At 38.5% G+C, this 246,442-nt stretch overlaps 16 protein-coding genes and 1 long non-coding RNA gene across 31 annotated transcripts in view; 7 read left to right on the top strand and 10 right to left on the bottom strand.

Annotated features, from left to right (window-relative positions):
• Nucleotides 1–5,524: 5,524 nt before the first annotated feature.
• On the bottom strand, nt 5,525–9,644 carry LOC136241410 (protein NLRC3-like). The gene is made up of 5 exons (XM_066032603.1): nt 9,561–9,644; nt 9,391–9,446; nt 8,145–8,408; nt 8,015–8,059; nt 5,525–7,959 (listed from the first exon to the last, which is right to left on the bottom strand). The coding sequence occupies exons 2-5, from the start codon at nt 9,443–9,445 to the stop codon at nt 5,639–5,641; spliced, it is 2,685 nt and encodes an 894-aa protein (XP_065888675.1). The 5' UTR covers nt 9,446; nt 9,561–9,644; the 3' UTR covers nt 5,525–5,638.
• A 2,469-nt stretch (nt 9,645–12,113) lies between these two features.
• LOC136241411 (protein PTHB1-like) lies at nt 12,114–32,315 on the bottom strand. 2 transcript variants are annotated; one of them, XM_066032604.1, is made up of 21 exons: nt 32,155–32,315; nt 31,957–32,095; nt 31,844–31,908; nt 31,677–31,784; nt 30,453–30,630; nt 30,309–30,402; nt 29,896–30,097; nt 29,355–29,484; nt 18,454–18,574; nt 18,343–18,403; nt 18,222–18,295; nt 17,732–17,909; nt 17,248–17,441; nt 17,148–17,199; nt 16,582–16,772; nt 15,726–15,803; nt 15,305–15,457; nt 14,835–14,935; nt 14,469–14,550; nt 14,336–14,417; nt 12,114–12,397 (listed from the first exon to the last, which is right to left on the bottom strand). In XM_066032604.1, exons 1-21 carry the CDS (start codon nt 32,264–32,266, stop codon nt 12,195–12,197), a joined length of 2,598 nt encoding a protein of 865 aa, XP_065888676.1. In that variant the 5' UTR covers nt 32,267–32,315; the 3' UTR covers nt 12,114–12,194. The 2 variants fall into 2 exon arrangements, with proteins under 2 accessions (XP_065888676.1, XP_065888678.1); XM_066032606.1 differs by lacking the exon at nt 15,305–15,457.
• Nucleotides 32,316–32,426: 111 nt separating this feature from the next.
• LOC136241417 (N6-adenosine-methyltransferase subunit METTL3-like) lies at nt 32,427–34,383 on the bottom strand. Its single transcript, XM_066032625.1, has 2 exons — nt 32,971–34,383; nt 32,427–32,769 (listed from the first exon to the last, which is right to left on the bottom strand). The coding sequence occupies exons 1-2, from the start codon at nt 34,328–34,330 to the stop codon at nt 32,465–32,467; spliced, it is 1,665 nt and encodes a 554-aa protein (XP_065888697.1). The 5' UTR covers nt 34,331–34,383; the 3' UTR covers nt 32,427–32,464.
• Nucleotides 34,370–45,278, top strand: LOC136241418 (kelch-like protein 3). Its single transcript, XM_066032626.1, has 9 exons — nt 34,370–34,827; nt 35,609–35,902; nt 37,691–37,807; nt 37,860–37,969; nt 38,268–38,408; nt 38,454–38,571; nt 38,621–38,706; nt 44,760–44,852; nt 44,900–45,278. The coding sequence occupies exons 1-9, from the start codon at nt 34,516–34,518 to the stop codon at nt 45,099–45,101; spliced, it is 1,473 nt and encodes a 490-aa protein (XP_065888698.1). The 5' UTR covers nt 34,370–34,515; the 3' UTR covers nt 45,102–45,278.
• A 3,941-nt stretch (nt 45,279–49,219) lies between these two features.
• On the bottom strand, nt 49,220–133,998 carry LOC136241382 (uncharacterized). Its single transcript, XM_066032572.1, has 51 exons — nt 133,718–133,998; nt 130,123–130,316; nt 129,862–130,071; nt 128,030–129,616; nt 127,726–127,913; nt 125,623–125,680; nt 123,900–124,073; nt 121,659–121,847; nt 120,513–120,686; nt 117,614–119,074; nt 117,310–117,497; nt 115,223–115,280; nt 113,480–113,653; nt 111,192–111,365; nt 108,722–110,182; nt 108,421–108,608; nt 105,629–105,686; nt 105,369–105,542; nt 103,323–103,511; nt 102,187–102,360; nt 100,997–101,185; nt 99,450–99,623; nt 97,173–98,636; nt 96,626–96,813; nt 96,151–96,208; nt 95,872–96,045; nt 89,576–89,764; nt 88,065–88,238; nt 84,472–86,070; nt 83,429–83,616; nt 78,956–79,013; nt 75,696–76,559; nt 73,671–73,858; nt 73,564–73,618; nt 71,589–71,777; nt 71,282–71,455; nt 65,798–67,384; nt 64,439–64,626; nt 61,502–61,559; nt 57,131–57,994; nt 55,051–55,238; nt 54,944–54,998; nt 52,239–52,490; nt 51,828–52,015; nt 51,721–51,775; nt 50,425–50,676; nt 50,181–50,377; nt 49,840–50,129; nt 49,646–49,784; nt 49,496–49,594; nt 49,220–49,446 (listed from the first exon to the last, which is right to left on the bottom strand). Exons 1-51 carry the CDS (start codon nt 133,969–133,971, stop codon nt 49,366–49,368), a joined length of 17,745 nt encoding a protein of 5,914 aa, XP_065888644.1. The 5' UTR covers nt 133,972–133,998; the 3' UTR covers nt 49,220–49,365.
• Nucleotides 133,999–134,049: 51 nt separating this feature from the next.
• Nucleotides 134,050–137,110, top strand: LOC136241384 (uncharacterized). Its single transcript, XM_066032574.1, has 10 exons — nt 134,050–134,208; nt 134,274–134,329; nt 134,385–134,448; nt 134,511–134,537; nt 134,695–134,787; nt 136,310–136,525; nt 136,582–136,604; nt 136,652–136,751; nt 136,798–136,884; nt 136,934–137,110. The coding sequence occupies exons 1-10, from the start codon at nt 134,116–134,118 to the stop codon at nt 136,982–136,984; spliced, it is 810 nt and encodes a 269-aa protein (XP_065888646.1). The 5' UTR covers nt 134,050–134,115; the 3' UTR covers nt 136,985–137,110.
• Nucleotides 137,029–150,046, bottom strand: LOC136241383 (outer dynein arm-docking complex subunit 2-like). Its single transcript, XM_066032573.1, has 22 exons — nt 149,789–150,046; nt 149,677–149,740; nt 149,525–149,630; nt 141,586–141,817; nt 141,233–141,339; nt 141,044–141,180; nt 140,606–140,841; nt 140,426–140,560; nt 140,273–140,368; nt 139,869–139,968; nt 139,424–139,486; nt 139,159–139,378; nt 138,970–139,106; nt 138,687–138,920; nt 138,504–138,614; nt 138,233–138,451; nt 138,003–138,184; nt 137,887–137,950; nt 137,786–137,836; nt 137,550–137,738; nt 137,274–137,495; nt 137,029–137,226 (listed from the first exon to the last, which is right to left on the bottom strand). The coding sequence occupies exons 1-22, from the start codon at nt 150,022–150,024 to the stop codon at nt 137,113–137,115; spliced, it is 3,255 nt and encodes a 1,084-aa protein (XP_065888645.1). The 5' UTR covers nt 150,025–150,046; the 3' UTR covers nt 137,029–137,112.
• LOC136241385 (protein SPO16 homolog) lies at nt 149,754–165,728 on the top strand. 3 transcript variants are annotated; one of them, XM_066032578.1, is made up of 6 exons: nt 149,754–150,176; nt 150,221–150,350; nt 161,898–161,999; nt 162,311–162,389; nt 162,442–162,559; nt 165,153–165,389. In XM_066032578.1, the coding sequence occupies exons 1-6, from the start codon at nt 150,071–150,073 to the stop codon at nt 165,221–165,223; spliced, it is 606 nt and encodes a 201-aa protein (XP_065888650.1). In that variant the 5' UTR covers nt 149,754–150,070; the 3' UTR covers nt 165,224–165,389. The 3 variants fall into 3 exon arrangements, with proteins under 3 accessions (XP_065888650.1, XP_065888649.1, XP_065888648.1); XM_066032577.1 differs by lacking the exon at nt 165,153–165,389 and adding an exon at nt 165,409–165,728 and having other exon boundaries at nt 149,761–150,176; nt 150,284–150,350; XM_066032576.1 differs by lacking the exon at nt 165,153–165,389 and adding an exon at nt 165,409–165,728 and having other exon boundaries at nt 149,765–150,176.
• Nucleotides 165,729–169,102: 3,374 nt separating this feature from the next.
• On the bottom strand, nt 169,103–172,564 carry LOC136241409 (nucleotide-binding oligomerization domain-containing protein 2-like). Its single transcript, XM_066032602.1, has 4 exons — nt 172,450–172,564; nt 171,562–171,822; nt 171,433–171,477; nt 169,103–171,384 (listed from the first exon to the last, which is right to left on the bottom strand). The coding sequence occupies exons 1-4, from the start codon at nt 172,505–172,507 to the stop codon at nt 169,133–169,135; spliced, it is 2,616 nt and encodes an 871-aa protein (XP_065888674.1). The 5' UTR covers nt 172,508–172,564; the 3' UTR covers nt 169,103–169,132.
• A 54-nt stretch (nt 172,565–172,618) lies between these two features.
• LOC136241369 (PRELI domain-containing protein 1, mitochondrial-like) lies at nt 172,619–191,617 on the top strand. The gene is made up of 6 exons (XM_066032565.1): nt 172,619–172,732; nt 172,785–172,874; nt 190,521–190,599; nt 190,987–191,147; nt 191,198–191,300; nt 191,344–191,617. The coding sequence occupies exons 1-6, from the start codon at nt 172,692–172,694 to the stop codon at nt 191,470–191,472; spliced, it is 603 nt and encodes a 200-aa protein (XP_065888637.1). The 5' UTR covers nt 172,619–172,691; the 3' UTR covers nt 191,473–191,617.
• A 637-nt stretch (nt 191,618–192,254) lies between these two features.
• Nucleotides 192,255–200,795, bottom strand: LOC136241730 (actin-related protein 3-A). Its single transcript, XM_066033009.1, has 13 exons — nt 200,614–200,795; nt 199,923–199,978; nt 199,799–199,873; nt 198,353–198,399; nt 198,072–198,113; nt 197,751–197,819; nt 194,498–194,593; nt 193,350–193,601; nt 193,191–193,301; nt 192,987–193,142; nt 192,760–192,885; nt 192,522–192,605; nt 192,255–192,470 (listed from the first exon to the last, which is right to left on the bottom strand). The coding sequence occupies exons 1-13, from the start codon at nt 200,661–200,663 to the stop codon at nt 192,375–192,377; spliced, it is 1,260 nt and encodes a 419-aa protein (XP_065889081.1). The 5' UTR covers nt 200,664–200,795; the 3' UTR covers nt 192,255–192,374.
• A 182-nt stretch (nt 200,796–200,977) lies between these two features.
• On the top strand, nt 200,978–205,619 carry LOC136241728 (uncharacterized). 3 transcript variants are annotated; one of them, XM_066033000.1, is made up of 4 exons: nt 200,978–201,215; nt 201,653–201,716; nt 203,328–204,695; nt 205,011–205,619. In XM_066033000.1, the coding sequence occupies exons 2-4, from the start codon at nt 201,653–201,655 to the stop codon at nt 205,430–205,432; spliced, it is 1,854 nt and encodes a 617-aa protein (XP_065889072.1). In that variant the 5' UTR covers nt 200,978–201,215; the 3' UTR covers nt 205,433–205,619. The 3 variants fall into 3 exon arrangements, with proteins under 3 accessions (XP_065889072.1, XP_065889071.1, XP_065889073.1); XM_066032999.1 differs by having other exon boundaries at nt 200,979–201,215; nt 201,647–201,716; XM_066033001.1 differs by lacking the exons at nt 200,978–201,215; nt 201,653–201,716 and adding an exon at nt 201,727–203,086.
• LOC136241738 (methylmalonyl-CoA epimerase, mitochondrial-like) lies at nt 205,555–207,713 on the bottom strand. Of its 3 annotated transcripts, none has more exons than XM_066033036.1 (7): nt 207,553–207,713; nt 207,399–207,499; nt 207,297–207,352; nt 206,446–206,505; nt 206,309–206,395; nt 206,187–206,255; nt 205,555–205,697 (listed from the first exon to the last, which is right to left on the bottom strand). In XM_066033036.1, exons 1-7 carry the CDS (start codon nt 207,630–207,632, stop codon nt 205,617–205,619), a joined length of 534 nt encoding a protein of 177 aa, XP_065889108.1. In that variant the 5' UTR covers nt 207,633–207,713; the 3' UTR covers nt 205,555–205,616. The 3 variants fall into 3 exon arrangements, with proteins under 3 accessions (XP_065889108.1, XP_065889109.1, XP_065889107.1); XM_066033037.1 differs by having other exon boundaries at nt 207,565–207,708; XM_066033035.1 differs by having other exon boundaries at nt 207,399–207,474; nt 207,525–207,706.
• Nucleotides 207,580–227,705, top strand: LOC136241725 (puromycin-sensitive aminopeptidase-like). The gene is made up of 21 exons (XM_066032998.1): nt 207,580–207,733; nt 207,802–207,938; nt 210,184–210,271; nt 210,517–210,713; nt 214,731–214,838; nt 214,890–215,068; nt 215,466–215,575; nt 215,627–215,731; nt 217,055–217,250; nt 217,607–217,619; nt 217,670–217,774; nt 223,165–223,335; nt 223,383–223,580; nt 223,627–223,761; nt 223,842–224,061; nt 224,892–225,034; nt 226,816–226,872; nt 226,919–227,026; nt 227,107–227,162; nt 227,206–227,353; nt 227,453–227,705. The coding sequence occupies exons 2-21, from the start codon at nt 207,810–207,812 to the stop codon at nt 227,585–227,587; spliced, it is 2,601 nt and encodes an 866-aa protein (XP_065889070.1). The 5' UTR covers nt 207,580–207,733; nt 207,802–207,809; the 3' UTR covers nt 227,588–227,705.
• A 3,989-nt stretch (nt 227,706–231,694) lies between these two features.
• LOC136241742 (uncharacterized) lies at nt 231,695–237,047 on the bottom strand. Its single transcript, XR_010694398.1, has 3 exons — nt 236,918–237,047; nt 236,752–236,860; nt 231,695–232,318 (listed from the first exon to the last, which is right to left on the bottom strand). It is a non-coding gene; the product is annotated as an uncharacterized lncRNA (long non-coding RNA).
• Nucleotides 236,557–240,284, top strand: LOC136241722 (protein NLRC3-like). The gene is made up of 5 exons (XM_066032995.1): nt 236,557–236,827; nt 236,942–236,997; nt 237,392–237,652; nt 237,738–237,782; nt 237,838–240,284. Exons 2-5 carry the CDS (start codon nt 236,943–236,945, stop codon nt 240,162–240,164), a joined length of 2,688 nt encoding a protein of 895 aa, XP_065889067.1. The 5' UTR covers nt 236,557–236,827; nt 236,942; the 3' UTR covers nt 240,165–240,284.
• Nucleotides 238,201–246,442, bottom strand: part of LOC136241735 (trafficking kinesin-binding protein 1-like) — a 40,784-nt gene continuing 32,542 nt past the window's right edge. For 5 of the 8 annotated variants that reach the window (XM_066033025.1, XM_066033030.1, XM_066033027.1 and 2 more), the window contains 8 exons: nt 245,010–246,051; nt 239,510–239,689; nt 239,222–239,412; nt 239,121–239,173; nt 238,961–239,058; nt 238,673–238,888; nt 238,513–238,619; nt 238,201–238,463 (listed from right to left, as the gene is read on the bottom strand). The gene's annotated coding sequence lies outside the window, so the exon portion shown is untranslated. Of the gene's footprint in view, nt 238,464–238,512; nt 238,620–238,672; nt 238,889–238,960; nt 239,059–239,120; nt 239,174–239,221; nt 239,435–239,509; nt 239,690–245,009; nt 246,052–246,442 lie in introns of all 8 variants that reach the window. The other 3 variants (XM_066033028.1, XM_066033031.1, XM_066033032.1) reach the window with 3 other exon arrangements.

Below are 246,442 nucleotides of genomic sequence, written 5' to 3'. Positions count from 1 at the left end.
TAGCTCATGACATTACACAATTACTACAAATCATTTATCATTCTCCTCCTCCTCTAGCAATGTTCTCAGTGTGACATATGCTTGTCCTCTGGTGGACCATGTTGTGTTGACATGAAGTGTGATTGTTGTGGGGATCTGTCTTGTGTGTGTCCTTGTGGAGGCTGTAATCAGTGTTGTGATTGGCCACAATGTGAGGTGAGTAACCATGGTGATGGTTTAAATAGCATAAATACAAAAATGTACCCGTAAGCTTAAAGCTGGATGGCTAGTGTAGAGTTTCATATAATATGTGGCAAATTAAACCTGTAAACATTTTATTCTGTGAATTTCATAAAAGGCAAAGTTTGCAAAAGTTGATTCATATAAAAATATTATTTTTTCATTGTACTGTAACCATATACTACCATAAATCAGGAATATTTCAGTCAAATTTTTGGCCGTTGATGAAAGTTAAAACAACAAATTTTAGTACAGGGAATTTGCTAATTGACTTCTTGCAGTACTCCGTACAATGGATGTGTTTGAAATCCCTATGTGCTGTAATGAATGTTAAAACCCAGCAAAGAAGATATTACCGGTGGCCTTAAAGATTCCCTCCTTGTTGACGGAAACTTAAATTTCTTCACTTCTTGCTCAAAGTAGTTTCATAAGTAGATAATTCATTTGGCTGTTTATAACCTCTTATTAAGAGGGTTTCACTCCACACTTGCTGATGCTACACTGGACACCACATTAAGTGTGTGCCTGTAGCATGAGTTTATGAATAAATGCACCATTTACATCATGTTTAAAGCCTTTGATGTTGTGTGGTTTCTTATTCACCAACCCTTGATCCAGCTCAACACATACATACAGTACCTTGCATAAAAAAGGTTGCGAATTTGTCACAGGAATTCATCATACATTCCTGAAACAGTAATCACGAAGGTTGGGCGAAGTTTACATGGTTATAACAACTTTCATGAATTTACAGGTCTACCTTCATTTTTTTCTAAAGTGTACCCCCCCCCCCCCCCCCACCCAAGAAGAAGATACGTCCAATGGCAGATCCAGGATGGGGCATTTGGGGCATTTCCCCCCATCCTTTGTGGAGGAGCCATACTTCTTTTGATTGAAATACTAAACCTTGTACTAAACCTTGTCAGGCCATAATCAATTCATATGTATATTACTACCATTTTATTGCAAATTCTACTAAAACAAAAGTCAAAGCAACTGTGAATGTCAAACACATTAAGCCTTTTAAACAGCTGTTATGACTTCACAAAGCCAAAATAGCAAAATAAAACAACTAAGAGGTGATACTAAAATACAAGAGAATTAACTACCTACAACTCGAGCTGCAACTTAGCCACTCCCCTTGCCAGCTCCTGGATCTGCCCCTGATGTCCAACCCAGTTTCAATGCTGGTGTGTTATGGCATCTATTAAGACACATCTATAATTTCCATTAGGATTCCATAAGTGCCACAAGGCACAAAGTGGGTGTGTTTAGATCTATTGTAGTATTTTGTATTTTTTATCGATTTTAATTTTTTTGAACTGAGGAGCTAATATAGCAGCAATTTGTCTTCTGTAAAAGTTCGCTGTTCAATTTTCAATCTCAACTCTGTAACTAACTAGATAACTAGCTGGTCTAATACAGGTTACAGGTTTGTTGTTGTATTTCTTATTTAGTGCCCATCAGTTTCAACTTGTCAATGTTGTGGTGACTGTCACTGTGCTATAAGACTACCAGAGTGTCAGGATATTACTTGTCTGTGTTTTGAGTGTGAACGAGCTGCTGACGTGTAACTACTACTGCTGCTGCTACCATGGCAACCCTGTCACTTGTACATATCAACCTGTGTTACCATAGAAACCTTGATGTGGTAACGATAAGATCTAGAGCTATATCCCTCCAAAACTTATCAACCATGTTTTATTTATTGAAATGTACATGTCTTATAAGCTACTAAACAATTGTTTGACATTTTTCTATAACAGGTAGATCAAGAATACAAATATGTTATGTTGTGCACCTAATCAAATAGTTCATAATAGTATGTACTACCGTTAGTCACATGAGTGACACAGGATAGCTCTCAGGCTATTAATACTGTCTCACGTGATCTCAGTTATACACCTTATAATCAAGTAGAGAGCAGAAAGACAATGTTGATGTCACTGATAACAGAATGTTACGAATATGACCCACTAACTGACAGTATCATGTTAGATCAGCCAAATATCTCTGCTACCCTACCAAACATTTTATACCAGTCTGAACAGAACTATGAAATACTCTAATAGAGCAGTCACTACCTTGTGTGTAAATTTTCAATAATGTCTACAACTTTGTAGAGGTTGTAGCTTCTAACTCTGGTCTAGTTGTGACCCTCTTGTTGAGTCCTGGATTATTGTAGTAAAGTTAGTGATATTCTAATGCTTTGGTACGTGGTGTTAGTGTATGATTCTTACTAGAATCACATCCAATGCTAACCACATCTCAACTCATAAATGGTTAAACAACTGCAATGTTCACTCCAGGAGTTGGTGATTAGCGGTAACAGCTTGTTACCACTCATGTTGCTACCCCAGCTGGTTACTGTGTGATAATTATGTTTTCTATGATCAGAGACTCCACCAACTTGTATATAATATGACATCAAACAATCTAATATGCTGGGAGCCATCACTATCAATCATATTACTGATTTGTTAATAACAGTGCAATCAGCAGTTGCTTGCACATTCACGTGATCTAGTACATCGAGCTCTATCCTGATCATGAGGTGATGGTGAACGTTCTATTAGAGTGTTTACGGCCTCCGGCTCTCTGAGGACAGCACTTCTTTGATTGTACGGTATACCAGGTTGCCTGAAACCTTATATACTAAAATCTAAGCTGAGAACTAGTCAGTACAGGATAAGCCGTGTCGTCACATGAAATGAATTTTGCCTGGGGCAACGATGAACGTTTTATTAGAGTGCTTCCTCTAGGGTGAAAGGCGCGAATTTCGCCTCTGGGCATGAGCAGTAAAGGTGAGTCTATAACTCAACGAACAGTACATATTAGGCCACTCCAAGTCATACCTTAGTTTCTGGTCACTCCCAAGCCTACAAATGGATGCGGGCGGGCGGATGATCAGGACTTCAGGACTATAGACTCTACTGTGACAATATACTGTATGGTATTATTATTTGCTCAATTTAGCAAATTCATGTTGATTTTGTTTTTAGTCAAACTTAACCAACAACATAAGTAGTTGTGCTTTGGCAAAAAATGCACTAGGAAAGTTGTTGATGGATCATGGCTAGCTATATACACTGATGTATAGCATTTAAGTATATTTATTTATTTATTTAGAATATACTATAGGAAATGTTTTGCTCATGTAGCTACTTATGCTTTCCAAGTGAAATAAATGTCTCGTTAGCTATATCAGGAAAGTATTACTATGACTTATAGCTAAGTTGTTCAAATGATCATGATCCAAAATGAAATTTAACTTCTATTTTCACATCAGAAATTCTTCATTCAAATGTGAAGTCTTAGCCCACTAGCTATGTGTTTCCAGCCTTCTATTCAGTAACCTTGAGAAAAGTAACTGTCAAAGTTTTGAGTCATTGAGTGCTCCAAACTAGTGTTTTTTAGTGATCATCTGGGAATGTTTAAACTATAAGGGTTTCTACTTGCCAATCTAATTTTAGTTATGGAAAAGTTTAAGTTTAAGCTCACCGAATGTTGCCGGCTTTCCATACCCCTGTAGTGTTCAGTGATAAGGAATTTGAAGTTACTAGACTAATCATTAGAGGACTACATTTGAATTATAAAGTTAAAGCTATGGCCCATCTACATGGACTAGTAGTTAATGCTACTGAAATTACTTTGGTTACAAAAGCATTAGTAACAGTTATAATCTGAACAGCTATATAATCAAGGACAAAACTAGCTATAGTTAGAAACATTTTATTAGTGTGGCATATATACCTAATATTAGAGTTAAGAGTAGTGTGACTGCTCTATTGGAATCCCTGACTGCTCTATTAGAGTATATCGATCTTTTGCAGTAAAAAATAAGTGTCTTGCTGGGTCACGTGCACTTAAGCACCTGTAATATTAATAATAGTCTTCATAAACTAGGGTTCCAGGTTTACCATGCGGGCGGGTGACCAGAAACTAAGGTTTGACTTGGTGTGGCCTTAACTATTAGTATTCTATTTAATGGACAGAGCGGTAAATTTAGAGCGGTAAAATTTAAGCGCCGTCAACTGGCAGCTGTTTTGTCAGTTGCTAGGAAGTTTTGTAAAAGTTGCAGCTCTAGAATAGTTAGTGTACGTAGAGCAGTAGTAACAGAGTGTAGGTAGTTAGTCATTAAGCTTAAGTGTTAGTAGTGTGTTAGAAATGTAGTCTAGTTAGGTGTGGCTGAAGAGGATAGCTCAGAGGAAGGCTTATTTTAAAAAAAAGTGGCTTTAGTTTTCTTTTTGAAGTTTCAAGTTACTTTTGTACTAAAACTTGTAGTGGTTTAGTTAATTATTTAGTTCATTATAAATTTGACCAATTAGTAGCTAACCACAACACTTTATTGGCTTTCTCTTTATTTGTAATAACTTTTTAGTTAGTTGGCTTCCAAATTTACTGAAATGCTAGCAGCTTGCTACATAAAATTACTTTGAGCTCTGAGCTAGACTTGTTGGCTACTACATTAGTAAAGAACTAGTAACAATTGTCAACTACCTGACTGTTAGCTGTAGTGTTGACATAGACTAGGTGTATAGCATTAGCTACTAGTGTTGTGATAGTAGTTGAGTAGTAGCTTCTAGTGTAGTCTAGTAGTTAGGCTATGTTGTAACTTGTTGTTTATTGTGAAGTGGAGCAACGACAACAACAAGTGAGTGAACTGTATAGCTAGTAGCTAACAGAGATGGGGACAAAGCTTGATAGCTGTAGAACTTGATCAGTGTGTGTCTTGTATCTTGACAATTCTCAGGAGATGACCTAAGTGGCTGTGAGAGCTTCTGAAAATAAAATTTGCTATTTAGCTAAGAAGCGACCCAATAATCTAGCTAGTTGGAATTTATCAAAAGTGTAAAGTTATCCTTTGGCTTTACTCCATCTCTAATCAGCTGTCACTGAGGGAAGCTAGTCTGGTCAAGGGTGAAGTGTTGACAGTGTTTTTGGCTTTACGTTGAATGAGGTCTCCAGCACAACTAGAATTTCAGCTTCATTAAAATAATGAATTGTTTAAATACTACCTTAAATTTATAATTACTCTAGAAATCCTAAATATTGTCTGATATCCGCTTCATCAAAATAATAAATTCTGTTAGAAATACTGTAAATTTATAATTATTCTAGAAATCCTAAATACTGTCGAATTTCAGCTTCACCAAAATAATCAATTTATTGCCATCAGAAATACCTTCAAATTATAAATATCTCAAATCCTTGAAATCCTAAATATTGCCGATCTTTACCATTCTCTACTACAAGTCCCAATTCTTGTCCGATACTCAAATCTTAACATTTCATGATGGACCCCTCAACGTTAGCAATTGACGTTTAATAAAACTTTTATCAAAATCAGAACAAAATGACACTTGCGGCCATTACAGTCATAAAATAGTACAAAGTGAAAACTAAAGAAAAGTAGCTACTAACAGGTAATGATCAGTTTTGTTTGAAATCCTCTACTTTCTCTGTTCTTGTTAATTACTTCTTGTAGTGATCTAATCCTCTTCTTAACATCTTCAGTGTAACCAGAGGGTAGCACTAGCACTTCTAATGTGTTGTTATTGTAGAGCGCTTGTAGTAGACGTTGAGCAGCTTCTCCACTGATCTCGTTGCCAAACATCTCCAGCCAGACTAGTGATGTATTGTTCTTCATTGTAGTGGCAATGACATCACAAGCTTCATCAGTGATGGGATTGTAGTTAATGTAGAGCACCTTCAGTTTGTTACCCTCTGATATTGCAGTGAATAGGGTAATGGCTGATGGTGATGATAAGCTGTTATAACCCATGTACAGTTTCACTAGCCTAGAGGAGGGATGGGTCAACATGTTGTAGAGAGCAGGGTCCTCTCCGATGGTGTGGTTACCACTAATATTCAACTCTTCCACTCTACAGTGGATGATGAGGTCACTAATGAAGGAAGAGGAAGATCTGGTGAAGCCATTAGACCACAAGTTGAGTATTTTGATTGTGACGTTGTGTGACATCAGATCGCGATAAATGATACGAAGACCAATATCTTGGATATGGCAGAACGACAAGTTAAGCTTCTTCCACTCCTTGTGGGGTGAGCAGGTAAGGAAGAGTGTAACACACTCAATATCGTATGGTGATAGGCTAGTGGCGCTAAGGTTGATTACTTTGTTATCGAAACATTTCGAATTTGTAATAGATCGACAAATCTCTTCGTCGCCAGCTTCTTTGAAACAACGAAACAGGCGAAGACATTTTATTTGTTCGTCGAGGAATTTCTGAGAAACAACGATCGCTGCTTCGTCTCTACCACCAGAGAAGGATTGCAAGATGGATGGTTGTTCTTGTCGAAGGAATTGTCTGAAGGCTGGTCGCTGTCCTTTGGTGAGTGTAGTGTAGATGGAAAACATGTTAGCGTGAATATCATTCCAGAACTTCTCGCGGAGTACTATCAACTCTTCGCGGGTTGGAAGCTGAGCGACATGGTAAGCTGCCAAGAATTCCTGTATAGAGAAATGTGAGAAATTGAAGGTCATCGTTTTCGCAGTGACGCCAAAGTGTTGCACGGCCTGCAGCAAGCCAAACCCATTGATGGCTCCGGGGGTGGCTGTAATGCCTGGACAAGTTGTTTTCACTTCCTTCAAGGTAAATATTAACTTGTTGTCATTAAGAGCTTTGAGAGATAGCTTTGCCAACTGTTTAACTATTGTATTGCAGGGCTCTGGGAGGTCGGCAAGATTGGTGACATCATTTTCAAGAGGATGACCAGACTTGGCAAGATGTCGACAGATGGTGAGACAGATGAACCGATGGTACAGCTCAACGGAACTGTGTGGAAGGGGAATTCCCTGGTCATACAGATAAAGCAGTGCCACCATAATGAAAGGAACATAACAAAGACCATTGATTGTGAGGTGGCTGTCAAGATAATCGGTAAGCTCTTTGACTTTCTGTGGATGTCCCTTTAATGACTGTTCAATGTATAGTTTTCGTTCCTCTTCATCAAAGCCCAGAATGTCAACTCTGACAGTTGCAACCTCTCGGAGTTTCACTGAGGCATGTGGACGAGATGACACTACCAAGCCACAATGAGGTAATACCTGACGTTTGAGTATATCAGCAACTAAACTATCTTTCTGTAGATGTTCTGGGAATTCATCAAACCCATCAAAAAGGAGAGCAAGATCTTTACCACTATTGCTAAAGAAGTACTGGCTACATGCAGTAGAAATTTCTACAGCCTTCCTATCTCTTTTACAAAACAAGCTGAGAAGGTCATCGACAAGTGACGCCTGCTGTACAGCTGGATTACGCAACTGGACAAGAAGTAGCAACTTGAATTTTTGTAACAGTTGTTTTGTACTCCATTTGTATGAAATTTCTTGTAACAACATTGACTTTCCAATACCTGGCAACCCCTCAACTAAAATAAATTGTGGATCGTTGCTATCTTCAAGTGGGGCTAAGATATCTACAAGTTGTTTAGTCATCTTACTAGTATCAAGGACTACCCTTAATGATTCCTGGCTGCTATCTAGCTGATGACACTTGGGGACACTATCTGTGGAAGTGAGGTGGTCAATGCCACCTGATTGTAGTTTAGCTAAAGCAGTTGATTGTTTAATGTTGTGTTCACCTTGATGGTGAACTAACAACAAAGGCGTAAACTGTTTGGGCTGTTTTGGTGGCCAAGTATCTTCTTCAACAGCAAACCGTGTTTGTATAGTAATTTGACTAACCCTTTCTGACAGTACAGAGACTACATTTGCTCCTACAGAAAGAGACAAGTTATAATGTCAATGGTTAAAGCTATCACCTCATTATACCTTGATCAGTGACTGTTGACTTGTCCATGTTGGGTTTGGAGGTCACTATAGTTAGTGAAGACAACACAATAGCTAGTTAATATAATTGTTTACCTACACATGTTGTACACACACAATAATAGCTAGTCACCTTTATCAGGAGCTTGATCACTGCACAGTACTGCAGGTGACTCTATCACTTCAAACAATTTCTCCCAACTAGCAGAGGGGTCCACTTCAAGCCATTTCTTCAACATTGCATTACAACAAAACTCGGCTTTGTCCCGGTTGTTATATTCTATGATGTCAAGTGTTCCACTGGGTAGACCCAGTTGTGTTCCTATCACTCTCCACTGAGCAGCGTAGTGTGGAGTAATATGGTTTTGGAGGTCCTTCAGTAGTGGAGTACTGGTAGCTGTGAACAATAAAAGTGTTCATCAACAGTGTATAGTGTGTGCCCACATACTCTAACACACTATCACGTAATGAGTTTGGAAAGTACTATTACCTGGACTGGACTGGATTCTGGACTGGGATTGAATCTGTGCTCAAGTTTATTTCAGTACGTACTACACCTCCCTCTCTTATCAAAGCGTGCTAGCCAGTTTCTTGAATATACTCTAATAGAACGTTCAGGATTTTCATGGCACAAACTGAGTTTTTTATTTTATTTTTTTTAATGTTATTTAAACAGGGAGACAGCATCAGCAAAAGCTGAGACACTAGACTACCACCACGATTACTATTAGAAGCACGTAGCTATGTTGGTGTAGTGAAACAGTGTAAGGCATGCAGTGTGGTGATTTTCACAGGTACAGCCGCCCGGGTGCAATTTTCTCATCTGCCTAGTACTTAGTCTCGAGCAACAAATCCTGTCCTTGTTTAGCCATCTTGACCTAATGACAAGAAGAAAAGGATCGAAACTAATCACCCACATAGCTGTAAGCATAATAAAACAATCATGAACAGTGAAGGAGATTGTTGAACCCGTGAAAATCACCCACACTGCATGCCTTACACTGTTTCACTACACCAACATAGCTACATGTTTATGTAAATCATGAATAGTACTCGTGGTGGTTCTCAACTCGATCAGTATGTGCCGTCATTGATAATATGGTACCGTAAAAATTCTGAACGTTCTATTAGAGTGTTTTTGAAGAAACAAACTAGCGCACTTTGATGAGCGTGGGAGAGTGTAGTACGCACTGAAATAAATTCGAGCCAAGATTCCAGTCCAGACTCCAGTCCTTCCCTTAAGGTTTGGGTATTCACATGATCATAAGTCTCTCGTGTGACCTGGTCTGGTCACGTGAGAGTTAGATCCAATGTTTGTCTGCGTGTATGTATGTCCATACTGGCGTGACTTCGCGTTCTTACGATGCCATAGTGATTACCTTTGTCGCTTGTCTTGAACTGTTCTAGTCCGTTAGTAACACTCTGATGGGCCATTCTGTGGAGGCACAAACAACGACAGGTAGGTAACGTACTATCAAATGATACATCGAGTTTATTATCGCGCACAACAGTGTAGGTTGTGGCGCGCTGGTAGGTACCAATCGCTTACCTGTTAATATCCACTGATCCTCTAGACTCAACGAGCAGAAAGAGAAGAAACTGTTGAAAGCAGCCACGCCCACTAGGTGAGATGTTTGTGGGGTATTAAATTTCAATAATCTGAGACCATAATAGGACATACGAATTCCCACACAAATAGCTTTATAATGTACACTCCCTACCAACAGTGTATACAATAAGAAGTGTGTTACTTTCTCTAGTGATGTTGTTCCTACTAGGGTAACAGGTTGTTCCATGATCTGATAGTTGATGGTACAAGGGGCGGTCACTACTAATAGTCTTGTAGAACCATCTGCGACCAGGATCAAGGTTTTTGATCAACAAAAATATACTTTGATCACTTGATTTTGCCTTAAAATCAGCCTTGATTGCTTGATAATTTAGCACATATTATTTTTGTCGTAAATTCTCATTTTGTTTGCGAGCTAGCTTAATAGAATGTCTTGATTGCTTGATTCAGTGCTCTTGATCACTTGATTTGATTTTGATCCTGGTCGCAGATGGTTCTACAGGACTCTACCCCTTGTGGTAAGGTCAAATCACTTATTTCACACAGAGACCTCAACCTGTAGTGAGATTTGCTTACTTATGAGTGAGGACCCTTCTCAGTGAAATATCTTTTGGTTTTCCTGTAAAAAATGCAAAATTTTCCACTTTTAATGGGACATCTGATTTCATTTTTTAGGTCCTAAACCATGTAAGAGTTGAGGTGACTTCTTTCACAGTCCAAGCAAAGTTGATTTACAATTTGTCATTGAAGTTTGCTACAACAACAGACATCATGTGCTTAACTGCAGAAACGCTAAATTTTACTAACTAACCTGCAGAGATAATTCATGACACTTTTTGTCAGTATAACACTAGTAGAGTTAACAGTTGTAAAGAGGTCAGAATTCCATTAAAAATATCTGCCCCAGGCCATGGTATAAAAGTGATTTTCAACCACAAAATGACTCACTTAAATTTCCTTCTTCAATAACTCATTTAAATCATCATTCACTACTGTTTCCCAATCTAGTACGGAATCCGTCATGTGTGTTGTGTTATGTTGTTTATTACAAGGCCCTAAAACACCCAATACAAAATGTATGATGGAATTTGTTACACCAAGTTGGTTTAATTTTGACACACACAAAAATTTGGGCTTTCTTCTAACATCATTATACTCACTGAAAAGTTGTTCAGCATATCACACCCAGTAAGTTACTATACAGGCACAAGGTAGGCAGTACACAATAATTAATTAATAGTTTTTTCAGCAGAAATGTATTTGACATGTTCCAGCTGGCATTTTTCAGGGGCCGATCTGGGATTTCCCAAGGGGGTGTGCTAACCTAGGGTATTTATAGTGTATTTATAGTGGGGGCTAAAAGTGTGTCATCTGATTGATACAGCTAATAGTGTAGTGTGAGAAGAACACTCAGCACAAGGAACATGCTTTATCTAAGTGGTCTAAGTTCAAACTGGGAGTTGGTCTTTATAGTTAAGAATTTTAACGGTGGATGTTCTATTAGAGTATTCCAAGCTTTTTAACAGTTTTACCCCTTTGTTCCCCTCTTGTTGATTCCTAGAATAGATTAGCTCTTCTCTTCTCACTCTTCCCTTGTAGCCATGCATTAGACACAACTACACCAGTACTGTAGTTTCTACTGTCTTTCTAGCTAGCACATAGTAAGGGGGATGCTTCAGTCCCCCAAAACATCCCCTAAATCTGCCCTTGTTTTTACCATGAACAAAGTATAACAAATGTCTGCAAACTTCTACATATGAAAAGCACAAGATCAGGTGATCATTCTGACATAAACTGATGGTTTGACCTAAAACATGTTAAATAATTCAGTGCCATAATAGGCACATGCTCAAGTACGTCACATTTCTGCTGCGTAAAAGCAAAACTATGAAAGTAAAGTTCAATGGCATGACAGAGGAATAATAGCACCATTAATACAGCTGGGTAGACTACTTCACCAGTTAACACCAGGTCACCATTAATACAGCTGGGTAGACTACTTCACCAGTTAACACCGGGTCACCATTAATACAGCTGGGTGGACTACTTCACCAGTTAACACCAGGTCCCCATTAATACAGCTGGGTAGACTACTTCACCAGTTAACACCGGGTCACCATTAATACAGCTGGGTAGACTACTTCACCAGTTAACACCAGGTCACCATTAATACAGCTGGGTAGACTACTTCACCAGTTAACACCGGGTCACCATTAATACAGCTGGGTAGACTACTTCACCAGTTAACACCGGGTCACCATTATTACAGCTGGGTAGACTACTTCACCAGTTAACACCGGGTCACCATTAATACAGCTGGGTAGACTACTTCACCAGTTAACACCGGGTCACCATTATTACAGCTGGGTAGACTACTTCACCAGTTAACACCGGGTCATCATTATTACAGCTGGGTAGACTACTTCACCAGTTAACACCAGGTCACCATTAATACAGCTGGGTAGACTACTTCACCAGTTATCACCGGGTCACCATTAATACAGCTGGGTAGACTACTCCCCTTATGGCTAATCACATTTTTAATAAATAAATTAATGACACACCCTCATCAACACACAAGTTATTAACATGATCAAATAGAACAAGTCACATCTAGTCCTCTTCCTGTATTACATCATCACTAGTGACATCATTGATGGGAGGTAGTGATACCGGTCCCCTCTTATCATGTGATGACCATGTGGTCACCTCTCCAGTAGTGTTCAGACGACCTCCCTTCAGTAATCGATCAAAGAATAACGACAAGTGTCTCTTCAGTTTGCCCGTGTCTGCCGGCATCTCAAGACTACCAGGAACTGTTGTAGATGATATAAGGTTGATATGTACAATTGAACTGAATTCTCTCTGCTATATTCTACTAAAACTGATTACAAAAGTCCTTACAATGTTATGTCATACTGTGAGTATTACTGTAAGTGAGTTAGTCTCACTACACACACAACATGTTAAAATGTTATTGGACTACCATGGTCCTTTATCTTAGTCCAGCTGGTCTGGGTGTTACCATAGATAATATGTGACCGTCTCAGCAAAAACCTGACTTGTTTGCACAAGCATGTGTATAGAGAAAATGGAAATTTTCAAAAAATAGTCAAAAAATTTATTATTCCTGCTAACAAAGAAAAATACGCAAATTTTTATTGGGCCATTCCTCTGAGAAGAAACACTAAAATCGATTAAAACTATACACCATCTCATTCGCCTGCTCATGGAGAGTTGAAAAAAAATTTTTTTCTTTCTTTCTGTAGCCCCAACACTATGTGTGTCACGTGAGCCTGTTTACGATGCGGTAAATATAAGCAAGATTGTCATCATTTCTTCAACTAAACTGCCTTCATACCATATGTGTAAGTGACTACAGGGCCAACACTATATTTTAGTGGATTTGCTAGTCCATGGTGAACATTTTAAGCCAAATTCCAATGTTATAAGCTAATGCTAATGGAAATTATGGCTACGAATGTAAGCACCTGTAGTTTATTTTCAGTATAGTCGCTGTACAAATCAATTATCTTGCTCTTCCTACTGTCTAGCGCTATAATTCCAAAACTACTCACCACAGAAGGCAACTGCAGATAATGCTGAGAAAAAAAAAAACATTTCGGAAGTTGTGCAAGCAAGTCGGGTTTTTGCTGAGACGGTCACATATAGTACAAACAGGGATTTGTAACAGTGATGTCATGACAGACAATCCTCATTACAGGTTTTACTTGTCTTGGTTACAGGTTCAGTAGTCAACAACATCAACTTCAGGTCATACAAAATAACCTTCATACAAACTTTCAATCATTGTGGACTAGTTAATGAACAAATCTCACATCTTGTCATGATCCTTAGTAATAGCAACACTAAAATTATTGATACCAAACTCCAAGACAAACTGGCCGTGACTCACACAGTGTAATAGTGTAAAGGAACTGTCAAGATGAACTCACAAATAAACAATGTAAGGTATGGAAGTCTCGACTCACTACCTGTACATAAAATTATTTGTTATTACAGGTTTTAGCAATTGAATTCGTCTTGTTTACAATTAGTCAGTTTTGCAGTTAAATTCGTCCATAACAAGAATGGCAGCTGGAGAAAATACGAAAACATAGTGTAGCAGCTGCTACAAGAACTTGTTCATGTACAACAGTAGTAAACAACTCCTTATAAGACAATAATTCTTCCTCTACAGCCTATCCAGCAACATTCCCAACTCTACTATATATGCCATTCGAGATGGGTGTGGTCACTAGCAAGCAAGCTAATTAACTTGTCAGACAGTATCAGCTTCGTATCAGCTTCGCGTACTACCAGCTCCAATTACCTTCTAGTGTCTCAAGTGTAACTCTCCATGGCGTAAATAATTCATCTCTTAATAAACAGTTGGTTTCTTGGAGCTATTTTGTTTATGACGAATTGTAATGCAAACGCGACGAATCCTATTGCAAAACTGACAAATTCAACTGCAAAACTGACAAATTCAATTGCAAACAGGACGAATTCAATCGCAAAGGCGACAAATTCAATTGCAAAAACCTGTATGAGAATGATGTCATCATTACTAATCCCTGTTTATACTATATATGGTATCATCGCTGTAAATTTTGGTAAAGCTGAAATTTGTCCTGTGTAGAATTATAAGCACAAATTGTGGCAAGGACAGATTTCATAATAAATTAATACACTATTCATTTTATCAATTCATCTCTGACACATAATACACATCAGATAGTCTCCCAACTCACTTGTTTGTTGTTCTTTATTGTTTTTACTCAAACATGTGACCAACATGTGCATCACAGCTGTTGTTGTTGTCTCTTCCCATCCCTAGGGGGTCTCATGATGACATCACAGTTGGCATGACAACAGTGAACTCACTTGCTCAATTAGGTGATCAGGACTGACACAGAGACACACCCTCAACACATCACACTCCTCGTCTGACATACCAGCTGATAACCTGTGGTACTGCTTTAGGACATGTTGTTATGGTAACGACTAGGGATGCCACGACAATTTTTATTATCATTTGTCATATCATATCAAGTCACAGCATAACCTGTGAGACCATTTTAACCCACTGTGATAAGATTGAGATCTTCCTCTTTCAGAGGTAAAAGGATGGAACCAGACCAAAACGTCTGTTCTTATTATGATACTCAAAAGTTAAGAGATATTTCATTGTATTTCAACATGTCATGATATACAACTTCACGTGGCACCCCTAGTAATGATGTAAGTCACCTGACAAGGTCTACGATGAAGTTAGTAGCACAACACAACCGATTGTTAACCACTGACAATTCTTCTTCTATTGACTGACACTTGTCACTAAGTGCTATCAGCTGTAACCATGGTGATAAGAGTAGTAAACAATTACACGACACACAGTATACATACACACATACGTACGTATGTACAGACAGGTGAGCAGTATACTCACACAAGTCCCACTAGCATTAAGGACTTGTGCCACTGTTATCGAAAACTGGTATGTCCAATCAAATTGCAGCGTTGCCAAAATACACTGTGGCCACATAATGTGAGTAACTGGGGACTAAATGGTTGAAAAGTCCTGAATGCTAGAAAGACCAAACCAGGGAGTTTATTGTTATCTAAAAAGGGTTGGTGGCACACCATCCCATACACCAAGTACCAATGTAAACTAATTGCCATGACAACACTACTAGAGGGAGTTTCCCAGACACACCCACCTGTAGGAAGGTCCCATCCAACAGGGTATCAAGATGTTGTAGTGAAGATGGAGTTTTATCCTTGAACCTTGTGAGGAGTCTCTTCTGTATGGCTCTGAACTGTTGAGAGTGCTGCTCCACAGCTAACAGGTACTGCTCCCTCTCTACCCTCAACTGTACATGATAATATCACATGTACATCACATGTACCATATGACACAAAATTTTGGCAATTTAACTGGAGGTAGAATTTGGTGGATAACATTTTGGCAAATGCCATACTGCATTCTTTCTGTTTAGTTGGCTAAAAGTTGGAAAAGAATTCTCCCACCAACATTCTACCATAAGGTATATCATACAGACCCCAGCTGGCCAAATTTTGTACATCGGAAAATGAGTAGTTCCACTACCAGGAACTACATTACAACAATGACTACACTACCTTAAAGTGATCCTCCACTATCTCAAAATATTCCTTCAGTGGAAGTTGTTCTGTAAATGATGCCTTGAATGGTGGAGACTATGAGAAGGAATAAGCAGCACTTAAAGTGTGTAGTCAGTGCGTGTGGTACAGTGCGTGCGTGGGCGAGTGAGTGAGAGAGAGAGAGAGCATAGCCAATAGTGATGCTACGATATGAAAATTTTAATATCAAGCTCACTAAATAATTAATGCTTTTTATATCACAATGTAGATTTTTCTCTTTCATGACTATTATAAAATGCTTCTATCACAATTATTGCGATATACGATATATTGTGGCATCACTTATAGCCAAGTGGCTAGAATATCAGCCTAGTTATCGAAAAGGTTCCAGGTTTGATGCCAATTTGTTGTTTCCTTGAGCAAGAAACTTACTCACATTGCTCCAGCCTACCCAGCTGTTTAACAGGGACTTGGTGACCTGATGTCAACTGGTAAGCAGATGTAACATCAATGGGTACCTGGGGAAGCAAACGTCAACTGTCCACGTCTTTCATAGTGGGTGAAGGGACCTTGTGTGCCCACACATTGCCCACACATTCACCCGTGAGACAGGGTACAGTCTCCTGTGGGTTACTCCAGGAAGATTTGCCTGTGCTGACTGATAGCACCAGAATGTAGTGTACAGGTGTACCAGTGCTAGTTCTAGCACGGCAGCTAAAGACTTCGCTTTGTGTGTGTGTGTGTGTGTGTGTGTGTGTGTGTGTGTGTGTGTGTGTGTGTGTGTGTGTGTGTGTGTGTGTGTGTGTGTGTGTGTGTGTGTGTGTGTGTGTGTGTGTGTGTGTGTCACCACTACCCCAAACCTCTTTGGGCTCACCTTGTCATGATAGTGCTCTGCCAGCCTCTTCACCAGCTCAGCTTCAAATAATCCCATGGCTTCAAAACAGTCCGACTGTAGTCGATACCTGTCACCAGTCTTGGACACTACCATGGTAACCTCAGCACCTGGTAACAGCTGGAACCCAATAGCATTCTGTGGAACATTGTTGTCACCAGGGGTGGAAAACTCTGTAAAATGATTGGATAAAACTTGTGTACAACTAAAGTATACTTTTGGACTATGTATAACCAAATATGGTGTAGCCTTGTGTTGATACTAATATTGGAAACATATTCACAACAAGCATGGATAATGTAGTACTTGCTTGTTAGCTAGGAAAGTGATGTATTGTGTTGGGGTGGCTGAAAGAAGGTTTGTGAGGGTTCTGGGACACACATGGATACACCACCAATTCACACATTAGAATACTTGGTATAGATACTGATGTGTTGGGGTTGAACTATGAGATCATGTGATATTTGACAACCAAATTCCTCACAATATATTTAGTTGGTAATGTAACAACCAATAATTCACTGAAATCCATAATAATTATTAATTACCTGGAAACAGTGTCATCAAGCTCACTGGAGGACTATTGGTATCTATGGTAACCTGAAGGGTGTGACAGGTAACACTACACTTAAGATCACATGACCTCACCTTATACTCGGCAGTTTTTGCGGGCATGACAGACATACAGAACAATGACAAGGGTAGGGGTACTGTGTGTTGTGTAATGTGGGGGCGTGACTGTGACACTGAGTGCATCACCGTGACAACAGCTGATGTACAGGTCGGCAACAAGTTAGGAGTACACACAAATGTTAAAGTGATCGGGTTGACGACTCCAGCAGCTATGGAAGGAGGAAACAGACAGTAACACACCATTATATGGTTATGGTAACTGGTGGGATGTGGCTGCTTATGGAACAACAAACATTTCTTAGTTAAGTTTTAGTGTATTTCATAGTATTTCTTCTAACCATACTGTCCTGAATATCAAGGTGTCCTGATTTTCCAGGTCAGTTTATGTACTAAGAGATGTTCTCAAAAGGTTCAGTACACACACACAGTCGCACACACACACACATGCACGCACGTGCACACACACACACACACACACACACACACACACAAACATTACCCATTTCGTTCCACCGGAATACACACGGGTGGACGGCTAGCGGCTGATTGGTTTGAACAGTCATCATGACATCATGGATCATGTGGTCTGTTGATAACTGTATGATGACCTCACAACATAACTGTATTGCATCCGGGGAATTCCCTTCATCTGAGCTCACATGATCTCCATCAGATAGCTACAATCGGTCACACAAATAAGAGTACAAGACACCAGTACTGGAATAAAAGCACACTTCTACACAAGAATACTATCTTGGGAAGAAACACCCGAGTCTGTATTCGAGTACATCTACAAACTCATGATCATTGTCAATATCTTGTAAGAATACAGAATAAAAGGTCACTCTATTATGTGTGTATATATACTAGAGACTAAACTGTGTGAGGCTGTCCCAACAAACGGCCATTATCACCAGATGATGTTTACACTATTACCAGATACCATACTGGGTCACATATAATCAACAATAAGTAGTACAACTGCTCACAGTGATAATACGAGGCTTGTCCATCACTTCACTGTTAATAGTTAATGTGTTGTCTGTCCTCACTGGAGTGACTTCTGTTGTGATGTCATCATTAGGAGAAATCCCATTCAGTGGAGCTCACCTGATCCTTTGATTGACTCCCTGACAACTTTTTGCAGCTCCTTATATTCTTTATCTAGTTTCTAATAATAGCATGATGGCCATATTAGGGTACAAACATGACATGACTGACCTCATAGTTCACCTCCCTAGCCTGAGGGGTTGGGGGTGTGAAGTGGGAGGGGTCTGTACCCATATAACTGCAGATCACATGACCCAGTTCATCCAATGTCACAACTAAACCCTTCAGTCCCCTATAAGTGATGATAGGATATTATAGTCAGTGATGGGACAGTTACTTCTTACAAGTAACTAGTTACATATTATTTACAACTGAACTATTTAGTTACAGTTACATATTACCTGTATAATAAATTTGCATACATGCACACACACACACACACACACACACATATATTTACATACAAATACATGTAATCAAATGCATGTGTGTGTATGTTAGTATTTGGCCTGATTGCACACGTGCATTTCCATAGCTGTTGCATGTAAACACTTACATGTGTGCCATTTCATGTGAGCAACTTGTGAGCAGTTTAGCAGTTGAGCGACTACATGCATGCAACTTGCAAACACTGGCTATTTATTTCATATTTGTATTTCTTTAAATTTGTAATTCACATCTACAAGAAATGCATGCAATACAAAACTACAAGTCAGTTACAAGCCGCAAACTGTCTGTTTGGCCTCACTGTGCACAATTTTTTTTCACAAAGATGATCTTTTGTCCAAAAGCAAAATGTAGAAATTGATACAGGTCCAAATACTCTCCTGCTTCTTGTCTGCTTTCAATTGTACATTTCTATAGTCTTTAAATCAAAGGTTAAAAATCACACTCCCTCACTTTGTTACAGAGAACAAAGAAGCCATAATGAACAGTAGTAGTGAAGGGCGATATTGATATAGATATTGATATTGATATTTTGCTATACGATTATTGTCATGAACAAATATCACAATTATCACGATTATTGTCAACTCAATTCTTGTGTGATGAAAAACACTAAACACAACATGAATTATTAAGTAAATGGTTAAATTACATTGAAAATTTACATATATTTCTCTGATTACCACGATTATTGCATGATAATTGCCGATTTCGATTATCACTAGTCTATGAAAAGTACACGATGTCGATTATTGCCAATAAAATAATCATGATTATCACTATAACTGAATAATTGCCCATCCCTAAACTGTAGCAGTATTTTATTCATGGAAATGTTTCTCCACCTGTGATGCATGACTTTCAAGGAAACTCAAGATGCTAACCTCAGCAACTCAAGGCGGTGCCAACCTCAGCCGTACTTGTAATGTCATGTACTGCTATAACAAGTTTTCTTGTAGAACACCACACCCCACTAATAAAGACTACTTCTTTTCTTTGCACAAGTTGTCAATAGTAGCAAACAGTATAGGCGTAATTTTAAACTTTTGTTTGTTTTCATCTGATTGGCTATTTCATACTGTATACTGCATGTACGCAAAAAGAGAGCGGACTGCATGTGTGTAATTTGTGAGCAGACCAACCCCCTATTAAGGCTAACTTATGAAAGCAAACTGCAAGCATGCAGTACGCAAGCAAAAAGAACACAATGCATTGCTATTGTACGAGAATAAAATGCACATGTGCAATATGATAGCAAAAGAACTCGCTAGTTTTTTTGCTATTGAACTATATACATGCAGAGAATATACAAAGTTGTGCTATTGTTTTACAACAATCTTAAGAGCACTGCATGTGTGTAATTGCTAACTGCATACAAGTTGCACACAAAATTTTCACAAGGGAAAGTAACTATAATACATATTATATTACTTTGTGTCCACAGCCTTAAGCTGTCATGTGTGAAACTATCACCTAATCATGTGACATAATTGCGTTGTTGGACAATGTGAAAATCTTGGTTATAAGTAAGAAGCTGGTGAATAAGCAGTGGATTACTAATGAGATTAGAAACTTCGTTACTTGTAGTAATAATATTACTTAAACCCCAGTGCGTGGGAGTATCAAAGCTCCGTGCTGGGTTATAACTACCATACAGCTAGACAGAGCGGCGCTGCTACTGTACGATATATTAGTTATCATTCAGTGATAACTAACTTATCACCCTGTTGCGGAGCCACTCAGTCTCTTTCATAATAACCGCGAATGGCATTGTTTACCAATGGAACAAAGAGCCAAATAAGGAAATATTGATACAAAACACACCAAAACAGCACTTAAAACTAGCTAAATCTTACAAGAAACTGTTAATCCTTTACACAATAACACTACAAGTTACCAATACCGTGATAGTTTAATAAATGTCAAGAATAGTCCGTGCTCCAGCAATCACTCCCAACGGTCACTATGGTACAGAACTAACTTCCTCTAGCTTCATCGTTCTATCTTGGACTATGGTAGCCACTTGTTGGTCTTTATTTTCCTCTTGCACACCACGCCACACCACCATACCAATTTCTGACGAAGGCGAATCGTACCTGGAACCGCTGCTTCATAACACCGCCCTTCCCTACAGTTTGTAGGCAGTATGTAAGGTCTCTCTTGTAGCTAAGAAGTAGAATCTCCACACAATCCGGACGAAATCTTCAGCACAGTGACAGGAACTCAAACCAGAACTTAATTTACTATCCGTAAACTTCTGCGTACTCCCGCGCACTGGGATATAAAACAGTTATATCCCGTATACTCAGATGATATCATTGTTATTACACTCATCCTCAGCTCCGCCTCGGACTCGTGTAATAACAATGATATCACCCTCATACCGGGATATAACTATAACATAATGGGTCATTCCATGTCAAATCACTGAGAAATTGTAGGGTCACCTCTCGGATTTTGACAAAACTTGGTGTGTTTGTAGTACCTATGGTGCTCATCACCCATACCAATATTTAGCCTCACACACCACATACTTTTTGATTTATGACCACAAATATTTTGAACATTTCATGAAAAATTGGTCCGTCTTGAGTTACAAAATCAACTGTAGCTCACCACTGTGTTAATATTTTAAAATAAAATTTTCAGAGATTAAAGACCGTTCATTGATCTTTCAATTAATCCATAAACTATGGGATATCAATTTAATTAAGGTTCAAAAAAGTTCCATTAAAAACTTTAATCCTTAATATTTCAAAAAGTGCTGCTTCAAATTCTTTGAATTTTTTAGTAAATAATAATTAGGTTATGGTCTACCGTTGGTAAAATTTTTGTGGTGGGGCCACAATGGGTTCAAGAGATATAATTAAATATGTTGTGGTATGTAGTGGAATTTTGTAGTCTATTATTGCTATATGGGAGTGTACACCACTAATAACCACTCCTGATAAGGCTGTGCCAACTTTGTCTTACACAATGAAGGTATCCAAGTACAGTGCAACCTGTATTAGTGACCACCTGTATTAGTGACCACCTGTATTGAAAGACCACCTTTGTGCTGCAATTTATTTAGTTGGATTTACTGAATGGGTAATTCCATATCAGTTCACCAAAGTTTTGAAATTAACCCCCCAGAATTGGACAAAGTTGGTGTGTGGGTATCCCAAGTGGTCATATGTGTCCCTTCACCCATTGCTTGTATGGCTTCCCATAAATGGCTTATTTGTGACCCAGTCTGAGAAAACCGGCCTTATCGCCTATTTAAAACGCCGGTTTTAAGCATTTAGTGTGTTGTAGCTCGCCAATGGTTGAAGCTATGTGTCCCAAATTTTCACACGTTTTACGCCAATTCCTTACCTTCCATCCACTGTGCAAGTAGCCAACAACTAAGTTTCCCGCCATTTTAGATAGTTTTTAAACTGAGGTTGACTGTATCAGGCGAGCTGCAAATAGGGTGGGAGGCAGGGGCCCTGGAAGGCGGGCAAGATGGTGTTCAAAAATTGAAAAGGAAGGCCGAGGGATGAATTAGGCCAAGTTTTGGGCCATTGAGGTCTCAAAACTGGCTAAAATGAAAGGAAATTCACTGCAGAGGTACTTATTCAACACCACAGAGCTGTACAGCCACATACAGTCATCCCCAGGCTGACCAGAGCTCCATTAAGGACGTACGGATCACCATTGGGCTTGGGAAAGGCAGCCAGCAAAACCAGACCACCCAAGTCTAGCTGATTTTGATTGTGGAATTAGATAGTTCATTCACGTAGCTTTGTGTCCTGGGTGAAAAATCGAATCTGCTGACATGGGCGATAAGACCGGTTTTCTCAGACTGGGTCACATTTAGTATTCTATTTTTGCTGTACTTGTGATCATTCAAAGCATCATAATTTAGGTGTTTTTAAAATGAATTGCACCACTTTAAAGCTCATAGAAAAAGCTTTCGTTAGGCATATTTAACAGCTTAATTTGATGAAGTTGATAATTAACCATGTCTCCTAATCTTTGACCTTTGCTCTACCAAAAAGTGCTGATTAGAATTTTTGTAGATACTTGTCAGACATTCACCTATTAGTTGCAAAAGTTTCAGCGTGGGGTGTCTATGTAATAGTTAGACACTCCCAATAGTGATTTAAAAACCTGAGGTGACATCAATAATGGTTTTTAAATCCTCGAAGACGCCTATTGTGAGCGTCTAAGTGTTTTAGATAATGGCGTAGAAGCAGTGAGTTAGTATAGAGAGTTCCCATTATAAACACCGAGGGTATTTCAGCGAGCAAAAGATGTGAGGTCGCGCATGCCATGAAGCGTGAATAAGTGAAGGTCTGTAAAGTCGATAAAAAGTATGTTTGAGGCATTATGGATACGTGTGAATGGCAGCGAATGGGAATAGCAGTGCCAGCATGGCTGTCTTGGTCTACAGAGCATGCTTTAATATGGCAAAGGCCATAAACTGAATTAATGGCTTTTTTGATTAACCAGTTACCACGATGGTCTATAAATCCACTGAGCTACCCACGATAACAGCATACCTGAGTGTAATTTCTTTGTAATAATCTGCTTGCAATCGCTTGGTGTTTACTGATGTGTGAAATACTGATTGTCCACAAAAGGCTAATTGCATTACTGTGGGCCACATTGTGGTTGTAAACAACTGTCGGGTGTCTTACCACTAAGACACCTGATACCAGGTTTCTTCGCAAATAAGAGACCTCCACACATCAAACGAAACGCTGCATGCCATTGTTTAATAGTAGATATCCAATGCAGTATTGTACACCTTGTAGCCCATTCTGCTGATTTAGATTTGCAGACACACAAGACTCTTTGATTCAACTGCAAGTTAAATGTATGCATATATAAACAGATTGCCGGTAATACAAGTTTGTTACTGTGGTGACAGTGTGATGCTGTTTGGTAGCAAAAGTCATTTCTTTTTTGTCAGAGTTCACACAACCACTTCTTGTCCCTGGGTCTACGAGAGTTAGAATGTCATCCATTGATATAGTGTGGATATTCTGGGGGTCTGGGTACTTGAACGAGTTTGATGGACCGTGTGGATACAGAAATGTCAGCTTCACTTCCTCAGTGTCACTGCAAACTTGAAGCACACAAGCTAACCACCAATTCTCTTCATGTCAACAAGTGACAAATCCAGCAATCGATTCTGGTGAAGCTTCATTCTTTGCTAGAGCAACTCTCTCTTTCCTGAAAACATCAGATTATGAGTAAAATTTTATTTCCACTCTGCTATCTGAGATTGGCACAAAAGAGTGCAGTTTTCTGGTACCATGGATTGTAAGTGAGAGTTGAAAGCAACGTCCCTGTTGTCTCAAATAATCTTCATTGTTACGATACCCAAAGTAAGCAGTAGGTATGTTGCTACATGCTCAATTGAACAACTGACGTGGTGTCATTAGCTGGTCATTGTACTGCCTTTGCAAGTTATATAAGCTGGCTGTATTTGAAAACCATACAACTATATAAATTGCAGCACAAAGGTGGTCACTAATACAGGTGGTCACTAATACAGGTGGTCACTAATACAGGTTGCACTGTACTTGGACACCTTCATTGTGTAAGACAAAGTTGGCATGGTCTTATCAGCAGTGGTTATTAGAGGTGTACACTCCCATATAGCAATAATAGACTACAAAATTCCACTACATACCACAACATATTTAATTATATCTCTTGAACCCATTGTGGCCCCACCACAAAACTTTTACCAACAATAGACCATAACCTAATTATTATTTACTAAAAAATTCAAAGAATTTGAAGCAGCACTTTTTGAAATATTAAGGATTAAAGTTTTTAATGGAACTTCCCATAGTTTATGGATTACTTGAAAGATCAATGAACAGCCTTTAATCTCTGAAAATTTTATTTTAAAATATTAACACAGTGGTGAGCTATAGTTGATTTTGTAACTCAAGACGGACCAATTTTTCATGAAATGTTCAAAATATTTGTGGTCATAAATCAAAAAGTATGTGGTATATGAGGCTAAAAATTGGTATGGGTGATGAGCACCATAGGTACTACAAACACACCAAGTTTCGTCGAAATCTGAGAGGTGACCCTACAATTTCTCAGTGATTTGACATGGAATGAACCTAATATTAGAATCATTACAATAACTATATTACTTAGGTAACATGTTACATTTGTAAGTAAAGTAACTTGAGTCATATTACCTGTTTTTATGGGATATTTTATTATATTACTTAGTTACCACAAAAGTAATAATATTACATAATGTATTACTCCGAACACTGATTATAGTATACTCCAGCAGGGGTTAATCTAGGGAAGGGATGGGGGGAACAGGTCTGGTCCCCTTCCCCCCCCCCCCCCAGGTTTATACCTAAAGCTTGAGAAATGGAAATGTCTAATTGATCCCAAAGTTCGCATGGTCAATATTCAATGACATCACAGTAAAATTTCACCAAAATTGAGTATATTTACACTAGGACTCAAACGAATATTCTATTATTCGAATATTCGGAGAATATTCATTTCAAAGGAAATATATAACATCAGTGTGTAGAGTACATGGACATTATTGATCCTACATAAGCATATCTATGACATAAGTGATCAAATCATATTGATTCTGAATTGTATTAAGGGTGCTCGCTGATATTTGAAGCCGTTTAAGTGCCAGCCCATGAACCACATGTGGCTATTGCATCATAATTGGCATTACTACTATTGCATCATAATTGGCATTACTACGCATACTTGTAGACATGTTTAGCGCCAGAGGAAGAATAGCATGTTTTTTCGCTTCAGAATCGTCACTGAAGTGTTAGCAAATGATTGTATAGCATGTTTTTTCGCTTCAGAATCGTCACTGAAGTGTTAGCAAATGATTGTCTGATGGTTCAACAGTTACACTAACATGAATTAATCTAAAAGTAAGTGTTATTTAAGGCAACAAGTGTGAATGCACTTTTCGCTTGTAGGCAACATGCGTTTGTGCCTTGTTTTCTCGAGTGACAGGGTATGCTGGTAGTTAGTATTGTAATTGTAAGCTGCTTATGTAGGGAACAATGTTACCAGCTGGAATCACAAGGCGTTACAAGCTGCTGATGATGGCGTGCCTAGCATAACCTATCCAAGAGCGACTTGGAGACTCCAGGCAGAGCAAGAAGCTGTTCCTGTGTGTGAAGAAGAGAAAACAGAGCTTTTTGTGTTTAGAACAGCATTTATGACATGTTATTTTGAAAAGTTGGTGATTTCGGTCAATAGGAATTTGTGTGGTTATTGTATCAATAATGTTGGGCACACGCAATCTTTTACTAAAAATGAAACTAGTTTTTGAGTGATAGCCGTGAAGGCTTCAAATTTTGTAGGGAGATTCGCTGATAAATTCTCCAGAGGTCCATGTTTAGATTTTGTCTGTAGCGTTATGGCTTCATGAGTTACGGCACCGAGAACATGAGGTTTTGAATGGTGTAGCACACTTTTAGTACTAACTTAAGTTCTATGTACACTGTGTACTAATACTAAACATAGAGTTGTGAGTTATAAGCTGAAGTTTGTTCAACGTGGTTTCCAGTGCGCTACTGTGAAAAATGGAGGACTAGTTTCGATTTAAGCGCTTCATAAAGAACTACGCATAGTTATAAAATGGTATAGGCTAGAAGAATTCTGTTTGGTTTGTGTTGAAGAGAAAGAGAAGCACTTCCAACGTAAGTAGCATATGGATTCATTTTATACATTATGTGAATATAAGCAACAATACAAAAATTGCATGTTGTATGGCTTCAAATAGCCGCGAGCACCCTTAAAGAGACATCTTGTACAACCGCAGGATTATTGATATCTCATCCATATCAATGCTGAAAAAGAATATTCGAATATTCGGTAGTTGTGAATAAAGAATATTCGAATAGTAAAAACCACTATTCGTTTGAGCCCTAATTTACACCAAAATTTTCAAAAATTTCCTAGGGGAGCATGCTCCAAGCCCCCCCCCCCCCCCCCCCCCCAGCTTAATATTCTCATGTCCAGGATATCAAGATGCACAATAGTGCCATGCAGAAAGCACATACAAGTGTATTTTACAGGAAATACTACATTCGTTGGTCGATAGTGCCTGAGCAGAAAATAACCATATTTGTTGTAGACACTCTCTTGTGATAGGCCACCTCCTATTCCAAATTTGAGTTGAATACACCCAGTCATCTACTTGTAGCAAAATACACACTTCTTATTGGTAGCACAGTGAGAAAGAATGGCATACCACAACCACGCCCTATCACATATAGCCAGTGTTGGGGGGTAATGCATTACTTATGTAATGAGTTATGCAATATGATAACTAAGTAATATAACGAAATATGCTATAGAAGCTAGTAATATAACTCAAGTTACTTTACTCACGGGTTACCTAAGTAATGAAGTTACTGCAACCACTTGAATATTAAGTAATTTTATTACTACAAGTAACAAAGTTACTAATCCACTGAGTAAAGCCTAGCCACAACACAGTAACGAAGTCCAACTCAAATTAAAAATTAACGAAGAAGCTTATTTACCAGTTACTTTCTCTTGAATACAATTATTTACGTCATGTCACATGATACATAAGCTTGTGGCAGCTGCATGCGTGACAGCTTAAGGCTGTGGACACAAAGTAATATAATATGTAATATTATTATAGTTATTTTATTTTATGGGTAATATGTAACTGTAACTAAATAGTTTTAGTTGCAAGAAATCATAATATGTAATGATTTTCTAGTAACTACCCCAACATTGTTGTATAGTCCAGTTGGCTGAGACCCACTTGAGATACTCTAATAAAGCAGTCACCATAATACAACAGTCACATTGAATATTCCAATAGAACAGTCACATGTGTATATTATAGCTGTAGGTGCAAGTTGCTTGAACAATGCCATAGAACTTTACAGGCTCATTTTTCACACCATATAGTGTAGTTAAACACTCTCCCTCCTCATTATATACTCTTGGTATATATTAGGAATCTAACACTTTAACTGCTACCAGGAGCTTATGAGCCACCGAAGGCGGCGAAGGAGCATGAAACTCGGTCCCATCACAATCCAAATTACGTCACATCATTTGAAATAAATTGGATACGACACGCATGAATATTATGTAATTGGCATGCGTCAGAACGCCCCAGCTGCCGTAGCTGAGGTGGAAGTGAAGACCAGTTCGAAATGCTAGAGGACGCCTAACCAGTGTTGGAGAGGAGTACGCTTCACCATCACCATGGGTCACTGCCAGTTGCCTCCCTGTACTTCATCTGTAACGCCTTGGTGTTCCCCATTGTTGAAGCGTGACACGCTTTGGCAACGGTTCAGTCATGTACTTAGGCCCCCTCGACAATGAACACGGCCCGCTATGGCTGAGCTCGGGATACTACCCCCTTGATATTTCGTCACGCGCAATTCTGTATACAGCTTCCAATAACGAGATTTTAGTTTCCTATATAATCAGCAAACAATTTGGATTGTGATGGCACCCGGCAGGTAGCGTAAGTTTCATGCTCCATCACCACTTTCGGCAGCTCATAAGCCCCTGCTGCTACATACTTCATTGAGTTCATTCATAGGTTAAACACAAGGTGTTATTAGGCTTCTCTTGACTAACTTAACAAATGAAATGTGTGGATTGTTCCGCAAGTGCTTTATTCAAAAGTTATGGTGATATTTGCTGTTCATCTTGGCCTTCCTTGCTTCTTGATGAACTTTCGATGTACAAAAGTGATAGCAATAAATTCTTTTCAACCATAATAGTGTATTACATCTAGTGATACTCCACTGATTTAGACGAGGGATTGACAAAACCAGGGACGAGATTTTCGAGATTTTGAAACCTTTAAGATTTCAAGTGAGACTTCAAGATTTCAATAATATTATCTTCATTACTGTTAACTAATCCAGATTTTACCAGCAATCTACAACATTTCAAGACTGGCTTCTTGCACATTTAGACTAGAAGCTCCTTGGCTTTTTAAAATTAACTAGTCTTCATGGATCACGTGGTTGGTAACCCTATATTACTATGGTAACAATACAGTGTGCTATATAAGGCTATAATGACTAACAGTACTAAGGTCCACATGTTGTCTAAGTTACTACACTATTCGCTGCTTGTTTGTGCAAATTAGACAAGTTGCATTTTTGTATATCTGGTTTGTGTGCTAATCATGGTCCTGTTATAGAAAACGGGACAAAGCCTGGAACTATGGCTCTGGAGATAGTACATCCATTAGAGCTGTACCGATAATCAGATCGGCCAAAATATCGGCCACCGATATGGCATTTTTTTAACCAATATCGGTATCGGTACAGAACAGTAGGAATACCGATATCACTACCGATATTTATACAGTAGCAGTAGTTTGTACATACACAGATTGTATAATGGTTTTCTACGTTATCCATGTTGCTGTTTAGTGGCAGTGGATTGGAAAATAGTGCTGATATACTGATAGCATACTACAGTACACTCCAGGATATTGTAGGATACTATAGAACACTCTAGGATACTATCAGAATGTTATAGTTCAGCTAAGCTCCCATAGATAAACTGCTCATTATACATACCCACATGTCTCATGTTATAGGATATTTTAGGATACTCACCCGAAGGTAGCAGTCCTTACAGCTACCGGAGGATGAGTTACTTGAGCTGTCCACTCCAACATGACATTATCATATACCATTAAAGTGTTGGAATGTGTGGCTATCATGAACTTGATGTTCCTGTCTCCATCTGTAATAAGACAAGATATTAAGACTGTTTGTGAAGTATAGTGTGACAGTGTTGTGTGTGACAGTGTTGTGTGTGACAGTGTTTGTGTGTGCGTGTGTAGATGTGTCCTGTCATACTATACTGTAGCAGATTACAATGTTGTTATTAGTACTGTACACTATTGTTGTAGTACTACTAGTACCACATGGTCCTATAATCAAATTTCTAGTAAAATTTACAGAAAGATATATGTGCAGTATTAAATTGGATTGGCTACGTTTATTTGCTTGAAAAATATTATCCAATACCAGAAATCACAATATTAGCAACATCTCATATCAGTACAACACTACATTGTAGTTGATGGGTACTACAAGTAGTCTGGCCAGACTAACTGTAGTTGATAAAAAACAATCTTCACAGTCCACCTACCCTCTTTGGCAGCAGACACATGATAGATGTGGAGACAAGATGGAGAGTAGTCCAGTTTTATCATCCACTGTAGGTTACCATTATCACGACAACAGAACACGGACCGCTCCCCTAACACAAGGATACATGCAGGACCCCATGACATGGGGCTGTACACATCCATGTCTATTGCGTTCTCTCCCAGGTTGGTGCTCCAGTCACTCTAAATAATGACACGCAATAATCATATAGTGAGGTGTAGCAAATTTTTACATGGGAAATATTTTCAGAGGCAATCTTGGAAAGGCAAAACATTGGAGGAATGAAATATTGGAGAGAGTTGGATGGATAAAGACACAGAGGGATAAATGGAGGATAAGAATAAATTGTTGGTGTAAATTATACGTAGGCATACAATGGTTTTCACCACTCACTGTTAATCTCTTTCCAGTGTGAGGTAGTTTTCCTGCCATCATTGATGGTTCCTGATTAGCTGGAGCTGATGTTGCCCCTACCAGTGCCCGGTACCTATAGAGTCACCATGGAGATGTAATGACCACACCTCTAACAACACTCACGTATAAGCCTCCAGCACTCCTTCACCACTGACGGTTACCATGGTGTTGGTCTTCTTCACATAACACAAGGGACCAGGTATGAGAACGTTGGGAAGGAAACGAGCAAATCCAAACACTTCTTGTTCATAAATAGATAATTGTCCATCCATTGACTGCACACAAATACACTCCCTAGTGTCTGAAGAGAAGAACAAGTTGATGTTGTGTATGGACATTTTGGGACCCAGAAATTTTACTAGAGGTTTTCCTCTTTCAGAAGTAAAAACTGTATTAACCAGACCTGTTGGGACCAAAATTGTTGTCCTTATTATGGAGGTTTTTTTCTATTGTGTCCTTAATTCAGGAGTTTGTTAAGAGAGTTCTACTACACTTCTAAACACCAGGTACCATACAGCTGTTTATTACTGTTATTAGAGGGTTTTGTAATAATGCATCAATTGAGTTATTGTAATTTCGGATTTTGTAATTCATGAATATTTTGCAATTCACAAAAATTCACGATTCTTGATATTTTTCTACTATTTCCCATGTGACATAAAGATGTATAAGTGAGAACATTATCAACAGTTGTAGCTAGATAATGGTGTCTTGAGATTTACAGGAGTTAGTTATAGATGATGCCTTAAAAGTATGTTTTTCAAGTTCAGTCCAACACTCACTTATAGAGCTTTTCAGAAGAATCCAAAAACACATATATTTACAGAAATCCAATACATTTGAACTTACATCATGTAATAGCCACAATGTTTTACAGAACCTAGGCCACTATGGATGTATAAAGCATGGGACGTTCTATTAGCATCTCGAAAAACCACCAGTGCGAATCGGCTACAGAACGAATATATTGTTGATCACTATGTAATATTATCTGTGGAGTATTGTGGCTAAAGCTGCATAACTGTGGTTGGTGGGGCGAATTTTTGAATTTGGCTACAGTATCTGTCACTACTTCTCTTCAAAATATAGCGTTTTGTTTACCATACTGACAAACATCCATCCTTCACCATTTCTTTAAAAGTCTCTAACAACCATTGCTGAAGTCAAGTTACAGAAATTCATAAGCCTGGAAGTCCGAACCGCATCTACTATTTTTCACACAAATTCCAATATTCCTTACAGATTGTCACGGCTATTACATGACGTAATGTCATCCTGTAAAGATACATGTTATAAGATTCTTCTGAAAACCACCTCTATAGAGATGACATTACAACACAGAATTACCTTTGGGTCCTCCAAATGGACCGTGTACCATATTACAAGCAGTACGTTGCAATTTGTGTTCATACACCTTAGTCAACCTGTATTGGTCTCCTATATCTGTCTTCTCCACTGTAACCATGGTAATCAAATAATCTCCATGGTAACCACTAATACAGGGATATACTCACCAGTCAAGGAGTGTACAGCTAGTCGTCGAGGATGTAATACTAACAAGTGTACTGCTTTACTATTGCTGCAACAATCTGATGAAGTTACAATTTGATTGGCTCTAGTTACTCACGATACAAAAGGCCCAAGCGCCACTTGTAGGATGGGATCATCAAGATTCACTTCGATCATCAAATGTGATGGAGCGAACGAGCCCGCGCGTGGAGAATAGACGCGCAATATTCCCTGGTAACTTCCAACGACGATCTTGTCTGTTGGTTGAGCATCGTGTAGCAAGGTGGTAAACAAGAGGCGCTTAATAATCCCTCACCTTCATTGGACTGGCTATTGTCAATATTACCCACACACAGACACCCGATGTCGTGGAACTCTTCGTAGCCTGCTGTAGCCGACCACCATTCTCGCGCCTTGAATAGCGACATCTTGATCTCAAAGAATTGTTTTCAAACGCGCGCTGCTAAGGTGCGCATGCGCAGTATAGGATTTATTCTGGTTCCTTGTGCTGTCCTTACACCATAGATCGTATATTCTTCGTACCCGAAGAATATACGATCTATGCTTACACGTAAGAACTCAACCAAGTTGTCTGGTTATATTGCAATTAATAACAGTTTATTTCACTAATTAATTGGTAATACAGGAGGTACAGAAGTTGTGGGGGGCTGCATGGCATTCCCACCAGGATACTTGGCATAAAAGTCATCCTTTACTTTTCCTTCTACTAAGTTCACACCATCCAGCTGGTTGCCAAGGGTTACCCAGTTAGGCTGGACATTATGTTGTCGCCCAAACAACTCAATCTTCCTCATCCCTGGAGCCAGCCTCTCTATGATACCATATATCTCATCAGGTTTGTGACTAGTGTCCCTGACTTCTGTCACTATAACATCACCATCAACTCCCCTGTTGAAATGCTCCACATTTCCTAATACAGACAAGAAGAGGGACAATAGTGAGGTGATGTGCAGAATGGATAGTGAGGGACAAACTAAAAATTCTATCCCCACAATCAGCAGTATGTACAAGTTTTTGTGCAAACAAAAAAATATTTTTGCAATTGCACTTGAAAGTTTTAACACTCAATAATTTGGTCTCCCTCAAAATTTCTAGTCATACAGTTGTTTACCTTTAGCTCCTACTAAACAGTGTTCCTTGCCATGGTTTATCCAATGGCCAGTCCTCCCTGTACGAATGAGACGTTGTAGTTGGTTAGTTTTCACCCACACAACTTCGTCCACCCTCTCATAACCCCACACAGCTAGACACTCCCTTCCTAGCTCCATAGCACGACCAGTCACCCAGAGAAATATGAACCCGTCATCTTGTAACACTGGGATGGGTAGCTTTCTCATTTCATCATCAGACATTGTCCCATATGGTAACTCCATGTGAATATCCCAAGGAGGATCAGCCATTATCACTGAAAACTTTCCTAACACTTTCAAGTCAAGGAAACGAAGATCACAACAAACCCACTGTGCTGGAACTATCACAGTCTGTAGGCCATGAATTGGTTTAATGGTGGCATCTTTCTTCTTTAGTTCCCTGGCTCTGCTTTCTTCCTCACGATCATCGTACACTTCATCAACTTTGTAGTGTACATACTTGCAAGTGTCAGTGTGGAAACAAGTGTTTAGGAATGAGCAATCTCCCAGACTCTTATCAGTGTGCTTCTGTATGACACGGATGAAGTGTAGTTTGTTACAAGCTTTGGAGCTCCTGTTTGCTCTGCGGCATTCCTCACGAGTGCCATTTGTGCAGAATTCTCTCACTTTAGATATCCCCTGTGATTTGAACTTGTTCAAGTTTTGTTGTTCCATTGTTGTACTGGCATTGAGTAACTCTTGAACTTCTTCAGTAACTTTACGATTGGCTGCTTCCCTTACACTTGGGATTTTCAATAATTCTTCAATAGCCAACACTTTTGGTTTTTTTGTCTCTAAAGGTATCTCACCAGTTCTTTTACGCTTTACACCAGATCTGGTTTCAGTAGGTGGTTCATTACTCTGACCGATTAGGTCCTTATCATCATGGTCTTCCTCAGCCAATTTCACCTCTTCTTCTAACAAGCCGGCAACGTCTAACACTTTGCTGTTAATGTTGCTAACATCATGTGATTCATCCTCCAGGGTGATCAGGTTCTGTGCTGAGAATTTCTCAAGAATCACGTGAACATCACTAATACTAGCCTTGCAGTCAGTCAATTTAGCTTGTAGTTTCTTCACCACCGTGTCCATTTGCAGTGGGACTAGTGTTAGCGACTCGGCTAACAGGCTTAATAGTTTAGACTCTATTTTAGGGTCCACCAGTTGTGCAGTAATCGTGTCCTCTTCCTGACGGGGTGACAGTGGCGGGGTTGACTGCTCTTCCTCACGTGAGACTAGTCTTCTCAGCTTCTGTCTACTACGAAGTCGCTCCATCATACTCTTGTGATTCTGTCTGTGTAGAACTATCATATCCCAGCTGTCCTGGTCTGCTCGCTTCATTTTGCAACTTCTGACCGAATTTATTAGAGCACAACTTTTTGAACGCGGCTACCCGTTCTCAAAACTCTATAGATTTTGAAAAGTACTTAAGAGATTATCACCCGCTCCTGTGCACACTTGTAAATGTGAGGGAGGGATCAACCTTTATCACTGCAGCAACGTTACCAATATCACGTGTATTAGCAATGAGTGGCGGTACTCCACAGCGTACTTCCAGCCTCAAGACATCACCCGGCATATCGACATTAACTCAGGCACTTGTGAAGGACCTATACACGTTATTCAAAGATGAGTCAAGCTGTGATCTGGTGTTTCTAGTTGGTGTGCGCGAGGAGAGAGTACCGGCGCACAAACTGATAGTCCTAGCGCGCTGCGAGAACTACAAACAGAAGAAGGAAGAATGGCTGATGACCGCCACACGTATGATACAAGTAAAGCTAGGGAAACACTCCAAAGAGACGGTGAAGAAGGTAGTGAAATACCTCTACACTGGAGAGGTAAGAAAACCCCTCAATTCTGGTAATGTTATTGGTCATGCATATCAACTACAACATGGTAGTCTGGTCCATTGGGCATAAAATAGTACATCAAAGCTTGGGCTTGTCCTAGTGTGTTTACATTGTAAGAAGATATGGTGAGTCCAGTAGAGTGACACCGATTAGATTAGCTTGACAAGGACATGTATACACAAACACACCAGATGCTATTTCTGCTAATATCTTATCAATTACATTATAAGTGTTTGTACAAGACACTACAATACAACTGAATATTCCACTGTAGTAGTAGTATGACCATAGAGAGGTGGTGATACTTCACTGAAAATATTTAGACATATGATTTTTTTTATATTTAGTGTTTCTATAAAGCTTTACCTGCATATATGAGCTTAGATGTGCAGAGGCCTACTCATTGAAACTCTAAAGTGACCTGTCTAATACAGCCAGTAAGAAATCTGTAAGATCCAGCATAAATATGGGGCTTTTATCAAGAGCTCTATGTAGAACTGGGGTACTAATCTTAAGGGTACTGAAATAGTCCTCTAGTGGTGACCAACCAACCAACGTAGCCCTACTAATACTGTAGCTTTACATGTGTTCCAGATGACAAGTGATGCTTCTAGTTCCCATAGCTTTTCAAACATGCTTATCAGATGTAACTGATGAAGATAGAACATGCTTATCAGATGTAACTGATGAAGATAGGTCTAGCCTATTGCAGTGGCCACACAATTTGCTGCTGTTTGGACTAGTTAATAATTTGTTCTTCCCTCCTCAGATTGAAGTGAGCACCCCAGAGGTCTTTCAAGTACTAGAGCTGTGTTCCATATTTGGACTGGCAGCACTGGAAACACACTGCGTTGACCGTATCATGGCACAACTCAACACCACAAATGTGTGCAACGTACTAACAATGGCAGTTAACTTGGTCCAAAAAGGCTCCAGCTGTTTCAACACTGTAGTCGATCGCTGTGTGATGTATATTGAGCTACATGCTAAAGAAGTAGTGGAGACTGAAGGATTCTTACAACTGTCACGGGAAACTCTTATCCAGCTCATTAGCAGCGATAAGGTATCATATTACGATATGTGTTTATAATGCGGACATATTTTAGTGGTTACTATTTTCAGAAAGTCCTTGTTTGTGTCCTTACTATAGAGGCGTTTCATTTGCTAAATATGGAGGGCTGTTTTCTTGACAGCTTTTAATACGAAAGTTTAGATGGTCCAATAAATATTGTTGGTTTGTGTTACATTGCAGACACTGGAATGCAATGAACGTATTCATCTTGTGCATTCAGTTTGTTGACTTACTTTGATGTGGTTAATTGACGCCATTGATCTTGTTGACTTCCTTTGATCTGATTGTGTTGCCTCTTATTGACTTCTTTGATGTGGTTACACCCATGCTATGGTAACTCCAGTGATGGCTGGCTGTCAGTTATCTACACAGCACATGTTGGTGACACTAGCTGTCATTAGTTACTAGATGTGTATACAGGAGACTTTGACAGCAGAAAAGGTTGACAGGTTATCACTTCATTATCAGCTTTTACAGATCGATTGGGCTAAAAATCACAAAACTGTATCTGTACCCCTACATGTGCTGAAGTGCTGGCTAATAAATTTCGCTGCTATTCATACCCACTCCACACCGGTACATATTGTACTATACTGCATGGTTACAAAATCAGGCTAACTACTTATACTATTGTACAACAGGAAACTTTGATGAAAGAAAAGATTTGACGGATCAGAATGAAGTAGTCAACTTTAAATTCACAAAGTCTCTGGGGCCAACAACTTGTACCAATATGAACTTTACAACTTGACACAATGTCTATCCCTTAATTGTTAACTGTTGTGGGTGTGGTTCCTCTTTTCCCTCCTGCACTCATTGTGGGTAGGTGTAGAATTTGTCACCAAGATGTGAGCGTTAGTGTGTAGGGTATGGCGTCTGTATCATACTGTGTTACTGACATTTGCAATAGTGATCAAGTTGTGTAATATGCTCGCGTGGAGTGTGAGCATAGATTTGATCATTATCACAAGAACCTTAGTTCACATCACGCTAGTGATGTCACTCTCCACACCATGTGGGTTGGACAGAAATGCAAGTACAGCCTGTCAATCTAGAGCATAATTGACAGGTGTTTATTTTGTTAATTTCTCACTTGGGAATTACTGGTGACCACTAAAACACTTTCAGAGTTTGAATTCTTTGTGTTTCCACTACTATCGTACATGTTTGATGTTTCAATATCTTGGTATCACAGATTTGGTTAATACTGGTGTATTGTAGAGTCCTATTGGCAGCACTAACTAAATGTGACTACATGTGTATAATGTACTAACCAGCTGCTGTGTAGTTTTTGGAGGGCTTTTTGCTTGTATTTTCCTAATATGGAAGCTGTTGCTAGGAGTGATTACAATATTGTTAGTGTGTTATAACAGAAAATGTTCAATTTGTTAGCAATTGAAGTGTTTGTGTATAGCAAAGATTTTGGTTGTTTCGATTTGTGGTCGCAAGCATTATAATCAGACAGTGTATGGTCAAGACTGGTATTATAGTGTGGTCCCATACATCATTGTAACAGTGGCAATGAATCATGGAAAGTCACAGTTTCATGTAAAGGCCAGCAATGATATTGCTCAAAGGACCATATTTTCCAAATGGTCTCGTTTAATGAATATCACTAACAGTTGTAGGCCTTTCTCACAACTCTACCATCTTACTCAACACGGATTTGTTATTATCTCAATATTGGCCAACTCATTTTCTTGATAATCATATTATCTTAATTATAATTTTCAATTGTCCTCCAAGTAATCCTTGATGTCTTTATGTGTCCATTGTTAGCTTGTGTTATCCGAAGAAGATGTGTGGCGTAGTGTGATCCACTGGGGTGAGAATCAGGCTGGCTGCTCTGGTGGCTACTCACAGTGGACGGATGATGATCGGCTAAATGTTAAAGGGGTGGGGCTTAGTGTTTGTAGCTGGATCACATGATGCTGCTGCCCTGTTGCAGGCACTTGCAGAGGTTATAGAGCACATTCGACTGCTGCAGATTAGCAGTGAAGTGTTTGCTAAGGAAGTGGAGCCAACTGGACTATTGACCATGGAGCAAACCCTAGCAAGGTGTCTGTCTGTGTGTTTATCTGTGTAGTGTGTAAGTTGTATTGAAGGAAATATTTGTAAAGGAAATATCAAACAAGAAGGGATCACTAGGGTGACACATGTATGCCGCCAATCCTTTATTGACTCTACTAAGTGAGATGTGATTTTCATCTGAATTTTACCTTACCTGGAAAGTCAAAATGGGGATTCATATCACACCAGCAATCTCTTCTTGTAATCCGTTAAAAGCAACTAGTTATGCAGCCCTGCTGCTCCACATACAGCCGGTATACTAGCCTACACACTTGTTCTATTTTAGGTATCGTCATGCTGCAGTACCAGGAATGGCTCCCAATACTTCTGGAAATGAGCAACTTAAGCCTCGCAGTTCCCGCTCATTCTTCCCAGACTCCATGTTGCTGCTAGGACAAGATCAGTTCCAGTCAACCATCAATGAATGGTGAGCATCAAATAACAATATGCCTGTTGTTATGATACACTACAGGTACGGAACTAGTTCTCAAGTGTGGATCATGTTGTATCGAGGATCGCGTGATGGTTTCTCGGCTAAACACTTTCATGAGAAATGTGACGAAAGGGGACCAACATTAACTCTTGTTAAGGTGACGTGTCCACACTGTACCACATGATATAATAACGTACTGTGTGTAGTCAGCTAATGGTAACCTGTTTGGTGGCTACACTGACACATCATGGTCAAGCCGGTATAAAAAAGGAAGATATATTAGCTCACAAAAGTAAGCCTGGGTGTGGTGTGTGTTCTATTAGGATGATTTGTGTGTTGATGTGCCAAGTACTTGATGACATCCACTGCAATTGTTCATGTTATTGTTGTGTGTAGCTATCCATCATAATCTACATGTATTACACTGGGGCTAGTCCTAACACTTGCACGCCACTTCAATCATGCTTTAAAGTGTTCAGATTGTTGTCGGCAAATGAAGTCCATTAATTCATTTCAATGCAAAGCTCTGTTCATACCTGTTAATGAAATACTCTAATAGAACAATCACATCTGTTGTTCACATATCAGGTCCCACTGTGTCACTATTAGTAGCATGGATATATTAGAAGAGTGGCGGTAAATGGTACTACTTATTGAGGTTAGAGCTGAGTTATGGCTAAGGTAGGAGCTAGGGTTGAGTATCCACACATCTTGTTCCTGCGACTAGTACAGTATGATGGTACTGTATAGTAGGGACAAGCAAGGTTTGGGCGTGGCCCACGATATTATACGACCCCAAAACTTGTCTCAATTTCCTGTCACTACAACATGACAGGATTGGTAGGGTAAATTCAAACCCAAAAGTGCTTTCAAATCAACCAAAAACTAGGGGTGGGACAAAGCTTCAAATGTTTTGTGGGTTTGAAGGCTAAGTAAATTTCGAATCATAAAGGTATCATTTGAAGCTTCGTAATGCACTCATAGTCTATGAAAGAATTACAAATAAATGACATCATCTTTATTGCAGCTGCTTATTCATCTTGTGCAATTGATGTTCATCTCTTCGTGATCTATCTTCGTGTGCACACCCACTTTTAAGCCATCACAGTTTACCTTGTTGCCGTACTGTAGTTGTAGCCTTGTACGCCTTATAAATGCTTAGAAAACATCCTTTTAGCCGTTAATTGGTGTTTGCCTATGCATGATTGCAGTACAGAGGACACTCCCATTTGTAATCAATCGATCGTATCATTCAGTACTGCTGCTATACACTTCCAAATGCTTACAAGCTTATCAAATAGGATTAGAAAGATAAAACTTCAAAAGGATGTGCATAAATACAAGAAAACTTGTAACTTGAAAGCTAACACCGAGGCTTCGAATGTTCAAACATTTTATTAGCGAATGTTCGAAGGTAAATTTTAATATTTGTCCCAGCCCTACCAAAAACGTTCCATGGATTTGTTACAGAATTTTAAAGTAATTTTAATGGAATTTTCTACTTCATGCGTTTAAACAAGTATAGCAGAGAATTGGCTACAGCTACAGTCCTACTTCTTTCACAGAAATGTTTAGAATTGGCTTAAGAAGAAACCTTTGGTATAATGATAGGCACACAGTATGTGCGCTATTGTATTTCCTTTTATCCTTGGTTCTCTGCCAGTAGTAGGGTTTCCATCTACAGGTGAACATGTTGGATTCAAGTCAAAGTTCACTGAAGTTGATCTGTTCAGGTGATATACAATTCTGTGAACTGTTGAACATCACCGAGAACTATACGTATAGGTGTAAGAAAATATTTCTTGTAGAGATAAGTGTTTGTTTTCAGCAAAGTTAACCAATGAAGTTTAACTGCTTATGTTTCTCAACACATTTCTTTGCTGTGGCCAACACTATTTACTGCTTTGTTGTTAGAGATTTTGTTACGTAAATCCTGTGTAGCAATAGAGTTAGTACAGTTATTATTATTATATTGCTTTGTGTGTTCTCTCGGAGGTAATGAACTTGCAAAAAAAGTTCACAAACAAGTATAGGAGAAAATAGGAATTTTAAACTAGAGTAGGGACAATGTATAGTGCTGCAATAAAAAGTACTGAAACAAGCTGGATCAGAGTAGTGGGTAATGTCCAAATACTGTATAACAGTAAGAAGTGAATATCCCTACTTTACAGTCAAAATGCACGGTAGGGATATTCCCTCTTCTTATTGTTTTACAGTATTTGACATTGTCCTTATCTCAAATAAAAGTTTCTAGTTTGTTTGGTATTATAGCATATCGCTATGAGTTATACGTGTGACTGTTCTATTGAATTTATTGAACATGGCTTTTTAATTAAGCTAGGTGACTGCTTTATTAGAGTATCTCAAGTTGGCCTCAGATGACTAGCCGATATGCAATAGTTATGGGACATGGTTTTCTGTGCCTCCTTTCCACCATGTTACCAGTAAAAGGTGTGGTCAATATGATTGATTGCAATAGATCTTAAGGGGCATGTCTGGTTGCTTAATCATACTGCTAGCATAGATATGTGACTCTTGCAATTGAATTCGTCGCCTTTGCAATTGACTTCGTCCCGTTGCAGTAGAGTTCGTTGCCTTTGCAATAGAATTCGTCGCTTTTGCGTTAGAATTCGTCGTGTTTGCATTACAATTCGTCATAAACAGAATGGCTCCAAGAAACCAACCGTTCATTAAGAGATGAATTATTTATGCCATGGAGAGTTACACTTGAGACACTAGAAGGTAATTGGAGCTGGTAGTATGCGGAGCTGATACTGTCTGACAAGTTAATTAACTTACTTGCGAGTGACCACACCCATCGCGAATGGAGCAGTAGAGTTTGGAATGTTGCTGGATAGGCTGTAGAGGAAGAATTATTGCCTTATAAAAAGTTGTTTACTACTGTTGTAGTTCTTGTAGCAGCTGCTACACCATGTTTTCGTGTTTTCTCCAGCTGCCATTCTTGATGCAGATGAATTTAACTGCAAAAGCAACAAATTTTATTGCAAACGGGATGAATTCAATTGCAAACGGGACGAATTCAGTTGCAAAACCGAAGAATTCAATTGCAATTGGGACTACAAACGCGACGAACTTAATTGCAAACAGGACGAATTCAATTGCAAAGTCGCCGAATTCAATTACAAAAACCTGTAATAGGGTTTGGAAACAGCATCACGCGCCCAGTGTACTACCTGTACATTTGATATCACTGGTTAGATACGAGGGGCGTTTCACTTGCCATTGCTTTGAAGAGTATGAATAGACCTTTTTTCTTACTATAGACCATTACTATAAGTTTTGTATAAGATAAAAGTTCTGTAAGGTTGAGCAATACAAGTTGCTTTGGTGGAAGCCACTGATTAGCCTTTCCCACAGAGGAAGCTTGTCATATCGTGCCATTTCAGTTTCACTTTTGCACCAAGGAACATTTCTATTCTTGTATCCACTGCACACACTTCCTGGTATCAACGATACATGGATTTTTAGAACTCCTTAGATCATTAGGATTGAACGGGTTTGTAGGTCACAACCCAATTGTAAATGCAGCATATTTCCTTAGTTACAACTTTGCTTGGTGCTGTAATACCCTCATGTTTCTGCTCTGATAACTCCGCATGTTTGTTGTCTAGCAAAACTATTTATTTTTCAAGCTTTAATCTAATGCTGAAGCAGTTAAACAAAGCTAGTAGTATGGTGGCACACATCACTAACAGGTTCTAATCTCTCTTGCAAAACCTGCAAAACTCCATCAATGGTCAATAAATCATATGCAGTGCAAATTACAGGAACCACATGTCCATTCGAAGTACGGCTATTTCTGGCACGTGACACCATTTCCAATCCCTAATGTCTATCCTGCTAGATCATAAATGAGGATGGTCATCATGCAGCTGCAGATATGGTTTCTACTAGTACTGTCTGTGGTAATACTTCTTACAGCAGCACTTTAATAATTGTGTGGCATCTAAATACGGAAAGTGTCAATATGGAAAATTAGCACCTCTATATGGTTTTGTTACATGAAGATGATGACCAGCATGATTGAAGGTAAAAGGAAAGGCACAGAGGACAAACATTTGTCAGCCTAAAGGCAACCACCATTAGTGAGTTTGGTGGTTATATGTTGTGTCGTTTAGCCTCTATATAGCTTTGTGACTGCAAGTAGGCAGACTAAAATTTGTGTTTGGGCAGTTTTTTTTTTTTTTAATTTAGTATTTGTTTAAGAGTTTTATCGTTTTAAACACTCTTAGTAAAACTAAGACTAATCCATAACAATTCTTTTACCACATAGCATATTGGTATGATGGTTGTTATAGGCGGCATTTTGGGGGGGGTATGCGTCATTTGCATGACCTCCAGTGCTCTTAGTATGAGGAGACTGCACACTCTGAACTGTATACTATCCTGCCACTCTGTCGACCATTAGTAACACTAAATAGTTGACTAACTGGATGAGGCCAGTTTCACTGTCATTGAATGAGATCAGCAAGTGCTATGACTAGAATTCATCATACATTTCAAATTTTAGCAACTTAACTAAAGTGTATAATGAATACAGTAGTGTTGCTAGTGTTGCTAGTGCTGAATTGATAGTTCATAGTCAGTGGATTGTTCAACTAAAGTAGTCAGTGTCCTTTGTTGAAAATTTATTTAGCTATGAGACATTGTTTTCCAAGTGGCACTCTTTCTCTTTGTTTCAGACAAGGAAGGCAAACTCTTCATTCTACAATCTGTACACAAAACATTTCAACACTGCCAGTGTATCGGTTCTGTAAATTCAGCTGCATTGCAGATTTGATTGCTTTCTGTTGACGTGTCGTTGTCTTGTTCAACTAAAGTAACATTATAGGTCAGATGGAAGATATTTTCACCCACTTCTGAGCACTGATTCCTTCTGTGACAGTAACTAAAGGCTTCATGACCTCTATATATGTTTCCATGACTGTAAACTCAGAATCCGATGCCATTAAATCACCCTTCTTCAAAGCAAGAAGTGCTGCACACAAAGGCTGCTGCTGCTCTAGCACTCTTTAATTCCACCTAGTGACAACATAGACTTGGACGAATGATAAAAGTGGGATACCGGATGACGACAACGAGCAACAGTTCTAGAGACTACTGGCAGTGCTTCCACTGCTAAATTCAAGATATGCCTCAGGCAAGAAATGTGTGTCCAATTATTTAATGAAATAGCACGGACTATATTATCTGTTGTGGCTGCAACAATGTTATCCACTGAAAGCTCCCATTGATTAAGAATAGCTTTTAACTCTTCAGCCACTTTCTCAGCTGTGTGACTTTCAGGAAATTCTTTGGTTTCCAACAGGTTACTCCTCAGTATGAAATCAGCTGAAACGTAATGAATAGTAAGGCAGCAATAAGAGTGATTAGCCCTAAATGTCCATAAGTCAGTGGTAACTGCATAGTGATCCCTGTCACCAATAGACTGTACTAGACCCATTGCATGTTTCTTTTCTACTTCATACAATTTTGACATATAGTTAGTGGCAATGGTCTTTCTGTCTGGTGGAAAATACCTTAGTCCAAAGGTGTGCAACATTTTTACAACCCCGGGATCGTTTATGGTGTCATAAGGCTGCATGTCTTTCCCAATGAAGTAGCAACACTCTTGGTTAACTGAATCCATCTGTTGGAGTTTTGAGCAATAAGTATCACATCCTTCAAAGCTTCAGCAATTTTTGGTTGCTTACTAGAGGAAGTGCCGCCATCACTCGTCTCCTTCACTTTTTCTGCCTCGACTTCTAGTAACTCTTGAAATTATTTATTATGGTCTCACTCAAGGTGAGACCTTAAATTTGATGTATTTCCACAATACTGTAACACAATTTACAACAAACATCTGTGCGCTTCTTTTTGTCCATTCGATAAACTTTCCATTCCTCCCTGGAAATCCAAAATGTTTCCATACTTCACTCGTAGAGCCCTCTAATGGCATTAATTCAATAGTATTCCCACTAACTTCGCGGTTTCCATTAGTACCTCGATTAGCACTAACCCTTGTTGCCATTTTCACTATAACTATGTGCAGATGTAATTAAAATCGCGATAGTTAACAACACACTATCGCGATCATGATACTTTGGAAATATCACGATATATTGCTCAAACCGTAGTCTCGCTCAGCCCTAGTAAGTATGGTGGGTCCATTGTTGGTGTAGAAGGTGTGAAACTTTGTAAGTTGGGCCAGTGGGCTAATATTACAGGTGTATTGTAATCTATACTCATTGAATGGCTAGTCAGTTAGCCTGTTATGTATTGGTCAATATTCTCCGCTTTTTAGAAGTGTCTTTATCACATCTTGTTACATCTCTTCCAACACAGGTCATTTCTGTTTACAATAGTCAACGCTTCAAAGGGTGCTCCTACAAAATACGTCATATCAAAAACTTCCTATGCCATCAACAACCACCCCAGGTAGGGAGACTGTTAAGAGACATGTTGTACTGTGTTTATTGTTATAGTTTTGGTCCAATATTTGGTGCTGGTGCAGACCTGTCTATCAGCAGTGACTCCAATGAGAATAGTGACTCGTACTCCAACTTTCCTCACTCATACGGTGAAGCTAATCAATACCCTGTCTCTCTTGCCGGTGACTACCATTTCAAAGTGGATGACTATGAAGTGTTTATTCCGAGAACTACTCAACAACTAAATGGACACTAAGTTAACACCACACATTGTAAATAGATCACCTCAAAGGGAAAACCCCTTGTTTACCAAGGAAACATAATGTTTATTAACAGATCAGGTATATGTTTTATTTCATATATCAAAGTAATATACGTATGTGTAATACATGTCGCATTTTTATCCCAGTCAACCAAAACAGTTATAACGTAATGATTTGACTCTTAGACTGGACACAGTTTGTTAGGTCTGACACAGCACTCCTTCATATCCAACTTTGTAAGGACAGTGGCCCCTTATCTACATAAAGTGGAACAGGTGGATTATCTGTTGTTAACAGAAGTGTACTCCACAGGTGATAGAGGTACTCTAGGTAGTCAATAGTCTTTGTTACAACGACATAGTCGACATCCTCTTGTAGTCAGCATAAAGCCTGTCATCACAAGCTCTACCTAGTACTGTCCTTCTACAAGGACACTGTCCACCCTACTTGTTACAACTTGTTCACTTGCTCAGTAGTCACAGGATGGTTACACCCATAGGTAGATACAGGGAAGCCTCACACATATTCACAACAAAATATGTCAACTGCCCCAGGTGTAGTCTTTTTGTTCTTTGATCTGTAGTTCAATCACGAACTTTAATACAATGTTTACTGAATACAGATCTTGGATTTGTCTAATATTAAATTATGGTCAACTTGATGTTTTGCAGTCCCAAATTGAAGAAGCATGATCATTTTTTTTTCAATCACTCTCTCAATGTTGAAAGAGGCAATTTTATGGCCGGAGGGGGTTGTGGGAACTTATTGACTTATTGTCCATAGTTGTGTGACATCACAGGTCACTCCTGGCTCCCAACTGAACATTTACACTTTGTCAATCCCTGTAATTTTGGTTAAATTCAAGTGCATTTAGCTGTGGCTACAGCTGCTGATAGTTGGCACACTATTTTTAAAGACGTACAGTGTTGACTGACATTTGTATTGTAAAGTTGTTCATTGTTGTGAGGGTTATTACGGTATATAAAAGAGCACACACACACACACAAGCTATACCACAAACAATGAGGTTTGAACACCAGCCAGCTATGAAAGTACAAAATGGATTTATTAGGCCACTTAAACTTAACTATTAGTTTCTCATCCCTGCCTGCACCGCCGTTTTTCTTACAAGCTCATCAAGGATTTTGCACCACTGGCAGGCAGTGGTGACTTAGTGCAGCCATCCTGCACCTTTTAAAGCTGGTACCTTACTAGAGCGGTCTAAGAAAACTACATTCTGAGTCATTTTAACTAGCTAATTCAGCTATCTAGTTAGTAAAAAATAAAATAAAATCCACCCTCCCGCACTGGTATTTTGAGTGCAGGAGGATGAGAAACTAAAAATTAAGTTTATGTGGCCTAACCATGTTTTCCTGTGTTAGCTTTGATCATGACTTGTGGGATGTGCATACATGAAGTTAGCTTAAAGCACCTGTTTTCCTTGTTGTACCGGGCATACCGAGGGGAGTTTCCAGGGATTTCAGGAAACCCCTTTGGATTTTACACACTACTTGAAATATTAAGAAATTGAATGACAGCAACACTTATAGCATTGTTCTGAATTATGATTATGGTGAAAAGATTGAGATACTCTAATAAAGCAGTCAGGCAATATAAACTATTTATACTCTAATATAACAGTCACCTAGCTGTATAGTGGCCCTTTTCAAAATTCCTGCATATGCCCCTGAAACAGTACATGGGTCAGATTTTTTGACCAGGCTGATCATCCATGAGTCTACAATTGTTTGGAGCATCATCTAAGTACCATATAGTATGTGATAGTTTTGTATTGCACTAATAATAGTGAAGTAGTCTGAAAATTAAAGAGTTTTGTAGAGTTTATGCATGAAGTAATGGGTATTATATTCAGCTGCTTTTGTGCCATGAATTGGTTATGAGCTATCTATATCAACAAGTGTTCTGGTAGTTTGGTAAATGATCAGACGTAATGCGGCGGGAACAAGATAGGTCATCTGCAACTATACCAGTACACACACCTTGTCCATGTGATTAGCATGTGTTAAACACTGCACTTAAGTTTTCCCAGGTCAGAATAGATTCCTTGAAATTGTGTAATTTTTAATTAAAATGTAAACAGAATAATTATTGTTTTGGTCGTGTCTGAGGTTTGGGTGAAAAATTTACTTTGAATCAAATAATTGTTCTTGGTACTATAGACATCCCTTATTAGTGTGTTGCACTAATTTTGGAAAGTAGTTAAATTATTCTTCCCTAGTGAATGGCCTCAATTTACAGTTCCAGAAATAAAGACAGAAAGATGCTGCTACAGGCTGGGATATGTCCTAATAACATCAGAGGTTTGCAATTGACTCTATAGCTAATTATGATGTTGACTAAATTGACCATGATGAAGTGGTACTCAAAGTGTTCAGTTATTGTGATGAATACTTGGAGCATACTGAGAGGTTGACGGAGCTTCAGTACCTGAAGGGAGAAAGATAAAGCTCAGTGAGGATGTTGAGGTCTTGATGCAAGCTAGTGAAAGCTGTTTACAATTCATAGTTATACCTTCATGGAGAAAAACAGGGAAAATCACGACCATTGCCTTTAAGAAACTGATAATGACGTCGACTTTGTATGGCCGTTGGCTGCTCTAGATCTAATGAAGCATGAAGCACATTTTCCCTTTTTGTGGCAACTATTATATTGACTGGCATGGTTCCACAGGATTAGAGTGTACCAGAGTTAAATTAGACCACTACTGGAGTACTGGTTGTAATTGCCCAGATGATCTGGAAGCAATCTGAGTTAGACTCCGATGTGACTAAAATCAAGGTATACATCAAGAGGCTCATTTTGGGCATGTAATAAGTTAAGTAAAAGGGTAGCTATAGACTATATAGCTAGACAGCAAAATAAAAGTGTATATACCGAGGTAAGAATTAAATGTCCACTAGTACATGAAAATAGTTTGTTATGCTCATGTATACCAATCTGCTTACTTTGACTGTTGGAGGAGGTGGGTGTAATACACAAAGACTTGTACCTGGATCATTACATTTTTTACAAATACATAATATACTATCGGAATTTTAAGGGATCACGGATCATATTCATAGATATAAAAAGTACAGTGGTCCCTCGATTATCCGAACTCGTTGGGCCCTGGGTGTGTTCAGATAATCGAAAAGTTCGGATAATCAAAGCCCATTCATTTATATACAGAGCCTTGCTCAATTACTCTAATAGAACGCACATTATATAAAAATACTCTAATAGAGCAGTCATCGCTACAGTTCGGATAACCGAAAGTTCAGTTAATCAATGGCCGGATAATCGAGGGACCACTGTAGTGAAACAAGGGAGGTCATCTTTACCTGCAGCTACACCCACCTCCTCTAACAGTCAAAGTAAGCAGATTGGTATACAAGAGGATAACTAGATTGGGAGGCTCTGTATAGGTACAACAGTGTATAAGGTACAGTCAATTGCAATTTGATCCCTCTAGGCATCTGGGGGAATGCCCCACAGGGAAGTTTAGCCTTCTAGATATGTATCAATTCTGAAGACATTTTACACACTGATTGCTCTTTTATAACAACTGACTGTTCTCATCTTCTTACAAACTAAATATCAATATGGGCTCCATCCCCCTTGTACCCTCCCCTCCCAGTTTGCTGCATCTATGACATTATAGACAAGCTTCACACCACACAGTCACATGCATATTGGCAGATTTGGTTGGCATTTGGTGACATTACTGTATTTATTATGGAGAACAAAATTTGAAGCTTGCCCACTGCTCACATTGACTGTGTAGGAGCTGAGGTGTGATGTAAATGATATTTAGTTCCTTACTCATCTTACTTTCTGCTCCAGTTCACACTGGTTTGTTGATTCATGACTATCATGTATAGATAGCTTGTAATTAAATAATGACCTTGTACCCTTTGAGTTGTGTGTTAATGTTTTGTATAATGTTTGCCTTTGCAAGCTCGCCTATTGCCGAATAGTGCGATGGTACACTAAAAATCAAATCAATAAAAAACATTTCACAAGTATCTTGTAGTTGTTGAACTACATATAGCCTTTGCCAGTACTGGCTTTTGATGTGTAAAGTTTGCACAATATAACTCATACTCAAATGTTTATTTACACAGCAGATATATTGTGTTTTGCTTCAAATAATTATGAGTGATATAATATATGTCGCAGTTTTATTGCAGTGCTAACAACAAACAAAAAAACCAGTCATAATGTAACAATGTGAGGAGTTTAGTGGTGGATCATGCCCTAGGTACAGAAGTCAATGTTACGGTCTTCTATTGGTTCAGCAATGTCTTGTTCAGTTGCCGATGACAGTGAGAAGATAAACTAATCAAAAAATAAAATGAATACACTAGAATTGCTAGTCTATGATTACCGGTTTGCGAAGACATCCTGAGAAGTTAGTGTTTGTAACAGGTGACACGTAAGGTGGTGGAGGTATCCCTCCAACATATAGTATACTAGAAGTGCCCACCTGAGTGAAGTATATTATGAACATGACCAGAGGAGCTACTAGTAAACTTACATAACTACTCTGCAATAATGTTGAGCTCTCATCAATAGGAACAGAACTGCCCTCAGGGGTAATTGTAAAGCGAAGTTCGCCATTTCTCAAGACAACTACTACCCTAATCCACACGTCTATTGTGATTTCAACAGTTCCTCTGAGGGAAGAGAGTCACAAAAATTGCACGTGTCCAATATACCTGCCTAGCTGACCTGGTAGTTGTTAGTGTAGATCCTCCTCTGACTGACACTTCAAATATGCCGTTAACAAATTGTGCTAAGAAATAATCTCCAGTCCCGTTCTCATACTGAGAAACGTAGAACAGAATTCCATTCTCATTTTCCAGTTTGATGGAGAGCACTAGTTGTGTACTGGTTACCATATTAACACCAATCATATAACGTGAATATGCATTGCCATTGTATCTCAGATCGGACGTAGTTTGTTTGATGTCACACTGCATTCCTTCATATCCAACTTTGCAAGGACATTGGCCACCTATCTATAGTGGAACATGTGGATTGTATGTTGCTAAAAGAAGTTGATAACTTACTATTTGACAGGTGGCAGTGGTACCATCAACAGTCCCATCTTTGTTACAACGACATAGTCGACATCCTCTTGTAGTCAGCATAAAGCTGGGTTCACAATCATCACAAGTTCTGCCTTGTACTCTCCTTCTACAAGAACACTGTCCACTATTCTTATTACAACTTGTACCCTTGCTCCCAATAGGGTGGCAGTCACAGGCTACAGAGAAGATGGTTACGCTATACTTGGTACTAATCAGTACTAACCAGAACATGTATCATTTAGTGCATTCCCATAATATCCATCAGCACACACTGCACAGCTACCACCAGCAGTGTTGTTGACACACTTCAGACATCGTCCAGACAACTGATTACAATTACCAGTTACACTGAGGTCTATGTTATCACTGCAGATACACTTTTGACAAGGGCGTCCATTACTTGGATCACCATAGAAACCATCAATACATGAATTACAATTATCTTCTAATGAAGCTCCTTCTGGACAACTAGTTGCTGTGGAATAAACATACAAGATATTTCCCTCAGTCCTAACACTTTATCTTGTATCATGTAAATAAGATGTAATGGATAGGGAGAGTGTCACGCTATATGCTGTGAAAAATGAGCCCGTAAAGTGCTATGGTATTGTTCAAAAGATTGGTGGTTACTTTTGTGTTTACTGATGGCTAGTTAAAAGTGCAATGGGCACACTTCGTGCACATGAAGAAACTGAAGCTACTGAGTGAAAGAACAGTTTACCTGAGAAAAGTGTGGCATGTTGTGCAGAGAAATTCAGCACACACAGGCAACTAACTTGGAAGGAAAGATCACCAGGAACTGAAACTGCCTTGTATGAATCCAGGTCCAGTTCCCATGTGCATTGTACTCTGGGTCATCATGAATATCAACCTCACAGGTGATGCCTTCATTTGAGATTTCATCAGGGTTGCCATTCCCTACCTTACAGTTTTGCTAGCCAAACTGACACATCTGGATGACCATTGTGACTTCATGTGGACCACTCATCTTTAACTAGTAATGTGTTTAATCTGGGCAATCGGCGGTGGTCAAATTTACGAGAGGAAACGAAGGTGTGCGGGTTATTTTATGGGCTCAGCCTATGGCACAGTTTGACACTCTCCCTTCCAATATTAGAATAGTTTATTGTCATCATTGTCATCATTCATCATTGTCTAACCATCCCTCTAGGAACCAGCAGTGAGGGAACAAATTAGCCTGTGGCACAACAAATCAGAAACATGAACCTGAAAACTATGCTGAATGCAGAAAAAATCCCAGACCATCCAGGTGGTGACTTGATCCACAGACAGATTGCAGTCTAGGTAAGTACCAGAGGATCCACACAACCTGGGATCCAGGCTTTCCTCTGCATTCAGCCAGTACTTAACAATTCTGGCTTCTTGTTTTTTTCACATCTCACACGGCTACATGAAGTTTAACAACACAACTGGTATCTACACCACTATTTGTATCAGTAGACTTTTACACATAGATTCATCGTATACCATATTAATTAATTTTACTGATGGAACTCACGTTTAGAACAATCATCTCCAGTCCATCCACTTCTACAGTTACACTTTCCAGTTCTCTACAGTGTTAACATCACAACATGTACACTAGTCACTACTAACAACTCTCACCCTAACACACTCCAAAGTGTTTTCAGGATTACATCTACATCTTCTACACCTTCCGTTAAGTGGTCCCCAGAATCCTTCTCGGATACAAGTGTCACAAGTTCTGTTAGTGATGCCATCATAACAAGGACACTGTCCAGTCATTTTGTTGCATCGTCTGTTACGAGATCCCTCAGGGTCACATTCACAAGCTACAACCAACACAACATCATGTCACAATATATGCCACAAGTAACAGAATGGTGTGTGGACCATTTTGTGGTGTTATAGGGCTTTCTCTAATTGGTCGTGTCTTTAAGTATAAACTCAGATATAACATACCATGAACAGTGCCTTAAAACATTTAAAATCATACTATCATCATATGCTCACAATTATTAATGCTCTTGTTAAGTGATATGTGAACTAACTTACGTAAGCATGTTCCATTGACAGCATCTCCATAGAAACGGTCAGCACAGACCTGACACTGGTTACCAGTGGTGTTATTGATACACTTGAGACAGTTACCATTACGAGTATCACAGTTTCCAGTCACATTGAGGTCAATGTTATTATTACATATGCACTTCTGACATGGCTTCCCATTAACTGGGTCTCCATAGTAACCATCAATACATGTTGTGCATCCATCTTGGAGTGATGCTCCTTCCGGACAACCAGTAGCTATAGAGGACACAAATAAAAAATTATCGATACACTAATTCAAGCTATATTCACTGAGTGAGCAATAATTTAGATCTTCCTATACCCTTGAGTCACCTCATTACCGGTGCAGTACATGAATTATTTTCATTAATACTGTCCAACCACATCCCTAACTACCATAATAGTTGAGTAGCACCAGATGTACTGTTATAAACTGGTGCAATACAACAAGTAATTGTGAACTATAACAAGCTGCATTTTGCTCAGTTCATATAATTAGTGCATCAGTGAACCAGAGCCCATCCAAACCAAAACTCAACTTATACATTACTTTATTGAGAAGCTACTGAGTATCACTAAACACTGAACCAAACCACTAACATTTCCTTGGACTGTTTGTATAAAATGTAATAATGTAGGTACAATAATGTAGCCAAGCAGGTACACACTGCATGCCATGTTGTTCAAGTCACTACTGAAGTATTAGTCACTACTGATATATAAGTCACTACTGGAGTATTAGTCACTACTGAAGTATTAATCACTACTGAAGTATTAGTCATTATGTAACATGGGATTTGTTTGATATGTATGTCCAAAACCGAAAGGCTGTGATATCAGGCAAATCCCAAGTGCCCATGTTACAGCTAATATTTAACACTTCTGTTTCAGGTTAATAATCCTTGTCGGGTGAGTAATCACCCAATACGAGTGCAACCACTAATATACATGCCTGAAAGATTCAATTATGGCTAGGCAGCACATATTGTTGTAGCTACGTTTGCTATAATGAACGGACAAATCGTGGACAAAGTTGAGTAGGTCTAATCTTGGGAAATTTGTGTTTTAATGCTTAAGATAATTACAATGTATACTAAATGCCTAAAGGAGTAAGCTTTGCTGTAGAGTTATTAACTTGTGTTATCTGTAATGTGGGTGTGGACCATATTTGAAAACGTGCTGAAATGTTTGTGAATGTGCTATAAGACAAGTTCTCACCTTTAACCTTTAACTAACATTTCCGAACTTGCAAAATGGCAAGGATACTGAAATGATTTTATCTGTGGTAAGACTCCATTCATGATTTTAGTCATGTAAGCATTTAATTATTACTTAAAGAACTTTGGAGTGAAGATCAAAGTACTATATTTGCCATACAAACTATTATTATTATCATTAGAACTTTACAGTAAAATCTTATCCAGAGCATTTTGTAAAACAAATAGGCCGGTACCCTATACCTCATCCACATCAAGGCTATGCTTGTTTTTATGTTTGCTCTATTGAAGTGCAACTACTTTCCCAGGTTACATCTCAATGTACACCAGTATACAATCTCTGTGAAGATGTATACATGGCAAATGTATCCCCTGGAATCCCGCTGATCTGAAGTGTGAAAGTGTCACATTGGTGTATTGGCACACATGCAACCTTTCCAAGTGCAGTTCTATGGGATTTCACTGGTTTCCAGACATTAGTCAGATTTTTTAAAACTATGTACTCATACATACTATTATAGAACAGTTGGAATAATCTAAAACAAAATTAGTTCATTATAAAGAGAGATTACCTATTGTACAATGAGTGTGATAGGGATGGGCAATTATTTGGTTATCATGATAATAATGTGATTACACATTTTGTTGGCAATAATTGACATGGTCTAATTTTCATCAACCGGTGGTGATATCAAGGAACCAGTACAGTCTTATCATTTCATTTTTAGTATTAACATGTAGTTATTGTCCTTGTTCATTGTAAAGCCTATAGCTGGTAACCTCTTATGTGAGCACCAGTATAGTATAATCAGTGTGGGCAAGTTACTTTGTAAAAGTAACTAGTTACATATTACATATTACTTGTAACTGAACTATTTAGTTACAGTTACATATTACCCATAAAATAAAGTAACTGTAATAATATTACATATTATATTACTTTGTGTCCACAGCCTTAAGCTGTCACGAGTGAAACTATCACCTTATCACGTGACATGATTGCATTGTTGGACAATATTCAAATTTTGGTTATAAGTAAGAAGCTGATGAATAAGCTTCATTCAGTAGGCCTCGTTACTTCGTTGTGGCTAGGCGTTACTCAGAGGATAACTAACGAGATTAGTAACTTTGTTACTTGTAGTAATAATATTACGTAATATTAGACTCGTTACAGTAACTATATTACTTAGGTAACGCGTTACATTTGTAAGTAAAGTAACTTGCGTTATATTACCTGTTTTTATAGCGTATTTCGTTATATTACTTTGTTACCACAAAAGTAATAATATTACATAACGCGTTACATAAGTAACGCGTTACTCCCAACACTGAGTATAATGATCTGAAACATATGCTGCAAGTTATAATGGTATATGGTGTGAAACCACTTATCTCAAAACTGCTTAAATGCAAACTTTGGATAAGTTTTCCAAGATTCATTCACAATGAAGAACACTATTATAAGTGACTCACGTTTAGAACAATCATTTCCAGTCCATCCACTTCTACAGTTACACTTTCCAGTTCTCTACAGTGTTAACATCACAACATGTACACTAGTCACTACTAACAACTCTCACCCTAACACACTCCAAAGTGTTTTCAGGATTACATCTACATCTTCTACACCTTCCGTTAAGTGGTCCCCAGAATCCTTCTCGGATACAAGTGTCACAAGTTCTGTTAGTGATACCATCATAACAAGGACACTGTCCAGTCTTTTTGTTGCATCGTCTGTTACGAGATCCCTCAGGGTCACATTCACAAGCTGTGAAACAACATTAAGTCAGTTTGTACATCAGTCTGTTGATGAATACACTAAACTATACACACATGAGAAGTGTATAAACACTACTTATACCCCAGTGTGTGAGAGGATCAAAGTGCTACACTAGGTGACAACTAACTTATCACCCAGTGAATGGGTTGCCAATTAGTGCATGAGAACAAATCTTGAAGTCAGCCATGTTGTGCAAGCAGAGAGAGGATGACTGGGTAAGAGTACTTAGATAATGTGTAGCAACTTAGAGTGGCCATGATGTTTGTTTGTGCTACATGAGTCACTTCCACTAAATTCACTTAATGATGGTTTGCAGGTTGTGTTTCATACTGGGATATCATAGTTATATCCCTTTGGCAATGCTAATGCAGTATCACTCTCACCCTTGGACTGAGGTGATAACTATGACATTGCCCTTGTACTGGGCCATAGCTGTAACTTAAACAAATTGAAATTACTACGATGGACAACATAATTATTGAGGTCTTCTGTGCATGTGATTTTAATTTGCTCAAATCCATATAACCAATTGATTGACTAATAGATAGACCTCGAAACACAAGCTTGTTTGGAATTTAGTAACCTGAAGGCCCTGTGCCTGTCTGAGGGCTACTAAATTACATGGAATCCTGTATATTTCAAAGAACTCATTGAACTTTGACAGCTTCTTGTAAACAAGAAATGTAGTAGAAATAAGCCTTCCTCTAATTCAGCATGGCTGTTAGTATCCACTTAAATGCCCACACATTTGCGCAATGTTTGAATGCTACAGGCATGTCAATGAAGTGTTTTGCAAGCTTATAAACTTATTGTTTAGTGTAAGTTTATAAATTAGAAAATGGTATGCATAATATGCTTTGATCTTTGGGGGATAATGAGGTCTTTAAAATCCACTAAGAGACCTGCTAGCAGGTTCTTAAAATGGTTAGTAACCTGCTACTGGCTGCTAGCAGAAAAGACCTCAAGCATCACAAATCTCACTTTCAATCATTGATTTGCAATGCTCCCTCCAAGCATAATCAGGCAGATAGCCTGCAGTGGGTGACCAGTCACCCAGGCCAACATGTGCTTAACCACTCTATTCATTTTATAGGCATGCCTAAAAGAATTCGATTATGGGGGGTACAATCTAACGTTGTACGTACGTTTGTCATGATGAACGGAGAAGTCCAAAAATATTACAGAAAATTCTGTTTAGTGCCCATCTGTTTCTAGAGTGTTTTATGGCTGTTTTCGTCATCTATTAAACTATGGATGGACTTTACCAAGAGCTAACTAGGTAAGCTTCCTTGTAGAACGTTATTTTTCGCTACGTGTAATGTGGGTGTGGTCCATATTAGAAACTGTGCCTGTTCTTCGTGCTACTGTGGCGCCACTGTAGGCACAACTTGTGATAACTCGATCCCATCGTATAAATCCACACAAGCTACTTCTTAGACAGACGTGTTCTTTACACTGCTGTGGCGCCATAGGCACTGGCTATACCGCTAACCCGGCTCAACATTACTGATCACTGCCGTTTCCCAGCTGTGCCAGATCCAATTAGTCTAACTTGCGAAAGGAAGCGGTGCAAGCTTTCGATTTTTTTCAACACTTCAACAAAAACATGTTCAGTCCTCCATGATTATTATTTTTAACATTGCATGACGATGTCAGTACAACATATAACCCAATCCCACAATGATTCCACCTATATGCCCATATATAATGCATACATTTTCTAAGTCGGTTAGAGACCACGCCCTTGGATCTTCGTGTATTTTAAAAACCTCGCTTCGTTCTGTTTTTAAAATCTATGAAGATCCTCATTCTAGGTCTCTAACCTACACTTAGCAAATAGTCGATACACATCTAACAAACAAGTTTGGTGTTTAACTCACGTATGCAAACACCGTTTACAGCATCTCCATAAAATCCATCAGCACACACTTCACAATTCTTTCCTGCTGTGTTATCAGCACAGTTTATACACCTCCCACTTCTTCTGCGACATCTGTTAGAATGTCCATTACACATACACATTCTACAAGGCCTGCCTCTGTTTGGTCTCCCAAAGTATCCTCCTATACACACTCCACATCTAAATCCACCACTACCAGCAGGACAATTGCTGTTCCATCCTACTACTGTAGTCGATACATTAAATGTTAACGTTCCATTGTTTGATAGTAATGATGTGTGCCTGATAAACATACTGACATTTTGGAACCTTGTCTGATTGTCTTGGGCATCATAACTAAATTCTATTCGTAGCCTACTACCAACTGCAGAAACTATTCCTGGAGACTCTTCTCTGAAGAACAACGTGAATGAATCAGAGTCAGAACCTCTTTGGTAGGCATTTCTGAAACTACCAGAACCATCAGCACTAAACCCTAACACTTCAACATCATCCAACTCAGTGGAGTTAATCAGTCCTGTATTTGTAAAAATCAATGTGTAAGTACGTCTTCGGTAGGTGAAAGTCACAGTCATTACAGAATCGTCTCCTATCACATCTATTATATTAGATGTAAATCCCACAGATACTGATGGTATTAGTAATGGTATGATACGATAATATTCCTCAAGATCATCTTCACTTGGCACATTTATAGTCCACAAGATTGGACGATCTTCTTCAGCTACAATTTCACGAGTAGCTTTTACAGTTGTTGAGGTTATTTCAGGACCCGTTAAGTTACCAACAGCACACACAACTGGGGTTGGAAGAGTCTCATTACCGACAGGAATAATAATAACATCTACAAAATTAGATAATATTCAGTGTGGTAATCACATTATGAACAACAGTTTTATACTGTCATATTGTGTTCTTGGATTGATGTAAAGTGTTAAACACACATGTTCGTTAGTAAGAGTGTGGTGTAGTGTGTGTACGTGCTTGTGTGGACAGAGCGCATGTGTTTCTGTTCAATGTTCAGTTGCTGTTGTTCCTAGATTAAGTTCACATTGCATCAGTCTATACCCAACTGTATTAATACGGACCCAGTTAACAAGGGAAGAAGTCACATATGAAGGATGATTAAATGTGAACATCTCTATCCATCTGGGTGAGCCCCAAATAGGGCAAAATTTGTCAAAAATCACACTTTGACTACATATCTTGCCCACTCAACTACCTAAATATAAAACAACTGTTAGATCCATAAAATATACGAGGTTATTGTTGTCAGGAGTTGTAAAATAAAACCAAAAGGTGCTAAGGCAATTAACATCAAGCTATGCAATTTTCACCATAAACATGAAGATGCAATGCCTGTATTGTGACAAGGGTAAAAATTGCAGTGTGTAGACAACAGCACTGCACAAAGCATCAAGTGTTTAAATTATTAGTGACCTCACCCAAACCTAATCACGGACAGGTGAGTTTGATTGAACTACAGACTGTCAGTAATCAGTTTAGCCAGACCCTTACCACTTTTTGCCAGGCTGAAATAAACTTTAAAAACTTCAAACTTGATGTTAAAATGCATTTATTTAATGACAACAATTTGATAGAAACAGACACAACACTTATCTGACCAGTCTGTCACCCAGAACAGCTTCATGTCCACTTTATACTTATCGAGTGCCTCTTAAAATAATTGGATTTGTTTCTCTTTGTAGCTACTTTGAAAACTTCCTTACAGTTAATCTCAAATGGTAAATTATGGAGGTGTTTTTCGGTCAGTATCAGTATCCAATTTTATCCCCAAGGGCGTAGCCAGATTTTTGGTGATGCCAGGGCCTAGCTGTATGCTAAAGACCAAACCTACTGACAATATCTCCAAGAGCGTAGCCAGGATTTTCTTGAAGGGGGTTCGGATTTCAAGTGAAATATTCTTGGCTGGGTGCTTCCCCCTAGACCACGTCTGAACGAAAAAATGATACACAAAATGTTTCCTTAGGCAGTAATATATAACATTAAAAAGTGCTGTTTGTGCATCTAGCTAGCTAAAACCTACACACTGCTATTTATGCAGCTTATAGAAACTATAAACCTATTGTAGCTAATACTTCACTTCCAGACAGCCAAGTTCAAATTTTCTAGCATACGGGAACCCTCCACATTCGAGTCCCTTAATTAGTTGGCAATACTTCCTTCCGGGTATACATTATTCTCAGTGGGCCCTTCTGTTGATGGTCAGTAACTTTAGACTTGCTTGTACTCCAATGTATTCAAGACATCACGTGCTTGCAACATGTGAAAAATAAACAAACCATTCATCTATCAACTATTCACAGTTTGTGTTCACCTGACACATGTATAACACGACCACTCAGTAGCTGCTGCCTTGTAATATGTCTGCCTCAACCAATCAACACTATTTCGCCATTTCCATTATGCATCACATGCACTACTGATCACATGATGCAATAGATTTCAATGATTTGCATTAGTTCAGCATTAATACAATGTGACCCTCAAGAGTAGTACAGAGAAGCGCTAGTGTGCAAGTAGCTACCGCAGAGCTCCAGGACTGTAAGATTTGATGTGATTTTTAGTTTTAAAATATTCTTCCTCTGAAAGGGGGGTTCATCTGAACCCCTTCCCCTCCCCTGGCTGCGTCCTTGATCTCCCCTCCACCAACTACACCTCCTTATTTATAACTACATATGTAGCTTGCTACACTGCTTTCTCTGATTGAATACTGAGACTGATATATCTCGATCTGACTGCTCTATTAGAGTATCTCGAATTATTGATGCCCGGGCATGGGCCCTGGTGGTCCGGGTTCTGGCTACACCCCTGTTTATCCCTAACAATCAACACTTGTCAAGTATGGTATGTACTACTCAAATGCAATGTTGTCTCGCGAGAGTATGAGCAATTTAAAAAAACCTTGCTAATTAAAAGGTATGGCACCTGTTTTGCTTATGAGTATTCATCTTGTTTATACTTGTACATGGAAAGGTGCCACAACCTTTAATTAGCAGGTTTTTAATTGCTCACGCTCTTGTGAGATGACGTTACATTTGAGCAGTATGTATCATAGCTAACTAGCTAACATTTTGCACACAATAGCTAATACAGCTCAAACCATAGAGCGTGAAACTTTCAAAGTTTGTTGACTCCAGACCAACAAGACTGCAAACCCTAACTATACTTCTGCTGCAGAAATAACAAGATGTCTACCTTTAAAATGGATGGGTATTTCTTGTTACTACGCCATGTAATTGTAATCACTATCTAAAGAAAGTGAGACCTACTTTTTTGTGCAATATATATACACACATGCGTGTGCGCACACATTCACACATACGCATGCTAGCACACACACACACACACACACACGCACGCACACACCACACACACACACGATTTGATTTTAAATTAACCTTTATGGTAATTGGTATAGCCAGCATGCATGCATGCACACACAAAAACAAAAGAAAGGCTTTCAGTTACCATTAACATGGTTATGCACCAGCACTAGGATGTCTGCGCGCTAATCAGGTGCTATAAATCAGAGCAGGCAAATCCAGGACCAGTAATATTCAGGAGACTGGACCATGTCTCACAAGTGTGGCTGAGCCTTTAACAACCACTATGTGAGCCATGGACAGTTGGCATATACTTCCCTGGTTAACACCAGGTACCCATTGCTATCACAACTGGGTGGGCAGCACACACACCAACACAAAAGCCTTTGGCAGCCATGCAAAACACAGCTCTTGCCACCCAGCAGACCAACACTGGGATGCCTGTGCACCACTTAGGTACTTGAATCTTGTGTAGGCAAATCCTGGACTAGTAACCCACAGGAGAACTATCTAGGTCTTACGGAGAGAGGCCACAGAATCCAAAGTTCCACAATGACCCTAACACCACTAAGCAAGACAAGAACAGTTGGGTATTTGCTTCCCTAGTAAGCACTAGGTACCCATTGATGTTACAGCTGGATGGATACTTTCACCAGGCCACCAGGTCCTCATTAATAGCTGGGTAGACTGGAGCAATGTGAGTAAAGTCTCTTACTCAAGGAAACAACAACACCAAATTGGCATAACTGAGCATCGAACCTGGAACCTTTCAATTACCAAGCCAATGCTCTAGCCACTTGACAATGCTGCCTCACATCACACACACACACACACACACACACACACACACACACACACACACACACACACACACACACACACACACACACACACAAACTAGATGACATACATGTGTAATACATTGCCAAGTATTTCACACACAACACACAATCGATACACATAATTATTCCTATAGTGTAGAATTAATACTACACATGACATACCAGCTTCTGAGCAATTGACACCAATCCATCCAGTCTGGCATAAACAGTCACCACTTTCCTAATATGTACCACAAAATGAAAGTTACTATATAGTAGTAGTACTCAATAACAAACCCATGTATACAGTGTACCATATATATATAGTGGGAAATTTTTGAAGGGTTTTCATTTGTGGTTTCTAAGAGGCCCTTCTCTTTAAAAATAATTCCCAAGTCCTGTTATTCTTCAAAAATAAATTCCCACATGTAAAAGTACCCCTCAAATTATACACCTTGCAATTGACTTTATGTGATCCAACATTTTCATGATTCATATATTCTTCGAATTTTAGTACTAAATGTTGCACCAATAGTTTGTAAGCAGCTGAACTAGAATGGCCATTGCTTGGAATAACTGCTGTCTACTGCTGTTCTAGCAAAGATTCTAGAATAGATATAATCAAACTGGTGGCTGATTAGAATTTACTCTATTTGAGACTCCCCCATTCTACCATCCAGTACAAGGGGGTAGGGGTTACTCCATCAAATTAATCATTTTTTGATAATTTGTGATGCAAATTTCTGTTTTATTGAAATCCACACTGTCTTTGAAATATCCACTCTTTGAAATTTAAAACCTTCACTTCTGTAAAATTTTCTGCTTCAAATGTAACCCACTATAACAATGGCAGTTTTGCTTGCCAAATAGATCAGCATATGGCTGCAAATAGTCTTACATTGGTACTTTTAAACAGGCAAATTTACCATACCTCAATCAAAGTTTTCTATATCAGGGGTTGATCTGTAGAGCAAGTATTATAGTCAATATCCTAGCTTATAGTCAATATCCTAGCTTATAGTTTCTTTGGCAGTGTAAACAGATGAAAGCACAAGAAGCACATGCGTTATTAAAAAAAGAGAGCTATATACCATAAATAGAATGCAAATGTATTTATAAGAGTCCTCAAACCCATTTGTGGCTGGATTTTTTGGTGGACTGTAATCACTACTTAAGTCTTGTCAGTATACCAACACTACCTGAACACTAAACTACCTGAACACTAAACTACTTAGTAATGTCAAAAAAATTGTTATGGATTCACAAATTCAGTATATTGTTTATATATTTACAAAGAACGCAACAAAGATGAAAATAATGTAAAAGGTTTTTTCTGGTTTTTATACATCAAAAATAGTTCTGGTAAGTATTTGAAAATCTTACTATCAACCCAAAGAAACAATCACATAAAACACTTTACACCTATTCTTACATGTAAAATTTAGCAGATTACAAAATAAACTTGTAACTAGGGACCTATCAATTATGCTAAGCATAATATCGTATTGCCTCGAATTACGGCCGGTCTCGTATAAACACCTTAGTCCCTGGGGATATACAGCATCATAACAAAAATAAACACTGGGTTTCGAATAAACGCTGGATCTCAAATAAACGTTTAGTGCAGTCATTATTCTTAACAATTCCGGGCAGAGTTATAAATGATGAAGTGAAGAACGTTTTATAGAGTTCCCTTTAAACTTGAATCTGTGAAATATACTGAAGTAAACATCAAGGAGAGTCCAGGAGAGTACAACACCAAGATATGAAGTTGACTCGTGAATGCTGATCAGGTATATAAATGCCAGTCTTGTATAGTCACCAGTCTCGTTTAGTAGCCGGGGTAAAAAGTTGCTTGAAAGAAATAAACGCCCATGCCATAATTCGAGACAATATGGTAGGTGCCTTAGAGTATTGAGCAGCATAATATGCACAATACTGTCATATATACTATAAATCCTAACTTGTCAAAATACATCACAGAAAAATACTTTAATAGAACAGTCAGTAACTCTAATTGTAGCTGACTGCTCTATTAGAGTATGCCAATCTTTCTGCAAAAAGTATTTAACAAGCAAGAATTTATTGTCTGTGCTTCAGCCACTTATTGTTTACTTATATAAAGCACAACATTCATTAATAAACATAGAAATTGAGGCTTAAATATTGAACATAATTTTGAGCATAATAGTCATAATTTTGAACGCTGCTCAAAAGCATAACAGGTAAAAACAAAAAGTATATTTGTGACCTGCTGAGCAAAAATCGGCCATTTTTGTAACATTCTATTTTGCAATAAAAATGTATTAAAATAAACTGAATAGAATACACAAATACACATGCTACATAAAACTTTATGCACATTTTATAACCACTTTGGTATGCACTGAAACAAAACTCAAATCAATAAACCTATGCACCATCAGATTGGCCTTTTCATGGAGAGTAAGCAAATTTTTGTTTTGTGTTTGTAGTGTACAATGTAAGGCACACGTTACAGATGCTTATTTACAAAGTGGCAGAAATAAAGTTTACCAATGTCATTTCATTGTTGGAATGGCCTTCTTCTTTATCCAGGGCAAACACTATACTTTTATTAATTTGCTAGTTTATGATGAACAGACTGAGCCAAACCCATCTTTGTAGCTTGTTTCAGTCATGAGTTATGAATGATTAAATAATTCATTTGTTGTACTGTTGCTGTAGAAATTGAATTTAATTCTGTTCCAACTGCTTAGTGCTATGGCTATTAATCACAAAAGGTTGAAACTTTGGCTGATAAAATGGAATTTGAGGAATGTGCATAAATGACCAGTTTTTGCTCAGTCCGTCACAATTGGTGGGTCCCTAGTACTTGCAACAATGAGCAAATTGTCCAATAATTCCAGAAATGGGTCCTCTGTGGATGTGTATATTTCAGGATAACCACACCATAATAAGAAGGACACAATAGCAGTGTAATTAGCTATGAGTCATTTAGTTTTAAAAAATCCACCATATGGCAGTTGCAGCCATGAATGGGTTAAGCTGTTTTAATTACTGAAAAATATTTGAGCAACACCAGAAGCATGTAATGGTCAGTGGCTGGTAATAATGTTCATCAACAATAGTGTTACTAACCTGTACACACTCTATAGTATTGTTAGGAACACATGTACAGATTCTACACTGGCCATCCTTTGGTCCCCAGAATCCTTCATTGATACAACTGTTACAAGTTCTGTTGGTGATACCATCATGACATTTACACTGTCCACTTTCTCTGTTACATGTCAGATCTTGAGATCCATCTTGATCACAATCACAAGCTACAGATATCAAATCATCAAAATATATTAACATACCATATATAGAAGTTAACACCTCAGTCTACTCTAACCCCTATACTATCATTACAAGTACGTACAAGGAGAAATTAGGATTTTAAGTTCAATTAGCTGTGGGGATCATAGAAAAAAGTAGGGAAATAAGGCAGGTTGCCTACACCTGCAGATGAACATTTAATCCTTACTTCAGTTTACATCCATGACTGAATAGGGATTAAATGTTCACTAATATATCTGCAAGTGTAGGTGACCTCCCTTGTTTCCCAACTTTTTCCTACGATCCCTATAGCTAATCAAACTTAAAATTCCTAATTTTTCCTTATACTTGTTTGTTTACTTTTTTGTAACATTACTCTACCCTTGCATACCACATCAAAAGAAAGGATGGTGCCAGAAGTAATGTTTTAGTCTGAACACGCACTCCAGCTATCAATTACTGACTCAAAAGTAAAGTGGCTATTACGCTTTGCTTTCAGTTATGTTCAGCCCATTACACAGCGTTATAAACGAAGAACAATATCACAAGCGCAATCAATCACCACGGAAGTTTACAAATGTACAGAAGCCATGCATCGCGCTAAAGCAAATCGACACCTTGGGCAGTCAGTAAAAAGAAATGGGACACAAAGGAGGACAAAGGTAAGTCCATGATGTACATACTGCAGTATGCCAAAAGCCACATCTCAGGATGAAGTGATGTCAAAATAGTGAAAAAATCAAGCCTGTAGCCTTAGCCGTGATTCAGTTATGCTTGCCTGAAGGCATGCATGCAGGCAGGCAGGCAGACAGGCAGGCAGGCAGGCAGGCAGGCAGGCAGGCAGGCAGGCAGGCAGGCAGGCAGGCAGGCAGGCAGGCAGGCAGGCAGGCAGGCAGGCAGGCAGGCAGGCAGGCAGGCAGGCAGGCAGGCAGGCAGGCAGGCAGGCAGGCTGGCAGTCAGTTCAAAATTCCATTAAATAATTGTTTTAAAAGTTTGTAACAATCTATTGAAAGCATTAGGGTCTTACTTACAAAGGAACTCTTGGGTTTGGTTATACCTAACCAATAGTGCCAGGATGGCATTTTTTTGGGTGATATTTCTGGCTAGAAAAACAAACCTCTAGTATACAGTACTACCTTACACACTCCTAGTATGTATTGGTAATATACAACTCACATTTACAAACATCATTTACAGCATCTCCATAATACAGGTCAGCACAAAATTGACAATTTCTTCCTTTAGTGTTGTCACCACACCCAATACATCTTCCACTTCGTCTGCGACATCTGTCAGAGTGTCCATTACACCTACACCTTCTACATGGCCTGTTTCTCTTTGGTCTTCCAAAGTATCCTCCTTGACAAACTCGACATCTATACCCACCACTTCCCTCTGGACAACTACTGTTCCAGTTCTTTAACGTACTTGATAGATTAAATGATAAAGTGTTATTGTCTATACTTAATGAAGTATGGTTCATTGTTAAACAGACATCTTGGAACCTCGGCTTATCATCCTTGTTGTCATAGGTAAACTCTAGTCGCAGCCTGTGTCGTCCAATAGTTGTCGTAGCAAATACTTTACCAGGAGTGTCTTCTTTGAATAACAGAATATAGGAACGACCACGAGAGTCTCTGCTGAAGGTCTCTAGGAGACTACCACTACCCTCTGTGTTGAACCGTAACACTTCAAGATTGTCATATTCTGTGGAGTCAACAATTCCCACACTTGTAAAACCCAATACAAATGTGTGATCATCAGTCTGTAGTGTTGCATTCACAAAGAAGTTTTCACCCATCACATCGACTACATCTGATGAAAATGCCAGAGAAACTGGTGATATCAGTAATGGTATAATACGATAATATTCCTCCACTTCACTGCCACTTGGAATATTTATTTGCCAGAGAGTTGGACGATCATCCTCAAATACAATTTCACGAGCAGCCTTTATAGTTGTGAAGTCTATGTAAGGAGTTGTTAGGTTACCAGCAGCACACACGGCTGGTGTCGGAAGGAGACGCAGCAATGAACTAGTTGATGTAAACCTCAGAGTACTCCCATCATCTTCTACTGAAACATTTGATTGGTCAATTCCAAATTGTCGATCATCAAAGGGTACTTCATCTGTAGTTGGTGAGTAGTTGAACATCACAGATAGAGGGATGTCATCATCACCAATGTTACCAGACATTATCACCCTCCCTGGTTCATATTCTTCTACGTAATAACTGTAACTTACTGTGGACAAGTCAGCAGGATATGTTGTTAGATCAAAGTCACCAAATGCCACTGCTCCAAAATTCACAGTTGTTATGCTACCATTAGTGGTTAAGCCAGTACCAGTAATGTTTAGTGTAAAAGAAGTGTCATTACTTGTAACCATGGCTACAGAAGAGAATAGTCCATTAAAGAAGTTAGCATTAACACTTTCATCAGTGGTGAGGAATTGTAGTGATGGTAGTAAAGACACTGGAAACAATACACCATAGTTGGTCAAGTTAACTCCTTCAGGTACTGTGATCTCCCATTGAACATCTTCACTTCCATCCAACAGATAAGTGATCTTTACTGGTACAGGTGGTAAACCAATATCAGGTCCACTAACTTGTCCACTGATAATCAGAGTTGGTGGAGGAGGTGACGGGGTAGGTGTCACTAATGAAGTGGTCATAACAAGACTAATTGATGTAGGTACGTCAGAGGTGGTAGGGCTGGGAGTTGGAGTTGGACTAATCGACGTGGTGGTAATTCCTAACACTGTACAAGAACAATGTATCACATAATAAATACCAACTACTTATTCTATTGGTTAACATAGTCTCGTTTGGTCTAAATTGATAGCTAAACTCTCTTTGAAAGCAATTGCATATTTGGACACAACCAATAGTACCCTACTTGCCATTAAAAGAAATATGTGACCTGCTGAGCAAAAAACCGACCACTTTGCATTTTCCTCAAACTTCTTTTCATGCTTCCCTTGTACCTATATAGATGAAAAACTAGCAAGGTATTAAAGCTGAGCCTCCTAATGTGGTAAATACTTATGGAATTATACAGTGAAACCTGTTAATCAGGACACTTGATAACCTGTTAATCAGGATACTTGGTAACCTGTATAATCAGGATACTTGATAACCTGTATAATCAGGACACTTGATAACCTGTTAATCAGGATACTTGATAACCTGTTAATCAGGATACTTGGTAACCTGTTAATCAGGATACTTGATAACCTGTTAATCAGGACATTTGATAACCTGTTAATCAGGAAACTTGATAACCTGTTAATCAGGACACTTGATAACCTGTTAATCAGGATACTTGATAACCTGTTAATCAGGATACTTGGTAACCTGTTAATCAGGATACTTGGTAACCTGTTAATCAGGACACTTGATAACCTGTTAATCAGGATACTTGGTAACTTGTTAATCAGGATACTTGATAACCTGTTAATCAGGACACTTGATAACCTGTTAATCAGGAAACTTGATAACCTGTTAATCAGGACACTTGATAACCTGTTAATCAGGATACTTGATAACGTGTTAATCAGGATACTTGGTAACCTGTTAATCAGGATACTTGGTAACCTGTTAATCAGGATACTTGGTAACCTGTTAATCAGGATACTTGGTAACCTGTTAATCAGGATACTTGGTAACCTGTTAATCAGGACACTTGATAACCTGTTAATCAGGATACTTGGTAACTTGTTAATCAGGAAACTTGATAACCTGTTAATCAGGACACTTGATAACCTGTTAATCAGGACACCTGATAACCTGTTAATCAGGATACTTGATAACGTGTTAATCAGGATACTTGGTAACGTGTTAATCAGGATACTTGGTAACCTGTTAATCAGGATACTTGGTAACCTGTTAATCAGGACACTTGATAACCTGTTAATCAGGATACTTGGTAACTTGTTAATCAGGATACTTGATAACATTTAATCAGGAAACTTGATAACCTGTTAATCAGGACACTTGATAACCTGTTAATCAGGATACTTGATAACGTGTTAATCAGGATACTTGGTAACCTGTTAATCAGGATACTTGGTAACCTGTTAATCAGGATACTTGGTAACCTGTTAATCAGGATACTTGGTAACCTGTTAATCAGGATACTTGGTAACCTGTTAATCAGGATACTTGTTAACCTGTTAATCAGGACACTTGATAACCTGTTAATCAGGATACTTGGTACTTAGCATGCAAACTGACCTGACAATGACATGCTTGGTTGGTCCCAAGGTGTCCCTAATGCACAGGTTTCACTGTAATGACAACCAACAGTGGAGGATCTAGAAATTTTAAAGGATTTCTGAAACTGAATAAAATATATTATGATTAGGGATTGAGGAATGCCTCCAATAAAATTTTAGAGGCTCTTATATTGAACTATTACCTACTTTTAGTTAACAATTGCATGCTTTAAATTGTGAACTAATTGTAGGGCAATAGTTGTGCAGCTTACTTTATTAGCTATAGAGTTGTTACTTGACTGCTCTATTAGAGCATCTTGATCACTTAATGCAGTGGGAGGTGAGTATTACTGCTAGCATAATTAGTGGCATAATGGGTAAGCATTGAACACAACACCAACACCAAAGGTACAAATTTTGTGCACCTGAGCATGATGTTATTGAAGCTTGATACAAATTGGGATAGTCCAATAGAAAGAGGTAAACACAGTGAAAGTTCTCAGCTACTTGTGAAGGTGAAGGATGATTAAAGATCATATAACAATCACCATGTATCACAGAGAACGTTCACATATATACATACTCAGGCAAAATACAGTTTTATTAAAGACTATATTTGGGGCAGTCGGGCACAAATCAGCATGACTGGAGCATAATAATGGAAATTTTGGAACACTGCTCAAAAGCACAACAGGCTCAAGCCAAATGATGAGTTAGGGGTTGTACTCTCAGTGTTCTTACTCATTTAGAACCATTAATGAGTATATATATATTAAACTTTGTGTTCACATGTTGTATAGTTATTATTTTAGGTGATTGTTATTAGATACGTATGAACAATTAGAAATTTTACAATCCAGTAGGGATGATTACAGTGAATAGTATTTAAACAAGGGTGATCACTATTTAAAATACAAATTTAAGCACTTTTGATCCCTACTAGCTTATAAACTTTGTGAGTTCTTCTTGCATTTGTTTGCAATGTAAAGTAGTTCATAAATGAATTTCTATAATACCACATCAAAGAAAACAATGGTGCAAGGTTGAAATTGGATGAAAACACATGTAGCAACACATACTACTAAATACTACTACACAAAGTATTTGCTTAGCCTGATTTTTGACTCATTAAAGCAAAAAGTGAAGCTACTAGGACTGTTGAAAGTGTGGTGAAGAGTCACTGATAATGGGCTGTTATACCCTCTAAAACATTTCTTACAATCGTTTTCATTCAGTGATTATTGTTGTTAAAGCACTATACAAGCTATGCTGGTTAACCATAGAATTGCATAAAAATAATCTTATATTGGAAACCAGTATGCTTTTGCGTCTAACCTGAATATCTCTCAAACGGCTGGCCTCATCTTTGCAAAACTTCTGTGAAATGGAGTTATCCAAGGACTGCACATTCCATAAAAATTTTACAAAGAACCAACGAGGCATTATGGAGTTACACACAAAATTGTACTTTGTGCCAATAATTGCTCAATCACGAAGTACAGTTGCCGATAATTGGTGCATGATAGGCATTGTGATTTTCCTTATAACAAGATGCTCACTTATGTAAGATAATTAAAATTTGGTGCGTTAAGATACGAAGGACTGCTCTGTTATATGGTTCAAACCGGAAGTTCATACGTCATTGAATTAAGGAATTACAATTGTGTGATGAAATGGTGCCAATAATTGGTGACTTACGCTACATAAACCCAAGATGTGTGCATTGTTCTTATTGCAGTATACTTCAAAAGGCTCATGGGCACATGTCCAGCCAAAAAGCAACATCTTTTGTAAAACCAAAATACTAGTCATCATTTAGGTACACTTATCTATAACTCTGAAGTTTGGACTTGACTATATATCCAATATTCCTGGCTGGAAAACATTCAGTATATACTGATATTAAGTGCTGTTACAATAATTACAATGTACCAAGTAAATATAGTTTTCATTTTAAATTAAGTTAAATCATATTGCTTTAACCAAAACATTTTCAATTTCCAAGTCATAATTATTACACTAGGTGTGTAGTTTGAGTTTTAAAATCACCAACAGCTAATTCCTAATCAAATGGGTACAAACACATAGCTACCTTTAAGTTGCATCGCAATAAGTCTGATATGAACACACAAAATCTTAGGGTGGAAATATTTGGCAGTTTGAGGTACACCATGCTGCAATTATACAACTTAGTGTAAGTTTTAGCCATTTGATTAGAAACTAGCTGGTAATGACAACCACTGGTTTACATATCTCTTCACCATAAAATGGAATGTGTTAAGAACACTGTCTGTACCTTATCCTAATCCTAAACATGTACTTGGACACTTTACACCTCATTTAATATTCTGTCATTAATGACAACACTGTAAAACTCAAAGGGTATATCTCGTAATAGCTATTGTCAGGGATGCATACAACAGCAAAATTAATAATATTACCTTGTTCGCACTCAGCCTCAGTATCATTCCAGTTTCCATCACTCTGACAGGTCCTAGTGTCACTACCAGTTAGCTCATAACCATCATCACATGTGAAGGAACATGTGTCTCCATAAACATTACCAGTACAGTCAATTACTCCATTATCAGGACCATCAAGTGGTGGACATGATACTGAAGAGAGGAATAGTGATATTGTAATAGCTGATATATACACAACGGAAAATTGTAGTAAAGTAGACCAAGACACATGGTAGTGTATCTTGTAGCCATAATATTCACATGAATAATGGTACCCCACACTGACCTCTATCACAAGTAGGATCACTACCAGACCAGCTACCATCATTATCACATTGTCTACTAATACTATCACTTGGTTCAAACCCATCATCACATGTTAGGGTACAAGTATCTCCAACAACATGAGCTCCATCACCTCCCATTGTACAATTATATGAACCATCATCAGGTGTAGTCAGTGGTGGACATGTTACTATAATAATGATAGTGATGTGTAATACATCGATAATATCATGTATCATAATTAATTTCTATATTGTGATAAAATTTTATATCATGATATTATTGTTACACATAATGGTTTGGTACTTTTACACAAAGTTTACTAGAAAATGATGTTTAAGTAATAGTTGTAACACGGGCATGAGGACTTTGCCCTGATATGTATGCCCGACTGCCTGAGGCCCGAGGGCATACATACTAGGTGAAGCCTGAATGCCCTGTGTTACAGCTAATATGTAACACTTACTGTAGAGTCGGGTTGTTAAGCGCATGCATTTGTTAAGCGCATACACATTTCTTGTAACTAACCATGGATGATAAATGCACAGGAAAATGCTACGCACAGCAAGAAATATCAAGAAAAGCTGAGAGTACTGAAAAATTAATGTGTCTTCAAGCGTTTACGTCCCCCTTGAGGTCTCCCTTCACTATCTATACAGCAAATCAGCCATCTGGATAGTGATAATCTTGTTTATCACAAAGGATTTCACCCAGAAATGGGGTCAAATATTCTTACACACTGGCGTGGCGACTATTAACTACTCTGACAACGTGGTGATTCCATGTTACACTCACCACAATTATTTATTAGGCGTATGCGCCTAACAGATAGTATGATTTTTACAAAAAGTTTTTTCTGAAAATTATAAACGCATGCGCTTATGCATACCTAAAATTTTTGATTGTGGGTCAGCAACTAGTACATTCTGGTTACGTTCGGTTACGATGAATGGGTATATCCTAGAGATATCACGGAGAATTTGAGGTACAACGTATGGCTCATTTTCATTGATGTTTAAGCTTTAAATAGTCTCGAATTCTTTAGCTGGTTGCTGTATTAGAGTATTTCATTTTAATGTGACTGCTTTATTAGAGTAAATAATATTCAGTGACTGTTCTATTAGAGTTTCTGACTGCTCTATTAGAGTATCTCGATTTTTTAAACGGAATTGTGCAATCTGCTGATTTTCACTTATATTAACACCTCAAAATGCTAGCATAATTCCTGATTCCCACACATACCTATTATGCCCTAAATTATGCTGGCATAATCGCCGCATCATATCCCTATCTGTGGTAAGATTCTATCAGGAGAGTCTCAAATAGTTACACACATGTTTCACTCAAGCTCCAGCTCGAATTTGGAAGTTCTTTAAATTAGTTAAAGCATTGCTTTGCTCATGCTATATGAATAATATAGCACGAAAAGAGTGGGCAAGAGACAAGTACAGCGTGAGGCAAAAGCACTCATGGCAATGCTTTAACTATTATTATTATCATTAGAGCTTTAAAATCTTATCCAGAGCATTTTATAACAAATACATACTATTATAGAACAGTTGGAATAATCTAAAACAAAATTAGTTCATTATAAAGAGAGATTACCTATTGTACAATGAGTGTGATAGGGATGGGCTATTATTTGGTTATCATGATATTAATGTGATTACACATTTTGTTGGCAATAATTGACATGGTCTAATTTTCATCAACTGGTGGTGATATCAAGGAACCAGTACAGTCTCATCATTTCATTATTAGTATTAACATGTAGTTATTGTCCTTGTTCATTGTAAAGCCTATAGCTGGTCACCTCTTATGTGAGCACCAGTGTAGTATAATGATCTGAAACATATGCTGCAAGTTATAATGGTATATGGTGTGAAACCACTTATCTCAAAACTGCTTAAATGCAAACTTTGGATAAGTTTCCCAAGATTCATTCACAATGAAGAACACTATTATAAGTGACTCACGTTTAGAACAATCATTTCCAGTCCATCCACTTCTACAGTTACACTTTCCAGTTCTCTACAGTGTTAACATCACAACATGTACACTAGTCACTACTAACAACTCTCACCCTAACACACTCCAAAGTGTTTTCAGGATTACATCTACATCTTCTACACCTTCCGTTAAGTGGTCCCCAGAATCCTTCTCGGATACAAGTGTCACAAGTTCTGTTAGTGATACCATCATAACAAGGACACTGTCCAGTCTTTTTGTTGCATTGTCTGTTACGAGATCCCTCAGGGTCACATTCACAAGCTGTGAAACAACATTAAGTCAGTTTGTACAACAGTCTGTTGATGAATACACTAAACTATACACACATGAGAAGTGTATAAACACTACTTATATCCCAGTGTGTGAGAGGATCAAAGTGCTACACTAGGTGACAACTAACTTATCATCCAGTGAATGGGTTGCCAATTAGTGCATGAGAACAAATCTTGAAGTCAGCCATGTTGTGCAAGCAGAGAGAGGATGACTAGGTAAGAGTACTTAGATAATGTGTAGCAACTTAGAGTGGCCATGATGTTTGTTTGTGCTACATGAGTCACTTCCACTAAATTCACTTAATGATGGTTTGCAGGTTGTGTTTCATACTGGGATATCATACTGAGTTATATCCCTTTGGCAATGCTAATGCAGTATCACTCTCACCCTTGGACTGAGGTGATAACTATGACATTGCCCTTGTACTGGGCCGTAGCTGTAACTTAAACAAATTGAAATTACTACGATGGACAACATAATTATTGGGGTCTTCTGTGCATGTGATTTTCATTTGCTTAAATCCATATGACCAATTGATTGACTGATAGACCTCGAAACACAAACTTGTTTGGAATTTAGTAACCTGAAAGGCTGTGTCTGTCTGAGGGCTCTAAATTACATGGAATCCTGTATATTTCGAAGAACTCATTGAACTTTGACAGCTTCTTGTAAACGCTTAAATGCCCACACATTTGCGCAACGTTTGAATGTTACAGGCATGTCAATGAAGTGTTTTACAAGCTTATAAACTTATTGTTTAGTGTAAGTTTATAAATTAGAAGATGGTATGCATAATATGCTTTGATCTTTGGGGGATAATGAGGTCTTTAAAATCCACTAAGAGACCTGCTAGCAGGTTCTTAAAATGGTTAGTAACCTGCTAGCAGAAAAGACCTCAAGCATCACAAATCTCACTTTCAATCATTGATTTGCAATGCTCCCTCCAAGCATAATTAGGCTGATAGCCTGCAGTGGGTGACCAGTGGGTGACCAGTCACCCAGGCCAACATGTGGTTAACCACTCTATTCATTTTATAGGCATGCTTAAAAGAATTCGATTATGGGAGGTACAATCTAACGTTGTACGTACGTTTGTCATGATGAACGGAGAAGTCCAAAAATATCATGGAAAATTCTGTTTAGTGCCCATCTGTTTCTAGAGTGTTTTATGGCTGTTTTCGTCATCTATTAAACTATGGATGGACTTTACCAAGAGCTAACTAGGTAAGCTTCCTTGTAGAACGTTATTTTTCACTACGTGTAATGTGGCTGTGGTCCATATTAGAAACTGTGCCTGTTCTTCGTGCTACTGTGGCGCCACTGTAGGCACAACTTGTGATAACTCGATCCCATCGTATAAATCCACACAAGCTACTTCTTAGACACACGTGTTCTTTACACTGCTGTGATGCCATAGGCACTGGCTATACCGCTAACCCGGCTCAACATTACTGATCACTGCCGTTTCCCAGCTGTGCCAGATCCAATTAGTCTAACTTGCGAAAGGAAGCGGTGCAAGCTTTCGATTTTTTTCAACACTTCAACAAAAACATGTTCAGTCCTCCATGATTATTATTTTTAATATTGCACGACGATGTCAATACAACATATAACCCAATCCCACAATGATTCCACCTATATGCCCATATATAATGCATACATTTTATAAGTCGATTAGAGACCACGCCCTTGGATCTTCGTGTATTTTAAAAACCTCGCTTCGCTCAGTTTTTAAAATCTATGAAGATCCTTATTCTAGGTCTCTAACCTACACTTAGCAAATAGTCAATATACATCTAACAGACAAGTTTGGTGTTTAACTCACGTATGCAAACACCGTTTACAGCATCTCCATAAAATCCATCAGAACACACTTCACAATTCTTTCCTGCTGTGTTATCAGCACAGTTTATACACCTCCCACTTCTTCTGCGACATCTGTTAGAATGTCCATTACACATACACATTCTACAAGGCCTGCCTCTGTTTGGTCTCCCAAAGTATCCTCCTATACACACTCCACATCTAAATCCACCACTACCAGCAGGACAATTGCTGTTCCATCCTTCTACTGTAGTCGATACATTAAATGTTAACGTTCCATTGTTTGATAGTAATGATGTGTGCTTGATAAACAGACTGACATTTTGGAACCTTGTCTGATTGTCTTGGGCATCATAACTAAATTCTATTCGTAGCCTACTACCAACTGCAGCAACTATTCCTGGAGACTCTTCTCTGAAGAACAACATGAATGAATCAGAGTCAGAACCTCTTTGGTAGGCATTTCTGAAACTACCAGAACCATCAGCACTAAACCCTAACACTTCAACATCATCCAACTCAGTGGAGTTAATCAGTCCTGTATTTGTAAAAATCAATGTGTAAGTACGTCTTCGGTAGGTGAAAGTCACAGTCATTACAGAATCGTCTCCTATCACATCTATTATATTAGATGTAAATCCCACAGATACTGATGGTATTAGTAATGGTATGATACGATAATATTCCTCAAGATCATCTTCACTTGGCACATTTATAGTCCACAAGATTGGACGATCTTCTTCAGCTACAATTTCACGAGTAGCTTTTACAGTTGTTGAGGTTATTTCAGGACCCGTTAAGTTACCAACAGCACACACAACTGGGGTTGGAAGAGTCTCATTACCGACAGGAATAATAATAACATCTACAAAATTAGATAAAATTCAGTGTGGTAATCACATTATGAACAACAGTTTTATACTGTCATATTGTGTTCTTGGATTGATGTAAAGTGTTAAACACACATGTTCGTTAGTAAGAGTGTGGTGTAGTGTGTGTACGTGCTTGTGTGGACAGAGCGCATGTGTTTCTGTTCAATGTTCAGTTGCTGTTGTTCCTAGATTAAGTTCACATTGCATCAGTCTATACCCAACTGTATTAATACGGACCCAGTTAACAAGGGAAGAAGTCACATATGAAGGATGATTAAATGTGAACATCTCTATCCATCTGGGTGAGCCCCAAATAGGGCAAAATTTGTCAAAAATCACACTTTGACTACATATCTTGCCCACTCAACTACCTAAATATAAAACAACTGTTAGATCCATAAAATATACGAGGTTATTGTTGTCAGGAGTTGTAAAATAAAACCAAAAGGTGCTAAGGCAATTAACATCAAGCTATGCAATTTTCACCATAAACATGAAGATGCAATGCCTGTATTGTGACAAGGGTAAAAATTGCAGTGTGTAGACAACAGCACTGCACAAAGCATCAAGTATTTAAATTATTAGTGACCTCACCCAAACCTAATCACGGACAGGTGAGTTTGATTGAACTACAGACTGTCAGTAATCAGTTTAGCCAGACCCTTACCACTTTTTGCCAGGCTGAAATAAACTTTAAAAACTTCAAACTTGATGTTAAAATGCATTTATTTAATGACAACAATTTGATAGAAACAGACACAACACTTATCTGACCAGTCTGTCACCCAGAACAGCTTCATGTCCACTTTATACTTATCGAGTGCCTCTTAAAATAATTGGATTTGTTTCTCTTTGTAGTTACTTTGAAAACATTCCTTACAGTTAATCTAAAATAGTAAGTTATGGAGGTGCTTTTCGGTCAGTATCAGTGTCCAATAATTTATCCCTAACAATCAACACTTGTCAAGTATGGTACGTACCACTCAAATGCAACGTTGTCTTGTAAGAGTGTGAGCAATTTAAAAAAAGCTTGCTAATTAAAAGGTATGGCACCTGTTTTGCTTATGAGTATTCATCTTGTTTATACTTGTACATGGAAAGGTGCCACAACCTTTAATTAGCAGGTTTTTAAATTGCTCACACTCTTGTGAGATGACGTTACATTTGAGCAGTACGTAGCTAACTAGTTAACATTTTGCACACAATAGCTAATACAGCTCAAACTATAGAACGTGAAACTTTCAAAGTTTGCTGACCCCAGACCAACAACACTGCAAACCCTAACTATACTTCTGCTCCAGAAATAACAAGATGTCTACATTTAAAATGGATGGGTATTCCTTGTTACTACGCCATGTAATTGTAATCACTATCTAAAGAAAGTGAGACCTACTTTTTTGTGCAGTATATATACACACGCGCATGTGCTAGCACACACACACACATAAGCACACTCACACATATGCATGCTAGCACACACACACACACACACACACACGCATGATTTGATTTTTAATGTAACCTCACAGTAATCGGCATAGTCAGCATGCATGCATGCACACACAAATGCACAAACAAAAGAAAGGCTTTCAGTTACCATTAACATGGTTATGCACCAGCACTAGGATGTCTGTGCACTAATCAGGTGCTATAAATCAGAGCAGGCAAATCCAGGACCAGTAATATTCAGGAGACTGGACTATGTCTCACAAGTGTGGCTGAGCCTTTAACAACCACTATGTGAGCCATGGACAGTTGGCATATACTTCCCTGGTTAACACCAGGTACCCATTGCTAATACAACTGGGTGGGCTGCACACGCACCAACACAAAAGCCTTTGGCAGTCATGCAAAACACAGCTCTTGCCACCCAGCAGACCAGCACTGGGATGCCTGTGCACCACTTAGGTACTTGAGTCTTGTGTAGGTAAATCCTGGACTAGTAACCCACAGGAGGACTATCTAGGTCTTACGGAGAGAGGCCACGGAACCCAAAGTTCCACAACGACCCTAACACCACTAAGCAACAGTTGGGAATTTGTTTCCCTAGTAAGCACCTGGTACCCGTTGATGTTACAGCTGGATGGTGGCCACCAGGTCCTCATTTAAACAGCTGGGTAGACTGGAGCAATGTGAGTAAAGTGTCTTCTAGCATTGAACCTGGAACCTTTCAATTACCAAGCCTATGCTCTAGCCACTTGACAATGCTGCCTCACATGACACACACACACACACACACACACACACACACACACACACACACACACACACACACACACACACTAGATGACATACATGTGTAATACATTGCCAAGTATTTCACACACAACACACAATCGATACACATAATTATTCCTATAGTGTAGAATTAATACTACACATGACATACCAGCTTCTGAGCAATTGACACCAATCCATCCAGTCTGGCATAAACAGTCACCACTTTCCTAATATGTACCACAAAATGAAAGTTACACTATACAGTATACAATAGTAGTACTCAATAACAAACCCATGTATACAGTATACCATATAGTGGAAAATTTTTGAAGGGTTTTTCATTTGTGGTTTCTAAGAGGCCCTTCTCTTTAAAAATAATTCCCAAGTCCTGTTATTCTTTAAAAATAAATTCCCACATGTAAAAGTACCTCTCAAATTATGCACCTTGCAATTGACTTTACGTGATCCAACATTTTCATGATTCGCTCAAATATTCTTTGAATTTTAGTACTAAATGTTGCACCAATAGTTTGTGAGCAGCTGAACTAGAATGGCCATTGCTTGGAATAACTGCTGTCTATACTGCTGTTCTAGCCAAGATTCTAGAATAGATATAATCGGCTGATTAGAATTTACTCTATTTGAGACTCCCCCATTCTACTATCCAGTACAAGGGGGTAGGGGTTACTCCATCAATAAATCAGTTTTTGATAATTTGTGATGATTTCTGTTTTATTGAAATCCACACAGTCTTTGGAATATCCACTATTAGAAATTTAAAACCTTCACTTCTGCAAAATTTTCTGCTTCAAACATAACCCACTATAACAATGGCAGTTTTGCTTGCCAAATAGATCAGTGTATGGCTGCAAATAGTCCTATGTTGGTACTTTTAAACAGGCAAATTTACCATACCTCAATCAAAGTTTTCTATATCAGGGGTTGATCTGTAGAGCAAGTATTATAGTCAATATCCTAGCTTATAGTCAATAGCCTAGCTTATAGTCAATATCCTAGCTTATAGTCAATATCCTAGCTTATAGTCAATATCCTTATAGTCAATATCCTAGCTTATAGTCAATATCCTAGCTTATAGTCAATATCCTAGCTTATAGTCAATATCCTAGCTTATAGTCAATATCCTAGCTTATAGTCAATATCCTAGCTTATAGTTTTATTTGGCAGTGTAAACAGATAAAAGCACAAGAAGCACATGCGTTATTAAAAAAAGAGAGCTATATACCATAAATAGAATGCAAATGTATTTATAAGAGTCCTCAAACCCATTTGTGGCTGGATTTTTTGGTGGACTGCAATCACTACTTAAGTCTTGTCAGTATACCAACACTACCTGAACACTAAACTACTTCGTAATGTCAAAAAAATTGTTCACAAATTAAGTTACAGTCTATTGTTTATATATTTACAAAGGAAAAACTGCAACGCAACAAAGATGAAAATAATGTAAAAAGTCTTTCTGGTTATTGTACATCAAAAATAGTTCAGAGTATTTGAAAATCTTACTATCAACCCAAAGAAACAATCACATAAAACACTTTACACCTATTCTTACATGAAAATTTTAGCAGATTACAAAGTAAACTCGTAACAAGGGACCTATCAATTATGCTAAGCATAATAGGTGTCTTAGAGTATTGAGCAGCATAATATGCACAATACTTGTGTCATACTATAAATCCTAACTATGGTATGTTCACGTTGAGCTGAATCCTCAAAAACATTTAATAACTCATGGATGATGCAATTACACACGATCTTGAAATTTGGCTCATTTGTAGCACTCACTGCTTGACCCGCTAAAAGTACTTCAAAATCTTTTTGTTCAAATGTTTGACATAATATTTACAGCCAATCATAATTTTCACAATACATTTCCTATGTGGAAGCCATATAAGTACAGCGTCCATTACAGCCCTTTCCCGAACTTGTAATGGAACCAAACCGTATGTGTCTGTTGTTGACACCTTTGCTGTTACCAATAATCATCTGGTTGGCTGAAATGTTAACTCTGTTGAGAAAAATCCACTTTCTGTTTTTCAGGATTCAGCTCAACGTGAACATACTACAGTCAAAATACATATCACAGAAAAATACTCTAATAGAACAGTCAGTAACTTTAATTGTAGCTGACTGTTCTATTAGAGTATGTCAATCTTTCTGTGATATGCATTTTAACAAGCAAGAATTTATAGTCTGTGCTTCAAGCCACTTATTATTTACTTACAATATAAAGCATAAAATTCATTAGTAAAACAAGGGAATTGAAATATTTACCTGCTGAGCAAAAATTGGCCATTTTTGCAACATTCTATTTTGCAATAAAAATGTATTGAAATAATACACAAATACACATGCTACATAAAAACTTAACGCACATTTTATAACCGCTTTGGTATGCACTAAAACAAAGCTCAAATCAATAAAACCTATACACCATCAGATTCACCTTTTCATGGAGAGTAAGCAAATTTCTGCTTTGTGTTTGTACAGTGTAGTTATGGATGCTTATTTACAAAGTGGCAGAAATAAAGTCAATTCATTGTTGGAATGGCCTTCTTCTTTATCCAGGGCAAACACTATACTTTTATTAATTTGCTAGTTTATGATGAACAGACTCAGGTATGTTCAACAGCCAATTTTGGCAGGTTTTGATAAACCTGCTTTTTGCCAGTTTTGGCAACATTCGGTATCATATTTTTGCCAATTGTGACAAAATTAGGCTATCCCAGATGTTGGTAAATTTAGCATTGTTCATATTTTGCCAAATGTAGATCCAACATGTTGCCATTTTTGTCAATCTATTGGGTTCCATATTTTGCAGCTTTTGGGTTATTGCCAAAGTTGGAACACCCTTAAAAGCAAAGTCTGGCAATGTAAAGAATTTTATTTTGCCATTGTTGGCAATTTACGAAATGCAACTTCAAAGTTGTTACAACAGAATTAATGTAAAAGTTACTAAGCTTCCAAAACTGGCTCTTTTAAGCCCAAATTTGGCAGGATCTTTTTTTTTGTCAAATTTGGCAATAATTCGTAACCCCATTATTGCCAACATTGGCATTATGTGGGATCTGAATTATTGCAAAAAAATAGAGCAACATATTTTCCTTGGCAAGCTAAGGAGAGTATACACAGCTTTGTCATGGAACCAGTAAGTGCTTCAATTTCTCTCACAAGCATCTTAACAGTTGTTCCAAAATTGGAAGGTATCGGGTTTTACTTATATAGTGGTGTGTGTAACCATTGATTGTGGGTTTGAGTTTCCATTTTTGGCAAGAAACAAGATGTTTATAATTATTGTTTTTATTGCCAAATTTGGCATGCCTACTTCATGCCAATAATGGAATCTTGGAAATTCTAACTTGCCAATTTGGAAAATCAAACTTTCCAATTTTGGAAAGTACAAACTTACCAAAATTGGATAATACAAAACATGCCAATTTTGGTAATTACAGAACTTGCCCATTTTGGAAATTTTATAAACTTACCAAGTTTGGACTTATTATCTTGCCAATTTCGGTAGCTATAAAAGCTTCCAGTTTTGAAACCCCAAACTGAAATTCAATCCCACAATTAAAAGTTACTTTTGCAACTATAAAACAACATGGAATTTATGCCACTTTTGGAAATAACATAAAGCTGCTAGTGATACGTTTTTGAAGCAGCTCTAAAAGTTGCCAGTTTTGGCAGCTTTTGAAGTTGCCAGTTTTGGCAGCTTTTGAAGTTGCCAGTTTTGGCAGCTTTTGAAGTTGCCAGTTTTGGCAGCTTTTGAAGTTGCCAGTTTTGGCAGCTTTTTTTGAAGTTGCCAGTTTTGGCAGCTTTTGAAGTTGCCAGTTTTGGCAGCTTTTGAAGTTGCCAGTTTTGGCAGCTTTTGAAGTTGCCAGTTTTGGCAGCTTTTGAAAATAGCAGTGTAATTAGCTATTGGTCAAAATGAGTGCTTTAGTTTTAAAAAATCCACCATATGGCAGTTGCAGCCATGAATGGGTTAAACTGTTTTAGACTATGGTACAGCTCATTTAGAGGGTTACTAAATCACTTAGTCACCTGACATGCTCATTTAGTCACCTACACATGTTCATTTAGTAACCCGCCCTCAGGCAATTTTGTACGTGAAAAATAATTATAACACGAAAGGTGCACTGGAGTACTTGATAATACTGTAATACAATTGTTCTCCGTGTTCTGCGAATAATTCTGGACAAATAGTAGACTAAGCGGCATATCTACTGTAGCTCTAGCCGTTACTCTGGTTACCGGTCAAATAATTATTTTTGTGGGCGCTGTAAGGACTTTAGGAAGAAACCGTTTTGCCGTTCTACATTGCTCTTTCACCCCACCCTAATGCTCTGGCTATAAAGGTATGTACTTTAAACCATAGTCTAAATAAGTTAGACACCGCGACCAACGGGAACTAAGCGATTTAGTAACCCCTCTGGCCCTTAGTAGCATCCTTGCTGCGCTCGGGACGCTACAGCCTTGGGCCATTGGGGTTACTAAATCGCTTAGTTCCCTTAGTCTTGGTGTCTAACTATTATTTAATTACTGAAAAAGTATTTGAGCAACACTGGAAATATTTAATGGTCAGTGGCTGGTAATAATGTTCATCAACAATAGTGTTACTAACCTGTACACACTCTATAGTATTGTCAGGAACACATGTACAGTTTCTACACTGGCCATCCTTTGGTCCCCAGAATCCTTCATTGATACAACTGTTACAAGTTCTGTTGGTGATACCATCATGACAATTACACTGTCCACTTTCTCTGTTACATGTCAGATCTTGAGATCCATCTTGATTACAATCACAAGCTACAGGTAAATCATCGTAAGTCAATAACATACCATATATAGAAGTTTACACTTCTACTCTAACCCCTATGCTATCATTACAAGTATAAGGAAAATAGGAATTTTAAGTTCGATTAGCTGTGGGGATTATAGAAAAAAGTAGGGAAATAAGGGAGGTTGCCTACACCTGCAGATGAACATTTAATCCTTACTTCAGTTTACACCCATGACTGAATAGGGATTAAATGTTCACTAGTATATCTGTAGGTGTAGGTGACCTACCTTGTTTCCCAACTTTTTTTTTCTGTGGTCCCTATCGCTAATCGAACTTAAAATTCCTAATTTTTCCTTATATTTGTTTTGTAACATTACTATACCTGTGCATACCGCATCAAAAGAAAGGATGACACCAGAATTAATGTTTTAGTCTGAACACGTGCAACTGAAGGTGAGTCAGTAAAAAGAAATGGGACACAAAGGAAGACAAAGGTAAGTCCATGATGCGTGCATTGTACATACAGTGGTATGCCAAAAGCCACATCTCGGGATGAAGTGATGTCAAATAGTGAAAAATCAAACCTATAGCCTTAGCCGTGATTCAGTTATGCTTGCCTGAAGGCATGCAGGCAGACAGGCAGTTAGTCAGTAGAAAAATTCCATTATATTTTTAATTTCGTAACAATCTATTGGAAGCATTTAGGGTCTTACTGAAGGCACTTTTGGGTTTGGTTATACCTAACCAATAGTGCCAAGGCACCAGGATGGAGTTGTGAAGCTGGTTTTTTGGGTGATAATTTTTGGCTAGAAAACCCCAAACCTCTAGTATACAGTACTACCATACACACTCCTAGTATGTATTGGTAATATACAACTCACATTTACAAACATCATTTATAGCATCTCCATAATACATGTCAACACAAAATTGACAATTTCTTCCTTTAGTGTTGTCACCACACCCAATACATCTTCCACTTCGTCTGCGACATCTGTCAGAGTGTCCATTACACCTACACCTTCTACATGGCCTGTTTCTCTTTGGTCTTCCAAAGTATCCTCCTTGACAAACTCGACATCTATATCCACCACTTCCCTCTGGACAACTACTGTTCCAGTTCTTTAATGTACTTGATAGATTAAATGATAAAGTGTTATTGTCTATACTCAATGAAGTATGGCTCATTGTTAAACTGACATCTTGGAACCTCGGCTTATCATCCTTGTTGTCATAGGTAAACTTTAGTCGCAGCCTGTGTCGTCCACTACTTGTAACAATACTTGTTGTAGCAGACACTTCACCAAGAGTGTCTTCTTTGAATAACAGAGTGTAGGAACGACCATCAGAGTTTCTGCTGAAGCTTTCTAAGAGACTACCACTACCCTCTGTGTTGAATTGTAACACTTCAAGATTGTCATATTCTGTGGAGTCAACAATTCCCACACTTGTAAAACCCAATACAAATGTGTGATCATCAGTCTGTAGTGTTGCATTCACAAAGAAGTTTTCACCCATCACATCGACTACATCTGATGAAAATGCCAGAGAAACTGGTGATATCAGTAATGGTATAATACGATAATATTCCTCCACTTCACTGTCACTTGGAATATTTATTTGCCAGAGAGTTGGACGATCCTCCTCAAATACAATTTCACGAGCAGCCTTTATAGTTGTGAAGTCTATGTAAGGAGTTGTTAGGTTACCAGCAGCACACACGGCTGGTGTCGGAAGGAGACGCAGCAATGAACTAGTTGATGTAAACCTCGGAGTACTCCCATCATCTTCTACTGAAACATTTGATTGGTCAATTCCAAATTGTCGATCATCAAAGGGTACTTCATCTGTAGTTGGTGAGTAGTTGAACATCACAGATAGAGGGATGTCATCATCACCAATGTTACCAGACATTATCACCCTCCCTGGTTCATCTTCTTCAACATAATAACTGTAACTTACTGTGGACAAGTCAGCAGGATATGTTGTTAGATCAAAGTCACCAAATGCCACTGCTCCAAAATTCACAGTTGTTATGCTACCATTAGTGGTTAAGCCAGTACCAGTAATGTTTAGTGTAAAAGAAGTGTCATTACTTGTAACCATGGCTACAGAAGAGAATAGACCATTAAAGAAGTTAGCATTAACACTTTCATCAGTGGTGAGGAATTGTAGTGATGGTAGTAAAGACACTGGAAACAATACACCATAGTTGGTCAAGTTAACTCCTTCAGGTACTGTGATCTCCCATTGAACATCTTCACTTCCATCCAACAGATAAGTGATCTTTACTGGTACAGGTGGTAAACCAATATCAGGTCCACTAACTTGTCCACTGATAATCAGAGTTGGTGGAGGAGGTGATGGGGTAGGTGTCACTAATGAAGTGGTCATAACAAGACTAATTGATGTAGGTACATCAGAGGTGGTAGGACTGGGAGTTGGAGTTGGACTAATCGACGTGGTGGTAATTCCTAATACTGTACAAGAACAATGTATCACATTAAGAAACCATAATAAATACCAACTACTTATTCTATTGGTTAGCATAGCCTCAGTTGAAATGGTAGCTAGACAAATGAAGGGTAGACTATATATAATTCAAGGTATAAACTTGTATCTGGAAAAAACATATTAGTAGATGTTTGGTTTAAATTGATAGCTAAACTCTCTTTGAAAGCAATTCCACATTAGGACACAACCAATAGTATCCTACTTGCTGTTGAAAGAAACATGTGACCTGCTGAGTGAAAAAGCTGACTACATTCCATTTCCTCAAACCTCTTTTCATGCTTCCCTTGTAGATGAAAACTAATAAGGTGTTAAAGCTTCAGCCTAACATGGTAAATACTTACAAAATTATAGTGGAACCTGTTAATCAGGACACTTGATAACCTGTTAATCAGGACACTTGATAACCTGTTAATCAGGATACTTGATAACCTGTTAATCAGGATACTTGATAACCTGTTAATCAGGACACTTGATAACCTGTTAATCAGGATACTTGGTACTTAGCATGTAAACTGACCTGGACACTTGACACGCTTGGTTGGTCCCAAGGTGTCCTTAATGCACAGGTTTCACTGTAATGACAACCAGCAGTGGAGGATCTAGAAATTTTAAAGGATTTCTGAAACTGAATAAATTAGAATATATTATGGATGGGGATTAAGGACACGCCTCCAATAAAATTTAAATTTAGAGGCTCTTAGATTGAACTATTGCCTACTTTTAGTTAACAATTGTATGCTTTAAATTGGGCAATAGTTGTGAGTAAACTGCAGCTTACTTTATTAGCTATAGAGTTGTTACTTGACTGCTCTATTAGAGCATCTTGATCACTTAATGCAGTGGGAGGTGAGTATTACTGCTAGCATAATTAATGGCATAATAGGTAAGAATTGAACATAACACAACACTAAAGGTACAAATTTTGTACACCTGAGCATGATGTTATTGAAGCTTGATACAAATTGGGATAGTCCAATAGAAAGAGGTAAACACAGTGAAAGTTCTCAGCTACTTGTGAAGGTGAAGGATGATTAAAGATCATAGAACAATCACCATGTACCACAGAGAACGTTCACATATATAGATACTCAGGCAAAATACAGTTTTATTTAAGGGGCAGTCGGGCACAAATCAGCATGACTGGAGCATATTGATGGAAATTTTGGAGCACTGCTCAAAAGCACAACAGGCTCAGGCCAAATGATGAGTTAGGGGTTGTACTCTCAGTGTTCTTACTCATTTAGAACCACCAAGATGTGTGCATTGTTCTTATTGCGGTATACTTCAAAAGGCTCATGGGCACATGTCCAGCCAAAAAGCAACATCTTTTGTAAAACCAAAATACTAGTCATCATTTAGATACAACTCTGAAGTTTGGGCTTGGCTATATATCCAATATTCCTGGCTGCAGTATATACTGATATTAAGTGCTGTTACAATAATTACAATGTACCTAGTAAATATAGTTTTCATTTTAAATTAAGATAAATCATTACTGCTTTAACCAAAACATTTTCAATTTCCAAGTCATAATTATTACACTAGGTGTGCAGTTGGAGTTTTAAAATCACCAACAGCTAATTCCTAATCAAATGGGTACAAACACATAGCTACCTTTTAAGTTGCATCGCAATAAGTCTGATATGAACACACAAAATCTTAGGGTGGAAATATTTGGCAGTTTGAGGTACACCATGCTGCAATTATACAATTTGGTGTACAATTTAGCCATTTGACTAGAAACTAGCTGGTAATGAAAACCACTGGTTTACATATCTCTTCACCATAAAATGGAATGTGTTAAGAACACTGTCTGTACCTTATCCTAATCCTAAACATATACTTGGATACTTTACACCTCATTTAATATTCTGTCATGACGACACTATAAAACTCAAAAGGTATACCTCGTAATAGCTATTGTCAGGGATGCATACAACAGCAAAATTAATAATATTACCTTTTTCGCACTCAGCCTCAGTACCATTCCAGTTTCCATCACTCTGACAGGTCCTAGTGTCACTACCAGTTAGCTCATAACCATCATCACATGTGAAGGCACAAGTGTCTCCATAAACAATACCAGTACAGTCAATTACTCCATTATCAGGACCATCAAGTGGTATACATGATACTGAAGAAAGGAATAGTGATAATATAATAATCAGAATTAATAATACACACCACAAATTGTGGTAGTGTAGGTGACCTGTTGTAGATCTATATCTCTAGACCAATCTCTAACCTGAACTTGTTAACTATTATGATAAAATACTTTTTGTGTGTATACCAAACAAATTAATTTATACACCTCATCATCAGTACAGATGGACAGTACAGATGGACAGTACAGATGGACAGTACAGATGGACAGTACAGTTGGACAGTACAGATGGACAGTACAGGTGGACAGTACAGATGGACAGTACAGGTGGACAGTACAGTTGGACAGTACAGTTGGACAGTACAGATGGACAGTACAGGTGGACAGTACAGATGGACAGTACAGGTGGACAGTACAGGTGGACAGTACAGGTGGACAGTACAGGTGGACAGTACAGGTGGACAGTACAGTTGGACAGTACAGGTGGACAGTACAGGTGGACAGTACAGGTGGACAGTACAGGTGGACAGTACAGGTGGACAGTACAGGTGGACAGTACAGGTGGACAGTACAGGTGGACAGTACAGGTGGACAGTACAGGTGGACAGTACAGGTGGACAGTACAGGTGGACAGTACAGGTGGACAGTACAGGGTTCTTTACACTTGGTTGAAGACCATTAGTCTCCACTAATAAATTACAACTATCATTAGGTAGACTAATATGAGGAAGACCCATAGGTAAAGATGATTATGCCAGAATAGTTTTTGAAATAATAGGTACGTACATGTGAGAACCATGCTGGCATTTTTGAAGAAAATCTTCACTTGTACAACTCAATGAAATAAAACTGAGATGCTCTAAGTGGTTGATATTTTTAAGTCTCATTAATTCTACTACTACTACCTAAAAAGGCAGCCAGATAGTATATGATGAAGCACAATTACGAAATGAAATACTCTTTAATATAACCTTCTAATAATTTTGTGCATGCCCTTTTCTGAGTGACTATTCTATTAAAGTAGCTTAAATCATGTTCTTGTACATGAGATTACTACCATAGTTTGCCTTTTTTATTGCAAAATAATTTTTGGATGCAAAACTTGTACAAAAATTTCTTACACAAAACATTTTACAAAAGATTGAACTACTCTAATAGAGCAGTCATTCACGTAAATCATATGAAAATGAATCCTTTTATCACTAAACTTTTTTGCATGATAATAAAGTGAATTATGGTATACTCCATCGCTTCTACACTGAATCCTTTTAAACCATCAAAAGGCAATAATTGCAGTAGCGTGTTTTGGTAGTTCATCTACGTATCTACAAACCCAATATGTAGTCTGGTGTAAAGAAGCCACTCACCTCTATCACAAGTAGGATCACTACCAGACCAGCTACCATCATTATCACATTGTCTACTAATACTATCACTTGGTTCAAACCCATCATTACATGTTAGGGTACAAGTGTCTCCAACAACATGAGCTCTATCACCTCCCATTGTACAATTATATGAACCATCATCAGGTGTAGTCAGTGGTGGACATGTTACTATAATAATGATAGTGATGTGTAATACATCGATAATATCATGTATCATAATTAATTTCTATATTGTGATAAAATTTTATATCATGATATTATCATTACACATAATGGTTTGGTACTTTTACACAAAGTTTACTAGAAAATGATGTTTAAGTAATAGTTGTAACACGGGCATGAGGACTTTGCCCTGATATGTATGCCCGACTGCCCGAGGCCCGAGGGCATACATACTAGGCGAAGCCCGAATGCCCCGTGTTACAGCTAATATGTAGCACTTACCGTAGAGTCGGGTTGTTAAGCGCACATTATTTGTTAAGTGCATACACATTTCTTGTAACTAACCACGGATGATAAATGCATGGGAAAATGTGACGATAAAGCTACACACAACAAGAAATGTCAAGAAAAGCTGAGAGTACTGAAACATTAATGTCTCCTCAAGCGTTTACGTCCCCCTTGAGGTCTCCCTTCACTATCTATACAGCAAATCTGCCATCTGGATAGTGATAATCTTGTTTATCAAGAAGGACTTCACCAAGAAATGGGGTCAAATATTCTTACACACTGGCATGGCGACTATCAACTACTCTGGTGATTCCGTGTTACACCCACCACAATTATTTATTAGGCGTATGCACCTAACAGATAGTATGATTTTTACAAAAAGTTTTCTCTGAAAATTATAAGCGCATGTGCTTAACAATCTGACTTTACGGTATTAGGCTGATAGCCTGTATTGGGCAATCAATCACCCAAGCCAATACGAGTGCAGCCACTGGATGTATTATATACCCATACCTAAAATTTTTGATTGTGGGTCAGCAACTAGTACGTTTCGGTTACATTTGGTTTCGATGAATGGGTATATCCTAGAGATATCATGGAGAATTTGGTTTACACGAGTTTAATATTTTAATCAGTGTTATTGAATTGTTTATAGAAAATTCCTAGATAGGTAAGCTTGCTTGTAAAGTGGTTACTCTGTGCAGAGTGGTAGCTTCATGATGAGGGTGTGTCTGTATTTGAAAACATGTGGAAACGACCAGTGAATAAGCTATAGCACTCGTACTCACTTTAGCTCAATGTTTTTCAACTCGTAAGATGGCAAGGATAACAAAACGCTCTTCATCTGAGTGGTTTTCAAGGCAAAATCCAAGTCATGCACCCTAATCACGTGAGTATTAATCGATCCCCACAATCGATTTTGGCATCAACGTCTATATATCACTGCCCAGTTGTAGCCCGAGCGGCTCCTTTGATCTGAAGTGTGGAAGTGTTAAATGACAGATTGTAAAACTTGTTTTCTTTAATAGAGACTTCCAGTAGGTTAAGTGGTGCTATATTTTTTTAGTACTTTTATAATTATGTGTATAACTACTACATTTGTAATTTATTACCATGACTACATGCTGATTTATATATCGCGGTAATTTATCGTATCGTGATACAAAATGTATGCTATAATAGTGATAGGCAATATACAAATATTTTATATCGCACAACACTAAATTAGGGTTCCACCGATACAGGAAAATAACTACCGATCCGATACCGATACCTAGAAGTAAATTTTCACCGATACAGATACCGATACCGATAATTGCTATACAATTTACAATCATCTCAAGCTGGCTATGTGTGACTGTTCTAGTAGAATATATTATTGTGCAGTGACTGTTCTATTAGAGTATTTCGATCTTTTTCATGCAAACATAGTAAGTAGCAGTTGCTTGATGTTTAGCAAAGCAATTCCTGCACCTTTTATGCTAGAATAATGCTCAACACTATTTCCAACTTGTTATACCTCACGTTTTGCTAGCGTAGGATTTATGATGATAGTTATGGTTATGACGATTGGCGCGAGTGGCTATTAATCGGTATCGGAATACCTGAATAACCGATACCGATCAATACGAAAAGTCCAATATCGGCTCCTATACGATACCGATCCGATTATCGGTGGAACACTACACTAAATAACAATAAATATTATTGTACATTGTATAAGACACCAGATCAAGAAGAAAATGATACAATGAGTTATTATCTACTGAGAGCACCTAACATTTAATATATTATTGAAAACCAAAGTGGCCATTTGACTTTAGCTTATCTGTAATACCCATTACACACCATTCAAACTTCATGCAAACTATGACTATCTACTAACTTCATTTCCAGGAAAAACACGGTGTTAACATTATAGGCTGTACATTCCAATCTCATTTCTATGTGATGGTATGAAACTAGACATCAAGACACACGGTAGTGTGTCGTGCGGCCCAAGAAGCCGGCGTGCCACCCGTGAGTATATTAACAGGAAAAAAGAAAACGCAATTTTCACACCTATATAGCTCTGTGATCCCTTATCGGATTGGAAAAAAACCAAATTTGCTAGATAGGTGCCGGCCAGTAAGGGGAGTCTACACACCAATTTGAAGAAAATCGCTCCAGCCATTTCCGAGATACGAGCGAACAAAATTTCGTTTTAATTTCTTCATTTTTTTCTTCTTCTACTTCATCTTCATTTTGCAAAATCCGCCATAAAACACGAATGCGTGCTCGGATCGGGCTGAAATTTGGCACACTTAAAGGGCTCATTAAGGCGGATCTCTGTACCAACTTTGGTAGGAATCCAATGAACATTCATGGAGTTATGACTGATTATTTGCGAAAATAAGGTCAAAGGTCTGTCACGCCCACAGGGTAAACTCCTTTGAGGAATCAGTTGAAAATTGCTATGTAGATGGAGCAACCATCGTAGGAGTGCCTTTTTGTGGTTTGAAAGGAATCGGGATAAACACCACGGAGATATGACACAAAACCCGACTTGTGTCAAAATTACGCAATTGATTTTTATGAATAAAAAAACTATTAGTTTTCTTGTCTATCAGGCAAACCGCTTAGAGCAATGAGCTGAAAATTAGTATGTAGCTGGAATAATCATCATAGAAAGTCCTTGTAGTAGTACAGAAGAATCGGATTACAAACCACTGAGTTATGATTTGAAAGGCAACTACGTGTAGCAAATGCGAGATCGAGATACTATAATAGAACAGTCACCCTAATAAAGCATTCAGCTGCATTTATAATTTACTCAATTATATTACATTGCAAGTTATTCTGTAGGGAATTCAGCTACAAACAAGTCACCCTGTAGTCAGATCAGCCAGAAGAAGGTACCTAATAGAGAGTTCAGCTACAAAGAAACCATCACGTATAGAGAGTTCAGCTCAAACAAATTGCCCTGTAGAGAGATCAGCTAGAAGAAGTTACCTTGTAGAGAGTTCAGTTACAAAGAAATAATCATGCAAAGTGTTCAGCAACAAACAAATCACCCAGTAGAAAGTTCCGCTATGAACAGATCACACTGTAGAGAGTTCAGTTAGAAACAACTCATCTTGTAGACAGATCAGCTAGAAGAAGTAACCTTGTAGAGAGTTCAGCTACAAAGAAACGACCATGTAAGAGAGTTCAGCTAGAAGAAGTCACCTTGTAGAGAGTTCAGCTACAAAGCAACCACCATGTAGAGAGTTCAGCTGCAAACACATTACCCTGTAGAGAATTCAGCTACAAACAAATCGCCCTGTAGGGAATTCAGCTAGAAACAAGTTACCTTGTAGACAGATCAGCTAGAAGAAGTTACCTTGTAGAGAGTTCAGCTGCAAACAAATCACCCTGTAGAGAATTCAACTACAAACAGATAACCCTGCAGAGAGTTCAGCTAGAGTCAAGTCACCTTGTAGAGAGAATCCTGTAAAGAGTTCATCTATGTACAAGCAGATCACCCTGTAGAGAGTTCAGCTACATTACAAGTCACCCAGTAGAGAGATCAGCTGCAAATTATCCTGTGGGGATTAATTGAGATGTAATAAATATATGCTCTCTTTTTATATTATGAACTCTTGATATAATTATGCATTATATATATAATTTGTATATTTACTGATAAAATCAGAATGAGTTAAAGTATTTATAAAATCTGCTTCATCCTTTTCTTTTTCCTATGGTAAAGAAAAAATTATAGGTTAAAAAGCCCCAAAGCTGGCCATAGGCCGGCTTTGGGGTATACAAATACAAAAAGAAGTGAAATCTAATCAAGTTGTAAAAAAAGGAGTGCGGCCCTTGAAAAGGCTATGGCTATGGTGAAAAAAGATGTGAAATCCGAGGTGGCGGCCAAGGAATGGCTGTGATGGTAGGTTAATGGTAAAAATTTTAATACCGACAATTCAGGTGAATTTTGTGCCAATTGACCACGCGGCACCAAATTCACCTGAATTGTCGTTATTAAATTTTTTACCATTAACCTACCATCACAGCCATTTCTTGGCCGCCACCTTGGATTTCACATCTTTTTTCACCATAGCCTTTTCAAGGGCTGCACTCCTTTTTTTTACAGCTTGGCTGTTTTTGATTAGATATACAACTACAGCAACTATTATCAAGAACGTAACAACTACACAAGTACACATTTGTGGATCACATGTTTCAAATATAAAATTTCTTGAGTAACACTAGCCACTCATGATCACTTTCAACAGAACAATGCCACATAAACCTCTCTATCAGGACACACGATAGTGTGTCTTGCGGTCAAATACAGCTATTGCAGAGACCCGCAACAGACAAGTGTGTATTTTACTGGAACCAAGAAAATGTCGTCCATGATGAAAGTGTGGATGATGTGACCAGTCGTACCCTGCCATCATTTTTATTACTGTTGTGTTAGATTGATTCTACTTGACTGCCTTATTGGGGCAGTATTAACTGTTCCTTGCTCAACATTTTCGCTGAAATTTCTTTCTGTTAATATGTACCGTCTCAGAAATACCTGACTATATAGCATGCATACTGAGAAAATCGAAAGTAAAAAAATTATAAAATTATGCCATGCTACAAAGACAAAAATGCAAGGTTTTATCAGGCCAATACTCGGAGAAGAAATACTCATATCAGTGAAAAACTAAACATCATCTTATTCGCCTGCTAATGGAGAGTTTGAAAATCTTTGTTTTGTTTCTGTAGCCCCAACGGTATGCGTGCCACGTGAATTTGTTTACGATGCGGTAAACAAAAGTGAGATATTTCTTCACCTAAACTGTCTTCACACCCATATGCGTCAGTACCTAAAAGGCTAATACTCTACCTTGGCTGATTTGCTAATCCATGGTGAACATTTCAAGCCAAATGGCAACATTGTAGACTAATATAAATGGAAGTTATGACTGCAAATGTATATGCCTGTAGTTTATTTACAGTGCAGTTGCTGTATAAATTGATTAGGTCTGCGCCGATTATGTCAAAATAATTTGGGGCATAATAGGTAGCCAAAAGCATTGAGCATAATGCCAGCATAATGTCAGCATAATAGGCAAAATTTTTGTGCATTGGTTATCAGAGAAGCTGAAACTTGCATGATGCAGAATGGGATAGTGTGCAAACATGGTAAAAATCAGATTTACAGCTACGTTGTGAAGAAAAGTTAAATTGAAGATTGATATACTCTAATAGAACAGTCACAGCATGTCGAAATACCCTAATAGAACGTTCACAGATGTATTAGATACTCTTCACAGATGTATTAGATACTCTAATAGAGCAGTCAAGACACAATTTTGTATGAGCATATTTCGAGAATAATGGGACATAATTGGAGCATAACAGGAAAATTTTTGGAGCAGTGCTCAAAAGCATAATAGGCTCAGGCCTAAAATCGATTATATCTTGTTCTTCCGACCATCTAGCGCTATGATTCCAAAACTACTCACCACATGAAACTTTGGTTATCCATTGCTTGGATACTGCTGAGAAAAAAATTCAAAAGTTGTGCAAATAAGTCGGGTTTTTGCTGAGACAGTCACATAGTTTATAAATAGTTTCAAAATCTCAGTTTGGAACTTTCAAATCATTCGAGACACAATTGAGTCTGATTAGTGACCATGGTAGCACCTGGATATTTGTAAAACACTTTGGATACTTCAATAGCTCAAAATTAGCTCTATTATGGAAATATATGCACCATGTAACCATAACAACATTGTCAGCTTCAAAACTACTATGTATTTGGAATTAGGGTAGGAAAACTGACAGGAACACATAAACAAATATACCTTGTTCACATTCAACCTCAGAACCATTCCAGTTTCCATCACTCTGACAGGTCCTAGTGTCACTACCAGTTAGCTCATAACCATCATCACATGTGAAGGAACAAGTGTCTCCATAAACACTACCAGTACAGTCAATTACTCCATTATCAGGACCATCAAGTGGTGGACATGATACTGAAGAGAGAAGAATAGTATATAATATACACATCACAAGCTATTCAATACACATAAAACTGTATTATCAAATCTAAGGCTCACTAGATTCAAACAGCTTCTCACCTTGCACTGAACAGTTATCACCAGTCCATCCTTCTCTGCACACACACTCACCAGTTTCCTGCGTAGAACAAGTACCCAGGTAATACTATGACCCTTAACGAGACCTGAATATTAATAACACATGAGCTATGCATACACCACTAGGTATTTGATCAGTTATACCTTAAACCACCATGTGCAATAGATCATGCCTTAAACCACCATGTGCAATAGATCATGCCTTAAACCACCATGTGCAATAGATCTGTGTAAAGTGACTTAAGAACTGATAGTATGTCTACACTCTATTCCAGTGATGAGTGATATGCGACCAATTGTAATGTATGTAGCACCACGTTGTGTTAGTAGATATAAAACTGGTTAGCATTAGTGTATGCAAGAATTTAAGACACAGGTTATGGACTAATCAACATCTCCTCACCCACTTAGCAACACGTTAGGTAACACACTCAATGCAGATAAGTTAGTTACTAACCTGTACACACTCTATAGTATTGTCAGGAACACATGTACAGTTTCTACACTGGCCATCCTTTGGTCCCCAGAATCCTTCATTGATACAACTGTTACAAGTTCTGTTGGTGATACCATCATGACAATTACACTGTCCACTTTCTCTGTTACATGTCAGATCTTGAGATCCATCTTGATTACAATCACAAGCTACAGGTAGTAAATCATCAAAATATATTAACATACCATATTTGACCGGGCCTGCGAAAACAGGGCATGTGGGCACAAACTACACCCCATAACTCTACAGGTCATATCTCAGTATTGGAAACATATATTTCCATTCCGTAACTTGCATCATGATGCAAATTAAACGCTCACTATGAGCTGAAAATTGCAATGTCATAGCATAATGGTACAAAAAGTTATGTGTGATGAAAGTATGAAAAAGTAGGAAAAAATCATGTGCCCACATGCCCTATTATTGCAGGCCCGGTCACATTAACACCTCTAACCCCTATACTATCACTATACACACTCCTAGTATGTATTGGTAATATACAACTCACATTTACAAACATCATTTATAGCATCTCCATAATACATGTCAGCACAAAATTGACAATTTCTTCCTTTAGTGTTGTCACCACACCCAATACATCTTCCACTTCGTCTGCGACATCTGTCAGAGTGTCCATTACACCTACACCTTCTACATGGCCTGTTTCTCTTTGGTCTTCCAAAGTATCCTCCTTGACAAACTCGACATCTATACCCACCACTTCCCTCTGGACAACTACTGTTCCAGTTCTTTAATGTACTTGATAGATTAAATGATAAAGTGTTATTGTCTATACTCAATGAAGTATGGCTCATTGTTAAACTGACATCTTGGAACCTCGGCTTATCATCCTTGTTGTCATAGGTAAACTCTAGTCGCAGCCTGTGTCGTCCAATAGTTGTCGTAGCAAACACTTTACCAGGAGTGTCTTCTTTGAATAACAGAGTATAGGAACGACCACGAGAGTCTCTGCTGAAGCTCTCCAAGAGACTACCACTACCCTCTGTGTTGAACTGTAACACTTCAAGATTGTCATATTCTGTGGAGTCAACAATTCCCACACTTGTAAAACCCAAAGCAAATGTGTGATCATCAGTCTGTAGTGTTGCATTCACAAAGAAGTTTTCACCCATCACATCGACTACATCTGATGAAAATGCCAGAGAAACTGGTGATATCAGTAATGGTATAATACGATAATATTCCTCCACTTCACTGTCACTTGGAATATTTATTTGCCAGAGAGTTGGACGATCCTCCTCAAATACAATTTCACGAGCAGCCTTTATAGTTGTGAAGTCTATGTAAGGAGTTGTTAGGTTACCAGCAGCACACACAGCTGGTGTCGGAAGGAGACGCAGCAATGAACTAGTTGATGTAAACCTCAGAGTACTCCCATCATCTTCTACTGAAACATTTGATTGGTCAATTCCAAATTGTCGATCATCAAAGGGTACTTCATCTGTAGTTGGTGAGTAGTTGAACATCACAGATAGAGGGATGTCATCATCACCAATGTTACCAGACATTATCACCCTCCCTGGTTCATTTTCTTCAACATAATAACTGTAACTTACTGTGGACAAGTCAGCAGGATATGTTGTTAGATCAAAGTCACCAAATGCCACTGCTTCAAAATTCACAGTTGTTATGCTACCATTAGTGGTTAAGCCAGTACCAGTAATGTTTAGTGTAAAAGAAGTGTCATTACTTGTAACCATGGCTACAGAAGAGAATAGACCATTAAAGAAATTAGCATTAACACTTTCATCAGTGGTGAGGAATTGTAGTGATGGTAGTAAAGACACTGGAAACAATACACCATAGTTGGTCAAGTTAACTCCTTCAGGTACTGTGATCTCCCATTGAACATCTTCACTTCCATCCAACAGATAAGTGATCTTTACTGGTACAGGTGGTAAACCAATATCAGGTCCACTAACTTGTCCACTGATAATCAGAGTTGGTGGGACTAAACAATACAATGTAAATTACTAGTTGTGGTGTGTGACTAGTTGTGGGGTGTGTGACTAGTTGTGGGGTGTGTGACTAGTTGTGGTGTGTGACTAGTTGTGGTGTGTGACTACTGTATTATATGGTAAGGCATTAGCATACCAAATTATCTTATATCGGCAACAAAATTATTAAATTAAGTTGCAAAACACAGTAGGAACAGTCGAAATTACTATCTCAGAGATTCTAAAATATGAGCCAGGTGGTATGCCCTTGATCCCTGAATGTCATTTAATGCATCTTGTTTATGCTTGTGTAAATCCCATTGCCATTGTTAGCCCCACCCCCTTGTACTTTAGCTAGTTTTGGTGGCCACATGCTAATTTTATTGCTGAAATTATAGTAGCCACGTATGGTAATTAGCTTGCGAAATATGGAAATATTGTCTATAATGAACAAGGTCAAATTTGATAGTTGCAACTAGCTACTCTATTGTGCATCACTTATAGGGAAACGTGAGTTCATGCATTTATTATTTTAAAATTTGCTTACAAATCCAGCAGAGGAGCCAGTTTACTGTGTATTGTATATGATGCACTGAAGACAGCTAGTCTAGGTGCACGATCTGGATGCATATATACTCCCTAAAGGAAATTTTTTTTCAAAAGTATCCATTTTATGGTGTTACCTTGAGGCAATTGAGGGGTCTAACACTGTTAGCTGTACTTGTGTGTTCCATGTTATATACAACACTAATACACAACTTTTACCAAACTTGTCATTCTAAAATAAATATCACTGACACTAGTGCATGACACAACAATTAATATACCTTGTTCACACTCAGCTTCAGAACCATTCCAGTTTCCATCACTCTGACAGGTCCTAGTGTCACTACCAGTTAGCTCATAACCATCATCACATGTGAAGGAACAAGTGTCTCCATAAACAATACCAGTACAGTCAATTACTCCATTATCAGGACCATCAAGTGGTGGACATGACACTGAAGAGAGGAATAGTGATAACGTAATAATCAGAAATTATACACAGATTGGATGAGATGTTTTGAATCTCTAACTCTAACTTGAACTCTTAATTGCCAGATTAATTTTACTTTTGTGATGAGGCTAATAATTAGTTAATCAGACACTTTTGATGCACCAGGTACAGTCATTCTCTAAAATTGATCTTGCTACTGAATATAAACAAATGAGGGTAGCTAAGGGAGTTAAGCTTATCTTCTATACGATTAACATACCCTGGGGCTGTATCAATACTTACGATTACCCTTGGCATTGCTTCAACCCCTACCATCTGCAAAAAGCCATGGCAAGGGTGTAAAGGGGTAGTATATTATTAATATGATGTTGTAATTACAGAAATGTGATGGCCAATTACAAATAATTGGGCTCAAGGGGTCAATACTTCTAAGTGTAAATATTTGCAATCTGAATTAGAATTTCTACATCATGTAATTACCCCCCATCACCTACACAGCAAAGAATAATAGATGTGTTTCAAGTTCCTGTGCCTTCAAATAAAGTGAACTGAAATCTTTCTTGGGCCTGATGACTTATGATTGAAAATTTATATCTTCTATATAGCATCTCTCCTGCAACCATTATACCAGCTCCTATGGAAGGATTCACACTGGAAATGGACTACCAAGTGCCAAGATGCTTTTGATGAAGCCAAAGCCCTTGTAAATGAAGCAACAATTTAAGCACATTCTGATGTAAACAAACCAATAAAACTGTACTGTGATCACTGGTGTATCAGCCCCGGGGAGTTGGTGCTTGCCTTATACTTGTAGTGAATGGTAAAGAGAAGCCAGTTGCTTATGCATCACAAACGTTGTCAATAGCTGAACTCAAATTAAACGTGAAGTTCTGGCAAATATTTTTGGTATGAAATGCTTCAACCAGTACCTGTATGGGTGTGAATTTACTTTGGCAACAGATCACCTCCCCCTTTGCAACTGATGGCAGAATTATTCTTTGGCCATGTGGGAATTTGTCTAATGAAATCATTGGCAAGAATTTTTATTTTGTGGTCTGGCTTAGATGCTGACACTGAGAAACTATTGAATGAATGAGAACCATAAAGTAACGTCAGCTGCAGCCGTAATGAGACACCCATGGCAGAATCCCAGTGCCCTTTGGAAAAGAATACACATAGATTATGGAGAATGGAATAGCCGCCATTTCTTAGTGGTTGTATACACATTCAGTAAGTGGCCAGAGGTGAAACTAGTACCTACCACTACCTCTCAAATGACCACTAACAAGTTAAGGTGGTCTAAAGTGGTTCATCTATCTACAAATCCATTTTCATCTTATTCAGATATGTGGTCTCTGGTGTGAGCAAGATACTTACCTCTATCACAAGTAGGATCACTACCAGACCAGCTACCATCATTATCACATTGTCTACTAATACTATCACTTGGTTCAAACCCATCATCACATGTTAGGGTACAAGTGTCTCCAACAACATGAGCTCCATCACCTCCCATTGTACAATTATATGTACCATCATCAGGTGTAGTTAGTGGTGGACATGTCACTACAAAGTATTGTATATAAGGCACCAGATCCAGGAGAAAACAATACAATTATTTACTACATTAAGCACCATATTTAATTATTGGAAACCAAAGTGGCCATTGCCTTTAGGTTATTTATAATACCCAATACCAACCATTTAAATTTTGCATCTATGTAATTATCCACTAACTTCAATTACAGGAAAACATGGTGTTAATATTATAGGCTGTATATTCTAATTTCATTTATATATAATGGTAAAACATAACTACAGCAACAAATATCAAGAAAAATTATACAAGTACACATTTGTGAATCACATGTTTCAAATATAAACTTTCTTAAGTAACTCTAGCCACTCACTTCTAACAGAACAATGTCACATAAACTTCTCTATCAGGACACATGATAGTGTGTCATGTAACCAAGTACAGCTGGTACGACGCATGACAGACTAGTGTGTATTTTACAGGAAACAAGAAAATGCCGTTTTCGTGCATCCATAGCTCGATAGTGTCTGAATGGAAATTAACCACAAGTTGTACAATGATGTTATGAGTGGTGATGCAAAAGTGCGCCTAGTTATAAGTTTAAAAAAATCTGAGTAAAAAACTTTTGTATCAGAGAAAAGCCTTGCCATCAACTTTAATAATGCCAGTTAATTATTACTGCATCAGATGTTTAGTTGATTGCTACATTTGAGTATTTCATTTCTTTGTCATTCTACTTGACTGACTGTATTTTAATATGGTCATTCTGTAATTTTCCTTGCACAACCATTTAGTTTCAAAATCTCAGTATAACGTAATTTGAAACTTCCAAACCACTTACAGACACTTTTGAGTCTATCACGGTAGCACCCTGGATAAACACTTTGGATATTTGAATAACTCAAAAATACGTAGCTCTATTATGGAAATATATGCACCATGTAACCATAACAACATTGTCAGCTTCAAAACTACTATGTATTTGGAATTAGGGTAGGAAAACTGACAGGAACACATAAAACAAATATACCTTGTTCACACCCAGCCTCAGTACCATTCCAGTTTCCATCACTCTGACAGGTCCTAGTGTCACTACCAGTTAGCTCATAACCATCATCACATGTGAAGGAACAAGTGTCTCCATAAACACTACCAGTACAGTCAACTACTCCATTATCAGGACCATCAAGTGGTGGACATGACACTGAAGAGAGGAATAGTGGAATGCAACATATGAGACTGCAACATATGAGACTGCAACACAGTGGGAAAACAACATTGAGAGGAATTAGAGTAAAATTCCTCTCAATGTACAGAATACAAAAGGTGATACTGTGTAATTTCATTTAAGCTCTTTAGTGTCATCACTTGACTGTCCTAAGGGACTACTTTATGAACATTTTAGTGCTTAAAGGCCATAATTATGTTTTTGATAAGTCATGATCCATTTGTAACAAAAGTTATTAACAAATAACAAGAGCTCAGGTAAATATAACTACTCAATGGCAGATCCAAGGAGGGCTGGGGTGGAGGAAGGTATGGGGTGGAGGAGTACCCTCCTCCCCTACAAAAAAAGTATGATCAAGACTGAAATGCTACTAACAGAGTAATCAGCCAAATACTCTAATATAACAGTCACCACATTTATCACTACTAAGAATCCTACAAAGTTATTGAAGTTTGAACCTGTCATACCATCCCATGGTCACAGGTGCATTCAACCTGAACATTTGCAAATGAAATAGTCCTTTGTGTAATTATGACAATTTACTTTAGATTAACATGCAACTGTTCTCATGACTGTCACTGATCCATATAGAGCTCTTGATCAGTGCATCTAGGAAGTGTTTATATTACAATTTTGTATAGAAAATACTTTTAACTTTTGGGTATCTCTGCTCCATATACCTACAACACCCAGATGTACTCCCCCCACCCCTCTTGTGATCTGCCCCTACTAATGTACACACTAATGTACATGTCACACAACTATAACACAACTACAATAGTAAAGTGTTTATTGGTTTAATTGAGAAGATATAGGTCAAGTACGGTGAGTGTGAATAACATCATTAATACTTTATTACTGTGTGATCCTGTGTTGTCTCATTACCCAAATAAGGTACATAGTGATATACTATATAGTTACAACTATAGAAGTCTCACCTCTATCACAAGTAGGATCACTACCAGACCAGCTACCGTCATTATCACATTGTCTACTAGTACTATCACTTGGTTCAAACCCATCATCACATGTTAGGGTACAAGTGTCTCCAACAACATGAGCTCCATCACCTCCCATTGTACAATTATATGTACCATCATCAGGTGTAGTCAGTGGTGGACATGACACTATAATAATGATATATTGTACAACACATGATATGGAATAAGGCACAGAAAACACTAATCAATTACTACATGTTTAGACATTACAGTGTTAGATATAGTTACACAACTTGTGATTACTATCAGTCATTAACTATGAGTACAGGCAGATAATTATTATTGTGTTGTCCATGATAAAGTTTGGGTTAGATCAAAGCACAATGAATACGAGTCCAATGGCTGAGGTTTACATGCTTGGTGGCTTGTTTATCACAACTGCTATTTAGTTGTTAAGTGATAGTACATATTTGGTATGCTCAATATGTACAAGAGTACTTTATAACAATAACATAATATGTCAAATGGAATGTCAGCTTATGATCATCACTTGGATATTTCAGTAATTGTTCATTTATATGCAAAACAATTGAAATTTGTATGAATGTTAGTTCACTAGTTAAACACCGGCCAATTATTTTGGCGTAATTTAAAGGACAATAGATGATCAAAAGCACCACGCACAATGCCAGCGTAATAGGGACAATATTTGAAACTTTAACTGGAATGCACAATGTAGTAATGCGTGCACCAAACAATGACCATATTTCATATTTAAAAACATGTAATATAAGAGAACAAGCCATTATAAGCCTGTTTCTTGGATCTAATAAAACAGTCAGCTCTTGAATTTGAAAGTGTAATTGTCAGTATATAATATGCTTGATTATTTAACACAAGCTTAATAGGTAAAATTTTGAGCAGAATTAATAGGCTGATGCCAGATTTTCATGCTATTCTAAGGTGGCACTGAACCCATTAAGGGCAGCCATACAAAGACAGCATGTTTGTGGTAATGCATAAACAAATGCAGAAATTCATAGACCACAGTGAAGCATCACAGGCTATCACCACAGCTTTTTAGGCATAGATTAAGATTAAGTCCAGTGCGACTTTAACCAAAGGAAAGTGTAGTAATGACCCAGCATAACTCCAGCTTGTTCTTGAAAGTAGTGACACAAACAAATGTATTATCATGCCTTCAGAGATCAGTTTGGCAGTGCCAGAACTAACAATAAACATTTGCTTTAACACTACCGTGTTTTTGCTTGCTTTAGTGGGAACAAAATGTAGCAACCATCAATGGCAACATAAAATGAACAACATACTGGAATATCTGTTACTTTGTGCAATCATTTATCAAATACGCCATTCAATACTCCAGTTACTTTTCACTCTTGAACCACTCTTAGGAGGCATAATTTTATAGGTCACATTATATCATTCAACAAATAAAAATATTAACATTGGCCAACAAGCAATACAAAATACTTTATATCATTCTTAGCTGTGCAGGTCCCACTAAGGCAAAAATGACTATGACCAATAGAGGAAAGATTTAAAGAATACTGGAATCAATTACCAGTTTGTCAGCCACATGTAGTCATTTCAAAATCCACCACTGTTTAGGCTCATCCAATCTGATGATATTAGAGTGTCAGTCAATGATAAATTTCTTGGAATCACAAAACTTGAACTGTTGTATGATAATTCTTACCTAAACCACATGCTAATCTGAGCTGATTTACAGTTCAATGTAATAGCTACTGTGTATTAGTAAGAGTTCAGGAAGTCCATACAATACCTATGGCTGTAAAGTTTGGTGGGAGGAATTTTGGTAGATTTGTCATGATAGGATTTTGGCGGGAAAAAGTTTGGCAATTTAGTATACAGATTGGTATTGGACAAATGATTTAGCAGATTGCAGTTAGGTGAAACAACACTCACTCTCCAAATTTGTCAAACTCTCTAGCTATACAGTACTCTTAAGATGCACAGATAACAAGTGTTCTTCCGCATAAACTTTAAAACAAATAATATTACCTTGTTCACACCCAGCCTCAGTACCATTCCAGTTTCCATCACTCTGACAGGTCCTAGTGTCACTACCAGTTAGCTCATAACCATCATCACATGTGAAGGAACAAGTGTCTCCATAAACACTACCAGTACAGTCAATTACTCCATTATCAGGACCATCAAGTGGTGTACATGATACTGAAGAGAGGAATAGTGATAATAAATATTACAGGCTTTTCAATATACTGTAATGATAGGCTCATCAGATTAAAAAAGCACCTCACCTTGCACTGAACAATTATCACCAGTCCATCCTTCTCTGCACACACACTCACCAGTTTCCTGTGTAGAACAAGTACACAGGTAAGACCCCTTAACGAGACTTGGATACTAATAACATGTACACTGTGTGCATGTTACTATATAGGTATTTGACAGGTACATCAGTTATGGACTTGGTCCCTTAAAGCACCGCGAATAAGAGAGGTTACATGACTAAAGAATTGATAGTATGTCTATACTTTGAAATTATAAGGAAAATAGCTGAAATAGGGATTAAATGTCCACTAGTACATCTGTAGGTGTAGGCGACCTCCCTTGTTTCCCTACTTTTTTTTCTATGATCCCTAATCAAACTTAAAATTCCTTTTTAAACCAGGCGCACGCCCACAGCCAACCGAAGGCCGGCTGTGGGCATGCGCCTGGTTTACTGAAATTGTTTCCGTAAAAGTGCGTGTGTGTACCTATCTACCTATCTACCTATGTTTGTCCGTACGCACCCACGTGAGCAAAATCATTAAATAATGGTAAAAGCAGCTGTTACGTAGAATTAAAAGCGAATTGAAATCTATATCAAACTTCTGCACAGGTAAACTTTGCTCTGAGGTGGTTTCTTTTCGAAAGTTTGAAATACGGGTGTAGCGACTTATAAATAACCTTCCCTTTGGGGTTTTCAGGCGTTTAGCAACTGAAAAACAACGGTGCAGGCCTCGTAGTCTACCAGGAATAGCGTATCCCTTCGAGTTGAATAGGGGGGCGTATTCCTTACGTACGCGAACGAAAATGAAGAGCAGCTTTGAGGCTTTGTTGAGAGAATTTGTGGGAAAAAACATGTTAGTCACACTATAAAACAGTTTAGAAGATACTTCTGTGCGTAATATGTTGGTAAAAGCGGTTTGTTTAACAAACGCTTCCTTAGTAGTGCATAGCAACGTAATTGAACGAATTACAAAAATTTCGTGAATTACAAAATACGAGTTTAAAATAGTAATACATAGTTGGTTAATTCATATACTGTCTATAGTTAATTCCAGATGAGTTAGCTAGCTGCATGGCGCCTGGTTTTTAGAAGTAGCACAACATCAACTTGTTGTAACATTAATATGACTGGTGAACCCACGTAGACGGTATCAAAAGAAAGGATGGCTTAATGTTTTCATCTGAACACACGCCCCAGGTATCAATTACTGACTCGAAAGTCAAGTATCTATAAGCTATGTTCACCCTGTTATGAAGTGCTATAAACAAAGAACAGTAGGAAAATCACCTCTGCAAATCAATCCAGTCACCAAGAAAAATATGGACGATTAGCGAGCCCAAGATTGAACGGTGGCCATTACATTTCGCTTTCACCTTTTTCAGTCTGTTACACAACGTTACAAATGAAGAACAGTACAAGAAGCATCTCTGCAATCAATCCAGTCACTACAGAGAATACAGGCAAGATACCAACACAGCCAAGAGAAGCCACATCAGAATATCGCAAATCAACACCTTGCGTTGTCAGTGAAAAGGACTGCAACACAAAGGAGGACAAAGGCAAGTCCATAATGTGTGTATTGTATGTACTGCGGTTGCACAGCTGGATGAAACAACGTCAAATAGTGAAGAAATCAAGCCCATAGCTATATGAGTTATGCTTGGCTGAAGGAATCAGTTAGTTAGTCAGAATAGCTAGTCAGCATAAAATTTTGTTGAATAGAAAATTTTAAAAATTCCATAGAAACTTATTGGAAGGATTTGGGGTTGGTCTGAAGATATTTTTGGGCTTGGCTGTGCCTAACCAACACTGCCATGTTGTCATGAAGAGTAAGTGAGGCTGGTTTTTAGGGTGATATTAGTTATTCCTGATATACAGTACTACCTGAATCCAGTGATGAGTGATATTGTGACCAGTAGTAAGGTATTAATCAATACGTAGCACCAAGAAAGATATAAAACTGGTTAGCATTAGTGTATGCAATAATTCAAAGTTGAACATCTTCTCACCCATGTAAGGGTATACACAGAGCTGTTGCCAGATTAGAAGAAGGTGGATCTTTTTGTGTGGATTACATCAGGGTGTGCAAACATGCAGAAACTAGGGGATCTGGGCATTCATGCCCCAGGAAATTTTTTGGTAATAGATACCAAAAGGTTTTATCTAAAAGGCATTAATTTACTTTCATTAATTTCTATTTGAATTTGGGGGCATTTCAGTCAATAACAATAACACAATATTTTGAGCAGCAAATTCCAGCTTAAAATAGATGACATCTGGTTAAGTATCTCTACTGCTACTGTAATTATATACCGTCTATGTTTAAATGTATTGGAATGTCACAGTGAAAATAGATGGGAAAGCTTGAACGTTCTCTCAGGAGCAGCGGAGCAAAACAAAGAATGCTTTAAGACAATGAAATTTATGCATTGTATTAAGTTGAAGAATATGTTATTCAGGGAGGTCTGAGGGGTTTGCCCCCAAGTTTCTTTTTTAGTTTAAGTGATGTCACCATGTTTTTGCAAATACGTTAAACAGTCACATACAAGAAAATGTAAATGTGATTATTCTATTAGAGTGGTTGACTGCTCTATTAGAGTACCTTAATCTTGCATAACAAGCACTGAATAAGCTACTTGGAGGACCTTGATATTGCTACTTATTAGTAGTGGTAATTTAGTAAACTGTAGCTAATAGACTTTTGCTCCTGAAACTTTAGACTAGTATACTAAAATTGTGGATTTTTTTGCTAACATTGTGGACCTATTTCCAAGAGGGTGGTTCTCGAGCCTGAATAAAATCAAGTCAGTTACTAACCTGTACACACTCTATAGTATTGTCAGGAACACAAGTACAGTTTCTACACTGGCCATCCTTTGGTCCCCAGAATCCTTCATTGATACAACTGTTACAAGTTCTGTTGGTGATACCATCATGACATTTACACTGTCCACTTTCTCTGTTACATGTCAGATCTTGAGATCCATCTTGATCACAATCACAAGCTACAGGTAAATCATCATAACTTGTTAACATACCATATATAGAAGTTAACACCTCTAACTCCTATACTATGACTATACACACTCCTAGTATGTATTGGTAATATACAACTCACATTTACAAACATCATTTATAGCATCTCCATAAAACATGTCAACACAAAATTGACAATTTCTTCCTTTAGTGTTGTCACCACACCCAATACATCTTCCACTTCGTCTGCGACATCTGTCAGAGTGTCCATTACACCTACACCTTCTACATGGCCTGTTTCTCTTTGGTCTTCCAAAGTATCCTCCTTGACAAACTCGACATCTATATCCACCACTTCCCTCTGGACAACTACTGTTCCAATTCTTTAATGTACTTGATAGATTAAATGATAAAGTGTTATTGTCTATACTCAATGAAGTATGGCTCATTGTTAAACTGACATCTTGGAACCTCGGCTTATCATCCTTGTTGTCATAGGTAAACTCTAGTCGCAGCCTGTGTCGTCCAATAGTTGTCGTAGCAAACACTTTACCAGGAGTGTCTTCTTTGAATAACAGAGTATAGGAACGACCACGAGAGTCTCTGCTGAAGCTCTCCAAGAGACTACCACTACCGTCTGTGTTGAACTGTAACACTTCAAGATTGTCATATTCTGTGGAGTCAACAATTCCCACACTTGTAAAACCCAATACAAATGTGTGATCACCAGTCTGTAGTGTTGCATTCACAAAGAAGTTTTCGCCCATCACATCGACTACATCTGATGAAAATGCCAGAGAAACTGGTGATATCAGTAATGGTATAATACGATAATATTCCTCCACTTCACTGCCACTTGGAATATTTATTTGCCAGAGAGTTGGACGATCCTCCTCAAATACAATTTCACGAGCAGCCTTTATAGTTGTGAAGTTTATGTAAGGAGTTGTTAGGTTACCAGCAGCACACACAGCTGGTGTCGGGAGGAGCCGCAACAATGAACTAGTTGATGTAAACCTCAGAGTACTCCCATCATCTTCTACTGAAACATTTGATTGGTCAATTCCAAATTGTCGATCATCAAAGGGTACTTCATCTGTAGTTGGTGAGTAGTTGAACATCACAGATAGAGGGATGTCATCATCACCAATGTTACCAGACATTATCACCCTCCCTGGTTCATCTTCTTCAACATAATAACTGTAACTTACTGTGGACAAGTCAGCAGGATATGTTGTTAGATCAAAGTCACCAAATGCCACTGCTTCAAAATTCACAGTTGTTATGCTACCATTAGTGGTTAAGCCAGTACCAGTAATGTTCAGTATAAAAGAAGTGTCATTACTTGTAACCATGGCTACAGAAGAGAATAGTCCATTAAAGAAGTTAGCATTAACACTTTCATCAGTGGTGAGGAATTGCAGTGGTGGTAGACACACTGGAAACAATACACCATAGTTGGTCAAGTTAACTCCTTCAGGTACTGCGATCTCCCATTGAACATCTTCACTTCCATCCAACAGATAAGTGATCTTTACTGGTACAGGTGGTAAACCAATATCAGGTCCACTAACTTGTCCACTGATAATCAGAGTTGGTGGGACTAAACAAATTGTTATAGTAAACATGTAAATTACTAGTTGTGTGGTAATTATGAGTGTGTGACTAGTATTTGGTATGGTATTAGCATACCTTAAGGTGGCGCTGAAGTAATAATGTGAAGCCATACAATGGCAAGAGTTAATATTATTAATTCTTGTTAATGGCAATAAAAATTATTATTAAACTTATTTGTGGAACAAATTGGAATAGCTAAAACTACTGTCTCAGAGATTCTAAAATATGAACCAGGGAGTGTGCTCTTGAATGTAATGTATTTTAATAATGCATCTTGTGTTGTAAATTCTATTGTTATTGTTAGCCACCTTGTACATTAGCTTGTTCTACCACCCCTAGTAGCACATGCTAATTTTATCATTGAAATTATAGTATCCAAGGTAATTAGCTTGTGAAATATGGAAATATGGTCTATGTCTTACTTTAACAAAAGCAAATTTGAGAGTTATTACTAAGGGAAAAGTGAGTTCATGCATTTCTCATTACTGTTAACAAGTGCTCATTTTAAATTTTGCTATAGGTTATGAACAAGTCCAGCAGAGGAGTCAGTGTAAAGTGATAAGTGTACTGGACTGAAAACAGCCAGGTGATCTGGAGGCATGCTCCCTAAAGGAAACCTTTTTAAAAAGTTTACCACTTTAACGTGCTACATGAAGGAACTTTTGGGTTCTAGTACACAAAGTAACTAATGATCTAAGGTAACTAATGATCTAAGGTAACTAATGATCTAAGGTAACTAATGATCTAAGGTAACTAATGATCTAAGGTAACTAATGATCTAAGGTAACTAATGATCTAAGGTAACTAATGATCTAAGGTAACTAATGATCTAAGGTAACTAATGATCTAAAGTAACTAATGATCTAAGGTAACTAATGATCTAAGGTAACTAATGATCTAAGGTAACTACGTAACTAATGTACAACTTTTACCAGACCTGTCTATTGCTATATATGACAATGGTACATGACACAAGCCACACAACAACATTATACCTTGTTCACACTCAGCCTCAGAACCATTCCAGTTTCCATCACTCTGACAGGTCCTAGTGTCACTACTAGTTAGCTCATAACCATCATCACATGTGAAGGAACAAGTGTCTCCATAAACACTACCAGTACAGTCAATTACTCCATTATCAGGACCATCAAGTGGTGGACATGTCACTGAGATAATGATACATGATTATCATACAGTACGATAGTACTGTATAGTAGGGACCACAAAGGTTTGGGTGTGGCCCATGAAAAAACACCACCCAAAAACAGGCCTCACTTTTCCCTGATGATGATGAGGCAGTATTGGTTAAAAATTAAGCCCAAACAAGCCTTCAGATCAACCTGTAATGCTTATATTGCTATGGAATTCGAAAAAAATTGAATGGAATTTTCTATACATAACTATCAGACTGTAGCTCCCCATTATCACTATGTCCTAGACTATTCTCACTATTATTCTAGCTAGAAGAATCTGTCACACTGGAAGAAGCCCACATAACTGGTATGCCGAACACAGAATGATAAATTCACACTTTTGTTATATGTTTACTGTTGCGATGTGTCAGAGCTTGACAACGCATACAGTCTTTTGAAGAAGTTGGCAGTAAGGTCACCTTATATATTTGATCACTGAGGCTGAATTATTCAGAGGAACTATAGTGAAACACTGTATGAGATAGTAGGGAAGTAAGGATATTGAAAATACAGTTAACACACTATTCTTCAAGGTGCTTTACACAAACATAAACAACAAATTAATATACAGACAAAATTTTAAGTGTGGGAGATAAGAAAGGTATAAATTGACCAAGGACAATGGAGCTGCAGGGACTGAACTTTTCATGGAATGTACTTCACACTTCACAATGTTTATTTTTTAACTAACTATTTGGTTGAAGTCTAATTTTGTTAGGCAATAATGCTAGGGGGAATCCTCAGGGTGTAGACTAGAGTGAAGGTGTAGACTAGAGTGAAGGTGTAGACTAGTGAAGGTGTAGACTAGAGTGAAGGTGTAGACTAGAGTGAAGGTGTAGACTAGTGAAGGTATAGACTAGAGTGAAGGTGTAGACTAGTGAAGGTGTAGACTAGTGAAGGTGTAGACTAGAGTGAAGGTGTAGACTAGTGAAGGTGTAGACTAGAGTGAAGGTGTAGACTAGTAAAGGTGTAGACTAGAGTGAAACTGTAGACTAGTGAAGGTGTAGACTAGTGAAGGTGTAGACTAGTGAAGGTGTAGACTAGTGAAGGTGTAGACTAGTGAAGGTGTAGACTAGAGTGAAGGTGTAGACTAGTGAAGGTGTAGACTAGTGAAGGTGTAGACTAGTGAAGGTGTAGACTAGTGAAGGTGTAGACTAGTGAAGGTGTAGACTAGTGAAGGTGTAGACTAGTGAAGGTGTAGACTAGTGAAGGTGTAGACTAGTGAAGGTGTAGACTAGTGAAGGTGTAGACTAGTGAAGGTGTAGACTAGTGAAGGTGTAGACTAGTGAAGGTGTAGACTAGTGAAGGTGTAGACTAGTGAAGGTGTAGACTAGTGAAGGTGTAGACTAGTGAAGGTGTAGACTAGTGAAGGTGTAGACTAGTGAAGGTGTAGACTAGTGAAGGTGTAGACTAGTGAAGGTGTAGACTAGTGAAGGTGTAGACTAGTAAAGGTGTAGACTAGTGAAGGTGTAGACTAGAGTGAAGTAAAAATTCCACAGACACATTCAGGTCCCTAACTATCCCTTAGCTTGTAAACTAACCTGGAAATCAGGACACCTTGATAATCAGGACACCTTGATAATCAGGGCACCTTGATAATCAGGGCACCTTGATAATCAGGGCACCTTGATAATCAGGACACCTTGATAATCAGGGCACCTTGATAATCAGGTCACCTTGATAATCAGGGCACCTTGATAATCAGGTCACCTTGATAGTCAGGTCACCTTGATAATCAGGACGCCATGATAATCAGGACGCCATGATAATCAGGACGCCATGACAATCAGGACGCCATGATAATCAGGACTCCTTGATTATCAGGACACCTTGATAATCAGGACACCTTGATAATCAGGACACCTTGATAATCAGGGCACCTTGATAATCAGGTCACCTTGATAATCAGGTCACCTTGATAATCAGGACGCCATGATAGTCAGGATGCCATGATAATCAGGACGCCATGATAATCAGGACGCCATGATAATCAGGACACTTTTGGTCAGTCCCAATGTGTCCTTACTACACAGGTTTTACTGTATTTGATTTTTCACAACTAACACTATGAAATATAACAAATATACCTTGTTCACACTCAGCCTCAAAACCATTCCAGTTTCCATCACTCTGACAGGTCCTAGTGTCACTACCAGTTAGCTCATAACCATCATCACATGTGAAGGAACAAGTGTCTCCATAAACACTACCAGTACAGTCAATTACTCCATTATCAGGACCATCAAGTGGTGGACATGATACTGAAGAGAGGAACAGTGATAATATACAATACAAGTTACTTTACATGATATACCTTAAACAGTAGTCAAATAAAGTTTTACAAAATTTAGCCAAGATGGAGGAAACACCGAAAAATTGGGTGGTGGGGGACATAAGCGTCTTGGTAACTAAGGAGTATGCCCCACTAGTATTTTTAGACTCAATTTTAAAGCAATTGAATATAAGATTTGGTGACCATATTCAGTAGAAACCTGCCTAGTTTGCATAAGCATGCGTTTAGAGGAAAGCAAAATTTAACATTCGATTATGCATGCTACATTGACAAATATGCAAGTTTTAATTGTGCCATTACTCAAAGAAATAAGAATCAAATCGATTAAAACTATAAACCATGTTGTACTTGCTCGTGAAATGTTAGAAAATCTTTGTTTCATTTCTGTAGCCCCAACAGTATGTGTGTCACATGCATTTGTTTACACTGTGGTAGATGTAGACGAGATGGTCATCATTTTTTCTATAAAGCTGCCTTCATACATGTATGTGACTACAGGGCTAAAAACTATACCTTGAGTGATTTGCCAATCCATATGCATGGTTAGGGACCCTCCTATTATGCTTAAATTATGCTCAAGCTTTATGCCTCAATTCCCAATAAATTTGCAGTTATGGGCGCATAATAAATGGCTCAAGAACATCCTTGCTCTTCAAAATGCATTTGACAGAAAAGATCGATACACTCTAATAGAACAGTCAGCTGCCTGATTGTTTTATTAGAGTTATCGACTGTTCTATTAGAGTATATTGATCTTTTTCTGTGATATGTATTTTGACCATCAAGGATTTGTAGTATGGTTCAAATTTTCTTCCTATTATGCTAGAATTATGCTCAATCCTTTCAGGTACTTATTATGCTCAAAATTATGCCAGCATAATCGGCGGGTCCCTATGCATGGTGAATATTTTAAACCAAATTCCAACGTTGTAGACTGGAAGTGCCTGTATTTATAAATCAATTCCTTGCCCTACTACTGTTTAGTGCTATAATACTAAAACTATTCACCACAATAGGATGAAACTTTCCTTGGACACTAGAGATAATGCTGGCAAAATAAAAAGAATTTCAGAAGTTATGTGAACTAGACAGGTTTTTGCTGAGATGGTCACATACGTAACACTTGACTGCTTTATTTGAGAGTATCTTGATGTCTGCAAAGAAAAGTTGAAGGGACTGGGACTTTTAGTCTCCCTGAGCTAACACTTTCTACTACCTCTGTGAAGGAACCTGAATGCATCTGTGGAATTTTTACTTCACTGAGGTCACCCTGAGGATTAGTAAATCATGTATTCCCCTAGCATTATTGCCTAACAAAATTAGACCAATTATTGAGTTCTTAGGTAACACGTGGTAATCACAAACAATTATAGGTTGCTAATTTTAAAACACACATGTAAGGCCAAAGAGCAAAGCATACAAAGCTCTACAAAGCTTTTTGAGCCAAACATTTTCAGGCGATCAGATTTTACTATTCAAATGACTGGTTATAAATGTTCAAACCTTAAACACAATGAATTCAAAGCAATTATCTCACCTTGTACTGAACAGTTATCACCAGTCCATCCTTCTCTGCACACACACTCACCAGTTTGCTGTAAAATAACAAATTAATGTGCAGTAGTTACTCAATGTATGTAATGTGAGAAAGTTGTGCAATAGCAAAGGAACACAGACCCTACAATCCTTGATCTACACATTAAGTCTACAATGCTACAGTTCAACCTATTATACATTTTAGATAGTGTACCACAAGTGTTTTCATAGTGGTAGAGGGAATACAATTAATAGTGCTTGACAGATGCTATCAACATCATGGGGCGAGCCTGAGTATTCGGTATAGTTCATGTGTGTACCGTACAGGTATTATTATCATGGAATTGTATGTATCTATTTCATAGGAAATGTAGAAGTTAGAGAGAATAGTAATTGTGACCAGATTTTACAAAACCGATCCAAATCGCACATCAGGCAAAATCAAACTAACACCTCCAGTGGATAGCTACACTATCGTACTACTAGTTTTGACACTCAGTACTACTCAAACTACTCGAGGCTGGTTTTAACAGACGTCTTTTCTGGGTGGTGTAGAGATCTCGAGTGGCAGTATCTGGCCTTGTGAGGGTCTAGCTTGGCAAGAATCAATGGATGACCTGATAATGTTGGCCAGGCGTTTTTCTGTTGATTTTGCTACATGTCAGCCACTAGGAAGCCAGCACAGCCCTGTAATCTCGTATCTGGACTCCAATTGTGGTCTGCCTCCATTTTTAAGTCTATCTCTTGCCCTCCCCACCACCCACCACCCCCCACCCCTTTGTGAGCACTCGTGATACTACTTCATTCGTCCAACTGCTCATATTTTCTATCTTATCTGGCAGGAAACTTTGCAAGCAGCTACAAGTACTGGAAGTGGCCTGAAAGGTAATAGATTGATACATCTTTTGTGTATATTTCATACGCATGCTTGCTATCCTTGGCAAGTCTTTAAAACCGTTTATCTCAAAACTTCTAATGTGCGATGTGGATCGTTTTTCCAAAATACAGTCATAACTCTTAGTGTACATAATAATCATTTTGTACAATGAACATATCTACATCATCCTGACCATAACATATTGAGGTATCAGCATCTGCTGTGTAACTATCCTTCAATTGTTGAAAAAAGTGGAGTAAAATTGCAGTTAACTATTTAAAAATGAATGGTTATTCCAATATTATATAAAGCTCATGAAAAGCCGTAAATAGTGTTTCCTTTAACTGTGTTCGTGTAGTCAGTGGCCATTGGGCGTACATCATTACAAGTGAAGTATTCAATGTCGCTGTCATAGTTAGTGCAGTCTGTGTAGAAAGAGTTTTCATTATTACTGTAAAATTGGCCATCCTGAAAATCCAATTGTACATGTTGGTGCTGTGTGGTGGCATCATCAATACAAAAGCATGAAAGGAGCTTGCACTTTGCTGGCATTTGGCAGTATAAAGAAAATAAGGTACATCCATTCTAGTCAACAGCTGTTTGTAAAGTAACAGAACAATAAATAGCTAAATAAATAAATTAGCATATCAGCCATCATATCCTCTGGTCATCCCCTTAAGGGTCATGTTCTAGCCAGCACTGGGGTAGGGATGCCTTGGAGTTGTTTAAGCCCCCTTTTCATTCCTCCTTCTATCCTTTGTTCTGGAGGTTTTGTTGTTTTAGTTCTATAGGTGTAGGTATAGGCAAAACCTTTTAAATAGAACATCTCAGCATAGAGTTACGTAGTGTGCATGCCCATTAGGGCCAGTTTCTTCTATTCTTAAAAAATCAATTAAAAAGTTCAGAAGACTTAGAACACACCTTTATTCAATGAAGAACATGATCAGTTACAGCACACCAGCATCATACAACGCAGCACGTGCAGCACGACTTTCTGCAACACTCTTTACAGCATACAGCTAGCTACGTACTTAGTCTTGAACCCACACCACTTTCCCTTTTCCCCCCACCCAAATACAAAAGGGAAAAAAGCGGTCTGGGTATCCGGGACTACCAACAACATCTAAAATGACAGTGATACTCGTCTGGCTACATATAATGGTCAGACAGATTGTACCAAGCATTGTTGACACACAATGACACAAACTAACCTGTACACACTCTATAGTATTGTCAGGAACACAAGTACAGTTTCTACAATGGCCATCCTTTGGTCCCCAGAATCCTTCATTGATACAACTGTTACAAGTTCTGTTGGTGATACCATCATGACAATTACACTGTCCACTTTCTCTGTTACATGTCAGATCTTGAGATCCATCTTGATTACAATCACAAGCTACAGGTAGTAAATCATCAAAATATATTAACATACCATATATAGAAGTTAACACCTCTAACCCCAATACTATCACTATACACACTCCTAGTATGTATTGGTAATATACAACTCACATTTACAAACATCATTTATAGCATCTCCATAAAACATGTCAACACAAAATTGACAATTTCTTCCTTTAGTGTTGTCACCACACCCAACACATCTTCCACTTCGTCTGCGACATCTGTCAGAGTGTCCATTACACCTACACCTTCTACATGGCCTGTTTCTCTTTGGTCTTCCAAAGTATCCTCCTTGACAAACTCGACATCTATATCCACCATTTCCCTCTGGACAACTACTGTTCCAATTCTTTAATGTACTTGATAGATTAAATGATAAAGTGTTATTGTCTATACTCAATGAAGTATGGCTCATTGTTAAACTGACATCTTGGAACCTCGGCTTATCATCCTTGTTATCATAGGTAAACTCTAGTCGCAGCCTGTGTCGTCCAATAGTTGTCGTAGCAAACACTTTACCAGGAGTGTCTTCTTTAAATAACAGAGTATAGGAACGACCACGAGAGTCTCTGCTGAAGCTCTCCAAGAAACTACCACTACCCTCTGTGTTGAACTGTAACACTTCAAGATTGTCATATTCTGTGGAGTCAACAATTCCCACACTTGTAAAACCCAAAGCAAAAGTATGATCACCAGTCTGTAGTGTTGCATTCACAAAGAAGTTTTCGCCCATCACATCGACTACATCTGATGAAAATGCCAGAGAAACTGGTGATATCAGTAATGGTATAATACGATAATATTCCTCCACTTCACTGCCACTTGGAATATTTATTTGCCAGAGAGTTGGACGATCCTCCTCAAATACAATTTCACGAGCAGCCTTTATAGTTGTGAAGTCTATGTAAGGAGTTGTTAGGTTACCAGCAGCACACACGGCTGGTGTCGGGAGGAGACGCAGCAATGAACTAGTTGATGTAAACCTCAGAGTACTCCCATCATCTTCTACTGAAACATTTGATTGGTCAATTCCAAACTGTCGATCATCAAAGGGTACTTCATCTGTAGTTGGTGAGTAGTTGAACATCACAGATAGAGGGATGTCATCATCACCAATGTTACCAGACATTATCACCCTCCCTGGTTCATCTTCTTCAACATAATAACTGTAACTTACTGTGGACAAGTCAGCAGGATATGTTGTTAGATCAAAATCACCAAATGCCACTGCTTCAAAATTCACAGTTGTTATGCTACCATTAGTGGTTAAGCCAGTACCAGTAATGTTTAGTGTAAAAGAAGTGTCATTACTTGTAACCATGGCTACAGAAGAGAATAAACCATTAAAGAAGTTAGCATTAACACTTTCATCAGTGGTGAGGAATTGTAGTGGTGGTAGACACACTGGAAACAATACACCATAACTGGTCAAGTTAACTCCTTCAGGTACTGTGATCTCCCATTGAACATCTTCACTTCCATCCAACAGATAAGTGATCTTTACTGGTACAGGTGGTAAACCAATATCAGGTCCACTAATTTGTCCACTGATAATCAGAGTTGGTGGAACTAAACAAATTGTTATAGTAAACATGTAAATTACTAGTTGTGTGGTAATTATGAGTGTGTGACTAGGATAATTGGAAAAGGTGAATACAGTCAGACGTGGAAACGGACATTTTCAAAAAGCATTTTTACATTTATATAACAGTTATTTTTCATACCTAACGCTGTTTTTACAGCAGTCTAACACAGGTATCGATCTTGTCATAGCGCTTATCCATTTATAAGCGCACATGCGAAGGACTAGACCAGCACTCCACAGCATGCCAAAGACCATATAGTGTTGTACACATGCTCTAAAGTCTAATACAGAGTTATATAATTGTAGAGATTAGCTTGTATGCCCATGCAACTTAGCTTAGCAGGCCAAATCCACAATTTTACGCCTTTTAGTATAAGGCGCAGGCGCTTATACCAAGTGTCGAGGGTTTCAACGACTTGGCCTACGAGATTAGGTTGGGACATGCTAGATTAATCTCTATGACTCTGAATAAGATTTCTAGAGCACATATACAAGTTATACAACACTATATGGTCTTTAGAGTGCTAGTCTATCCTTAGCACATGTGCTTATATATGGATAAGCACTATGACAAGATTGATGCCTCAGTCTGGAAGCGAACGCTGCTGTAAAAACAACATTAGGTATGAAAAATAACTGTTTTGTAAATGTAAAAGTGTATTTTAAAATTATCCGTGTCTGTGTCCGCGTCCATGTCTGACCGTATCCGCCTTTTCCAACTACCTGTGTGACTAGTATTTAGTATGGTATTAGCATACCTTAATGGCAATAAAATTATTATTAAACTTACTTGTGAAACACAATTGGAATAGCTAAAACTACTGTCTCAGAGATTCTAAAATATGAACCAGGGAGTGTGCTCTTGAATGTAATGTATTTAAAATAATGCATCTTGTGTTGTAAATTCTATTGTTATTGTTAGCCACCTTGTACATTAGCTTGTTCTACCACCCCTAGTAGCGCATGCTAATTTTATCATTGAAATTATAGTATCCAAGGTAATTAGCTTGTGAAATATAGAAATATGGTCTATGTCTTACTTTAACAAGAGCAAATTTGAGAGTAATTACTAAGAGAAAAGTGAGTTCATGCATTTCTCATTACTGTTAACCACTACTGTTAACAAGTGCTCATTTTAAATTTGCTATAAGTTATGAACAAGTCCAGCAGAGGAGTCAGTGTCAAGTGATAAGTGTACTGGACTGAAAACAGCCAGGTGATCTGGAGGTATGCTCCCTAAAGGAAACCTTTTTAAAAAAGTTTACCACTTTAACGTGCTACATGAAGGAACTTTTGGGTTCTACTACACAAAGTAACTAATGATCTAAGGTAAATATGTAACTAATGTACAACTTTTACCAGACCTGTCTATTGCTATATATGACAATGGTACATGACACAAGCCACACAACAACATTATACCTTGTTCACACTTAGCCTCAGAACCATTCCAGTTTCCATCACTCTGACAGGTCCTAGTGTCACTACCAGTTAGCTCATAACCATCATCACATGTGAAGGAACAAGTGTCTCCATAAACAATACCAGTACAGTCAATTACTCCATTATCAGGACCATCAAGTGGTGTACATGATACTGAAGAGAGGAATATAATATAAGTAATAGTTGTATCATGTACCCGAGTGATTTGCCTGATATGTACACCCAAGCTCGAGGGCCGTTAGGCCCGAGAGCGTGGGTGTACATATCAGGCAAATCACGAGGGCACGTGATACAACTGATATGTACCATGTAGGCTAATAGCCTACTGTGGTGGGTAACTAATCACCCAAGCCAATACGAGGCAGCCCGCTGGATTTATTATATAGACAGTCGTGTAAAATTCGATTATGGGTCAGCAGCAAGTAACGTTGCAGTTACGTTTGTTAACATAAACAGGCAAATCCTATGAATATCATGGAAACACTCAATTTTGCAATTTAACAAGTGTTTCAAAGTTGCTACATCGTTTAACCACTGTTTACAATGTTTTCTAAACATCCAGAGGGGTAAGCTTCGCTGTAGAGTGGTTACCTCGTGATATACGAAAAGTGGGCGTGGTACGTAATCAAACACGCGGACACACGATTGCAAATTAACCATGACACTAGTTCTCACCTTAAACTTCCGTTTGTCAACTCATAGGGTGGTAAGGGTGTCGAATCGCCTTCGTATGAGTGCTGTAGAATGCAAAATCGGGTTCATGGTTTTCATCACGTGAGTAATAATAAACTCCCACAATCGAATACTGCCAGGATTCTTATAAAAACAAACAACGTTACCTCATCAGATATATCAAGGCCATGGTACATTTAAAGGTATCATGGCCAGCCATGGTTTATTTTAAATGTACCATAGCCAGCCATGGTTTAACTTAAATGTATCATGGCCAGCCAGGGTTTATAAGATATGTACCCTGGAATTTGGCTTTGAAGTTAGGTGGTTTCATGGTACATTAGCTGATACACAACAGCAAATTGTAGTAAAATTGATCAAGACACATGGTAGTGTATCTTGTAGTCCAGCACACCATAATATTCACATGAATAATGGCACCACCACACTCACCTCTATCACAAGTAGGATCACTACCAGACCAGCTACCATCATTATCACATTGTCTACTAATACTATCACTTGGTTCAAACCCATCATCACATGTTAGGGTACAAGTGTCTCCAACAACATGAGCTCCATCACCTCCCATTGTACAATTATATGTACCATCATCAGGTGTAGTTAGTGGTGGACATGTCACTGTGATAATGATACATGAATATCATATAGTACGATAGTACTGTATAGTAGGGACCACAAAGGTTTGGGTGTGGCCCATGAAAAAACACCACCCAAAAACAGGCCTCACTTTTCCCTGATGATGATGAGGCAGTATTGGTTAAAAATTAAGCCCAAACAAGCCTTCAGATCAACCTGTAATGCTTTCATTATATTGCTATGGAATTCGAAAAAAAAAAGAATGGAATTTTCTATACATAACTATCAGACTGTAGCTCCCAATTATCACTACGTCCTAGACTATTCTCACTATTATTCTAGCTAGAAGAATCTGTCACACTGGAAGAAGCCCACATAGCTGATATGCCGAACACAGAATGATAAATTCACACTTTTGTTATATGTTTACTGTTGTGATGTGTCAGAGCTTGACAACGCATACAGTCTTTTGAAGAAGTTGGCAGTAAGGTCACCTTATATATTTGATCACTGAGGCTGAATTATTCAGAGGAACTACAGTGAAACACTGTATGAGATAGTAGGGAAGTAAGGATATTGAAAATACAGTTAACACACTATTCTTCAAGGTGCTTTACACAAACATAAACAACGAATTAATATACAGACAAAATTTTAAGTGTGGGAGATAAGAAAGGTATAAATTGACCAAGGACAATGGAGCCGCAGGGACTGCACTTTTCATGGAATGTACTTCACACTTCACAATGTATATTTTAAACTAACTATTTGGTTGAAGTCTAATTTGTTAGGCAATAATGCTAGGGGGAATCCTCAGGGTGTAGACTAGAGTGAAGGTGTAGACTAGAGTGAAGGTGTAGACTAGAGTGAAGGTGTAGACTAGAGTGAAGGTGTAGACTAGAGTGAAGGTGTAGACTAGTGAAGGTGTAGACTAGTGAAGGTGTAGACTAGAGTGAAGGTGTAGACTAGTGAAGGTGTAGACTAGAGTGAAGGTGTAGACTAGAGTGAAGGTGTAGACTAGTGAAGGTGTAGACTAGAGTGAAGGTGTAGACTAGAGTGAAGGTGTAGACTAGTGAAGGTGTAGACTAGTGAAGGTGTAGACTAGTGAAGGTGTAGACTAGTGAAGGTGTAGACTAGTGAAGGTGTAGACTAGAGTGAAGGTGTAGACTAGTGAAGGTGTAGACTAGTGAAGGTGTAGACTAGTGAAGGTGTAGACTAGAGTGAAGGTGTAGACTAGTGAAGGTGTAGACTAGAGTGAAGGTGTAGACTAGTGAAGGTGTAGACTAGTGAAGGTGTAGACTAGTGAAGGTGTAGACTAGTGAAGGTGTAGACTAGTGAAGGTGTAGACTAGTGAAGGTGTAGACTAGTGAAGGTGTAGACTAGTGAAGGTGTAGACTAGCTAGTGAAGGTGTAGACTAGTGAAGGTGTAGACTAGTGAAGGTGTAGACTAGAGTGAAGGTGTAGACTAGTGAAGGTGTAGACTAGTGAAGGTGTAGACTAGTGAAGGTGTAGACTAGTGAAGGTGTAGACTAGTGAAGGTGTAGACTAGTGAAGGTGTAGACTAGTGAAGGTGTAGACTAGTGAAGGTGTAGACTAGTGAAGGTGTAGACTAGTGAAGGTGTAGACTAGTGAAGGTGTAGACTAGTGAAGGTGTAGACTAGTGAAGGTGTAGACTAGTGAAGGTGTAGACTAGTGAAGGTGTAGACTAGTGAAGGTGTAGACTAGAGTGAAGTAAAAATTCCACAGACACATTCAGGTCCCTAACTATCCCTTAGCTTGTAAACTAACCTGGAAATCAGGACACCTTGATAATCAGGACACCTTGATAATCAGGGCACTTTGATAATCAGGTCACCTTGATAGTCAGGATGCCATGATAATCAGGACGCCATGATAATCAGGACACTTTGATAATCAGGTCACCTTGATAGTCAGGATGCCATGATAATCAGGACACCTTGATAATCAGGGCACTTTGATAATCAGGTCACCTTGATAGTCAGGACACTTTTGGTCAGTCCCAATGTGTCCTTACTACACAGGTTTTACTGTATTTGATTTTTCACAACTAACACTGAAATATAACAAATATACCTTGTTCACACTCAGCCTCAGAACCATTCCAGTTTCCATCACTCTGACAGGTCCTAGTGTCACTACCAGTTAGCTCATAACCATCATCACATGTGAAGGAACAAGTGTCTCCATAAACACTACCAGTACAGTCAATTACTCCATTATCAGGACCATCAAGTGGTATACATGATACTGAAGAGAGGAATAGTGATAATATACAATACAAGTTACTTTACATGATATACCTTAAACAGTAGTCAAATAAAGTTTTACAAAATTTAGCCAAGATGGAGGAAACACCGAAAAATTGGGTGGTGGGGGACATAAGCGTCTTGGTAACTAAGGAGTATGCCCCACTAGTATTTTTAGACTCAATTTTAAAGCAATTTAATATAAGATTTGGTGACCATATTCAGTAGAAACCTGCCTAGTTTGCACAAGCATGCGTTTAGAGGAAAGCAAAATTTAACATTCAGTTATGCATGCTACATTGACACATATGCAAGTTTTAATTGAGCCATTACTTCAAAGAAGCAAGAATCAAATCGATTAAAATTATAAACCATGTTGTTAGCCTGCTCGTGAAATGTTAGAAAATCTTTATTTCATTTCTGTAGCCCCAACAGTATGTGTGTTACATGCATTTGTTTACACTGTGGTAGATGTAGACGAGATGGTCATCATTTTTTCTATAAAGCTGCCTTCATACATGTATGTGACTACAGGGCTAAAAACTATACCTTGAGTGATTTGCCAATCCATATGCATGGCTCAAAATTTTACCTATTATGCTTAAATTATGCTCAAGCTTTATGCCTCAATTCCCAATAAATTTGCAGTTATGGGCGCATAATAAATGGCTCAAGAACATCCTTGCTCTTCAAAATGCATTTGACAGAAAATATCGATACACTCTAATAGAACAGTCAGCTGCCTGATTGTTCTATTAGAGTTATCGACTGTTCTATTAGAGTATATTGATCTTTTTCTGTGATATGTATTTTGACCATCAAGGATTTGTAGTATGGCTCAAATTTTCTTCCTATTATGCTAGAATTATGCTCAATCCTTTCAGGCACTTATTATGCCCATTATTATGCCAGCATAATCAGCGGGTCCCTATGCATGGTGAATATATTAAACCAAATTCCAACGTTGTAGACTGGACGTGCCTGTAGTTATAAATCAATTTCCTTGCCTTCCTACTGTTTAGTGCTATAATTCTAAAACTATTCACCACAATAGGATAAAACGTTCCTTGGACACTAGAGATAATGCTGGCAAAATAAAAAGAATTTCAGAAGTTATGTGAACTAGACAGGTTTTTGCTGAGATGGTCACATACGTAACACTTGACTGCCTTATTTGAGAGTATCTTGATGTCTACAAAGAAAAGTTGAAGGGACTTTTAAGTCCCCCTGAGCCAACAGGAACCTGAATGCATCTGTGGAATTTTTACTTCACTGAGATCACCCTGAGGATTAGTAAATCATGTATTCCCCTAGCATTATTGCCTAACAAAATTAGACCAATTATTGAGTTCTTAGGTAACACGTGGTAATCACAAACAATTATAGGTTGCTAATTTTAAAACACACATGTAAGGCCAAAGAGCAAAGCATACAAAGCTCTACAAAGCTTTTTGAGCCAAACATTTTCAGGCAATCAGATTTTACTATTCAAATGACTGGTTATAAATGTTCAAACCTTAAACACAATGACTTCAAAGCAATTATCTCACCTTGTACTGAACAGTTATCACCAGTCCATCCTTCTCTGCATACACACTCACCAGTTTGCTGTAAAATAACAAATTAATATGCAGTAGTTACTCAGTGTATGCAATGTGAGAAAGTTGTGCAATAGCAAAGGAACACAGACCCTACAATCCTTGATCTACATATTAAGCCTACAATGCTGCAGTTCAACCTATTATACATTTTAGATAGTGTACCACAAGTGTTTTCATAGTGGTAGAGGGAATACAATTAATAGTGCTTGACAGATGCTATCAACATCATGGGGCGAGCCTGAGTATTCGGTATAGTTCATGTGTGCACCGTACAGGTATTATTATCATGGAATTGTATGTATCAATTTAATAGGAAATGTAGAAGTTAGAGAGAATAGTAATTGTGACCAGATTTTACAAAACCGATCCAAATCGCACATCAGGCAAAATCAAACTAACACCTCCAGTGGATAGCTACACTATTGTACTACTAGTTTTGACATTCAGTACTACTCAAACTACTCGAGGCTGGTTTTAACAGACGTCTTTTCTGGGTGGTGTAGAGATCTCGAGTGGCAGTATCTGGCCTTGTGAGGGTCTGGCTTGGCAAGAATCAATGGATGGCCTGATAATGTTGGCCAGGCACTTTTTCTGTTGATTTTGCTACATGTCAGCCACTAGGAAGCCAGCACAGCCCTGTAATCTCGTATCTGGACTCCAATTGTGGTCTGCCTCCATTTTTAAGTCTATCTCGTGCCCTCCCCACCACCCCCCCCCCCCCCCCACCCCTTTGTGAGCACTCGTGATACTACTTCATTCGTCCAACTGCTCATATTTTCTATCTTATCTGGCAGGAAACTTTGCAAGCAGCTACAAGTACTGGAAGTGGCCTGAAAGGTAATAGATTGATACATCTTTTGTGTAAATTTCATACGCATGCTTGCTATCCTTGGAGAGTTATGCTGACTTGAATTCTTTAAAACCGTTTATCTCAAAACTTCTAATGTGCGATTTGGATCGTTTTTCCAAAATGCAGTCTTCTTAGTGTACATAATAATCATTTTGTACAATGAACATATCTACATCATCCTGACCATAACATATTGAGGTATCAGCATCTGCTGTGTAGCTATCCTTCAATTGTTGAAAAAAGTGGAGTAAAATTGCAGTTAACTATTTAGAAATGAATGGTTATTCCAATATTATATAAAGCTCATGAAAAGCCGTAAATAGTGTTTCCTTTAGCTGTGTTTGTGTAGTCAGTGGCCATTGGGTGTACATCATTACTGGTAAAGTACTCAATGTCGCTGTCATAGTTAGTGCAGTCTGTGTAGAAAGAGTTTTCATTATTACTGTAAAATTGGCCATCTTGAAAATCCAACTGTACATGTTGGTGCTGTGCGGTGGCATCATCAATACAAAAGCATGAAAGGAGCTTGCACTTTGCTGGCATTTGGCAGTATGAAGAAAATAAGGTACATCCATTCTAGTCAACAGTTGTTTGTAAAGTAACAGAACAATAAATAGCTAAATAAATAAATTAGCAGATCAGCCATCATATCCTCTGGTCATCCCCTTAAGGGTCATGTTCTAGCCAGCACTGGGGCAGGGATGCCTTGGAGTTGTTTAAGCCCCCTTTTCATTCCTCCTTCTATCCTTTGTTCTGGAGGTTTTGTTGTTTTAGTTCTGTAGGTGTAGGTATAGGCAAAACCTTTTAAATAGAACATCTCAGCATAGAGTTACGTAGTGTGCATGCCCATTAGGGCCAGTTTCTTCTATTCTTAAAAAATCAATTAAAAAGTTCAGAAGACTTAGAACACACCTTTATTCAATGAAGAACATGATCAGTTACAGCACACCAGCATCATACAACGCAGCACGTGCAGCACGACTTTCTGCAACACTCTTTACAGCATACAGCTAGCTACGTACTTAGTCTTGAACCCACACCACTTTCCCTTTTCCCCCCACCCAAATACAAAAGGGAAAAAAGCGGTCTGGGTATCCGGGACTACCAACAACATCTAAAATGACAGTGATACTCGTCTGGCTACATATAATGGTCAGACAGATTGTACCAAGCATTGTTGACACACAATGACACAAACTAACCTGTACACATTCTATAGTATTGTCAGGAACACAAGTACAGTTTCTACACTGGCCATCCTTTGGTCCCCAGAATCCTTCATTGACACAACTGTTACAAGTTCTGTTGGTGATACCATCATGACAATTACACTGTCCACTTTCTCTGTTACATGTCAGATCTTGAGATCCATCTTGATCACAATCACAAGCTACAGGTAGTAAATCATCAAAATATATTAACATACCATATATAGAAGTTAACACCTCTAACCCCAATACTATCACTATACACACTCCTAGTATGTATTGGTAATATACAACTCACATTTACAAACATCATTTACAGCATCTCCATAAAACATGTCAGCACAAAATTGACAATTTCTTCCTTTAGTGTTGTCACCACACCCAATACATCTTCCACTTCGTCTGCGACATCCGTCAGAGTGTCCATTACACCTACACCTTCTACATGGCCAGTTTCTCTTTGGTCTTCCAAAGTATCCTCCTTGACAAACTTGACATCTATACCCACCACTTCCCTCTGGACAGCTACTGTTCCAGTTCTTTAATGTACTTGATAGATTAAATGATAAAGTGTTATTGTCTATACTCAATGAAGTATGGCTCATTGTTAAACTGACATCTTGGAACCTCGGCTTATCATCCTTGTTGTCATAGGTAAACTCTAGTCGCAGCCTGTGTCGTCCAATAGTTGTCGTAGCAAACACTTTACCAGGAGTGTCTTCTTTGAATAACAGAGTATAGGAACGACCACGAGAGTCTCTGCTGAAGGTCTCTAGGAGACTACCACTACCCTCTGTGTTGAACTGTAACACTTCAAGATTGTCATATTCTGTGGAGTCAACAATTCCCACACTTGTAAAACCCAAAGCAAATGTGTGATCATCAGTCTGTAGTGTTGCATTCACAAAGAAGTTTTCGCCCATCACATCGACTACATCTGATGAAAATGCCAGAGAAACTGGTGATATCAGTAATGGTATAATACGATAATATTCCTCCACTTCACTTCCACTAGGAATATTTATTTGCCAGAGAGTTGGACGATCCTCCTCAAATACAATTTCACGAGCAGCCTTTATAGTTGTGAAGTCTATGTAAGGAGTTGTTAGGTTACCAGCAGCACACACGGCTGGTGTCGGGAGGAGCCGCAACAATGAACTAGTTGATGTAAACCTCAGAGTACTCCCATCATCTTCTACTGAAACATTTGATTGGTCAATTCCAAACTGTCGATCATCAAAGGGTACTTCATCTGTAGTTGGTGAGTAGTTGAACATCACAGATAGAGGGATGTCATCATCACCAATGTTACCAGACATTATCACCCTCCCTGGTTCATCTTGTTCAACATAATAACTGTAACTTACTGTGGACAAGTCAGCAGGATATGTTGTTAGATCAAAGTCACCAAATGCCACTGCTTCAAAATTCACAGTTGTTATGCTACCATTAGTAGTTAAGCCAGTACCAGTAATGTTTAGTGTAAAAGAAGTGTCATTACTTGTAACCATGGCTACAGAAGAGAATAAACCATTAAAGAAGTTAGCATTAACACTTTCATCAGTGGTGAGGAATTGTAGTGGTGGTAGTAAAGACACTGGAAACAATACACCATAGTTGGTCAAGTTAACTCCTTCAGGTACTGTGATCTCCCATTGAACATCTTCACTTCCATCCAACAGATAAGTGATCTTTACTGGTACAGGTGGTAAACCAATATCAGGTCCACTAACTTGTCCACTGATAATCAGAGTTGGTGGAGGAGGTGACGGGGTAGGTGTCACTAATGAAGTGGTCATAACAAGACTAGTTGATGTAGGTACGTCAGAGGTGGTAGGACTGGGAGTTGGAGTTGGACTAATCGAAGTGGTGGTAATTCCTAATACTGTACAAGAACAACACACAACACATTACAATAATTCAAGAGAGATAAGTACCAGATACACAATAACTGTGTAAGCCATTTTTGTATACGTGGTCAAGTTATGTCCGAAGCGATAAAGATAGCACACATTTAATGATGTAGCTGTACATGCAATTTTTTGAACATGCAGGTAAACTATATTCAAAATGTCTATCATGTGAGAACACAGTGGAGAAGATGGTAAGAACAGAATAACAGTGACTTACCATCATAGCAACATTCAGTGTACACATTGAAGCAATGACCATTAAACCTGTTAGCAAACTGCATACAACTTGTACCAGTAGCTCCTGCAAAGTAACAACATCTGCAACATATAGCATAGTCAACATCACAATCTTTAGCTTCAGGGATACTAGGGCAGAGCTTCTGTGTACCCTTTGTATGGTCTACTCCATCTTCACAGCACTGTGGATCTATAGCAGAAACAATTGACTACAATATATTCAACAATTCCACTCTCTTACCTGAAATTGTGGTTTGTTTTTTGTGTCTGTTTAATGTTGAGTTGGTGTATAGTAGAATTACTGGTGAACTGATTCCATCATAATGTAGTACCAGTCTTCCCTCTATCACATTTACTGAAACTAAATACTCTTCCTCCTTCACAACTTCCATCATACAGTTGCTGGACCCAAATCCATACACTGAAATGACATTGCTGCAAGATAAAGACACATCAAGGTAAGTTTGAGCTGACAATTACTGTAAACTCCCTGTATTCACAGGCTTTAGCCTTCTCACAGGTCCCTAGTGGGATAGCATTTAATAAATAGTATTGAACAAAACAATCAAGTCTATTGTGCTCTAATGCTTTATAAATTTTGTTTGGTTATTTGTTGAACTATATTATAGCCTCACTAAATTTATATCCTAGGACAATCATATTGGGGTATACAGTGGTGGATCTAGAGGGGGTTCAGGTTCCACTCTGGAATTGCCTAGCTGTAAGTCGAAGACCAAAAAAGAAAAGATAACCACATGCTGTAGAACACCGTAATGGTGATTTCAAAGGCAAAGTATGAAGTATTGCCAGTTCACCAGTAGAAAAAGTCCTAATATAATACCAAAGAGTAGATAATCTACTCTTGATAATACACTATTTATAACTCTTGGTGATTTTATCACCCACATGAATCGTAAATAAATAAATTAAGGGCAAGCGCAATTTTCAGAGGGGGTTTCAGCTGCAACCATTGCAACCCCCCTGTATCCACCACTGGTATACAGTTGTGACCTAGGATTCTGCATTTGGGAAGTGCCTTGATCCCACAAAGTCCCTAATAGTGACAGTGGTGCAACACTATATGTATTGTTATGAAAGATATTTGAATAGCAAAATTTACGGCTGATGGTTTTTTAGCATTCGATTAACAATCGAGTACTCACAAATACTAGTTGCAAGTAGTCATACCCATTTGACATCTTTTGTAGCTTTTCAAGTAACAACAATGATACACACACTGTATTAAAGTATTGATGTTAGTGTTCCTGCCAAAAAAAAATTAAATCAAACTCTACAGCCTTCATTGTGTCACTCCCTGATGACAAATACATCATGTGAGCTGGGTAATGTGATCTTAACAAGTACTCGAGTACCATTTTTACTATCTGAGTACCAAATTCCTTAACGAGTACTCGTCGAGTATTAGTATTTGTTACAACCCTATAGTAGAATTGTTCCTTGAGGACTTGTTAAGATCATGTGATGATGTACATACCAGGAAGGGAAATTTAAGGGACAAATTAGGTGATCAGTGCGATTAAGATCAAATCAATTAAGTAGCTGCAAATAATTTGACTTGCAATATTCATTGATGAAGGTTTCTGATTTTTCATTATTGTAAGTTTTGGGACATTCCTGATAAGATGAATCATCTACAGGCTGGCTATGCTGTGTAGTAGCAATTCATGACAGATGCACTGTAACACTGAACTTTGTATGCAGACAACTTTCAAATCTTAAGTTCTGTTGGGGTGTTATTTACGATTTAAAGCATTGCTGTGTGTGACTCATCAGACTGAGACAGACAGAATCCGCGCCAAAACACAGTATTAATCTTGCTGAGAATCACCCATACATATATTTAACCAGATTTAACCACCAACTTTGGTATCATTTTGACAAGCTATAGTTTATGCTATTACTGTTCACTTTGGCTTGTTAGAATTGCTTAAGAATAAGCTATAACAATCTAGCAGCAAATCCACTAATATGTCACGAGATATGAATGAATAGCTATTATAAGATTGTCAGAATGCTCCATAGGAAATGTATTACAAAAGATAAGGTCCAAAATGACAAGTGGAGTTTTACTGTTGGATCATTTGGTATCATCCTGTTCACCAAGAGCTGCTCTTTCTCAAGGTACTTGCAAATCCGTAATCCATAAGAATAGATATATGATGTGAACCTATTCAGTGTTATTGTGAACAAATCGGAGCATTAAACCCACAAAGAAAATTGTTGTTCTTGCTATGAATATATTCAAAACTGCATTACTATGGATTTGAATTATGCATATTCATGTTAGGTAAGTAGTTAGTCTGAGAACTCATGCTTCACAAGGGGGTGTCACGTCGGCTCACGCTGTAGGTAGATCTGCGACCGCGATCAAAGTCTTGACCGGGGTAAATTTCACCTTGACCTTTGACTTGCAGCGTTTATCGTCTTTGACCTGTGACTTGAACATTTCTTGTCGAACTTTTGACCTCTACTTATTTCTCTATTTTCCTATACGCACCTGCGCTTGTAACCTAGTATAATACTTTCTTAGTGCGTGCTACCAGCAGCTGGGAGAGAAAAATCATTATAGTTATGGCGAAATGCCTGTTGGAGCATTAAAACATCTTTTTGGAGATCCTTACTTCTTGTGAGTTACATATAATTCCATAAACTTGATAATAGCTGCGTATAGTTTTGATTGTGGGTTTCGAACCTTCCGTATCGTTTTGACTCTTGACCCACTGTAAGAGCTATTTTGTGGCCTTGACCATTGACTTAGAGTTTGACCGCGGTCACAGATTGACCTACAGCAAGAGCCTGAGTGACACCCCCTTGCTTCACTACAGTAATTAGAGACACCCTTGCATGCACGATAGCTGCACCTTGACAGATAGCTGCCATAATTATTGTCTTTACATATGTGACCGAATTTTGGAAAATCACCCTTATGGTCGCACCCGAAACAATTAGAATTTTTGAAACTAGCATGGTGTTGTTAATAGCAGAAAGCACTTTTCAAATATTTCTAAAAATTTTCTTGTAATTCAGGGCCCTTAATTGGGTAGGAATTTAACTTATAATGCTGTGTTTCAGAACTAAATATTTAATGTGTCAAATGCACCCATAAGGGTGTTTTTCCAAAATTCGGTCACATATAAGACTGCACAATAGGGATGACTTTGAAGATTTGTAGTTCACAGCTAATTTGGACTAAGCCAAACAGTTGCTGTTGCTATTTTACATCAAGCACTTGGATCAGCTGAAAGCATTATGAGCAGTGCCACTCCACTGACAAAAATTCTTTTGTCTGATAACCAATAACATTTGGATGAGTCACTTTTACAGTTCCAGTAGCCAAAGAAACCTTCCAGGGGTCCTATGCTCTCCAAAGACATGGTTTACAGGTTTAAATAAAAAATGAACTCAATCTGATCATGGCTAAAAACATTTCAGCAATGAATATGTAAACCTTGTCATCCAGTCAAAAGGTTAACAAGTGACATAGATATTATATTATAACCAGACCACTAACCTCTGTGTCTGGGTGTTTCCCCGCGCCCACATGCCCAAACGCGATCTCCGTGGTTACGCAATGACAAGCCCATTCATGCACATGTAAAACTTGACAAATGAGGTCGAATGGGGTGCTTTTTATAATGCAATGTCCTGGAAAAGTGGAACGCAATCGGAAACAAAATCCACGAAATACGTGAGAAGAGTTCGCTAATTAGCTAGTACATGTACCAAATGCTTTATTAATTAACTAGTCTGTGATCTCGTTATGATACAATAATCTCAACACTAGCACTGAATAGCTAATTGAGCATGGTACGTACCGGTCATCAGAATACTTAGCGGCCAGATAATCCTCCATCACGTCCTCTCCAAGCAGTACTTCTTCTACGGTCAACACGGCTCCGTAGTTTCCATTCTCATCTGGAGCTAGCAAGTCTTGTACAACACCAGCGAATAAAACTGAGGCCGTGTCACTGGGCACATTTAATAGTTCTGGACACTTGCTAGGGGTGACGGCAAAGTTAGCCTCTGCAGCCAGCCCTGCAGTAATTATCACGAGATACAAGCTTATCATGTTTGCGCTTACCAGCAGCTGCAAACAGAATAGCCAAACTGCTCAAGTTGCAAATTTATATAGTCGATTACTATGACGTAATATTAAAACAAACCCCGAAAAGATAGGTGTGACTAATTCTAATGAAGCAGGAAGCAGTTTAAAATGAGCGGACAACTGGACAATCTTTCTGACGAGCAAGGTAAAGCTTTGGAAAACTTCAAGTCTCAATTATCAGACGACTATTTATCAAATGACGTTAGTTGAAATTGTTTATTGTTAGTAGCTAGTTTAATATCATTAATATTAACACCACACTAAAGGGCACGTATTTGAGATTCCTTCGTGCACGGAAATTTGTGGTACAAGATGCCCTAAAGTGAGTAGTGAGATTAGTTAGCCACCACAATTGTACTTCAATTGTTATTCTCAAGACAATACCGCGAAACGTGTGATTGGAGAAGGGAGAAGGATGTCGACACGATATTGGAGCGACCAGTGAGTGGGTGCGGTATGCGGATAAAGTACCGGTATTTATCTTGTGCTTCCTTCTAATTTAGCAACCCCTTGAGGAGGAAATCCAAGAGGTGAGAAGATTTCAGTACAATGTAAAGCTCGAATATACTGAGCTAGTTATGGTCAACAGTTACTCTCCCACAGTCACGTGGTAGATATTGGGTAACATGTGATTGGACATGTGCCTGCACTTCTACCACACACATTGTCTATCATCTTTACCCACAGATATTAGCTTCATCTTATCATGGGTTCGATAAAGAAGGTCGACCACTTTATCTCCAATGTAGTGGCTCCATGGATGTTGAACGGCTAGTTGCGGTGAGTTGTGTAGTGTGTGGGAGTGTTGCAGTTGGTGTTCTTTACTAGTACATGGCTAGAGCCAGTATACATTAATACCATTCAACAGAGCAGCATCGGTCCCTATGATATAATGGGTCCAACAGTTTCGTATTCTGTACATGATTTGAAATATTTTCATGATTCAAAACCTGATTTGTGACTGTTTCTGGGAAAACCAGTCTTATCGCTCATTTGAAAGTATTGAGAAATGCCGGTTTTAAATATTCAGAGTGTTGTAGCCCAATGGTGGTAGCTACACGTACCAAATTGTACCAAATTTTCACATGTTTTATAACAATTTATTATCTTCCAGATCATCCACTGAAGAAGTAGTCAACAGCTAAGTTTCCTGCCATTTTAGATAGTGTTTTAAACTGAGGTTGGTTGTATCAGGTGATCCAAAAGGGGTGGGAGGCTGGGGGCCTGGAAGGCAGACAAGATGCTGTTTTAAAAATTGAAGAGGAACATGTTGGGCCAAGTTATGGGCCATTCAGGACTTAAAACTGGCTGAAATGAAAGGAAATGTACAGCACAGGTCACTGTCCAATACCACGGAGCTATACAGCCACCTCCTGGTTGGCCAGGGCTCCATCAAGACCCCAGACCACCTCGTATGGCTTGCCACTGTGCTTGAAAAAAGCAGCTAGCGAAAGCAGACCACTTTACTCTGGTCGACTGTGACAGTGAAATTTGATAGTGCATTCATAAAGTTTTGTGTTTCTGTGAAAAAAAATCAAACTTCCTGTCTTGGGCGATAAGACCGGTTTTCGCAGATCCAGTCACATTTGTAATTTGGAAATTCATGTGTGGTTTGTGAGATTATTACAGATAATAATTGTGCTACTGTGAGCTTGTAATATTTGCAAGACTAGTTTTTCAATCATTAATTTTTGCATGGACAAAATTGCTTGTGATTTATGATTACTAGCTGAAGGATGTGAATTACAGTACATGTGATTAATTGAAGGCTTTTGTTGCAATGCAAACTTTTGATATCAAAATGTTTGCTAAAGCAAGAGTCGTTTCATGTCAGTGCTCCCAAGAAGATGCAAGATATTGGTGTACATTACATTGGATGGTTGTTTTCTTACTTGGTTATTCATAGGAAGGACACAAAAGTAGTCATGCTGGAAATTTCTTTATAGTTTACCATCATGTATGTATATGTACCTAGTTTGTTGTAGTGCTAGTGAGCACGTAAACAATAGTGCTCCAATACATCCTCAAATTCCCATTAATATAGTCTATAAGGTAGATCATGTTTAATACACATAGCTCAACAGTGTTGTGATCTACCATTTTGCCTAAAATATTTTGAGGAGCAATATTTTCGAGGTTGAGCAATGTTACAAAATTTCGGATTTGCAAATGTATTAGATTATGTGGAGGTTTATTTCAAGGATAAAATTTTTGCTGTTGACCTTGAAGTCTCCCTCAAAATATTAGGCTATATGGGCTATCCTCCCCAGCACACATATCCATAATCTATATTTGTGTTTAGTTTCCTATTGATGATCTCATTTACCGTCACGTCTACCACAATGAGAAGCAGATTAGCCGAGCTGAACAGAACTCTACTAGACTAGGAAGGAATATTGAGACTGTTGCTGAAATACATGACATGAGTGGTATGGGACTGGTACATAGGAAGAGTCTCAGTTTGTTGAGAAATGTCATCAACATCGACCAAACTTACTACCCAGAAAGACTAGGCAGAGTATGAATAACACTTGTTGTCTTTTATGACATGTACTTCTTGTCTCCCTTGTGTAGGCATTCTTCATCAACGTACCTAGGTAACATTTCACATTCATTAATACCATTGTTACTGTTCTTTCGCCAGATTATTTTATATATTGTGGCAGATAGCTAAGGTATGGCTGGATCCTGTAACAGCTACCAAGTTTGTATTATTACCACCAGATCAGATAAATAAGTTAAAGGTTAGTCACTAAACTACCGTCAACAAGTCATCATTCACCCATGAAGGAGTACATTGATGCTGACCAGCTACCGGTAGAATTTGGAGGAACTTGTACATGCCCTAATGGATGCTTCGATTACTTAGGGAAAAAGGTATTCAGTGGTGTATATATGTTAACTAATAACAATAATGTGTTTATAGAAGGCTAATGGACCGGTAGTGAATTCCAATGACTTGGGTACTCCAGTTTAATCACTACCTGTTACGGATATTGTATAAATGATCAGAGACCACTGTATGAATACGATTTGTAATATAGCTGGGATTTCAAAAATGTGTACAGTTGTTTAACTTATGATATCATCTGTGAGAACAATACATCAGTTGTACTTTGCCTTCTCATTAGCTAATGCCAGTTTTCTAATATTAGCAATACAGCCAGCAGCAGCCTCTTGTAACTTCTCATCACTTGACCCAACTTTGCTCAGTAGTAACTATCAGGTGATAACAATGGTTAATTTGAGAGATAGTAATATAGTACCTTCACTACTCCACTCTCGTGCATGGTGATACAGTTGTCAGGGTCCTTGGATAGTTGATGGAGAGCTAGTGCTGTAGCCTGGTGTACCAGAGGGTCTGGAGACTGAAGGTAACATACTAATGGAGCTACGGCTTCACATTGGCCAAACGACACACGATTGTTACGCCATGCACAACTCTTAGCAATAGCCATAGCAAGGTGTCGTCTGAGGTGATCATCTTTCTATTGAACATAACACTATGAGGATCATATAGTCACCACACATGTAATACTAACTGTATGGGTAAGGTTAGCTAACAGAGGGACCACTCCATGATCTGTGATCACAGCTAGGTTCTCTTCATCACAGGCTATCTTTGCTATCGCTGCACACACACTAGCCAGTACTTCATTATTGTCAGATTTTAATAATCCTACTATCAGCTCTAGTCCGCCAACAAATGATCGCACCAAATCACCAGCATGCTGTGAAAATATAATGAGTACACAATGAAGCACAAAAACAAACATACCTTCATGTTTTCAATACAAGGACAGATGGCCCAAGCTGAACAAGACTGCACCTGTGTTTGAAGTACAAGGCTTCGACAAGTACCCACATGTCATACTATACCTCTGGATTGGGTGATTTCAGTAGTGACCATAGCAACCGCACACCATCCTGTTTATCAATCACCCTAGTGGTCACAGTGTGTAACAATGACACCTAGTGATGTCACCATAACTCACGACATGGACTCCATGTCAAGAGCACAAGCTCCTAATGCTTTAGTGACATTTATTAGCAGTGGTTGATTAGTGCCAGTCAATAGCTGTACCATTGGGGGAATACCCCCAGCCTTCCTGATACTCACCCTGTTGTCACTCTCAGCTGCACACTCCCCTAGTGCTCCTACCACATTAACCAATACCTGTATGAATTACTATTAGTATTAGTAGTGCTGTATCAGATAGGTGACCTCTTCAGGCTGGTTGTTCAATAATGCTACTAGACTGTCGATAGCTTTTAGTTCCTTAAAAGAAGTGACGTTCTCCATAGCCATACTACACTTCCATACTGCTCCAGTCACAGCTACAAGTAGCTCCATGTTCCCTACTGCTGACTTGAGCAGTTTAGCTAACGGAGCTAGTCCATCATATTTCCTAACAAGTGATCGGGTAGCCTCCTCCTCTGCACACTACAATGGATCACCCAACATGATGTGGTGATGATGTTAATGGTTTTGTTACCTTAAAAATGGCAGCAGCACAGTGCATCTGTAGTAAAGTGTTGTCACTCTTCAGCCCTCTAACAAGATGTTCTATCATTCCTTCACTTCTGATCAGTTCCTGGTAGGCAGGCTGTACACACAAACAGACAGACACATTATTAACAATGTTAACATCACTAACAATGTTAACACAACTACTCACCTCTGATGCACACTCCTGTAAAGTACCCACCACTGGTACTAACACATCTTCATTTTCTGAGTGAAGTAGTTTAGCTAGTAATGGTACAGCCCTCGCCTTAAAGATGGCTGCCTTGTTCTTCTTGCTCTTGCTGCAGCTCCATAATGCTTGAGCCCCACAACGAGCTACTTCAAGATCAGACAATGCCTCAGGGTCAGGATCGCTAGCAGTTGTTGGTAACTCCAACAAGCTGACCTATGGGAGGTGGCTGATATATGACCCACAAGTGTACATTGTCCCTCACCAGTTTTCTGATGCCACCATTTTGTCGGACAATCCTTCTAGCCCTCCTGAACATGGCCACATTAGCAATAGTCTCAGCAGCAAGACACTTCAGCTGTTTCTCATCGTGATCTAATATCTTCACCATCATCGGTAGCCCTAGAGATGACAACATATACAAGGTGATGATGGTAGCTACGACTCTAGTCACCTTGTAGGTCAGCAATGGCCACTCTGGTTTGAGCATTCTGTGATATCTGCATCAATATCTGTAGTGCTCCAATTCTACACTTTGTGTTGTCAGTTTCCAGTAAGTTGATGAGCAAGTCCAGCCCTCCAACATCTCTTATTGCCATCTGACTGGTCTCTGCTGTCAGGTTGAAGTCAAGCAGACAACATAATGCAATCACAGTAGCTGTCTGGTTACCTCCCTACAATAACTTATCCATAACACATCCACAAAACAGCTACTTCACCTTCAAGTATTTTATCAGTTTCTGTATCTGCCAATACTCACTGGGTAGGTCAGCATTAGACTCCTACAGTAAGAGTATATAGTTTGTAATGGAACCTGTCTAAACCAGTCAAACCTGTCAGTAAACCAGTCAAACCTGTCAATAAATCAGTCAAACCATTTATAGCTAGTTACACATAAAACAAAATCCCTTAAGCAGGTGGCAGGTATGCAACTGATAAGTTAGAATTTTTGAGGTGGAAAACAAAACTATCGTAAATTTGGTAGATTACTCCTCAACTATGAAACTTTTCCTTTGAACACATTAGCCATCATGATCAGCTATAAATACAGTGTGCCTGAGTATGGCTGCCAGGAGCAGGTCCCAATGTCTAACCAATAGCTAGTCTGATTCCATTACACACAGTACACTCACTACATAGTATAGTATATGTACAAGTACTAACAGGTCTCCTCTCTCCTTGTTCCTCTTCCTCTTCTTCCTCAGAGCTACTGTCACTAACTTCGCCTGTTGGTGGCTCTTTGCCTGACCCAGCTGACCACAATCTGGTAACACATAAACACCTTAACATGACTAATAGTAATCTCAACTAATTGTATTGTAGTTGACAATAACCACATTAGAGCATTCCATCATTATCTACATAATGTAGTTGTCATCAAGTGTTTTACTACATTAAGTTATAACAGTACGCTATTATCATAACTACTAAACGTTTTATCACTGCTTGATCACTCAATTTGAGACTCAATGGCTATCAATAGAGGTTGTCCTCAATGCAGTAACTATACTAGCTGTCTTTATTGTTTAGCTACCCTCACAAGGTGGTGTTTTACATTAGTTGCTCACCCTCCCCTTGACTTCCGAGATGCTTGGTTCAGCCGGTCACCAGGACTGTCAATTCGGGACACTTCAGTTCCCTTCCTGACTTTCTTACCAGGAGAACTGTGTGGTGCAGTAATACAGTAATAAAGTGGTGTGGCTAGTTTGAAATAATAGTACCTTGGTTTAGTCTGTGAGAAGTCTGTGGTGACTCCAAGTGCCTTCCACTTCTGTGATGGCTCCATTACACCAGAGGATGGAGTGTCCTTAGGTCTCTTCTTCTGGTCACTAACTAGTTTACTCCTCTGCTGAGGACTGTACACTACATTACAAACTGTATCATCAAATCACACCACCCACCTTGCTGTCTTGGGGCTCATTATCTGCTCATCTTGTTGATCAGGAATCTCAGTCAATTCCACCTCAATTCTCACAGCTTCATTATCACTGGCACTAGCTTTTCTCTCCTCATAAACAAACTCTTGCTTAGCTAGTGTAGTGTTGAAGTGATTACTTCTCTGCTTCAGTAGAGTAACAAGTGTGGCTGCCACTTCTGATTTTCTCTCATGAGTCACCTCACCACTAGCACTGACACCCTGTATATCACATGACATCCACTAAACTCTTTCACAAGACAATTGGAGACATGACACCAGGGACACTATGACATGACACTCTAGACATAGCCTACCTACACTCAACACACACACACACACACACACACACACACACACACACACACACACACACACACACACACACACACACACACACACACACACACACACACACACACACCCCATTCACATAGTACCCCTCAGTACTGGCTGTGACATAGAACATTTCTCCATCTTGTGGTTTCACCTGCAAGTAGCAAATGTCACCGTGAGCCTGTCGCCATGGAGGTGCTCGGCAGCCATTTGAGAATACCATCTCTATGGCAACCAAACTGTCAACACATGTAGTCCGATATTAAAACACACCCACCTGAGGTGTACTCTAATGATTCCAAGCAGTGTTGAGCAGAGGTTCCACAGAATTGTTGCAGCACATCAACTTCACCTGCCACTGCCGCAGGGTTTAGTCTCACCTCCCTACAAGTGCAGCAGAGACCATACAATTGAAAATTACAAGGGAAGTCATTAGGACATCAAATGGTAGTAACTCTACATTAATGGCTTCTTGTGTAATAGACAACAAATAGTGTAATCTTATAACTGTAGAATAGACCAATTAAAACATTAGAAGCCACCAAACACTAACCACAATAGTACTCAGTAGCTACCACCAAAATTCCTCTACACCAAACTATGTCCCATAAGGTGTATTAGCTTGCTTACTTGCCGATCTTCTGCACAGACAAGTGAAGTAGTTTAGTATCTAATGTGTTCAGTAGTAACAGTAACTTGAAGCTGCTGTCCAGCTCATCAACATGTGGACCTGTATTGCCTCTAGCTCGCTCCCTCTCCAAATTCTCATGGGCTTCAATTAGAACATTTTTTCCTCCAGTAGTGGAAGTGTTGAGGGAGGCATAGGCTGGTCCCATTATTGTAGCAATGGGGTCCTGATTAGCTGTGTAACAAGATCACCATAATATCAAGAGGTGGAGCTACTAAGCTAGGGTACCAATGTCTATTACATAGTGACAAGAGTTAGTAGTAATGCTACTACCCTTTGATATCAGGGTAATGTTATTCATTGTTGTGTAACACAGTACAGTTAAAATGAATATCATAAAACATAACAAGGTCTTGTAATAACACAATTGTTGTTTACCAATCACTATACTAACACATTGACATCATCCTAACCACATTGAGGTGTAATATTACATACCACTGGTTACCAGGTGATAATAATGTACTTGGTTTAATAACAGTGTTAACACTCTAATATTGTGGTCACTTGTTGACATACACTAAACAACAATAGTGAGGTCTGTTGTGTGTGTGACAGTGTATATAAGGTTCTCTATATGTGACTGTAGTGTCATGGGAACTGGCCTGGTCATTTCTTTTTGCCAATCTACAGTCATACAGGTGAACTGTGATTTATTACCTATCTGTTACTCTCCAAAAGCATGGCTGTAAAAAAATTGGTAGAGAATTTCTATTTTAAATACATTTTCTTGTTCACTTCTAGAAAGAGTCTTTGCTTTAGACTGTCAAAACACTATAAATTGACTACCTGTAGTTTAGCAGGTAATTCTGTTAAAACCACAAGACACAATTTGTAATAGTAAGGTAAATCAGATTTGAATTGGTACCTTGAGGCTATGCTGAAGAACACAATACATACACCATGAAGAACACAATACATACACCATGAAGAACACAATACATACACCATGAAGAACACAATACATACACCATGAAGAACACAATAGGACGCCAAACACATGTGCCTTAGTGAAGTGCTAGATGATATTAGGGGTCTAATCGTGTGTACAGCAATTAATTATGGCCATTATGTTTTCACTGCATACTGCATGCAGTAATGAATTGTGTTATTACAAATATCGAAAAATTCATACTTTAGTCAAGTGAAGTGACTGAAAATGAATGAATTAAATGTCCACTAGTTTAGCTGCCGGAGACCTCCCTTATTTCATTCCTTTCATTCATACTCTAATTTAAATTTTTAATTTCTCCTTACCGTATACATATGTACAAAGTGTGTAATTGCTAATAAATTAATGTACATATATTTGTCTGGTCTTACCCAAACATTGAATGAACATCTGATAATCACGACTTTTAGTTAGTAAATGTTTTCTTGGACTGCCAAGAAATCCCTTAAGTTTACATCTCTCTCAAAAAACTTATCAATATACAGGACTTGTGATACAACTCACACACTGTTACAGAGTAATGATATTACAGATACACATCATGCCACACTTCATGTACTAGTAAAGTATGGACCACATTTGTGTACCTTCAGTTCCTACTCTAGTAGTAGTAGTACACTGATTAATAATCACTCTTAGATGGGTTCAGGTGTATATTGTTACTAGCACATGATAACTGTTCTTAAACTAACCACACTAACCACACTAGTTTATTATGGGTGTCATGTCTTGTGTAAATTAAGGGGTTAAAGTATGGAACATCTTCTGAATAACTGATTAATGTGTGCTAAGGAATATTTTGGGACAGGTACAAAAGGATACAATAAGTGTGGACATGTTTTTTATCAAATGAGAAGTGGTCATTCCATCTTGTAACACAGCATTACAAATGATGAACGGTGTGAGAAGTGGTTCTGCAATCGATCCAGTCATGTAACAGAAATTAAGCACTGAAGCCATCAACACATTAACACCACAAATCAACACCTATGCACCTATGTGGTAGTGGAGAAAGAAATGGGACACAAAGGAGGACAAAGGTAAGTCCATGATGCATGCATTGTAGTTGCTGTGGTTGACAAAAAAGCACCAAAAGCAATGTCAAACAGACAGAACAGTGATGAAATCAACTTAGTCTTGACTGAAGGAATCAGTCAGGCAGTTAGTAGGAAATTCAAATGTTGGATGGTTTGGGAGTCACTCTAAAGACATTTATGGGCCTAACCAACACAGCTTGAAGGAAAAGAGCCCAAATCACATGATCCATACTATACAGTACTAGTTGTACTCTTTCCTCTTGTGCTAATCATGACCACCTCAACTTGTTGTGGTCCATGTACAAGAAGGATACAGACACTACTGCTAAGAAAGCAGTATACATTTTCTCCTGGTTGTTTTGCTCTCTCCTAAGGAATGTCTTAGTGATCAGCTAGCAGTGATGTTTAGAAAAGCGTTTTACAGTACGAATAATTTATAACTGCAAACAATTGTGCTAGTCAGTTCATTATAGTACCACTAGCCAGTGTCTACTGAACTATGGACAGGTTGACTGTTCCTTCAGTGTGATCGTCACATGAAGAGGAGTACTAACTTCATAACTTGCAAAACATACTTTTTCCACACCTTATAAAATATAGTGGTAATTTTTAGTGATTAGCAAAATTACATGTAACACTTTCACACCTCAGATCAAAGGATCCGCCCAGACTACAACTGGGCAGTGTTTATATAGATGTTGATGCCAAAATCAGTTGTGGGGATCAATTAACACTTACGTGATTAGCAGTGTTGGGAGTAACGCGTTACAAAAGTAACGCGTTACAAAAGTAACGCGTTACGTAATATTATTACTTTTGTGGTAACTAAGTAATATAACGAAATACGCTATAAAAACAAGTAATATAACTCAAGTTACTTACTTACAAATGTAACGCGCTACCTAAGTAATATAGTTACTGTAACGAATCTAATATTACATAATATTATTACTACAAGTAACGAAGTTACTAATCTCGTTAGTAATCCACTGAGTAACGCCTAGCCACAACGAAGTAATGAAGCCTACTGAATGAGGCTTATTCACCTGCTTCTTACTTATAATCAAGATTTGCACGTTGTCCAACGACGCAATCGTGTCACGTGATAAGGTGGTAGTTTCACACGTGACAGCTTAAGGCTGTGGACACAAAGTAATATAATATGTAATATTATTACAGTTACTTTATTTTATGGGTAATATGTAACTGTAACTAAATAGTTCAGCTGCAAGTAATATGCAATATGTAACTAGTTACTTTACCAAAGTAACTTGCCCAACACTGGTGATTAGGATGCACGACTTGGATTTTGCCATGAAAAACCACTCAGACAGAGAGCGTTTTGTTATCCTCGCCATCCTACGAGTTTAAAAATGTTGGGCTAAGGTAAGTACGAGTGCTATGCTTATTCACCAATCGTTTCCACACGTTTTCGAATATGGACATGCCCCCATCACGAAGCTACCACTCTGCACAGAGTAACCACTCTACAAGCAAGCTTACCTATCTAGGCCTTTAGTGAATTTCATAATTTTTCTATAAACAATTCAATAGCACTGATTAAACATTAAACTCGCATATTAGCTGTAACAAGGGGCATTCAGGCTTTGCCTGATATGTATGCCCTCATGCCTGTGTTACAACTATTACATAACACACTAGTTCACCAGATACATGGACACTTTTTGGTCATAGACCTTGACACCTTGATGACTCCTACACAACACATACAGTAAGATTAGTCATAAAGTACAACATTGCTACTATTATTGCTTTAGCTGTTACTGAAGCAAGTGACCTCAGTAATTAGAGGTTTCACTCCATAACCAAAATCATACTATACAAAAATATAACTGAGTGTTCTATTAGAGTATGCTACTGCATTGTTGTAATTTTATCTCCTGAGCAGAAATTATATTTGAAAAGGAATTCCATTAGAGCTGAAACTAATGTTTGATCCTCTTGGATATGTGCTTGGTATGGAAGTACTTGAATACTCCAGTAAGTGTTTGAATACAAAGCAACTAAATTTTTAGCAATAATTGCGGTATATTTGGTATTTGTACATAGATTCTAGGAAATTTTACTTGTGATTAATTTATTTCCAATTATTTCAGTAGTGAAAGGTAATTGTAGTGATTTTGAAATACTATCATGGAATTTTAAATAGAGAATGACACATAAATTCAAAATACATCTTGAATTTCACTTGTCGTACTGCTCAAACATCAAACATATTTGTTACAGCTCTAATTTCCATTGCAGTTTAGTGACTGTTCTAATAGAGTGATAATACTACCTGACTGCTTTATTGAAGACCCATTCAAATTATTGTTCAGAATGAATTTTCTATCTTTCTATCACTCGAGAAACCAAAGATAATGTTTCCTATTCCACAGTAAATCTGGAAGCTTTTAAAGTTTCAAGTATTGCATAAAACCAAGAGCACATAGTCTCTATTATGGACTCTTGATAAAACTCCTGAAATCCCCCCAGGTACCCCCTTCCCCTCCAACTATGGCAACACCTCTCACCTTCACCCCACAGGTCTGGATGATGTTTGAGGTGTTAACTGAACCAAATAAAACTACAAACACACTATAAAGTTTTTCAATGCCTACCACATGGTTCCAAGCTAGATAAACCGAACATACATAGAGGATGAGATACATAGCAAACATCACTACGCAGATCATAATATTCTGTCCAGAAATAATGACATGCAATAAACTACCCCATATCTAGCAGCTGTATAGCTCTCATTATGATAATGTCATGATAATGTTTGGGATGATCACAATTACAGAATTAGGAGATATGGATCAGCTGGCATAGTAGGGCTGAGCGATTATGATATTTTGCTACCTTCACGATTGTAGAATGTCACGATTATGATAATATCTTTACACGCATCAAACTATCGTATATGCACAACTTCGTATAAATTACAAAACAAGGTGAAATTGTGTACAACTGATCACCCAGCTATAGTTCAATACAAACAGTATATTGAATAATAGTGTCCTTAGAAATTCAACGGTTTGTAACAGGTAAGCTTTTTCAATAGTAAGATTTATTTACAAAAATGAACTGTCTCAGAAGACTTGTTTTCCAGATCAAGCTCTTCCACAATAGTATGTGCATCATTTTGAACTATATACATGTGATGTCACAACATCATGATGATCATATAATACATATCAACATCACGATGTTGAGACACAATCACGATTAATCCCATAATCGATATAATCTCCCACCCCTATGGCATAGAAGGCACAGCAGTGTATGTCATCATTTCTGCTACATGACATTGTTGTAGACATATCAGGTATTGTTGCAATGACAATAATTTATGCATTGATTGTGTGTAAAATAATGGCTATATGTCAACAAGCTCACATACAGTACCTGATGTCAGCTACAATTGGGTGGCCCCTTCAGTCACCACCAGAATTAAATTGAGACAGAAGCATAAACAAATAGGAAATCAGACATACTTACTGTGACACTGTCTGCGACCGTACAAGCAGTTTTGCAGCATGCTTAGCTACCTGCTGCATGATACTGTTGACCGTAAGAACAAATAAGGAAGTTTAGTTAGTTAATGTCTGTAATATTGTGTCAGGCACTGTTGACCATATGAACAAATAAGGATGTTTCACCTTTCTCACTAGTGTGGGGTTTGACCCAATAATGTGGTCTTATTAATGACATCATGAAGCACATCTTAGCTATGTTCGGGACGTCCTTGACATGGTCACCATAATGAGGTGGTCTTATTAATAGGGCTGAAATGATCATGGATTTTTACTACTCAAACACTGGCTACTTTGTAGGTGTAGGAGACCTCCCTTGTTTCACTACTTTTTATGGCTGGATCCTTCATCAAACTGAAAATTATTAGTTTGTCCTTCTACTTGTTTACTTTTTATAACATATACTTATGACCAATGAAGCCACACATACCAAATCAAAAGGAAGAATGATTCCAGGCATTCCATTAAATTCATTTTGCGTCTGAACGTGTGCCCCAACTATCAATTATCACTGAAAAGTGAAGGCCATTACACTTAACCCGTTACACAGCATTACAACACTAAATGGTGAACCTCTGTAATCAATCCAGTCACAATGGAAAACTCACATGATTTCCGTTATGTAGGGAAGCCATCATGCTGTGCTACCATGAATTGACACTTTGTGCTGTCAGCAAAGGTGAATGGGACACAAAGGAGGACACAGGTAAGTCCATGAAGCATGTATTATATGTACTGCAGTATGCCAAAACTCACCAGTCAGGCTGTAGTGACATCTAAATCAGGTTCATAGTCTTAGCGGATGTTGAGTTACGTTTGTCTGAAGGCATCAGGCAGTTGGTTAGTTGGTCAGTCAGTAGTAAATTTATTTATTTTTAAATTCCGCAGCAACCATACATCGAAGGCAATAGACTAATGCTGATAATATGACAGTTCTAGGGGTATTGCAGTTTCCTTCCACTTCAGGACTAAAATCACTTATTGGAAGTGTTTCTGTAGACACTTTTGAACTTGCTTATACTACCAAGACTTATTGTGAGGCTGGTTTTTGGGTATTAGTACGTATTAGTATTAAATTATGGACAATGTACAATCATTACAGGTAACTTAATAATAGGCCGAGGGCCTTTTAGTCTGTCCATATCCAATTTGATGCCAGTAATTATCTAAATTGTTCTTAAACTTATTTAAACTATCTGACGCGATCACATATAGAGGGAGGGAATTCCACTGATTTAATTACAATTCGGTTAGTAAAGAAATTTAATCTTAGGTTGATCCTGGAGTGATGCTTAAATATTTTCTGATGATGTCCTCTAGTAATACTGTCAACAATGGTGAGGAATGGGTCTGGTGAAACTCTATACAAATGGTTAACTATTTTATATACATCTATTAAACCGCCTCTTTGTCTTCTACAAAATGAAGAAAGTAAGTCAAGGTGTTGTAGTCTTGTTTCATATGGTAGTTGTGCTAATTCTGGAACTAACTTAGTGGTTCTCTGCTGTATCCGCTCTAGTTCGTCGATGTTTTGTACTAAAAATGGGTTCCAAATTGAGACACAATATTCTAGGTGTGGGCGAACGTATGTCTTATATAGTATCAAGAATGATTCTTTAGTCAGGTGGGTAAACGTTCTCTTTATTAATCCAAGGGATTGCATAACTTTAGCCGACGCTGGGATGACATATTTGGCCAGAAAAGTCCAAATCTTTAATATACAGTACGGTAATACAGTACTACCGTACTGTATGATTAATGAGGTTATACCTTACATCCTGTTCACACTATCCTGGGTTAACCAAAGTGTTTTAAACTTGAGCCATTAAGCTAGGGTCATGCTACTGCATCTGAGACAAGCTTGAAAGTGCACATGTTGAATTATAAAGAGCTAAAACATACACACACACATTAATTAATACGTAAGCTTTTTACTTAAATTATTTAGGCACTAGAATTGTAGTGACGAATTGTAGAACCAGTTGAAATAAGCTGAGAAATACAGTATGTTACATAGCCACATTGCAGAATGCTTTTAATAGAAAATACCAGCTGAGGGCCAGCAAAAGCAAACATATCTGAGTTGAGTGTTTTGGAATACATTCACATTCCACTATGACTGTCACTTGATAACAAAATAACATCTTTCATGGAACCTGGGAAGGCTTCCTAAGATTTTAGTTTACTGAAATTTTGAGATGGCAAAATTTGAAATATTTGAGTGCACATACGTGACTGACCCCTTACCACACCCACATGTTGGTAGGAATATGTACAATGCCATGTAGTGCCCAACACTACAACATGTTGAAATGTACTAGTACTGCTGACATTCTACAAGACAGATACAAACCTTCAAGGCATAATTGTACTTCTTTCAGCTTCTTGTCCCCAGCACACTTGAGCACTTGTGTGAGTGTCTTAAATGTGAATGCCCTAACCTCATAACTCTCACCAACCTGAGTTAGAACACATCACACATGTAGCGTATTGCAGTGACGGTACCTGGTTGAGACTGAGTAGCGGGTCGCCATCTTTAGTGCACGCCTTTGAAGCAACCTTAGTGGTGCTGTTGGTAACGCATAACACTTAACATCATTAACGATATATCGTTAACCTCTTGTCGTACTCATCTGTGCTAAGGTTTATTAGCTTGTCAGGGGATAGCGAAGTCTCCCACACGAAAGGACGTTTAAATACCACAGAAGCTTCGCTTGGATGTTGAGAAGGAAATGACTCTACGAAGGAGAGAATATCTTTTAGCAGCTCTTCATTGCTCTTCGTAAAATCCAGTTTATTCTCAGTGGAACTGAGTGATGTCCACTGAGCGCGACTGGACAAAGTTGCTCCCATTGTTTTGTTGCTATAGCGACAACAGTTGATTTGTACTGCGCACTAAATGGAACACACCGAGAATACTCCAAAATGGCCAATAATAATCAACGAAACGCTAACAGGCAGTGAGATATACAAGATATTACAACAAAGAGGTCACAAACTTCGTGGTGAGTTATTAACTTGTGGAATAATATCATAATCTTGTCCTCAGTTAGCAGTGGTACAGTGTCCAACACGTGTATCTACCCACTATCATCAGTGGCTTTCCTAATAGTGCTCCTTCAAGACGCAGTTAACGAGTGGCAGCCTAGTAAAGTGATTGGTAAAGTGTTAATATCCAGGTATGACCAGATTGAATGGTAACGTGTACTGCAGCTGTATTAATTGTATATTTGACCGGATCTGCGAAAACCCGACACAATAGCACAAGCTTAAATTTCTAGTGAAAACAATGAACACCTTTTTCTTAGTAAAGGAAGGACTAACAATAAAAACCTGGATATCAGCCTATTTGCCTACTCAAGAGGAGTTGGAAAATCTTTGTTTTTGTTGCCGTAGACCCAAGGATATGCAAGTTATGAGCATTTGTTTATGTCACGTCGAAGTGATTCTACATGATTGATTTTTCTTCACAAAATTTTCCTTTGTATGCAGTAAAGAAAGGCGATAAAAGGACAAGCATACCCAGTAAATGACTACCCTATCCATGGTGAACACGATGGTGAAAATTTCAGCGCAGTACGCCAATCCATTCGTAAGTTACACCCATTTTAGTAAATGCCTGTAATTTATTTTCCCTATATCTACTTGCTGTACAAATCGATTTTTCTATTGTTGCTACTTTGTAAGGCTGTAACTCCGAAAGTTATTGGTATATGAGGCTGAAACTTTGCCAGAGGGTACACTTAGCTAAGTAGATTATAAATATTTAATAAACAGCATTTTAAAAATGCACTATTGTGTCGGGTTTTCGCAGATCCAGTCACGTATAGCCTGCCACACCACACTGACATTATGGGATTTGTTATAAACTAATTGCTCTGCTGTGGGGATTTGAGGAATATATAGCAGTGCTTGTGCAAGTTAAGCTATTGTACAGCATCAGTTAAAGCTATTTTTCAGCTGTGCCTTGGACAGTCAATAATACATAGGTACATGTATCAAACGGTATGGTAGTACTGTTTAAGTAGGGACCACCCCAAAAACTTCACTCACCACCCAAAATTCCACCTTTGGAAATCATCCTAGAGACATCTAAGAGACAAAAATCACCTTTACGGAATAGTATTAGTCCATATAATCAAGACACATGGTGGTGTGTCGTTCGGCCCAAGAAGCCGATGTGCCACACCATGAGTATATTGACAGGAAGAAAGAAAATCTGATTTTTACACATATGTAGCTCTGTGATCCCTTATCCAATTGGAACCAAATTTGCTACAAAAGTGCCTGCCAAGAAGGGGAGTCTACATATCAAATTTGAAGAAAATCGCCTTAGCCATTTTTGAGATACCAACGGCCAAAATTTTGTATTAATTTCTTCGGTTTTTTATTCCTCTACTTCTTTTCACACACTTTGCAAAATCTGCCATAAAACACTAATGCATGCTCCAATTGGGCTGAAATTTGGATCGTGTAAAGGGCTCATTGAGGTGGATCTCAGTACCAAGTTGGTAGGAATCCGATGAACATTCACAGAGTTATCAATGATTATTCACGTAAAATAAGGTCAAACTTCTGTCATGCCCACAGGGTAAACCCCTTGGAGGAATGAATTGAAAATTGCTATGTAGATGGAGTAACCATCGTAGGAGTGCCTTTTTGTAGTTTGAAAGGAACCGAGGTAAAGACCATGGAAATATGACACAAAACCCAACCTGTGTCACAAATACATAGTCGAGCTTCGTGAATAAAAAAAAACTATTAATCTTCACGCCTACCAGGTAAACCGCTTAGAAGAGTGAGCTGATAACCAGTATGTAGATGGAGTAATCATCATAGAAAGTCCTTGGAGTAGTATAGAAGAATAGGAGTGAAAGCCACCAAGTTATAATGTGAGATCCAACTACATGTAGCAAGTGCACGATCAAGATACTCTAATAGTACAGTCACCTATTACAGTATTCAGTTTGTATGCAGTTTGACTTACATAAATTATATAGTTACTTCATTGTGTTCTATTATTACAATAATGATGATTTGATGCTGTTTTTGTTGTTGAAGAAAAAAGCACAGGACTTCATACCTACCAGCAACTGTATACACTGTAGATAAACTGGATGTTGCCTGAATGGAGAGTTCAGCTACAAACAAGTTACACTATCAGGAGTTTATCTAACCCATGAGAGTTCAGTTACATACCAGTTATCCAGTTAGACAAACAAGTCACCCTGTAGAGAGTTGAGCTACAAACAAATCACCCTGTAGAGAATTTAAGTACAAACAGTCACCCTGTAGAGAGTTCAACTACAGTAGAGAGTTCAGCTACAAACAAGTCATCCAGTAAAGAATTCAGCCACAAAAAGTCACACTGTAGAAAGTTTAGCTACAAACCAATCACCCTGTGGGGAGTTCAATTACAAATAAGCCACCCTGTAGTACCTTGTGTATAGAGAATTCAGCTAGAAATATGGTACTTGTAGGGAGTTCAGCCACAAACAAATAATATAGTAGAGAAGTGCTACTTCTGTAACTAAGTTATGCTGTGGATTAAAGTAACTATCTAGTTACATAATAATTTGTAACAAGGATTAACTGTTCAAATTGCAACAAGTTGGATAGTTACATTCTATTGGCCTGTTGAGAAAAGTTTATTATATAAAAATGTACACAGTTATAAAAAGAAATGTATGTTCAACTCTACAACTGCTTTACATCTATCCTGTAGTAAAGAAAAAAGACAGGTAAAAAAGTCCCAATTGGAGTATACAAGTACAAAAAAGTGATATCTAGTCCAAGCTGTAATAAAAGAGTGTGGCCCCAAAAAGCCATGGTGAAAAAAAGATGTGAAATCCAAGTTGGCAGCCAAGAAATGGCTGTGATGGTATAGGGAAATGGCAAAAATTTTAATAACAACAATTCAGGTGAATTTGTTGCCGAGTCCTAGTGAAACTTGGAGGAAGCACTACAAATTCATCCAAATTGTCATTATTAAAACTTTTGCCATTACCCTATACCATTACAACCATTTCTTGGCCGCCAACTTGGATTTCACATCTTCTTTCACAATGGGCTGTACCCTTTTTACAGCTTGGTTATTTTGGATTACACCATTAATTACCGTATAGCTGGTAATTTTCGAAAGGTTTTTATTTTCGGATATTTCGAAGAGGCCCTTCTCTTCAAAAATAAATTCCCATGTCCGGTTGTTTTTCGAAAATAAATTCCCACAAGTGAAAGCAACCGTCTAACCAGCTTTTGGTGATTCGTTCGTGTATTCCTCGAGTTTTAGCTCAGTATTGCTGATGATAATGGGTAAACTGTATCATTACTGTACCAATAACCAGAAAACAGGTGATCCAGAATGGTAATTGGTGCCGTCTGCTCTACAATCTATGGTGATTAGGATACTATGAGCTAGCTATGATCGAGCGTGCATGATCGTGCCAGTGAGTTCACTCCACCCGAGACTCCCTCAGTCTTCTCTCCAGTGCACAGGAATGGGGATTATTCCATCAGTAAGTCAGTTTTTGGCAAACATTTACGCATCTTCATAATTTATGACACGATTTTCCGTTCAGGTATTTGAAATCCATCCGGACTTCGAAATATGCACTCTTCGAAATTAAAATCTTTCGAAATTCATATTTTGCTTCTTGTACGAAAATTTCTGTTTCGAAAATAACCCGCTATACGGTATAGCAAAACACTTACAGGTGGCCAGATATAGAATTTTAAAAATTGTCAAAGCTTGAATTTTAGCCAGCCTGACCACAGTCACAAGGCTTAGAGGCCAAACAAAGCAGCGCACAGCCACCATTTTACACCACAATAACAAACTCACCAGTGGGATGTGCCTTTTGGGGTTCCAATGAGTATAGGCCCTCTGCTCCTTGTCTTTTCTTTTATCTTCAATCAGGCTGCTTGTCTTCTTCATCCAATGAAAACCATATTATTGAGGCACTAATTTTCCATATCAACACTTTCTTTCAGCAGCATATGTAGACACCACAGAAATATTTCAGAGCTGGATTCAGAAGCGTTTCAGTCCCGACACTACTATAAGAGGTATACTAGCTAGATATCTGCAGCTTTGTGATTGGGATCCCATTCGCGATAGGTTCGCAACTGTACCCATCAAATAAAGATCTAGGTAGACTAATAGCAATAGAGTGTGGAGATCATGCACACCTCTTAACAATCCAGCTATTTACTTAACAGTAAACAAGATGACCTCACCCCTTATTGGTTTAGCTAGTTGCACACCCCTTGGCTGACTCGCAATACTCTAATATAACAGTCACTCTAATACAACAGTCTTTGTTTATTTTAAAAATTTATTTATTAAGGCTTTACAGCACAGGTGCTGAAGGTCTGTTGGACGCCTGGTCCTACAGCCTGTTTAAAGTTGTTGCAGTCATCTAATAGAACAGTCACAAGTTGCACTGTAGCTAGCTGTGCTGCAACAAAAAAAACAACTAAACAAACTAGTATTTAAAAATAAAGTAGGGATCTATGCAATAAAAATGTCATATCTTATGACATATATATGCTATCCTTTCAAAATTTGGAGAAGTTACTTTAGGCATTAGCACCTAATAATAATGGGAAATTCAGGTTGCTAGGGACAATGGTTATTTCTATGCGCTATAAAGTCTTATTATGGAAATTAATTTGTCTATTACAATATTACTATAGCTTAAATAAGTTAGTTTAATGAGTTCACTTCAGTTAATGAGTTGAGCAGGTTGTTCCAGATAGCCATGCTATGATAATAGAGGCTTTGCTTTCTGTAGTTTAAGTGCATGGCAGGCACACACCCTGCACGGCCTGTGACGGACATTACAGATGTATGCAGGTAGGAGGGTGACAACTTTGTTAAAATTGTAAGACAGTATGTAACAAAGGATCAAGATATTCAAATGGAGAAAGGAACAGATTACACCTACAATTTTTCCCCATTTTGCCCCAGTGTAAGTGAATTAGACTTAGAGTTGCCCTCCTATTCCCCCTCCTTGTCCGCATGGGAGTAGGTGGGCTCATAAAAGAAGCTGGCTTAACAATTGATTAGTGAGCGTGGCTCCACATAAGCCAGCAGGCAGCTATGAGCATGGTTTTGTGCATACTTGTAGACTTTAATATCACCGATAAATGGGTGTGGCTACACATATGTGGCTGTAGGCAGTCATCTGATAAGTGGGCGTGGCTCATGAAAGAAGCTGGGTTGCATCAGGACTTGACTATGATGCATTTATATGCTACCATACTGTCCAACTTATTAATTTGCTTCGCATCTGATCCAATCCAGACCTGGATAATTGTTAAAGTGGGTCAGACTCTGATGACCCAGACAAAATGTGATCCATTTGACCTGGATGACCTGGATGACCCGACCCAGTTTCAATGCTGACACCAATACTTTGATCTGTCACATTGGCAGAAAATCCTTGGTCTAATGGTCTTTAATAAAGCATTTGTGCTTGGAAAATTGCCAAACTATACCAATTGAAACCAACACCAGACTTGTAACTCTTCTATTGGAATATTGCTGGTGTATCTTTATGATGTTATGCTGCTTTTTTATGACTAGAAGCTGTAGAAGTAAATGACTGAGTGGCTCTTAGTCTATCTGGTGATACTGTCTCCTGGGGTCACACAGCTGTGATATAAATGTCCTTTAAATTGAACACTGCTCTTCATCTTTAATACTGTATGCAGTCATGTGATGGGATATGATAGAAGAGGACATGAGTACATTGCAATTGGTGTACCTGCACTCTTGTTGAGGCACTTTTGAACACTTGTTAATTGTTGGTGGCTGTATATGTTACTTCTTCGTCAGTGCCAGATGTAGAATCAGTTACCAGAGTGTCACCATTAACCCCTTTACCCTTATCCTTACTCTTACTATATAGTGGGTTATTTTTGAAGCATAAAATTTTGCAGAAGAGGTAAAATCTGAATTTGGAAGGTTCTAAATTTTGAATAATGTATATTTCAAAGTGTGTGGATTTCAAATAAAAAATTTGTGTCACAAATTACGGAAGATATGCATACATGATTGCCAACAACTGACTGATGGAACATCCCTATCCCTATGCACTGGAGAGAAGACTGGGGAGTCTTGAATGGAGCAAATTCTATTCAGCCACTGACAATCATGTCTATGCTAGAATTGCAGCAGACAGCATCAAAATCCAACAATGGCATATCTGGATCAGCTGTTTACTGGCTATTGACACATAGTCAACCATCACTAACACTAACACTATCACTAACACTGACCTGAAACATGATGATGTGTCTATGCCAATACATTTGATCAGGTGAAGGCAAGTTACTTTTATCGCGGGAATATATTTTCGAAGAACAGCAGGTTATTTTAGAAGTTTCTTCGAAATCTTTGTAAATAAAACACCTTTAAAAAATACCCAGTATATGGTATACCATGTCCCTCTGGCTTTACTCTTAAATGAATCGCACAATTTGTGTTTCTCTATATACCAATTCTCACATTCCTAGGATTTCAATAACACCTTTGCACTCTCTTCATCAATTCTATCATTGGTGAACCCTGAAAAGGTGCTCTTACTTCTGAAATAGTGTCATTGCTCTGTTGGTATTTTATCTCACCAAATTGTGTCTGCAGACTGGGTATGATGTCTAAACAATGTAACTCTCAATAAACACAACATATCAAAAGTGATATATGTGGAGAAAATGCCGCTCATGCTTTTAACTGATCTAAACGTCTGTTCACAAGACTGAAATCCTAATATCCAGGGTGAAAGACAGACTTCAAAGTTATCCCTTGCAGTCATCAGTGAAATATGTGCAAAGCACTTAAAGGAATTAGAGGTAATGAAATACTTTTGCACTTTGTACAATGAGTGTACAATGAGTGTACAAAGAGTGTACAATAATCCAGTTGCTCCAATATTGGAGGAAAACCACAGCGTACCATATTGTTTAGATTCTCTCTAAAATATAGCTGTCAATGAGCCGTTAAATTATTTGATTAATTGTCTTGTGCCAACTGCTTTAGGGATGATCCGGAGCAGCCAGATTATATTCATATTTACATCAAAGATTTGTTTATCCTTCAAATCAATATCTTTAATCTTAACCCATGTTGGTCCTTCTCAAAATTTGCATGCAACATCTTCAAAAGGGAAGAGCCTGCCACATAGTCATCCATTGGTAGTATCATTGATAGTTTTTAAAATGTTCAGTTTGATTACAATATGCACTGTATCTTGCACAAAGGCTGCCTCACTCAGGATCTTAACCTCATCACTCTACTGTTGCCACCTCCTCCAAAACTTAACAACATTGATTCCTTGTTCCTTACATTTACTAATGATATGTTTCCAATGTAGTAATAACAATCTGCATTAAATATGTTGTCTGAGAACTAAGCAAAAGTGTGGACTGTGGCTATCCAGAGGCTTAGCAATGTGAACATAGACATACTGAACAATAGCAGAGTCAGCAAACATTTCTTCTATTCTCTCATACAAAGTTGCTAAGTACGTATGAGTTTATAATAGGTGAACCTTGTTAATTTACTGGCAATACCATCCAATGCAGCTAGTGATCAGTTTGGCTGTCATACTTAACCCTTGATATGACATGAGTTGCAACGTTACCGATTGAAATGTGTTCTAGCAACCCATCAAATCGAAACTCATCTTCATGTATTAAGTATAACATGACTCTACATAGTACGTAAAGATGGTAGTGATAGATTCCACTGTAAGAAGTTATAAGCAATGGACCAGAAGAGAAGAAAACATTTTATTGATTTCAGAGTACCAGAATGTTTCTGTGCACTGCTCACTGCATTATTTATAAGGAGCATAACAGGCAAAATAGGAACACTGTTATATATACTTTCAGCAACAGGCGTACTAAACTGTTTAGGCATATTGGAAAGCTTTTATTTTGTTGGTAAGCTTTTCAAAAATAATTAGTAATGTGTAATTGATTAGGATTTCTTCCTACTGCCTCTTTGATTCATTGTCTTCTTCCATCATTAGTAAATCACTTGTATTATCAGCACAGGACGTACCACTACTTTACAATGGTCAATTTCTGCATGTTTAGTAAAACCAGAGGGCAATAAGATATGTTCACTATGCTTCACGATAGTATTGCATTTGAAAGAAGTCTAGTTCATTGTTTTGCAGTATCAAACGAAGCTGTACATGCACGTGTTCTTAGGATTAGCTTTTGAATTGCTTGAATTTGAGTGTTGGGCTGGTGTTAGAAGCACTGGTACCAGTGCTTGTTACAAAATAGTTGTGTAAACTATTGGCTTTTGGATGCCTTCTTCACTTGGAAAGTTGTTAACAAGTTTTAACACGATGTGTCCCATTTACTGATATAACTGCAAATTTTACTGTCTGGCTATAATTGCAGTTTTGTATTACAAGATACGCCTGTATACGTACATTTCATAACCACAGACAATTTGTTATCTGAAAATCTGACACTGACAGAGAAATCTTTATTTATTTCAATGAATTCATGATATAGGATTGGTCTCTTTTTATCCAATGACCAGTGCTTTAGTGCACTTGTTTGGAATTAGTCGCTTCATTGGATTGAACACTGTCACTTGGCTGATGGACACTACTTTGGCTTTACAAATAGACTAGGATCTCCAAGCTTGTGCCTCTGTCTTGGTTAGAATTTTTTCACTACCCTATTGATGTGTACTGTAGTACTTCTGATCCTCATCTAAGGATAAAACTTTTATTCCAAGATTTAGTCTAGTTCTGTATAATATGTACTTTAGCATGTACCATAAGACAAGATCAACTATCAATGTATGAGGTTATATCTTGTACCTATATCATGTAACTATGGAGTACACAATTGTCCTGATTAAGTCCCTTAGCTTGGCTACCCAAACAAGCCCAAGCCACTACATGGTGAGCTACATACCCAATGGTGGATTCGCATGGGGCATTTAGGGCCTCCTCTGCCATTTCTTTTTGAAGAGCTAGCTATATCACATTGATATGCCAAAATCAGTTTATTGCTCAAGAATCACTGACATATTAATTACACCCTCCTGTACTTTTAGTTTGAAAGGCAGGCATATCTCCTCCCTTTACCTCAGAACCAAACTCAAACTACACACCACACACTGTGCATTATTATTATTATTATTATTATTAATGCTTTACAGATCAAATAACACAAGTACAGAACATCAGACAAATCAAAAAGGGAAATTACATGATCTGAGGGTCAGCTAGCCACCAGTGCCAGCTGCCTTAAATTAATTAACTGCTTAGCTACTTATTTACAACTAAACTTTACTTATGTACAGTACAACTACAAAATATTAAAGTTACATGAGTGGGGAAGCTTACTACAGGACCTAAAAAATGCAAAGTACAATTACCGTTAGTGTCAAAAGTATTTGTAAAATTATACCATAAAAAATATATATAAGTTTATGTTTGATAGTAGGGAGGGAAAGGGATAAGTCAATGATAGGTAATGCATTCCACAATCTAGGGATTCTGTAAAAATATGAATTTGCTGTAATGACATTGTCAAAATTTCTGTGGCATAACTTGCTGCTGGATGATCTGGTATGACTGTTGTTGAAGCAAACATGGTCGGATATGTTGAAGCTACTAGTAGGGGAGTTCAAAGATTTTATTAGAAAAAGAACATCATGTAATTCTAACACATACATCAAAGGTAAAAGCTTCAGATGAAACAATCTTGTTTTGTAATCCATAGTATAGTTATTCAATATAAATTTAGTTGCACGACGCTGGACTTGCTCTAACAACAAAATGTCCTTCATAAGATGGGGTCGCCATAAGGCAGAACAATATAAAAGCTTGGATCTCACTAGAGTCAGATATAGTGTTTTTCTAGCTTGAATAGAGAAGGCGTTCTTAAAAGTTCGGCGGAGTAGGCCAAAGGACTTATAAGCCTTAGCCACTGTAGAATCAATATGACTGGCCCAAGACAAATTTTTGGAGAAAACTATTCCGAGGTCACGATGTTCTGTGACATTAGATAGTTGAACACCATTAATGAAATAGTTTGTGTCGTGTAATGTGACCTTGAAATGTAAAACGACACACTTCTTAATACTGAAAGAGAGGTCATTATCAAGACTCCATCCATATAGGGAGTTTAAATCATTCTGAAGTTGGTTGGAGTCAGTGATACAATGGATTGCCTTAAAGCATTTGAGGTCGTCAGCAAACTTAAAGATTATAGCAAGTGCCTTAAAATAAGTATTGTTTGACAGGTGTTTAAGCCATTAATAATTTTTGTAACAGCTTTTAAGACTTTACAACATTCTACAATGACCTAAAAGTGAGGCTAATACAGCACTCTGCCTTGTACTGTATTAGACTCTCAACACACACCCTAGTGCTAAAGGGTCCGTGAAATCCTCTGAAATCCAGTTAACTTTGAAATCTCTAAAATTTGTTGCAAATATTTAAAGTAAATTTCCATATGTTATGCAGCATCTTGTGTGCCTCATTGCAATATGTGTGATGACTTCACATCATCCCAAGTATTATTTTTCCTTTCATGATCTTCGCCTTGTCACCTTGCTCTTGCCCAAGCTCTCACCTCCTCTGAGCTAGAATTCCCCTTGTGATTCACACAACATGACCCACAGCATACACACAGCATAGGCAGTGCTTTCTGTATAGTGTATTGTCTTGTTCAGAGTTAGTATTCTCAATTTTTGGTGATCAGACTATCAACAAGTGTTCAGGTAATCTATTTCTATAGTCAGTACGTGTTCACCTGAGTACCCGCCAAATATAGTATTATCAAAGAGGTGAACACATATTCACTCCCAATGGTTTTGTACTGGAACAGGCATGTTTTCATGTTGTAACGTCCATACTAAATGTATGGGATATTTTAAAAGCTTCATAGCTCAATTGTTCTTGCCTGAATCAAAGCTCTTTTCACAGTGCTACTAAATGTTTGGGTAGCTGGCCCATATTAACAAGAAATGAGGGCTCAGGTAATCGTGGACAGACTATAGTCATAGAACCAACTGGTAGGATTAGTCTGGCTAGTGTTAATGATTTACAATGTCAATTGTGCTGTCTGAGCGAGATAGTTTTATTACATAAATGTATTGCATAACAACTATACCTTATCACTCACACAGTACACTGTGTGGAAAATACAGTACTTGGTGGTGATCCTTCTCATGTAAAGTACGTAAAGATATTTTATTAAGATGAGGGGTCTTCAACAACGTTCAAACTTGTTGCTAGGTTGAAATGTTGTAATCGATTGTGGTGTTTGTGGCTAACAAGGGTCACAAACACCACATTAAAGAAGTCCATATTAATATTCTCTATATATCCTCTATTAGTTCTGTATTATGGTCTCTTGATACTAGTGGATGCTTTATTTCTTGAATAGGAAGATATAAAATGAAGATTAGAGATATACGTATAGAATTGGTGATGAATAGTGGCTATTAGGGAAAGTGTGCTTGTAAAGTTTTCATGTTAGAAATATGATGGAAGAATGATTTGATCTTTTATACAATATTGCTCTTGGCATAGGTAGTTTACGTAAATAGTGCGGCTTGCAAAATGTTAGGATATCTGATTTTCATTTTTCATTTTTGCAAAACTTTTTGACACATCTTTACATTAAAATTGTCACAGAGCCATTCTATACATAATGACTTACTTGCTATTGATATGTCACAGGATATCACAACTCACTGAGACACACAAACAGTGTTATGTGCTAGCATCAGCTCCTCTTCATGGTAAACAAGAGCAAGAACTGCTAACAACTCTACAGAAACAGTTTGTCATTAACAGTAGACCTTTGGCTATCTGTGCCCCTAATGGTCTCAAACAGTAACAAAAGTATTGATATACAGATGATGAAGCACTCAAAAACTGTACCTGAAACTTTTGAATGCATAAATCAGAGTACATATAAATGAATTGTTCAGATAATAGTATCATTTATATATACAGAGACCAGTTCAAATGCCCTAATAAAGTACACACAAAATAATCTACAGGTGTAAATGAACAATCACTTCTAACAAGGGTACAGATAACCCAAAGGTCTACTCTACTAAACTACACGTGATACAGACACTTTACAGGTTCATGTCCAGTCATGTCTCATTTCTGCCGGTGCACAATTCTGCTGACTGTGTGGAAGCCATGACGACTATTGCCAAGGTGATAGTGACACAACCTTCCTCACACCCATACCCCTTAGTGTTACACACAGGTGACATGCCCGCCATTACGTAATGTTGTCAGACAGAGGTTTGACGGTTTGATACAGAAACAGGTGACTGAAGACACTTTGTTATCGATTATAGCACAAACTGGAATGACAGAACATGGTAAGTAGATGTACCTCATGTGTACATTAGGGATGAATACTGCATGATATAGCAATTATCATAATTGATACTTATGATCACCAGATCTATTTTATTGTCTTATATGGAACTTAATGTACTTGGAGTATTTGTATTCAAGTAGCGAATTTTAGGGATCATAGAAAAAAGTGACAAAGCAAGGAAGGTCGTCTTCACCTGCAGATATACTAGTGGACATTTAATCCCTAATTTAGTCATGGGTATAGACTGAAGTAGGGATTAAATGTCTAGTAGGTGACTTCTCTTTACTACTTTTTTTTATTTTGAATTTACCTTGTACTTGTTTGTTGGTCCACTTTGTTGTGATTATGACTGGTGAGCCCATACATGTATACTGTGTCAGTGATACCAAACATATATTAATTAATTTTGTGTCGTAATGCTAATCTGTAGCCATGGCTACAAGTAAGTAGCTAGTATTTGTGAGTACTAGAGAGCTCTAGTGTACCTGTTGTGTTATACCAGTCTACACTGTATGGTGAGGTTTTAATCTGTGGGGAAAATTGTGTATTCATTACAGCATGAACAACATTATTACCAGTACACAAAACCCTTCCCATCAATTGCACGGTATAATTCACAAATATCCACAAACCTAGAGACTATCAGATTATCTGGCAGACCCTATATACATATCTGTCAGAAAATAGTGGTGATCTTAAATAAAGTTTTGTTTTCTTGTTAGCCTGTTAGTGGGTACTAATAGCTGTGACTAAATTTGTATCTTCCATATATGTGCCGATCCACTTAATGATTCAGTGTTGATAATATCACAAGTGCATGACAAAGCACCTTCAAGCTGATAGTTTGTGGTGAGGCAAGGCAACAGAAATGTCGTGCTAATGTTAGTTTAGCACATGTGTAGATCTGTTAATACATCACATCACTAGCACCAAACAAGTGATGGTGTGAGACTTGTATATGAGCAAATTTGGATGGAATGATATCCTGAAAACATGTTATTTTCCACAACACACGTACTTCTTTGATACCATAATAGGACCTAATATTAACATTGAGTTCCTTCATAGTGTATTATATCAGAGCAAATGTTGACAAGCTTCCTTCTTGGAGACTCGTCATGTTATTTTCTGTTGTTTAGGCACATGAACTAGCTACACTGTGTGTTGATGACATGCAGTATGGAACTTGTACTTCATGATGCACAAACTTGTAAGGGATCTGAGACTAACTAAATGCATGTAAAGAGAAGGATTTCATTATTCACAGATGTCCCTTGATATCGCATTACCTACAGCATTAGAAGGCTGCACCCTTTTGTAGACTTGCATATGTAGCGGTTGCTTACGAATAGTCTTGAACGATGGGAAGAAGATTTAAACTGTCCACACGCAATGAACATACTAACATATAGCTTGTGCTTTCTTAATAAGTATAACATAATGTTGAGCAGCTGAAATGAAACAGTGAGTTTGTAAGACACACACAATTATTTGATTTTCTGTAGCTACTATCTGTATTCCTTGAATACTGATGAAATTTTAGAATCCAATACAAAAATCCAGAGTGGTTTTTCTGTATATTTGAATGAAGAGATGTAGGTGTTTGGGATTCTAACTGTGGTCACTACGTGGTGCATTATTTTGGACTATATCACTATTACATATGAAATCCTATACTAGCTCTGTTTACAAAACTTTCCATTAGGGATGGACATTCTGTATTCTGCAGGTGTAATATTCACCAGAGGAAGAATTAAGATAAAATGTTACTTGCATTAGACTGCTCTAATAGAGCAATCGTTTACCCTAAAAATGTGACTGCATACATTCAGACCTTCATTTAGGAAATGACCTCAAGAGGGGCAATATGAGAGTAAGGGGAGGCAATGGTGCATCTCAAACTTTCTTTTAAATGTTTGCTAAAATTTAAGGGGGAAAAGTTTGTAGGGGAGGGGGCGAGCACCTCCCCCCCCCCCCCCCCCCCCCCCCAAATGAAGCCCTGACATTTATGTCTGCTATAGTATGTATATTAAGACCAGGCTTCAACACTTATGTGGTTTAAAAGACTATAGCTTAATAAAGGAGTGCGCCATCAGTTTCAAAGTGGAAGCCTATATACATATAGTTTTGTAACATTTACAGCTACTAATAGAAACATGTATATTACTGAAATCACTCCAAGAATACATACCATATGTGACCTAATTTGGGAAAACCGTCAATCTACGCACATCAATAGATTGTGAGATACTCAGTTTTAAACATTTCAATCCAGTATAGCTTGGGAAGGACAAAAGCTATGAGTTTGAAATTTCACTTCAATCCATAGCAAGCTAGCTATTGATATAAGCATAATTTGAGCACCTTTTTTCATGACGGTATCTGTAACACATGAGCACGTCACCTTGGGTGGGGGTGGTGGGTGGGTAATCGATATATGAACAGAAAATGGCCGAGTGGGTCATATGGTGCCTCTAGCCTTAATATTGCGCTCTCAAGACCACCTGTACCACTGAAAATTAAAGAAATGTATGTAGAAAATATCTGGACAACTGTCCAAGACTGTTTACATCTGTAGTCTCGTGTTTCAGCTGGCCAGTGGCATTACAAGGTCCAGATCATTCCCAGTGGTTGGCACACGTCTTTAGAAATCCACTTGTGAAAAGCAGTCTGATCAAACCAGAGGCATGGCTGTGGTGCAAATGTGTAGAGTATTGGTGTGGCTATCCATTCATGGTGAAAAGTGAACTTCATTGGTGCGTGCGTAGATCAACAATTTTCAAAAATTTGGTCACATAGATATGTGGTATTGTGTAATTGCTAATAATCGTTTGGTGTTCCCTGCAGAGTGTCTGGTGTTGCTGGATGGCAGGGGTAGCTTGTCCACTATTGCAGCTAGCAGTGTTGATCAGTTGTTGGACTGTAGTCTGAGCACCAGATCAGCCAATGTATTATCAGAGTTCTTCAGTCAAGACTGTCTCCTGTGACCACCAGAAGACTCCTCAACCAGTGAACACTTGTATAGTAAAGGAAACTGTTACAATTACTGGAGAATTATGCAGTATAGAATCTACTTATTGTGACAATAATATATAGTGCTATGACTGTTGCATTGTCTCTGTATAGAAGTCTGTTTGTAGATAACAATCATTTTAGGATACCATTCACATAGCTAACATGTCTTGGTCAGTGGCACTAAAGTCTTATGAGCCATGCAGCCTCTAAGATGTGATCTGTAGTGTCTATGAGAGATAAGCAGTGTGGAGTGGTTTGCTTAGGCAATAATAATAATTTTGTCACAAAGCCCAAGATGTCAACCTTGATGGTTGCTTGTAGTTGGGGGTGTAACCTCCTAATGCTGTAAGATCATTGATGCTATATAAACACTAAAACTAAACATCAGCAGCAATGTAACTTCTAAACATTCATCTGGTCAAAGATATCTTTATGCTAGGGGAGGGACCGAGAAAACTATACAATCATTTATAGCAAAAATTCTGGCCTAACTTACACTGTGGTTTTATTATCTGAAAGTTTGGAATTTAAAGGGATGGATAATGTACTACTTTTGTTGACTGAACTGTACAGGCTTACATGTGTACTATCAAAATGTAATATACAAGTAGATGGGTTATAATTACATACAGTGGTATAATATAACTAGTTGCATATGTAAGTTATTTATAAAGAGATATTTACATGACGTTTGGTCAAGTTAATAGAATATATCTGCATGAAGCATAATGCTTCATGTAAACTGCTCCAAGCATCCAGTTTGTAGCTAATACCAAGAGTTCATAATAATTATACCATATATACTCTTGTTACTACTAATTAATTATATGCTATTTTAAAAATCATTCTTTCAAAAGTATCAATAAAAATTAATGTTATGATGAAAGATAAGCATGTGAGACTATACTGTGTATACAAGTGATCAGAAGTTGCTTCGATTGCCTACAGTTCAGATGAAATCTTTTTGGATGTTCTAATAGATTAGTTTACCTATTAAACTCCGCCTGTAGAGAGTTCAGCTGCAATTCGTACAAACAATTCACGCTGTAGAGAGATGAGTTAGCTATACAAACTTATAGAGAGTTCATGATCAACTGCAAGTCACTCTCTGTAGACAGTTCAGCTATATTATACAAACAAACCATCCTGTAAAGATTTCAGCTAGAAACAACTTCAAACAAGTCACCCTATAGAGAGTTCAGCTAGAAACAATTCAAGTCATCCTGTAGAGAGTGCAGCTAGAAACAAGTCACCCTGTAGAGACTTCAGCTACGTATACAGACAGATAACCCTGTAGAGAGTTCAGCTATATAGAAACAAGTCACCCTATAGAGAGTCAGCTAGAAATAAGTCACCCCTAGAAACAAGTCACCCGCAAAGAGTTCAGCTGCGAGCAAATCACCTTGTAGAGATTTTAGCTACACGTCACCCTTCCAGTTACAAACCAAGTCATCCTGTAGAGACTTTAGCTGCAAACAATTCATCCTGAAGACTGTTCAGCTACAAACCATTTATCCTGTAGACTGTTCAGCTACAAACCAAGAGTCACTGTGTATAGAGAGTTCAGCTCCAAACACACCAAACTGTAAGAGAGCTATACAGAGTTCATGTGATAATAATTTTATGCAGTATTTAAAGGGAATATCCTCTAGCCAGCTGTGAAAAAGATGCAAACACACCAGGATTATAAGAAGTAAGGTGGGTGACTAAGAAATGCATGGTTAATGGCAAAAAAATTAAATGACAACAATTCAGGTGAATTTGGAGCCAAGACGAGCAGACTAAATCTTACCATTAAGCTACCATTTCACATCCTGTTGGTGTTTATGGAATTGAAGGCTGCATCCTTTTTCACTGCTTGGCTGTTTTGATATAACTTCTAGCTATTCATCATAATAATTATAAAAACCAGTTGACCAGTCACCAAAATTTTCAGAGCCACCCATGCATGCATGACAACAAAATGGAACACCTGACATTATGATTAAGATGCTGGAAGTAATATACTAATTCTTCACATGTATTTTACTACACGTCATGCATGTTAGTATCTCAGCTGTGATTACACATGTTGATCATCACACCGTTGCTGCCAGCTATAACTCAGTATTATTGTGTGATTATGCTGACAATCATAACAGACTTGATGTACATTGACAACTACAAAAAGATCATACGCACACTACACTGAAAGATGTGACTTTTTCGTGTTTCCTTTCAGTGTAGCCACTTGCCATGCACATTCTGTTACAGCTATTATATAGTTCAATACATTCCCTATCAAACAAATACTGCCCATCTTAATTATATAGGCTTGAGCCAATTATGCTTGAAAATAGACTATTATGCTTTTGAGTAGTGCTCAAAAATCCAGTCTATTCAAAATCAAGATCACACTCTACAGTTGGTTGTTTTATTAGAGTATATCAGCCTTTCCTGAATGCTGTATTAGATTAAGTGACTGCTCTATTAGAGTATCCTATTTCCATGAAGTGTAAATAATTAACCAATAAACAATAAAAATGTAACATTGCATTTTTTGATATGGAATGCAGTATTAAGGTGTAGTGTATTTTTGGAATGCACATTGCACATTTAATTCCAAATCTTGAAAAGCATCCTATTATGCTGGCATAATGCTTGATGCTTTCGCTAGCCTATTATGCTCCAAATTATGCTGGTATAATAATTATTGGCACAAGCCTAATCTTAAACAATTGCAATGCATGCAGTGATTGTCCATAAGCACTACTTTATGATGTGCATGCAATAGAGTTTTGATATAGTTTTGATAACTGTGCAAGCATTAATGTATAAAAGAGAATGAAATTCACTAACACTGCTTAAAGGTTCTTAGCTAACTAATTTGTTAAGCTACTTTACTGTACTAGTTGCATCCAGTTATACTGATAGTAAAATATCAGTAACAAGTTGTTTTGCTAAGTTTTAAACTCTCAGCAAAACATCAATGAATGCTGCTTTACTGAAAAGCTACTAAAAGAGTAAATTATTAACTGTTCCATATACTGGAGATATACCACTCTAGTAACTATGTAACTTTAAGCAGTGAAACTCTTCTAGAAATTATTACAATATCAATGCTTCAGACTCACAGACTGTCAACTACAACAATGAATCCACTACGAGGCATCTGAGGCAAAAAGTCCCCATTCTATTTTATGCTGCATATTACTGAGATGCTGTATAGTTTCAATATAAGGTACAGTTCTCCCTACCTACAACAATTTCATAAGCAACCCAGCAATCAATAACTCTAATAGTACAATCATTGTGGAGTATATTACTGTATCTCAATAATGCAGTTCAGTGTCAATGTGAAGGCTGAAAGTGCTGTCACACTATACAGATAAAAATATGTCAGAATTGAAATAATTAAGACTAAAAGTTAGTAGCTATATCCACTAATAATACTGCATGTGAAGTGCACCTATACTCCTTTAAGTAGCTGTACCCCTTAATACTGAGCAAGTCAGTTCATAGAATTTAAGAACAAAAAATGCCGGACACTTTGGTACAAAGTTATTGTGAAGTATAGCTACAAATAGTGAATGTTCAGTTTTGTTTGACACCCGCTACTTTCTCTGTGCTCGTTAACTTCCTCTTGAAGTGATTGAATCCTCTTCTTAACATCTTCAGCAAAATCATGGGGTAGCCATAGCACTTGTAGTGTGTTGTTGTGCTGGAGAATTTGAACTAGATGTTGAGCAACTTCAGCACTGATTTTGTTGTTGCCATACACTGCCAGTGTGACTAAAGATATGACATTCTTTAGTGAAGCAGCAATAACATAGCATATTTCATCAGTGATGTGATTGTAGCTAATGTTGAGCTGATGCAGTTTGTTGCCCTTAGCTAATGCATTGAAGAGGACAATAGCTGAAGATGGTGACAAGCTGGTACCCCACATGTCCAGTGTCACCAGCCTAGAGGAGGGATGGGACAACATGTTGTAGAGAGTAGGGTCCTCTGCGATGGTGCGGTTACCATTAATCCATAATAGTTTCACTCTACAATGGATTGTGAGGTTACTAATGAAGGAGGACGATGATCTGGTGAGGCCATTAAATGACAAGTTTAACTCTCTAATAGTGATGTCACTATGTGTCAGGCTGCGATGAAGTATATGGAGGCCATAATCTTGGATATGGCAGAACTGCAAGTTTAATTTCTTCCATTTCTGGTGAGGTGAACAGGTAAGAAAGAGTGCAACACCTTCAATATCATACGGTGATAGGCTAGTATTGTGAAGATCAATTATTTTATCATTGAAAATTTGTGCTTGTTGTATAGAAGTACACATTGCTTTATCATTGGCCCCGTGGAAAGAGTGAAACAAGCGAAGACATTTCAGTTGATCCACCAAGAACATTTCAGAAATGACAATAGCAGCATTACCATCAGAGAGAAATTGTTTAAAAGCAGGTCGCTGTCCATTGGTAAGTGAGGTGTACATGGCAAACATGTTAGAATGAAGACCACTCCAGAACCTTGCCTCAAGCACTTGCAGCTCTTCCTCTGCTGAAAGCTGAGTGATATGGTAAGTGGCCAAAAACTCCTGAATAGAAAAATGAACAAAGTTAAATGTCATAGTTTTCCCAGTGAGCCCAAAGTGTTGTACAGCCTGCAGCAGACCAAAGCCATTGACTGCTCCAGGAATGGTATCAATATCTGGACAAGCTGCTCTCATCTCCTGTAAGGTAAATATTAGCTTGTTGTTATTAATACCTTCGAGGGCTAACTTGGACAACTGTTTAACTATTGCATTATAAGGCTCAGGGAGGTTGGCTAAATGAGGGATGGTATTTTCAAGAAGATGACCAGATTTAGCAAGATGCCGACAAATGGTAAGATAGATGAAGTAATTGTACAGCTGTGTAGAATTACTGGGAAGGGGAATTTCCTGTTTGTACAGATAAACTAAGACTACCATGTTGAAAGGGATGAAACAAAGGCCATTGATAGTCAGATTACCTTCAAGATATTCGGTGAGCTCTTTGATTGCATGTGGCTGTCCCTTCAGGGACTGTTCTATGTATAACTTTCGTTCCTCTTCAGCAAAGCCCAAGATGTTAACTCTGATGGTCGCTTGTTGTCGGAGTCTCACAGAGGCATGTGGACGAGATGACACTACCAAGCCACAATGAGGTAGAACCTTACGCTTCAGTATGCTAGTAATTAAACTATCTTTCTGCAGATGTTCTGGAAATTCATCAAAACCATCAAAAAGAAAAACAAGACCTTCACCTCCATTCTCAAAGAAGTAGTCACTAGATGCAACTGTGATATCCGAGGCTTTGCTGTCTCCTTCACAAACCAACTGGAAAAGATCAGCAACAAACGATACATGCTGTACACAAGGACTACGTAGTTGGAAAAGTGGAACTAATTTAAACTTTTGCAGCAACTTTCCTTTAGCCCAATTGTAAGCAATTTCTTGCAAGAGTAAAGATTTTCCAATGCCAGGCAACCCCTCAACCAAAATAAACTGTGCATCTTCATTCTCTTGCAATGGAGCTAAGAGATCAACTAGCTGTTTAGTTGTCTTACTGCTATCAAGTGCTTCTCTCTGTGATTGATGGCTGACCTGTGGGTAATACTTGGAGTGAACACCACCTAGTTCAGCCAACTGTAATTCTGTTGCCTGTTGTAAAGCACATTGACCTTCATGGTGAACTAATAAAAGTGGTGTAAAATCTTGTAGCTGGTTAGGTGGCCAAGCATCTTCATCAAGAGCAAACCGTGTTTGTATGTCAAGTTGTCTCACTCTGTCGGACAATATGGAGACTCCTATCAACAACACATAAAATGGAGCACACAATAATGTGTCCACTCTACCTCGATCAGTGACTGTTAACTTGTCCATGTCAGGTTTGGAGGTCACTGTATTTAGTGAAGACAACACAATAGCTAGTTAATACAATTGTTTACCTACGCATGTTGTACACACACAATATAGCTAGTCACCTTTATCAGGAGCTTGATCACTGGATACTGCAGGTGACTCAATAACTTTAAACAACTTCTCCCAACTAGCAGAGGGGTCCACTTCAAGCCACTCCTCCAACACTCCATCACAACAAGGCTCGGCTTTGTGGTAGTTGTCATGTTCTATGATGTCAAGTCTTCCTTTGGGTAGACCCAGTTGTGTTCCTATTATTCTCCAACGAGCAGCGTAGTGTGGAGTAATGTGGTTTTGGAGGTCCTTCAGTAGTGGAGTACTGGTAGCTGTGAAGGATATGTTTATAGCTAAACTAACTAAAATAGTTAGGCCATACCTATTGGATTTTATGTTGCACGGGCTCGGCCGACTGTCTTTCTTCATGACCTGTGATGTAGGATCACGTGTGCCAAGAAGGTCAATCTCGTGTGTGTGAGTGAAAATCAGCTATTGGGATAACTCCTTTGGGGATTGAACTCTTCAAAAGGTCGAGCTTTAATGGTGAAGATATTCTAAATGAAGTAGTTCTTAGTACTCAAGAGGTTTGTTTCATTGTAGAGTAATACACTATCATGTGCTGCAGAAAACCCTAGCTATATGGTTCATGCAACGCTATTGTATGGTAAATTTCAGTAATAATACCTGAATTTTCTATTATGTACTAATTATTATTATCATTATCAAATCGACCTACTTACCTCAAATTTCTGAGGTTTTGCCCGCGCAACATAAGATCCAGTAGGTATGGCGCTTATCAGTATTAGTTAATTGTAACAGGTAAAGAAGGCCCGGAGCCTGATCTTAAAAAAAAAAGTTACTAATTATTATTAATAATTACAAAGCAAAAACTATAACTGTAATTGTGAAAAAAAAAATCAACAAATTAATAATTAGCTATACATTATCAAGCTAACCTTTTCCACTCCTCTTAAACTGACCAATACCTTTGGAGACGTTCTGTTCATAATGCATTGTGCACACGGACACCAAGTTTACACCACGTGTTTAATTGTTAGTTATTCGACCTCGTTATTAAACTATGGACTAGATCTATTTGCGAAGGCGCGCGTAATAATGGAAGGGGCGCTTATAAATGTTGCGAAGGCGCGCTTAAAATTATTCTTATTAACGTGCAACAACATCAACTCGTGGAAAGATGACCGATGGATTATATCGTCACCAGGACGTCACGTTCAAGTTAGCTGTCACCAATAGCAATCACCGTAACCACTTCGTCTTGTTCTTACAGGTCTCCATGGTATCGTGTAGCGAGCGCGCTGTGGCAGCGCTACCCCAATCCTTTTAGTAATCACGTATTGAGCGAAGATACCATCGAAAGGTAATATAATTTTGTTATACAGCCCCGCCATTAGTAATGGTGATATTAGTTGAATATGGCGGGTATTATCGTATGCAGTCGCAGCAGGTGTCATGCATGGTACTTGTGAAGTTAGAGTATATAACAGCTCAAAGCATATCAGCTAATCATACCAACACACACCTGTGTTGAGTATAAAGAGAATTCTTCCTTTGCCAATGTGTTGACCTTTGACCTGGTCAAGGTAATTTATGATTTCATTTTTGAGTCTATCTAGTCTACCATCCCAGATAATTACTGAGAAAGCTGCTTTTGATTTAATTAAGCTGGAAATGTTATTATACCAGTGTATTAGGGGTCATGGAGTTTTGCACTTTGTCACAAAAAAAAACATTGACCAGAAATCAGCCTTACAATACCTAAAAATCCTTTACAGGTTCATACAAATTAGTAAAATTATTCAGTTTCTACTGACTGCCTGACCGACTGACAAGTGTAACTGGATAATGGCTAAGTCTACAATTTTTTGCTGTTTGACCACTTCAGTCCGACAGGTGCCTTTTGCAATACCACAGTATGTACATTGTGTCCCATTTATCTTTGCTGACAGTGCAAGGTGTTGACAGGCACTTATAAGCACCCCCGAAAGGTAAGGTCTGGTTTGTCTAGTATTCAGGACTTGTGCTTAGGAATACGAAATGACACTGCTGCTTGCATTAACAGCCATATTAAGAGATCATGAATAGCGAAGAATCCAATCATGGCAGTGATGCTTTGGAGATTTCAATGAGTTACTTTTTATGGAAACTGTGGAGGCGGTATTAATTTTCTATTTTCTGAGGGAAGGCGTCTACTACACACGAATGTTAAATGGAAAATCATCCCTTGTTTATTCACCCTGACACAAAAAGAGTTCATGCAGCTTTTGGTTCATGACTTTCGTCCCAGTTATTTACTGTGACCATAATGTATTTAATTGGCAATGTTATGATTTGATTGGACGCACCAGTTTTCAGTAATGGTGGCACAAATCCTTAATGCTAGACAGACTTGACCCTCTTTGTTGGGGCACTTATAGGTGCCTAAAATAGGGTTGGTGGTGCCAGACAAGGTAGTGCTGTGTGATATGGCTTCCCTACGTTTGTGACAGGAGTTTTCTATTGTGACTGAATTGATTGTAGAGGTCCTTCTCCTAGTATACTTCATTTGTAATGTTGTGAACATAACTGAAAATGAAGTGTAATGGTCACTTTGCTATTTCAGTTATTGATAGTCAGGGCATGTGTTCATCTGAAAACAATAATCCTGTCATCATTCTTCTAATGCAGTATGCGGGGTTCACCTAGTCTCACGTGGCCAAACCCTTTCTGCGCAGCAGCGGCTTATTGATTGGAAATTATAAACGCTATCAAGAGGTCATAATATAAAAAGAGAGTTTTTGTATTATGAACTCTTGGTGCTGTACTGCAAGTGTCTGGTGGACTAAAAGATTTTCAACACATTTTAGGAGATGATTACTTGACTGGGTAACAAGTGTCTGGTGCTAGTAGAACAAACAAAGCAGATAATAGTTGCAAGTGACCAGAAACCAGACATATTTTTTAAAAATGTTAATTTAAAAATGAAGTAGGGATCTATGCAATAAAAAGTGGTGAAACAAGAGATGATTGATGGTATTACAGCATAGCTCAGTGGGAGGCATTGAGCAAAATGCTAATGTGCCGAAGTAGGGACTTTCCCACCAAGCTATGCTGTAATACCATCATTCATCTCTTGTTTCACTACTTTTTATTGCATAGATCCCTACTTCATTTTTAAATTAACAATTTTTTAAAATACTAGTTTGTTTAGTTTTTTGTTGTAGCACAGCTAGTTACAGTGTAACTTGTGAGCTAGCTATTAAGTTCCTGTACAGCTTATTAAAGTACATACTGTGCCAAAATTGGAAGCACATAGTTCTGTAGTAGTGTGCATAGCTTACCTTTGATCATAGTAGCAGTGGCACTCAGATCTATGACCTGTCGACGATGGTCCGCGTTCTGTTCACCTGGGCCGGAAGTTGTTCGAATGAACAGCCCTTTCAGTTGTCTGGAGCTTAGTCTCGACTAACAGGATGAAGTAATACAATTTCCACTCGAGTACTATCCAACCACTCGCTGATCTCGCCATCTAGCTGAGTCAGTGTGTCCAGAGGAACAAGCCGTCGAGTATCAGTCCGTCTATTAAGTAGGAAATCTCTTCGTCGATTGCGGTCCAGGTGCTGGCAAAAAGTCAAAGTGACAACTCAGCAGCCTTAATGTTTCACGTGCAACACTTGAAATTATAAGCGCCCCACTCTTTCAGCAGCATAAGCGTTTTCTGAAATAATTTTGTGGTGTCTACAGAAAAGTGTGATACGAAAATTAACGCCTCTAGTTTTGGAGGTTTTTTAAAATTCTATATCCAGTCACTGGTAAGTGTTTTCTTGTTTTTAATGCTGTATTTCATGTTAGATGGACTAATATTTTTCTGTAAAGGTGATTTTGGTGACGTAAGATGTCTCTAGGATGATTTTTAAAGGCGGCATTTCATGCAGCACGTGTCATTTTTGGGGCATCCCTGCATGAATAGTACGGTCTTTGATTATATTATGGTAACAAGTGAAATGGATCTGTTGTCTGCTCTGAATATGACTTCTCAGCGTTTGGATTAAATTAAACAGCTAGAAGTGATAGAAGCATTTGTATCTGGAAAAGAGATTCCTTGCTGATTGGTAATGGTGTATCTGTAATATTTGATATGATTCCTCTGCTGTTTGACTTCTTATTTGGTAAGGCGCTAATTAAATGATTACATTCCTTTGTGTCTACAAGGAGACCAGAAAAGCATTGTTGTAGTTGTTTACAGAGGGGTTTGAAAATAGAATTTGTTGGCAAAGATGAAAATGTTACTGTGAAAGTGTTGAATGTGTTCTGTTAGTCCAGAGTCTTTATTGGTCAACCTACAATACTGTAGTATACTAATAACGGCATCCTATCAGCAGAAATTCAGGGCTCTGGTGGTTGATGAAGTTCACTTAATATTAAAGTAGGTTAATGAATGTGTTACTAGTTAGGGATGATGAATCCTGGATTGCTTTTTTTGTTGGTATTGGAAACGTTAGAAGCTCACTGTTAACAAATATCTAATCCAAAACAGCCAAGCTGTAAAAAAAAAGTGCGGCCCTCAAAAAGGCCATGGTGAAAAAAGATGTGAAATCCAAGGTGGCGGCCAAGAAATGGCTGTGATGGTAGGTTAAGGTTACGGAATAGTTTTAAATGCGTGGGCGGAACAAATTACAAAACCTGCTTTAAACCAAGCAGGGATAAATAATTTCAACAACTTTGTTGTGTTAGCAATACAACTAGTTGTGCTTGTTTGTTTTTACTACAGAACAACGACTGTTCTTGGGTGTGTGGTCCACAATAGAGCAATGTTTTATAAAAACGCGCCGCCAAAAACCAGACTAACAGATTACTGAATCCTTATAATTTCAACACAAGTGACTAAACAACTAAAATATCTAGGTCTTGTGGAAGCGATTTTTTAAGTTACTGGTAGTATAGACGTTTTATTGAACTTTTAGTAGTTTTTTTGGGTGAAACAAGCTCTTTGAAGGCTTGTATCCGAGTCACTGGGGAGAAACATGCCAAAAACGCTTCCACAGGACCTAACATATTTAATATACAGTATCACTACGCCCCAGAAAAGCCAATAGAGCCTACAGCTTTTGCTGTATTTGGCGGCGGAAAAACATGGTAGTGACAGCTGGAGCTGAGCGATGTACTGGCTTACTTGTGTTACTACAACAAATTGTAGTGTTCCACCTGCCTCAAACTACACTGTAGCTACATAAAAACATTAAATATGAAGGGCTTCACCTTCATTTAAAACTTTTCACACTGCTAGACTGGTTTTATGGGCTTCTCAAAAAGTATCGATAGGCATTTAAACTTTTGAATGATTGCCCGTGACTATACCGTAACCTTAATGGTAAAAATTTTAATAATGACAGTTCAGGTGAACTTTGGTGCCGCTTGGTCTTGGCACAAAATTCACCTGAATTGTCATTATTAAAATTTTTACCATTATCCTACCATCACAGCCATTTCTTGGCCGCCACCTTGGATTTCACATCTTTTTTCACCATGATCTTTTTGAGGGCTGCACTCTTTTTTACAGCTTGGCTGTTTTGGATTAGATTTCACTTTTTGTATTTGTATATCCCGATAGGCTGGCTTTGGGACTTTTTTAACCTATCTTTTTTCTTTACCACAGGAAGAAGAAAAATGTTAAATACTTTAAATATTTCTAATTTTATCAGTAAATGTACAAATTATATATATATATATCATGAACCACAATAGTGGGTTCATAATAGGGATCGCCTATGTTTTTTTGCAAAAACTCTAATAGAACACATGCCTAAAAACCACCTTGGAAAGCATCCTCCAACTCAAAACAACCCTCTGGTGGTTATTTGCAATGAGTATAGGTCTACTAGTAAGTATCAAGTGAAAAGGAAACAGTATGTGTATTTGGGACAAAACTGAAATTTGCCGTTTTGTTCATATAATAGGACGGATGGCTGTGGTATTCGGGATTAAAGTGCGAGCATTGTAAACAGGAAGGAAATAGTGCACTGAAATTTGCACTATTTTACTCCTTCCTGTTTACAATGCTCGCACTATTAATCCCGAATACCACAGCCATCCGTCCTATTGCAAATTAATCTGACAACCATAGCAACTGTTACTTGGCAACAGAAATTCAAAAAATAACCACTGCAAAAGACCAGCCACACTTAGCAACCGTTGCCTGGCAACCGTTGCTATGGTCTCAAAATGACTTACCTTAGCATTAGCAATGGTTACTAAGTTATCTAGCAACTGTTGCTAAGCAACCATATTGTGTCATACCTTGGGAGCATCTATCACTATGGTAACAATAGTTGTCAAGTCGGACATTTACTTCTAATATAAACACACCACACTATTTTAGCCAATCAGATTAGTATTATAGATTTTTGTCATGGGACCTTGACAAACAAGTGTAATACTAATTCTATTGGCTAATCGCTTGACGTATTTCAATATAATACGTCAAGCTGCTATTGAGAGTATTATACAGTAACACATTCAGTTGTTGGATTATTATTCTTATTATTCATAATATTATTTTGTTTCACTCATGTACAGCAAAAGTAATCCACTTTTTCGCGCTAAAAACTGTATAGCCATGCTTACTGAGTCCTTCCGTGTGTCCATGACCTATTACAGGTTTTTGCAATTGAATTTGGCGACTTTGCAATTGAATTCGTCCCGTTTGCAATTGAGTTCGTCGCTTTTGCAATTGAATTCGTCCCGTTTGCAATTGAATTCGTCCCGTTTGCAATTGAATTCGTCGGTTTTGCAATTGAATTCGTCGGTATTGCAATTGAATTCGTCGGTATTGCAATTGAATTCGTCGCTTTTGCAGTTAAATTCGTCCATAACAAGAATGGCAGCTGGAGCAAACATGAAAACATGATGTAGCAGCTGCTACAAGAACTTGTTCAAGTACAACAGTAGTAAACAACTCTTTATAAGGCAATAATTCTTCCTCTACAGCCTCTCCAACAACATTTCAAACTCTACTATGCCATTCGCGATGGGTGTGATCACTCACGAGCAAGCTAATTAACTTGTCAGACAGCTATCAACTTCTCGTACTACCAGCTTCAATTACCTTCTAGTGTCTCAAGTGTAACTCTCCAAGGCATAAATAGTTCATCTCTTAATGAACGGGTTGGTTTCTTGGAGCCGTTTTGTTTATGACGAATTGTAATGCAAACGCGACGAATTCTATTGCAAAACCGACTAATTCAACTGCAAAACCGACGAATTCAATTGCAAAACTGACGAATTCAATTGCAAACGGGACGAATTCAATTGCAATACCGACGAATTCAATTGCAATACCGATGAATTCAATTGCAATACCGACGAATTCAATTGCAAACGGGACGAATTCAATTGCAAAGGCGACGAATTCAATTGCAAAAACCTGTAATAAGCCCGTATTCCACAGATCGCCAACCACCCTACACCTCGAAAATTTTCTAAGTTCTCTTCGCCATTACACTATTGGCAGCAGCTCCGTATACCAAAGAAGCCGTACAGCAATAAAATTACAGGATTCTGTTTTGTGAGTTCCTTTGGGTTTGGTTACGGCGTTAATCAAGTACTCAACACCACTTCTTAGACTTAGGTCGTGCATAGCGTCTCTGCGTGGTGAGTATCTGCGTGGTGAGTATAGTCTACTTCTTCTTGTAAGCGCATGGTCACAATTTGCTACGAGCGACCATACAAGTGCTCTCTCAGAGACATAAAGAAGTGATAACGTTGATACCAGTTGTTATGAATATAGTTTCTATAAACCATGTTTCCTTTCCACGTAAAGCCTAAAGTTGGGTGGAGTCAGTATACTAGTTGTGAGTGCCATAATTGTCTAACCACATTGTGTAAACAACATGGCTTCATGCTGTTGATAACCCATGGTTTACAATAGACATTGCAGCTACACAGTACCTGACTTTGTTGTTGTGGATGATGTGTGTGCATGCAGATTAGCTTCAGACCTTTAAGTGAACAGAAGACTGTTGACAGTAGAAGTGCTACAACCTCCTTCACAGGGCAAGCCATTTGTCACCTTTGGTGGCTATAGTTGATTGCGCAAGGTCTGAGCGCTGTGAGTTTGGTGAATCCACTGAAGTTAGACACTCTCCTCCCTACTCTACTATTATGTACTCTTGATATCATACATGTCAACATAGATTTCTTCACTGTGGTATAATCAATGAATACAATACTTATACGAGCAACAAACTCTAGCTGCACAAACTATATTGTACGTAGCATTATATTATCATTTATACTACTGTGCACCAGTGAGCCAATGTTGTAGTTCATGCACCCATGGAAAATCTGCATATGATTCTTCTTATATTCATGAACACTGCATTAGGATGCTAATGTGAGTAAGAGACTAGAGTCCTGACACATGTAGTAAGACAAGTTAGACAACAGCTGCTCACTGTTGTGTGTAATGTATAGTCTCGTCCACAGCCAAGAGCAGTCAGGTAAATACTCTAATAATGCAGTCAAGTGTGTCTGATAACAACAAAGCTTATTACACTGAACTTGACAGCCACTAATTGTAAACTGCTCTACGTATCTACAACAATTATCAATAAAACAAATCCATTACTGGATTAATAAAAATTACACAAACTAGATGAATAAAAATGGAAATTTTAAAATGGGAAAAGGGATCGCTGAAAAAAGCCACCAACAAGAAGGGATTGCTGGGGTGGTAATGTAAACCACAAATCCCTATTTTGACTCATTTTAAAATGACTCAGGGGAGCATGTAACTAAACATTTATGACAGAGAGTCAAAATAGGGATTTGTGGTTTACATTACCACCCCAGCGATCCCTTCTAACTCTCTACATGGTGGTTTCTTTGTAGTTGAACTCTCTACAAGGTGACTTCTTCTAGCTGAACTATCTCTTTCTGTAGTTGAACTCCCTACAAGGTAATTTCTTCTAGCTGATCTATCTACGGAGTGAATTGTTTGTTACTGAATTCTCTACAGGGTGATTGCTCTATTAGGATGACTGCTCTATTAGAGTATCTCGATCTCGCACCTAAGTTGGATTTTGTGTTATAACTCCGTGGCTTTAAGTCTGATTTTTCTACACCACTGAAGAACCTTTCTAAGATGATTGCTCCATCTGTACAGCGATTTTCAAAGCATTACCCCAAGTGGTTTTTCTGGTAGGCGTAGCAAGTAGTCGTTTTTTATTAGCTTATCTCAATTGCATAATTGTTACACACTGTTGGTTTTTTTGTTGTATCTTCCTGGTTTTTAGCTCGATTTCTTTCAAACCACAAAAGGTTTGAGGTTCGATAGTTAACCTATTCACCCACTGATTTTCAGCTTCCCATAAGCAGTTTACCCTGTAGGCGTGACAACATATTGGTGTTATTTTTGTGAATAATTGCTAATAACTCTTTGCCTGTTTATCGTATTCCAGCCAAAATTGGTACCGAGATGTGCCGTTATACCCTCCTTCTGTGTGCCAAATTTCAAGGCAATCGGATATAGCGTTTGCATTTTATAGCAGTTTTTGTAAGTGTGCGAAAAGAGAATAAGAAGAATAATAATAATTTAGAAAAGAAAAAGAATGAAGATAACTAAGCCAATTTTTGAAGTCACATATCTCAGGAATGCCTGAAGCGATTTGCTCAAATTTGGTATGTGGGGTACTGAAGTTGGCGGGTGTGTCCACAGCAAAAATTGTCTTGTTTCATCAAGGCAGCATAGAGCTACACAGGTGCAAAAATTGCATTTTCATTCTTCCTGTCAATATACTCGCAGGTATTGCGTGCTGGCTTCTTGGGCTGCACAGTAGTGTGTCTTGATAAATGTCATGTAGGCACTGACAGCCATGGCAACAAAGGCTACTAGTCTTGATTTGCAGTAGAGGATCTTGTGACAATTGCTTACCTCTAATAAATCTAACATTGTAGAGCCATGTCCGTATTGAGTGTATTATGTGAAGTGTTGTTGGAGTGATAATCACACAAAGGCTACTACTATAACTGTTATATTCTGTAGGTCACTTGAATACTGTGGGAAAATGTGTGTGATTTGCTGGGTATAAATAGAGCCTCCAGATCTTCTTTATCATTGATGTTGTGAACAGATAATCTGAATTTTGTAAAAGTGACACTGAACTAAGGCTAATAATAGCTACACTAAGGCTAATAATAGCTACACTAAGGCTAATAATAGCCTGCATTTGGTCTGGGCATTGACTACAATGACATAGTTCGAGTTATTAATTACGGCACTCCAAATACTCTAGAGGGAGCTAGTGCAGGAAATGTGATGAGCTGGTACCCAGGCCATGCAAGCCATTTTGTGCCACAAAGTAACATTAGTGAGCAAGCTAAACTGTACGGAGAAAATATAAGTCTTTGCCACAGGTAATTGCTTTTTATAGGATTTTCTCTTTTTTTATCAAAGGCAAGCAGGTATAGCCTTACTGGATGTAATTGCTGCCCGGGTATGTACTTGTAAAATTAATGATAGTATTTGTAAATCTTTTGTATTGAAATGTATTACAAAAATCAGCTAAAAGATTCAATGTGTATCATAATTCAGTATGTGCTACCCACTCTTTTGTCTTTACCTGATCAATCAAGGTCATCAATCGTTTGTGCTTGCAGAATCCTCAACGAGATCGCCCTTCTGAGATCCAAAACACCTTTTCTGCCACTAATAGTAATTTCTGCAAGTCCTTTTCAAAGATGGCAATGAGTAATGGTGTGACTTTAGAAACAGTTTCAGAATTTGTGCATATACTGCCCTCAATCACCAGTGTAGGGTCTGGTAGTGTCACAGGTGTTGGTGATTCTGTATATCATGTGTATGTCACAGACTTCTTAACAATGATGACACTGCTATGGCATGGATTTCATGATGCCATTAAGATGGGGATGACAATCAAATGTTAAGTTATTGGAAGTTTTTGGGTACGGTTTTCAGTCATACAGGGCATTGCAACTATACCAAAGAAGGGTTTGTCTTGTTGGCTTAGTCTTCTTTGCTTTCACCTAGAGAGATCACTGAGATGGTCTAGGACAGTCAATACTCATGGCAGAGCTGAGAATCATATTCCAGTAGACTTCATTTGGAACATTTGAACACGGTAATGTGATATTTTTCCTGAGAGTGTTCGGCATGCATCAAAGGTATTGGGAGTAGAAATGGATATATTTGTTAACAATGCTGGACACTTTCATAACTTGCTCTGCTGTTGTAGTTACGTGAGCGCACATTACTACATTCAAGAAATCTTCTGCTGGTTTCATATTATTTTTGCTTCAGCACTTTTCCAAATGGACTACGATTTATTACCTGCTTCATTTGGAACAAAATGCCCTTGTAGTGAGGTGTTGCAGAGTAAACAGTGCAGAATTTTACTATAACAAGACAAGTCTTGCATACCAGTCACTGGTAGCTGGCGTATATCCATCCAACAAAGTTTGTCTTGTGGAAGCAAAGCTATAGCTCCTCGTTGTCAGCTGATTCCAAAGATAACACAAGGTCACACTCGTGTTTCCTACTGCAGCTGTACATGAGAAGCTCCATTGAGCTCTGTTGGTAACTCTGTACTCTCTATAGGAATGTGTTATTAAGAGCAAGTAGAATTTGTGTCATTCCGTTCAATTTATTTTCATTGTACAACTACACACCTAATGGCACCTAATAAAAGCAAATAGTTATTAAATTATCATATTACATTATTTGACTTACCACTGCAGATTTCTTAGACATTCACTGAGCTCAGATTGAATTTGCCACTCAACAAAGACTTCATGACCTGCAAAATCTGGCAGGTGGTCTGACAAGCATTCTGGTAAAGTGTACATTGAGATGTAAATCACTAGGTATAGTACACCATAGTTCCTACTGTTTTGATACAAACACTTTAAATCATTCTTAATCTGTTGCACGTCACTCATACCTGGCGGTACACATTCACAGGACAACATGTGGCCCATCTTCTAACCCTGAAGTATCATACTGTATATGTGGGAAATGTATAGACTTTGTGACAGATTCTCTGAAAACTGTGTCGGACATTCATGTCAAGGTTGTCTATTACCAAAACAAAGCCATCACTGATGTATTGCTCATGTTGCTGGCTACTTCATTAATGGTCTCAGTTTGGCAAGCAGTCAAACTTTCTTGGGTGGCATCTACTTCCATTGATACTGTGTCATGTACCAAATTGTCATCAGTGTCTGATACTTTATTTATTATTATTTTTTTATTATTAGCACTTTACAGTGACCAGCACTGAAGGTCTGACAGCAACATGTGCTGCAGCCTTAGGATTACCTAACCTAATTTCAGGGACTTAGACCTAATGACTTAACTTACTGACTGACTGACTGAAAAGGTGTAACAGAAAAGGGTCCAAAGTAAGGAAAAAAAATCCCTCCAGCCCCTGATACAGGTACACTTCATCTTTAGATATATCTGTGACCACGTTGAACTCACAGTGTTGTTATGGCTCCACTGGCATCAGCGTCTGTATAATTGAGAAACAATAAAGGGTAAAATGATAAACTTTAATTTACTGAAATTTTGCATGAAACTGCTTTGATTATACACTGTAGAAGAGGGTGATATGCACATCATCAGGTTGAAGACACCTATGCACCTTAATATGTATCAGATGACAGTGAAGCAAGGGTACAATGTACTTGTTGACTGGTTACATGACCATATTACATCACTCTTGCATCTCTCCTTAAGAATAAGGCAAATCAGGTATGACAGAAACATTTAAATCTCCTGCAATTACTTGAGGAAGGTGGGAACCCTCTGAGTAAATTCTTCCCAAATTGGAGTCCAGCTGAAATTCTGTATTCTTTCATTGCCACTTCTCAGTAGTGAAGCACTCCTCAAACTACATATTGCCTTCATCTCAAGATGTGTCTGGCCATAGAAGAAACAAAACATGTTGTGTGTCTTGTAAAGAAGAACACTTGTAGCTGTTGAACAATAATGGCTTAAAGCTATTCCAGACCCTTGTAGTGCAGTGCATATAATTTCCAGTCGATAAGTTGGCTGTATGGAAAAGGTATGGTCACATGAGACTAGATGAACCAGTCGTAATAATGAAGTACAAGGGAAAATTAAGGGATCATAAGTAGTGAAATGTCTAATCCTTAATCCCTAATTCAGTCATGGGTATACACTGAAGGAGAGATTAAATGTCCACTAGTATATCGTAAACGACCTTCCTTGTTTCACTACTTTTTATTTCTCTGATCACTAATCAAACTTCAAATTAGTATTTTGTGACCGGATCTGCAAAAAACCGACACAATCGTGCATTTTTCGAATTCCTGTTTATTAAATATTTATAACCTACTTAGCCAAGTGTACCCTCTGGCAAAGTTACAGATTCATATGCCAATAACTTTCGGAGTTACAGTCGTACAAACTAGCAACAACAGAACAATTGATTTGTACAGTAAGTATAGGGAAAATAAATTAAAGGCGCTTACTAAAATGGTTGTAACTTATGAACGGATTGACGTACTGAGCTGAAATTTTCACCATCGTGTTCGCCATGAATAGGGGAATCATTTACTTGGTAAGTTTGTCTTTTTATTACCTTTCTTCACTGCGTACAAAGGCGAAATTGGTGAAGAAAAATCGATCGCGTGTGATTGTTTCGATGTGATGTAAACAAACGCTCCTTACTTGCATATCCTTGGGTCTACGGCAATGAAACAAAGATTTTCCAACTCCTCTTGAGTAAGCGAATAAGATGATATCCAGGTTTTTACTGTTAGTCCCTTCCTTCACTAAGAAAGAGGCATTCAAAAAATTTACGGATTTTTTCAATGCGCAAATATTTCACCAATTGTATTCAATGCTTTATACTGTAAATTTAGGCTTTCATGATTGTGTCGGGTTTTTGCAGATCCGGTCACATTTTTCCTTATACTTGTCAATATAGTGTCGGTATGTGTTGGTAGGCATTCCAGTATCCAAGATTTTTAAATAAAAAATTCTCCGTATATTCCCCAATAGAACCCTGGCACAAAAAAACGTGCATTTACGTTAGGATTGCTCCGTCATCTGAGCTCCAATGGGAATGAAACTCGTTTTGGGGTTTGTCCACATGCTGATCATCATGGAAATCTTAGTTTTTATCGTGCGTGTTACATCTAAGTGAGTTTTATGTCGTTTTGTAATCTTTTAAAGCCTTGTAATGTATGAGGAATACTCTGAAACTTTAAAAAATGTACTGTGGTATGGAAGGTATTCACTGGTGCTTACTTAAGAGTGTGTTTTGCTTGGGTTAGCGATTTTCAGCTACACAACAATTTTCTGATGGTTGTGTCACCAACTCAAAAGTACTGTATGAACCACTTCAAAGTCGGCATAGCAATGCCGTAATTAAAACCACAACTCCACCTTAAGTATTGTTGCATCATTGTGACACCTCCACTTTAGTTGTTTACCTTCATAAGGTGTTAACTTAATGTTTTACTCATTTGACATAGCCACTTGCCTATGGGTATACACCATTGTATTGAGAAGTGTGTGATAGGTGGAATATATTTGTTCACCACAAAGCATGCAAAGATCACTGAGATCCGATAAGGTCTGAAGTTACTCTCATTACATGTACAAACTTGTAGCTAGAGGCAACTGTCATTTCAAGACAGTCCAGGTTGCTAGATGGCTTCCTAATTCAATTGTGCCATTTTTACCTTTAAAATGTATGGGGAGCCCCGGAGTAAAAATGTACCCTTTTCAGTTTTTAAACACTGTGTATGCCTAATTCCAACCCAACAAACTATATATTTCTGAGATCAGCAATCAATACTCTATCTATTGAGCGTATAAAAAAATGATGTTACCAAAAGTTAAAAATTGGGCTGGAATGTATTGGATTATAATGGACGATTAGGAGACTTGTCATTGTACCATTAGGTAGTGTAACTTTGTGTCATTAGGATTATGATGTCATTAAGATTATGATGTTGTTAGGATTATGATGTTGTTAGGATTATGGTGTTGTTAGGATTATGGTGTTGTTAGGATTATGATGTTGTTAGGATTATGATGTTGTTAGGATTATGGTGTTGTTAGGATTATGATGTTGTTAGGATTATGATATTGTTAGGATTATGATGTTGTTAGGATTATGATGTTGTTAGGATTATGATGTTGTTAGGATTATGATGTCATTAGGATTATGATGTCATTAGGATTATGATGTCATTAGGATTATGATGTTGTTAGGATTATGATGTTGTTTGCTTCAGGTACTTTTCATGTGCCTAAACCTTTTTTTAATTACAGTGAAACCTGTATAATCAGGTCACTGTATAAAGAGGTCACCTGTCTAAACTGGCCATTATAAAAATCCCCACGTGTGTCAACTGTGTACAAAGTGACCTGTTTAATGCAGCCACCTCCTTAATGAGGTCAGAAAATTTTATCCAATTTTGTCGGGTGTATCCATTCACTGGACTGGTTTACTGGACTGGACTACTGGACTCACATAAAATTTGTTCAAACACATTTTTCAACCACTAAAAGTGATTACATAGAGTAGTATACCACACATGGGGCTAAGGCTCTCCATGTCTTGTCATGAAATTAAAAAAACAACAACAAAGAAGCACATACAGTCTATTTAATTAATTTATTAAGGCTTTATTAAGTGTGTTAAGTGATATAGTTTTGGTGGTCTGTTTAATGGTACGGCATTGGTTTTTTACTCTTGTTACATTCACTGCATTTTTTGCAAATATGTGTAACCAAGAGTACATAATAGAAACCAAGAGTATCGAACTGGTGTATTACCCCGTGATTAATGATTGCGTAAAGTAACATGAATATTTCAGTAATTGTTCGTTTCATTGCCATTAAGGATTGCTATGTTTAGCCCAATTCAGCCACTAAACCAAGCAAAAACATGATAGTGTTTAAAGGGAATTGGCTAATGTTAAAGTTCTGGCACTGCCGAGCGGATCCCTGAAGGTGTGGCAACACGCTCATTTGTGCAACCGTTGTTTTAGCAAGCTGGAGTTATCTTGGGTCCTTACTACGCTTTCTTTGTACAATAACTGTTGAATACTTGGTTGAATAACACAGAAAACTGGTGAACAAAGATCCATTGCCATGTACACATTTCAAATTACCACTTTACGTAAACAAACAATTACTGAAATATCCATGTTACTTTATGCAATCATTAATCACAGGCTAATACACCATTCGATACTCTTGGTTTCTATTATATACTCTTAGTGTAACCTTACCTTCCTGTTTGAAAGTGTGTGCATTGGGAAGCTTAAATGTGCCACAACGCACTCGTTGCGATTTACAATATAAACCGAAGAGCCAGCAAAGCTGAAGGCTACAGGCGGTTTTTATGTTACAGTAACGTAATGTAATTACATGTTGTAAAACGTACAATATGGTGTGCTATTTTACAAAAGAAGGCTAGAGAAGACAGACATGCATTAACAATGCTAACAGTGCACGGTGCCTGAAACATTGCTAGCAGTAGGCAAATTATTTTTGGTAACAAACTGCAATAACGTTTTAGTGTAGTTTTTAGTGCAGTTTTTGTGATTAATGTACAAGTTGTATGTCTCTTGGTGAATGGTGTTAGTTACTAAACACTTTTTAGTTAAGTTTGGTAACAAAAATATAAGAAAACAAAAAAAATCTGAGTCCAGTAGTCCAGTCCAGTAATCCAGTCCAGTAATCCAGTCCAGTAATCCAGTCCAGTAATCCAGTCCAGTAATCCAGTCCAGTAATCCAGTCCAGTAGTCCAGTCCAGTAGTCCAGTCCAGTAGTCCAGTCCAGTAATCTAGTCCAGTAATTCAGTCCAGTAGTCCAGTCCAGTAATTCAGTCCAGTAATCCAGTCCAGTAATCCAGTCCAGTAATCCAGTCCAGTAGTCCAGTCCAGTAATCCAGTCCAGTAATTCAGTCCAGTAGTCCAGTCCAGTAATTCAGTCCAGTAATCCAGTCCAGTAGTCCAGTCCAGTGAATGGATACACCCCAGTTTTGTCCCTACGATGACTGGAATAGACAGGTTTCACTGTAGTATGTATGTATTATTATTGATTACTTCATTAATACTATTAGCTATATCTACTTGCACCAGTCGTGAGGTGGCAGAAACGAAATAGGCCGATTTTGTAGATTGATATTCAGGGTTTAATAGGTTTCACACATACCATAGTGTACAGAGTCCCATCCTTTGATTGTGTCACCACTTCTATAGTAAAGACTATTAGTCACAGGAGTCCGTGATATGACTGGGGCTACAACACAGTACACTTTACAGTTGCCTCTCTTGTTTTAAAACTTTCATGACTACTAGCTTTTGATGCCATTATGCTGTGACACTTCACTCTTATGAAATTGTTGTATTATTCCATTTCAATAAACATGTAACTTGTTATGTGGTGAGGTGTAGTTTGTGCTTACACACCTCCTGAGTTTCACAATCCTCTGACTCAGTGTTTTGTCTCATGAAATACTGTTTTGTCGCACTGACTCGCACAAAGGTCTCAAGTACTGAAATCGATTGTGGTATCTATGCTGTGTACTAGCTTTGTATTGGAAGAGTTAAATTTTGTAGCTGGGGTGCTCTTCAAAATATCACCTGTAGCTGTTACCCCTATATCACCTGTAGCTGTTAGCCTGTTACCCCTATATCACCTGTAGCTGTTTCAACTAGTCCTGCCTGTTACACAGCCCTTATTATAATAATAAGAGGCGCTGATTGACTGAGTGTTAAAAGGTAAACACATTAGCTGTGTGTCGCAACGTAATAGTGACTAGGAGGGTTTGTGCACACACCTTTAACCTTTGAGATACTCTAATAGAGCAGTCATACACTCTAATAAAACAGTCCCCTGTATAATTAATCAACAATCACTGCTTTTTACTGCACCCAGCTTTAGAGACAGTGGGGAAGGAATCAAGCAATACAACAATGGGCTTAGCAACCAAGCAATTTCTTCATGGATTTTGAACCCTAAAAAGTGTGAGTTTATACGTATATCTAACATTAAGCACCCCATCATCTCTCAGTATACCATCCAAAACACAGATATCCAGTGTGTTCCTCATGTCACGTATCTAGGTGTAACTATAGACCAGTACCTCACCTGGAATCAACACACTACTAATATCTCATATAAAGCCAACCCAATCAGAGGCTTTCTTCAGCGAAACATAAGTTCATGCCCTATAACAGTCAAAGAAGCATGCTATAAGACAATGGTAAGACCTGTTCTTGAGTATACCTCACCAGTATGGTCTCCTTTTACTGAACTCAATATCCTGAAACTAGAAATGGTTCAAAGAAGAGCTGTTAGATTTATAGTGAATGACTTTTCTAGATATTCATCAGTCACAAGTATGATAGAACAGCTAGAGTTGCCAATGCTCAAACAACGAAGAAATGAAGCAAAAGTGATAATGATGTACAAGATACTGAACAGTTCTGTACTTATAGACCATAACCTAGAATACAACACTAACCATACTCGAGGGCACCCCTTCAAACTAGTTACATTGCCAACCAGAATTAATGCTTACCACGATTCCTTTTTCCCTTCAACTGTCACGTTATGGAACAATCTGCCGGTGGAGGTTGTTACTCCTAGCAAGAGTATATATATTATGTACTCTTGCTCCTAGTAACTTAGAACATTTTAAGTTGTAACAGTTATTTTTATAACTGACTATATTATTTCCTTATCAAAATATGTACATTTTCCCCCTTATAGAGGTTTTACATTAATCAAATATAATATAATAATAATAACCCACAATCCCACATCATGAAAAACTAAAGGCTAGTGAAACTAAACAACAAGGAAAATGATATTAGAAACCTCGTTAACAAAGTTCAAAGCATATCATGATGTACTAATACACCATGTTACAACACATACTGTACACAATATAGTCATTGCCATGGTTACTATATCATCACCATGGTTACTGTACTATCACCGTGGTTACTACTACAGGACGGTGGACTCCAATGGAGTACTAAGAAGTAAGAAAATAATGATCAAGAGAGGCAGTAAATTACCAAACTGGGCTAAGGTGAGTATCCCTAACATATTAGCATGTTGTGTAGCTTCAGCTTACAAGTTAATCTTTCTCATATAAATTCCATAATGAGGTTGGAATACACCTGGTTATTGTATAGTTGTTAGGCAGTTGTGTGGTACAGTTAGGTTGTTCTGTGGTATGAGCTAGCACTGATTGTTTCATATTAAAGCTAGTGTTTTTGTTTGGAGTGGCTTCAATACAGTGCGTGGAATGTTTTTGTGTATCAGCAATCAAGAAGTTATAAAACTGATGCACCTGTAATGTGGCTACTAACCTTCACCCCTTCAATGAGCAGTTTGTTCTTGTGAGCTGATCTTTATTAATGTGACTTGTGTCCTCACTACCTATTAGACAGGTGACGTAATTCCCTTTTTACAGATGATTGCTCCAGTTCTGTCTCAAGCTGGAATTATTGAGGAGTCAATCGTTGACCCCACTACCCAACAATTCATCACTTACACACGTAACTTCACTGCAAAGAAATATCTAGTGGTGGAAGAGAAGTGTACTTATATGGCATCCCTTGAGAACAGTAACTGGTAAGGGAAACCCCCTAGAGACCAGTTCAACTGTTGTTGTTATATATTAGGACGCAGTGCATAAAACAGGTGTGGTTTAAATCCAGTTTAATGGGAGTGTCCCGAGCAATAGAGCTGTACACATCTGACAGGTACAAGAGAAATGCTTCAAAGGTTAGTATAGTTAATAGTCAAACAATAGTCACTGATTTAACAGGCAGAGAAAGGTCTTCAGTTTGTACTGACCAAGTTATACAATGAGGTATGGTCCAGTGGGACCACTGCTGAGAACTATAAATCATTTCACAAACACACTGCTCCATCTTTTACCTCCACTCACAGCTAATCAGAACATATTTGTATCACATCCAATGAAGTTTTGTGTAGTATTTCTCTTTTAATTTCTTTAACAATGAATTTGTATTTCACACATATGAAATGACATATTAATATACTGTGTTTTTTAAGATTTTTACATAGTAGTACTATCATTGTTGTCTTCCATGTCAGTTGCAATTGTAACTGTCAGTGAGGTACCGGCACACAGTGAACTGTTCAGGGATCACTTCTAACTCTGAAGTGGTGTGCAAATCCTTACAACAAAATGTAGTTTAATATTTGTTTTGATTATTGTAATAGAACATTACAGAGTTGCTAGCCTAAACAATTTGAGTGGAGAAATTTTTGCTGGCTTCAAGGTTTTTTGGGGAGTGACTTATTAATAATATTTAGACCTCTATACATTTTGTGATTGTTTGCAACATTCCTCTTGTAACTCAGGTTGAATTGGTTGTGTGCTAATCCTCAGATAATGTCCTGCAGCTGGTTTCTGGTTCCACTGTAATATGGACATCTTGGGACCACATTTACAGCTTGTATGGACAACACACCACTAGTACACAATGCTTGCCAACCATCCCTTACTGCATGGCTAGCTGCACACATTCTGGTAAATAGCTATTACCAAGAGTTAACTCTTGCTATTACTGATAGTAGAATATACAAGGCATGCTGGGGAATCTGATGTAGTCATTGCAAAAGAATTATCCCCCACTAACAATACTGATATCACTGAAATGAGACCCCTGACCCAAGAGAGTTTGTACAGATCCAGGCCAAACACACACCTGGAGTAAACAATAAATTCAAATTCACAACACTAAAATATCACAAAGGACATTTCTAAACTGTCACATAATTATAATAACTTCCATTAGTTGGAAATACAAATCAACTATATCCCATAGTTTAGGACATTGCACCAAACACGGGGTTGTGGCGGCAAATGCTCGGCCCATATTCATCATAATCCTTCTTTGTGTGACACACTTGGTAGAACTCCGGCTACAGTGGTAACCATGGTAACATCAGATCACATGATCACACATCACTTACAGTTGATGCCAACATACTACCACCAAACCAGACAGCATAACGCTGCATATGATGGGATATCACCTGTACGTCGATTGGCTTTGGCTGTAGTGGTATAACAATAGTTACCCACAATCAATAATTGTACAATACATCTGGGTTAAAGTTTTATTTAACTACAGGCTTAATGCATTTTGAAAATATTTTCAGTAATAATTGCAAAATGCTAACATGTTGACCCTCACTACTAGCACAATACCTTCAGTCTTCCTCCACTGAGCTCTTCACTGATCTTCAGTCGGTTCTCAACCACACGTTTAAGATCACGTTGTAACCGACGACCGAAGTCCTTAAACATGGTGGAGCCGCCAGACAAGACAACATTCTGTTAAAGAAAGACAACGGGTACTTGTATAGTTGAGCAGCTAAGCAAAATAATCGTTCGCTTTTTGATAAAAGCACCAAACTTTGTATAAGTAGGGTTACCTTGTATAATGGTCGACGAACATCGATGGGACAATTCTGGATTACTTCATCCACAACTTCAGAGATGGACATGTTGAAGTCAGGATTAGCAAACTCAGGATGGAAGAATATTTCTGGTCCGAGGAACCTCTCGTAACCAACATCAACCACAAATGGCTATAGTAACATAATACACTAGTGTTGATAACCAGTTGTCATGGTTACCTTCTTAGTAACAGTGTTGACACCATCATAAGTCTTAAACCACTTGTCTGGCTCTTTGTCATACTTGGCAAACTCCTTGGCAATGTCGGGACAGATGTACGAGAATTTCTCCTATTAGGAGGTACTAATAAGTAACTGGTGACTTGTATTCTAACCCACCTTTATTTGTTTTGATATTTCCAGTGATTGTTGAGGGGGAACTCCTGATTCTCGCTCCCTTAGCAACTGTTGGATGAAGTAGCTGATATCACGGCCAGCCACGGGAATGTGTTTGATGCAACTGCCAATCACATAACCCTCAGCAACAGGGATCACATGGGTCACTCCATCTCCAGAGTCAACGACAGTGCCAGTAAGGGTCCTCTCCCCTACTTGTCTGCTTGTCCATGAGGCTGCAAGGGCAAGTACTGCCTGTGGGGGGCAGTAATTAGAGTAAATATTACATCTAGATTTTTGATGACAAACAGTAGGGAATGTAAGAAGTTTATTAAGGGCTAAATGCTTATGGCTGTTTGCTATTTCTTCCCTGGCTAGTATTAAAGCAAGTGTCACGTGATGATGTTGGATAATCAAGATGGTATAGTTGTATTAATTGGCTGTCACTACACTTATTACATTCAGTAAACTTCAACACCTCACAGTACAAAAAATGAACTCGGGAAGAAGTATAGTATTGCTGGGGATGAAACGTTCAACATATCTACTTTCAATTACTTTAAAATGAATCTAGAATAACTTATTTTGCAAGCATGCACGCACACGCACCCACCCAAACATTATTTATTTTTTTTTTTTTTTATTTATTAATGCTTTACAGCACAAGTGCTGAAGGTCTGTAGGACACCTGGTCCTACAGCCTGCTCAAAGACTTTAGCTACTTAGACTTTAACTACTTAAGGTGTGTTTGAAAAGTTGGAGAAAGGAGAAAAAATCCATGACTGGACCTAGGTAGCCTCGAACCTGCAGCCATCCGATTTACTATGCTCAGTGCACAAAAAGTGTTTCCTGGGGTTTTGTACATAATGAATTGTGACATTACAATGTGCTAAGCTCCTGTTAAAGGAAACTTAGATGAAATTGTCACAATTAAGTACATTTCAATAATTTTTAAAGGAATGTGCCAAATTCCAATCAGGAAATGAACATGAATTGTGACAAATTATTGTGGAAAACACACACACACATTTCCTGAGAATTTCATTATAGACACATCACAGAAACACTTTTTTTTCGCAAGGAGACGTATTTTTTTTGCACAGTGCATATACTATACACACACAACACACACAAACACAACACAAACTTACCTGCACAGCAATGTACAGTCCGGGGATGTTGAAGGATTCAAACATGATCTCAGCTGTGTACTCTCTGTTCTCTGGGGTGTTGAGGGGAGGCTCCGTCTGTGGGGAATACCCATCATGATTACAATTACTACCATATACACCTTACAAGAGACCAGCCCTACAGGGGTTTTATTATCTCTCCCATACCAAAGTATATTCAATGCATACTAGACAGATGCTAAAAGCATGATGGGGCGAGCCTGAGCTGTGTAAAAAGTGATGCGGCATCAATTGTATTTCCATGAATAGCGTTTAATATGTGTGTGCGTTTGTAGAAGTGCTCAGGCTATTCTAGAGGTAGCTCAGTGGAGGAAGGTGAAAAAAGTTCAAGTTGGGAGGCTCATCAGTGGCCTACCAGTGTATAGCTACATAGCTGTGTGGAAGTATAGTCAGCTAGGACATATCTCCCTGTCTTCTGCAGTTTCATTGGCCAACTGCATGCTCTATTCTGCGAGTTAGTGTACATGGCATCTATCAGGTGTCTACTTGCCTCTGCTTCATCTGGCATTTCTGCTACCGTCCTCGCCCTGTCCCGTTCTCTTCCGGCCTTCTTCCAAGACGGTCTTCTTTGTCCATGTCAATGTAAATAAGAACAAGTTGTGAGCGAAGTGACAAATTCTAAGCCATGTGGCACACTGTTTCTTGTTCGTTACGTAAACTCTCGGGAATGGTCAGACGTACGGTCGTACATACAGTTGAGCACTACCAGTGTGGGGCTGTCCGTGTTCGTTACGTAAACTCTCAGGAATGGTCAGACGTACGAGTGACTACTGCCATTTGTGGGGCTCGCTCAGGCTCGCCCCAATAAACACTGTCTTGAGTCACCTTATGGTGGCTATGACATCACAACTCATGGGATACAATTCCCCTCACTATAAACTGTTTTGTATATTTCATGGCAAGATGGGCTAGTGCTAAACAAACAGTCCACAGGGTCCCATTTCTAGGATAACCAGATCCTTCCAGACAATTGTTACGCAATTGCAGGCCAGTCAAGGAGTTAAAACTAAAGAGATTGTTTATACATTGATGGAGATGGTTGGAGACAACAACAGTCAAGCTTTATCCCTGACATGGCATTATGGACACAAGTACATGTACACACATGAAGTGCAATATCAAAAAATGAGACTAAACATGAAGAAGCTAGCTGTGAAATGGATTACACTGTAAGTACTAGACTATACAGGATAGTTATCAAGTGTACAGTAAACAGTGTCTTGGGATATTGTTGCTAGTACAGGTTGTAATGAACATTGCTGTGCGAGAAAAAGTAGTGAAACAAGAAATATGAATGATGCTAACTAGTTATGTGGGAAAATTCCTATTTTGGCACGGTTCAATGCCAAAAAAGTAGGGTTGCTCTTACATAGCTATTATGTTGCAATACCATCATCATTCATATATATCTAGTTTCACCGCTGGAACCCTAAATTTAGTTTAAACTTTTAACCATATATAGCAAAGCTGTTATACACATACCGTATAAAAGCCTGAGCTTTTATTTCCTACCCAGCATTTTTGACCCGGCTTGTAAACGAACAGGGCCTATATTTTAGGTAGGTCTGACAAACGCCCGACATTTAATTGAATTCGGGTGGTAGAAGAACGGGATTACTATATAAATGGTAACATAAGAAAACAGTGTACAGTGTGTTGACAACATAAACAAGCATACATGTCTGCATGCACTCGGATTCATCCAGACTACTCATGTGATTACTCGTAGTACCTTCATCCCTCAGTAGGCTCTAAACTCAAGTATGAAGAAGCAGCAACAAGGGAAACAATTAAAGCCATTAGCAGTAGACTCAGTAATAGCCCGGGCCTCTATTTGAGACCAGGCGTTTATTTTTTATGGTGCTGGAAACCCTCGGCTTATAATTATAATTGAGACAGGCGTTTAATTGAATGCAACTTTTATACAAGGAAATAGTGTATGTGGCTGTGACTGGTTTATTAGAGTATCTCAATCTTCCTGATTGTCTACAGTGAGTTACACAATATAGGGGCATGGTTCACCACTGCTAATTTCTACAACACAAACCACAAATTATTGGATCCAGGGGTGTGGTCATGGTGTGCCCTGATCATTAAGGGCAAGGCAGCGTGTTCTGATTGGTGCGGTCGATCATGTGATCATATTATAAGCACAGCTACACGTACCTACTCCACATATTTGCAAAAGCACTTCAAATAGTTTTGTGGCTAATTCTTAATATGCTTCTCTGAGGAAAGTATTGATGCAGTAAATAACATTTTGGTATGGTTTCCTTGCATGTAGAAGACAATGACCATGTAATTGGAGATGAAAGGAAAGGCAAAGTACAGACACTTGTTAGAACCAGAAAAGGCTCATGCCAACAGTTAGTTTCTTATTGTGGCATGAAATTGTGGCTGTGTGCTGGTTCGTTTAGCCTCTAGCCTTGTGACTGTGATTGATCAGGCAGGCAGGCAGGCAGGCAGGCAGGCAGGCAGGCAGGCAGGCAGGCAGGCAGGCAGGCAGGCAGGCAGGCAGGCAGGCAGGCAGGCAGGCAGGCAGGCAGGCAGGCAGGCAGGCAGGCAGGCAGGCAGGCAACTGGGGGAGGGGGACCCAACTAAATGGTACTACCATAAATTTGATATGGTTACTAAATAGTTCTTTCTGTTGTACAGTTAGCTTGGCTAGCTATTAATGTATGTTCAAGCACCAAGTTAACCAGTGGTCATATAGAATAGCCTCCTCATAGAGTAGCACTAACAACACAATGACCTAATCAACTGAGATAGCTAGTCCACAACAATGTCATATCATAAGCAACTTTAGTTATGGTGTGTGTTGATTGTAGTGAGATTGAGCGGCCAATCAAAACTAGTGAGATAAGAGAAGACATATCAACACACAGTACATGATGTGTCCTTGTCAATACCCTTTAACCTTATCATTGTTCATGTTATCCTATGTGTTAGTGCTAGTAAAAATACCACCCTACCAATGATCACACATGCACGCACGCACACACACACACCCACGCACGCACGCACGCACGCACGCACGCACGCACGCACGCACGCACGCACACACACACACACACACACACACTACTTGTGTGCTACTCAGGTGCCTACAAGTCAGTAGGGGGCTCATGTCTGGCAGGTGAAGGTGTGGGCACCCGAAGTCCAACACAAACTTTCACTCGTTATGTAAAACATGAACAGTCCACTACACACTTACTAGTAAGAAGTAATGATCTTCAGGTTCTGCTCGGAGATATTTGAAGATACATTGTTCCCAGAATCGTTCCTACACAAAGCACATGAAGTGAAACAATACAATAGCACAAAGGAAGCCATGAACTGTGTATGTACACATGTCACTCCTCCACAGGGGGTGGTGTGTACACTCTATGTGGTTACACATGTCACTCCTCCACAGGGGTGGTGTGTACACATGTCACTCCTCTACAGTGTACACAAGTCACTCTGCCACAGGGGGAGTGGTCACCCCACCATGTGGAGTGGTATGTACACACCTTCAGAGGGCATAGGCTCTTACCATCAAGTCCCAATCTTCAACAATTCCATGACGTATGGGATACTATAGTAATACAGGGATAATTATTGTTAGGTTATCACAACAACAACAAACAGAACAATTATGTTGAAACAAGCCCCAATGAATATCTTTACTAAAGTGAAAGTTGCTTTCTGTCACAATATAAACACATCAAATTATGTCAATGAAGTCAAGTTGAAATCATATCAACATGATAATGGTACCAATATGGTATCATAGCAACTACATCTCCCACACATTCCAACTATCACTATACTAACCTTTAGTCCATATCCAGGCTTGTCTGCATCATCTCCAATGAAGAAATCTACAAGCACATAAACCAGTTATATTATTGTCAGTACCACGGTTACCAGCTATCTAGGGGAGGTTCATGCCAGGAAGAACAGTTTTAAGATGTCTGCCATGTTTGGAATACTTTATGAGGTCCAAGCATACCAGTTTAAATATTAAAGGATATGTCACAGCTGCTTGTGCTCAGCCAGAAAAAAATTTTTTTTTCTGTGTGTGTGGACAGGAAAAGAAAGTGTTTGGTGAACACAGCTGTTCATCAGTTCTTTTCTCCTCCTGCCCACACTCAGTATGGTTATGTAAAACTAGAAAACGGACAAACTAGAGGAGTTGTTCTTAACACATCCCCTAGTGCACTAATTCCCAGCTAACACACAACTCACACCCCAGACAAGTTCATATGAAAGAGAAACAGGATCAGATTATGATCAGGAAAGCAGGAAATGACAGGCACCATTTGACACTGGTAGGATTCCTACTACATAAACACTACATAAACACCACATCAACACAAACAGGATGACACACTATGTATCTCTCTTGTAAGTGATATCACTACACCGCAGTGCACCAAATCATTAGAAGTACACCACATGTTCCGCAACACACACCATACAAACATCACGTGATGTTAATGGTCTGGGGTATATAACCTCTTTCTGACTATGTAGACAAAACCTCCTTCATAACGACATGTTGGTTCCAAATGGTCGGACAAAAGAGGATAAACTCCATATTGTAGCAATGGACCATATGTGCGGTCTATTTATTAAACGAAAAATGATCGATTTGCATTGATTAGCAAAGTTCCTGAGAAAATTTTGATGGTGAATGACCATCACACCTCCCTGGTAGTAAATGCAGCTTGAGTTATAACTCACCACTAACACTACGACAGGGTTCCTCTTTCAGTTAATCTGCTATACAGGTAGAAGAACCTATCCCAACAGATTAATCAGTAAGTGGTCTATTTTCTGATATTCAAATTTTCCCATGTACATTAGATTGCAGTTGCTCACCGTCATGTGTTAAAAAGATCACGTGTCATTTGGCAGTGCAATAAGGCGTCTGTTATAGAGAGGCATGTATTTATTGTAATTATTATCAAGTGGGTCCATTCCATTGTTTAATGTTGCATATATAAGAACACCATTGGACAATATATTTTTGTTTATACAAAACAAAACAAATACAAAGATATTAGCTGGTTGGTTGGTGATAATAAGAAACACAAACTCCAGACAATTCCTATTATGTTAACTGATCAATTTCACTAACCCATAACAAGCACACACTAAACTACTAAACATGGTAGAACCTGACACAGCTCCATAACACATAGTCAAAACAATAGCAATGTGTTTACAATTAACAAGTACTCATTAATATTTCAATTAAAGAGCACTACTACTTACCAAGGTCATCCACTCCCTTCATTAACCTTCGACTGGCCGTGTCTCCAACATTGGTACCCTCCTTGATACAAATAGCTGTGGAGGTGTGGTGTTATGGTGTGGACATAATACGGTTATCACTCACATGACGGCATGATGAACTGAGGTTCTGTGTTACCAGCAAACCCCAACTTGGTGTATCTGTAGGGGGACACACACTCTACTAATATGGAGGATAATTAGTATTGTAATTGTACTCCACCTACAATAAGTGAAGCTGTTTTGTTTATAAACAAACTATAAACAATTATCAGCTGGGCTTCATCTCTTCTCACCTATTAACATACAACTGCACACCTGTCACTTTTGTGGAAACTAAGTGTTGTTTGTTGTAAACCGTACTTGTGTGTGTAGCCTCATATGATCAAATTATTTCTTTATTAGGTTATAATTGATTTCTTGGCTCCACTATAATACAATCCTTTGATTGTGTCATGCAATTTTGATCCAAGTTGTGTTTCAACAGGTAACGCATCAGAAGTGACCTCTTGAAGGAAAATACTCCACCCGAACAGGTGTACACATGCCCATCACGCTTACCTATTGTGCACTAAGTACAACATATTGCAGTTTCATTTCTAAATAACATGTTTGCAGGTGAACTACCTTATTTAGTAGTAATCACGTTACATCGAAGATGTGCAGCAAATAGAATAACGTTAAACAGTTACTGATAAATCGCCCTCGCAAGCTAGTAAGGCATTTTTAACAACATGCATGTTGATGTTGCTCAACGCCATTTTGTTACCCACACGCCACACCCTTCACAAACTTACCCTGTGCCATTATCGATCACACAGGCGGGCATACGAACTCCAGCACTCATTTTGACTTTCTTCTATCACTAATGATTGCTACTAGACCTCACTGTAGTCCTCACAAGCTGCTCGCCTCGTCTGCCCCAATTTGGGTGGATACACCTCTAAGAGTCGGAGAGTTTGACGCATGCGCACCTCATATTTTACTCTAGTTGTGTTCTGAAGGCCATCACCATAACAACCCTGAAAATACCGCACTATACTAAACTACAGATGATGTAGAACAGTTTAGTTGCAGCATCAAAGTATTCTGAAGTGGATATTATAGTCCAATAGATGATATCACGTGCTTCCTATGACGCGTGTACTTCTAATTGCTTCAGCTACGTCATCACATTAGGATAATATTTCGTGAATAAATAGTAGTAGAAACTGGAGACGAGGATACTGTTTCGCGCCATCGTAGGGAGCTGTTCGTGCACTCGCTATTCATTCATACACGCAGAGGAGTGCCAGTTGTAATAGTAGCACTAGTACAGCGGTAGAGTAGTCGTGTTGCAGGAGAATACTGTGTATTAAGACTAGCTCGAGTTGTAGTCTTTTAACAGTTTGTGCTGTTGGTGAGTTGCAATGAGTATGAGTCCAATTAGTTATATTACAAGTTAATTTCTTGTGTAATAATATCGAGTGTTGGAGCATGACTGGGTTAGTGAGTTGGGAGGGAGCTAGAAAGGTTGTAAAGATGTCTGCTGTTGTTTACTGTACTCCATGATCTAGACATCAAACTGTTGTATATGTCGTTGAGCCTGTTCAGTCCCTTTAAAAGGCGGGACTTATCTTGGTTATGTAGTGGGTACAGGTATAGCCACTGATTATTATTATTATCAGTTGATATAGTCTACACCACTAATTCTGCCTGTAAGAAAAATAAGATTTTACCCGCTGGCTTTAACTGGCTTCCTTGTAATTCACGTAGTTATTAGTTGCACTAATATGTTCGTGTTTGATGGTAGTTTGATAATTTATAAACATTGTCTACTTGTATTGTTAGGAGCAGATGTTAGATCCAATGGCGTTCTTTTGCCCCGGAGGAAGTCATTTTGGCAAGCACAAAAAACAAGGTAAGGGATGGTGTGTGTTTAGTGGCCTCTTGTGGGGTGTGTGTAGTGCTTCGTGATGGGAACCCATACATTATCAGCCTTGTGTGGTGACACTGGCTTATTCTATGAATATTGTTATAACATGAAGGAGTTACCTGAATTGTACATGTTTGGAGTGGAGTGTGTGCTGGCAGTGTGCATGCTGTTGTTATGGTTATTATTGTTATGATAGGGACAAGTGGTTGGGACAGGTGCTGTGCATAGTAGGGAATTATAAAATTCTTCACATAGTTGTGACTACATTGAGTATAAGCAAGTATTTACATATTGAGTGACCTGTTTGTAGTTGTAACATTGTTAGGTTAAGTGTTCATGACCCTAATATCCACATGTTGGTGCTGAGTAATTTAATAGATTAAATGTTCTCATGTTTGAAGCCTGCAAGGTCACACACACACACAATTGAGACAAGACTACACATTTGTACATAGTCTATGTGTGTGGCTCCTCAGCTAGTTTGACTAGGTTCCAAAATTGTCTGGAGATAAGTTACTTTATCTGGGACGTTTCAACAAGTTTTTTAGCTTAGGTCCTCTTGCAGGAAAAATCCAGTTATGTCTCTTATCATCATCAAGTAGCTGTAATGATCTTATGGGAGTAATTAGCTTCTGACATAATTGTTAGAGTGATTCCTTCCTTCCTTCCTCCCTCTCACAGCCCTAATGGATGATGGCTACATGTGTTAATAGGAAACTTATTATTTGTGTGGTGTCCTTATAATGCTGGTCTGTTTTGTGTATATTGTGGTATGGCCTAATATGGAATATTTCCCTTGTGTACAAGTTGACTACTTTAATATGATAAACACCACAACTACATTCCATTATTATTGTAGTGTGTGTCTGGAATGTTGTGATAATAACAAGCAATTGGTGACCAGTTGAGTTACTGTTACTAATAAATTCATTACCTACCAACTACTACTTGTTATCAATTCACTGTATCTTTGATGTTATAATGGTCTGGGGATAGTTGTAATAGTTGGAGTATTTGTTGTTCCCTTAACTGGACTAGTTAGCAGTCATTTGGAGCACATTCCAATCCTTACATATCTGTGTCAATTTGTAGTGGCAGTTATATAGCTTGTTGGCTTCACTGAGCTGTAGCTAATAATTTGTAGAGTAGTCTAACAACCAGTCATGGTTGTGCTATTTAGTGCCTAACATTGTAACCCAATATGTCATCCCATAAGGTTTCACTGCTCTATATTAACAGTAGTCAATAGCCTGATACTTCATTTGACCAATAGCAGTGAATAGATCCAATAGGTATTTGTCTATTGTTAGAGTCAACCATGTTCTTAAGACTTAGGAAACTGTTGGGGTTAAATGGTAAGCAGTTATAATGATGTGTGGTTTCTTTGTAGCCAATAATAAGATCTAGTGTAGTGGTTAAGCTAGTTCCTGTGGCGGCCTTTTTAGTGTGGGCTCTAGCCAGTCACAAATTAGTTGTGGTTGTAGGGTAGTGTAGTGGTTATCATCTCGCTAACTGATAGGTTATTTATAGCACACTTTATCATCAATAATGGTGGCTAATCTTACATGTAATCTCTCTCTCTCTCTCTCTCTCTAGCTAATGGCCACCACAAAGGTGGAGGGATGGAGAAGAAACAATCTCTGTCATCAAATAATTTACTAACTCTTTCACCCACTGGTTCTGATCTTAGTCGCAGAGAGTCCTTCCAGAGGATGGTAGTGATTCAAGAGTATATGTCTAAAGACCGCACCGGTGTGACGGTACATCGTGGTCAAACAGTGGAACTTATTGGTGGTGATAGGGAGTGGCTTTATGTGAAGACTGATCGTGGAGAGGAGGGATATATTCCCAGATCTCATTGTGTTTACCCTTATGCTGCGGCACAACCTGAACGAGAAGGAGAAATGGACTCAAGACCGCAGCTTGATATTCGGTCGAGAAGCTTCTCCAACAATCATGGTGACAATACAGAAATGTGGAAACTGAGGGACACTCCTCCTAATGGAATTGCTAAGACGAGAATATTATCCCCAGCTCTCCCCTCACCACAGTTACAGAGAAACACTAATAATACCAACAACGAAGTTACTGGAGTACCTGTTACAGAGCCATCTCATTCACCCAATAGTACCAATGTGTTGTTAAATGGTAAACGATTCTCAGACCACAGCAGTTCATCTGGTAACTATGAACCATCGGACTATTCCAGTGGAGATGAGAGGACAATATCACCAGATCAGTCTATTGGTCAACCTCATGATAACAACGGGTTTGTGTCTAATGCTCTGAAGAACAAAATAGCATCCGAGTCTGACCTATTGTCTATCAGGGATTTGAAGGATCGTCCTCTGCCGGCTACACCGTCGAAGGCTAAACATCAGCCACACATTCACATGTACAGTTTGATTGATGACTTTCCTCCCAAGGAAGCAGCTGAGGTGGCTGATAATGAGTGTCCTTATTCTAACCCTCTTGATGCCATCCCAGCTAACCAGTCGTCATGGATGGACAACAAACGATGGCATGGAAGTGCCAGTGATCTGTTGAGACATCACTCAAGACAGAGAGAGGCTACACCAGAATGGAAGCCACCGCTTCCAAGTAGAGCACCTCTACAGCCAGGGTCCACTGATGTACACCGGTTAAGCACTGGCTCTAATACTGGATCACAACGTAGCATTAGTGGCTCGACAGATGGCAGTTGTTGTACTGAACACAAAAACAACACTGACAATAAGGCCTACAAGTTCAGAAAGTTCATATGGGGTGTCTACGTGATGCAGCAAGAGTTTGATGCTGTTGATGAGAATGAGATCAGTGTGCGGGCTGGTCAACATGTGTCGTTACTCAATCAAGATGACATTGATTGGTACTGGGTAGTAAGACATGATGACTCACAAGAAGGATTTGTACCTCGAGCATTTCTCATTGAGTTGATGCATGTTGAACAACCTTATAGTGCTGGTAAGAATCTATTGAGGCCATAGTTACGTGTTGTGCTACTAGTTATCAAGTTTGTTATACCATAAACTGGCATAGATGAATCCTGACATGAATGTACTGGGGTGATCATATATGCTTAATCTTGTAGGAGTGATTAACATCTAGACTTTGTTGGTATTTGACAAGTATTTATTGCTATCCCACACCATATATGGTGTCTACTTGATTGTGTAATTGATAAGCTATTGAGACTTGTAGTTGGTATAGAGTTACAAATATTTGTTACCCCACCCTCGTAATATGTAGCTGACTGTAATTTATCATGTTTTATTGTAGTTACTGGCAAGCCATTGTTCAGTGGCATCAAACAATATACCGGTGAAGGAAGAGCATACAGGAGTGGTAGTGATGCCGGTAGCTCAATAGCTTCTGATCATGTCAAGTTCACAAGGTCGCACTCAGGATCACCAGCTAGTAAAGTACCCCCTGGAGGCAACAAGAGACGTCATCGTAACCCCATCAATGGATTATCGACGTCACCAGCACCGCCACCTAATTACTCTGACAGAGATATTTCAGCTCAAGGATTAGCATCAGCTAAGACAACCAGTGAAGGAGTTCCTATGAGAAAATGTGACAGTGTACCAGTTAGAAAAGACGTTGCATCAGCAATTACCAAATCAAAAAGTCCTGAATGTGTCAACAGCTCAGCTCAGTCAGAAAGTGGGGAGAGCTCAATTGTGGGTACACTGGTATAGCCATTACTTGGTTGTGCTTTTATTTTTAAATAATTTTTTTTTTCAAATTTGTCACCCGTGATCACTTGTAAACTGTCCAGTTGTTTGTGCCCATTATGAACTATTTCATGCATTTTTTAAAATCGAACTATTAACTTTCTTCATATCTGTATTTATAATGTGAAAGTAAATATCATATTTCAAGTTATTTTTCTTCTAATTCCACCAGTACACCATCACAGTCCTTAGGATGAAGGAACACCACAGGTTTGCCATGAGCACCAATCTGTAATGGTAACACTTGTATACATCATCTAGTAGTTGTGTATGCCACTAGAGGAGGTTGACCACATGTTATAACAATGATAGTAAGGATTCTGGGACCATGCGCACTACCAATTCACGCATTAGAATATTTGTCATTGATACTGAAGTAGAGGAGAGACATGCTTTAAGTGCCCCAAACAAATTTATTTTATCGAGGAGGGTAATGCATTGATCTCAGGGGAGCATCATTGTTCTGTTTATAGAAGACAAACTGTGACTTACTAATTTCACACAGAAATGAAGTAAATAACTTTAGGTGAAGCACAATCTGAATATCTAATAAAACCTCATAGTTTTGAATTGTGAGTCATGGCTATTGTGAATACCAAATAAAACAATTGAGGGCAATATCTTTAAGTGGCACTTAGAGTGAGTCCAACCTCTGATACTGAAGTGTTGAGTTATGAGGTCATGTGATGACCAACCTCCTCTGGTACACTCACCAAACCTTAGGATGTTGATTTAGTAGTCTAATAGTAGACTGGACTGACTCCATGGCAGCTTTAATATCATCAACCTAGAACAAATGTATTTGCTGAGTTGGCACTGGTTATACCCAGGTCCTCCTACCTCTATACAAATGTGGTGCATCCCTCCTTCTGGTTTCCTGTCTAGAAATGATTGTATAGGACTGTTGTCTCCTAGTGGATGTAGTAACTATGGTAATGTACACACGATAAAGATATTCATAGTGAAGCCATCTCTACCTCAATCTTGGTGTTGCCAAGGTCAACAAACACAGTAGTGACACCATGAGCTGGAAGAGGCTGAACAATATGATAAAGTGTTACCATTAGCAACTTAGGCTGGTCACAGGTCACAACCTTAAAATGTGTTTACTAATCAGCATAGCTTTCAAGGTAAGCAGGAGTGGATCTACAAATTTTCAGAGAGGGTTTCTGGTTCTCTGGAATTGCAACTTCAGCCTAGCTGCAATTGAAAACCAAAAAAAAAAATGGTCACTACGTGGTTTTGAATGCTGTGAAGGTGATTTCAAAGGCAAAAGTATGAAGTTTAGCCAATAGAAAAAGCCATAATATAATACAGTATGTATAACTCTTTGTAATTTTTATCACTCAGATGAATCGTAGGGGCGCGCGCACTATTTTAGAGGGGGTTTCTGGAAACCCCCCTAAAACCGCCCCCTGGTAAGGGTGATGTAGCACTTGTCTTAGCTACTAAGAGGTCATTACCAAACTGAACAATATCATCATGATGTTAAGGAGTGACATCGACTATTGTGTAAACAACTAGCGACAGTAAATAAGAAAGTGAATTGACTAAACAGCAATACTATTTGTGGTCTACGCATTGAGTATGTTTTGTATTCTATTGTCAATAAATTATTTTCATAGTGTGATAATAAGGAGGGGCAGGGGGTCAGTCTGAAATTAGCTAGTTTAGAGGTGCCCCCTAAAGTCCTGTAGCGGCTGAAAGAAGTTTGTGAGGGTTCTGGGACACACGATACACTACCAATTCTCACATTAGAATACTTGGTATTGATACTGAGGTGTTGACTATGTGATGTGTGATGATCAACCTACTCTATTAAACTTACTACAGCTTCACTGACAGTGGCCCCAAACACATCACGATACAGAGCACTAGCCTTCTCTACACAAGACGTGGTCACAACACAAGATAAACATCATAGCATTACCAAGGTCTGGTACAGCTACTGCGATGTGATTGAGCTTGCCCAAGTTCCATAGCTTTGAGGACACGTGACGCCTAGTCTGGAGTGTTGATCCATAGTGTGCACTAAAACATTAGAATACCACAAAACCTGACTAAATGGAGCGAAATTAGCTGACCACGCTGTGTGCCTGTTACTTAGTGCTCTAATAGATTGATTTAATCCATTTGTCGCCAGCCGAGTGAACCGCGCAGCCATCTCAAAATCTCGTACTGCATGCGAGATCACGTGGATTCTTTTTGGTGCGCACCTTTCCAGGAAGTTCAACAGCGACAACGTCACCTCATCAAGTTAGCAAGGTTTACTACTACTACTACTACTACTACACGTGGTTGTCTACACTCACTACATGCTATTAATGTGATAGGTTCTATCATGTCGGAGGGTACAAAGAAGCCATTTGAGCGGCTCCCAACTAAAGTGGTCCCAGTACACTACACACTACATCTTACACCAGATCTGAAACAGTTCGCCTTCAATGGTACTGTGGATATTGATGTGCAGGTAACTAGTGCTAACTTGTGGTGTAAACACTTCACCTCATGTGTTGTATGATGTGCCCCCATTTTATGCACCTATCAATGTATCGTGGGTCACCATGTGTATATGTACTGACTGAGAACTTGATGTGTACGTCATGTCCTACCCCTGAGGCTGTTGAACACTGCAATCACCGAGGACACAGGTTGAAATCATTACATGGGTAGCAAATTTCCCTATTGGGACTGCATTGCCTTTAATTGTCTCACTTCATCAAACAGCTTGTGATCTCAGAAAAATTCAGTTCATTCAAACTAGACATCTTGGTATCCATATAAAGTATTGTAATGTCTGTGATAAATTATGATTCCTAGTTCCTTCTCAAGCTTGTGAAATGACAAAGGACTTCATAACCAATGTGTTTGGTTGTGTTATCACGCATAGCAATATGTCATACAGCTATGTCGCAGCCTCAAGCTCTGGCGTTGCCCCAGTAATACTAAAATTTTGTCAAATCTTCATATGAGGTAAAGGTTGTGTTGGCCTTGTTAGATAGTGTCACAGTTATACTACATGGCTAGTGTGATTGACCTTTCTGTGATGTTTCATCATCTTCTTCAAGTGTAACGTGTGATATTGGTCATGTGACCATGTTGTCATGGTAACTTCCCTAATCAACCACTAATTAACATATACACCATACATGGTGGTTACAATATTTGACTAACTAAATTTCATGAAAGGTTTTATTCCTGTAATGACCAAATTCACAGGAATTGTTATCATGTGAGCTTGTCACATAAAATCATAAAATTCATTTGATATTTGATCATAATTTATTTCACAAGAATTTAGTCATGAATTTTTATGTGATGGAGATGTACCAATAAAAACCATCTTGATTGTGAATTTCAAAGTAGTTTTATTTTATTTAATATTTTGTAGTATGGGTACCATCTCCCCAGCAACCCTGTTGTCAAGGAAGTTGACATGTTTACACCTCATCACATTGTTGACAATCATGTTGTGACCATTTTGTTGTTTACAATATTAATTACTCGTAATAGTATTGTTATTATCAGTATAGTGTGTTTGTATTTCACTGTAGTGACAATTGTGTTGTGTAGTTTGTTGTTGTTGTGATCATAACCCTACTTGAGAGGATTATCACCTATAACATCTTTAAGTCATACTCCATATATGGTATAGTAGTTCAAATAGGACTCCATCTTATGTACCAGGTAAACTGTACAACAAACAGTTTGGTCACTACTAATCTGGTCCAATACATTTTACTAGAGGAAAATTACTGCAACAGCAAATGACCAGAAGTGTATGAAATAGTAGTTGTTGGGGCGAGCCTGAACGAGCCCCACAAATGACAGTAGTCACTCGTACGTCTGACCATTCCCGAGAGTTTACATAACGAACACGGACAGCCCCACACTGGTAGTGCTCAACTGTACGTCTGACCATTCCCGAGAGTTTACGTAACGAACAAGAAACAGTGCGCCACATGGCTTAGAATTTGTCACTTCGTTCACAACTTATTCTTATCTACATTGACATGGACAAAGAAGACCGTCTTGGGAGAAGGCCGGAAGAGAATGAGACAGGGCGAGGAGAGAACACTGGCTGACGAATGCCCGAGTGGATGGTACGTGCGTCATGTTCACCCACAAAAACTTCCTGTATGAAAAAGGCCATATTTGCGCCACTTGGCTTAGAATTTGTCACGTGGGTTACAACCTATCTACATAGACATGGACAAAGAAGACTGTCTTAGAAGAAGGCAGGGAGAGAACGAGACAGGGCGAGTACGGTAGCAGAAATGCCAGATGAAGCAGAGGCAAGTAGACACCTGATAGATGCCATGCACACTGACTTGCAGAATAGAGCATGCAGTTGGCCAATGAAACTACAGAAGACAGGGAGATAAGTCCTAGCTGACTATGCTTCCACACAGTTATGTAGCTATATACTGGCAGGCCACTGAGCCTCCCAACTTAAGCTTTTTTCATCTTCCTCCACTGAGCTATCTCTAGAGTAGCCTGAGCACTTCTGTTTGTATAGCTACAAACGCACACACATATTAAACGCTATTCATGGAAATACAGTTGATGCCGCATCACTTTTTACACAGCTCAGGCTCGTCCCATCATGCTTTTAGCATCTGTCTAGTTATTGTGGATAGTGATACTGTGTACATGTACGCACGCACGCACGCACACACACACACACACACAGAGTTATCTCATATTCTCCACAGGTCAAGGAAGCCACCAACACTGTTGTGATGAATTGTATTGAAATTGAGATATCAAAAGCTGAGTTCAGGACATCTGGTGATCAGTCAGGTAAGTATAATGAAACTAGGACCTCCATAAAGGACACTTTTACATTTCTATAAAGGACACTGCATTTTACCTCTCTATACAGGATACTGTACATTTAACAATCTGTAAAAGTTCTGAGGACAAGAATATAACTAACTTTACCCCTGAGAATTAACAACGTTCTTTTAGCAACAAACTTCAGTTGGTCCTAAAGTGTCCATTAGACAACAAACATGATAACTTGTAGTAACTCATATTGTTTGTAGTTGTCAAGGGAGATGTGTCATTGGATGAAGGGACTGAAACACTTACACTAACATTTCCCAACCCTCTACCTGTGGGGGATGGATCACTGCACATCATATACAAGGGAACACTCAATGATAACATGAAGGGATTCTATCGTTCTAAATATACCACACCATCGGGTGAGGAGCGTTATGCTGCTGTGACACAATTTGAGGTCAGTAAGTATCAATTGAGTCTGTGTGTACATGTGTAATGTGAAGAGCACATAGCCAAGAGTAACACTAGTATTGCCATGGTAACCATATAATCTGGTCCATGTGCTTTGGTTGTTGTTCATTAAGCAAGAAACACATTGCTCCCATCTAAGGACCTGGATCTAAGGACCTGGTGTCACAATGTAACTGGTGAATTTGAAGTAGTCTATAGCTACCCAGTTGTATTCTGGTGTTAACTGGTGAAGTGGTCTACCCAGCTGTATTAATGGGGACCTGGTGTTAACTGGGGAAGTGGTCTACCCAGCTGTATTAATGGTGACCTGGTGTTAACTGGGGAAGTGGTCTACCCAGCTGTATTAATGGGGACCTGGTGTTAACTGGGGAAGTGGTCTACCCAGCTGTATTAATGGAGACCTGGTTTTAACTGGTGAAGTAGTGTATCCAGCTGTATTAATGGTGACGTGGTATTAACTGGGGAAGTGGTCTACCCAGCTGTATTAATGGTGACCTGGTGTTAACTGGTGGAGTAGTCTACCCAGCTGTATTAATGGGGACCTGGTGTTAACTAGTGAAGTGGTCTACCCAGCTGTATTAATGGTGACGTGGTGTTAACTGGGGAAGTGGTCTACCCAGCTGTATTAATGGTGACCTGGTGTTAACTGGGGAAGTGGTCTACCCAGCTGTATTAATGGTGACCTGGTGTTAACTGGGGAAGTGGTCTACCCAGCTGTATTAATGGGGACCTAGTGTTAACTGGTGAAGTAGTCTACCCAGCTGTATTAATGGTGACGTGGTGTTAACTGGGGAAGTGGTCTACCCAGCTGTATTAATGGTGACGTGGTGTTAACTGGTGAAGTAGTCTACCCAGCTGTATTAATGGTGACCTGGTGTTAACTGGTGAAGTAGTCTACCCAGCTGTATTAATGGTGACCTGGTGTTAACTGGGGAAGTTATCTACCCAGCTGTATTAATGGTGACCTGGTGTTAACTGGTGAAGTAGTCTACCCAGCTGTATTAATGGTGACCCGGTGTTAACTGGTGAAGTAGTCTACCTAGCTGTATTAATGGTGACCTGGTATTAACTGGTGAAGTAGTCTACCCAGCTGTATTAATGGTGACCTGGTATTAACTGGTGAAGCAAATGCCAACTGTCCATTTCTCACTTACAGGTTATAATTACTTACGAAGAACATAACAAAAGCCAATCCCAGTGTGTAGTTTTACTGATCATTACAATACATTATCATGATCAGCTGATGACCTACTAACCACAGCATTTGTTAGTTTGAGATACATTATCATGGATCATGTGATCAGTAACATTTGTGACCTAGTCTGACAAAACCTGTCCTATAGATATTCAAGTTTGACAGATCATAACTTTCCATGCTTTTTTCTTCATGAAACTTTGCCGCATTATTGTGCTTTGCAACAATTTTAAGCTGGAAAAGTGTTAAGTTGCTATTTTATTCACAAGACAAGTTATGATTGTCAAGTTGTGCTTTTTGGAAAGGCTATAAAATCAGTTTTGTCAGACCGGGTCACATTATCTGTTGTATATGCTTGGTTGATGGGTAGGTGTGACTGTGCTATATTGAAGGTTTTGCTTATCCACCATCTTTTCCTGGTAGACTGTATTTGCTGACACCATCATTAATATAGTTACTATAGTAACATTCATGATCTAACCCTGCTGACAAGTTACTGTTTTGATGGTGTAACATTACCAGTAATGTTATCCCTCCAGATGTTGTGTATATGGTGTTAGATGGCTTAATTTTGGAGGGAGATCAGTTCCCTCCAAAATTGATATGGTCTCTAAATGATAAGATAGTTATGTTATTAAATTATCCAATAACACAATTAATACCATGTAGAGTTATCATGTAGAAATGATGATGATTTGATGTGTGAGTTTCTGGTAGTGTAAGGTTTATCACAGAATGGTTTATCATTAAGTAGAGGTGTACCGATATACCGATACATATCGTATCGGTGGCCGATATAGACATTTCTACTATATCGGTGGGAGCCGATATTGCTGCTAAAAACCGATACGATACACCGATATACAACTGAACTATCTTGAGGACACTGTCCAATGATCAAGCCACATTATAAACTCTATTATTTAGCTAACAAGGGTGGGAAACAGTAATTATCTTCCTTGTGTAAAAGCAGTACACTACGCGAAGCCATCTAAGTGCATGGATACTTCTTTTTGTTGTCACAAAGCTTACCAATCATACAACAAACACTCATAGTGGTGGGCCTGGGGAAACAGCAATAAGATGAACCAAGAGAACAGCATAAAACAACCAGCCATCTCTACAAGCCATTAAAATGCGGAGTAATCCGGACTAATCTTGGCAGGGGCATGTATTAAAATATTTGTGGGTGCCTTATAGCAAGAGTTAATAATAAGAGAGGAGAGTGTCTAACGCCGTATAGTCCTGTAACAAATGATTGCGCAGAAGTTAAATGGCTTCTTTTCCGCGTAATGTACAGACTGGCTAGTATATTTTCGCATTTAACCACAAAGGCTATCCCAGACACAAGGGCGTGCGTTCAACTCGATGTTCAAATTCACCACGAAGAGCATCGCTCTGTTGCGTAAAGAAGTGTAGCTGTTAACCTCGAAGCCGGATAACTCTGGGGGAGAGCGTCTGAGAAACCAATAAACACTAAACCAAAGGTGGAGTATCGCTTCGAATTTTCACTGCGTCACCATGTTACCCTACCTTTGAGCATTCTTCAATTGAAGGAGCACTGTTCCCTGTACATACAGCTCATGATCAGTGTTTAGTTCAGTCTTCGAAATATTCTCGAGGATTCATCATGGGTGCGGCTAAACTAATTGCGGTAAGGAAACGAACAAATACTAGAAGTCTATACGTTACACGGAAAGGAAGCCGTTTAACTTCTGTGCAATCATCTATTACAGGCCTATACAGTGTTAGACACTCTCCTCTCTTATTATTAACTCTTGATTATAGTCTGAGCTGTCAATAGAGGCCACACCACCATGGGTAACCAAGCATAGCCAATAATCTTAAGACCATCTTCAGTAGTTTCTTCAGTAGTTAAAATAAAGTTGAACATGGCGTATGTGGTTCCTCAAATATAAATAGCTACACTTAGTTATATCGGATTGGTATCGGTGTTCAGACTCAGTATATCGGTTTATATCGGATCAGTTCAAATTTCCCTATCGGTACACCTCTATCATTAAGTAGTGTTGTTCTGCGGCCTTGGTAATTAATTTGTGGGTGGCGTTCGCCCACATCGCTAAATCGCGTAGAAACCTTGTCGGCTTGTTCTAAGTAGTTTAGAAAATTTCTCTGAGCGAAGCGGGCAAAGGAAGATCGAGAGAAAGTGGCACTGTGGGTACTAGCATCGAGATTTACCCTTCTAGGTGTCAGCGCCACACCATAGTAGCCATACTATGCCTGGATGAGTGCCAATGACACTTGTCTAGTCCAGAAAGTAAGCTGTAACAAGTGGCAAAATGGCTGCTAGCATTGAGAGATACCCTTTGACTTTAGTAATTGTGTCAGCACCACACTAACATTCAGCATGGTGTAGCTATACTGAAGCAGTGTGTCGGCTCATTCTAAGTAGTTTAGAAACTTTCTCTGAGCAAAGCGAGTACAGAAAGAGTGAAAGAAAGTTAGCAAACTGTGGCTGTTGGTACACTCTTCAAGTTGATAGTGTCAGCACCACAACTTGTGGCACTAGTGCATCAGCCCATGTCTTGTCCACAAAGTAAGCTAACAGTAAGGCTATTGTGTATTTGGCTTTGCCAATTTTCGTTTGATCAATGTAGTAAACAACCGCAAGCTATACCACACATTACTAACTAGTTAGTAACCTGCCACAGGTTGCTATTGGATTTAGTACCCTTATTAAACCTTTAGACATCAAAGTAAATTATGCGTAAATTTTCTGTTTGTAATTATTGATACTCATAATATGTTATTGTTCATCCCTATTGTTGTCATGGTAACATTTTACAGGCCCCTGATGCTAGGAGGGCATTCCCCTGTTGGGATGAGCCAGCTCACAAGACCACATTTGACGTTACTATAGTAGCACCCAAGGACAGGGTGGTGCTCTCTAATATGGTGAGATAATTAATATCAAGGGGTGCTTATTGGTTACCAAACACACATTAGGATGTTGTCAAAGAGGAGATGTCAGGAGAGCTGAAGACAGTGACATTTGGTCGTACTCCAAAGATGTCCAGTTACTTGTTAGCATTTATTGTGGGGGAATACGACTATATTGAGGGGCTTGATGAAGATGGAGTTAGGATTAGAGTGTATACCCCTGTGGGGAAGAAGGAACAGGGAAAGTGTGTTAACATTTTATTTGTGTCCTGTAGATAATTGTAACCAGATCAACAATAATCCCACATGTTCCTACAAGTATAATTACAGAATACATTATACACAATTGGTTAACTGATAACTCCGTAAGCTTTTTAGATACTTGTTCCACAATGAAGGAAGGTGTTAATGGTAATCACCTTAGTGTCATTGTGTTCCCCAAAACAAGAGGAGATCATTTGGTTGACCTTTCTTGTGATTGTTTAGATGATGAAAATGTAATAAAATGAAACTCAAATATGTGCCAACATGTGGAGTACTTGCCAAATGTCAAATACATGTGTTGTGTGTGATCTTTTCATGTGACCTTTATGATAAATATCATTTATTTTGTTACTGTCAATAATAGTTATCTTGTTATAGGTTTGCTCTAGAAGTTGCTCAGAAGACACTTCCATTCTACAAGAAATACTTCCAGATAGCTTATCCTCTACCCAAGATTGATCTGATAGCAATTGCTGACTTTGCTGCTGGTGTGTTGTCATAGTGATATGTGGGTTTGGTCACTTGTTTGTTATTTCTAGGGGCAATGGAAAATTGGGGTCTGGTGACATACAGGGAACGAATCCTATTGGTTGATCCAGTCAACACGTCACAAGCTACCAAACAATATGTCGCTCTTGTAGTAGGTGAGTGGAGGGTGTGCATTATATGGAATATGTTACTATATAGACTACAATGCCAAGGAGCAAAAAGTTTAATTTAGTGTACACTGTAACGTGTACAGTGGAACCTCAATTATCCGAACTAATTTAAAAAGAAAGGTTGTTCATATAACTGAATAGTACATAAAATCGAACACCCATACATGTCTGTGCAGAGCTAAATGCTCAACTACTCTAATAAAGCATATAGTGGTGTGTGCGATGCAAATCGATATATCGCAGTATCGCGATACAGATACATAACAGCCATATCGAATTAACGCATGCACGACTCAAGTTATTAAAAATGGCGGACCATTCGGGCCACGCCAAGTCACGGTCTGACGAGTTTATCAAGCGATATAAGTGTCACCTGTCTTCAAGAAGCAAAATCTGGAAGTATTTTGGTTTCCTTACCGATGATAACGGCCAGGTGATTGTTACACCGAACAAAGCCATTTGTGAACTGTGTGACGAGCACGTAGCCATTTGTGAACTGTGTGACGAGCACGTGAAGCGCTCGAATAATACTACCAACTTACTTACACATCTGAAACGGCATCATTTCATTCAATACGAAGAAATTATATCTGAGATAAGAAAGGAAGACAACGAATCAATGGGAAACTCGAGCACAACTTCAACCGGGAAGCAGCAAAGCCTAACGGAAATGATATTAAGAAAGGAAGCGTACAAGAAGGACAGTGCAAGGTATGCGGCGTGTCAGATTGCACTTCTTTCCTTTATTTGTGATGATTTACAGCCCATTAGTGTAGCCCTGCTTTTCGTCAACTTTTACACACACTTGATCCCAGAGCTGTTAAGCTAAACATTATCATTAGCTTTAAAGGTGTAAATCAATTATATGTGCATTTATTGTGTTACAATAATGTGTATCTTCATTTTTTAACAACTTCATCTGGTTTTTGCACTCCTTGTAAGTTGTAAACTCACTCGATCACTTAATTTTCTATGAATAGTAGAAAACTCATACATTAGTTAATAATTACCAACACATACAACACAGTATTTACTGAATATACACTTGAACCAACACTACATGACTTTATGTAGAAACTATCAGTATTGTGTTGTATCGGTATCGTATCACTACTACAAAGCACTTAGATTACAGATACAGAAATTTAGGCGTATCGCACACCACTAAAAGCATACACTTGTTGACAAAATACTTTAATTCAGCAGTCAATTTGGTGTTCGGTTAATCAGTGTTCTGATAATTATGGTTCCACTGTACGTATGTTGTGTATGTAGTCACCATGGTTACCACGATTTCACCAATCACAGGTCACGAGCTAGCCCACCAGTGGTTTGGTAACTTAGTTACTATGGAGTGGTGGACACACCTCTGGCTTAATGAGGGGTTTGCCTCCTGGATAGAATATCTGTGTGTGGATCATTGTCTGCCGGACTACCAAATATGGACACAGTTTGTTAATAGTGATTATAAGAGTGCTCTGAGATTGGATGCCATGGCTAATAGGTGAGATCACACTCTAAGTCACATGATCCAATGTGTTGTTAATTTCCATGGCAACTAAGTACTAGTTGCATGTACATCACTTGCTTGATTTTATATAGCTTGTGAGCTTTAGATTGTAACTTGCTTAAGACATTGGAATAGTCATTGGCTGGGTAGGCTTATCATTTCTGTTATACACTAACTACAAAGGTTAGTAAACAATCTTCCTCCTCAGGTGTCACTCCAAATGCACTTTATGGGTTGAGGCCTGTCTGCAATAGTTGTATGTGAACATTAATTAGAGTAGTAGTTCCTAATATGTTTCCATGGTGATGATTCACTGTACTATCTTCTCTTCCATATTGCCATACCAACAGCCATCCCATAGAGGTAAGGTGACATACATTGCTGGTTACCATGGTAACATCACATACACAAAGGTGGAGGTGGGTAGTCCAGATGAAGTAGAAGAGATATTTGATGCCATCTCATATTGTAAGGGAGCTTCCATTATTAGAATGTTACACGACTGGATTGGAGATAAGGTACACCTTCCTTGTGTAGTGTGTGTAGAGTATTTAACCATCAAATACCTATTTCAACTCGAAGAAATACGTTATACCCGGTAGCCTTATAACTCAACTTCACATGTATTTCAGACCGGTACATGTTAACTGCCTTAAATTAAAAACCAACGTTTACCTGCCTGGAACTTTGTCTATATGTGACCAAATTTTGGAAAACCGTCGATATACGCACAATAGTACTTTTGTAATAAAACGCATTTAAAACCTATGGGTAAAAAACGCAAGCTCCAGAAATAAAATTACACAAGTTTTTATCGCCTCACTGGTGGGTGAATTAAGCCTCCAGTGGATAAATCCTGGACATCATTGTGTTCGCCTGTTCATAGGGAGTACAAAAATCTTTGTTTCATCTCCATACACGAAAGAATTTCACAGTTACAGACGTTTGTTTACGTTGTGGTGACAAAACAATTTACCGACAATCGTTTTTCAGTGAATTTGCCTTCCTTCTCAAACACAGAAGCATGTCTGGGGGAAAGACTATACCTTGGTGGATGCACAAATTCATGGCGAGCACAATGAGCAAAGATTCAATTCCATACATCTTTGTATCAGTAAGTTATGATGGTTTATGTAAGTGCCTGTAGATTCTTTTCTTGATAGCTTCTGTACATATCAATTTATTTGCTCGTCCGGCTGTCTAGTGCTGTATTTCCAATGCTGCTTAACTTATGAAGCTGAAACTTAGCTAGTCCATTCCTCTGTCCCTGTAGAAAACACAGAACAAATAAAATCCATTTTGAAAATTGTGCGGATATCGACAGTTTTCTAAAATTAGGTCACATATGGCCTTTATTTCTCACATAAAGGCTGTTTTTAGTGAACAAAGTTTGGCTCATGTGGGTATGGAAAGATAAACAAATATGTGATCATCTCAGCAACAACCCGACTTGTTTGCACAAGCATGTGTTGAGAAAAATGAAAAATGTATAATTACGCATGTTTCAAAGAAAAAAATACACAAGTTTTTATCAAGCTATTATTTAGAGAAGGAAGACTCGTTGATAAAAACTATACACCATCTTATTCGCCTGCTTATGGAGAGTTGAAAATTTTTTCTGTAGCCTCAATAATATGAGTGTCACATGAGTTTGTTTACAATGTGGTAAATATGAACAGGATCGTCTTCAACTAAACTGCCTTCATACCCATATGCAGGGTTCTGCCCACATTGGTCGGCAGTGGTTCAAAGCGACCAGTACCTCTAAAAACCGACCAGTACCCTCTTAAATCCGACCAGTACAATTCTTACATATATCACTGATACATGTGCAATATACCCTAATATAACACACAGCATATCAGTTCATGTTAACTTTAGGCCACCACTCAGGAATTTCTGGGCAGAACCGTCTGCCATATGTATAATAGTGCGTTTACACTGGCAGTTGGGCATGGTTCAACATGTTGCAGTACAGTACGGTACTAAAAGGTGTGTATTTACACTAATGAAAATTAGCCGTGCTGAACGTATTGTAGACATCATGTACATCATCATGTGAGTGCACATGATCTCACAAGCATAATGATGGAAGTGGCAAAGATTCAGCTAGTTCTTGTCGTTTTATCAGCGGATTACTGCAAACAATAGTAGACAACTACAACCGATACTTCCGGTAGAAGACGAATGGCGGTTCGCTTCAATCACTTTAAAGCCAAGCGGAGGAGTAGTCATCTGTTTTTGATACTGTCTATGGCGTTATTGGCTACCCTGGTACCCCACCCTAGGATGCAATGGATGGTATGAAGGTTGGGCATAGCTACTAGTAAATAATAGAAGGGCGATGTGTAAATAGTTGATTTAAAACAATAACTTGTTTTGCATTGTGTACTTTCATAGATAGCTAGGTGTCATTTTTAATATATTAATCATTGTTAAAATTACATGTTCCATTTTATATTGTTGTGTATAGCTACTATATATTACTAGCATAATGTGGCACAATGACAAAAGTTCCAGGTAAGAAAACTTTCGCAGTTTTTGCGAATTTCTAGTAAACCGCAGAAGTTTTCCGCACTAATATTTTAAAACTAAATATTTTAGGCCAATATCGTATCCTTAGGCATGGTGCTCCTCGATTTTTTTCGCAAGAAGGAGCACAAGATTGAGGTACACAACGCATGACTACCTGATCCTTGTGGTCCAATAGGCCAGGAGGTTGGAAAGGAACTTACAGAAGAAGCCAACAAGGAAGTAGCTCCACTTTTGGTGGGCAGTTCGTCACGCCGGCCACGGCACAACCATACTTGAAAGTAATACCAGAGCAAAGGCTATTGTAGCAAAGTATGCTGCTCAGCACGGTGTGGTTAAGACTATAAGAAGGTTTTCAAAGGATTTTGACAAGACGCTTAAAGAAAGCACCATCAGAGGGTGGGAGAAGGCATACTTACAATAATTGCACTTGAGAAATATGGCTGGTGTAAGCATAGTCGTGAGTGAAATAAAAGAAAAGAAGAATGGACGCCCCGTTGATGCTGGGAGAAGATTTAGATGGGAAGGTTAGGGCTTATATACAAGATATGCGTGTACTTGGAAATGCCATCACTACAAGAGTTGTAATGGCAGCTGCCCTGGGTATTGTGAAGAAGAAAGACAAAAATCTACTTGCTGTCAATGGTGGACATGTTGTAATTAATAAAAGCTGGGCTTGATACTTGCTACAACGTATGAACTATGTGAAGAGGAAGGCATGCAGCAAAACTGTACCTAATTTTGATGAACTAAAATTGAATTTCCTGTGTGATATCAAAGAGATTCCACCACCTTTAATTATCAACTGGGATCATACCAGCCTGAAGTATGTTCCATCATCATCCTGGACTATGGCGGAAGAAGGTTCTAAATGTATTGATGTTGCTGGAATTGATGACAAACACCAAATTACGGCTGTGCTTACAGTCACTGGATGGGAACTTTCTGCCTGTTCAATTAGCTTACCAGGGCAATACAAGTGCCTGTTTACCCCGTGCAAAAGCTCCACCTGGCTGGCACTTGACCTACACCCATAATCACTGGGCCACGGAAGAGACCACAAAAGATCATATTGAGAAGATCATTTTGCCGTATTTGACTGAAAAGAAGAAAGAGTTGAAGCTTAGGGATGATCAACACGCTCTTTGCATTTTTGATAATTTTTAGGGTCAGCTAACTGATGATGTGTTGCAACTATTGGAAACAATAATGTAGATATTGCTTTTGTCCCAGCGAACTGCACAGATGGTTTGCAACCACTGGATTTAAGCGTGAATAAGCCAGCAAAAGATTTTCTGAGGGATAAATTTCAACAATGGCACTGCGAACAGATCTTTGATCAGTTAAATGATGACTTGTCACTAGTTGCAGACCCAGTCACAAAGTTCCCATTGAATGTGATGAAGCCTTTGGTGTTACAATGGGTGAAAGAGTTGTAGTCGTACATGCTAGCACATCCAGATATTATCAGGAGTGGCTTTCGAGCAGCAGGTATTACAGACGTCCTTGATAAAAACTAACTGACCTTATGTAGTTACCTCAATAGAGATACTAGTTAGATCATGTGCTTGTGTATTAGTATTAAGATGAAAGTATGTACTATTCTTTAATTTTGGTGTACATCAAACAAAATCATATATGTTAATTATTACATGTGCACATCAGTAGCATAGTCAAGGCAAGTACGGTCCATTAACATCTAGGAAACTGCTGCATGCTCTTCCTTGTGAAGCAATCCAAAAGGTGTGTCCTCAGACTACCCTGGTCATATGTAATATTTTGTGGGTCCTCACTGAAAGCTATTGATGTCATCATGGCTATGGCAAATAGCCCACAATCTTTTGAACCATTTTGTTTTTGAACTGGTATGATCTTGATCTTACTGGTATGATCTTGATCTTACTGGTATGATCTTGATCTTACTGGTATGATCTTGATCTTACTGGTATGATCTTAATCTTACTGCAATTCTTCACTGAGAACATTCGCTTTACAATGTCCCTTGTTTCATAATCTAACTTGTCAAAAATGGAATCGTAGACATTTACTTCACCTGCAGGACATCCCTTAGTTGACACCATTATCCAGTGCTTCCTTCTGCTACAGTAAGTGATCTGTATAGTATTTGCTGTGCATCCGATGACACGTTGTCGCTGCTTTAGAGTAAGACCCCCAATTAAAGGAAACTGACTTTTTAAGAGATACTGAGCCATTTGAATGTGTTGATCTGTAAGCTCATCACCGCTTTCAATGATCATCTTATCAGTGATACTTAGCACAGATTTATCACGTCTAACCCACTCAGAATCATTACTTCCATTATCATCTGAGTCACTGCCATCAGAGAATACCCTCTCTAGTACATTCACATCTGACATTCCTGGTTGAATATGGGTGATTTCGCCTTTGACAGGAATATCTACTGCCACAGTGGGCTTGAAAGTTGTCTTATCATTGTTCTGTTTGCTTTCTCCATGGGCATCTGTAGTGGGGTCAGCGATTGGCAATTCAATCCTTGGCTGAGTGTCCATTTGCATGGGTTTTGAAGTACTGCTAGCACCGGCAACACAATCTAAATCATCTCTTCACCTTTATAGCGCTTGGTATGACCTTTACTTCCTCACTTATACAGCTTGCACTTCCCAATGAAAGAAATTTCTTAGCAGGGTTATTCTTCATGTAACTTGCTATCTTTTTAAGCTCTTCACCGTCGCCAACAAAACGATACTTGCAAGGGATGTGCATACCACCATTCGGAATATCCCTGGAGTATTGGCGAGATCGGTGACAATTGAATATATTTTACCACCTTGCCTTATAAATACAGAGCAAAGTCTCGACATATAACGTGGAATGTGCCCTACAATCCCAACACTTGGCTCAATGATTGCAACAGCGTAGCGATCCTTGTCATTGTCTTCTTCTCTCTCTCACATGATAGCTCTTCTCCTATAGATATCCTGGTAAACGTGGAAACCACGTACACATGTGTCAGTTACATACTCATCCATCTCACCGTCAGGTTACTAAGCGGCATGAATGGCAGCTCACGTGAGTAAACGCTAAACATGTGATGCAGATTGGCATCAAATCGCAAATTTTTCCCTACATACGTGGTGAACTCTGCTAAACCGCGAAACTTTTGTTGTTTACGGTATGTGACCAGATTTGCAAAAAGGTACCTTTTTCACACACAAAATTTGACCTATTTTTGAACTTTAAAATTTAGAAATTGGAGGTGGTGCTGCCACATCAAGGCCTTGGTACAAGCCGGCGATGGTTTATAAGATGTGTACCCTGAAATTTGCCTTTGAAGTTAGGTGGCTTCATGGTACATACTATAATGTCTCATTATCACTACATTGTTTCCTTACAGGATTTCCGTACTGGTATGCACGAGTACCTGACTAAACTATCCTATAAGAATGCCTCCACTGAAGACTTGTGGACTAGTCTTGGTGTAGCTAGTGGTAAACCTGTTGACAAGGTGATGACTACCTGGACTAAGAAGATGGGATATCCTGTATTGAATGTGTCTGCCAAACAGGTTTGTAACCTGCCGAACAGGTTTATAACTCAATACCACAATCACAGGAAGGAAGCAGTCGCCATATTACCATCTCACAGACTAAGTTTTGTGCTGATGGTTGTGATGAGCCTTATAAGGATTATTTGTGGATGGTACCGGTCACCATAGCAACCAAGAACACCAAATCTGCTGCTTCCATTCTACTGGAGACAAAGACATCCACCGTTACCATTGACAACATTGATCCTAATGACTGGGTTAAGGTGTGCTTTAATAAGAGTAATATATTATTAATTATAGTGTACACAGGTTAACCCAGGTAGTGTGGGATTCTACCGGGTCAACTATCAGTCTGACATGTTGACTGGTCTACTACAAGCAGTGTCTGATGGTTCCCTTGATACCAGGGACCGTATACAACTGATTGATGATGTGCTGGCTCTGGTGAGCTCATGTTTAGATCATGTGATTGTGTGTGTTATTTACCTATGTTACCATATATGGAAGCTATTTTGTTGCCATAGGCTCAGGCTGGGGTCGGAAGCACAGTGAAAGTATTAGAGTTGTTATCAGCTTATGCTAATGAAAAGGAGTTTACAGTGTGGGAGACACTGGTTGGTAGCCTAGGAACTCTCAATCGGCTACTATCCAATACTGACTATCATGACAAGTTCAAGAAATTTGCTGAGAACATCTTCACCAATATTGTGAAGGAGTTAGGCTGGGAGCCTCGTCCCAATGAAGGTATGTACCCATGTTGTTAGGGTAATAAGTTCTAGTTATATCACGGTATGAGTATGATATTGTAGTTATTACATGAGGACAAGTGTTAATAACTATGATATCATATAAGTAAACGTGATATAACTGGCTTGTACCATGACTCACCACACTGGCAGACTGGACTCACAGGTTGTGCTGAAAATAGCTTCTTAAACCCATTCTCTCTTGTATTACTGCTGCTACTCCTCTTCCTTACAAGTCACAAGTCGTGCATGCACTAATTTATTAGAACATAAACACGTGTATCCATGTGTACTAGTCTACCCGGTACTAGTAGTGTGCTGTAGCAATAGAAGCTAGTTAAAGCTATGGTTGAAGCATAGATTCATTCCTTTGCTCCTGCAGTACTTAGCACGAAGCCAACTATATTTGCTTACCTGGCGCTGTGTCATTGACACCTCACTTTGACTCGTGTTCAAACTGCCAGCTAAGCATGGCCTAACTAACAACCAGTGGTGTATCTTTAGTTATACCATGGCGACACACTTTGATCTGCCCACGCACCATGGTACAACCTCTTTTGTCACCTCTGTTGTTAGGATCACTACCTCTGTTGTTAGGGGCACCACCCTGTTGTTAGGGACATCATTTATTTATTTACTGTGCAGAAATCACACAAGATTATAACACACAGATATAATTACTAAAGTCATTACAAAACTGATCTAAGGAGGGAGAATTAACTATGTACAGGGGAGTAGGTTCCAAAGCTACTGGAACCCACTCTCCCCTACTGACACTATTGGATACATATAGTTCATCACATGATTACATCACATGATCCTTGACAGGTCCACTTATTCCCATGATGAGGTCCATGCTCCTATCAGCTTATGGTCACTATGGTAACAGAAATACAATCAGTCAAGCTAAAAGCAAATTTGATAATCATGTTTGTGACAAGGAAACATGTCATGTTGACCTCAGATCAACAGTAAGTGGTCCTGAATGTGTTGTGTAGTGTTGACTATTGTGAGGGGGATGGGTATTGTGTACAGGTCAGTTGTGTACACAAAGTGTACATGGAAGTGTAATATCATACAGTACTGTATGTTATAGTTAAAGCACTGCCGTGTGTGTATGGAAAATACAGCATGAGGGGGTGGGGGCGTCGAGAGGCTAATACAGCACAAGGTGAAGCCGAGTGCTGTATTTTGCCTTGAGACATCCCCCGAATGCTGTGTTTTTTCACACACAAGCATAGTCGGTACTTTAAGTGTTTTATTGTACTTCCTGGTCATCTTGCTTGGAGCAATTTTCTTGAGTACCCGAATCACTTCAGTTTTCATTGATCAGAATATCAGAAAGTTGTCATATCTATTTGTAGTCGTAGAATGATTTAATAGGATTAGTTTGGCTAGTTTTAACGTTTGAAAGTGTCACACACGTGATCCATCGTGCTGTCTGTGTGTGAGGTTGTTGCATCAATTTTCCATGTCAGACTATCAGTAAATGTTGATGTAATCTATTTCTAGTCATAGACCAAACTGGTAGGATTAGTCTGGCTAGTTTTAGTGATTTACATTGTCATGTGATCAATTGTGTGTCCTTACACCACTGCACTGCACAACTGTACTGTATTTGTCCAAGTGTACTGTATAGTGAACTGTATTTTCCCAATTATCCACAGGACTATACTGTATGACTCATACAGTACAGTTATACAGCTTGTTGGTACAATATGGAAAATACAGGTGGTCATGACACTTTGATCCTCCCACATGAAGTAGAGATCATGAGCTTTCTTGCCCAAAAATATCATTCAAACAAGTTGATGTTGTAATACTTCTAAAAACCAGACACCATGCAGCTAGCTATCTCATTTGGAATTAATGTAATTGCAGATTTTGTAATTCATGGAATTTTTTTGTAATTCTTAAATTATGTTACTATGCATTGCTAAGGAAGCATTTGAACATCATGTTGCACACAGCAATATCTTCTAAACTGTGTTTGACTATCCAGGCTCAACCCAGAATATTAACCTAGAGGGGGCGAAGTAAGTCGCTTTGGATTCTAGGGGGGCCTGGGGGCATGCTCCCCCAGGAAAATTCTGAAAATTTAGGTGTAAATATACTTAATTTTGGTGTGATGCCATTAATAAACCTAGGGAGAGATAGCTAACCCAGGGGGGCCTGTAGGTCCCTCCCACCCCCTAGATCAACCCCTGCTATCTTGTGTTTTTTCTTGCAAATTCTTTCAACAAAGCCTTAAAGTTGCCCTTCATTTTTGTTCACGTACATGGAGGATATGCCCATTTCAGCTCAAAGGGATAGGCTAGTCTACGAGCCCTCACCGTTGTTTTTCAGTTGTTAAACACCTGTAAAACTTGAAGGGATGGTAATTCACAAAGTCTAGGAGATCAGGTCGCCACACCCATATTTCAGCTGACCGCTGAAAAGAAACCACAATTTACTCGTGCAGAAGTTTAATGCAGACTTCAGTTTGCTTTACTTCTTACGTGCAAGCCACCAATGTTAGTATTCATCAAATAAACTGAAGGTGATCAGTTAGACCATACACTAATATTATACCCCTAGATGGATTTGTCAGTTCATGATGAACACACTAACACATCTCCATACACTGTTATCAGTTGTGATTGGTAATGGAACACTTATCATTTATTACCATGTACACAGTTAGGATGTTACCTACTGTCTATAGTGTAGTAACTACAAAACTATTCAACACATTCACACTACATTACTGTAGGTGTTCTCACTGGCAATGAAACATGGCAATGAGGGGACTTTTGATCAATTGTGTAAAGTGAGGTCATTACCATATATGATGTTGTTTACATTAGTTTTCATAGCTACACTCCAAGTCAGCTAGCCAGGAGGAGAGTGTACGACTGTACCGTGCCATGGGATATGGTCAGACGTCACCATTGGTTACCAAATGTCTTGACTATGCTATGTCTGTAAGTGTGTATGTCATGTGACATGTGTAGTATAAGTTAGTGAAGAAAACAAGAGGTCATGTGATCCCTCTCCCATACAGGACAAAGTCAGAGCTCAAGATTGTTGTACACTATTTGCCTCAGCTGCTAACTCCAGGTACATTACATGTTGTGGTTGCTGTGGTTACTGTACCATACAGCAAGACAGGCCGGGTGGTGTCATGGCAATATGTGAGGGATAACTGGCAGAAATGCAAGGAACGATTCACTGGTAGCTTCATGTTACAACGACTAGTATCTTCTGTTTGTAGTGACTTTGCTAGTGAAGAACGTGCTAAGGAAGTGGAGGTGTGTGTGTAGTGTAGTGTGTGTGTAGTGTAGTGTGTGTGTGTGTTTCTGCATGTGTGGACACGTTCTCACATGTATTTTACATTAATAATTTTGTAGGAATTCTTCACAGCTAATCCAGTAGCCAGTGTGGAGCGTACGGTGAAGCAAAGTTGTGAAGCCATAAGACTCCATGCCCAGTGGCTTGGACGAGATAAGGAAGCCATAAAAGAATGGTTAAACAGCAAATCCTGAACTGTATGGTAACCATGGTGACCATTAACATTATTTTGTAGGGACTGCTTCACACACTGCTAGAATAGGTGACTGGAATTGATTTGAATTTGTGAAATAAAATTGTTTTTCCGGTGGACTCTGCATTATCAGTATTAATAGGATGGTAATGATGATGTCACATGACATCACTTTGTGTGGACACACCTCCCCTGTAGTAGTTTTGTAACAGAGTAGGTTGATCTCAATATCAATACCAAGTATTCTAATGTGTGAATTGATAGTGTATCGTGTGTCCCAGAACCCTCACAGACGTATAAGTGCCCCCTTGATAAAAGGGTTCTTATACTTGAAAATCTATAACCTCGACCCCAAGAAAGTGGGTCTGGCCACATGAGACTAAGACGCTACATTAAGGGTGATTTTCTAAGGCTTCATAAACTTCATGTATTAGTTTCTCATCCTCACTAATGATGGTGTTTTCCTTACCACATCAAATGATTTGTTTGTACCATTAATGGCTGAATGTAGGACCAGCTATTTTCCGGTCTGATCACCCATGACAACAGATTTGGTTTTTTCACCAAGAACACAAAGCTACATGAATAAACTATCAAATTTCATAATCAAAATCAGCTGGACTTGAGTGTTGGCTACTTTTCCAAAGCAGGTGCAAGTGGTCTGGGGCCCTAATGGAGCTCTGGCTGGCCTGAGGATGGCTCCGTGGTGTTGAATATAGACCTGTGCTGTAAATGTCCTTTCAGTTTCAGACCTGAATGTCCCATAACTTGGCCTATCCCTACACCTTCCTCTGTAAACAACCTCTTGCCCTTTTTGGGCCCCTGCCTCCCAATTTTTTGGGGGCTTGCCCAACGTTAAAACGATCTTTAATGGCAGGACACTTAAGTAGTGTAGGCTACTTGTGCAGTGGATGTTCTTGAATGTAAGGAATTGGTGTAAAACGTGTGAAATTAATTTTAATTTTGGTACACGTAGCTTCAGCCATTGGCAAGCTACAACACACTGAATACTTAAAACCAGCATTTCACGATACTTTTAAATAGGTGATAAGACTGGTTTTCCCAGACTGGTTCACATTTAATGGTGAAGTTATATCACATGTAGTAATCAAAGGGGAACTATATACTACATTATAAATATACTAGACTAGCTATACACAAGTTAGAGCTATGTACTTAGTGCAGAGCCGCATGGTTGGCAAGTCTTCGAGCACACAAGATTTGTCTCAAAACAACTTGGTTCATAGTTCCTTCTTATTTCTTTAATCTATTTGTGAACAGTTTGTATGAAAATTTGCTTTCCTCTGGCCAGTATTTTAGTCCCACGCTGCGTTTGCCAACATCATAGCCTGAACTAATGTATATTATAATACAGGTCTGTATCAAGTGTGGCTGTTCATATCTGACATCCTCCAGTACATAATCCACCAGTGATCATCACTAGTTACCATGTACATCATGTTGAAGTAGATAAGTTAGTACACATGTTAATAATTATTATAGAAGTAAGAGCCATCGTATGATGGACTTCTCTAACTGACCAACTATATTACAAACGTCTCAAGAGCTTTTGATCTTGTTTCAAGTTGTTTGTCATAGTTATGTGTACAGGAGTCAAAACATCATTGTTGACAGAGTAGAATGTAATAATTATAGTCAACGTCTTACCAAGCAGTGTTTATTCTAGTGCTGTTGTGCGGGGTGCTCCCAAAATATTAAAATAAAAAATCTCTTTGTGGCTATCTTCTTTGAAGTCCTGTGTACAATTACAAAGACTTATTATTACATCCCTACTACAAAACTGCTACCCCAGCAAACATGTACATATATTTATTACAATCCCACTAGTTTGCCATAAAATCTATTAATTGCCAAAAACAAAGTTTTTTAGTAATACAACATCAACTTGTTATGGTAACTGCAGGAGGAGATGCCATTTACTGACTGCTTTGACATCTCAACAATACGGTTGTATCATAAGGTGGTTACTATGTGAAGCAGCTAGCTCTTGTGGTGTGGCCTCCCAGTCGTCGTGCAAGTAGTGGGGGTGTGGTCCCTTAGTAATAACATCACTTCACAGGTTATTGCTATGGTAATGGTGGTGGATGTCCGAGAATGAAGGAGGGTAGTCCATTCTGGGACCACTTCAATATTGACTTCAGTACTCGTCATAACTACCAATTGAATTATGATACTCTCAATATCCCCAGGAATGCTAAACAATGGCATATAAGGTAATAAAATATGATACTCCGTGTATCCAGCTCATGTGTTCGTATGTAGGTTTCCAGTTGCTGAACATCCGGTTATTGCGTTAGCTGGAGCCCCAGGGAGTTACCCTGTGGCAGAATATAACAGACACCTGCAGCCATTACTTTGAGTGGTCACCACCTTAGCTAATAACTTCATACAAGAACACATTGTTGATGGGCCATATGTTGGGGATACATCTTAGGATGGGAAGTGAATTGTTGTCATGGCTGGCTACCTCTTTTATGTTCTTAAGGTGGCGCTAAAGCAATAATGCGCATTCTTGACAACAATCTGTTGTGTCTCAACATGGTCCCAATTGAAAGTTAGTACTTAATTTTGCATACAAATAAATAGGGACCCGCCGATTATGCTCATAATTTTACCTATTATGCTATGCTGCAATGCTCAAAAATTTACCTATTATGCTTAAATTTATGCTCAATACTTACCCATTATGCTCAAATTATGCCCAATTATTTATGCCTCAGTTGTCATACTCTACTAATAATTTCCAGTTTATGGATAAATAATAAGTGGCTGAAGCACAAACTTACTTGTCAAAATGCATATCACAGAAAAGATCGATATACTCTAATAGAACAGTCAGCTATGTGATTGTTCTATTAGAGTTACTGACTGTTCTATTAGAGTATATCGATCTTTCTGTGATAGCTATTTTAATCAGCAAGAATTCATACTATTACACAAATATTCTACCTATTATGCTAGCATTATGCTCAATGCTTTCAGGAACCTATTATGCTCATAATTATGCCAGCATAATCGGCGGTTCCCTACAAATAAACTATGCATACAGGAATCTATCATTCGTAGAGAGTATAAAGCGTAGAACTGCTCCGAAACCAAGAAATCGGTGGTACTTAGTTGACCACAGAAGACGCGTTATCTCTCAATAACCTCAAGTTTTAGCTCCAATACTTCACATGATGAAAGCATACTATTACAAGAATCATTCTACGTATCAATAGGTGGAAGCGATTTACAAGTCGAAATATATGGCGTTTACAAGCAGATGAGAGCCTTGTTCCACCGTTCACACCAAGTGAAGAAGCCATAGAATGGATATAAGATATACTGATACGTATAATTATTCAGACACTATTGCTTACCATTCTTACGAAGTTTCGTGGCTGTTCAACTCATGTCTACAAAGAAAAGTTAATGTTTGTAACAGGCTGTAAGGCGAGTCGAAACAAATACGAAACAAATACGTTGTCAAGGTTGTTAATTCGTTATAAAGGTGAGTTACATTCCACCTGAACTGTGTAACAGCAGCTGCTTGTTGTTTTTGCTAACAACTCACCTGTTATTCGTGGCTGTTTTTACGCTTGGTAAGTTTACCACAAATTGCGTAGTATATGATATGCATTTGCTATGGCTTCTTATGCGTATTTGCTATGGCTTCTCGTGCGCGTCATTGCTTTACCGCCACCTTAATGAGACCACCTTATTATAGTGACCATGTCAAGTAGGTCCCAAACATAGCTAAGGTGTACTTCATGACCTCTTTAATAAGACCACCTCATTATAGTGACCATGTCAAGTAGGTCCCAAACACAGTTAAGGTATACTTCATGACCTCATTAATAAGACCACCTCATTATAGTGACCATGTCAAGTAGGTCCCAAACACAGCTAAGGTGTACTTCATGACCTCATTAATAAGACCACCTCAATATAGTGACCATGTCAAGTAGGTCCCAAACACAGTTAAGGTATACTTCATGACCTAATTAATAAGACCACCTCATTATAGTGACCATGTCAAGTAGGTCCCAAACATAGCTAAGGTGTACTTCATGACCTCATTAACATGACCACCTCATTATAGTGACCATGTCAAGTAGGTCCCAAACATAACTAAGGTGTACTTCATGACCTCATTAATAAGACCACCTCATTATAGTGACCATGTCAAGTAGGTCCCAAACATAGCTAAGGTGTACTTCATGACCTCATTAATAAGACCACCTCATTATAGTGACCATGTCAAGTAGGTCCCAAACATAGCTAAGGTGTACTTCACGACCTCATTAATAAGACCACCTCATTATAGTGACCATGTCAAGTAGGTCCCAAACATAGCTAAGGTGTACTTCACGACCTCAGATCCCTACTTCATTTTTTTAATTAACAATTTTTAAAATACTAGTTTGTTTAGTTGTTGTTTTTCGTTGTGGCACAGCTAGCTACAATGTAACTTGTATTAGTCCACTTGTATTTTCCGCATCTGTAGGTATGGGAAAGGCAGATACCATCACTTATAAACATCTTGCCCATTTGCTCAATGAGAAGTGGAGTTCCCCATATTCTGTGGTCATGGGCTGGTCCACTTTAGTTTGGAGTTCTCCTTGCTGCACCCTTCAGTAATGTGTATCAGGAGATTACATTACTAGATCCAAGCATCCCTGTGTGTCTCCAGCCATCGACCTTGCTGTTGCTGAGGGGTACCTGTCTCCTTTAGAACAAAAAAAATAATACTTATTTTATATTGTGCTTGCTTCTTTTCTTATAAAAATAACTATGTCTACCATAACAATGTAACTTGTAACTGTTCTATCATACATGACTGTTGTATTACACTCATTCAGCCAAGGGGTGTGCAGCTATAGTAGCTAGATCTGAGGTGATCTTGTGTATTGTTAAGTAAATAGCTAGATTGTTAAGAGGTGTGGTCTCAGTACTCTTTCGCTATTAGTCCACCTAGATCGTTATTTGGTGGGCATGGTCGCAAACATCGCGAACCGGATACCAATCATGAAGTTGTAGATATCTACCTCTCGTAGTAATGCGGGACTGAAGTGCTTCTGAAATCCAGCTCTGAAATAATTCTGTGGCATCTAAATATGCTGCTGAAAGAAAGCGTTGATATGGAAAATTAACACCTCGATACAGTTTCGTTGGATGAAGAAGATACAGTTTCGTTGGATGAAGAAGAAGACAAGCAGCCTGATTGAAGATAAAAGAAGACAAGGCACAGAGGGCACACACTTGTCGGAACCCCAAAAGGCACATCCCACTGGTGAGTTGTTATTGTGACGTAAAATGGTGACTGCGCTGCTTTGTTTGGCCTCTAGCCTTGCGACTGTGGTCAGTGAGTGAGTGAGACTAAAATTTGAGTTTTGGTGATTTTTTTAAAATTCTATATCCGGCCACCTGTAAGTGTTTTGTTATGCTGTAGTATATATTATATGGACTAGTACTATTATATGGACTAGTACTATTATATGGACTAGTACTATTATATGGACTAGTACTATTATATGGACTAGTACTATTATATGGACTAGTACTATTATATGGACTAGTACTATTATATGGACTAGTACTATTATATGGACTAGTACTATTATATGGACTAGTACTATTATATGGACTAGTACTATTATATGGACTAGTACTATTATATGGACTAGTACTATTATATGGACTAGTACTATTCTGTAAAGGTAATTTTTGTCGCGTAAAATGTCTCTAGGATGATTTTTGAAGGCAGAATTTTGGGCAGTGCGTGGTCCGCAATCCCTACCTAAACGGTACTACATACAGTGATACCTCATTAGTAGGGCCACCCTTGGAACCAAAACACTGTGGCTTCAATATTGACATGGTCTTATTAATGAGGTCATGAAGTATACCTTAACTGTGTTTGGGACCTACTTGACATGGTCACTATAATGAGGTGGTCTTATTAAAGAGGTCATGAAGTACACCTTAGCTATGTTTGGGACCTACTTGACATGGTCACTATAATGAGGTGGTCTTATTAATGAGGTCATGAAGTACACCTTAGCTATGTTTGGGACCTACTTGACATGGTCACTATAATGAGGTGGTCTTATTAATGAGGTCATGAAGTACACCTTAGCTATGTTTGGGACCTACTTGACATGGTCACTATAATGAGGTGGTCTTATTAATGAGGTCATGAAGTACACCTTAGTTATGTTTGGGACCTACTTGACATGGTCACTATAATGAGGTGGTCTTATTAAAGAGGTCATGAAGTACACCTTAGCTATGTTTGGGACCTACTTGACATGGTCACTATAATGAGGTGGTCTTATTAAAGAGGTCATGAAGTACACCTTAGCTATGTTTGGGACCTACTTGACATGGTCACTATAATGAGGTGGTCTTATTAATGAGGTCATGAAGTACACCTTAGCTATGTTTGGGACCTACTTGACATGGTCACTATAATGAGGTGGTCTTATTAATGAGGTCATGAAGTACACCTTAGCTATGTTTGGGACTACTTGACATGGTCACTATAATGAGGTGGTCTTATTAATGAGGTCATGAAGTACACCTTAGTTATGTTTGGGACCTACTTGACATGGTCACTATAATGAGGTGGTCTTATTAATGAGGTCATGAAGTACACCTTAGTTATGTTTGGGACCTACTTGACATGGTCACTATAATGAGGTGGTCTTATTAATGAGGTCATGAAGTACACCTTAGCTATGTTTGGGACCTACTTGACATGGTCACTATAATGAGGTGGTCTTATTAATGAGGTCATGAAGTACACCTTAGTTATGTTTGGGACCTACTTGACATGGTCACTATAATGAGGTGGTCTTATTAATGAGGTCATGAAGTACACCTTAGTTATGTTTGGGACCTACTTGACATGGTCACTATAATGAGGTGGTCTTATTAATGAGGTCATGAAGTACACCTTAGTTATGTTTGGGACCTACTTGACATGGTCACTATAATGAGGTGGTCTTATTAATGAGGTCATGAAGTACACCTTAGCTATGTTTGGGACCTACTTGACATGGTCACTATAATGAGGTGGTCTTATTAATGAGGTCATGAAGTACACCTTAGCTATGTTTGGGACCTACATGCCATGGTCACTATAATGAGGTGGTCTTATTAATGAGGTCATGAAGTACACCTTAGCTATGTTTGGGACCTACTTGACATGGTCACTATAATGAGGTGGTCTTATTAATGAGGTCATGAAGTACACCTTAGCTATGTTTGGGACCTACTTAACATGGTCACTATAATGAGATGGTCTTATACTTCATTTTTAAATTAACAATTTTTAAAATACTAGTTTTTTTACAGGTGAGGGCTTGTGATATGCTAAAGGATGGTAACAGTTGTATGACTAACATGATGGAGTCCCCACAATGCCTTGGTTACCATGGCAAACTCACATACGACATCTGCTATCCTTCAAGAGAAGCCATATTACAGCAAACAACAGATTAGATACAAGTTAAGACATGTTTGTAGCTTCTGACTCCGACCTAATGCTGGATAGCCTGTAACACAAATACACACATAGCAACTATGTAGCAAAATATTGATGTGAAGATTTGAAAACAAAACAATTTACTCGATTCATAAGAACTCATCTCTCTTCCATCAAAATTTTATGCTATGTGGTTATGTGATATGCTACTGATAATTTGATTTCAGACAAGAGTGGTGATGAGGCAACTACCTGAAGTTGACATGGCCATTCTCAGCCTATCAGATCACTTCATCGGCAATTGTGCATCATCGTTCACCACCATTGTTAAACATGACAGAGATGTTAATAATAAACCATCATTTTGGAATTATTCATGCACCTTTCAAGATCGAGATACTCTATTACTAAATATATCAGTCAAATGTGTATAATTAATAATCACCTCCTACCCACGTCAGTTTTCATTGCACTAAGTGACAGGAAGCAAGTTATATAATAATGATGGCCTTAGCTGAGTCCAGCCACTCATTACAAGATCGTACAATGCATCATGTACACGTGGGAATGCATCCTACAGTGTGGTTCGCAATAACGTAACTGTGCTAGAGCTAGGTTAAGTTAATTACCTCTCGTTTGTATACCTCCACAGAATGGCCCATCAGAGTGTTACTAACAGACTAGAACAGTTCAAGACGAGCGACAAAGGTAATCACTATGGAATCGTAAATGTACAGAGTCACGCCAGTATGGACATACATACAAATAAATCTCCCATGAAAAGTAGCAATTTTTACAGTAAAGATTTTCCACTGAGAAGGGTCCTCACTCATAAGTAAGCAAATCTCACTATAGGTTGAGGTCTCTGTGTGAAATAAGTGATTTGACCTTACCACAAGGGGTAGTCACTACCAATAGTCCTGTAGAACCATCTGCAACTAGGATCAAAATCAAATCAAGCGATCAAGAGGTTAATTAGCACTGAATCAAGCAATCAAAGCATCCTAGAAAGTGGTGATTAAGCTAGCTTACAAACAAAATGAGAATTTACGAAAATATGTGCTAACTTATCAAGCAATCAAGGCTGTTTTTAAGGCGAAATCAAGTGATCAAAGTATATTTTTGTTGATCAAAACCTTGATCCCGGTCACAGATGGATCTACAAGACTATTAGCAGTGACCACCTCTTGTACCATCAACTACCGTACGGAGGGAAACTTTGGAGGGGGAAAATTAGGCGAATCAAGCAAAATATCACTGTTGGCGAAATAAAATTTGGCAAATTGTTAGCAAAGCGCACGCCATATTTAATTAATTAGATTACTAATTGCTGTGCCTAGTGAGGTAGTCGAGGCAGGCTTGGCTTCATGCCTGGCCCACTAGCCCTTGGTCGAGTAGAAAATTGATTAGATTGACGCTTGGTTTGCTATTTTCTTCGCCACCAAAATATTTGGATGGGGAAAGTTTTAACGGCGCCAAAGTTCCCTCCATACAGTATCAGATCATGGAACAACCTGTTACCCTAGTAGGAACAACATCACTAGAGAAAATAACACACTTCTTATTGTATACACTGTTGGTAGGGAGTGTATATTATAAAGCTATTGTGTGGGAATTTGTATGTCCTAATATGGTCTCAGACTATTGAAATTTTAATACCACAAACATCTCACCTAGTGGGCGCGGCTGCTTTCAATAGTTTCTTCTCTTTCTGCTCGTTGAGTTTAGAGGATCAGTGGATATTAACAGGTATGCGATTGGTATCGACCAGTGCGCCACAACCTACAGTGTTGTGCGCGATAATAAACTTGATGCATCATTTATTAGTACGTTACCTACCTGTCGTTGTTTGTGCCTCCACAGAATGGCCCATCAGAGTGTTACTAACGGACTAGAACAATTCAAGACGAGCGACAAAGGTAGCCAATAGAAATCATTATTCGTATAAATCGTAAAATAACCGGACGTTTACAGAGTTACCAGTGTATGGACATACACACAGACACACAGATTTTTAGTGACATGCATAATAGATAATATTTGTGTTGACATTACACCACTCGGTAGGTGTTGGTCTAGTTTTCAAGTGACTGGACAATTGTGGTCTGATCACATGACACATGTTCACCATGTGATGACATCATATCCCCAAACCCTAGCTAGTCATCACATGATCCCCGTACTATTACCTTCTCACCCATGAGTGACACATGGAGTTGAGGGTGTGTACCTAATGATGTTGTTGCTAGGCCACAATGTGGACCGGTACACCAGTGAAATACAATTGTTCAGATGTACATTAATTCTTCACAGCTACCAGTACTCCACTACTGAAGGACCTCCAAAACCACATTACACCACACTACGCCGCTCGCTGGAGAGCAATAGGAACACAACTGGGTCTACCCAAAGGAAGACTTGACATTATAGAACATGACAACTACCACAAAGCTGAGCCTTGTTGTGATGGAGTGTTGGAGGAGTGGCTTGAAGTGGACCCCTCTGCTAGTTGGAAGAAGTTGTTTGAAGTGATAGAGTCACCTGCAGTGTCCAGTGATCAAGCTCCTGATAAAGGTGACTAGCTATTATTGTGTGTGTACAACATGTGTAGGTAAACAATTATATTAACTAGCTATTGTGTTGTCTTCACTAACTATAGTGACCTCCAAACCTCACATGGACAAGTCAACAGTCACTGATCAAGGTAGAATGAAGTGAAAGCTTTAACCATTGACATTACAATTTGTCTCTTTCTGTAGGAGCAAATGTAGTCTCTGTACTGTCAGAAAGGGTTAGTCAAATTACTATACAAATACGGTTTGCTGTTGAAGAAGATGCTTGGCCACCAAAACAACCCAAACAGTTTACGCCTTTGTTGTTAGTTCACCATCAAGGTGAACACAACATTAAACAATCAACTGCTTTAGCTAAACTACAATCAGGTGGCATTGACCACCTCACTTCCACAGATAGTGTTCCCAAGTGTCATCAACTAGACAGCCATGAATCATTGACGGAAGTCCTTGATGCTAGTAAGATGACTAAACAACTTGTAGATATCTTAGCCCCACTTGAAGATAGCAACAATCCACAATTTGTTTTAGTCGAGGGGTTGCCAGGTATCGGAAAGTCAATGTTGTTACAAGAAATTTCATACAAATGGAGTACAAAACAACTGTTACAAAAATTTAAGTTGCTACTTCTTGTCCAGTTGCGTAATCCAGCTGTACAGCAGGTGTCACTCATCAATGACCTTCTCGGCTTGTTTTGTAAAAGAGATGAGAAGGCTGTAGAAATTTCTTCTGCAAGTAGCCAGTACTTCCTAAGGAATGGAGGTAGAGATCTTGTTCTCCTTTTTGATGGGTTTGATGAATTCCCAGAACATCTACAGAAAGATAGTGTAGTTGCTGATATAATCAAACGTCAGGTGTTACCTCATTGTGGCTTGGTGGTGTCATCTCGTCCACATGCCTCAGTGAAACTCCGAGAGGTTGCAACTGTCAGAGTTGACATTCTGGGCTTTGCTGAAGAGGAACGAAAGCTATACATTGAACAGTCACTAAAGGGACATCCACAGAAAGTCAAAGAGCTTACCGATTATCTTGACAGCCACCTCACAATCAATGGTCTTTGCTATGTTCCTTTCATTATGGTGGCACTGCTTTATCTGTATGACCAGGGAATTCCCCTTCCACACAGTTCCGTTGAGCTGTACCATCGGTTCATCTGTCTCACCATCTGTCGACATCTTGCCAAGTCTGGTCAACCTCTTGAAAATGATGTCACCAATCTTGCCGATCTCCCAGAGCCCTGCAATACAATAGTTAAACAGTTGGCCAAGTTATCCCTCAAAGCTCTTAATGACAACAAGTTAATATTTACCTTGGAGGAGGTGAAAGCAACTTGTCCAGACATCACAGCCATCCCAGGGGCCATCAATGGGTTTGGCTTGCTGCAGGCTGTGCAGCACTTTGGCGTCACTGCGAAAACGATGACGTTCAATTTCTCACATTTCTCTATACAAGAATTCTTGGCAGCTTACCATGTCGCTCAGCTTCCAACCCGCGAAGAGTTGATAGTACTCCGCGAGAAGTTCTGGAATGATATTCACGCTAACATGTTTTCCATGTACACAACACTCACCAAAGGACAGCGACCAGCCTTCAAACAATTCCTCCGACAACCATCCATCTTGCAATCCTTCAAGCGATTCTTCTCTGGTAGTAGAGACGAAGCAGCGATCGTTGTTTCTCAGAAATTCCTCGACGAACAAATAAAATGTCTTCGCCTGTTTCGTTGTTTCAAAGAAGCTGGCGACGAAGAGATTTGTCGATCTATTACAAATTCGAAATGTTTCTATGATAAAGTAATCGACCTTAGCTGGACTAGCCTATCACCATACGATATTGAGTGTGTTACACTCTTCCTTACCTGCTCACCCCACAAGGAGTGGAAGGAGCTTAACTTGTTTAAGTGCCATATCCAAGATATTGGTCTTCGTATCATTTATCGCGATCTGATGTCACACAACGTCACAATCAAAATACTCAACTTGGGGTTTAATGGCTTCACCAGATCTTCCTCTTCCTCCATTAGTGACCTCATCATCCACTGTAGAGTGGAAGAGTTGAATATTAGTGGTAACCACACCATCGGAGAGGACCCTGCTCTCTACAACATGTTGACCCATCCCTCCTCTAGGCTAGTGAAATTGGACATGATGTTTACCAGCTTATCATCACCATCAGCCATTACCCTATTCACTGCATTAGCAAAGGGTAACAAACTGAGGGAGCTCAACATTAGCAACAATCTCATCACTGATGAAGCTTGTGATGTCATTGCCACTACAATGAAGAACAATACATCACTAGTTGTGCTGTGGATGTGGGGCAACAAGATCAGTGGAGAAGCTGCTCAACGTCTACTACAAGCGCTCTACAATAACAACACATTAGAAGTGCTATTCCTACCCTATGATGGTTACACTGAAGATGTTAAGAAGAGGATTAGATCACTACAAGAAGTAATTAACAAGAACAGACAAAGTAGAGGATGTCAAACATATCTGATCATTTCCTGTTAGTAGCTACTTTTCTTTAGTTTTCACTTTGTACTATTTTATGACTGTAATGGCCGCAAGTGTCATTTTGTTCTGATTTTGATAAAAATTTTATTATTTGATTAAAATTATGTTAATTGGTAACGTTGAGGGGTCCATCATGAAATGTTAAGATTTGAGTATCGGACAAGAATTGGGACTTGTAGTAGAGAATGGCAAAGATCGGCAATATTTAGGATTTCAAGGATTTGAGATTTTTATAATTCTAAGGTATTTCTGATGGCAATAAATTCATTATTTTGGTGAAGCTGAAATTCGACAGTATTTAGGATTTCTAGAATAATTATAAATTTGCAGTATTTCTAACAGAATTTATTATTTTGATGAAGTGGATATTAGACAATATTTAGGATTTCTAGAGTAATTATAAATTTAAGGTAGTATTAAAACAATTCATTATTTTAATGAAGCTGAAATTCTAGATGTGATGGAGACCTCATTCAACGTAAAGCCAAAAACACTGTCAACACTTCACCCTTGACCAGACTAGCTTCCCTCAGTGACAGCTGATTAGAGATGGAGTAAAGCCAAAGGATAACTTTACACTTTTGATAAATTCCAACTAGCTAGATTATTGGGTCGCTTCTTAGCTAAATTGCAAATTTTATTTTCAGAAGCTCTCACAGCCACTTAGGTCATCTTCTGAGAATTGTCAAGGTACAAGACACACACTGATCAAGTTCTACAGCTATCAAGCTTTGTCCCCATCTCTGTTAGCTACTAGCTATACAGTTCACTCACTTGTTGTTGTCGTTGCTCCACTTTACAATAAACAACAAGTCACAACATAGCCTAACTACTAGACTACACTAGAAGCTACTACTCAACTACTATCACAACACTAGTAGCTAATGCTATAGACCTAGTCTATGTCAACACTACAGCTAACAGTCAGGTAGTTGACAATTGTTACTAGTTCTTTACTAATGTAGTAGCCAACAAGTCTAGCTCAGAGCTCAAAGTAGCAAGCTGTGAGCATTGCAGTAAATTTGGAAGCCAAATTTGTAGCTAGTTTAATATTAGTAAGCAACCTAAACAATTCACAAAGCTTGAAAAAGATACAGCAAAACTGTAAACTACTCATTGGTCAAATTTAAAGAAAGGAAAAACTCTAAAACTATTTAAAAATAACTAAACTGCTACTAAGTGTCAACCTCATACCTAAACAAACTAGCTAGCTCAGCAGCAAATTTCGAAAAGGAAACTGAAGCCATAATGTTTTATAAGCCTCCCTCTGAGCTATCCTCTTCAGCCACACCTAACTAGTTACACTATAACTCACTACACTTAATGCCTAACTACCTACACTCAATACTGCTCTACGTACGCTAACTATTCTAGAGCTGCAACTTTTACAAAATTTCCTAGCAACTGACAAAGCAGCTGCCAGTTAACGGCGCTAACTTTTACCGCTCTAAATTTACCGCTCTGTTCATTAAATAGAACCACAATAGTTAATATCTACTGTTCGTGAAGTTATAAACTGATTTTGTTGTTCCCTACCCCAAGGCACAGCGGACCATACTAAAAAAAAACGTTCACTACTGCCTAAGGCGCAATATGAGTACCACACCCTGAGGGCGTATCCGCAGGCTAGTTTCGACGAAAATTTCGATCACTATAGAAGATTTACTGTGTCTCAATAGTAACGCAACTGCAGGTGCTAAACGTACGTAGGTACTTTTTACTGCTTTAATTTAGACACTGGAAATTATGTAAAACACCCTAATAGAACGGTCACCATTTCCTAGGTGTAATACGGAGTAGTGTCGCACGTATTAACAGTGTATTGAAGTGACTGTTCTATTAGGGTGTTTTACAGCTGCGTCAAAAGTAGTTAATTTTTCTTGTGTATATGTGTAGCTAGCTACTGTATCTTAGGGCACATCTGAAGACACAGCCTTCCTTGACTGATCAGTGCTGTTTTCCCTAACTAAATATTTGAAGGAAAAAAAACAGCTATCGGAGACAGTAATTAGTGGAGCAACTAAGTCATTTTGTCACAGTGATAAAAGAAACAAGTTTTGTGTGGAAGTTCAGTAAGATATACACAGCTAATAATGATTTGAGACAATAGCCATGATTAAAATCCGTGATTACCTTAAGGCATGTTTGCAACTTGTAATCTATAAAATGGTCAGCAAGCCATACAACTGAATCCTAACTGGCATTTACACTAACATAACATTAGTATGAACTTGTTATCAGTATTAGAGGTGTAGTCAGAAACCATTAAAATGTGATGGTAAAATAAACTGTTTTGTGACCGGATTTGTGAAAAGGGGTCTTCCACACACATCCAATTTACCAAATTTGATGACTCATAGCTTCAAATTGGAAAAGACAATTGACTTGCAATTAAAGTAGTGAGCACCAACATAGCTTAGTGAATGGCTGAAAATTTTCAGGTGATATGTTCCGAGTAACAGTCTTTCAAGTTCATAGAATTGGATGTGTGTGGAAGACCAATTTTCACAAATCTGTTCACACATACAGTACACTTGTAAAACTGGCAATATTTCAGTGTAATAAGCTAAAGATAATAATTATGTCAGACATCTTGGCTTTGTCATTTTAGTACAGTGGAGAGTTTTAGTACAGTGGAGAGTTTTAGTACAGTGGAGAGTAACTAATATGGGAGAGGTGTTCATATAATTGAAAATGAAATTCCATTGATTTATATTCAGAGCTTTGTTCATACACTAATAAAGCATACACAGTTTGACAAAATACTCTAATTGAGCAGTCACTTTGGTGTTCGGATAATCAAATGTTCTGATAGTTGACTCTCCACTGTATCTGACTAGGATGGACACCTCCCTTGATCAGCTTTTGAATATGACTGCCAAATGGAAAGTTTTAGTATGTTTGTCATTGAACATTTATGGCTTCCATTTACATTTTGTATTAGTTCTTCATGATATGATTGGTAATTTGGCACCATATCTAACATGAATTTGAAATAGTATGACTCTAGCAAATGTTGTGTTCTTTTATCAAAAACTTAATTTTTTCATTTATAGCCCCTCCACTATTAGGCCTAGCATAATAAAAAGCATATTAGACTGCAAGAGTGTTATGCCATAATGCTAGCATATTAGGTGGATATTTCAAACTATGTAGCTTAATTCCATGAAATAATAGATTGATACTCCCTATTAGTATAGCGGCACAACAAAAAAATTGTGCACTTTTTCATAAAGCCATGAAACTTTCCACACAAATAGTAGTCCTCAATACATGTATATTTAGATATAGTGCCATCGTTGATTTGACCTTTGGTGACGTTTACTGCCATTTTTGTACAGAAAATTGATCATTTTTGTCTTTAACTCCCTGAGGCAGTAATTAACTTGTTAAAACATGGTACCAAACAAAAGATCTTGCTGATAGAAACAACTTGGTTTTTATTTGAAGTCAATACTTTAGGAGATTTCATTCTCAAGTTATGAGTATTATTATTAGCTACAAAATTTGATAAATTTATGCATAATTATCTGCCCACAGGTAATTCACACTTCGAGGGCAGGTAAATTTATCAAATTTTGCAGCTAGTAAAAATGGTCATAACTTTGTACTGAAATCACGTATTGACTTCAAATAAAAACCAAGTTGTTTCTATCAACAAGATCTTTATTTTGGTACCATGTTTTAACAAGTTAATTACTGCCTCAGGGAGTTAGACAAAAATGATTAATTTTATGTACAAAAATGGCCGTAAAAGTCACCAAGGGTCAACTCAGCGATGGCACTATATCTAAAATTACATGTCATGAGGAGTACTATTTATGTGGAAAGTTTTGTGGTTTTACACAATATTGCCAATTTTGGGGGCTACGCCGCTATACTATATTAGAATAGTCAGTGTAAACTGCAATAGAGCACTCAAATGCATTGTACATAGCTCATTTAGATCAATACTGTCTAATAGAACAGTCATTTTGTAGTGAAATACTTTAATAGAGCATTCACTGGTTAATGTTCCAAGATTATTGTTGCTAACCTAGGAGCATAATGGGGAGAAAATTTTGAGCATAATTGACTCAAGCTTCTCCACTATACAGGAACATAGTGTGAACTGTATCACAAGACTGATCACACCATACACTACAGGTGACCTGTATCACAAGACTGATCACACTATACACTACAGGTGACCTGTATCACAAGACTGATCACACAATACACTACACGTGACCCGTATCACAAGACTGATCACACCATACACTACAGGTGACCTGTATCACAAGACTGATCACACCATACACAACACATGACCTGTATTACAAGACTGATCACACCATACACTACAGGTGACCTGTATCACAACACTGATCACACTATACACTACAGGTGACCTATATCACAACACTGATCACACCATACACTACAGGTGACCTATATCACAACACTGATCACACCATACACTACAGGTGACCTATATCACAACACTGATCACACCATACACTATAGGTGACCTGTATCACAACACTGATCACACTATACACTACACTTGTAACAAATGTGACACATCACTATTACTTCAGTTAACTCAGATCCCAGTTGTTGTGGCTCCTTTGGCACATGCCTAGACTGCATGTTGCGGGGGATCAAGTCACCACTGGGTCTGGGATGTTTTCTGCATTCTTCACATTTTAGTTACATGTTTATGACTCCCTGTATTACAGGCTTATCCTAACCTCATGGTAATTGGCCTCAGGGGAGAGGACAGGCCCACGTGCATTATGAAACATTAGCAAAAATAAATTGTAGTCATGTCATGTGTTGAAAGTAATAAATCACACTAACTTGTTTGGTAGGAGGGGGGCTTCTGAAAACCTGACAAACTGCCAGAACTATTGCTGCTGGGAGCCTTTGCCTTCTGCAGGGCTACTAACTGTTCCAGGTGGTCTGCAGCATCGCGGGGAAACTTGGGTCCAAAGAGTTGCGGAGCAGCCTTGAGGAATTCAGTTTCTCTTCCCTGGGAAAAGGTCAACAGTTCTTCTCACAGGTCCCTTGTGGGATAGCATTCACAGAATAAGTATTTGCTACCTCATCATGAGTACCCCCAGCTGGTTGATCAGTTCTTCTAACACTACAACATAACATAATAGGATAGTGTCTACATGTTCATGGATATGATACTTGTAACATGCACCTGTAACTCTTATTAATTCACTGATAAGTAATGAACTAATACAACATGGATCCCTCATCAGGGGTCAGTACAGCCCCCTCATGAGGGGTTACAGACACGCAATAAATAATGGGGTGATGTTATAATGTATAAAGTGTTGTTAGGAGTCAACCTCGTCATCAAGTAAAGAAGCCAGTCCAACATTCCTTGTTGCTATGGGTGGTTGAGTGTTGCCTGGTAACCATCCCATCTTCAGAGCAGGGTTTAACCTACCCATCCCCACCCTATGTAGGTGAGGAAGTGTGTCACTACTTTTGGCGGAAACTACATCACTTCTAAACACTCCAGAAACTTCTTCACTATTATTATTATTACTATTAGAGTCTAATAATAATCCTGTAATATCATTCATCCCTGACACACTACAAGTACTAGTGTTAGTCTTAGTCCTAGAGTAGACCTTCCCTTTACTGCTAATAGAGCTGGAGGATGGGGAGCAGTCTACACTGGAGCCGAGGTCATCGTCAGCTGTTGTGGCGATGTTAGTAGTGTTGTTGTTGTCTTGTGAGATAGTGTTGTGTGAGGAATGTTTGGGGCTAATTCCCTTCCAAGACTTCATATGTACACCAGGTTGAATGAGGTTACTTAAATATGAGGTGGCTCCTCCCAGTTGTGGGGTAGCTAACAACTTCCACTTCAGTAGAGTAACTGATCCTATAGTGTGTATCAGTATTGATAATAATATTAATAATCATTTAGTAGTTAATTGGTCTACAATTTGTTGATTATATAGTTATACAACGGCCACGAGTGCTCTGCCTGATATAAACGCACGAGCCTGAGGGCCGTTAGGCCCGAAGGCAAGTGCGTTTATACAGGCAGAGCACGAGTGCACGTTGTATAACTGTTATGTACCACTCACCTAATAGGTGGGGAGAGCCTCACAAGACAGCTGTAACACTTATAAAGGCCAGGTTTCTAACATCGATTGTGGGTAACCAAGCCGGACGTTGAGATGACGTTCCCCCTGCAGTACTGCAGCCACCTGAGATATTGAAAGCTAGTGCGCTATGGGTTATATCACTAACCTGCATTCACTGTTCGA

The sequence above is a fragment of the Dysidea avara genome, chromosome 12 (assembly GCF_963678975.1).
Source record: "Dysidea avara chromosome 12, odDysAvar1.4, whole genome shotgun sequence".
Lineage (NCBI taxonomy): Eukaryota > Metazoa > Porifera > Demospongiae > Dictyoceratida > Dysideidae > Dysidea > Dysidea avara.
This window is presented reverse-complemented; position numbering and strand designations above follow the sequence as displayed.

Bases quoted from the DNA above. Each gene is read 5' to 3' on its own strand.
- LOC136241410 (XM_066032603.1), bottom strand. From the start codon at position 9,445: ATGGCCCATCAGAGTGTTACTAACGGACTAGAACAGTTCAAGACAAGC. The intron at 8,409-9,390 runs GTAATCACTATG...TATTGTTCACAG, and splicing joins GTTCAAGACAAGCGACAAAG to CTACCAGTACTCCACTACTG. The intron at 7,960-8,014 runs GTATAATGAGGT...CTCTTTCTGTAG, and splicing joins GTCAACAGTCACTGATCAAG to GAGCAAATGTAGTCTCTGTA.
- LOC136241411 (XM_066032604.1), bottom strand. From the start codon at position 32,266: ATGTCGCTATTCAAGGCGCGAGAATGGTGGTCGGCTACAGCAGGCTAC. The intron at 17,200-17,247 runs GTGAGGTCATGT...CACACCCTTCAG, and splicing joins CAAAAACTGCCGAGTATAAG to GTTACCATAGATACCAATAG. The intron at 14,936-15,304 runs GTGGGTGTGTCT...CCATGGTTACAG, and splicing joins TGGATGGGACCTTCCTACAG to CTGATAGCACTTAGTGACAA.
- LOC136241417 (XM_066032625.1), bottom strand. From the start codon at position 34,330: ATGAAGCGAGCAGACCAGGACAGCTGGGATATGATAGTTCTACACAGA. The intron at 32,770-32,970 runs GTAAACAACTGT...TGTCTGTATTAG, and splicing joins CTGTTTAGTAGGAGCTAAAG to GAAATGTGGAGCATTTCAAC.
- LOC136241418 (XM_066032626.1), top strand. From the start codon at position 34,516: ATGAGTGGCGGTACTCCACAGCGTACTTCCAGCCTCAAGACATCACCC. The intron at 35,903-37,690 runs GTATCATATTAC...GTCCATTGTTAG, and splicing joins AGCTCATTAGCAGCGATAAG to CTTGTGTTATCCGAAGAAGA. The intron at 44,853-44,899 runs GTAGGGAGACTG...TTATTGTTATAG, and splicing joins GCCATCAACAACCACCCCAG to TTTTGGTCCAATATTTGGTG.
- LOC136241382 (XM_066032572.1), bottom strand. From the start codon at position 133,971: ATGATAAGCTTGTATCTCGTGATAATTACTGCAGGGCTGGCTGCAGAG. The intron at 105,687-108,420 runs GTTAGTAACTGA...TGTTCTACACAG, and splicing joins ATACTATAGAGTGTGTACAG to GAAACTGGTGAGTGTGTGTG. The intron at 102,361-103,322 runs GTGAGACTTCTA...TCCTCTCTTCAG, and splicing joins TGATCCTACTTGTGATAGAG to TGTCATGTCCACCACTTGAT.
- LOC136241384 (XM_066032574.1), top strand. From the start codon at position 134,116: ATGAGCGGACAACTGGACAATCTTTCTGACGAGCAAGGTAAAGCTTTG. The intron at 134,209-134,273 runs GTTAGTTGAAAT...ACCACACTAAAG, and splicing joins ACGACTATTTATCAAATGAC to GGCACGTATTTGAGATTCCT. The intron at 134,538-134,694 runs GTGAGAAGATTT...CTTTACCCACAG, and splicing joins TTGAGGAGGAAATCCAAGAG to ATATTAGCTTCATCTTATCA.
- LOC136241383 (XM_066032573.1), bottom strand. From the start codon at position 150,024: ATGGGAGCAACTTTGTCCAGTCGCGCTCAGTGGACATCACTCAGTTCC. The intron at 139,969-140,272 runs GTGAGCAACTAA...ATGTGTTACCAG, and splicing joins TCTCGGAAGTCAAGGGGAGG to ATTGTGGTCAGCTGGGTCAG. The intron at 139,107-139,158 runs GTGACTAGAGTC...TGTCATCTCTAG, and splicing joins GGCCATTGCTGACCTACAAG to GGCTACCGATGATGGTGAAG.
- LOC136241385 (XM_066032576.1), top strand. From the start codon at position 150,071: ATGGAACACACCGAGAATACTCCAAAATGGCCAATAATAATCAACGAA. The intron at 150,177-150,220 runs GTGAGTTATTAA...TCTTGTCCTCAG, and splicing joins AAGAGGTCACAAACTTCGTG to TTAGCAGTGGTACAGTGTCC. The intron at 162,560-165,408 runs GTAAGTAGATGT...TGTTCCCTGCAG, and splicing joins AACTGGAATGACAGAACATG to AGTGTCTGGTGTTGCTGGAT.
- LOC136241409 (XM_066032602.1), bottom strand. From the start codon at position 172,507: ATGCATTATGAACAGAACGTCTCCAAAGGTATTGGTCAGTTTAAGAGG. The intron at 171,823-172,449 runs GTTAGCTTGATA...TATCCTTCACAG, and splicing joins GTTTAAGAGGAGTGGAAAAG to CTACCAGTACTCCACTACTG. The intron at 171,478-171,561 runs GTGACTAGCTAT...CACTAAATACAG, and splicing joins TGATCAAGCTCCTGATAAAG to TGACCTCCAAACCTGACATG.
- LOC136241369 (XM_066032565.1), top strand. From the start codon at position 172,692: ATGACCGATGGATTATATCGTCACCAGGACGTCACGTTCAA. The intron at 172,733-172,784 runs GTTAGCTGTCAC...TTGTTCTTACAG, and splicing joins CACCAGGACGTCACGTTCAA to GTCTCCATGGTATCGTGTAG. The intron at 190,600-190,986 runs GTGAGTATCCCT...CCCTTTTTACAG, and splicing joins AATTACCAAACTGGGCTAAG to ATGATTGCTCCAGTTCTGTC.
- LOC136241730 (XM_066033009.1), bottom strand. From the start codon at position 200,663: ATGAGTGCTGGAGTTCGTATGCCCGCCTGTGTGATCGATAATGGCACA. The intron at 198,400-199,798 runs GTAAGTAGTAGT...ATGTGCTTGTAG, and splicing joins GAAGGGAGTGGATGACCTTG to ATTTCTTCATTGGAGATGAT. The intron at 193,143-193,190 runs GTAACCATGACA...ATGTTACTATAG, and splicing joins TCAACACTGTTACTAAGAAG to CCATTTGTGGTTGATGTTGG.
- LOC136241728 (XM_066033000.1), top strand. From the start codon at position 201,653: ATGTTAGATCCAATGGCGTTCTTTTGCCCCGGAGGAAGTCATTTTGGC. The intron at 201,717-203,327 runs GTAAGGGATGGT...CTCTCTCTCTAG, and splicing joins TGGCAAGCACAAAAAACAAG to CTAATGGCCACCACAAAGGT. The intron at 204,696-205,010 runs GTAAGAATCTAT...GTTTTATTGTAG, and splicing joins TGAACAACCTTATAGTGCTG to TTACTGGCAAGCCATTGTTC.
- LOC136241738 (XM_066033035.1), bottom strand. From the start codon at position 207,632: ATGGCTGCGCGGTTCACTCGGCTGGCGACAAATGGATTAAATCAATCT. The intron at 207,475-207,524 runs GTTTTGTGGTAT...TCAACACTCCAG, and splicing joins ATTTCGCTCCATTTAGTCAG to ACTAGGCGTCACGTGTCCTC. The intron at 206,506-207,296 runs GTAAGTTTAATA...CATATTGTTCAG, and splicing joins CCACTGTCAGTGAAGCTGTA to CCTCTTCCAGCTCATGGTGT.
- LOC136241725 (XM_066032998.1), top strand. From the start codon at position 207,810: ATGTCGGAGGGTACAAAGAAGCCATTTGAGCGGCTCCCAACTAAAGTG. The intron at 217,775-223,164 runs GTACACCTTCCT...GTTTCCTTACAG, and splicing joins ACGACTGGATTGGAGATAAG to GATTTCCGTACTGGTATGCA. The intron at 223,581-223,626 runs GTGTGCTTTAAT...TAGTGTACACAG, and splicing joins ATCCTAATGACTGGGTTAAG to GTTAACCCAGGTAGTGTGGG.
- LOC136241722 (XM_066032995.1), top strand. From the start codon at position 236,943: ATGGCCCATCAGAGTGTTACTAACGGACTAGAACAATTCAAGACGAGC. The intron at 236,998-237,391 runs GTAGCCAATAGA...AATTCTTCACAG, and splicing joins ATTCAAGACGAGCGACAAAG to CTACCAGTACTCCACTACTG. The intron at 237,783-237,837 runs GTAGAATGAAGT...CTCTTTCTGTAG, and splicing joins GTCAACAGTCACTGATCAAG to GAGCAAATGTAGTCTCTGTA.